The sequence below is a fragment of the Aulonocara sp. 'chitande type north' Nkhata Bay genome, linkage group LG19 (assembly GCF_057382095.1).
Source record: "Aulonocara sp. 'chitande type north' Nkhata Bay isolate Kocher_YH1m ecotype deep benthic linkage group LG19, A_spYH_male_GT1.1, whole genome shotgun sequence".
NCBI classification, from domain to species: Eukaryota; Metazoa; Chordata; class Actinopteri; order Cichliformes; family Cichlidae; genus Aulonocara; species Aulonocara sp. 'chitande type north' Nkhata Bay.
Genome location: NC_141362.1, coordinates 30,323,814 through 30,581,871, shown reverse-complemented (window position 1 = coordinate 30,581,871; position 258,058 = coordinate 30,323,814). Strand labels below are relative to the sequence as shown.

Here is a 258,058-nt window from a genome sequence, read left to right as displayed (position 1 = left end):
TTTCATCAAGCCACAGGCAGCAATCAACCGTCCAGCCCTGGGCGTAAAAAAAATACAAAAGCTGATGGTGGAAAATATACATAGATAGTTATTGAAAAACACCAGAATATTCTGTAACAATCCAGCTCACAAAACCTTAAATACATGTGGACGAATCACCGGATACACACAGCTTGCGTTGCATGCCCACGTGATGTTTCGATGCACATTTAAGGCTGCCAGCTTCGCACCGATCCACAAAAGTCCTAGTATGAAACAAGTATGTGCAAATCTTTGCTTGTGGGTCATATCGTAATGGCAGATTTAGTGCAGAGAACTCTGGGAAATGTGCTCTGAGTTTGGCTCGTAGGTGGTAACTAGCTGTCTGGTCTGGGTCAACTTATCGCAAAGTGGATAGATGGAGAGAGGCATCGGAGGGTTGCACCAGCAGAACTTTATTCCTGGATGCGCTAAACACAGTTTGCAGATTATTGCTAACATTTCGCTCACAACTGGGCCGGTTAGACTCTTTTGGCTGCAGTAGCTCCAACTATAAACATACTTTTCTCACTCTTTAAACTTCGTGCTGCAGATGTAACTCGCACTCACTTGTGCACAGAGAGGCCGTCTCTGTTTTCCCCACAACATTCAACCTGTGGCACGGAATACATTACCATCAGACTGTTTTCTTAAAGCAGGCTATCCCTGTAACATGCAAATTTTTCTTACTTTTATTTTTTCCGCCCAAAACTTGAGGGAGCCACAGCTGAGGACGAAAGAGCCACATGTGGCTGCCGACCTCCATCCTAAATCAAATTACTGGTTTTCACAGAAACACGAACAGATGTCAATGGCCCAGAATTCAAGGCAGAACTGATACACCCACAGCAAGCATTACGTATTCAAAGTCAGTTTTTTGAGGCTATAAAAGAGAAGTCAGACAGATCAGTAGGCATTACAACCAACACTGCAGTCATGGATAATCCACAGAGAAGGCCAAACGAGAACAATGACACACCGTCCAATGATATATTTAGGCAAGGTACGAGTTTCTTCCACAGTGACTCGTTTAGCCATCACTTTTTCTCCTCTTTTCTTTCCATTTCATCTTTTTTTTCCAGGTAGTTTCCTGAAGTCAGTGTTGCCTATTTTAGTGGAAGAACATTAGTTGAAATCATTCTTAAATATTTGCTAAACCTGTGTGCTTTTGTAGGATGCTTGCATATGAAGTTGTATTTGTATGAGGTCAGATAAACCTAAATATAGCTACAGTAAATAAGATGTGTTTTCTAATGTAGCTGGTTTGTGGCTTGACCGCAAACTCATTGCAGCTGTGAGGAAATACAGTTCACTTGTTCAAGCATGCCTACAAAGCAGAAGAAGCTAAGAAGGAAAATGTAAGTCAATTGTGTTTTCTGCCAAACATTGAAACATTACAATATTTTTATGTTTATTTACTAAAGGTGGATCAACAAAGTACCCACCGATTATACCGTTCCTTGGATTGCTGAACGCTGTGCTGTTGATAACGGCTGTTGTTATTGGAGTTAACTGTGAGTGTGAAAATTCACATTAAGTTTCGTTTCCCACTTTTTTTAATTTGGAAACTTACTGATAAACTGCTGATAACACACTTTCACTATAAGATTTTAGAGTAATCATGTTAACACAAGCAGTAACACATCTTTTAAATAGAAAATGTTCTAGTTTGTTGATTAAAAAACTATTTTAGTTCCTTCTAAACAAAACTGTGTCAAGATTATTCTCCAGTACTTTGAAATGTGATTCAACTATTGATATTTTGACACAAACATTTTCAGGTGCCAAAGTCAAAGAGGGCTCCTTGCACATTTCCAACCCAGCTGTAACACAGCTCTTCAATGAGCTCGACTATCTCCGAAGCAACCACAGCGATGTGATCGAAGCTGAAGAGGAGGCCAAGAAGGCGTTAGAGAGCGCGATCAACAACCACAAAGAAGTAAAGGTGAAAATTGAGCAGCTGAAGACCGTCAATGATGGTTATCAGAAACAGATGCAAGCACTGCAAGTGGAGAAGGCAAACCTGAAGTCCAATGTATCAGCTTTAGGTGAGAAACTTTTATCCTTATTTATGTTTTCCTGAAATGTGTTAACTGGAAAAGACGATAACTCTTTGTTTCTCTCAGAGGGATCTTGTGGCGGATGCCTCCCTGGTTGGGCTCTTTTCAACTCGTCCTGCTATTTCTTCTCCTACACCGAGTCCTCTACTGTCAAAAAGAACTGGCATGAGAGCAGAGAGGACTGTGTTAGTCATGGCTCTGACCTGGTTGTGATCGATAACCAGGAAGAGCAGGTGGGTTGAAAATAAGCAAGAGAGGAAAATTGACAAAAAGTAACTAAACAACACAAGTTAACAGCTTGACAGAAAGTCATTAACATGGATTTGAACTTTGCTAAAATGAAGACTTAAGAACTTTATTATTCCAAACAGTCACACCTTATTTTAAGTATATGATGTTTTTATTATTTATTTGCATCATCGTTGTTACAAGATCATCACACTACAAACAGCCAGCAAGCATGATAGGAAAACCAATAGTTCATTCTGTTACTAACAGCAATCAAACAGGCTAATCATGTTAGCAGTACTGTATTAGCAATGAACACAAAGTAATGCTGACTGGGAAGGTTTAGAAATTTAGGCACAAACTGAGGTAGATTCACCCTACGATACATCAGGAGAAGAACACAGATGTAGAACAAAATGGGTTTTGCTGCTCTACAGAAGGCAGAGTGCCAACAAATGCATTATAATTCATTACTTATAAAATCCAGCATCATAAAAGGAAAGACTGAGCTTAGACAAAATTGAAGCTAAATAAATATTCAAATATACTGATTTTTTTTTCTTTTTGGTTACACAGAAATTTATCAGTAGCAACATCCAAAATATGAAAACCAGTGATCAGTGGTGGCAAAGCGGATTCTGGATCGGTATCACTGACATAGAGACTGAGAACAGATGGGTTTGGATTAATAATGTCACAGAGGTCGAGCAACGGTGAGAGCTGAAACAATATTTTTCTTGTTTGATAATTCATTAAACATATTTTTAAATGAATTAGAATTTTTCTCAGGTACTGGATGGATGGCGAACCCAATGACCAGGGAACCCACGGAGAGGATTGCGGGGTTGCAGTTTCCTCCATCTTTAATCCCTGGAAGACTCGTTTTGATGGAAGATGCAACTGGCATAACTTACACTGGATATGTGAAACGCCATCAACCTCCTAGGACCTGGTGTCCACATATGTGGACATCACATTTTGGGTTGTCTAGAACAAAATACTACATTTTGCTCTACAAGGGCCTGATATCCACTTACGAGGACATTATACTGCCACTGTTTTATCGAAATTTAAAGGGGATGTCCTGATATGTGGATCTCATTTTTCTCAGAAAAAAAAAAAAAAATCACGTAATTCTTTGTTTTTACATTCATCAGGTCCCAATCAGCCAAAATAGCAAAGAGAAATCAAAAATGCATGCCATTAAAGAGTTCAGGTCTTAAGAGGTTAAGATAAACTCTACTGCTCAAGCAATTACTTCAGATGATCCTGATTGTACTATAGCAGTTGTTGCTATGTCCTCTAGTCTTGCAGAGTATATTACAGTGCAGGTTTGAACATTAATAAATACATTGAAGACTTGTGTTTGGATTTTTAAAATGAATTTTGACCTGTATCTTTTAACTGTATTTTAACCAGGGGCAATTCTAGGATCAGAGCTTTGGGGGTGTTGAGCACCCAGAGAGCTGCCCAGCCAGCCAAGATACACTTTACTCGTCACAATGAGACTTCTTCCCTGTCTCTTTCGGTCCCTGCATCCTCCCTGTCCTCGTCGTCTGTTGTCTTCGTCTCCGTTATCAGTCATCATAATTTTACCATCTCTGTGCAAGTCTGCAAATTTCTTTATTAAATCATAAGATTCTTAAATTCATCAAGTCTCTCTGCCTGGGTCCTCATCATAAAACATGACATCACTGTTTTGTACATTTTAACAATTTAATCCCACATTTGTGAAAGAAAAGCAAAACACTTTTTTGAAAAGTCTGTAACAAAACCATCAAATCTGATAAAGGTTATTTAAATGCTGCAAAAGAAGAATGGATTGGAATAAAAAAGGAAAAAACATCCTAACCTTAATTACTGGGAGAATAATGAATGATGCTCATAGTGAGTAAGAAGTAAACTGAGTGCATTTTTTGGACAGAGATTCACTTTTAATGTGTTTGTATAATATAATACAGATACATAAAAAACACTCCCAAAACAGAATAAATTATTACAAAATATATTAAAAAAAAAAAGAATATAAAAATGGAGGCAACTCTGCCTGTGGTAGAATGTATACAATGCATGAAAAAAATCTTTACTGCAGATACTAATTTCGTGTTGTAAGATTTATGAGTTTCATGCTTTCATAGTGGTCCTTAGGAGAGCTTGACATTTTTATCAGGTGGTCCACACTGTAAAAAGTTTGAGAAACACTGATAAGTGTCTGTGTGCTTTTGGAAAACATTTAAAGCTGCAGTACAGAATCTTTGAAACAAGCTTAAAACATTTTTAGAAACAGAGCATCTGCTTCTCTTTACAGCTCCTCACTCCACCAGGGCTGTTTGGCTCTTTCTGATAGTGATACAGACAACTGGACGGTCCAAAGGTTGGCCTACCTATTACTGGCTGAGGTTTTAGTAGAGTTGTGGCTGAACCACATAAAAATATATCATTAATTTTAATCTCCCTGATCAATTATAATGTTATATGAGTAAAATCAGGTTTTTTTCAGTTTCTGTTGTGCCTGTCACTGCTCCCTGTCTGTTTTCTTACCTGGTTCTTCCTGACCTTGTACTTTCTCCTCACGTTCCCTCTTTCCTCTCTCCCTCTTCGGACTGACAATCATACACAAATAGATTGTATTCAATTAGATGAAAAATTAAATTAATATAAAAAAATACTATTAAGATCGCTAACAAAAAGTCCTCTCTCAGTGTACTTTCAACCAAAAGGCAAATAACCAAACCACATGAACATGTAATAAAATATATAAATATTGAAACACTGATTCGACATTATTCTTGATTTTACACGTTTACCTGAATGTGGCTCCTTTTTTTAATCTATAATTTTATTGCTAAAGTGTTACGTCCAACCAAGTACTGTATGCTTTTTATATTTTTAGTAGTGTGTCACACAAACAGCAAATATTGTCAAAAAAGTAAGAAATCTTTGGGGGTGCTTTGATTCATTTGTGCTGAAGCACCCCCAAAAATGGGCTAAAATCGCCCCTGATTTTAACACTTGTGCTCAGGTTTTTATTGTTCGCAGAAGACGATATATTTTTTTTTAATGCTCAAACACGGAACTTCTTGTTTCAGATCATCTGAAAACCAATATTGTACGTTTATTTGGTGAATTTTAATTTAACCAAAACGCACTTATTGAAGTTTTCTCCTGTTAATTGGTGCAAAACAGACATGACACCCAGTACTGGTGCTTGTTTCTCTTAATCTATGCCAGAGACTTAAAACTGGTGAAGGTTTGATACTGAAAATATAATATATTTGGAACAATGTGAATTGATCAAAATTTGATTTGGTTGCACTTTTAAATTGTTAATTGATTAAATGTGTTTTTAAGGCTTTAAAATCTATGTGACTAACATCTGTACTTGTGAAGTTGTGAGAGCTCAAAAATACTAGAAAGTAAAGTAACAATCTAAATGTAACACTGAAAAAAATCAAAGAGTAAAACACTCTCCCTCTCCTCACTCTCATATTGACATGCAATTTTACTAGGTACATCTGTGTGCCCCAAAAATATCTGGGCCAGACTAAATCTGCTTCAAACACGGCCCCCACAGTGTGTTTTAAAATAACTTTTAAACACTTTCAAACGTAAAAATCTACCTATAGATGATTTTGATCATTGTTCTTTTTTTCAAGTGATGCATTCAGCTCAGTGCTGACAACATCATTTGAGACCAAAACCTTCTTGATTTTGATGCCTGTCAACTCAAATTTTTGCTTTCTTTCTTTTTCTTAAAAAAAAAAAAATCAGTATCATGTTCAGTGTTTGGTACTGCTATTTGCTCTAATGTATTTTGTTTGCTGTCCCACATCATGATATACGGTAAAAGCTTAACCAAAAACTATAGTTGAAATTTTGGCTGATATTTTCTCACAAAAACATATCATCTCATATATCAAAAATCTTTCAGCATTCACATTAGATTTTCAGCAGAAAATATTAAATAAGTTGTTTTTTATAAGTGAGCTAACTTGACAGCTTAAATTAAAAGTTTGAGCTTCAATTGGCTTCTAAGTAATTTGTAACCTAACACATCAGAAACCAGCAATCATGAAAAAAATAGCAAGCAGTACTGCAAATTATTGGTCAGTGTCACAAGTCTTTAACAACTCGCTCCACAGTCCTGTCTCCCTCTCCTCACCAACAGATGACTGCCCCTCTTGAGCCTGGTTCTGATGGAGGTTTATTCCTGTTAAAAGGGAGTTTTCCCTTCCCACTGTCGCCAAAGCCCTTGCTCACAGGGGCTTGTATGATAGTTGGAGTTTCTCTTATTATTGTGCGGTCTATAGCTTACAATATAAAGTGCCTTGAAGCTACTGTTCTTGTGACATTTGATTATATAAATAAAATTCAACTGAACACTGATGAGGGTTCCTTCAGCTGTGATTTGGACAAATTCTTTGAATTCTCTCAAAGAGATCAGCAGATGCACATCCCGTGTATCTGGAAAGTAATTGTGGAACCCACACATTAATAACATCTATCACTTCCCTCTTTGTTTTTACAGACAGCAGATTTCACTGGAACTGATTGTTGATGACCTCAGCAGTATTTGTTGCAATCTGTGACAGACTGTTGCTTAAATGCACTGACATATGACTGATTTAGACTGAACAGTGAGAATGGAGGAGACAAATGGTGGTTTTCAGACACTTGTCTATGAAGACGATTTGCAGAAGGAAGAGTATCCTCCTTACCATCAGTCTAACAGGATACAAGGTATAATAATTCAAATTTTTATTCATTGCACTCCCATAGTCAGGTTTCTGATTCTTTTGATTGAAGTAGGTTTTACAGAGTTAAGATTTAATGACAGGACCTGATGATCTGAGACAACTACGTGTAAGGTTTACATGCTCTAACAGGATTTTTCTAATCATAAATAAAGAGTACAGAGCAGATGTTAAATAAACTACTAGTAAACAGTAATATTAAATCCTAAAATGATCACATTTTACTCTTTTAAAGCTTAAACCAAGTTATATGTGTGTTACCTGCGTTTAAGTTGAAAATTCATAATGTTCTGCCTGTTTAGTGTCCATGTTCACTATGAGTCCTGGGAGACGCCACAGACTGGCTGCAGCGTGCCTGGCGCTTCTTGCTGCTGTTCTTCTGATACTGAATGTTGGCCTGGGGATCCACTGTAAGTCATTATGAGTTATAGTGCACAGAAATGTTTTCATTATTAAATAATTTCTTTTTTGCAATTTAGCAAATGGTTATCAAACTTTGCCAATAGTCCAAAAAAAGAAAAAACTTCAGAAAAACTGAAAAAAGTCCTGATAATTTTTCTGCCAGAACACCTTCTGTTTTTTGTTTGTTTGTTTGTTTGTTTGTTTGTTTTAGTACACAACAAAATTGGTTTTTATTCTTTTCTTTTTATTCTCGTCAATTCCAAAACTGTACTAAAATATGCCGGCATCCATCTCCTCATAAAATGACTAAACAATAATTTACAATCTTTAAAATTTGAGCATTTTTATTTTCCTTGAAATTAGTTTGTCCTCATATAAAGACATGGAAGTGACTTCAAAGTGTTGTCTTTAAACAGGATACCTGGCAAACATTAACAAAAAATATAAGAATATTTAACAATATCCAGAATACATTTAAGCTGGAATCACTGCCTCGTGGTTCTTTCCATCAGCCAAATTGTTAAGCTGTGGTTTCTATTCTTGTCTGTTGAATCATTGCATTTACTTCATCAATGAAGCCGAGACTACTTTATCCTAGATTAACACTGTAGGATCTCTACCTTACAATATGAAGTGACTTCAGATGAGAGTTGTTGACAGCTAAGCGGTGCTACATGAATAAAACTGAACAGATCAGTGATCCTGTGATTTAGGTTTATTAGAAAAAAAAGATCGATGACTGCAGCCCTCTCAGCACAAGGCTGACAGGACTTTCCCCCCCATATAATAAATAAATAAAACACAAAATAAAACATTAAAACAAAAAAGACAGATTACTATACTAAACTTCCAGATAGACTGCATCTACTGGATTTGTTTTGTCTACGCTTACCTTTCAAAGACAGTGAGGAGCAAAGTACAATTAGAAGTGTTTCTTCTGATGAAAACTTTTCATCAGCAGCAAAGGCATAAGGGTCACTTAAATGGATCACTTAAACTCTGGTTCAAGGTGCACATCTTTTTCTCTGCTGCGCTAAAGATGCTCTCAGCTGTTTAACTTTAGGGATGGAGAAAAGTTTGACATATTTCATGACCATTAAATATTAGCGAGGCCTCTGAGAATGAGGTCAAGCAAAAATCCCTGCTTGTGCTCATGGACTGTAAATTTCAACAAATAAGACAATAATACGACAAACTGCTGAGTGACACAAGAGCCTAGGGGAAGGGCAAGCATGAAGTGAGATGCTGTGTGTGTGTGTGTACACATGTGCTCACACATGTTGGTACCTCTCTCCCCGTAGCAAAGTCCTGAATAAAGTCTGAATGTTCAGTCAATCAAGATCCATATGAGCTGTAAAGAAAATAACCTCAGCTTTTTCTTGGATGTTCAAAGTTTTTCAGTTCATACAGGAACATCAGCAGTCTGGGTGAATGTATCGCTGTTTACTTCCCCCGTCTCATTGAGCCTGGTCAGGATGTGTTCAGAGGAAAAAAGAGGAACAGAAAGAATTTTAAAAAGTTAGGGTTGTTTTTGTTGCTCTTGTTTACTTTTAAGCCAAAAATAAAATGAATAAAGCTACAAGGTTTAATATTGAGAAACTTGAGGTGGAAAATGACTTGAGCATTGTATAATTCAAGTAACATACATTGAACATACCATCAAAAAGTAAAATAAATCATAACATTAAACTCACCTTGCTAAGTTGATCAGGCTTTTTGCTTCATCCCCTGAGACCAGCTGCACTGAAGCTTTTGTCCTCATCTTTTTCGCTCAGTGAGGTCTTTCCTTTCCTTGGCCATTCCTCTGCCAGCTGCCTTTGCACTGGAAAACCAAAGTGTGTGATCACAGGTGAAGTAAGGGATATTTTTCCAGTGCAGAGTTTAGAGTGCTCCATTTGGTGATAGCCGTTGAGCAACATTTCTAAGGATGTTGAAAAAGACAAATATTTCTGTTTACTATTAGGCAAAATCATCAAATAAATCACATTTTCAACAAAAGTTAGAGCGAAGGCACAGTTACAGGGAAAATGTGTCTGTCTGTGACTAAATGTACTGAGGTGAGTAATTTGCTGCCAGCCTGCTTATTGATTCATTGTACTGATGCTACAATGATTTGTACAAATCTTGGAAATCTTCAATAACATTTCTAAATAAAACTGATGATGTACAATGTTGTCAAACCACCTGATTTATAATATTGTTACTTAAGAATAAGAAAAGTAACTGATAGGTTTGTAGCTTGAACCCATCCGCTGGAACGTTGAAGACAATATACACTCAACAAAAATATAAACGCAACACCTTTGTTACTGCTCCCATTCCCCATGGGATGGACGTAGAGACCTAAAATTCATTCCAGATACACAATATAACCATCCCTCCCAAACAGTGGTCACAAATCAGTCCAAATGTGTGGTAGTGGGCACATCTGCTATATTGAGATAATCCATCCCACCTCACAGGTGTGCCACATCAGGATGCTGATCTGACATCATGAGTAGTGCACAGGTGTACCTCAGACTGCCCACAACAAAAGGCCACCCTGGAATGTGCAGTTTTTTGCGCTATTGGGGGTCTGGGGACCCAGAACCGGTCAGTATCTGGTGTGACCACCATTTGCCTCATGCAGTGCAACACATCGTCGCATGGAGTCTATCAGATTGTCAATTGTGGCCTGTGGAATGTTGGTCCACTCCACTTCAATGGCTGTGCGAGGTTGTTGGATATTCGTGGGAACTGGTACACGCTGTCGTATACGCCGGTCAAGCACATCCCGAACATGCTCAATGGGTGACATGTCCGGTGAGTATGCTGGCCATGCAAGAACTGGGACATTCTCAGCTGCCATCTGCCCTGAACAATGTGAACCATGATTCATCCGTGAAGCGCACACCTCTCCAACGTGCCAGACGCCATCGAATGTGAGCATTTGCCCACACAAGTCTGTTACGGCGACGAGCTGGAGTCAGGTCAAGACCCCGATGAGGACGACGGGCATGCAGTTGAGCGTCCCTGAGACGGTTTCTGACAGTTTGTGCAGAAATTGTTTGGTTGTGCAAACCAATTGTTCCAGCAGCTGTCTGGGTGGCTGGTCTCAGACGATCTTGGAGGTGAACCTGCTGGATGTGGAGGTCCTGGGCTGGTGTGGTTACACGAGGTCTGCGGTGGTGAGGCCGGTTGGATGTGCTGCCATATTCTCTGAAACGCCTGTGGAGACGGCTTATGGTTGAGAAATGAACATTCAATGCACGGGCGACAGATCTGGTTGACATTCCTGCTGTCAGCATGCCAGTTGCATGCTCCCTCATTGCTTGTGGCATCTGTGGCATTTTGCTGTGAGACAAAACTGCACATTCCAGGGTGGCCTTTTGTTGTGGGCAGTCTGAGGTACACCTGTGCACTACTCATGATGTCAGATCAGCATCCTGATGTGGCACACCTGTGAGGTGGGATGGATTATCTCAATATAGCAGATGTGCCCACTACCACACATTTGGACTGATTTGTGACCACTGTTTGGGAGGGATGGTTATATTGTGTATCTGGAATGAATTTTAGGTCTCTACGTCCATCCCATGGGGAATGGGAGCAGTAACAAAGGTGTTGCGTTTATATTTTTGTTGAGTGTAATTACACTGCAAAGCAAGACACAAGTAGGCAAGCTTCTTCATGTTTCTCGTGCATGGGAGAGAACCGGACAGACGCCGTTCCTTTGCTTGACCCCAGTTGCTCTCGTCCGTTCTCCCGTACCACTGTTCTTTTATTGAGGTTACATGAATATGTATAAGTTCATTAACATATGACGTCTACATACACACAAAGAGTACCTTGCCTGTGTGTGTGTGTGTGTGTGTGTGTGTGTGTGTGTGTGTGGCCTGCTGATCAAAGGGTCAAACATCCTTGGTCAGGAAGAGGGTAGCCTCACCCTAGATGGTTCATCCTAGATAACACGGTGAGGAAGTCCTGCAGTTCATCTAAACAAAGAGCACTTAGACTAGAACAGACGCAACTACGTTAATCCTACCATAAAACAATAAGACACGGTATGACCTCTCATGCTCCCAAAGTGCTGTCTAATACACACAAAGTTTGCAGACTATCAAGGATCAAAACCTCTACCAATCTACAACTAATTACAAAACTCTAAGCATATATAAGTAAATATTTCTAAGCATAAATGACAATCAACAATACAAATCTAACAGTAACCGTATTCAACAATTGCAGATAACAAACTCACAGACACTCACCTCACGCTCGATGATACCGAACGCATCAGCAAAGAGCTCATCAACCTCCAGGATACTTACAAGACTGCAGTGGAAACCATGAAGGATGCCAGGAAGCAGCTGGACAGTGAGATGAGCCGTCAGACACAAACCAACTGGGAGCTTGAACACCAGACAAAACGAAGCAATGACTATAAAAGTCAGATGGAAAAAGTTACAAAGGAAATTGAAGCCATGAGAACACGCTTATCAATGCTTAGTAAGACCGGTTTCATTGTTTCTGTATATGATACAATTGTAAAAGCATAATGATTTGTTTCATAATTTTCTATAATGGTGGTATTTTCTTTTGGAAACAGGCGATGGCTGCAAACACTGTCCTGCAGGATGGATTTTAATGAACTCTGTATGTTACTACTTCCCCTTGAAGTCAAATGAATTCAAAACATGGAAGGAATCCAGAGATTTCTGTCAGCTGCAGGGAGGAGATCTTATAATCATAGACAGCCAAGATGAAGAGGTTTGTTAGTATTTCTGTGGAGCGGTGTTCATGCAGATTTCTGAAAATTTATCTTTGGTTTTGTTTCTTTTTTCGTTAGAACTCAACAGTCAATTATTTGATAAATCATCAAGCTGCCCCGACACAAACTCGTGACCTGGTCTGGGAGTCTGACGTTCCTCGCCGTGTGATACCTTGGATGCCTCACAGAGACCCTGAGTTTCTGGATTGGATAAGCAGAAGAATAAATCATCAAGATACGCCTCATCCCCCAATGGGCTTCTGGATCGGACTGAGAGACGTCCATGAGGAAGGGACTTGGAAATGGTGGGATGGAACATTACTTGCTGAAGGGTAAGAGTTCAGTGTCATTTAAAATGACTGCTTTCATTTCAAACATGAAGAAATATAAACATAAACAACAAAAGTGTACTGTACATTGAGTTGTCTCCAACAACACTACACAGCTTATTTTACCTGCTAGCATGAGTTAGGAGGCATTATAAACTTATTTAATCCAATCCCTTTGATGCAATTAAAATTATCAGCTCAATATCATCTATATGTACAGCAATGACATATATGCACATATATGCATACATACAAATACACATCTCTATATACACATACATATGTAATGCAATATGCAATGCACAATGCAAAACAACAATCTACATTACTACAGCAAAGGGTGTACCCGGCCTTTTCCGCCTACGGTGGCTGGGATAGGCTCCAGTCCCCCTGCTACGCTAAATTGATTAAATAGAATACAACAGATGAACATATACATTCGTACTTCTACTTTTTTATGTTTTCATTTTGTTTTAATTATACACTTAGTCCATTCTCCACATACAGATATACAAAAACTTCTTCTTGGTCTTTGAATACTGTGCATCTTTTCATTTAATGTAGCATGTAATGTAAGATTTGCTGGAAATTTCACATTAAGAATGAAAAGTACGTAAAGTAAAGTTTATATAGTTCTTTTTGAAGACATAAAAGCAACAAAGAACTGTACAAAAGTTAAAACACAATTAATATCAAGGTAATCATTTTTTGAAATAACAAAAGAATGTCAGGAGGAGGCCTGATTAAACGTATACACACGGTGAAACTTGTGTAAATCAGCGGTCAGTTGTGTTTGTCCTCCTGAAGGATAAATTACACGAATAAGATAAAAGGTGAATAACAATTAATGTGAATCGCGTGAAAGGAAATCCTGTCTCAGCAGTGTAACTTGTCGTTTGCTTCAGGTACTGGAATGATGGAGAGCCAAATGATATCAACAATGAGGACTGTGCAGCGCTGTATCCCAAAGCAAACTTCTACAAGAGCTGGAACGACGTTAAATGTGATGCCCAAATGAAATGGATTTGTGAAAAAGCACCAAAACCACTGAGCTAAAATATCTGCAATAATGCATCACAATCTTACATGAACACAAGTTGCTATCAGACAAATCTCTGTAAGCATTTAATAAACCTTTTAGCATATTAGCAAATCTTACAGCTAACATGAAAAAGCATTATTCAGCACATTTATATAAAGTAAACTGCTGTTTAAAACTGTTATGCCCATATGTGTACCCTGTATTTATCTACAGCAATGCTACAGTAAATTGTTCATCTAAAATATATACAGACTTACAGTGTTTTACATTATTAACACAATATTATACCAGTATGTCTGTTTACACCTCATCTGCTGATGAACACATTAAGAAACACTTGTGCCTGGTAACAATTAAAACTGCAGCTTTAATAACCTGTTTCTTTTAGCAGCCTGTGTACAAAAGGAAAGATGATAAATAGAGAGTCAAAGTCATTATTTATACTTTAGTCAGTATTTTTAACTGTAGAAAATATTTTGGAAGGCTAATAACATATTTCTGGAATATTTGAATTATATAAGACTTCAACTTAACTGGATTACTGGATAATTTAGAAACGAGATCAAGCATGTTGGTGAGCATCTGAAGGGATAATAAGTGAATTTTGTGGCTGCTTCCTGTTATTCATTTTAGGCCTGACAGAGTAGCTGCTGTCCATCACGTGTACAGCGCATGATATTATCAGTTTACTTCTTTAAAAGAGTTAGAATATGTTCCTCTAAAAATCATAACTTTTGAAAAACAGTTTCTAAGACAAATGTAAATGTCAGAAACAATCTAAATAAAGAGAGAGCATATCTGCAGAGGGAAAACAGTGTCTGAGAATATTTAATGAATCGTATATTTCACATTCAAAAACTAATTTCTGAGTGTGCTAAGGCAGCATAATTGTGACAAAGGTGAGGGATGTATGAAATATTCTCTTTACCAAAATAGTTCAAACTCATGTTTATTTAAACTTCTTCAGTTCCATGAATGAAGTCTGCATTTCAGTCATTAACTGTCATCACAGGGATGCTTTTTACCAAATTTTCAGCACCAGTAGTGGCTCGTTTGAACATTCTTTCTAGTTATGGTGCTAAGCTTTCCATCTCTAGGTAGGTCCACGACAAGTTTAGCACAAGACACAGTGAGACATGAATGGGCAAATGAATGGTGGTAATGAGGAGACCACCCACATGTACCAATCAATAATGTGCACAAATCATTATGAAATTCTGCTTCAGCTTACAAAAGTTATGTGCACTTTTGTGGCATTTACATCTCTTTGGTTGAGATAAAAAAGCCAGAAGATGGTTACGACTGAACAAATGAGTCACAGGATAAAAAGCACAACAAAAGAGGAGTTTGATGTGGCTAATGTGATCGTACTGCAGTTCAGATTTTCAGAATCTTAAATGAGCTGGTTGGAAATGTTAAGTCTAATTATTGAATGTTGTCATTGTGTTTCTTAAATCTGTAAGGTGTTAGTTCAGTCTATAGGATCAAGACATTCCTTTGTCTCTGACCACCTCTCCAGCTACTCTGTGCTGGGGGAGGATTATTGTAGACACATCCCTTGTGAAGATTCTGTTTCTTGTGTGGTAAGCTTCCTGCCCTTTTGTGGCTTCACTGTGTTGTGCATGGTGAACCAATACAGGAATTGAACCATATATTGGGTGTGGGGGAGATTACCATTTTATGACTAAGGATGTTGTTAGAAACAGTTGGAAGTCACGCACACAGAAACACATATTCTCACATGACACACACACACACGTTCTTGCACATGCATACCGATGTTTATACATACACACACATAGTGCCTTGTCTTAGAACCATTTGGGGGTTCACGGTGGGAGGTGCTTTTGCTGTGATGTGTATTGTGTGAACTGTTTTCCCAATAAAAGGCAGCAAGCGGAGGCCGTCGTTGGGGTCAGTCTACGGTAGGATTCAGAGTGCTTTCTGAGACACCGGCTGGGTCTCCCTTGCTTAGCAAGTAAAAGATGTTCGTCTTGTTTTTGTTGTTAACGAGAATAAGTTTCTAAACCAGCGGGGCTTGTGGAAACACAGACCCAACAGGAAACATCTTGTATACAACTGTAAACCTTTGAAATTAAAATAATATTTTTCTATTCATAGCTCCTGTAGTCTTCAGTGATGAGTCAATGTTACTTTACAGTTTCTTACTAGACAATTTAAATTCTTTATGGGGATGATCATGCTCGACACAAACATCCACTTGAAATAATTTCATTCAGCTATGAAAAAACTAATGTGTGGACTGAAACTTCTCAAGCTGTCTCTCACATGTCATTTAACTCGGTCTTTAATTTGGAGATGGTACAAAAGAGCTCACTCCCAATACTGCTGCAAGTTGTTTTTTTGGGACACCACCTTGGAGTTGCCCTATGACACTGTCCCTATCGAGATCAGTCAGCCATGGCGTGCTAGGTGAAGACCCAACTGACCGCAGTAGCCCCAGTAAAGATGCCCCTGAGACAATCCAGCACACAAACAGCAGGGTGCTAGCAGGAAGGGCATACATGGAAAGCCATATCAAGGTGGCCGGCGTAGTAATCTGAAACATCTGTGCCCAGTACGTCCTGGAAGTCCCAAGGTCAAAATTTTAGACGCCCCCTATGGTGGTCGAGAATGACAAAGCTAAGATCCTGTGGGACTTCCAGATACAGATGGACCGAATGGCGATAGCTAACAACCAGACATAGTAGTGGTAAACAAGCATGGCCATAGTGATACACGTAGTGATACCAAAAGACAGCAACATCAGGAAGAAGGAACACAAGAAGCTTGAGGAGTACCAAGGGCTCAGAGAAGAGCTTGAGTGGATGTGGAGGGTGAAGGTAACAGTGGTCCCAGTGGTAATCGGAGCACTAGATGCAGTGGTTCCCCAGCTCGGCGAGTGGCTCTAGCAGAACTAACAATATTATAATGGAAATCCCACAGAGGACTGAACAAGGACTCAAACTGAAAGTGTTTTTCCTGTCATCTCCAACAACTGCAAAATATTTTGAGGTTATAAAATGATGTGTTCTAAATCATTTTATTACTTATAAGCCTTGATGATGATAGTTTTAAAGTAAGATTTAAGATAATTATCATATATTGGCATGTAAAAAGTGTAAATCAACACTTTATGAATGGTATTCTGCTGGTAGTCGTTGGAGTTCTTGGGATTAACTGTTACTATGACAGTCTACGTGACAAAAATACAACTTCAGTTTCCCTTTTCTGTAGAATTTCACAGTCCGATCACCAAAAAAATGAACGCTGAGCAACTATATTAGGGGACAAGGGGATTTTACATGTTGGAAATGTATTTTGAGGGTATTCATGGAAACATACAAATGTGGTGATTTTTGATCAGCATTGGTGTTTGTTCCAAAGTTTAGTTTGATATTAGATATTTTACATTAAAGACACACACACAGATGTGATGTGATCGAAAATGAAGAGGAGGCCAAGAAGGTACTAGAGCATGTGATTCTCAAACTTTTCACAATGAGTACCACCTCATAGAATATATGGCTCTTGAAGCACCACCCTTGTGACCGGCATTAAAGTACAGTAGTATAGGCCTATTTAGCACCACATACAGTTTACACGAGACAATTTTATTTATTATATGAATGTTATTTATTTTAACTGTCATAAACAGGATGGAACAAGTGATAATAATAACAACTGTACTGCAATAAAACATCCGGTCTTATGTGATGACATATGAACAAACTACTCTGCGTTTATCAGGGCTGTTGTGTTTTCAACATGCTTTGATGCTTCTATCTTGTTCTATTTCATCTGAACAAGCCCCCCAAAAAGGGGTGCTAACCATAGCTGTGTAGCTAGCCACCTTGTAGCACATTATTATATACTAGCTAGCCCAAATTCAGTAGCCCTACAAACACCACTGCTGTTGAGTTTTCTCTCTTCATTTATGTCAGAAGTGCTAACAGAGCTGTACGTTTTAATTTTTGCTGCGGCGATTAAGCTGCTGGATTTTTGGCTTCACGACCCTCCTTCGTGGTTTGTGCATGTCAAAGCCCAGTTTGTTCTTCGTGGTGTTTCAGCCGACGTGTCGTCGTGTCGAAATACCATCATGTGGTGGCCTCGCTGGATCCGCTGTCCACCCGCTGTGTGATGACCCTCCTCCCAAATCCCCCCTCCCAAGGGAAATACACCGTTCTCAAGGCACTGCTGCTGTGGCGCTACTCCCTCTCCAATGCAGAGTGGGCCGAGAAACTCCTCTTTCTCAGGCCTGGGTGATGGTATCGCTCTCGAGCTCATGGAGAGCATGCTGTGATTGCTAGGATCGGATGACAGCGGATTTGTCTTCACTCACCTCTTCCTCTGACAGTTGCTGCTGGCCGCGAAGGATTACCGCTAACTCGCAGAAGAAGCAGATCGCATTCACCTGGCTACCAGAAGCTTTGGCATCCAGGGAATAGTTCACGACTCACTGACGGCATCTTCTTCATCCCCACCGATACTCCCGAGGACCACCAACTCATCGATGGTGCCTGAGATTTTGGTACGGTGGGAAAAAGCTGTGTTTTTTCCATCAGCGTTTTGGCACCTTTGCATACCTCCGCAATGGTATATTATTGTGTGGATGCCTTAATAGGCATCCACACTATTGAGTTCCTGTTTCTCTTTATTCTTTATTATTCCGGGTGTTTCCGTACACTTTTCACCGTGGATCTACTTCCACAATTTTTGTGCTATTTTCACCGTTCAAACTCTAAACTGTTCTGCTCTTTCTGCTTATGCCGGCTATGACTTTTGGTGTTTATTACTATTATACTTTTTAAAATATTACACTTTTTTCCTTTAATTTGTCCCATTGAAATGAATGGGAAACTTCCACAATTCTGCTAAAACTTTCTTGTCTTTGAAACTTAACTACTGCCTCATACTTTCACCTAGAAACTCCATTCAAACTTTAAAACGTTCTCAAATGATTGGGCTATTCCTGTATGATTCAGCTTTTTCAGATCTTCTACTTATCTCTCTTTAAGTCTTCAGTTGCAAAATTGTGATTTTTCAGAAAATACATGCGTTGCTATGGTTGCTATGCAATTAACTCAGAGGGGACAGTGAAACTGTTTGAATTTTCTCTTCATGTCCAAACAACTTCTTGCTACTCGCTCAATTTCCACTCAAGCCCCACAGATTATACACCAAAACGTAGGTATTTTTGCTGGCTTTCAGAAAATGTCCCTATCATTGTTGTGGGACTCATAGTTATTTTGCAAATCTCCTCAGAGTAACACAAAGTCAGAAAACTCTCCATATAAACTCAATGGAGAGTTTGTTCAAAATCACCGCTGGTTTTCTCTAATGAGAGGCATTTTCAAATTGTCATATCTTCTTAACGAAGCGAAGTTAAGACATGAGGCTTGTCCCGGTATATCTTCAGACACTCCTGATGCTCACAATTCAAGAATTATTTTCTCACCTATTACCGTTCTGAGATGAGTTAGACTTGTTTGAGGGTAGGAAATTTGTCCCTCGCTCAGATTTCATCAGATTTCAAATTCTGGAAATGAGTCACTTTTTTCTCTCATCATATCTTTTTGATGGATTTCCACAGAGCCCTGAAAATTTCCATGACTGTTCACCAAAGCCTGCTGTTTCTTACGGTGAAAGAATGATTTTGATGCTCCATATAGATTTAGAGTTACCAAAGGTTGTTTGAGAGCAAGTCAAGGCAGTTTTTGCTTCGCCTCTACTCAGTTACAGTGTATTACAAGTCATATATCTTTAATAATTTATATTTTATCTCTGAATTATGAAGACCTGAAGATTCCCCCATCTCTTCTGAACAAAACAATGTCTGAATGACCGTTCTAGCCTCTACGGTTAGGAAATTATGGCCATTTGTTCGAGGGGAATCCTGAATGTCAGAAATACACTGAAGAAAACTCACACCTCTCTCTGTGTCTGCGTGTGTAAGGGCTGACTACAGCAGGTGCAGCTAATTTAACTGACCTACATATACCAAGCCCAGACTCTCAACAGCTCCTGTTCCCTTTACTGTCTGTGTATGTGTGTCTGTGTATCAATATTTCTCCTATGTTTAGGTATTACTCCTCAATCATAGTATTTCTGCTAAAGCAAAGTACTTCTACTACATCTTAGTACTTCTGCTAAATCATAGTATTTTTTGAAAAATCATAGTATATTTGCCAAATCATGGTATTTGTGCAAAATCATGGTTTTGGGGCCAAATCATAATATTTCTGTTATGTTATAGTATATGTGCTGAATATATTATATGTGCCAAATCACAGTATTTATACCAAATTATAGTATTTATGCCAAATTACAGTATTTCTGCTAAAAAGCAGAAATAGTCCTTTTTAGCAGGAATTTCTGCCAAAAGATAGTATTTATGTTAAAACATAGTATTTCTGCTAAATCAGAGTATTCCTGCCAAATCATAGTATTTGTACTGAAACATAGTACTTCTGCCCAATCACATTATTTGTACTAAATGATAGTACTTGTGCCAAATCATAGTATTTGTGCCAAAGCATCGTATTTGTATGGAGTCATAGTATTTCTTCTAAATCATAGTATTTCAATCAAATCTCAGTAGTTGTTGTTAAAACGCAGTATTATTGCAAAATCATAGTATTTGTACCCATTCATAGTATTTCTAGTAAATCATAGCATTTGTGCCAAATCATGGTATTTGTGCAAAAACATAGTATGTCTGCAAAACCATAGTATATCCCTTATGTTATAGTATTACTACTAAGGCATAGTATTTCTGCCAAATCATAGTATTTGTACTAAATCATAGTACTTGTGCCAAATCATAGTATTTGTTGCACATCATAGTATTGGAACCAAAACATAGTATTTGTCCCAAAGCATCGTATTTGTATGGAGTAATAGTATTTCTTCAAAATCATAGTATTTCAATCAAATCTCAGTAGTTGTGTTAAAATGCAGTATTATTGCCAAATCATAGTATTTGTACCCAATCATAGTATTTTTGCCATGTCATTGTATTTGTGCCAAATCATAGTATTTTTGCCAAATTGTGGTATTTGTGCCCAATTAATAATTCTGTTATGTTATAGTATTACTACTAAGTTGTAGAATATCTGTTATGTTATAGTGTATCTGCGGAATATAGTATTTGTGCCAAATCGTAGTATTTATACCAAATCACAGTATTTGTGCTAAAACATAGTATTTCTGCCATATTGTGGCATTTGTGCAAGAACATTGAACTGTTATGTTATAGTATTACTACTAAGTCATAGTATTTCTGCGTTGTTATAGTATTTGTACTAAAACGTAGTATCTCTGCCAAGTCATAGAATTACTGCAATTTCATAGTTTTTTTTAGGAAATGTGTTATGTTATAGTATTACTACTAAGTCATAGTATTTCTGCCAAATCATAGTATTTGTGCCAAAGCATCGTATTTGTATGGAGTCATAGTATTTCAATCAAATCTCAGTAGTTGTTGTTAAAACGCAGTATTATTGCCAAATCATAGTATTTGTACCCAATCTTAGTATTTCTGCTAAATCATAGCATTTGTTCCAAATCATGGTATTTGTGCAGAAAACTTGGTTTGTCTGCAAAACCATAGTATATCTCTTATGTTATAGTATTACTACTAAGGCATAGTATTTCTGCCAAATCATAGTATTTGTACTAAATCATAGTACTTGTGCCAAATCATAGTATTTGTTGCACATCATAGTATTGGAACCCAAACATAGTATTTGTCCCAAAGCATCGTATTTGTATGGAGTAATAGTATTTCTTCAAAATCATAGTATTTCAATCAAATCTCAGTAGTTGTGTTAAAATGCAGTATTATTGCCAAATCATAGTATTTGTACCCAATCATAGTATTTTTGCCAAATTGTGGTATTTGTGCCCAATTAATAATTCTGTTATGTTATAGTATTACTACTAAGTCGTAGAATATCTGTTATGTTATAGTGTATCTGCGGAATATAGTATGTGTGCCAAATCGTAGTATTTATACCAAATCACAGTATTTATGCTAAAACATAGTATTTCTGCCATATTGTGGTATTTGTGCAAGAACATTGAACTGTTATGTTATAGTATTACTACTAAGTCATAGTATTTCTGCCAAATCATAGTATTTGTGTGAATTTGTATACTGTAATATCACTGTAGTATGTAGTGGCTAAGTAGGGGGTGTTTACAGTGTAAATAGGTCATCTCTTGTGTTGGAGTGCCCTCTTGTGGCGCCTTTTGGGTAGTGCCTTAGTAAACGTGAACCCTGTAAGAAGTGGTATCAGACTGATTTGTAGTGGAGGAATTTGTTGCCAGTGTTCTTAATCATAGAAACCACACCATATCACCTCTCCACATCCTCCTACTGTATGCCATGCCTCCCTGTACCATCCATCTGACCGCCAATAAACTCCACCTGTGGTAATCTAATCCCTGGATGTCAGCCTCTCCTTCTGACCGAGGATAGTTACTATTGCAGCACCACCCAGCATTAAACTGACGTACACCATTCTGTACAATAGTATTTGTGCTAAAAAGTAGTATTTCTGCCAAATCATAGTATTACTGCTATTTCATACTATTTAAGCGGAATTACAGTGTTTCTGCAAAAACATGTTTGAGGGGTGGAAATCTGTCCTCCTCTCATTTTTCAAACTCCGAAAATTAAGCCATTTCTTCTCTCGTCATGTCTCCGCGACGGAGATACAAAGAGCTATGTAAATCGTAGTCAAAGTACACCAAAGTCCGCTGATTCACCCAGTGCAAGAATTATGCTTCTATCCCACCTAGTTTTTGAGTACAAATTTATACACTATCACAGACCGGTAATTCATATTGATAATTTATTACAATTCTGCAAAGTTTTATGATTTTAGCAGCTTTTCTAATATGGACCTCACATTCTTGTTAACAGTCTATGGCAGAAATACATACAAGTACACAGCCTGATGAAGCAGACAGAAGCAGTACCTCTGATTGGTTCAGCATTTTCACCTCTTATCAGCACAAATCTCAGCCTCTTCTGCTGTTTTCATTAGAATTGTAAGCTTTTCCACCTTTTTTCAGTTACGTGAGAACCAGTTTGGCTCAATGAGTAGCTGAAAAATGTCAGCCTCTTCTGCTGTTTTAGCAGGATTTCAGAGTTCAGCTTTTTCACTTGTTTTAAGCACAAATTTCAGTTTCTTTACCTCATTTCACAACAAAGTTCTTCCTCTTCACCTCTTTTCTGCTAATTTGAGCTTCTGCTCCACAGTGCACATTGTCCCTCTCATCATATCTTTGCTTGTGACCAGAACTCATTTGGCTCAGAGGGTAGGGCATCTGCCGTGAGACCCGGTGGCAGAGGTTTGAATCCTACCTGTGACAGTTGCTACACATGTTCCCTGCTTGCATGCGCTCTGCTTTCTTGTGTGTCACTGCTCTCCAGTGTGTCATTACACATACAGCCATCTTCAGCAAGTACTTCTGCTTCTACACCTCTTTTCAGCTCATCTTTTTGCCTCTTTTCAGCAGAAATTCTTCTGATTCACCTCTTTTCTGCCAAATGTTTAGCTTTTTCACCTCTTATCAGCACAATTCTAAGCAGCTTCTGCTAATTTCACCACAATTGTCACTCTCTCCACCTCTTCTTTGTGTGAATGAGTTTGGTGCAGTGAGGTGAATTGCCGCCTTTAGACCAGAAGGGCCAGGTTCGAATCCTGCTCAGGGCAATGTTTTTTGTTGTTTTTTTTCAACTTTTTCAGCTTTTTTCAGCAGACATCTTCAGCGTTAAGGCATCCACACAGCATTTTCGCAGGAAATGCAAATTTTTCTAGTTTAATCTTAAATTTTGGGGGGGAGATTTCCCGCATACCACTACAGGGAGCCCAAGTACCACCAGTGGTATGCATACCACAGTTTGAGAACCACTGCATGTGAACAAAAACCATAAACAATGAAAAGTGGATATTGACCATCAATGATGGAATATTACAATTTTTGCAGCATTTTTGCAGCATTCACTGACAAAGTCAGCATACTAGTTGCATGATCACTGCAGCCTCCAGCATTCGTGGCATTACGCTTATGGTTGTTAGGATTATGGGTTTAAGGTCAGCATCTTACCTTATGTGAAATCATCACTTTTAATATAAGACTTTACAGGACAGCTTGAATTTTTACAAATATTTTAATTAGCCAAAACTCAGACAGTTTTTCATATAAATGTCCCAAATTACAGAAAAGATTCATTTTCATGCTAAGACCAGGTAGTGATCATTCCAGGCCTTTATCGATCTTGGTTTTTCAGATATTCATGTTAAAAATAATTGCCTCATCCGGTTATCAGTCATTCCATTCACGTTCAGACTTTGCCTCTGTCCACTCAAGTAAAACAGGGTGGAAAGAGGCAATGTTCAAAACTATTTCTTATATAAAACTGAAATCTGCAACAATCATTATATATATTCAGACTTTGGACCATAATAATTTTATGCAAATCAGAGATGGTCAACAAGAGAATGTTCAAAAACGTTGCTGATTGGAGATAGAATGACCCTAATAACTTTTATTTTATTTGTTTGATTAGGATAGGACTTCAACTTAACTGGGTTACTGGATAATTTAGAAACGAGATCAAGCATGTTGGTGAGCATCTGAAGGGATAATAAGTGAATTTTGTGGCTGCTTCCTGTTATTCATTTTAGGCCTGACAGAGTAGCTGCTGTCCATCACGTGTACAGCGCATGATATTATCAGTTTACTTCTTTAAAAGAGTTAGAATATGTTCCTCTAAAAATCATAACTTTTGAAAAACAGTTTCTAAGACAAATGTAAATGTCAGAAACAATCTAAATAAAGAGAGAGCACATCTGCAGAGGGAACTACCTTGGACATATTTAATTAAATATGTCCGTATTTTGTGGTTTAAAACCTATTCTGCCAACCGATTTGAGATCTACTCAATCTGAAGCAGTCTGATAACTCAGGTAAACATGATACTAAGATGCAAACTCAACAATTACAGACAAAAAGTTTTCTACGCAAAAATAAACACAGTAAAACAATTAAGAGTAATAAAAAAGTGATCATTTCACAAGAGGTAGTCTGATACAAGATGCTGACCTTAAATTCATAAGCCTGGAGGCTGCAGTGATCATGCAATCAGTAAGCTGACTGTGTGAATGAATGCTGCAAGAATTGTAATATTCCATCACTGATGGTCTTTAGCTGCTCAATATCCACCTTTCATTGTTCATGGTTTTTGTTCACATGCTCTAGTAACTTCTTGTCCTCCTCTTCAGCTTCGATCACATCACATCTGTGTGTTTGTGTCTTTAATGTAAAATATCCAACATCAAACTAAACTTTGGAACAAACAGCAGTTCTGATCAAAACTCACCACATTAGCATGTTTCCATGAAAGGCTCAAAATAAATTTCCAACATGTAAAATCCCCTTGTCCCCTTATATAGTTGCTCAGCCTTCATTTTCTTGGTAGTCGGACATTGTGAAATTCTACAGAAAAGGGAAACTGAAGTTGTATTTTTGTCACGTAGACTGTCATGGACACAGTTATCCCAAGAACTCCAACGACTACCAGCAGAATACCATTCATCAAATAAATGGAAAGCGTTGATTTACACTTTTTACACGCTAAAATATGATAATTATCATAAATCTTACTTTAAAACTATCATCAGGCTTATAAGTAACAAATTTAAAGAACTTAAATTTTCTAGTAAGAAACTATAAAATAACATTAACTCATTACTGAAGACTACAGGAGCTATGAGTTTGAACTATTAAATTATTAACATCTATTTTGGTGAAGAGAATATTTCATACATCCCTCACCTTTGTCACAATTATGCTGCCCTAACACACTCAGAACGTTTCACCTCTCATCCGAGAAGCTTCTTCAGTTCTAAGGTCAAATGGTGGAGAGTCCCAGATAGAAACCTAGTGGGAGTTTCCCCCCACAGAGGGACAAAAGGACCCCCTGATGATCCTCTAATCGCCTGAGCCAAGGTGGGAAACTCCACCATTTGACCTTAGAACTGAAGAAGCTTCTCGGATGAGAGGTGAAACGTCTTCAAGCAACTTAAAGAAGTCCAGACGCTTTTCTTTGCAAGCTCCTTTGACTACGATGACCTGGATGACTGAGAACCTTCACAGACATATACAGTATGTGGTTAACTACATCTGTACAATAGTCATGACAAAAAACTGGCACTGGTTTAAACTTTTAGAAGCATCAGGATAACTGATTTATGAGAAAATGTCATTTCAAGCAAGTCCCTAGACCAGGGTTCACCAACCTTCAACATCAACAGGGACATTTTAGCCCCTCCGACCGTATTCTGGGACAAAAACAGACACATGCGCACTCGTGCTTATGTGTCTGTAGTGCAGCCGGGGGGGGTGAATAGTCCGTTTATACCTAATACAAGAATAATAAGATTTCTTAATAAGATGAAGAGCTTTTTACTTTCAAGAACTGTTTTATAGATGCTATGAAGAGGAGGGAAAAAAATTGGAAATTGGAAAATTCATCAAATAGAAAATAGTCCACTTTCAAATAAATAAAACGCAGCAGTGGCCGAATAGTTTTAAAGTAAAAAGAATAATCGTGATAACTATTTGTCTGTAATTATCACTTCAGTTCATTTTAATGTGCTGTCATCTTCTGTTTTTCATCAAGCCACAGGCAGCAATCAACCGTCCAGCCCTGGGCGTAAAAAAAATACAAAAGCTGATGGTGGAAAATATACATAGATAGTTATTGAAAAACACCAGAATATTCTGTAACAATCCAGCTCACAAAACCTTAAATACATGTGGACGAATCACCGGATACACACAGCTTGCGTTGCATGCCCACGTGATGTTTCGATGCACATTTAAGGCTGCCAGCTTCGCACCGATCCACAAAAGTCCTAGTATGAAACAAGTATGTGCAAATCTTTGCTTGTGGGTCATATCGTAATGGCAGATTTAGTGCAGAGAACTCTGGGAAATGTGCTCTGAGTTTGGCTCGTAGGTGGTAACTAGCTGTCTGGTCTGGGTCAACTTATCGCAAAGTGGATAGATGGAGAGAGGCATCGGAGGGTTGCACCAGCAGAACTTTATTCCTGGATGCGCTAAACACAGTTTGCAGATTATTGCTAACATTTCGCTCACAACTGGGCCGGTTAGACTCTTTTGGCTGCAGTAGCTCCAACTATAAACATACTTTTCTCACTCTTTAAACTTCGTGCTGCAGATGTAACTCGCACTCACTTGTGCACAGAGAGGCCGTCTCTGTTTTCCCCACAACATTCAACCTGTGGCACGGAATACATTACCATCAGACTGTTTTCTTAAAGCAGGCTATCCCTGTAACATGCAAATTTTTCTTACTTTTATTTTTTCCGCCCAAAACTTGAGGGAGCCACAGCTGAGGACGAAAGAGCCACATGTGGCTGCCGACCTCCATCCTAAATCAAATTACTGGTTTTCACAGAAACACGAACAGATGTCAATGGCCCAGAATTCAAGGCAGAACTGATACACCCACAGCAAGCATTACGTATTCAAAGTCAGTTTTTTGAGGCTATAAAAGAGAAGTCAGACAGATCAGTAGGCATTACAACCAACACTGCAGTCATGGATAATCCACAGAGAAGGCCAAACGAGAACAATGACACACCGTCCAATGATATATTTAGGCAAGGTACGAGTTTCTTCCACAGTGACTCGTTTAGCCATCACTTTTTCTCCTCTTTTCTTTCCATTTCATCTTTTTTTTCCAGGTAGTTTCCTGAAGTCAGTGTTGCCTATTTTAGTGGAAGAACATTAGTTGAAATCATTCTTAAATATTTGCTAAACCTGTGTGCTTTTGTAGGATGCTTGCATATGAAGTTGTATTTGTATGAGGTCAGATAAACCTAAATATAGCTACAGTAAATAAGATGTGTTTTCTAATGTAGCTGGTTTGTGGCTTGACCGCAAACTCATTGCAGCTGTGAGGAAATACAGTTCACTTGTTCAAGCATGCCTACAAAGCAGAAGAAGCTAAGAAGGAAAATGTAAGTCAATTGTGTTTTCTGCCAAACATTGAAACATTACAATATTTTTATGTTTATTTACTAAAGGTGGATCAACAAAGTACCCACCGATTATACCGTTCCTTGGATTGCTGAACGCTGTGCTGTTGATAACGGCTGTTGTTATTGGAGTTAACTGTGAGTGTGAAAATTCACATTAAGTTTCGTTTCCCACTTTTTTTAATTTGGAAACTTACTGATAAACTGCTGATAACACACTTTCACTATAAGATTTTAGAGTAATCATGTTAACACAAGCAGTAACACATCTTTTAAATAGAAAATGTTCTAGTTTGTTGATTAAAAAACTATTTTAGTTCCTTCTAAACAAAACTGTGTCAAGATTATTCTCCAGTACTTTGAAATGTGATTCAACTATTGATATTTTGACACAAACATTTTCAGGTGCCAAAGTCAAAGAGGGCTCCTTGCACATTTCCAACCCAGCTGTAACACAGCTCTTCAATGAGCTCGACTATCTCCGAAGCAACCACAGCGATGTGATCGAAGCTGAAGAGGAGGCCAAGAAGGCGTTAGAGAGCGCGATCAACAACCACAAAGAAGTAAAGGTGAAAATTGAGCAGCTGAAGACCGTCAATGATGGTTATCAGAAACAGATGCAAGCACTGCAAGTGGAGAAGGCAAACCTGAAGTCCAATGTATCAGCTTTAGGTGAGAAACTTTTATCCTTATTTATGTTTTCCTGAAATGTGTTAACTGGAAAAGACGATAACTCTTTGTTTCTCTCAGAGGGATCTTGTGGCGGATGCCTCCCTGGTTGGGCTCTTTTCAACTCGTCCTGCTATTTCTTCTCCTACACCGAGTCCTCTACTGTCAAAAAGAACTGGCATGAGAGCAGAGAGGACTGTGTTAGTCATGGCTCTGACCTGGTTGTGATCGATAACCAGGAAGAGCAGGTGGGTTGAAAATAAGCAAGAGAGGAAAATTGACAAAAAGTAACTAAACAACACAAGTTAACAGCTTGACAGAAAGTCATTAACATGGATTTGAACTTTGCTAAAATGAAGACTTAAGAACTTTATTATTCCAAACAGTCACACCTTATTTTAAGTATATGATGTTTTTATTATTTATTTGCATCATCGTTGTTACAAGATCATCACACTACAAACAGCCAGCAAGCATGATAGGAAAACCAATAGTTCATTCTGTTACTAACAGCAATCAAACAGGCTAATCATGTTAGCAGTACTGTATTAGCAATGAACACAAAGTAATGCTGACTGGGAAGGTTTAGAAATTTAGGCACAAACTGAGGTAGATTCACCCTACGATACATCAGGAGAAGAACACAGATGTAGAACAAAATGGGTTTTGCTGCTCTACAGAAGGCAGAGTGCCAACAAATGCATTATAATTCATTACTTATAAAATCCAGCATCATAAAAGGAAAGACTGAGCTTAGACAAAATTGAAGCTAAATAAATATTCAAATATACTGATTTTTTTTTCTTTTTGGTTACACAGAAATTTATCAGTAGCAACATCCAAAATATGAAAACCAGTGATCAGTGGTGGCAAAGCGGATTCTGGATCGGTATCACTGACATAGAGACTGAGAACAGATGGGTTTGGATTAATAATGTCACAGAGGTCGAGCAACGGTGAGAGCTGAAACAATATTTTTCTTGTTTGATAATTCATTAAACATATTTTTAAATGAATTAGAATTTTTCTCAGGTACTGGATGGATGGCGAACCCAATGACCAGGGAACCCACGGAGAGGATTGCGGGGTTGCAGTTTCCTCCATCTTTAATCCCTGGAAGACTCGTTTTGATGGAAGATGCAACTGGCATAACTTACACTGGATATGTGAAACGCCATCAACCTCCTAGGACCTGGTGTCCACATATGTGGACATCACATTTTGGGTTGTCTAGAACAAAATACTACATTTTGCTCTACAAGGGCCTGATATCCACTTACGAGGACATTATACTGCCACTGTTTTATCGAAATTTAAAGGGGATGTCCTGATATGTGGATCTCATTTTTCTCAGAAAAAAAAAAAAAAATCACGTAATTCTTTGTTTTTACATTCATCAGGTCCCAATCAGCCAAAATAGCAAAGAGAAATCAAAAATGCATGCCATTAAAGAGTTCAGGTCTTAAGAGGTTAAGATAAACTCTACTGCTCAAGCAATTACTTCAGATGATCCTGATTGTACTATAGCAGTTGTTGCTATGTCCTCTAGTCTTGCAGAGTATATTACAGTGCAGGTTTGAACATTAATAAATACATTGAAGACTTGTGTTTGGATTTTTAAAATGAATTTTGACCTGTATCTTTTAACTGTATTTTAACCAGGGGCAATTCTAGGATCAGAGCTTTGGGGGTGTTGAGCACCCAGAGAGCTGCCCAGCCAGCCAAGATACACTTTACTCGTCACAATGAGACTTCTTCCCTGTCTCTTTCGGTCCCTGCATCCTCCCTGTCCTCGTCGTCTGTTGTCTTCGTCTCCGTTATCAGTCATCATAATTTTACCATCTCTGTGCAAGTCTGCAAATTTCTTTATTAAATCATAAGATTCTTAAATTCATCAAGTCTCTCTGCCTGGGTCCTCATCATAAAACATGACATCACTGTTTTGTACATTTTAACAATTTAATCCCACATTTGTGAAAGAAAAGCAAAACACTTTTTTGAAAAGTCTGTAACAAAACCATCAAATCTGATAAAGGTTATTTAAATGCTGCAAAAGAAGAATGGATTGGAATAAAAAAGGAAAAAACATCCTAACCTTAATTACTGGGAGAATAATGAATGATGCTCATAGTGAGTAAGAAGTAAACTGAGTGCATTTTTTGGACAGAGATTCACTTTTAATGTGTTTGTATAATATAATACAGATGCATAAAAACACTCCAAAACAGAATAAATTATTATAAAATATTTAAAAAAAAAAAAAGAATATAAAAATGGAGGCAACTCTGCCTGTGGTAGAATGTATACAATGCATGAAAAAAATCTTTACTGCAGATACTAATTTCGTGTTGTAAGATTTATGAGTTTCATGCTTTCATAGTGGTCCTTAGGAGAGCTTGACATTTTTATCAGGTGGTCCACACTGTAAAAAGTTTGAGAAACACTGATAAGTGTCTGTGTGCTTTTGGAAAACATTTAAAGCTGCTGTACAGAATCTTTGAAACAAGCTTAAAACATTTTTAGAAACAGAGCATCTGCTTCTCTTTACAGCTCCTCACTCCACCAGGGCTGTTTGGCTCTTTCTGATAGTGAGCAAATGTGATGCACGTACTGCGGCAGTCATACAGACAACTGGACGGTCCAAAGGTTGGCCTACCTATTACTGGCTGAGGTTTTAGCAGAGTTGTGGCTGAACCACATAAAAATATATCATTAATTTTAATCTCCCTGATCAATTATAATGTTATATGAGTAAAATCAGGTTTTTTTCAGTTTCTGTTGTGCCTGTCACTGCTCCCTGTCTGTTTTCTTACCTGGTTCTTCCTGACCTTGTACTTTCTCCTCACGTTCCCTCTTTCCTCTCTCCCTCTTCGGACTGACAATCATACACAAATAGATTGTATTCAATTAGATCAAAAAAATTAAATTAATATAGAAAAAAATACTATTAAGATCGCTAACAAAAAGTCCTCTCTCAGTGTACTTTCAACCAAAAGGCAAATAACCAAACCACATGAACATGTAATAAAATATATAAATATTGAAACACTGATTCGACATTATTCTTGATTTTACACGTTTACCTGAATGTGGCTCCTTTTTTTTAATCTATAATTTTATTGCTAAAGTGTTACGTCCAACCAAGTACTGTATGCTTTTTATATTTTTAGTAGTGTGTCACACAAACAGCAAATATTGTCAAAAAAGTAAGAAATCTTTGGGGGTGCTTTGATTCATTTGTGCTGAAGCACCCCCAAAAATGGGCTAAAATCGCCCCTGATTTTAACACTTGTGCTCAGGTTTTTATTGTTCGCAGAAGACTTTTTTTTTTTAATGCTCAAACACGGAACTTCTTGTTTCAGATCATCTGAAAACCAATATTGTACGTTTATTTGGTGAATTTTAATTTAACCAAAACGCACTTATTGAAGTTTTCTCCTGTTAATTGGTGCAAAACAGACATGACACCCAGTACTGGTGCTTGTTTCTCTTAATCTATGCCAGAGACTTAAAACTGGTGAAGGTTTGATACTGAAAATATAATATATTTGGAACAATGTGAATTGATCAAAATTTGATTTGGTTGCACTTTTAAATTGTTAATTGATTAAATGTGTTTTTAAGGCTTTAAAATCTATGTGACTAACATCTGTACTTGTGAAGTTGTGAGAGCTCAAAAATACTAGAAAGTAAAGTAACAATCTAAATGTAACACTGAAAAAAATCAAAGAGTAAAACACTCTCCCTCTCCTCACTCTCATATTGACATGCAATTTTACTAGGTACATCTGTGTGCCCCAAAAATATCTGGGCCAGACTAAATCTGCTTCAAACACGGCCCCCACAGTGTGTTTTAAAATAACTTTTAAACACTTTCAAACTTAAAAATCTACCTATAGATGATTTTGATCATTGTTTTTTTTTTTCAAGTGATGCATTCAGCTCAGTGCTGACAACATCATTTGAGACCAAAACCTTCTTGATTTTGATGCCTGTCAACTCAAATTTTTTGCTTTCTTTCTTTTTCTTAAAAAAAAAAATCAGTATCATATTCAGTGTTTGGTACTGCTATTTGCTCTAATGTATTTTGTTTGCTGTCCCACATCATGATATACGGTAAAAGCTTAACCAAAAACTATAGTTGATATTTTGGCTGATATTTTCTCACAAAAACATATCATCTCATATATCAAAAATCTTTCAGCATTCACATTAGATTTTCAGCAGAAAATATTAAATAAGTTGTTTTTTATAAGTGAGCTAACTTGACAGCTTAAATTAAAAGTTTGAGCTTCAATTGGCTTCTAAGTAATTTGTAACCTAACACATCAGAAACCAGCAATCATGAAAAAAATAGCAAGCAGTACTGCAAATTATTGGTCAGTGTCACAAGTCTTTAACAACTCGCTCCACAGTCCTGTCTCCCTCTCCTCACCAACAGATGACTGCCCCTCTTGAGCCTGGTTCTGATGGAGGTTTATTCCTGTTAAAAGGGAGTTTTCCCTTCCCACTGTCGCCAAAGCCCTTGCTCACAGGGGCTTGTATGATAGTTGGAGTTTCTCTTATTATTGTGCGGTCTATAGCTTACAATATAAAGTGCCTTGAAGCTACTGTTCTTGTGACATTTGATTATATAAATAAAATTCAACTGAACACTGATGAGGGTTCCTTCAGCTGTGATTTGGACAAATTCTTTGAATTCTCTCAAAGAGATCAGCAGATGCACATCCCGTGTATCTGGAAAGTAATTGTGGAACCCACACATTAATAACATCTATCACTTCCCTCTTTGTTTTTACAGACAGCAGATTTCACTGGAACTGATTGTTGATTACCTCAGCAGTAGGCGTCACAATCTGTGACAGATTGTTGCTTAAATGCACTGACATATGACTGATTTAGACTGAACAGTGAGAATGGAGGAGACAAATGGTGGTTTTCAGACACTTGTCTATGAAGACGATTTGCACAAGGAAGAGTATCCTCCTTACCATCAGTCTAACAGGATACAAGGTATAATAATTCAAATTTTTATTCATTGCACTCCCATAGTCAGGTTTCTGATTCTTTTGATTGAAGTAGGTTTTACAGAGTTAAGATTTAATGACAGGACCTGATGATCTGAGACAACTACGTGTAAGGTTTACATGCTCTAACAGGATTTTTCTAATCATAAATAAAGAGTACAGAGCAGATGTTAAATAAACTACTAGTAAACAGTAATATTAAATCCTAAAATGATCACATTTTACTCTTTTAAAGCTTCAACCAAGTTATATGTGTGTTACCTGCCTTTAAGCTGAAAATTCATAATGTTCTGCCTGTTTAGTGTCCATGTTCACTATGAGTCCTGGGAGACGCCACAGACTGGCTGCAGCGTGCCTGGCGCTTCTTGCTGCTGTTCTTCTGATACTGAATGTTGGCCTGGGGATCCACTGTAAGTCATTATGAGTTATAGTGCACAGAAATGTTTTCATTATTAAATAATTTCTTTTTTGCAATTTAGCAAATGGTTATCAAACTTTGCCAATAGTCCAAAAAAAGAAAAAACTTCAGAAAAACTGAAAAAAGTCCTGATAATTTTTCTGCCAGAACACCTTCTGTTTTTTGTTTGTTTGTTTGTTTGTTTGTTTTAGTACACAACAAAATTGGTTTTTATTCTTTTCTTTTTATTCTCGTCAATTCCAAAACTGTACTAAAATATGCCGGCATCCATCTCCTCATAAAATGACTAAACAATAATTTACAATCTTTAAAATTTGAGCATTTTTATTTTCCTTGAAATTAGTTTGTCCTCATGTAAAGACATGGAAGTGACTTCAAAGTGTTGTCTTTAAACAGGATACCTGGCAAACATTAACAAAAAATGTAAGAATATTTAACAATATCCAGAATACATTTAAGCTGGAATCACTGCCTCGTGGTTCTTTGCATCAGCCAAATTTATAAGTTGTGGTTTCTATTCTTGTCTGTTGAATCATTGCATTTACTTCATCAATGAAGCCGAGACTACTTTATCCTAGATTAACACTGTAGGATCTCTACCTTACAATATGAAGTGACTTGAGATGAGAGTTGTTGACAGCTAAGCGGTGCTACATGAATAAAACTGAACAGATCAGTGATCCTGTGATTTAGGTTTATTAGAAAAAAAAGATCGATGACTGCAGCCCTCTCAGCACAAGGCTGACAGGACTTTCCCCCCCATATAATAAATAAATAAAACACAAAATAAAACATTAAAACAAAAAAGACAGATTACTATACTAAACTTCCAGATAGACTGCATCTACTGGATTTGTTTTGTCTACGCTTACCTTTCAAAGACAGTGAGGAGCAAAGTACAATTAGAAGTGTTTCTTCTGATGAAAACTTTTCATCAGCAGCAAAGGCATAAGGGTCACTTAAATGGATCACTTAAACTCCAGTTCAAGGTGCACATCTTTTTCTCTGCTGCGCTAAAGATGCTCTCAGCTGTTTAACTTTAGGGATGGAGAAAAGTTTGACATATTTCATGACCATTAAATATTAGCGAGGCCTCTGAGAATGAGGTCAAGCTCATGGACTGTAAATTTCAACAAATAAGACATTAATACGACAAACTGCTGAGTGACACAAGAGCCTAGGGGAAGGGCAAGCATGAAGTGAGATGCTGTGTGTGTGTGTGTACACATGTGCTCACACATGTTGGTACCTCTCTCCCCGTAGCAAAGTCCTGAATAAAGTCTGAATGTTCAGTCAATCAAGATCCATATGAGCTGTAAAGAAAATAACCTCAGCTTTTTCTTGGATGTTCAAAGTTTTTCAGTTCATACAGGAACATCAGCAGTCTGGGTGAATGTATCGCTGTTTACTTCCCCCGTCTCATTGAACCTGGTCAGGATGTGTTCAGAGGAAAAAAGAGGAACAGAAAGAATTTTAAAAAGTTAGGGTTTTTTTTGTTGCTCTTGTTTACTTTTAAGCCAAAAATAAAATGAATAAAGCTACAAGGTTTAATATTGAGAAACTTGAGGTGGAAAATGACTTGAGCATTGTATAATTCAAGTAACATACATTGAACATACCATCAAAAAGTAAAATAAATCATAACATTAAACTCACCTTGCTAAGTTGATCAGGCTTTTTGCTTCATCCCCTGAGACCAGCTGCACTGAAGCTTTTGTCCTCATCTTTTTCGCTCAGTGAGGTCTTTCCTTTCCTTGGCCATTCCTCTGCCAGCTGCCTTTGCACTGGAAAACCAAAGTGTGTGATCACAGGTGAAGTAAGGGATATTTTTCCAGTGCAGAGTTTAGAGTGCTCCATTTGGTGATAGCCGTTGAGCAACATTTCTAAGGATGTTGAAAAAGACAAATATTTCTGTTTACTATTAGGCAAAATCATCACATAAATCACATTTTCAACAAAAGTTAGAGCGAAGGCACAGTTACAGGGAAAATGTGTCTGTCTGTGACTAAATGTACTGAGGTGAGTAATTTGCTGCCAGCCTGCTTATTGATTCATTGTACTGATGCTACAATGATTTGTACAAATCTTGGAAATCTACAATAACATTTCTAAATAAAACTGATGATGTACAATGTTGTCAAACCACCTGATTTATAATATTGTTACTTAAGAATAAGAAAAGTAACTGATAGGTTTGTAGCTTGAACCCATCCGCTGGAACGTTGAAGACAATATACACTCAACAAAAATATAAACGCAACACCTTTGTTACTGCTCCCATTCCCCATGGGATGGACGTAGAGACCTAAAATTCATTCCAGATACACAATATAACCATCCCTCCCAAACAGTGGTCACAAATCAGTCCAAATGTGTGGTAGTGGGCACATCTGCTATATTGAGATAATCCATCCCACCTCACAGGTGTGCCACATCAGGATGCTGATCTGACATCATGAGTAGTGCACAGGTGTACCTCAGACTGCCCACAACAAAAGGCCACCCTGGAATGTGCAGTTTTTTGCGCTATTGGGGGTCTGGGGACCCAGAACCGGTCAGTATCTGGTGTGACCACCATTTGCCTCATGCAGTGCAACACATCGTCGCATGGAGTCTATCAGATTGTCAATTGTGGCCTGTGGAATGTTGGTCCACTCCACTTCAATGGCTGTGCGAGGTTGTTGGATATTCGTGGGAACTGGTACACGCTGTCGTATACGCCGGTCAAGCACATCCCGAACATGCTCAATGGGTGACATGTCCGGTGAGTATGCTGGCCATGCAAGAACTGGGACATTCTCAGCTGCCATCTGCCCTGAACAATGTGAACCATGATTCATCCGTGAAGCGCACACCTCTCCAACGTGCCAGACGCCATCGAACGTGAGCATTTGCCCACACAAGTCTGTTACGGCGACGAGCTGGAGTCAGGTCAAGACCCCGATGAGGACGACGGGCATGCAGTTGAGCGTCCCTGAGACGGTTTCTGACAGTTTGTGCAGAAATTGTTTGGTTGTGCAAACCAATTGTTCCAGCAGCTGTCTGGGTGGCTGGTCTCAGACGATCTTGGAGGTGAACCTGCTGGATGTGGAGGTCCTGGGCTGGTGTGGTTACACGAGGTCTGCGGTGGTGAGGCCGGTTGGATGTGCTGCCATATTCTCTGAAACGCCTGTGGAGACGGCTTATGGTTGAGAAATGAACATTCAATGCACGGGCGACAGATCTGGTTGACATTCCTGCTGTCAGCATGCCAATTGCATGCTCCCTCATTGCTTGTGGCATCTGTGGCATTTTGCTGTGAGACAAAACTGCACATTCCAGGGTGGGCTTTTGTTGTGGGCAGTCTGAGGTACACCTGTGCACTACTCATGATGTCAGATCAGCATCCTGATGTGGCACACCTGTGAGGTGGGATGGATTATCTCAATATAGCAGATGTGCCCACTACCACACATTTGGACTGATTTGTGACCACTGTTTGGGAGGGATGGTTATATTGTGTATCTGGAATGAATTTTAGGTCTCTACGTCCATCCCATGGGGAATGGGAGCAGTAACAAAGGTGTTGCGTTTATATTTTTGTTGAGTGTAATTACACTGCAAAGCAAGACACAAGTAGGCAAGCTTCTTCATGTTTCTCGTGCATGGGAGAGAACCGGACAGACGCCGTTCCTTCGCTTGACCCCAGTTGCTCTCGTCCGTTCTCCCGTACCACTGTTCTTTTATTGAGGTTACATGAATATGTATAAGTTCATTAACATATGACGTCTACATACACACAAAGAGTACCTTGCCTGTGTGTGTGTGTGTGTGTGTGTGTGTGTGTGTGTGTGTGTGTGTGGCCTGCTGATCAAAGGGTCAAACATCCTTGGTCAGGAAGAGGGTAGCCTCACCCTAGATGGTTCATCCTAGATAACACGGTGAGGAAGTCCTGCAGTTCATCTAAACAAAGAGCACTTAGACTAGAACAGACGCAACTACGTTAATCCTACCATAAAACAATAAGACACAGTATGACCTCTCATGCTCCCAAAGTGCTGTCTAATACACACAAAGTTTGCAGACTATCAAGGATCAAAACCTCTACCAATCTACAACTAATTACAAAACTCTAAGCATATATAAGTAAATATTTCTAAGCATAAATGACAATCAACAATACAAATCTAACAGTAACTGTATTCAACAATTGCAGATAACAAACTCACAGACACTCACCTCACGCTCGATGATACCGAACGCATCAGCAAAGAGCTCATCAACCTCCAGGACACTTACAAGACTGCAGTGGAAACCATGAAGGATGCCAGGAAGCAGCTGGACAGTGAGATGAGCCGTCAGACACAAACCAACTGGGAGCTTGAACACCAGACAAAACGAAGCAATGACTATAAAAGTCAGATGGAAAAAATCACAAAGGAAATTGAAGCCATGAGAACACGCTTATCAATGCTTAGTAAGACCGGTTTCATTGTTTCTGTATATGATACAATTGTAAAAGCATAATGATTTGTTTCATAATTTTCTATAATGGTGGTATTTTCTTTTGGAAACAGGCGATGGCTGCAAACACTGTCCTGCAGGATGGATTTTAATGAACTCTGTATGTTACTACTTCCCCTTGAAGTCAAATGAATTCAAAACATGGAAGGAATCCAGAGATTTCTGTCAGCTGCAGGGAGGAGATCTTATAATCATAGACAGCCAAGATGAAGAGGTTTGTTAGTATTTCTGTGGAGCGGTGTTCATGCAGATTTCTGAAAATTTATCTTTGGTTTTGTTTCTTTTTTCGTTAGAACTCAACAGTCAATTATTTGATAAATCATCAAGCTGCCCCGACACAAACTCGTGACCTGGTCTGGGAGTCTGACGTTCCTCGCCGTGTGATACCTTGGATGCCTCACAGAGACCCTGAGTTTCTGGATTGGATAAGCAGAAGAATAAATCATCAAGATACGCCTCATCCCCCAATGGGCTTCTGGATCGGACTGAGAGACGTCCATGAGGAAGGGACTTGGAAATGGTGGGATGGAACATTACTTGCTGAAGGGTAAGAGTTCAGTGTCATTTAAAATGACTGCTTTCATTTCAAACATGAAGAAATATAAACATAAACAACAAAAGTGTACTGTACATTGAGTTGTCTCCAACAACACTACACAGCTTATTTTACCTGCTAGCATGAGTTAGGAGGCATTATAAACTTATTTAATCCAATCCCTTTGATGCAATTAAAATTATCAGCTCAATATCATCTATATGTACAGCAATGACATATATGCACATATATGCATACATACAAATACACATCTCTATATGCACATACATATGTAATGCAATATGCAATGCACAATGCAAAACAACAATCTACATTACTACAGCAAAGGGTGTACCCGGCCTTTTCCGCCTACGGTGGCTGGGATAGGCTCCAGTCCCCCTGCTACGCTAAATTGATTAAATAGAATACAACAGATGAACATATACATTCGTACTTCTACTTTTTTATGTTTTCATTTTGTTTTAATTATACACTTAGTCCATTCTCCACATACAGATATACAAAAACTTCTTCTTGGTCTTTGAATACTGTGCATCTTTTCATTTAATGTAGCATGTAATGTAAGATTTGCTGGAAATTTCACATTAAGAATGAAAAGTACGTAAAGTAAAGTTTATATAGTTCTTTTTGAAGACATAAAAGCAACAAAGAACTGTACAAAAGTTAAAACACAATTAATATCAAGGTAATCATTTTTTGAAATAACAAAAGAATGTCAAGAGGAGGCCTGATTAAACGTATACACACGGTGAAACTTGTGTAAATCAGCGGTCAGTTGTGTTTGTCCTCCTGAAGGATAAATTACACGAATAAGATAAAAGGTGAATAACAATTAATGTGAATCGCGTGAAAGGAAATCCTGTCTCAGCAGTGTAACTTGTCGTTTGCTTCAGGTACTGGAATGATGGAGAGCCAAATGATATCAACAATGAGGACTGTGCAGCGCTGTATCCCAAAGCAAACTTCTACAAGAGCTGGAACGACGTTAAATGTGATGCCCAAATGAAATGGATTTGTGAAAAAGCACCAAAACCACTGAGCTAAAATATCTGCAATAATGCATCACAATCTTACATAAACACAAGTTGCTATCAGACAAATCTCTGTAAGCATTTAATAAACCTTTTAGCATATTAGCAAATCTTACAGCTAACATGAAAAAGCATTATTCAGCACATTTATATAAAGTAAACTGCTGTTTAAAACTGTTATGCCCATATGTGTACCCTGTATTTATCTACAGCAATGCTACAGTAAATTGTTAATTTACATTGCATACAGACTTACAGTGTTTTACATTATTAACACAATATTATACCAGTATGTCTGTTTACACCTCATCTGCTGATGAACACATTAAGAAACACTTGTGCCTGGTAACAATTAAAACTGCAGCTTTAATAACCTGTTTCTTTTAGCAGCCTGTGTACAAAAGGAAAGATGATAAATAGAGAGTCAAAGTCATTATTTATACTTTAGTCAGTATTTTTAACTGTAGAAAATATTTTGGAAGGCTAATAACATATTTCTGGAATATTTGAATTATATAAGACTTCAACTTAACTGGATTACTGGATAATTTAGAAACGAGATCAAGCATGTTGGTGAGCATCTGAAGGGATAATAAGTGAATTTTGTGGCTGCTTCCTGTTATTCATTTTAGGCCTGACAGAGTAGCTGCTGTCCATCACGTGTACAGCGCATGATATTATCAGTTTACTTCTTTAAAAGAGTTAGAATATGTTCCTCTAAAAATCATAACTTTTGAAAAACAGTTTCTAAGACAAATGTAAATGTCAGAAACAATCTAAATAAAGAGAGAGCATATCTGCAGAGGGAAAACAGTGTCTGAGAATATTTAATGAATCGTATATTTCACATTCAAAAACTAATTTCTGAGTGTGCTAAGGCAGCATAATTGTGACAAAGGTGAGGGATGTATGAAATATTCTCTTTACCAAAATAGTTCAAACTCATGTTTATTTAAACTTCTTCAGTTCCATGAATGAAGTCTGCATTTCAGTCATTAACTGTCATCACAGGGATGCTTTTTACCAAATTTTCAGCACCAGTAGTGGCTCGTTTGAACATTCTTTCTAGTTATGGTGCTAAGCTTTCCATCTCTAGGTAGGTCCACGACAAGTTTAGCACAAGACACAGTGAGACATGAATGGGCAAATGAATGGTGGTAATGAGGAGACCACCCACATGTACCAATCAATAATGTGCACAAATCATTATGAAATTCTGCTTCAGCTTACAAAAGTTATGTGCACTTTTGTGGCATTTACATCTCTTTGGTTGAGATAAAAAAGCCAGAAGATGGTTACGACTGAACAAATGAGTCACAGGATAAAAAGCACAACAAAAGAGGAGTTTGATGTGGCTAATGTGATCGTACTGCAGTTCAGATTTTCAGAATCTTAAATGAGCTGGTTGGAAATGTTAAGTCTAATTATTGAATGTTGTCATTGTGTTTCTTAAATCTGTAAGGTGTTAGTTCAGTCTATAGGATCAAGACATTCCTTTGTCTCTGACCACCTCTCCAGCTACTCTGTGCTGGGGGAGGATTATTGTAGACACATCCCTTGTGAAGATTCTGTTTCTTGTGTGGTAAGCTTCCTGCCCTTTTGTGGCTTCACTGTGTTGTGCATGGTGAACCAATACAGGAATTGAACCATATATTGGGTGTGGGGGAGATTACCATTTTATGACTAAGGATGTTGTTAGAAACAGTTGGAAGTCACGCACACAGAAACACATATTCTCACATGACACACACACACACGTTCTTGCACATGCATACCGATGTTTATACATACACACACATAGTGCCTTGTCTTAGAACCATTTGGGGGTTCATGGTGGGAGGTGCTTTTGCTGTGATGTGTATTGTGTGAACTGTTTTCCCAATAAAAGGCAGCAAGCGGAGGCCGTCGTTGGGGTCAGTCTACGGTAGGATTCAGAGTGCTTTCTGAGACACCGGCTGGGTCTCCCTTGCTTAGCAAGTAAAAGATGTTCGTCTTGTTTTTGTTGTTAACGAGAATAAGTTTCTAAACCAGCGGGGCTTGTGGAAACACAGACCCAACAGGAAACATCTTGTATACAACTGTAAACCTTTGAAATTAAAATAATATTTTTCTATTCATAGCTCCTGTAGTCTTCAGTGATGAGTCAATGTTACTTTACAGTTTCTTACTAGACAATTTAAATTCTTTATGGGGATGATCATGCTCGACACAAACATCCACTTGAAATAATTTCATTCAGCTATGAAAAAACTAATGTGTGGACTGAAACTTCTCAAGCTGTCTCTCACATGTCATTTAACTCGGTCTTTAATTTGGAGATAGTACAAAAGAGCTCACTCCCAATACTGCTGCAAGTTGTTTTTTTGGGACACCACCTTGGAGTTGCCCTATGACACTGTCCCTATCCAGATCAGTCAGCCATGGCGTGCTAGGTGAAGACCCAACTGACCGCAGTAGCCCCAGTAAAGATGCCCCTGAGACAATCCAGCACACAAACAGCAGGGTGCTAGCAGGAAGGGCATACATGGAAAGCCATATCAAGGTGGCCGGCGTAGTAATCTGAAACATCTGTGCCCAGTACGTCCTGGAAGTCCCAAGGTCAAAATTTTAGACGCCCCCTATGGTGGTCGAGAATGACAAAGCTAAGATCCTGTGGGACTTCCAGATACAGATGGACCGAATGGCGATAGCTAACAACCAGACATAGTAGTGGTAAACAAGCATGGCCATAGTGATACACGTAGTGATACCAAAAGACAGCAACATCAGGAAGAAGGAACACAAGAAGCTTGAGGAGTACCAAGGGCTCAGAGAAGAGCTTGAGTGGATGTGGAGGGTGAAGGTAACAGTGGTCCCAGTGGTAATCGGAGCACTAGATGCAGTGGTTCCCCAGCTCGGCGAGTGGCTCTAGCAGAACTAACAATATTATAATGGAAATCCCACAGAGGACTGAACAAGGACTCAAACTGAAAGTGTTTTTCCTGTCATCTCCAACAACTGCAAAATATTTTGAGGTTATAAAATGGTGTGTTCTAAATCATTTTATTACTTATAAGCCTTGATGATGATAGTTTTAAAGTAAGATTTAAGAGAATTATCATATATTGGCATGTAAAAAGTGTAAATCAACACTTTATGAATGGTATTCTGCTGGTAGTCGTTGGAGTTCTTGGGATTAACTGTTACTATGACAGTCTACGTGACAAAAATACAACTTCAGTTTCCCTTTTCTGTAGAATTTCACAGTCCGATCACCAAAAAAATGAACGCTGAGCAACTATATTAGGGGACAAGGGGATTTTACATGTTGGAAATGTATTTTGAGGGTATTCATGGAAACATACAAATGTGGTGATTTTTGATCAGCATTGGTGTTTGTTCCAAAGTTTAGTTTGATATTAGATATTTTACATTAAAGACACACACACAGATGTGATGTGATCGAAAATGAAGAGGAGGCCAAGAAGGTACTAGAGCATGTGATTCTCAAACTTTTCACAATGAGTACCACCTCATAGAATATATGGCTCTTGAAGCACCACCCTTGTGACCGGCATTAAAGTACAGTAGTATAGGCCTATTTAGCACCACATACAGTTTACACGAGACAATTTTATTTATTATATGAATGTTATTTATTTTAACTGTCATAAACAGGATGGAACAAGTGATAATAATAACAACTGTACTGCAATAAAACATCCGGTCTTATGTGATGACATATGAACAAACTACTCTGCGTTTATCAGGGCTGTTGTGTTTTCAACATGCTTTGATGCTTCTATCTTGTTCTATTTCATCTGAACAAGCCCCCCAAAAAGGGGTGCTAACCATAGCTGTGTAGCTAGCCACCTTGTAGCACATTATTATATACTAGCTAGCCCAAATTCAGTAGCCCTACAAACACCACTGCTGTTGAGTTTTCTCTCTTCATTTATGTCAGAAGTGCTAACAGAGCTGTACGTTTTAATTTTTGCTGCGGCGATTAAGCTGCTGGATTTTTGGCTTCACGACCCTCCTTCGTGGTTTGTGCATGTCAAAGCCCAGTTTGTTCTTCGTGGTGTTTCAGCCGACGTGTCGTCGTGTCGAAATACCATCATGTGGTGGCCTCGCTGGATCCGCTGTCCACCCGCTGTGTGATGACCCTCCTCCCAAATCCCCCCTCCCAAGGGAAATACACCGTTCTCAAGGCACTGCTGCTGTGGCGCTACTCCCTCTCCAATGCAGAGTGGGCCGAGAAACTCCTCTTTCTCAGGCCTGGGTGATGGTATCGCTCTCGAGCTCATGGAGAGCATGCTGTGATTGCTAGGATCGGATGACAGCGGATTTGTCTTCACTCACCTCTTCCTCTGACAGTTGCTGCTGGCCGCGAAGGATTACCGCTAACTCGCAGAAGAAGCAGATCGCATTCACCTGGCTACCAGAAGCTTTGGCATCCAGGGAATAGTTCACGACTCACTGACGGCATCTTCTTCATCCCCACCGATACTCCCGAGGACCACCAACTCATCGATGGTGCCTGAGATTTTGGTACGGTGGGAAAAAGCTGTGTTTTTTCCATCAGCGTTTTGGCACCTTTGCATACCTCCGCAATGGTATATTATTGTGTGGATGCCTTAATAGGCATCCACACTATTGAGTTCCTGTTTCTCTTTATTCTTTATTATTCCGGGTGTTTCCGTACACTTTTCGCCGTGGATCTACTTCCACAATTTTTGTGCTATTTTCACCGTTCAAACTCTAAACTGTTCTGCTCTTTCTGCTTATGCCGGCTATGACTTTTGGTGTTTATTACTATTATACTTTTTAAAATATTACACTTTTTTCCTTTAATTTGTCCCATTGAAATGAATGGGAAACTTCCACAATTCTGCTAAAACTTTCTTGTCTTTGAAACTTAACTACTGCCTCATACTTTCACCTAGAAACTCCATTCAAACTTTAAAACGTTCTCAAATGATTGGGCTATTCCTGTATGATTCAGCTTTTTCAGATCTTCTACTGTTTTCATCTTATCTCTCTTTAAGTCTTCAGTTGCAAAATTGTGATTTTTCAGAAAATACATGCGTTGCTATGGTTGCTATGCAATTAACTCAGAGGGGACAGTGAAACTGTTTGAATTTTCTCTTCATGTCCAAACAACTTCTTGCTACTCGCTCAATTTCCACTCAAGCCCCACAGATTATACACCAAAACGTAGGTATTTTTGCTGGCTTTCAGAAAATGTCCCTATCATTGTTGTGGGACTCATAGTTATTTTGCAAATCTCCTCAGAGTAACACAAAGTCAGAAAACTCTCCATATAAACTCAATGGAGAGTTTGTTCAAAATCACCGCTGGTTTTCTCTAATGAGAGGCATTTTCAAATTGTCATATCTTCTTAACGAAGCGAAGTTAAGACATGAGGCTTGTCCCGGTATATCTTCAGACACTCCTGATGCTCACAATTCAAGAATTATTTTCTCACCTATTACCGTTCTGAGATGAGTTAGACTTGTTTGAGGGTAGGAAATTTGTCCCTCGCTCAGATTTCATCAGATTTCAAATTCTGGAAATGAGTCACTTTTTTCTCTCATCATATCTTTTTGATGGATTTCCACAGAGCCCTGAAAATTTCCATGACTGTTCACCAAAGCCTGCTGTTTCTTACGGTGAAAGAATGATTTTGATGCTCCATATAGATTTAGAGTTACCAAAGGTTGTTTGAGAGCAAGTCAAGGCAGTTTTTGCTTCGCCTCTACTCAGTTACAGTGTATTACAAGTCATATATCTTTAATAATTTATATTTTATCTCTGAATTATGAAGACCTGAAGATTCCCCCATCTCTTCTGAACAAAACAATGTCTGAATGACCGTTCTAGCCTCTACGGTTAGGAAATTATGGCCATTTGTTCGAGGGGAATCCTGAATGTCAGAAATACACTGAAGAAAACTCACACCTCTCTCTGTGTCTGCGTGTGTAAGGGCTGACTACAGCAGGTGCAGCTAATTTAACTGACCTACATATACCAAGCCCAGACTCTCAACAGCTCCTGTTCCCTTTACTGTCTGTGTATGTGTGTCTGTGTATCAATATTTCTCCTATGTTTAGGTATTACTCCTCAATCATAGTATTTCTGCTAAAGCAAAGTACTTCTACTACATCTTAGTACTTCTGCTAAATCATAGTATTTTTTGAAAAATCATAGTATATTTGCCAAATCATGGTATTTGTGCAAAATCATGGTTTTGGGGCCAAATCATAATATTTCTGTTATGTTATAGTATATGTGCTGAATATATTATATGTGCCAAATCACAGTATTTATACCAAATTATAGTATTTATGCCAAATTACAGTATTTCTGCTAAAAAGCAGAAATAGTCCTTTTTAGCAGGAATTTCTGCCAAAAGATAGTATTTATGTTAAAACATAGTATTTCTGCTAAATCAGAGTATTCCTGCCAAATCATAGTATTTGTACTGAAACATAGTACTTCTGCCCAATCACATTATTTGTACTAAATGATAGTACTTGTGCCAAATCATAGTATTTGTGCCAAAGCATCGTATTTGTATGGAGTCATAGTATTTCTTCTAAATCATAGTATTTCAATCAAATCTCAGTAGTTGTTGTTAAAACGCAGTATTATTGCAAAATCATAGTATTTGTACCCATTCATAGTATTTCTAGTAAATCATAGCATTTGTGCCAAATCATGGTATTTGTGCAAAAACATAGTATGTCTGCAAAACCATAGTATATCCCTTATGTTATAGTATTACTACTAAGGCATAGTATTTCTGCCAAATCATAGTATTTGTACTAAATCATAGTACTTGTGCCAAATCATAGTATTTGTTGCACATCATAGTATTGGAACCAAAACATAGTATTTGTCCCAAAGCATCGTATTTGTATGGAGTAATAGTATTTCTTCAAAATCATAGTATTTCAATCAAATCTCAGTAGTTGTGTTAAAATGCAGTATTATTGCCAAATCATAGTATTTGTACCCAATCATAGTATTTTTGCCATGTCATTGTATTTGTGCCAAATCATAGTATTTTTGCCAAATTGTGGTATTTGTGCCCAATTAATAATTCTGTTATGTTATAGTATTACTACTAAGTTGTAGAATATCTGTTATGTTATAGTGTATCTGCGGAATATAGTATTTGTGCCAAATCGTAGTATTTATACCAAATCACAGTATTTGTGCTAAAACATAGTATTTCTGCCATATTGTGGCATTTGTGCAAGAACATTGAACTGTTATGTTATAGTATTACTACTAAGTCATAGTATTTCTGCGTTGTTATAGTATTTGTACTAAAACGTAGTATCTCTGCCAAGTCATAGAATTACTGCAATTTCATAGTTTTTTTTAGGAAATGTGTTATGTTATAGTATTACTACTAAGTCATAGTATTTCTGCCAAATCATAGTATTTGTGCCAAAGCATCGTATTTGTATGGAGTCATAGTATTTCAATCAAATCTCAGTAGTTGTTGTTAAAACGCAGTATTATTGCCAAATCATAGTATTTGTACCCAATCTTAGTATTTCTGCTAAATCATAGCATTTGTTCCAAATCATGGTATTTGTGCAGAAAACTTGGTTTGTCTGCAAAACCATAGTATATCTCTTATGTTATAGTATTACTACTAAGGCATAGTATTTCTGCCAAATCATAGTATTTGTACTAAATCATAGTACTTGTGCCAAATCATAGTATTTGTTGCACATCATAGTATTGGAACCCAAACATAGTATTTGTCCCAAAGCATCGTATTTGTATGGAGTAATAGTATTTCTTCAAAATCATAGTATTTCAATCAAATCTCAGTAGTTGTGTTAAAATGCAGTATTATTGCCAAATCATAGTATTTGTACCCAATCATAGTATTTTTGCCAAATTGTGGTATTTGTGCCCAATTAATAATTCTGTTATGTTATAGTATTACTACTAAGTCGTAGAATATCTGTTATGTTATAGTGTATCTGCGGAATATAGTATGTGTGCCAAATCGTAGTATTTATACCAAATCACAGTATTTATGCTAAAACATAGTATTTCTGCCATATTGTGGTATTTGTGCAAGAACATTGAACTGTTATGTTATAGTATTACTACTAAGTCATAGTATTTCTGCCAAATCATAGTATTTGTGTGAATTTGTATACTGTAATATCACTGTAGTATGTAGTGGCTAAGTAGGGGGTGTTTACAGTGTAAATAGGTCATCTCTTGTGTTGGAGTGCCCTCTTGTGGCGCCTTTTGGGTAGTGCCTTAGTAAACGTGAACCCTGTAAGAAGTGGTATCAGACTGATTTGTAGTGGAGGAATTTGTTGCCAGTGTTCTTAATCATAGAAACCACACCATATCACCTCTCCACATCCTCCTACTGTATGCCATGCCTCCCTGTACCATCCATCTGACCGCCAATAAACTCCACCTGTGGTAATCTAATCCCTGGATGTCAGCCTCTCCTTCTGACCGAGGATAGTTACTATTGCAGCACCACCCAGCATTAAACTGACGTACACCATTCTGTACAATAGTATTTGTGCTAAAAAGTAGTATTTCTGCCAAATCATAGTATTACTGCTATTTCATACTATTTAAGCGGAATTACAGTGTTTCTGCAAAAACATGTTTGAGGGGTGGAAATCTGTCCTCCTCTCATTTTTCAAACTCCGAAAATTAAGCCATTTCTTCTCTCGTCATGTCTCCGCGACGGAGATACAAAGAGCTATGTAAATCGTAGTCAAAGTACACCAAAGTCCGCTGATTCACCCAGTGCAAGAATTATGCTTCTATCCCACCTAGTTTTTGAGTACAAATTTATACACTATCACAGACCGGTAATTCATATTGATAATTTATTACAATTCTGCAAAGTTTTATGATTTTAGCAGCTTTTCTAATATGGACCTCACATTCTTGTTAACAGTCTATGGCAGAAATACATACAAGTACACAGCCTGATGAAGCAGACAGAAGCAGTACCTCTGATTGGTTCAGCATTTTCACCTCTTATCAGCACAAATCTCAGCCTCTTCTGCTGTTTTCATTAGAATTGTAAGCTTTTCCACCTTTTTTCAGTTACGTGAGAACCAGTTTGGCTCAATGAGTAGCTGAAAAATGTCAGCCTCTTCTGCTGTTTTAGCAGGATTTCAGAGTTCAGCTTTTTCACTTGTTTTAAGCACAAATTTCAGTTTCTTTACCTCATTTCACAACAAAGTTCTTCCTCTTCACCTCTTTTCTGCTAATTTGAGCTTCTGCTCCACAGTGCACATTGTCCCTCTCATCATATCTTTGCTTGTGACCAGAACTCATTTGGCTCAGAGGGTAGGGCATCTGCCGTGAGACCCGGTGGCAGAGGTTTGAATCCTACCTGTGACAGTTGCTACACATGTTCCCTGCTTGCATGCGCTCTGCTTTCTTGTGTGTCACTGCTCTCCAGTGTGTCATTACACATACAGCCATCTTCAGCAAGTACTTCTGCTTCTACACCTCTTTTCAGCTCATCTTTTTGCCTCTTTTCAGCAGAAATTCTTCTGATTCACCTCTTTTCTGCCAAATGTTTAGCTTTTTCACCTCTTATCAGCACAATTCTAAGCAGCTTCTGCTAATTTCACCACAATTGTCACTCTCTCCACCTCTTCTTTGTGTGAATGAGTTTGGTGCAGTGAGGTGAATTGCCGCCTTTAGACCAGAAGGGCCAGGTTCGAATCCTGCTCAGGGCAATGTTTTTTGTTGTTTTTTTTCAACTTTTTCAGCTTTTTTCAGCAGACATCTTCAGCGTTAAGGCATCCACACAGCATTTTCGCAGGAAATGCAAATTTTTCTAGTTTAATCTTAAATTTTGGGGGGGAGATTTCCCGCATACCACTACAGGGAGCCCAAGTACCACCAGTGGTATGCATACCACAGTTTGAGAACCACTGCATGTGAACAAAAACCATAAACAATGAAAAGTGGATATTGACCATCAATGATGGAATATTACAATTTTTGCAGCATTCACTGACAAAGTCAGCATACTAGTTGCATGATCACTGCAGCCTCCAGCATTCGTGGCATTACGCTTATGGTTGGTTAGGTGTTAGGATTATGGGTTTAAGGTCAGCATCTTACCTTATGTGAAATCATCACTTTTAATATAAGACTTTACAGGACAGCTTGAATTTTTACAAATATTTTAATTAGCCAAAACTCAGACAGTTTTTCATATAAATGTCCCAAATTACAGAAAAGATTCATTTTCATGCTAAGACCAGGTAGTGATCATTCCAGGCCTTTATCGATCTTGGTTTTTCAGATATTCATGTTAAAAATAATTGCCTCATCCGGTTATCAGTCATTCCATTCACGTTCAGACTTTGCCTCTGTCCACTCAAGTAAAACAGGGTGGAAAGAGGCAATGTTCAAAACTATTTCTTATATAAAACTGAAATCTGCAACAATCATTATATATATTCAGACTTTGGACCATAATAATTTTATGCAAATCAGAGATGGTCAACAAGAGAATGTTCAAAAACGTTGCTGATTGGAGATAGAATGACCCTAATAACTTTTATTTTATTTGTTTGATTAGGATAGGACTTCAACTTAACTGGGTTACTGGATAATTTAGAAACGAGATCAAGCATGTTGGTGAGCATCTGAAGGGATAATAAGTGAATTTTGTGGCTGCTTCCTGTTATTCATTTTAGGCCTGACAGAGTAGCTGCTGTCCATCACGTGTACAGCGCATGATATTATCAGTTTACTTCTTTAAAAGAGTTAGAATATGTTCCTCTAAAAATCATAACTTTTGAAAAACAGTTTCTAAGACAAATGTAAATGTCAGAAACAATCTAAATAAAGAGAGAGCACATCTGCAGAGGGAACTACCTTGGACATATTTAATTAAATATGTCCGTATTTTGTGGTTTAAAACCTATTCTGCCAACCGATTTGAGATCTACTCAATCTGAAGCAGTCTGATAACTCAGGTAAACATGATACTAAGATGCAAACTCAACAATTACAGACAAAAAGTTTTCTACGCAAAAATAAACACAGTAAAACAATTAAGAGTAATAAAAAAGTGATCATTTCACAAGAGGTAGTCTGATACAAGATGCTGACCTTAAATTCATAAGCCTGGAGGCTGCAGTGATCATGCAATCAGTAAGCTGACTGTGTGAATGAATGCTGCAAGAATTGTAATATTCCATCACTGATGGTCTTTAGCTGCTCAATATCCACCTTTCATTGTTCATGGTTTTTGTTCACATGCTCTAGTAACTTCTTGTCCTCCTCTTCAGCTTCGATCACATCACATCTGTGTGTTTGTGTCTTTAATGTAAAATATCCAACATCAAACTAAACTTTGGAACAAACAGCAGTTCTGATCAAAACTCACCACATTAGCATGTTTCCATGAAAGGCTCAAAATAAATTTCCAACATGTAAAATCCCCTTGTCCCCTTATATAGTTGCTCAGCCTTCATTTTCTTGGTAGTCGGACATTGTGAAATTCTACAGAAAAGGGAAACTGAAGTTGTATTTTTGTCACGTAGACTGTCATGGACACAGTTATCCCAAGAACTCCAACGACTACCAGCAGAATACCATTCATCAAATAAATGGAAAGCGTTGATTTACACTTTTTACACGCTAAAATATGATAATTATCATAAATCTTACTTTAAAACTATCATCAGGCTTATAAGTAACAAATTTAAAGAACTTAAATTTTCTAGTAAGAAACTATAAAATAACATTAACTCATTACTGAAGACTACAGGAGCTATGAGTTTGAACTATTAAATTATTAACATCTATTTTGGTGAAGAGAATATTTCATACATCCCTCACCTTTGTCACAATTATGCTGCCCTAACACACTCAGAACGTTTCACCTCTCATCCGAGAAGCTTCTTCAGTTCTAAGGTCAAATGGTGGAGAGTCCCAGATAGAAACCTAGTGGGAGTTTCCCCCCACAGAGGGACAAAAGGACCCCCTGATGATCCTCTAATCGCCTGAGCCAAGGTGGGAAACTCCACCATTTGACCTTAGAACTGAAGAAGCTTCTCGGATGAGAGGTGAAACGTCTTCAAGCAACTTAAAGAAGTCCAGACGCTTTTCTTTGCAAGCTCCTTTGACTACGATGACCTGGATGACTGAGAACCTTCACAGACATATACAGTATGTGGTTAACTACATCTGTACAATAGTCATGACAAAAAACTGGCACTGGTTTAAACTTTTAGAAGCATCAGGATAACTGATTTATGAGAAAATGTCATTTCAAGCAAGTCCCTAGACCAGGGTTCACCAACCTTCAACATCAACAGGGACATTTTAGCCCCTCCGACCGTATTCTGGGACAAAAACAGACACATGCGCACTCGTGCTTATGTGTCTGTAGTGCAGCCGGGGGGGGTGAATAGTCCGTTTATACCTAATACAAGAATAATAAGATTTCTTAATAAGATGAAGAGCTTTTTACTTTCAAGAACTGTTTTATAGATGCTATGAAGAGGAGGGAAAAAAATTGGAAATTGGAAAATTCATCAAATAGAAAATAGTCCACTTTCAAATAAATAAAACGCAGCAGTGGCCGAATAGTTTTAAAGTAAAAAGAATAATCGTGATAACTATTTGTCTGTAATTATCACTTCAGTTCATTTTAATGTGCTGTCATCTTCTGTTTTTCATCAAGCCGCAGGCAGCAATCAACCGTCCAGCCCTGGGCGTAAAAAAAATACAAAAGCTGATGGTGGAAAATATACATAGATAGTTATTGAAAAACACCAGAATATTCTGTAACAATCCAGCTCACAAAACCTTAAATACATGTGGACGAATCACCGGATACACACAGCTTGCGTTGCATGCCCACGTGATGTTTCGATGCACATTTAAGGCTGCCAGCTTCGCACCGATCCACAAAAGTCCTAGTATGAAACAAGTATGTGCAAATCTTTGCTTGTGGGTCATATCGTAATGGCAGATTTAGTGCAGAGAACTCTGGGAAATGTGCTCTGAGTTTGGCTCGTAGGTGGTAACTAGCTGTCTGGTCTGGGTCAACTTATCGCAAAGTGGATAGATGGAGAGAGGCATCGGAGGGTTGCACCAGCAGAACTTTATTCCTGGATGCGCTAAACACAGTTTGCAGATTATTGCTAACATTTCGCTCACAACTGGGCCGGTTAGACTCTTTTGGCTGCAGTAGCTCCAACTATAAACATACTTTTCTCACTCTTTAAACTTCGTGCTGCAGATGTAACTCGCACTCACTTGTGCACAGAGAGGCCGTCTCTGTTTTCCCCACAACATTCAACCTGTGGCACGGAATACATTACCATCAGACTGTTTTCTTAAAGCAGGCTATCCCTGTAACATGCAAATTTTTCTTACTTTTATTTTTTCCGCCCAAAACTTGAGGGAGCCACAGCTGAGGACGAAAGAGCCACATGTGGCTGCCGACCTCCATCCTAAATCAAATTACTGGTTTTCACAGAAACACGAACAGATGTCAATGGCCCAGAATTCAAGGCAGAACTGATACACCCACAGCAAGCATTACGTATTCAAAGTCAGTTTTTTGAGGCTATAAAAGAGAAGTCAGACAGATCAGTAGGCATTACAACCAACACTGCAGTCATGGATAATCCACAGAGAAGGCCAAACGAGAACAATGACACACCGTCCAATGGTATATTTAGGCAAGGTACGAGTTTCTTCCACAGTGACTCGTTTAGCCATCACTTTTTCTCCTCTTTTCTTTCCATTTCATCTTTTTTTTCCAGGTAGTTTCCTGAAGTCAGTGTTGCCTATTTTAGTGGAAGAACATTAGTTGAAATCATTCTTAAATATTTGCTAAACCTGTGTGCTTTTGTAGGATGCTTGCATATGAAGTTGTATTTGTATGAGGTCAGATAAACCTAAATATAGCTACAGTAAATAAGATGTGTTTTCTAATGTAGCTGGTTTGTGGCTTGACCGCAAACTCATTGCAGCTGTGAGGAAATACAGTTCACTTGTTCAAGCATGCCTACAAAGCAGAAGAAGCTAAGAAGGAAAATGTAAGTCAATTGTGTTTTCTGCCAAACATTGAAACATTACAATATTTTTATGTTTATTTACTAAAGGTGGATCAACAAAGTACCCACCGATTATACCGTTCCTTGGATTGCTGAACGCTGTGCTGTTGATAACGGCTGTTGTTATTGGAGTTAACTGTGAGTGTGAAAATTCACATTAAGTTTCGTTTCCCACTTTTTTTAATTTGGAAACTTACTGATAAACTGCTGATAACACACTTTCACTATAGGATTTTAGAGTAATCATGTTAACACAAGCAGTAACACATCTTTTAAATAGAAAATGTTCTAGTTTGTTGATTAAAAAACTATTTTAGTTCCTTCTAAACAAAACTGTGTCAAGATTATTTTCCAGTACTTTGAAATGTGATTCAACTATTGATATTTTGACACAAACATTTTCAGGTGCCAAAGTCAAAGAGGGCTCCTTGCACATTTCCAACCCAGCTGTAACACAGCTCTTCAGTGAGCTCGACTATCTCCGAAGCAACCACAGCGATGTGATCGAAGCTGAAGAGGAGGCCAAGAAGGCGTTAGAGAGCGCGATCAACAACCACAAAGAAGTAAAGGTGAAAATTGAGCAGCTGAAGACCGTCAATGATGGTTATCAGAAACAGATGCAAGCACTGCAAGTGGAGAAGGCAAACCTGAAGTCCAATGTATCAGCTTTAGGTGAGAAACTTTTATCCTTATTTATGTTTTCCTGAAATGTGTTAACTGGAAAAGACGATAACTCTTTGTTTCTCTCAGAGGGATCTTGTGGCGGATGCCTCCCTGGTTGGGCTCTTTTCAACTCGTCCTGCTATTTCTTCTCCTACACCGAGTCCTCTACTGTCAAAAAGAACTGGCATGAGAGCAGAGAGGACTGTGTTAGTCGTGGCTCTGACCTGGTTGTGATCGATAACCAGGAAGAGCAGGTGGGTTTAAAACAAACAAGGATGACTGTAAAAAATAGGTGAGATAGACAGAAAGTCTACATGCCTAAGAGACCACAGAGAGTGATTAACATGGATTTAAATTCTGCTAATCGTAGAGCTGATTATAAAGTTCATATCGAGTATGTTTATCTTCATTTAGATGTTATTACCCAAGAACCAGCTGTTCTTTCTGGGTCACCTTTTAACAGAATAGACATCCAAAACTCAAACTACATGCAGTCAACAAATAAATTTAAAGAGAAATATATGTTATTAAAAAATCAAGTAAACAATTAGCAAAAAACAGCAAACAGTCATGTCAACATGCTATAATCTGCTTCCTGTTAATAAACATAAGGTACAGGTGATGGAAAAATTAAAAAATGTTATGTAGTTTAGTTTATTTATTTATATAGCACATTTAATTACAACAGTGGTGTTGACCAAAGTGCTGTACAAACATACAAATTACACAATAAAATAATGAATATCAATTAACATCAATGCCAAATAACAAATAAATAAGTAAATAACTCTCATGCAGCATTAAAAGCCAATGAGTAGAGCTGTGTTTTAAGATAGCATTTAAAAAGATTGAGGGTAGGAGCCTGTCTGATGTGGAGAGGCAAATTTAGGCAATTTAGGCACTGAAACCTCTCGAGAACAGGGTGACTGTATAGAAATTGCAGCTGAAAAAATACATTATTTTCTAAAATTATTGACAGAAAGGGAAGCTTTGAAAGAGGCCTGAAGCTTGCAAGAACAGAGGAATCGAGATTAGTTTCTTTAATCACAGGCTGCACAACACCTGAGTTAAGACTGCTATTAAAACTGACCACCTTGAGAATCTTTTTTAAAAAATGTGTTGGAACAACATCATTTGGACAAGATGATGTCTTTATGTCATTACAAAGTTTTTCCACCTGATCAAATCACACAGGCTCGAACTGCTCAAAAACAGTAGAGCAGGTGAATGTAATGTAGCCACAAACTGGCACTGTACAGGTCAAGGTCGTGCCCTGAAAATGAGTTAATTTCTATATTGGTTGTTATAATTAGGTCATTTGAAAACTTTATTTTAGGTGTTAACTGATTCTTTTTTTCTTTTTTTTCTTTAGAAATATGTGAGTCACATAATCCAAAATATGAAAACCAGTAATAGTAAGTGGGAGAATGGATTCTGGATTGGACTCACTGACATGGAGAACGAGGGGAACTGGACATGGATTAATAATGTCACAGAGGTGCAACAAAGGTGAGAACAGCACCAATCATTTCTTCATACTTTTATGTTAAATAAATTAATTATATTATATATATTATCAATCAAAAGCTTTAGACCATGTCATGGTGCTGGGTTGGTGACCCAGCACCATGTTGTTATTCTTCTTCTTATGGTTATTATCTGACGATTTGATGTTTTTTATGTATTCTAGTTGAGAGGTTTTCTTCCTGTGCTTCCTTTGCTGTGTGCCTAGTTATCTGTCAGTGTGCTCCATCTGTGCTCTGTTTCATTTCCCTGAGTCTGTGTCATGTCCCTATGTCTGTGTCTGTAGTCCAGCCTGTGGGTTCCGGTTTTACTTTTAGGGTCTGTGTCTCTTGTCTCCTCATGTTAATTAGGATCAGCTGTGCCTCCTGTTTGCCATTCCTTGTTGTTCCTCTGTGTGTGTACTTATAGTGTGAGGTTGCCTTTGCTCGTTGTCGGTCCGTCTGCGTTAGTTGCTGTTTCTCAGCATGTCTCTGCTCAACATTCTCCTTGTCATCCCTGCCTGTCTCGCCCCATGTTCCCGTGCCTTTTGTCTCCTCATGCTTCCAGGTATCCCAGTGTTTAACGTTTTGTGTTTCAGTTTGGGTTTGTATGAGGTTAGTTTTCCCAGTTTAGGTTTTGGAGCCCCCCGTTCCATTTTTCCTGTTTTTGTCACTTTGCCATCACTGTAAATAAACGATCACTCGCATCACAGCCTTTGCCTGCATTTTGGGTCCTTCCTTCACAAACACCACATGACTGCCGTAGCAGCCATTTTTTTATTGAAAATTATACAGTTTCATGTGTCATTGCACTCTGAAATGAAAGCATAGTATAAATAAACCTATCACACAAGCTGTTAACTCTGAGAAACATGTCCTCTGATTCAGTTGTGGCTTTGAGTCTGCCAGACCTCTTCCTGTCAGAGTTTTCCTCAGTTTCTTGCCTTTTGATGGTGAAGCAAACTGTACTCACTGACACCTTGACTTTCTTTGCAGTTTCTCGTTGGGAAAGACCTACATTTTTAAATGTTATGATGATCTGTTTCTCTTCCATTGTTAATTGCCCTCTTCTCACCATTTTTGGAGCAACACTAATTTCTCCAATACAGTACTGTTCAACTGATGCTCACGAGGTAATGATACCACAATGTGATCCAACACTGCTTTTATGCAGACAGAGGTGGTTGTAAGTAATCCAGAAAAGTTGGAACACCTGTAGGAATTAGTAGCACCAGCTTCCAAGGCTTCATCAACCTCTGTTTTGGGTTCCCTGATAAAGGCCTTTCTGTATAATTCTAAAATGTACATTGGGTAACCTTTTTTTCTTTTTTTTACCTCTGACAGTTCACCTGATGTGAACCTTTGTACCAATCCAAGCTATTCATTGGACTTGAATGACTTGAATTGCAATAAATAACTGAAAATATTGGGTGTTTTAAAACTTTTGACCGGTAGTGTGTGGTTTGAAGTTAACAATACATGATGCAATTTTCTTAGGTACTGGATGGATGGAGAACCAAACAACGGCGGAGAGATTGGAGAACATTGTGGGGTTGCAGTTCACTCCGCCTTTAATCCCTGGAAGACCCGCTATGATGGAAATTGTGACTCGAAGCAGTTGCACTGGATGTGTGAAATGTAAATAAGAAAAACTCTTTTCACTCCTGATATGATGCTAAAAAAGCATTTTTAACAAGAAATATTTTATCAGTTTTTGGGTTATTTTTCATATTCAGAGTCTACAACAGTGCAGTTAACATTCTAATTACTTTAGAGGTCTGTGTGAAAATTATTTGTTATTAAAAGAAATTCCACTAAACCTAAAGCCAGCCTGGTTAGTATCAAGAAAAAAACTATTATAATAACAATTAACATTATTTTGGAAATAAAAGCATATAGAGTAAATGCTATGCAATAGACAAGTTGACATTAAACTGTAACACGTATACCATATGTTTTTTATGTGGATCTACTTTTTTTGCTATGGTAATTGTTTGATATGCTTGTTCTTGTGTCTTTTAATCGTGTATTTCTGTTATTTTTCTAAATAAATAAGGACAAATGTGGAAACATAAATATGGATGGTTAGGTTCATTGGAATTTGTAGGCAGCACAGAAAACATCTGTGAACTAAATCTGATTTTGCTAAAAAACTTGGCAAGTTGCTCTGAAGTCATGGCAAAGGCAAAAAAGAGAGACTGTTATTAAATGAATTTGATACAATCAATGTACACCCTTCACAAGTTTCCAGTCCATAACTGACATAAAGAGAGAAACAACCCTTCACACTCTGCTGATCTAAACCAGAGTACCTGCAGAACAGGGACCGCTGCACTGTGCTGTACCCAAAGTGGACTATGTATGATCATTGTATTTTATTATAATTATACAGCACAGAAGAAGGATCCTTGCACCATGAAAATGGCCTAGGATTTTATCAAAACTAGGCCACACAGCCATGGCAGCAAGACAGGTGCAGATAGAAATGCTAATTAAGAAAAAGTTTATTAAAGAAACATGAAGAAGAAACTCAAACTCACAATGTAACTGTCAGTGGTGCATGAAGAGTTGGTGGATGCAGTGTTAGGTGCACAAGAGCAAACCAAACAGCAACCAAACTGCAGATGTTGCTCAGGGAGGAGAGAAAACTTAGCGCACGTTTGAATTCATGGCACATGCCAACAATTCATTTTTACATGAACATAATGTACTAACCAGTGCTGAACGTGGGCTTCATTTCTTTTGGACTTACTACATCTTATCTGTAGAAAGTACATTTCGTTTATGCAAAGATATTTTGACTTCTTCCTTTAAAAAATTCTAACTAAAATTTAACTAAAAAGGAATTTATCATTCAGCTCAGCAGTAGTGCCTTATTTTAACTCAGGGAACTTTGTCAAGGTCACTAGAACTCTTGCACTATCTCACCATAAACGTCCTGTTTCCATGAAGATTCATCCCATTTTCTGTATGTCACACTTAAAATCTTTCAAGTGCAGCTGACTGTTAAATCTTAAAAAGCGCAGAGCACTGAGTTTACAGAAGAAGTTTCAAGGCACACAAATAGCCTTTAAATCTAATCATGTATGATAATTATTTTAAATGACTGATCATTGATTATGCAGCACTATAGAATTGACTAGACTTTTAGCACATTCCTTGATTTCTTATAGAAAGTCAGCATATTACGATCTTGTGTATCATCAAATTAAAGGTTACACCAGAGATTACTTTACTTTTATTTTTGATTCACTTTTGTCACTGATAAAAGTTTGAACTGGAATTCAGTGATTAAGAATTAATCAGCAGTGAGTTGTGTCGACACAGCAAAGTGTCTTGCCAGATATGCATGTGACTGATATCAACTACTGGTTGTAATTTTAATGGTGGATTTGATTCACTCTTTTATCAAGAAGATGTGTGTGCCATCCTCCTTACCTCTTTTTAAAGCCATTGTTGAAAATTTATGGCAGTTACATAAGAACACAATTAAAATCCATCTAATAACATTCATATATTTGACGGTCTGAGGTGTAACCCGGAGCGGTCCTCAGCAGGAAAAGGGTGGAATGCCCACTCCTGGTCAGGAACAAGTCAAAGATCCTCGTCACCTCCAAAGCCCACCAGCGGAGCCTCTGCTTCACAACAGCAGCTGTTATTTTTAATTTTTAATATAATTGTTCTGTCCTGTTTCAAATTAAACATTTTATATGGAGATATTACACTCTGGCTTTTCTTCACCCTATACTTCATTCTGCTCAATAAAAATGTTAATATTGTCTTAAACAGTAATGATTTTATTTTTTATACTATAAAATAAAGCTATTATCTCTATATGAATACATATTAGCATCATGAAGAGAGCTGTGCTGTGCAACCGATTGAAAGCAGAAAATGTAATGCTAGGTGGTTGTTGCCAGTGTGCCCTCACTCGATGATCTTGTTCTGTATTTAATGATGCGTTTGGCACCAAACTCAGGATGTTGATCCAACCGTCAGTAAAAGTGTTTTCACTTGTTCCCAGGAGAGGGCAGTGCAAGACAGTCAGAGTTTATGTGCCTCTTTTCTCTGTTCCCTTGACTATGATGCTTTAATGCAGACCTTCCCAAAGTGTGGGGCGCAGAGCCATTGCAGGGGGGGAATGAAATCACGGACAAACAGTATCCCACAGTTGTTTATGTTGTTGTTTATGTTTTTAAGCCCATTTTTCACAGAGAGGTATTTTTTGAAAAAATGTATTGACATTGACATTTGCCGTGTTGTGGCGTTAACGTCATTTCAACGAGATTAACGCTGACAGCACTAGTGGGAACACAACGAATATGACTGCACATTTACACCGACATCATCCTAGTGCAAAGACAAGTGGAAGCAGACAAAAACAACAAGCATGCTACAAACTTTACCCGAGTCATTTAGACAGCCGTTAGCACATGATTCTCCTTATGGGGACCTGATATGTTTAATATTGTGGCGAGCTCAGACAAGGAGGAGACGGAGGTATCGTTTGGTCTTGCTTCCCGTGAGCTAGCCAGGGAGCACAGCCGTTTATTGACATCTGCAGAAGAACACTGCCGCTAGCTAACTGCTCAGCGCGCCAACCGCACAGCAACAACAACAACAACACACAGAGCGCCCTCTGACCCCGGAAGGACACACCGTCTCAGCGAGAAGGCGTCACCTGTCACTATGGCAACATAAACAAAACATAACTGTACAAACAGAACCCCGAACAGCCTTGACCCGCTACATAGCCCCCACCTAAGGGGTCAGTCGTCCCCGACGACCCCATTACCCCACACAAAGTCCTGCAAATGTCCAGGTGCCTTCTTTTGGCGCACCGGCCGGGGTCACTCGGGTCAGAACATGGGGTGCCACCATCATCCCACTTCTGACACCAATGTGGCGAGCTCAGACAAGGAGGAGACGGAGGTGTCGTTTGGTCTTGCTTCCCGTGAGCTAGCCAGGGAGCACAGCCGTTTATTGACATCTGCAGAAGAACACTGCCGCTAGCTAACTGCTCAGCGCGCCAACCGCACAGCAACAACAACAACACACAAGGCGCCCTCTGACCCCGGAAGGACACACCGTCGCAGCGAGAGGGCGTCACCCGTCACTATGGCAACATAAACAAAACAGAACTGTACAAACAGAACCCCGAACAGCCCTGACCCGCTACAATATGCTGCTGAGAATATAGCCCAGAAGAAGCATATAGTATAGCTTTTATTTTGGAAAGAGCCATTTCTCTGTAATAAACTCTCTTTTCCAAAGATGAGTGATTCCTCAATCAGATACAGGTGTTACCGCGCCAGATCCGCGGGCCCGAACCGTAGTAAGAAAACCTCTGGCAGTTACTTGAAGGTTCCGTAACTGACTCGTAGCCGGCAACAGCTTACTATACAGGTCAACTCCGCTAGCAAAAAGATCGAAGGAGGCGTAGGAAACTGCTTCACCGAACTTTATTTCTTCTCTAAGGCACGAACACCGCGTACAGTGGGCTGAAACAGTTTACTCACAGCGAGCATCGCCGACACAACTCTGGCTGTCGAGGGAGTTATTATATTCCTTTTATTTATTTTCTTTTCGTCTCTTCTGTAGCTAACCGTTACTTTTTCCCCTTCTCCGCTCTCTCTCTTCACACACACACCAGGCAGTCCCGCTACACACATCCCGAATACATTTCCCATCAGGCTTCATCCTTAAAGGGCCATGCCTGTAACACAGGGCTTGCAAAATCGCTAGCCCGACGTCCCGGGGCTAGCGATTTTTCCAGTCGTACTACCAAAATCTATCTCTGCCCTGCCCGTCAGGCTATTGTAGGAAGGAAAAATATATGTCAATGCGTTTGCATTCTTTCAGAAATGTAGCTGGGTAATTATGTCATTGGCATCGGTGAGCCTCTGTCAATATGTGACATATTGAAATCGCGTTTGAATTTGCGCTTGTTTTTTGCTTCCACTTTGCAAATGTCCAGGTGCCTTCTTTTGGCGCACCGGCCGGGCACGACCGGCGGGGGAAAAGTCACTCGGGTCAGAACATGGGGTGCCACCATCATCCCACTTCTGACACCAATGTGGCGAGCTCAGACAAGGAGGAGACGGAGGTGTCGTTTGGTCTTGCTTCCCGTGAGCTAGCCAGGGAGCACAGCCGTTTATTGACATCTGCAGAAGAACACTGCCGCTAGCTAACTGCTCAGCGCGGCAACCGCACAGCAACAACAACACACAGAGCGCCCTCTGACCCCGGAAGGACACACCGTCTCAGCGAGAAGGCGTCACCTGTCACTATGGCAACATAAACAAAACATAACTGTACAAACAGAACCCCGAACAGCCTTGACCCGCTACATAGCCCCCACCTAAGGGGTCAGTCGTCCCCGACGACCCCATTACCCCACACAAAGTCCTGCAAATGTCCAGGTGCCTTCTTTTGGCGCACCGGCCGGGGTCACTCGGGTCAGAACATGGGGTGCCACCATCATCCCACTTCTGACACCAATGTGGCGAGCTCAGACAACGAGGAGACGGAGGTGTCGTTTGGTCTTGCTTCCCGTGAGCTAGCCAGGGAGCACAGCCGTTTATTGACATCTGCAGAAGAACACTGCCGCTAGCTAACTGCTCAGCGCGCCAACCGCACAGCAACAACAACAACACACAAGGCGCCCTCTGACCCCGGAAGGACACACCGTCGCAGCGAGAGGGCGTCACCCGTCACTATGGCAACATAAACAAAACATAACTGTACAAACAGAACCCCGAACAGCCCTGACCCGCTACAATATGCTGCTGAGAATATAGCCCAGAAGAAGCGTATAGTATAGCTTTTATTTTGGAAAGAGCCATTTCTCTGTAATAAACTCTCTTTTCCAAAGATGAGTGATTCCTCAATCAGATACAGGTGTTACCGCGCCAGATCCGCGGGCCCGAACCATAGTAAGAAAACCTCTGGCAGTTACTTGAAGGTTCCGTAACTGACTCGTAGCCGGCAACAGCTTACTATACAGGTCAACTCCGCTAGCAAAAAGATCGAAGGAGGCGTAGGAAACTGCTTCACCGAACTTTATTTCTTCTCTAAGGCACGAACACCGCGTACAGTGGGCTGAAACAGTTTACTCACAGTGAGCATCGCCGACACAACTCTGGCTGTCGAGGGAGTTATTATATTCCTTTTATTTATTTTCTTTTCGTCTCTTCTGTAGCTAACCGTTACTTTTTCCCCTTCTCCGCTCTCTCTCTTCACACACACACCAGGCAGTCCCGCTACACACATCCCGAATACATTTCCCATCAGGCTTCATCCTTAAAGGGCCATGCCTGTAACACAGGGCTTGCAAAATCGCTAGCCCGACGTCCCGGGGCTAGCGATTTTTCCAGTCGTACTACCAAAATCTATCTCTGCCCTGCCCGTCAGGCTATTGTAGGAAGGAAAAATATATGTCAATGCTTTTGCATTCTTTCGGAAATGTAGCTGGGTAATTATGTCATTGGCATCGGTGAGCCACTGTCAATATGTGACATATTGAAATCGCGTTTGAATTTGCGCTTGTTTTTTGCTTCCACTTTGCAAATGTCCAGGTGCCTTCTTTTGGCGCACCGGCCGGGCACGACCGGCGGGGGAAAAGTCACTCGGGTCAGAACATGGGGTGCCACCATCATCCCACTTCTGACACCAATGTGGCGAGCTCAGACAACGAGGAGACGGAGGTGTCGTTTGGTCTTGCTTCCCGTGAGCTAGCCAGGGAGCACAGCCGTTTATTGACATCTGCAGAAGAACACTGCCGCTAGCTAACTGCTCAGCGCGGCAACCGCACAGCAACAACAACAACACACAGGGCGCCCTCTGACCCCGGAAGGACACACCGTCGCAGCGAGAGGGCATCACCCATCACTATGGCAACATAAACAAAACATAACTGTACAAACAGAACCCCGAACAGCCCTGACCCGCTACAATATGCTGCTGAGAATATAGCCCAGAAGAAGCGGATAGTATAGCTTTTATTTTGGAAAGAGCCATTTCTCTGTAATAAACTCTCTTTTCCAAAGATGAGTGATTCCTCAATCAGATACAGGGCTTGCAAAATCGCTAGAGAGCGACAGCACTGATTGGTGAGTGATGATAATTTGTGCACCAATTCCTCTGACATCGTCTTATCAATCGTTAGCTTACTATGCAAACATGACAAGTGAAATCTCCCGCAGCTTAAACATGTGAGAGGTTGATCGCGCAGAGAATCGCTGACCGTTATGTGTGTGTGTGTGTAAAAGCATTTCAGTTCTGCTGAGCCAAATAAGACAGGTCAGGGTGAAGAAGTGACAGCCAAAGAAAAGCTTACCACAAAACGGAAAAGTTATGAGAAATCAGACTATGAGGCAAAAAGAAAGTGCAGCTTTACGGTTTCATGGACAAAAGAATTTCTGTGGCTGCAATATGACGAGCTATATAACCGGGGCTGCACATAAGTGGTCCGCAGGTGCGCATTCGCTGTCCAAAAAAAAAAAAAAAAAAACGCGCACAAGATATGAAGTTGCAACGCGTGTTTGCATACATAAGATTTTCTGGAGGAGGACAGACTCTTAAAGTTTAGAACTCTTAAAGATGTCGAAGAAGCTCCTTTAAGCAATTACTTTGGTGTTCCTCTACCTCCAAAGAAATGTCAGAAGGAGTCCGAACCACAAAAGAAGCACGTATTCTCGGAAAAGTGGTTGCAGGAGGTGAGCTGGCTTCAAACAAATGATGAACGCACAGAGATGTGGTGTGGAATGTGCCGTGAAAATCCCACTCTACATTTCTTCTAATTCCAGTTTTTAAAGACTACATATTTAATGCTTTTTCAGTTTTTATTATTTAATATTCCCACATTTAGCCTCCATAATGTATTTTTCTCCTGTCCTTTCAAATTAACTATAAGGTGGATTGCACAGTGGTCAGATACATCTGCTTGTTGAATTTCACACTCTTTTACCCTATTTAAATCATTATTATTCATGAAGAAGTAATCGATTCTAGCATAACTATTGTGGGGGGGGGAGAATAGTGTGTATAGTCTTTTTTAGAGGGGTGAAACTCCCTCCATATATCAACTATCCCGGAGACAGAGGAGAAAAAGGAACAAGATTAAAAACAAAAATCGTCTCTGCCTGCTTTGTCTGACAGGATCTTTGGATGCTCCTCAGTGAGGGGCAGCAACATCTTGGGATCGAAACAAAACAAATGGGTTTTCAGTTACACTTAAAACTGACATATGGATTTATACTGTAATACGGGCAGATTCAATTACTCACTTATCATTTCAGCTTTTCACTGGCTATCCAGTTTTTCCACCTCTTCTGTTTTGGGTGGACAGGAGATCTGCCAATACTGACAAGATACACAGGGCCGGAATTTGAGGTGTGTTGCATCAAGAAAAGAGTAATACTGACAACGAGTAACACTCACACAAAAACTTAACTCATCATCCTCTGTGGGGGCATGAAAGCTAAGAAAGGACAAACAAATAAAACATGAAGAGATAAGCCAATGGAGAAAAAAGGCAGACGGTGAGGGGACAGCAGAGCAGACTGTTGTTAGCTGTTCTAATGTAGGTAACACAAAATACCAGTAAAATTTCCCTGTGACTGTACTCGGGGTAAATTGTGAGTAATCCTTAGGCTGCCATCAGCTTAATGTCTATAGTGACACCATTTGAAATCATGTTTCAGTAATAGTTCTGTTTAATTTGAGTTCACATTGACATAAATGTGTGGAAAGTGCTGAGCACAGGTATAACACTTCATGATCACTTTATGGTTTGCTATAGAACAAACATTCAAACACATTTTGAATGTAAATCCCCTTATTCAAATCTATTCAAATATCGCTATGCCTTACTGGCAGACACAAGACTATATCTGGTAAACATCTGTTTCTTTCCTTTAGTGACCTTAACATTTCCATATGCAGATAACAGAATGCAAACTCTGCACAGCATCACATGAGTGAATACTTTTGGTGTGATTTCCAGTTTTAGTTGGATGGGTTTCCATAAAGTTGAGACTGTACTTAAAGAAAACAACAACAAAACGCCCTATTGTTTTTTTGTACAAGTTTTTGTACAAGTATGTTTTCATGACCAAATTGTGAATGAGCTAAAAAAAAAAAGCCCTGCGGTTTTTTTTGTTTTTTTTTAAAGAAATAAACGCTTTTATTTAAAGTAAAATGAAACTAACTAGAAAGGTTGGGATACATCGGTTTGCAAATTTCTTAATCCCCAGTAGACTAGAGTCCTGGAATATCTTAAATCAATGAAACATCTATTCAAACCATAGTTTACATTCTGGTTCTTGTATTATAAACTATTACTTATAAACTATTATAAACATTGTTTCACCTTCTTGACCACATTTCATATTTTGAGCAATAGCGTATTTTCATGTACATAAGTGCAATTTAAATAAAATTGCTTCACGTTTATACTGAAGTACAGTACTTAAGTAAGTGTAGCCTTGAGTGCATTTAGGGCTTCTTGTAGCAGAAGAAGTTCCTTCTCAGCTGGCAGTTTCTCATGCTGAAGGATGCAGTACCGTTCTTCTCAAGGACGCCACAAAAGCTGTGAGATGGGCAGCTTGGAATATTTTCATATTGCATCTGCTCTCCACTCACCCACAACCACTTACCAGCCAGGTTACACAGGCCTGTCCACACCTGCCAACATTAAACAGAGAGGTCCACATACAAAAACTTGTAACAAATAAAGAGTTTCTCAATACAAATACAATGTAGGAAACTGGCCAACCTCATCAGTGGTAGCCTCTTGTGCTCTCTCTCGTGCATAAGTATGTTCAAATGGAGAGATCAGCGTGACCAGGTCGTAGCGGTGGTTCCAGTCTGAAAAGGTTGGATTATTTGTGTTGACTCTATCCAGAGACCTGCAGTGATCCAATGCCTCCTCCCACGTCTTATTCTCCTTCACCAGAACCAAAGGGTCAGTATAACATGTGAAACGTCGCTCCAATCCACAATCGCTGGCTACCCATTTTCCACTTCTCTTAAAAACACAGTTTCTCTGTGCATTTGCTTCTGCAAGAACAAGGAGAAGTAAAGTAGTGAGAATGCACTGAGAAGTTTTCAGAGAAGGTTTGAAGACCAAATTGCATCTGAGATGTTGCATCTGTATGCGCTCAGATATTCATCTTTTATTGTTTGCATCAAAAAGGCCTCAGCATGTTTCATAAATGTACTGTAGATAATAGTATAGGCAAGATATAATAGATACAATAGATATAATAGATTTGAACTTTAAAACAAATAAATGTTAGCCTAACAGAAATACTGTAATACAGTTATACAAATATAATTCAGTTACATGTTCCTTACCAGTTATATGTTCCCACATGGTGAAGGTGGCTATCTCATCATCTTGGGACCATTTCCATGGACTTGCTGCATCTTCTCGGTATAATCCGATCCAGCCGTGCTGAATAAAACGTTCATTTTCTTGCTCGTTTCTGACAGTGACCAAATCAGTGTACTTGTGCCTGCAGTATGCCTGTGCATCTCTCCATGACATGAAGATAGAAGGGGAGTCATATGCAACTTTCAATTCCCCACAAACAGGAGAAAGGAAGAGCAGCAGTTGAATGAAAATGCATGTCTTTGTCATCATGTTTTCCACAGGAGGATGACACTAGAGCAAGAAAAGCATCCACAGACAGGAAAGAAATTGAGAGAAATCTATAGTGAAGCTCTGCTTTATTCACTATGTAGTTTTACTCATATATACATATGATGTGAAAAGCTGATTATAAACCTGCATTCATGCACTCTACCTAACTTAAAGTAAGAGAACTTACCTTGCATGTGTTAGGAGGGAAGCTCTGAAACTTAGTCTGATGATGACATTTCTTTGTCAAGTCTGGGAATTACTCATTTTACTAAGACATTTTACTAGTTAATTGTCCAAGCAAAGCAGCAACATTCAAATGCTTTATGATAAATCAAATGTGTCGCACACGTTTACTCCATTTCTTTTTATTGCCTTCAGTTCCCACTTTCTGCAAGTTCTCACCACTTGCAAGCAGCAAACTATCAAAGTGGATGTTTTTTGTGTTTACGTTTATGTGTCCAGGCATGCTATGTATGAACTTGTGTGTTTATGTGTGGCTGATTGGGACCTGATGTATGTAAAAACAAAGAATTACGTGATTAAAAAAACCAAAAAAACAATTTTACCTGATTTTTTTTCTGAGGACATTCGTTTTAAATTTCCATAGAACAGTGGCAGAATAATGTCCTCGTAATATCAGGCCCTTGTAGAGCAAAATTTAGTATTTTGGTCTAGAATGAGGCATGCTGTATAAAGCACTTTGAGTAGAAAAGCACTAGATAAGAACCAGTCCATTTACCGTTATAAATACAGCCTTTTTGTGTTGTTATTTGTCTTGTAATATTCGAAACTACCAGACTGCGGCTGCACACAGCAGACAAGAAGAAACGGTTAACTGTTCCACACAGCTGAGACACTATTACCCACAACATTTTAACACAGCAATACAAACAGGCCTAACTGGGCACAGCTAACTACAGTCTATTACATTTTGCATATTTCAGATAGATAGATAGATAACTCTTTATTGTCATTGCACAGTCATACATAGTACAATAGTTCAATGAGACTGGAAAACTGTCCTATGTCGGCACTACATGTAACACAACACGACATGATATGACACATCACAACGCAACACAAACAACACAACACAGTATATTAACTTAGTAATAAAAAGAAGAAGAATAAGTGTATTGCACACTGTCATTATTGCACATTAATTATTATTGCACCTTGTTATAAATATAAATATTATTATTGTTATTGTTTTAAACATTGTTACTCCCCCCCCCCCCCCCCCCCCCCCCCAAAAAAAAAAAAGTCCAGGGAGGTAGCCAGTCAGGTCAGCTATTTGCATTGATCAGGGCTGTTGCCCTGTTGTAAAAGCTGTCATTGAGTCTGTTTGTCCAGGACCTCAGCAGCCTGAACCTCCTGCCCGACGGCAGCAGCTTAAACACCCGGTGTCCTGGGTGTGTGCAGTCCTGTAGGATGCTGTGTGCCCTCTTGAGACAGCGAGTGCTGTACAGGTCCTTCAGGGAGGGAAGAGGATGTCCAATGATTTTTTGGGCCATATTGATGACCCTCTGGAGTGCCTTTCTGTATGCTGTGGTGCAGCTGGAGAACCACACACCGATGCAATATGTCAGCACACTTTCAATGGAGCAGCGGTAGAAGACGGTCAGCAGCTCCTTCTTCAGGTCCATTTTTCTGAGGATTCTCAGAAAGTGCAGACACTGTTGGGCCTTCTTTAAAACCGCAGAGGTGTCTCCATTGGAGGTCTGTGTCTATGTGCACACCCAGAAACTTGAAACTGGAGACCCTTTCCGCGCACTCCCCGTTGATGCTGACAGGCTGCAGCTCAGACTTCCTCCTTCTGAAGTCAGCTACTAGTTCTTTTGTCTTGGTGGTATTTCACCTGACTCAAAAGGCAGATTTGCAAAACATGCAACGTAGCCAATTGCCCTTCTGCAGAAAGGGCAGTAGTGTTAATACTGCTTAATTCAATGCAACCCTACAGGGACAATTCTAAGAGTTTCCAGGGGGATCAAACCTTTTAATGTGCTGTTCCTCTGTTGTGCTCCGTTTTTAAGCTGGTAGTTAAATAAATATTTAAATAGAAAATAATGTTTTCATATTACTGCCATGGCTTATGATAGGTAATGGGGTTAGGTCATTTTGAAAAAACTGACTGGGTGCTGTGATGCTTGTCTGGAAGTATTAACTTTTTGTTATCGTTTTTTGGCCATAAAAACTGAAAAAGCATTAAATATGTAGTCTTTAAAAACTGGAATTAGAAGAAATGCAAATGTGTTACACCATAATTTGGAGAGTTTTTGTATTCATATATCAAATAAACAACAATTTTTATTCTATGAATAAAACCTGTGTGAACTTCATCTCACATAAAATTATATTACTTAGTGGAGAATAAATTTGTCTATAGTATCGGGTGTTATTTTGGGGTTTAATGAATATTATGAGTTCTATTGGTCGTTGTGGATCGTTTATGGTTGTTTGTTGATGTGATATGCCCCCGGTCCCTCGTCTTCCTGTGTACGCATTTGAGTGTGTGTGCTGTGGTGTGTTAGTTTTGCTGCCACACCAGGCCTGGAGAGTCTCCCGTCTTTGAGCCAGCCACACCTGGGATTAATCACTCAACTGTTGCCGATCTGAATAATCAAGAAGCCCTACATAAGAGAGTAGTGGCGCGATATTGTTAAACTAGGAACACAGTTAGTGCTCATGCTTGTGTTACTGCGTTCTCAGTTATTCTCCTGTTTGAATGGTGAAGGCATATTTGTCGGCTGGTGGATGGGAATGTAGCATAGCATAGCATAGCATCTTTATTTATAACGCACTTTACATCCAACAATGTTGACCAAAGTGCTACAAATATAAAACAGAGAGGAAACAGTTTAAATTACATATAAAATATCTTAAAATTAAAAATAATATAATTAATAAGAAACGTATTAAGAGACATCAACAAGTCCTGCTGTGCTAAAAGCCAAGGTAAATAAATATGTTTTAAGACGTGATTTAAAAACAGATAAGGAAGGTGCCTGTCTAACATGTAAAGGCAACTCATTCCACAGTTTTGGTGCTGCCACAGCAAACGCCCGATCCCCTCTGAGCTCACGATTAGTCCTGGGCACGCTCAGGAGGAGCTGGTCTGCCGACCTGAGGGACCGGGAAGGTATGTATGGATGAAGAAGCTCAGAGAGGTACACAGGGGCAGCATTGGACAAACATTTAAAAACAAATAAAAGCAGCTTAAAATGGATCCTAAAATGCACGGGCAGCCAATGAAGTGAATATAAAACTGGGGTGATATGCTCGTATCTACGAGTGCCAGTTAAAAGGCGTGCAGCAGCATTCTGGACTAACTGCAGTCGAAAAACAGAAGATCGACTCACCCCAAAATAAAGAGAATTACAGTAATCCAGCCGAACGGTTACAAAAGCGTGGATTACTGTTTCAAATTGCTGTCTCGTAAGAAAGTGCTTAATTTTTGCCAGTTGCCTCAGATGAAAGAAACTAGACCTTACAACCAACCCGATCTGGCTTTCAAGCTTAAACTCAGGATCCATTTTAAAACCCAGATTAACAATCTCTGGTTTACAGAATGATTTCAGGGATTGCAAATCAACACACGGAACAGCAGTGGAGGCAGGTCTGAACACCATTACTTCAGTCTTAGAATCATTAAAACAAAGAAAGTTTAGCGCCAACCACGACTTGACGTCCTCCAGACATGTTTGTAAACGATTTACAGACGACCCATCTTTCTTTTTAAGAGGAACATAAATCTGGCAGTCATCTGCATAATAGTGAAACGAGAGTCTGTGCTTTCTAAAAATTGAGCCCAATGGAAGTAAATAAAGTGAAAACAGGATAGGGCCCAGAATGGAACCCTGTGGTACTCCATGAGACAACGGAGCACGGGAGGACTCACAATTTCCTAAGCGAACTGAAAAGGTTCGGTTTGTTAAGTAAGACCTGAACCATTTCAGAACCTGTTATACCGACACACTGCTCCAAATGCGAGATTAAAATTTCATGGTCTACAGTGTCAAATGCAGCAGTTAAATCGAGTAAAATAAGAATGACACTTTCACCAGAATCACATGATAAAAATATATCATTAAAAATTCTTAAAAGTGCTGATTCAGTGTTATGCATTGCTTTAAAACCAGATTGAAAAATCTCCTGAACATTTTGTGCATTCAAGTATGTGATCAATTGGTCATATACAATTTTTCCAAGACTTTAGATAAAAAAGGGCAGCTTAGATATTGGTCTAAAATGTACTCACTGTTGCGTCTCTTGTTTCCAGGAGGATTGCGGAAACATGTGGAGGACACCGAGGAGGACAAACACAAACACAGGCGCAGGAAGAACACACACACTGTGATCGTTGGCACTGCTTTCTGCTCTCTTCACTGTAAATAAACGCACCATCTTCATCTAAAAGTCCTGCATTTGGGTTCTCTTTCAACCAACCCTGACAGATATTGTGTTACACAGTTAAACCCAGTTCATCTACAGGACGATGCTGTAGTGTGTTTTTTGATATGTCATATACACAAATTTAAAGTGTTTGACATTAACATAATGTTTTACTGTGTTTTTTATACCCCAGCTTCAGTAATATATTTTGACAAATACACTAATGAGGAGTTATATCTGTTTACCATCTACACTGCTGTGTATCTGGAACAGTCCACTTGTTAAAAATGATTTATTAATGTTTTAAGAATCGTATAATTAGCGGTATCAAAGGAATTCTTGGTTTTAATGACCTGATTATTTACCATCCCTGGTACAGATGGAAAGGTTAGTTTATACAGGTTAAGATGAAAATACTAACAAACACATCAAATTTTACTTTGTATTACTAGCTGTAGAAGACATCTTGGAATGACTGATAATAAGCTGTTCTTCACATTTTGTAACTCACAAAAAATACAAAAGTGTAGCAAAATGTCATAATGTTATTGGGATTACATGGACTTCCTCTGGACTGGATTAATGATTGAGTTAATTAGTTGCACTGGTAAGTAGACTTTATTACCATCACACAACACTACAGTGTCTATTTCCCTTATTTATTGTTAAAGCATCCTGAGCCACCAGGAAAATGGAAAGTTAAATAAAATTAGAGTTTGGTTCACAAGAAACATACTCTTATTATCTGCCCAACTTTAATTTTAATGCAGTTAACATCATTATGTGTGTAAAGTGTAATCAACGTGTTAGCAGTGTTGAGTGGACTATTTCTACTTTCTGTGCTTTGAGGCACTTCTGAAGCTCCACAGCCGAAAGTTACGTCTTTGTTTTAAGATTTAATTGGCTGTGGTTTGATCTTAATGGCCCTGGGCAAATATCTGCTTACAATTAAATCTGCAGTGTATTAAAAAGTTTGTCTATTGTTAAAATGATTTATGAGTGCTTTATAAAATCTGCACTTTGAAAGAAATTGCTTTGTTTCTAAATTTTATAATCTGAATGCTTAGCAGCCTCTGTCTAGAGGGAAATGAGAGGATTTACAGAGCATGATAAAAAGCCCAAGGAAATTACAGCAAAGCCATTCATTATATTTTAGTCGTGATTTCTAGCTGTAGAAAGTATGTAGGAATCATATAGTATTTTGGATTGATTGATAACCAGATGTTCCTCCCAAATGTTCCTCACAGCATTATTGGGATTGTAAGAAACTGACTGAGCTAATGAATCATTTCTGAATGAGCATTAAGTGGATTTTGTTTAGTCACAGAAAGCTAGGCTGGGTGTTTCCTGTTTTTGTGATAAGCTAGGCTAACTAGCTGCTGTCCATAAATGTGACATATAATATTATAAATGTGCTTCCTCAAAAGAACAAAAGAATATTAGCAAAATTTTAATTAATTGTATATTTAATAATCTAGGAAGATTTTGAACAAAAATGTAATTACCCAGCAGCTTATGCTTCTTCCTGCTCCTTTTTGAACATGGACGTTATTTGGAGTTGTGGTTGCTCGTTTTCCTTTTGTTTGCTTTGTTCATTTGTCTCTTTTAATTCTATTTTTTTTAATACTTTTTCAACATGTTCAAAATAAAGATTCAATCAATCAATCAATTACCCAGCAGTCTGAAAACAAGTTTACATGTGCAGCATCAGTCACAGTATTATTACACAGTATGCTAATGTTTTTCAAACGTTAGAGCGATATTATCTCATTCTTGTAAAAGGCATTACCTCAACATGCAGACCAGGGTTCAAACGCACACACACATAGACACACACACCTTATCGCTGGTACAACCAGGAGAGACAAACAGATCAATAAGCGCTACCTGCACCAGTCAAGAACTCACAATTACCGTCGGTGCCTGAGGAGAAGATGACATTTGAAAAGATTTCTCAAGATTTCAGCACAGATGGCCATTCAGTCTCTCACCGTCAAAGATTTCGACAAGGTACAGCTCACTTTACAATCAAATTCCGAGCAGTTTCTTTTCTGCTTTTTTTTATACCACCGCTTTACTCCCTCCTTGTGAAATCTGACCTCGTGGAGCTTTCACTCGTTTACTCATTTTGGTTTCAGATACATGTAAAACATTTGTAATAAGTGTGTTACATTGTTTAAAACTAAACCACATAGCAGATTGCTCTGTCACCTATTAGGAAAGTCCCCATTATAAATTTATTTGATTTACTGAAGACAAAATATTTTATTAGGATTTTTAACTGAGAGGAACATTTTCAAGGTCTGTTTGCAGATGGAAGCAGACCTGCGTTTCCACACCACCGACTGGTTATACTGAGTCTGAGCCTGCTGAATGCTGTTCTGCTGATAGCTGCTGTTGTCACTGGGATCTATTGTAAGTATGAGAGTCAATAAGAAACTCCTTAATCTGAAGTATAATCCTTGTTCTGTATGATATTAATCGCACAAAGTAGTAGAACCAAGTACGAACGATGGTATGAAACTGCAGAAATTCATATAATTTACTTTTACATATATGAATATCTGATTGATTAGAGTTTATTTCTAGACCAGAGTTTCTTAATGTTTTCAGTGTGCCAAATGACACAGAGCCACACTCAAGAATAATACTGTATTTGTAATGTTTCATTTTGGACACATTACAAGCACAGCATTTGCGGTTTATGTTGGTATATGCCATTTTCACTATCATGAAACAGGTATGTGTTGCTTTGCAGTTGCTTTGGTCGCTAGATGGTTGCAAGTTTTGCTAGTAGTATGCATGGAAGATGCTAACTTGTCTGCTAACCCTCACTAATTACTTACCGAGCAGTATTAAACTGTGAAAAGTGCAACTAAATGAAAATCGTTTGCCTTCAAATCAAAACTTCTGCCTGGAGAAATGTGTTAGTTGCCGCACAACTTTTACTTTGAAAGCAAATGTCGTCTGTTTCTGCGTTTTGGCACACTGCACCTAGAAGAGTAAATGGTTACTGTTTGTGTGTACAATAGTGTCTTTCATACAAATTAGAGGTAATCAAAGCAATCTGCTGGCAAAGTTTTTCACTCAGCCATAGTCAACAACCTGAGCTCAATTCCAGTCACTGGACCTTTCGGTGAATGTAGTTCTTTGTATAGTTATTTGTATATATTAGCTGGTATCTGTGTCTGTGACAAGCACTCATACTGTCTATAGATGCAATACGCTAACAAATCTACTTTGAAACAAATATGTGGAGCCAACATGACATCTGGAAAACTGAAGATCACAAACCAATGGCTGACATCACTGTGATTAGAGCAATCTTTTATATTGACCCTCTTTTCCTTTCTTATCTTTCAGGTGTCAAAGCCAAAGACTTTCAGGTTTCAGATTCATCTGTTTCACCCTTGTTGATTGAAATGAACCATCTCCGCAACCACAGTGGTATCATCAAAGAGAGGCTGGAGGCCCAGGCAAAACTGGTGAAAGAGCGCACCAACCACGTGCAGCTAAAGCTCCAGGTGAAGCAGTTGAAGGTCGAAAATGATTTGCTTCAGCGACAAATTGAGACACTAAATGCAGCGAAATCAAATCTCCAGACAAATAAAACTCTCTTAGGTAAGTTCAGCCTCCAACCCGTCTTTGTGAACATGCAGCATGCTGTGAATCTGCACGGCTTATTGTGAGATAGTAAATGGTTGTTCGATCTCTCTTGGAACAGAGGAAACCTGCGGCAGATGCCCAACAGGATGGCTCCTTCTTAAAACATCCTGTTATTATTTTTCTCACCATGAAATAAACTCCAGAAAGAACTGGACGGAGAGCAGACAATACTGCATTAATCAGGGCGGTGACTTGCTTGTCATCAATAACTTGGAGGAGCAGGTTGGTCAGAAACGAAGTCTTTTCTGCTTAAATAGTTTATTTTGTAGGCCTCTGTGTCTGGTTTTAAAATGCCAAGAAATTCGAGCCCACCATGTGTGAGAAAGTTATCTTCTGTTAATGATTAAGATTCATTTCAATTTCATAATCTTGGTGCATAAAAAAGTAAAGTCACAATAATATACGTTTAATTTTGGCAATTACTCATTAACTTGTACGTTATTAAGAGCTTTACACTCAAAAACTTTACCATCTCTGCTCGTGTGTGGGTCTGTGTGGGTGGGATTTAATTACACTGAACTTACTTTAAACTGGCAAAGTAAGAAAAATAGTACTCGTCTAACTTCTTAGAGCAAATATGTGACATCTTGATAAAGGCTAACCACGGGGAGCAAATGTTTTATATTCATGATAGCATTGCTCAGCTATGCCTAAACGAAAGGGCTTTTAAATTCTGTTTGATCACACCATACTTATTAGTCATCATTTAAAAATCAAATTGAATGTCTGCTTTCTCATAGCTCCTCATAACCGACAACTTTCAAAAAGTGAGCAGCTCTGGCGTATGGTGGCAGAATGGATACTGGGTCGGCCTCACTGATGTGGTGACAGAGGGAACGTGGGTCTGGGTTAACAATGTGACCGAGGTGGATTCAATGTAAGCGACTCGTGAAGCGCTATGATTCATTACTGACAAATGTACTGAAAACAAGTTCCTCTCTAAGCGATTGTGCTTTACTCAAGGTACTGGAGAAGTGGGCAGCCCGACAGCTCTGGTGAGGAGAAGAAGAACTGTGCTGCTTTTCTTTTCTTTACCGATAATGTGAAGACGTGGTACAATGTAGAATGTAGCAGCAAACAGCTGAACTGGATCTGCGAGATGGAGCCAAAGCAAACCACAAGGGGACCTCAATGATGATGTTTCAAAATAATAATAGCAATAATGTCATAAAATCTCTCAAATAAATTAGCTGTAACTTGACATGTGAAAAATCGTGTTATACACTACTGTAAGTGACACGTTTTCGGTTTTTTTGTTTTTAAAGTATTTTGACAAAACTCAGCATATTCAGTTGTATATGGGGGAAAAATGTCTGCAGTATCTGGTCTGTAATGATTTTAAGATGTTTAATGCTTAACTTGATAAAATAAAAATTCATCCTTAAAGAATATTTCTGATCCTAATCTTGTTTAGATGATCTGAAAACTCTGCTGTTCCTTTACCTCCTGTAAATGGTTAACAAGTAAACTTGATTTTCTGTTTGCAATGTTACACACACACACATGCGCAAACACCCGCAGGGCAATGTCCTAACAAATACTCTCTCTTTCTCGGGTGATCTTGCTGCACTCTTCTCATCTCGTCGATTAAAATGGAGGACAACGGAAATAATGCTGGCTTTTTTGAGAGTACTTATAACAAACTGACTTATCCTGAGGACATTAGTGAAGATGACCACTCTTTCAACTTGAACCAGGAGAGGCAACAAGGTAAATGACAAGAAGATGAATGATGATTAAGGAAATATGTTTAATGTTTCTTCTCTGCCAGAAACTAGCTTTGCTCTTCACAGCACTTTTTATAACTTGTGATTACACATCCACATTTTCGCCCACCACTTGGGTGTTATTTTGATGTTGCTGTATTGTGCATGGCTCTGATATTTATCCACCACTTATCTGTGTAGTGTCCCTGTCCACAATGGGGCCTGGATCCTGTTTAAATCGTTACAAAGTGCTTGCAGTGAGCCTGGCAGTGCTCGCTGCCTTTCTGCTGGCAGTTGATATTGGCCTGGGAGTCTATTGTAAGTGATTACTGCAAGCTGCAGTTTTTGTTATATTGAGAAATTTTTTAAATCTTAAAAAAAAGGTTCAACAGGAGGGAAAATAATCATCTCTTGTGGGAAAATCGAGGTCAACAAAAAGGGATTTGATTTATTCTCACCTGACTCTTTTTATCTAGTTTTAACTCCCTGGTTTGGTTTTCCACCCTGTAGCTTCACTGCTTATTCACCTGTGTTCGTGTCCTCAATAGGCCGCTAATTTTACTGAAAAGTCTCCAATAAATACTGTTTCACTACCTGCCTGCCACTAAAGAGTAGCTAAAGTTAGCAGGTGAATACAGAAGAAACATTAGCATCTATGAAACCGGATGTTATCCCCTCAAATTCATGGAAACCAAAATAATAAAGCCCAGTCTTTTTTTCATAAACTGTATAAGGTTGTTTTGTGTCAGCTTTCTAAAACGTTTGTTTCTGCTGCCCCCAAGTGATCAAAAAACAAAACAGAAAATGCAGGTTTAATTACTAACATTACAAATGTACCTTAAATAACGGTCACTAAAGTAGCATCAGGGAAATTCAGAGTTTGTATTCCCTTAGAAAAACATATTAGTTGACGCGTTTTTTTCACCTGGTTGCAAACACAGAAAACTTTCTATACATGATTTAAGCTACAAAATATGAGGAGCGCTTGATTATTTGATTAATAAATATGTTAATTTATAAAAATGGTTATATGCTTTTGCATCAGTGACTATTATATCAGGTTTTGCCCACTTTATTGGCTAATATTAGATTACTACAGATCACTCATGCCAAATGCCAGACTAATTTGAGTTTTAATTTAATTGCAGTATTTCTGTTACATAATTTATCCATATAAGAGGACCAACAAGCTGATGACTCAGTTGTAAATACCTGTTACTTCTTTGTTTAGAAAGGGTCACCAGAGCAGGTGGATCAGCAAACGTGGCATATTTAACCAGGATTTTTGTTTCCAATCTTGAACTGGGATCTTTTAGTTGTTAGGCAAATGTATTAACAACTATACTAAAGAGCTATTCACTATGTTATTTAATTATGGGACAATTTAAAAAAAGGAAAATGTGTAAACTGTCTTAGCTGTGACCTAAAAACTGCCTGTGTTCTAGATAATAAATAAATATTTTTAAGTGAGGTTTGTCTGCTACTGCTCTTTTGTTATTTCCGTTAGAGTTCTTTCTTCAGCTGTACCAACACCGTAAAAATTGTACAGTTTTTAAAGTCTTCCTTTTCTCTACTTTCAGACTACAGACTTACTTATGGGAACCATTTAGTAACAGACATCAGCACTGAGATTGCCAAATTGCAGGCTACTTACAACGCTGCACTCCAAAGCAAGACTGAAGCCAAACAGGAGGTGGCGAAAGAGATCAAGTCACAGCAAATTACCAAGTGGGAGCTTGATCATCTGAACAGAAGGAAAAAAGATACCGAAAAACTAATAGACAGAACTGAAACGGAAATAGCGATGTTGGAATCCCACATGCCAATGCTCAGTGAGAGGCTTTTTTTTTATTTATCATGTTAATAAATGCTCTATAATTGTTATGTCATTCCTTTTTTTTGGTTTTTGTCGACAGAAGAGGGCTGCAGACAGTGTTTGCCAGGCTGGACTGTCATTAATTCCATGTGTTACTTCTTCGCTTTATCTGAGGAACTCTCACGGAGATCGTGGATGGATGCCAGACATTTCTGCAAGAGGCAAGGAAGCGACTTATTGGTCATCAACAGCAGAGAGGAACATGTAAGACTCAACATTTAAACAACACAATGAAACTTACTGACAAACTTACAAGTTCCACTTCTCATGAACAGCACTAGCATATATGAATGTTTGTGTGTGTTTTCACGTACATGTGTATTTCCTATATTGTCAGATGGCCCTTGCTGAAATTGTAAAAATGTCTCGAGACCCCTCGAGATCGCTTGCCCACAGTGGATTCTGGATTGGACTGAGAGATGCAGATGTGGAAGGAAGTTGGACATGGTTGGATGGGACAAGGGTGGAAGAGGGGTATAAATTCTCCTAAAAATCTTAATCCATAATGACAAAGTGAAAGAAGTTTTCTTGCTATTTTTTTTTTCCAAATCAACATTTACATAAGTACTCACAGCCTTTGCCATAGCACTCAAAATTGAGCTCAGATGCATCGTGTTTCCACTGATCACTTGTCAGAGGTTTCTATTAGTTTTTGATTGGAGTTCATTGTGGTAAGGATTGTATCAATGCACAGATCTGGGAAAGGGTACAGAAACATTTCTGCACCCCTGAAAGTCCCGATAATGGCTCCATCATCAGTAGATGTAAGAAGTTTGAAATCACCGGGAATTTTCCTGGAGCTGGACGCCCAGCCAGTCTGAGCAATCAGGGTGTAAGTGCCTTAGTCAGCGAGAACTCGATGGTCACTCTAATAGAACGACTCTCAAAGTTGTTCAGGTCATGTGCAAAATGCTCTGGACTGATGAAACAAAGATTGAACTCTTTGGGCTGAATGCCAAGGATCAGCACCTAGCTAATTCTATTCCTACAGTGAAACATGGTGGTAGCAGCATCATGCTGTGGGGATGTTTTTCAGCAGCAGGAACTACTCAAGACTACTCATGGTCGAGTTGATGATAACTTGCTCCAGAGCACTATGGACCTGGGACTGGGGTGAGGGTCCATCTTCCAACAGGACAACAACCCTAAAGGTGGCAAAAGGTGCTTCAACAAAGTATTGAGTACTGAGCAAGGGCTCCGAATACTTATGTACATGTTGTATTTTTGTTTTTTGCTTTTAATGCGTTTGCAAGAATTTCAAGCAAATCTTTCTGACTTTGTAATTATAGGCTGTTGTGTAAAACTTTGAAGTGAAAAATGAATCAAATCCAGTTTGGAATAAAGTAATGTAATGTGACAAAATGTGGAACAAGACAAGCGATATAAATTCTTTCTAAATGCCCTGTAACCATTATCCACTTGTGATAACGTAATTTAAGTATATGTCAGTTTATTAATTTAAGTATATGGTAATTTCCCATATATCTCTGTCAGAGCACACATAAAAAAACTAAGCAAAGTTACCCATCTCTTGTTTCAGGTACTGGGATATTGGAGAGCCTAACAACCAAAACAATGAAGACTGTGCTGCTATGTATCCCAGAGAAAACCCCTTTCATTCATGGAACGATGCTCCATGCAACTGGAACCTGAAATGGATTTGTGAGAGGACACCAAGACCTTTTAGCTCTAGCTTAAATGTTTAAACAGAGAGTCAAGTCTGGCTTTAAGGCATGGACGTGTCTTCTGAACTTTTTTTTTTCTTTATTGTCATGTCTTTTGCAAGAGACTACAAAATGTCCAAGAAGATTAAAATAAGAAAAATACATCTGAGTTATAAAGGCATCTACAAAATGTATGCAAATTCTGTAACTGTTACAAATAAAACCTTTACCTTTACTATGTACACATATTTTACCACTGTACAGATTTGTACACTAACATGCCAGTGTTTCAGGAAAACCTTTACATGCCCTCTATAGGTCATGTTAGTTAGAGCCCAAACATTTACCATTTAATGGGCTATGACTGAAACACTTGACCTAGACATTTTAGACCTAGCGTTGCATCAACTACAGCCTTTTGAAACTCTACTGAAATAGAGTTTTACAGAGAACAGTGAAAAAATCAAAGAAACCAATGAGCTTATTCTGTACACAACAATAAGTCTACAACAGCTCAAGCTGGAATCAAATAAGGACAATCACATCACTTTTCAACACTGAAGTGTAGAATTACAGTTAACAATTAACACTTCAAAGGGTCACCACTCATTTTGCTAAAGAGCTTCAATTGTAGATGTATCTAATAAACTGGCAGTTAATAAATACACACAAGCCAAAACTAATCCCACTTTGTCCATTTCCAAGACTAACCTACCAAATTATGACTTTTTTAAAGACTGGGTTAAAAGAAAACCCGGTCGTTTGCAGTGCTGTGGTCCCTCACAGCACTGCAAAGTGCTGTCGAAGTTGCTTGAGAAGCTGCTGAGTGTCGACGTGTTCTGGGAAAGCGTCCTCAGATTTTTGGGCTGCACTGTAGCTGCTCTGAAGGTCCCCAAGCTGGACACAGGCAAGAAGATGTAAAGATCACACTTTGTCACTTTTAATTGCACTGCATGATTTGGTTGGACCTTGATAGCGATAAATTACCTTTTCAGAGAGAATGGAGAGATTGAAGTGTGGCTCGTACATATGGGGGGCCAGTGATGCAGCAGTCTGAAGGAAGCCTTTAGACTGGATTAAAGGCAGGGAAACAATTAACACCTGTCATGAAAATGTATATGAAAATGCAGTGTTTACAGATTTAAAGTTTTATTTTCTTTAATTGGAGCAATCCTTACATCACGTTGCCATCATCATTATCACTATGAAAAAAGCTGGAAAACCCTGAAAATTTAACCTTTTAAATCATGTTGGCAGCAGAAGTGTTAAGCAGGTGGATTGCTCATGCTCCTCCTGCTACTGGAAAAATAAAATCCCATATATCTCATGACGCTTTGTCTCATATCAAGCTATTATTGCTAAATTGCTTTATTGCCTAGCTCTTTGTTGGAGTAACAGGGGCTTACTGAATATTGGATTTATATTACGCAAGTATAATTTGAGAGATATCTTTTGATAATATGAGCTGGATTACAGTTTATATGACGCTAATAACTACATTTTAGTGATTTTCTTATAATGGGCTGTGTTATATCACATTAGAGGTCGAAAGGATCACCATTATGATTTCATTACTCATATTTTAGCAGCTTAACAAAGACAATGATTCAAAACTATGTCTTTACCTGTTCAATGTGACCTTTTCGCAGCTCCAGCACAGCCAGGTTGTTATAAGCTTCAGCATGGTCATTATTAAATGCCAAAGTCAGTTTAAAGCACTGATAGGCCAGAGTCAAGTCCCCTATTCCCTGTAAACACAGAGCATATTCTAAATTATACAATGTAAGGTTGTCATTTCAATTAACTAAGTGTCAAATTATGTTAACTGTGAACCATATATGGAAGTGAAACATATTAAGTAATTTTCTGTTAACTCACAACAGCCACGTGTCCTATGTTGTACCAGACATCAGCCTGCTCTTCATCATTGGCCACCAGGGCCAGAGCCCTCTCAAACGAGGACAGAGTCATATCGTACTGCTGGGCGTAGAAACAGCACAGGCCCAGGTTGTTGTACAGTTGGCAATTATACACTCCCATCTGGAGCAGCCGTCTAGCAATGGGTGAAACATATTAAATCACAGATGGTAAATAAAATCTCATCAGATAAATTGTAACAACACATTACACAAATTGTACAGAAAGTTTGTCTGACCTATAGAAGCGCAGAGCAATCTCAGGCTGATCTGTATAGAAGTGATTGCTGCCTATGCAGGCTATGGCCTCCACGTGAGTGTTGTCCTGCTTCAGGACGTCTTTATAGTACTCTGTCGCTGATGAAATGTTGTTCATCTCCTGTCAAAATACCATTTTAGAGACAATTAATGAATGGACGGATGGATGGATATCTTTAATGATTCATGCAACTGTTAAGGTTATACTCCATGCAGCTATGGTGGAAAGTTTACATTAGTCCAGTGGTTCCCAAATAGCTTGGAGGCAAGTCGTTAAGATTTTGTGTCAACCAAACACTATTAGTGTAACTGAAAGCCCTTTTGTCTTTAACCTCAGCAATTCAAGTACTAAGGTTAATATTGCAAAGAAGCTGGGAGTGAAGCTGTTGTTAAAGCTGGCTTCCTTTAACTATGACTGCTTGCATTTCTCCACTTCAGTGACTTTGAAAATGTTACTCATTCCTTAATTTCGTCCAGACTTGACCATTAACAGTCTGCTTTCAGGTGTCAGCCTGTCACTGCTTGGCCAACTAAAGCTGGCCAGCTCTTAACTGGCAAGTGTAAGCAAGACCACACATCACTCATATTAGCTTCCTTTATTGGTTGTCAGTAAGTTTTAATTTTTTTTTCTTTGATTTTAAGTGATTGCAGGGGTTGGCACCTCCTTAGCTCTCTCATTGAGCAGGTCTGCTGAGCAGAGGCTTTTGACTGTCCTGTGGTCCAGATTAAAACAAAGAGGAAATCAGAAACTTAAATGTACCTTCTCCTACATTGTGGAGCAAACTGCCTATTTACATCAGGGGCATTAGACATTTTTGAAAACGGTCTTTGGTTATTACACCAGACTAAGTCCTGATTACTTTGAATTGTGCTTTTACTGTTTTTGTTTTTTCATTTTGTTTTTTGTTTGTTTTGATTGGGGCTGCAGCTGCAGTAATGCGGACGCTGCACCGGTCCGTCGTGGTGAAGAGGGAGCTGAGTGTAAAAGCGAAGCTCTCAATTTACCGGTCGATCTACGTCCCTACCCTCACCTATGGCCACGAGCTGTGGGTAGTGACCGAAAGAACGAGATCGCAGATACAAGCGGCAGAAATGAGCTTCCTCCGAAGGGTGGCTGGCCTCTCCTTTAGAGATAGGGTGAGAAGTTCGGCCATCCGGGAGGGGCTCAGAGTAGAGCAGCTGCTGCTCCACATCGAAAGGAGCCAGCTGAGGTGGTTCGGGCATCTGACAAGGATGCCCCCTGGGCGCCTCCTGGGCGAGGTGTTCCAGGCATGTCCCACCGGGAGGAGGCCCCGGGGCAGACCCAGGACACGCTGGAGAGATTATATATCTCGGCTGGCCTGGGAACGCCTTGGTATTCCCCCGGATAAGCTGGAGGAGGTGGCTGGGGAGAGGGAGGTCTGGGCCTCTTTGCTTAGGCTGCTGCCCCCGCGACCCGGCCCCGGACAAAGCGGATGAAGATGGATGGATGGATGGATGGATGGCATTTTGTTTTCTTTATTTAAGCAGTTTTATTGTCTTATTATTTTATGACATTTATTCTTTTAGCTGTTAAGCACTTTGGGATACATCATAAAAACATTCCACTTGACTTGACGGCACAAAAAACAACAAATTTAATTTAATTTTAATATACCAGAACACATCAGCGTCCCTGACTGAGGAGGATCAAATTTGTGATGATGTAAAACTGAACAATTTCTTCTGAAAGGAAAACCACACAAAACCATCTAAAAGGAAAATAACTGTGAAGAAACTACATCTTTTGGATCCAGCTGAGAGTGCCAAACAAGCTAAAGAGCCACTCTGAAACCCGAAAACACTTCTAAGAGACACTCTGTCTACTGGAAAAGAGCTTTTGAAATGAACCACAGGCAGCTAGAACTTGTCTGAATTGTGTTAAAGTGCCTGATAAGGAGTGGTTATGTGATATTCGACAATGCAATTAAATAAAAAACTGACTATATTCGAGATGATGATGGCATACTGTACCTCATGGATACGAGCTATTCCTGTTAGAAGGGTAACCTCTCCAGGGAAGTGATCCAGGCCTTGCTTGAAAAGACTGAGAGCCGTTATTGGCTGATCCATACGCTGATAAACCTAAAGGAAAATGAAAACAAGAATAGTGATTTCAAGAAAAACATTGCTTTAGAGAGAGAACCTTAAAATGTACAAACCCTTGGCAATAATCACTACCTTTGCGAGATAGAGATACGTATCTACCATCTCTTGGTGGTTGAGAGCTGATCGAAACTGTTTTTCTGCTTCTCTATATAAACCAAGCCTAAGAGGAGAGAAACAGACATTACATAATTTCATATACATAAATGTTAATTTAATCAAACATTGCAGTTGAATAATATGAAGGATGGTGTGTTACTTGCCTGTAGTAGCATTTTCCCAGCTGAACTTTCCACCACCAGTCTTTGAACTGTGCATGTTCAGTAGCTTGAGCAGCTAAATCCAAAGCCTGTACAAGGAATATAATATTTCTTTACATACAGTCCTGTCATCTAATGTGTGGTAGTTTTCTTTACACTGCAGATTTGTGTATCGCTTACATTTTTCACATCATTTTCATGATGGAAGATGTACTCAAATAATGTCTGTGGAGAAAGAAGATTGCTTCACATGCAGGAAAAACACAATAGAAAACAACTGATAAATGTCTGGAAGTCACAGTTTGAGTCTTACCCTGGATAAATTGGGTTTTTGGGAATACTTGGCCAGATTTAGTCTAGACAAGTTTATAAATGGTCCTTCGGGATTTGTTAGCATTGAAGCCTAGAAAAACAATAAAAGAAATAGGTCATGCTAAGAATTTCAGGCTTTCAGTGTAACATAATAAATAATAAAATGACTGTTGCTATCAGTCTTACATTAATATATTGTCTGCTGCATAAATTAACTTGAGAAAATGCAATAGAAACAGGCATGTGTCAAACATGGCCTTTAGTAGGAATACTCACTGTCCCCAGACGAATGAATCTACCAGAAGAAGCGGTGACAGGACGAGCTGTGCTTGCAGTACGTGGGGTTTTGATGGCCTGCTCCATTGTCCCAGGGCGCCCGGACTGTGTGCTGGGTCTCACAAATCCTGTTATAGGGCGTCCTGATTGTGTCATGGGCCTAGATTTCAGGAAATAAAATATATCTGATTAGAGATTAATCACGAAAGCTTCATCAGTTTGGTTTTTTGTTTTCGTTGTCTTGAAAAACCTACCTGACAGCTGGTGTGGGACCTCCACCATGACATGTTCCAGGAAGTCTTAGTGATGTACCAGGTCCTTGCAGAGATCAAGTGTTATAAAAAAAAAAATACTAATTAAGAAAATGTTCAAATTATTAATTTAATGAATTGTGGAATTTGGAGCAAATGCTTAAACTTACGTGCAACTTGAGCAATAGAGCTTTCATCCAGCATCATCTCAGCAATCCCCTCCTGGTCAACCTCGATTTCATCTATGTAAACCATCTCTGTAAGAGCACGGGTTTTCAAGCTCCATGCAGCCTATGACGCAAGTACGCGCGCGCACACACACACACAAGCAAGTTTTAGTCATGTGAAATATTTCACATTTATGTAGAAGAAGGCATAAAACAGTCTGGAGCTACAACACAAATTATCCATAAAAAAGAACAAAATGAGATGGAAAACAGAGACATGTGCAGTCATGGTTACCTCTGAGATTAGCAAAGATGAGTCCTTAAGATAGAGTGCAGACAGTTAGCGAGAGAGTAAAGAGATTTAAGAAAAATGTGAATAAATGGGAAGGAAGCAGAACGAACATAAGACACGATAGAAATGAGACTTGAAAAGAAAAGTAGCGTATAGCAACAGCTACTAAGTTTATAATAAACTGAATAAGTATGATGAAATGCTACGTTAGTGAGATATAAACAACACAGACTCGACTAATCGGGATTATGCAGCAGGTTGTCCAGCTGTCCATCGTTAGCAAGCTAGGCTAACCCTGCTAACTTCACCACAGTACCTGGTCGTATGGGTTGTCTTGTAATATTTTCGTACAAATATCAGAACATTGTTGGAGTTTCCGCCTCCTGAAATAGCTCCACGCCAGAAACAATGGGTCCATCGTCACTTCCATTGCTTTTGCTAATCAGGGAGAAATAGCGTAGATCTAAAAGTCAGTTAGCAAGCTGCTAAGAGAAGCTGACTTGAAGGCGAGACCGAGGCTTCCTCTGTCGCTCGGCAACAGCCTAGGAGGGCGGTCCTTCACTGCCGCAATTTCCTCAAAAGAACTGAATAAAATAAAAGAAAGTTAAATTAAATTAAATTCATGGGACATCACTGTTCTTTTTTAAATTAATTCATTAATTCAAATTTGATTTACAAGAAATATAGATCAAATAAAATAAATAAAAATATAAATCTGTGGAAGCAGTTAATTTAGGTGAGTAAAGAACTTTCTTACTCATAACTCTTTATATAAGTCATGAAACACGCCACACTTAAATAAACACTTTGAATACTTGAATGGACTAAGTAATACATCATTTTTAAACAATTAAAATTTCAATTACTTGCTTTTGGTATTTTTTTAATTATATTGTTGAAAAGAACACATTAAAAGCACAAATGCTGACATTAAATAAAAAATATCCAGAAATAGGGTCTAGCACCCGGACTGCTTGCTTCTTGGTCATGACGGAGTTGTCCTCTCCTGCTTTTTCCTCCTGAGTAAGTCAAAGCATCTGATTGGGTAACGGACTCCTCCGTCATCTTTGTAGGCGGTGCTTGTGGAATAACAGTACAGCTCCATCTTTGTAGGATTTGACAGGAGCTTTGACCCAACTCGAAGAGGACCGCGAGCCCGGGGCTGAAGTACAAGTAGACTGAATGAAAACACAAGCGTAGAAATCAGTTTCTTAAACAGAGGCAGAGGGCTTTCATATTACCAGGCAGCGAGTCTTTTAATTCACATAACCCGCAAAGATGCCCGATTTCAACGCTTGCTCTTGACTCTGGTTGTTTCCAATGGAACTAGCCTAATGGGACACGCGGGCTTCAAATAAATCCTTTTTGGTGAATGACACTATATCCGAAAGCCTGCGTGATAGCGACAGAGAGACACACACGGAAGTGCGGACATGGCTGACAGGACTGCTCCCAACTGCCACCTGAGACTGGAGTGGGTGTACGGATACCGGGGACATCAGTGCCGCAACAACCTGTACTACACCGCCGCCAAGGAAATTGTCTATTTCGTCGCCGGTGTGGGAGTTGTGTATAACACCCGGGAACACAAGCAGAAATTTTACCTGGGGCACAACGATGACATAATCAGGTAGTAATGACATGTTTATATAAACATATAAATGCATTTCAGCACCGTGGACAGCACCAGACTTGAAACGTGTACTGAAAGTGTAGAGTTGTCATTATTGGAGCTGGTGTCACCTTGTGCAATGTAATGCGATATTTTTCAGCTCCACGGGGAGTGCACCCCTACTTAGCAGCATCCCTAGTTTGCTGTGGGTTCAATATTTTGCTCAAGGGCACTCCAGCAAAGCAAGGGGTCCTTTGAAGACTGCTCTTGCTCCCATGTTGGAAGGAACCACTACACTAACATTAATTACTAAACAGAAACTAATATTTTAAAAATTATTTTGTTGAGTTCATGTTTATGCTTTAAAATTATTTGTCACTGACAATCTACTTTTAAACAATGTCATCCTGGGAAAAGCAGCAACCCATTCGTACAAAAAGGACGAATGGGTTGCTGCTTTAATATAAAATGTGGTTTAATGTAAAATATTTGACATTGATGCTCAACATTTAGTCATTTTTAAAAGAAAGGTTGACAGTGTAGACAGTAAAGTGGGCATATTTACCTCTGTGCAGTCCAATACTAATGTGCAGTATCTGAAAAATGCACTTGAACAAAGCTGTCCTTGAAGGAATCCTTGAATTGGAAAATTGAGGTAATAAGGGATTTAGTAGCTCGACCTCTGCATCTCAGGGAAAATGTTGAAACCTTTTTTTTAATAAAAAGTTATCATTAATCATTATGTCACTCATCTTTCTCAGCATGCTGCACAACAATGACCTGTGACCAGTGGTTTAGTGCTTGTGTTGACATATGTGCGTCTGTGTGTGGGTTGGCCTGGAGATGACTAGCTTTATACTGTGTCGGTCGTCAGCTGGACTCCTGCTCCATTATTAATTGGACAGTAGAGATACTAACCCTCCGCTGCCCTGTGAGTAAAGTGCCTGAGTTCAAATGGTGAGCAGGAGGAGTCACAGACTAAACAATAATCTGATATATGATCTGCAAAACTGTTGAAAGTACAAAAGTGGTAAATTGGTGTAAAATCTGCAAATTTGATCAGAGTATTTCAGTGTGAAATGCAGAAACCTCTCATAGCGTGACCATGTGCTTTTTGTGCAGCCAGGTGGTTTGAACTAGCGCTATGTACTTACAGTGCAAGCTAAATAGGTCCCTTAAGCTGTCATTTATTAAATGCCAAGTAATAGCCATTTTAAAGGCCTCGAAGGAGTGCTTATGAAGCTCTTTTAAATACTGCCTTTGAATATGACTTCTGCGGCACAACCAGGAGCAGTGCTCGCCACATTCAGATCTGAATTATCACGTTGCACAAACTCATGTGGAAGAGAAGTGGCTTCTTTAGAGGGACTTAAAATTCAAATACTGCTTCTCTTCATTTTCTTGATGCACTGTTGCTGTAGATTCGTAAGCAATTTTTACATTAATTTGTACTTTACAGGGTCATTGCAGCACTCGTTTTGGGTAATCCCGTAAAAAGTCAATGAATGCCTCTCACCTGACCCACTCATCATCACCTGATTTTTTTGTACAATGGCGCCATCAAACCCACCATGGCGCCATGGAAAATTTAATGGCATTATTATTATCAAGACTGGGCGTGCTGCTCATATCAAGGTAAAAAAATATATATATATGAATTTAAATAAAATCCTGTAGTAGCTTTGTATACATGTTGTATACATGTGCTCACCCACTCAACTTCATCATGGTTTTAATTTCATGATTTTAAATAGAATCTCTAATTTAATATTTCTCAACTGTTTAAAATTACTGTATTACAAATACATTTTTGGCACAGCAGGAATCAGACATTGAAAGATTATACAAGAAGTTTTATCCAGACAAAAATGGATTCATGAAGGTATGTTGTGTCAAAATGCTAAAATATAATAATGTGAATTAAAAAGTGCAAAATTTCAACCTATCCATATATACCTAGGACATTTATAACTCTGAGTATTTTCACAGGTTAAATTTTTCACAGCTCACTTTGACGGGGTCACATGGGAACATTTGTCAGATTAAACTGATTTTACCCATTTCTCCCACTTTTTTATTCACCCTGAAGTCTGTTTTAACTGGTCTCTGAGTAATGTGGAAGAGCTAATTGGCAGGTTTACACATGAATGAAAGACTGAGCAGACAATGATGCAGTAGTCTAGCCTTCTTTTGGTTGGCCTTTTAGGCGGTTTTAATGCTTTGTTAGAAATGTAAATAAACATGTTACTGGGCGATAACAGAATAGACCTGGGAGACAGTTAACGACCTCCAGTTAGAGCAGAGTACTGTGAGGCACATCATTAGAGTGGGTAGCCTTGTTAAAACTGTTTTTTGCTATTCTTTCCTCATATCTGCCGTTGTTCCAAATGGCTTTTATTCAAGTCAGAAACTCTAAGAGCCCGAGGCTCCTGCTAAACCTCAGCAGAAACAGAGTTTTTCCTGCATATAAACAGTCTTGGCTCCCACTCAAGAAAAATCATTAGGACTATGATTAAAAATACTCTTCACTCTTCTTAATATCTTTAATAACCTGGGTTGAAGTTACACATAAATACTTTTTTTCTTTATCAATTGTCCAGAAACATGAGAAAAATGAACAGAATTCTATCAGGAAACTTAATACAGTTAAGTTTGGCTAACTGTATACAGACCAATCATGCTTATGTGTGTAGGAGGCATGATTGGTCGGATTGGTAAGCAAACCCTGAAGAGAGGAAACACCCTGGGAAGGTTGGCTATACTGCTGGAATGCACCACTTTAGAAAACCCTTAGTTTTTTCCTACCAATCATTAACATGGTTAACACATTCACCTTACATGTGAAAGATCCCTGGGAGATCACAAACCCTGCCTCAGGGTCGCAAGCTAATGCACTCCAAGTGTCGGTGCCAAGCCCTGATAAAAAGGAGAGTTGCATCAGGAAGAGCCAGTCGGCATAAAATCGGTGCCAAATCAAATATGCTGATCCATCCACCGTGGTGAACCTTAGGAAAATAAAGCAGCAGCTGAAAGCACCATTAACGGAAAAATAAAGTTTGTGGAAACTCTTTTTGACTTTAGTCTCACCTCATATTTTTCACCTGGTTGTCTGAGCCACAGTTTGAGACCCACTGGTCTATACTACAAAGCTTAAACCCCGACACTCAGAGCACATACTGTCCACGCAAAGACCGATTCACACGAATACATTCAAAGCAAAAGGAACAGCTGGCTACACTTTTAACTCATAGGAGTCTTACTCACTCCATCAGCCTTATGGGAAAAAAGAGGCTGATCTTTATCTGCCGTGTTCAATGGTAGTTCAGTCAGTAGCTGACCGGGAAGGGGGTGGGGGGAGATAAATAATAAAAAATAAACAAACAAAAAATACAATGGTACTGAAACAAGCTAAATTTCTAGTTTTAAAGCACGTGTGCTGGTATTGTTCTAGAATTTCACAGTGGTTTTCCAGTTGAGTTACCCATGACCCAAACCTAACTGCACACTCAATTCAGGGATAAAGAGATTGTTAGGAAAGCACGTATTTGCAGGGTTTTTCCTGTACTTAAAAACCTTGGCCTCCACCAAAGAGGTTTTAGCCTCCTCTACCAAGGAAATTCACAAGGGTTTTAATAAAATAATTTAAAATCAATTATTTTTAAGTGGGGTTGGCCAGAAATAAGAGAGATCTACGCAGATTCTTGCAGACCAGACGTGCTTGCAAAGTCAACTCCAAAGGCCAATTTGAGGCAGAAACATCCCTCTTTTGTTACATTTTATTTCATTTGTGGATGTAAATTCACAAAAGCGTGGGAAGATAGAGGCATGGCAGCCTTCTCCGTGTAGTCATTATTTGATGGTCTAGCCTTGAACACGAGTTTCATCATCACTGTGACATGAACAGCAAACGCAATAAACAGAATACAAGAAGCTGCCTTAAAATGCAAGCAATAAAATAGGCCTGTAACTTACACAAGCTCTGTATTCATGCTGAACATATGTACATGTGACCTCATGTTTCAAACTGAATGTAAATCGAGCAATGAGAGAAAGCACAATTACTCTCTGGCTGGACAATAACAGGCTGATAAGTCATTTTTTGTTTCTGCACTGTGATCTTTTCTGCATGTTTTCTTGTTTTGATCCTGAGAGTTAATGAGTTAACGAGAGGGTTTCATGAACACAGAAATAAAAGGCCATCTCCTGTTACTCAGAATATCATGTTACCTCTATGATGGATCACGGCCAGAATTATGGATTATAGATGCCAGAGTGAGGCTGGTCTTGTCTCGGTGAGCTTGGAGAGATGCTGTGAATACATTTCCATTAATACTGCTGCAGGGTTTGTACAATAACAACGTGTCTGGCTTGCAGAGAAGAGTCTGTCTGTCCACAAACTAATGATATGAACAAAAAAAAGCATTTTAAAAAATAATAAATACAGTATTTTGACTACTATTGAACAAGTTAGAGCTGTGCATGTGAAACAAATCACTGTGATACACTAGAGCAGTGTGTGAGAATGTGCTTTCAGATAGTTTTACTGCTGACAGCAGCTATGAGAGCTGATATGATTTACATATCCATCTTTGCGTCCATCTTCCATTGTCTTAGTGTTGATTAATATGGATGGTTTGTGATGATCTACTTCCTAAGACGTTATCTTTAGCTTATTTTATATGCAGGCGCCAGCCTCAGTATAATATCATTCTCTATGGTAATTGTTCATTTTGCTTTTTCTAGATCGCATGCTGGAAATGTTCAGCCACCATATCCACAAGGAAAAAGCCTTATTGGAACACTAGACTAATCTGTCACCAATAAGACTGCCTGCTTCATATCTTTACATGCATTTCCATATTGCCAATGAGTGTATTTGCATGCCTAAGTATTATTATTCTTCCCAGGTTTTGGGTTAATTTTGTTAATTGTGTTCAGTTATGTTCTATATTTTTCACTATCACAGCAAGCACCTTGCATTTACATAGCTATTATCATGGGGTGGTAATAATAACAAGGTTTTAAATACATGTGTTGTTTCAGTCCTTGTGTTGTCCCAGTGTTGCATTTATTTTGTATATATGTGTCTCCCTCACACATATATACAGAATCATTTATCAGTTCATCCCACTGAGTCACGAAGCAGGTAAACGTTTCTGCATTTAGTAATAAAAATATTTCTTTGGTTTCAGAGTATCAATAATTGTTGTCACAGTGTATTTTTATATTTATTTTTTGTCCCTAATTCTATTGAAGTATTCCAGGTAGGATATCTAAGTTTCTTAAAACCAGGAAAAGACTTTATCCAGATGGGTGCGTGTGCAACACATAGCCAGGATACTCTTAAAAAGTCCCAGCACAATCACAAATGCACTCACTGTTAGTAGCTGCCAGGGCTACTCTGTAAAAGGAAGCTTGTTCTCTAAAGAGCTCATCTGTCGTACCCAATTAAGATCCTCCAGAGTTTCATACAGTTACTTAGCACAATGGTATGATTCAGCAGTGTTGTCACTGGGGTTAAAAATATATATAACTGACTGTTTTAAGTGGCATTATGAATGTTTTACACTGATGAGGTGGAAGCGGCTACACATGCTCAGATACCCTTATATTATACTTCACCCTTACCATAAACAGCCTAGATGTCAGTGATGCCTTTTTGACTATTATACTACTTTAAGTATTGTTTAATTGATATATGAAGCATATATTGCTTCTGTGAATCCTCACATTCAAAAAAATATCATTTACAAATGATTAGTGGTTTCTTGATAATTAAACCAATTAATTTCTGTTCCTTAACTAATCATTTGAGGAAAAAAATAAAATGACAATTTTGGTTCTATTTTTGTAACGTCACTAAATTTCTGTAAGAGAATCTTTGCCCCGATCATCATCTATCTAATCAAGAAGAGCACTACTCTACATACCTGCTGCTTACTTTATCTTTTCTATTTTTAGTTTTTGGAGCAAGCTGATGGATTAAAAACACTTTGCAGTATCCTGGGAAATATCCTCTACTTAATAGACCTTCTGAAATGTCCTAATCCGCTGCTTCTTTTTAATCCAGTGTAGGGAAAATCAGACAAAGAAAACTACTGTTGCATGTGTCTCGGGAGCTTACTTTAAAATGAGGATCAATTGTGGCCTCCTGTACTTTAATGAGCTCTGTTCATGGGGTTTCCTATCTTTCTTGCAAACCAAGCGTGTCGTTCCTGTGCTCTATTTTTGCATCCTCACTGTCAGAAATCAGCTATATCTATAAAAAAACAGGGAGTTAAATCGCTGCTCTGTTTGCCGTATAGCTCGTTTTGTACTACAGCATTATGCAGATGGAGGACAGATGCATCAAACAGCCGTAGCCTATATGAAACAGGAGAACCGTGGAAATGCACTGCAGGCAGAGTCATTAGTGATGGCATTTAACAAGCTCTTCAGCTGACAGGAATGTAAGGGAAACAGTCTGGTTGTAGCTGGCTCGAAGACTGCATTTGATTTTCACGCTGTAAAGGGGACCTACCACATTTTAACTACAGGATAGGAGTTATAAGTATCAGCACTTCCTTTTTTTGGTGACTCCAAAGATGTTGGAAGTTTTCATCTTCATTAATCATGTTTTACGTCAACACACCAGACAGATTTACCGCAAAGTACCTGGTCATGCCAAAGCAGTTTTCTCTGCTGTCTGTCTGCATCTCAGTATTTCTCTCTTCCTCTGAATGCTATTTTTAGCCGCTTTGCTCAGATTATATAATTCATAAAAAGTAAGATGAGAAATTGTGCCAAGTTGGAAAGAGGTTCAACGAAGTCGGTGGCGTAGCCAGGGCAAAGGGAGAGAAAAAGCAGAGAGGGCTGAAGGATGACAAAGATCAGGCTTGTCACATCAGACCCACCTCAGCTTTCAGAGACGTTACACCACCAAGCTTTATCTGCTCTGTGATGACAGCGCATTACGGATGCAGATAAAGTGTCAGCAGTCAGGCAGAAAGATCCACACTGAAAACTTTGAAGGAGAAAGATGAGACAAAGTAGTTTAGAGAGTCAAAGTGGGCTATTTGTTGGGAGCCGCTTTCACTCAGCAGGTTGATGCTGCTCGGTTCGTGAAGCCTCGCTGGCCCTGCTGTCTGAATACACGCCAGGATTACAAATGCTGGAGAGCAGTTGGCAAAACAGGCAGTCTGATTATAATGGAGGGAGCTCCATCGCAGCGTGAACTATATAGGCCAGGACAAGGTGAGAGGAAGCCTTGCCCAGTAAATCACTCAGGCCTGCCTGGAACGTGACTGGGGTCTGGTGAAAGGATGGGTGGAGCGGGAGAAGAGAGTGACAGCTTTATACAGCAGGCTGTTGCTCAGCTGTAGAGTGGGATAGCTTGTAGGTGGGGGAGGTACGAGTGGAGCGAAGGGGGTGGGGGTGGGGATTATGTAACAGTGTTACAAACATATGCCCAGTGATGCGAGGAAACCCCATATGAATTAAAAAAGGTGAAAAGGGCAAAAAATAATTCAAGGGATTTGCCAGTGTTGCTTTTTATACTTTGATACCACACATGAAGCCAGGCTAAGTGTGTGTGTGTGTGTGTGTGTGCACTGAGCATGACTGAGTTAACTGAACCATGTCACTTCATCAAGCTGCCACTCTGTTTCCATTGGAGACTTAATGTGTTCATTTGCTGGGAGGGTGAATCCCTTGTCTGCACACACAACTACACACTCACACATGTACATGCAATCACGCAAAATAGCTATGCTAACCAGGTGTTTTCTCTGCCCGTTTTCTCTCTGCGCAGCTTAGCTCTCCATCCGGAACGAGTGTTGGTGGCCACGGGACAGGTGGGCAAGGAGCCTTACATCTGTGTGTGGGACTCCTACACTGTGCAAACCGTGTCCATCCTCAAGGATGTGCACACACATGGCATTGCTTGCCTGGCCTTTGACCTCGAGGGACAGGTACTGTTCTTGCAGAATAATGCAAATGTTAAAAGACAGTAAGAATCTGTCACATTAAAAGATGAACAGCGCTGCTGTAGTTTTAATCTTTGCAGTCTTTGTCCAGTGCCATAAAATTTGGGGATGTTTCTAGGGAGCCAAAGAGAGCTGGAAGTGTCACCAGATAGCAGATCTGCAGAACTGTATGAGCATTTTGCAGCTGTGAATGCCATATTTCCTATTACTCCAACTGAGATTACTGAGCTACAGTCGTATTGCATCACAGAACTTGTCAGTTTGCAGTGTTAAAGTGAGATAAACTTTCCGTACGTAACAGGCTTGCATCCAGACAATTTAGTTTTTATTCTCTGACACAACCAACTTTCCAGCAACCTCCTTTTTATCTTTTTTTTTTGTCATCGTCTCAATCTTTCTCGGACTTGTCACCAGTTAACGTTTACACACTGCAACCTTCAGATATCATATTGATGTGAACTGTGAAAATCAATACAGAACAGGTTTTGTATTTACACGCCTTTCAAAGTGGACTTTAACATCCTATATTTTTCAGGGAAGGAATATGACCCTGTGTTACTTTCCTGCTCGGGTCATGAGCTGGGGACTTAGATGAAAGGTGACAGTTTTTAAAGTCAGAGAAAAATCCATCGCTTATTAGTTTAGCAGCTCTATTTACCCTCCATCGCTCCCCCTTCCTGGATCAGAGGAAGTGAGAGCTGAACTCAGAGCAATCTAGAATAAATCCCTGGTGCCATTACCCTGTCCATCTATTATAGCAATATAAAAAAAGTACACTGATATTTGAGATATTACAGCATTACTGATATTACTGACTCTTTTATTCTGTTTTAGACAATTTCTGCATGCCAGATTATGCAGTGATCAAGGGTTTTTGCGAACAATTATTATGTGGTTTCATCCGTGATTTGAGATTTTAGGTGGTTGCTAGGGGATGTGATGATTTCATAATATATAACACATCATTTTGTGGATATAAATTAGATACTTTTTTGATGAAAAAAAAATCACACAATTAGTTTTTAAGGTTTTATACATAAATGTATAAATGCTATAGATTTTAGGCCTGGGTTAGTGGTTGCTAGACTTTATGATTATGTCATAACATCTGACATGCCTGAGAGACTAAGATGTAACTGTGAGCCAGTTTTAGTTGCTCAACTAAAATAGTGATTTTGTCTCACAGTCACACTATTAGCATTTTGGCATGTTGGAATGTTTTTTGGAGCCAGAAATCACTATATTTAAGGAAGAGGGTGGAGTAGAAAGTTCAGCAAACAAGTTAGCAAGCTGGAGCCATACAATCTAACACAAAGACACTCACTGAATAACAGTATCATTATTAATATTAGTAGGAGTGTCAAATTATTTGATTAAAAATTCTCCACAAGACAAGTCTGTGTCTTTTTATGCAATCTACGTGTGATCACAGCGTTCTTGCAGCAACCATAAAGTTGTTTGGGACAGCACTGTATACCTCCTTGCTACCAGTTTTACCTAGCAACAACCAGCAATCTTTGTATGCTGACATCCTTTCAGTATCAATATGGGGAAATATAGCTGGTATAATGTTAATCATCTTAGCCGTCTTACCTTAGCATGCTAGCATGCTATAACATTTATGAACTTACAGATTCTTTAAAATATCATTAATACCAGATATTTGGGCATAAAGGATTTTGAACTATGTCCCAAAAAAGGGATTGAGTTACAGTATTTAAAAAAAACTAATTTAATTACCGTCCATACCAATAAGAACTATTTTAAAATGATAAAATGTTTGCCTCAGTCCATGTTGTTATGTCTCATTAACCCCAAACCAGCAAAATCTGTGTTAGTGTTGTGAAGGGATCCTTGCCAAAAAGGCTCCAATAGCACCAAAACTTTTGCTTTGCTTTGATGATCAAAAAAACCCAAAATCATTCTAGGTTTTTATTGTTATGAATGAATATCTGTACAACTATTCACAGAGATTCATCTAATAACTGCTGAGCGAGACCCGTCGACAGAACATCCCTAGAGCTACGCCACTACCGCTGCTAAAACATTACTTGAGTTTGAATGCACATCTCAGCCGCCTTCATCTGCACGGTTCCACTGGGTTTCAACACTCGGGGCCTCTTTCCTCATCATTAAAACACTGGCTTTTCAAATTCAGTTAAAACTGTGCAAATGCCTCACCAGAGACTTCTGTCCATAGCCAAACACTGATTCAGCACTGCATCGAAGATGTAAACCAAGCAGCAGAGTAGTGAAGGATTTCCATGAGAGTTGCTCTCTTCTCTTCTGCTCCACTGCTGCCGCTGCCTACTCACTCAGTCGGCTATAGGTGGCTCCTCCAGCAAAAGCACTCAAATGTGCTCACTGGAAGCGCCAGAGGCTGGACAACTGTTCTCTTCTGCTCTGTAGCCATTATTAGCCCTTTCACTGTGACCTACCATGCTGCAGTGGAGCTAGCTAAGTTTGTTTTGCAGTGATTAGTGAGAGTCTGTGATGTCTCTGTTTTTCTTTGCTCTCTTTACAGTGTTTGGTGTCTGTGGGTTTGGACTCGAAAAACACAATCTGTGTGTGGGACTGGAGGAGAGGGAAGGTTCTGGCAGCCGCTCCCGGTCATACAGACAGGGTAAACACTTTCCTCCTCCCCTTGCTCCTCTGTCACAAGCTCTGTATTGACCGCCTCAATTAGCTATAAATGCAGGATGGAGCACCTGCCCAACAGGGACATAAACAAGTTAGGCCTGATTGATTGTAAGCCTTCCAGAGCCCATCGGAGAGGAGTATACGTCTAATGAAAAGGAATTTTAAAAAGATGAAACACAGGCAGCTGTTGTTTTCTAATTCAGCCCACACACGTTATAACACAGGCAGGGTAAACACACACAGACACACCACACACTTTTTTTTCCCTTTTAATTTCCTCCTCCTGCAGCGAATGTGATTATTAAAAGTCCAGACTTGAAGGTGGATGTTGTGGTATTTAATGCATTGTGTGTTTTCTCCCTGCAGATATTTGACATATCGTGGGATTTGTACCAGCCGAGCAAGCTCGTAAGCTGCGGTGTCAAACATATCAAGGTACAGCCATTTCCTGGTCGTTTTATGCAGTGTACTATAGATGGCTCAGGCTTGCACAATATATGAAAACAGATTATGATTTTTAGAAGTTTTCATGGCGCCTCGGTTCTCCCCGCTTTATCGTCATGGCCACATCAAAGCCTTAAAATAGATCTATGCAAATTCGTTTTATTTCATGGCTATAAGGCACTTATCATAAGTAGGACAGGCAAAGACTCACTCTCTCTCTTCTCTCAAATTTGTAGTAATCTGCACTGCAGAGAGTAAAATGTTTCTTTTTCTTTTTTTTTTTGTTGAAGACCGTGACTCTGCTACTCAGCTCCCCCTTTCAAAATCCCCATTCAACTCTATAAAAGCACTCCGCTCTACAAACTGCAGCTGTGCTCACTTCCTGTTCCAGGCCTATCTCTATCACTCTTTTCAAGAGTGGCGCTCATAAATCTTCAATGAGTTGATGCAGGGTGTCTGTCTTCGCCAAGCCGTCCCTTGGGATGTGTAGTTGTAGTGTTCAGAGGAGGCTCATTTCCAAAACATTGGGAAAAGAATGAATCACGCTCAGATAGGAAATGTACCCTCTGGCTCTGCAAGGCTAAGTATTCAGGCACGCTTAAGTGGGCAATGCAGTCGAGAGGGGGTGTGAGGTCGGGGGGTTAACCTACTGTACGTTTTTCTCGGTGTGTAATGTTCTCTCGTAGTAATTACCCCCTGAACTCTTTCTCAACTGCCTCGATGCAGAAACTGCTGCGCCCAACCCCCCCAGTCTTTGCAGAATCCTTTGGTCCTTCTCCGTCCTCCTCATCTCCTTTCACCCCTTCGGGTTGTCTGATGCCAAGGCAATCCAGCAATTGTCCCACATAATTCCCCAGCCCTTCACCCTGCAGACCATGTGACATCTGCTCCCCTGGCCTGTTTTCGCTCTGTGATTATAGCACTCAGAGCATACAGGAGATTTAGCCCCAGTAATCCACTCACTAGCAGGGAGGAGGAAAACACCACCTCTGTGGTGGGGACGCTTTCCTCCACATGCAGCTACTCATCACTTTGTGTTTTGAATTCACAAACATATACCCCACTTATCCAGCTTTTTCGAAGACTGTTGTACATTTATGTTTTGTGTGTTGTCACCCAGTTTCTCCCAGCTGTTTGACTTCTCACAACAAAGCATTAACTTCCTGTGACGCCAAATGACTGGGTCATTTATGAGGAAAAACATCTTAGAATTAGAATTAGAATTAGAATTCAACTTTATTGTCATTGCACATGCACAGGTACAGGGCAACGAAATGCAGTTTGCATCCATCCAGAAGTGCTTTAGTGATATAGATATATTACAATATATATTAGCAATAATATAGATATGTGAGTATATTACAGAAATGGGTCTATTATGGTATGTTATAATGTACACGGTATGAAGTATGTTGTGAATATTCTATAACTATAAGTATGTACAGGCTGTAGTGAGTACAAGCTATGTACAGGCTATGAACAGGATATAAATATGAAAAACTATACAGAATATGAAATAAATAACTTTACAGAATCTGAGATATACAGCTATACAGAAATGGGAACTATGCAAGTTGTAAACAGTTGTAGGATTAAAAATTATCGTATGTGCAGAATGATTATTTACACAGAGCTATACAGTAGTGCAGTTAAGATAAGTGAGGGTGTAGATAGTTTCTACAGAGGCTATATAAAGTGCTAGTGGTTGTGAGTGGTGGTTCACTCCATGTTATTATTGTGTGTTTGAGGGTACAGTTGTCCATTGTGGGTGTGTATGTTCAGTCCATGAGTTAACGTGGGTCAGATGTCAGCAGGCAGAGTTCAGGAGTCTGACAGCTGTGGGGAAGAAGCTGTTCCGGTACCTGGTGGTCTTAGTCCGGAGGCTCCTGTGGCGCCTCCCAGAGGGCAGGAGGGTGAAGAGTCCATGTGATGGGTGACTGGGGTCTTTGATGATTTTCCCAGCCCTTTTCAGACACCGCTTCCTGTAGATGTCTTTTATGGCAGGAAGTGGTGCTCCGGCGATGCGCTGGGCAGTTTTCACGACCCTCTGCAACGCCTTCCGGTCCGAGGCAGAGCAGTTCCCGTACCAGACTGTTGTACAGTTGGTCAGGATGCTCTCGATGGTGCAACGATAGAAGTTCACCAGGATGTCTGAGGACAGGTGGTTCTTCCTCAGAGTCCTCAAGAAGAAGAGGCGCTGGTGAGCCTTCTTGACCAGCTTGGAGCAGTTGGTCGTCCAGGTGAGATCCTCGGAGATGTGGACTGCCAGGAACTTGAAGCTGCTCACACGCTCCACAGCCGTCCCACGATGAGCTCCTTGGTCTTCTCGGTGTTAAGCAGCAGGTTGTTTCTGTCGCACCACTCAGCCAGACGATCCAAAATTAAAAGAAACTCAGAAAAAGTTACCTAATTTTTTCAGATCATTTCCACCAAATCATATAACAAAAGCCCCTGGTTGGGAATCAGAACCACAGGTTGGCCACCAACCTTAAACCTGTGTACATAACATGAGAATTTCATAATTTCAAAGTTTTTATTTGTCTGGAGTTAACTACCAACTCACTTGTGTATTTTAAACCCACATGGTGATCTCACTCACATGGTGTTCATAGCATATAATAATCTCAACACATTATCACACCACTCAGATATAAATAGAAGCAGACTCACGTGCCTAGAACAGCATAAAATATATCCACAACTCACGGTTAGTAAAATGTCATGGGTACATGATGAAAACAGCTAGCGAGAGAGGTGTTGTTTTTGTGTTTTGGTCATCTGAAAGCCACAAAGCCACAGAGGTCGTCTTGAGTTCAGGTCAGTTAGCTGTCCTTACAGCAGGCTGCCAAATAGTTGACCTCTGTTAGTGCAGCAGCAACATTTAGGGTCACTGTATTTGGGCAAGAGGGGGAATTGTGAGTGGGATGCAGGGCGTACAGGGACGTGCAGTGCAGTAGATAATGAATGACTGACCTTTCTATGTTAATTACACTTAAAAGCTTTCCCTTGGGGTGATGGTGGAGGTAACCGAGCTAACGACATACTACTAATCCTGTGCTAAGAGGACGAGCTCGCTCAAAAGTGTCATTGCCAAGACTTGATTTTGACTCAGAGGAGTCTCATTTTCAGGGACCTTTCCTCCATGTTGTCCTTACCCCTGTGTGCCTTCCTCTACTGCTCATGGCCTCATCATAAACCTCTCCAGCATCCAGTGCTCTCTCAGTAATTCTGCAGCGAAGGGATTAGCCAGCGCCTGTGTCTCGCAGCCTTATCAGTTGCGGGCAGGGAGGTCTGTGCAGTCACGCCGCATCCATCCCCACTGCTTCGGCAACAGGCTGTGCGACAAAGCCCCCTCCCACGAACCCTTACCAAACCCAGCACTTGACACACTTTCACCTGTGTGTCCCAGTATTCATCACACATTTATAATTTCCACTATTTAACCTTCACCGAAACCACAAAAGCTCCCTAACTCGCAAATGCTCCCTGAAATCTCAGTGAAGAGCTCAAGACCAGAAAAGTCCTGTTCTGGTACGGTGTGTGCAAGCCTTAAATGACTGATGGCATCTGCGATGCTTGTCTATGATAATCAGTCCCTCCTCTTAGAGCGCAACAGCTCTATCAGTCAGGGCAATGGGTGTTAGCGAGGGTGTGACAAGCTGTCACTTTCAAAGAGCTCATTTGTTTATCCTGTTAGTCCCTATCAAGCTGCTGTGCAATCATTCGTGCATTGTCCGAAACACAAATATCCATTTTGAGTCAAGCTATAGGTTTGAATACGAAGCAGCTGTCAAACACATGATCAGGTGAAGCAGAAAATGGGCTGTCAGCGTGTCATTTTTCTGCCGCCTGCCGGTGATGAGTGTCTCGGTTTCACGTGAGGATGGCTGTGTCTCAGTAGACGCCTTTCCTGAGCTTTGTCCCTGTGATCTCATCTCCATGCAGACAGAGCGTCTCATTTTCACTCTCTCCCCCTCCGTTTGATGGATTTCGCCCTCAGACGAGGCCATGCCTGTGCATCCCAATGACCTTGTTCATAAATCATGAGCATGCGTGTATGTGCGTGTGTCTGTGGATGCTGATCAGGTGATTACAACACAGCCCCCACCCCCCAGCGAGAGTACCCAGTATGGCATACAGAGACTTGGGGTGAGGTATGGGATTAGGTATTTTGAGTTTGACTTTTCTTTCAAGGTCTGTGTGCGTGTGTGTGTTTTTTAATGGTGGTTGTACGTGCGTGCCAAAACACACGTATTTGGTCCCAAATACTGCGTAATTGTGCCTTTGCCGTTTCAGGACAGGATTACACAGGGGATTATTAGCCACCATACTCTTCCACTCTTTCTGTTTGTGTTTGCAGTTCTGGAGCTTATGCGGTAATGCTCTCACGCCCAAACGTGGTGTTTTTGGCAAAACGGGGGATCTCCAAACAATCCTCTGCCTTGCTTGCGCTAAGGACGAAGTCACCTATTCAGGTGCCTTGAACGGTGACATCTACGTGTGGAAAGGGATTAACCTGATGAGGACGGTGCAGGGTGCTCATGGGGTAAGTGTGTAATCAGGGTGCATTGTGGTCTTTCGCTCAGGCGGGTTTTGCCTGCACACCTGCAGGTACATACAGAGCAGAACTAAAGTAAAAGCAGCTAGTAAACTTAACGGGGTTCATAGCTATGCTCGCTGGATTTATTTGATTCTGCTCTGTAGAAAAGGATCAGCCTTTTCCTCCACAGGATTAAATGATATCTACGGGATCAACAGCTGGGTGAGGGGGGATAGGCGAATGGGGGAGGGGATAATAACTACAGTACATGTCCATTCCTGCTTTTTGGATGACCAAATATCTTACTAGGGGTTGAACAGGGCCAGACCAGACAAACAAGGGCATCAGTAGAGCTTTCCACTTAAGCTATAATAAAAGCAAACATGACAACTTCCTTTTCTCAGTTTGGTTTTATCTCGAGGCCGCTGTAGCCAGTTTGTAATTGCAAAAGCCTTGTTCAACAAATGCCTGGCTGAGGAGCAGCACTATGGAGTTTGTAGCTGAGGCTGGTTCTGTCGTTGCTCATTTCCTGTGCAGATCCTCACTGACAGCCTGTCATTTCCTCCAGTCAGGGATTTTCAGCATGAATGCCTGTGAAGAGGGCTTTGCCACCGGGGGCCGAGACGGCTGCGTCCGGCTGTGGGATCTCAACTTCAAACCAATTACTGTCATTGATCTCAGGGAAACAGACCAAGGATATAAAGGTGATGTCAAATTTGCTCTTTTTTCCCATTAATTTGGGTACAGAAATAATCCAGGTTAAAATTTAAACAACATTGTGAATGAACAAATACATCTGGATTTTTTTAAAAGGCATTCTTTATATTATATATTTTTAATTAATTTTCTAACATTTTCTTCTTGCTCTCTATTTTTCCCCATTTCCTATACTTTTAATCTTGGACCTAACAGTAGCTAGAGGTGAAAATAGCCGAGGTGGGTAATGTCACTGAGGGCGGAGTTAACAACCATGTCAGTCTGTTTGTAGCAGTCTCCACATTTGTTCTACTGTTCCTCTTGTTGTTAGTAAGTTCAAGCACTGTTGCAATTTTTGCTCTGTATACAGACGTCTTCTACAGTTCTGTGCAAACGTTTTAAGCTCGTACAGTAAATCGGTGATGCTACCAATAATAGCCTAGTGAGTGTTTTTATTCAGTTTAGTTCCCAAAGTGTCCAAAAACAACTGAATAACATTCAAATGTCACCATGTGGAGAACTCAACACCTGCTCTCAACCTGCTGATTTTGCAGATTTTAAATATGTGTTTTACAAACTCAGACGCCATCAATTAAACTTTCTCACTCAACTGAATTTATTTCCAAATTTAGGCTGAAATGCCGTTTAAAGGAATATGTTATAATTTATAATTCATGTTTTTCTCTTGCTTGATGATACAGAAACACAATCACCAGCTAATAATGCAGCAGTACATCAGCTGTTCTGTCATAAAAAAAAGCAGAACTGAGAAGGAAGCGCAAGATTTAATTAATGTGTTTAACAAAGCACAGAAGGTTTATTTGAAAAAAGCAATTAATTCATGCAAAATGAAGCAAACAAATAAAAGACTAAATAGGATCAATCTTTATCTTAAAGTAATCTTCAGTGAGCTGTTCCGAGCATCGTGGAGAAGTCGTCACATTTTTTCCATTCATTCATTCATTCATGTCTCAGTGTCTTCTGTCTAGTTATGTAATCCCAGACTGACTTCAGTATGTTAAGGTCAGGGCTCTGTGTGGGCCTCACCTTTGTGTTGCTGAAGATAGTTCTTGATGATTCTGCCTGTTTGTTTGAGGCCATTGTGATGCTGCAAAATGACTCAAGGACTGCCTCTCTGATGACTAAGACACCAAACATCAAAAGTGGCTGAAACTTTTGTACAGTACTGTATGTAAAGAGCATTTGCATCCTCCATCCTATACTTGCTGTATTACCAAAAGTCAGTTGCAAATCGGCTTGAAAACATGTGCCATCCTTGTATTTCTTGTTAAAAAATCCGTCCTAGCTTGCAGATGGGTATTATCACCTCCTGTTTTTATTATCCCTGTTGCGTCTTTAATAACGGCTGCCTTTTATAAGTGGCAAATGTCTGTCTGCTTTCATGTTTGCGTGTTATTTCGTTTCATTTTTGGTTATGTTTACCATTTGTGTTTCTGACAGGGCTGTCAGTGCGTAGTGTGTGCTGGCGAGGAGATCACATCCTAGTGGGCACACAGGACAGTGAGATCTTTGAGATTGTGGTCCACGATCGCAACAAGCCCTTCCTCATAATGCAGGGTCACTGTGAGGGAGAGCTTTGGGCGCTGGCTGTGCACCCAACGAAGCCTCTAGCTATGACTGGAAGTGACGACCGCTCAGTCAGGTAAAGCCTCAGCTTCCGTTCGTGCAGTATTAACTCGTGCATGCAATTTGTGTGTAAAAAGTTAGTCCCCTCCACTCCAATACAAGTTAGATTTGTAATGATGTTGATCTTTTGGAGTAATTGGAACTGCCTGGGTCCGGTTGTAAAGTTAATGTATCACAGGAAAAAGGCCAAATATCATTGACTCTTCAATTTGCACTTTTTCATTCTTCTCCGGTTGTTTTTACCTCTGCATTTTTCCTGCTGTTATGTCTGTACAGGATATGGAGCCTTATAGATCATGCGCTGATAGCTCGCTGTAACATGGAGGAGCCTATCCGCTGTGCGGCTGTAAGTACTGATGGTATTCACCTGGCACTGGGGATGAAGGATGGCTCATTCACTGTTCTAAGAGTCAGGTGGGTATACAATTCGAAAGTTGGATGGAAAATTTAGATCTAGCTATAAATCTCCTCTAAATGAAGAGGTTGCATTATTTGGTGTCCATTAGCTAATACATTCCTCTGCTTCCCTCCAGAGACATGACTGAGGTGGTGCACATCAAGGACAGGAAGGAGGCCATCCATGAGCTGAAGTACTCCCCCGATGGGGCCCACTTGGCTGTAGGCTCAAATGATAACTCGGTGGATATCTATGGTGTGGTGCAGAGGTACAAGAAAGTGGGTGAGTGCATTGGCTCCACCAGCTTCATCACCCATATGGACTGGTCCACAGATAGCAAGTATCTGCAGACAAATGATGGCAGCGGCAGGAGGCTCTTCTACAGGATGCCAAGTAAGTACAGGAATATAGACTGCAGTATACACTGTGACTTAGGAGATAGAGTAGCTCGTCTGCTTACTGGCAAGTTGGTCTCCAATCGGCATTTTGAAGCATCCTTGAACAAGATTTCAAATTGAGAGTGCATGTGTGTGATCAATAAAACACAAAGAATAAAGTGCATTAAATAAATTTCTGTATGATGTTGATCGGTCAAACAAAATATAGAAAAATCCTACAGAACTACCAGGTTATTTATTAAAGATGCTGCTTTGTGAGATAAAATGTTGCTCTCTTTTGTTGAGGTGGGAAGGAGGTCACCAATAGGGAAGAGCTGAAGTTGGTACAGTGGGCTACGTGGACATGTGTTTTGGGCCCTGAGGTTAATGGAATATGGCCCAAATACTCGGACATCAATGACATCAACTCTGTGGACGCCAACTTTAACAACCAAGTCTTAGTAACTGCTGATGACTATGGATTAGTCAAACTTTTGCGATATCCATGTGTAAAAAAAGGTAAAGACTATCTCATTTTATCACAAAAATGGCATTTAGGTAAAACTTTATACTCTTTTTCTAATGCATTGTCTCTTGATTTCAGGTGCAAAATTTAAAAAGTATTTAGGCCACTCGGCTCACATAACTAATGCTAGATGGTCACATGACTACCAGTGGGTAGTAACTATCGGGGGTGCTGATCACTCAGTGTTCCAGTGGAAGTTTGTTCCCGAAAGAAAGTCTAAAGAAGCTCTGCATATAGCACCTCAAGGTACAGTATTGCCCTCACTCTGGCTTTATTTGCATCACTGTACTTACTGTAATGTGGCGCTTTATGTCCTTCAGAACTGTAGGTTTTACTTCTGATCAATCCATTAAGGAATATTGCAGCGTTACATTTTAATGTAGGTGATGACTTGCATTACGGCTATTACTTATTTCATAAAATCAGTGGCTCCTGCCAACAAGACATCAAATTAGTCTGAGTGTGGAAGCCGGATGTCTACTCAATCTCCTCTTCAAACAGGAGGAATACTGTGTACAGCAAATTCTGTCTTACGTACTGTTCATTTTCATTTTATGGAGAGTTACACAAAAGCCCTTAGTCTCATGACAGACATTTTTAAAAGTTATCGAAGGGAAAGCACGAATATATTATTGATGGCTGAATTCCACTTATGGGAGTTCCTGCTCTTGTACATGCTGTTTTACAGTAATGGCTTACTAGGATACTTAATGGACCTGTGCCATCATTAATTCTGCCTGTGCTTGTCCTACTCCAAATGTCTGCTGTGATAACGGTCTGTGATACCACTTTCTTGTCTTTGTGGTATAATTAAAAAAAATGGAGTCAGGAGGTCATTACTTTGCTTTCAAAAAAACGCTGGGAAAAGAGAGATTATTTGGCTTGGCTCTGTCAAAAAATACTGCTGCAACACTCCTCCCACTGTCTTCCTGTGGTCCTAGCCTGTCTTGGAGGTCAATAGGTTAACTTCCCAAGGTGTTCAGCTAATGCAGCTCACCTGAGTGTTTCGACCCATTACAACTGGCCAATGAATTCATTTGATTCCGTTTGCGTTTATGCCTAACAACTCCATGGCACATGTGCTGATATTACTAGCTTCGAACAACATTTGTTTAATTTTCTGATTTTCCGTCTTATTTAAGTGAATGTATTGCGTAGACTACTTGTCATTTGCTTTTCGCCAGTTTGTGGAAAAATTGGGGGCTTGTCCAGGATCTTTTTTTGCTTGCAGACAGCAAAAGGAAACAGCTTAGTTGGGGAGTTTTTGTCTCACAATGTGGTCATGCTACACTTAATTGTAACATAATTGCCTTTACTCTCTGGCTAGCCTCACTCACACTGGATTTATTAATCGGGGCTAAGCACACTTCATTTTGACCTAGCATCTTCAGTTCTCTCTCTCTCTCTTTTATTCACACAAGCTTTTGAAAAACACTCTTGACAAGCACCATGGTCCATGAGTTTATGCATTTTGTGGCTTAATTGGGGAGATTTTGGAAGCATTGTTATTTTGTTCTCTCAAATGCGTTATAGAGCCATTAATTACTGATTATAGGGATATTTAGGGATCCAGCTGTTGTTGACTGTGCTGATAGTGCGCAAGTCTAACTGAGCCATGCTTGGGGCCACCTTTGTAAGCCGACTGGGCTTAAGGTTCACCTAATCATGCTAGGATACAGTACCTAGTGCTCACACTAATCAACTGAACTAGATTTTGGAGTTGTTGTGGACATCGTTGGGCACGTAGTTTGTCTAGTGCCTACGCAAGAGCCAGGTTAACTTTCTTTGATCTTCCAGTCTTTATGTTGTCTTTATGTGAACTATTGACCCTCTTGGCTGTGGCTCCATATGCACATACAGTACATGGAAGTGGTATCCATTTTCTCATCTGATTTTCCTAAATGCTTCGGAAAAAAGTGTGAAGCTACGACTGTTTGTCTGACTTAAACATTGCCTTTGCTAAATTCAGAGATTTATCACTATATATGTCATTCCTACCAATAATGGGTTTTATGAATGTAGTTTTTTGTCACACAATTAATATACTCCTCACTCTAACCTCATGAACTTGATGTGCTAACCCACGAGAGAGCAATGTGCTAGATTTCTTTCTTCTTGAACTTTTTTTTTTTTAGCAAACCGTCATTTCTATAAAGCTCTGCAAAGGAACGGCTATCACATTAATTAAGACAAATCCAATAAAAGTGAATGAACCTTGGAAAGTATAATTGCATTGTCGTTCCCAAGTCATATTTTTTCCAGAGACAGACTGCCTTGTGCTCTCTGAAATTAAACCACATACTAACTGCCTTTCCTTTTAATTTTCCTAATGGATCTTGTGAGTAGCCGCCCTTAGCTGCCAGTTCTGCTTATTGCCATGTCTTGGCACGGCTTTACTGTGCTGCATCAGCATTATTGTACATTTTTCTTCACTGTTGTCACTGTGAAGCAGGACAGTCTAATAAATAGGAGATGTCGTAGTGTTATTACATGACTGACCCTGACTCCCACTGAAACAGGATGGTTTGTAGTAGGATATTTTTCTGATTTAGAAGCGGGGGGAATTTTCTGGCAAGCTGTAATGTAACCTTGTTTCTACCTACAGAGATACTGGCAGACTCTAACAGCGAAGAGTCAGACTCTGATCAGTCAGACGTACCTGAGATGGACTCGGAAATTGAGCAGGAGACGCAGCTCACATATAGACGACAGGTTTGTGTTAAAATCAAAAGCATCTCCTGGGAAAATATTACTGTGAAACAAGCAGTATGTGAACACTTTTCCACATGCATTCAGGTTTATAAAGAAGATCTACCTCAGCTCAAAGAGCAGTGCAAGGAGAAACATCGAGCAACAGCTATGAAGAAGAGAGAAAGAGCACCAGGGAGTGGAGTAAAGCTGCACTTCATTCATGGGTAGGCTCAGAAATTGCATAATCCCACACCATCCCAGCATTAGAAGAATTTCAGCTAGAGAAGTCTCTTCATGCATAGTGATTAAATAAAGCCCCCTCACCCCCTACCCCTTTTTTTGTTTGCAGCTACAGGGGGTATGATTGCAGGAGCAACCTGTTCTATACCCAGACTGGGGAGATAGTGTACCATGTTGCTGCTGTAGGGGTTGTGTACAACAGACAACAGAATACGCAGCGTTTCTACATGGGCCATGATGATGACATCCTCTGTCTGGCTCTGCACCCCCTAAAGGATTTTGTAGCTACAGGCCAGGTAGCCGTTAGACTCCTAACATAAAATATTCAAGGTTTTGGGGGTTTATGGACCCCTTCAAAGCCTTTAAAAACCTTTCAGCTGAGCTATATCTGATCCAAAGGGGTTCACTTGGTAGATTTGTGATATTTGTATGTTTTTTGTTTACCCAGGTTGGCAGAGATTCCTCGATCCACATATGGGACACAGAAATGTTAAAACCCATGTCTGTTTTGAAGGGGTTCCACCAGCTTGGAGTGTGTGCTTTGGACTTTTCAGGTAACACACAGTCTTGCTTTGTCAAACTACACGTATGTAACCTAGACATGCTTTTAATACTAACAAATTATTTTAGACATCCTGTTTTAACAGGGAAACAAAAAAGTAATTTCACACATAAAAGAAATAGGTAAATTCGCAAGTCACCAGTTTTTCAGGCAGCAGTGAAGAACCTTATTCTGCTGTCTTTTAGTCGCAGCAGTCTGACAGCATCAAGGGGGAACTGTGCATCTGACTATCCCTAATTGGCCACAGATAGAGGCATGGTGGTGATCTGTATGTCATAGTCAGTGAATCACCTGCTGTAGATCAAACCCGCTATGGTGCTTTCATGTTGCTAATAAGAGCCAAACTTCACTCACAGACTGACTTTTCCATCCACAGCGGATGGCAAACGGCTGGCCTCTGTGGGCCTGGATGACAATCACACCATTGTGCTATGGGACTGGAGAAAAGGGGAGAAGCTCTCTGCCATGCGGTTAGTACAGTTTTATTACAGCATTTGCACATCTGCAGGGTGGTCTTTCAGGAGAGCTTTGACAAACCTCCCTGTTAATTCTACAGATTGTTTGAGCACTTTTGCTTTAAATATGGACATTTATAGATGAGAGCTAAATTGAAGCCACTTTGCTTTGCAAGGCTGACAATGTGATTGATAGAACAGAGGAGAAAAAGGGAATTACCTTTTAGATTACATGGCGGCTCCTCTGTAGACGTAAAGCCTGCCTGACTCTGAATGGCTAGAGCATGAGTATGCCCCAGGGCCTTGGCTGTAGATCCATAATCAAAGAGAATTACTTTTAACTCGTATACCAGGAGCTGCGTAGATGAGATCCTGGTGAGTTTGAGCTGCTTGATATGTCAGACGCTATTTGCACAAGGAAACGTGTTTGGAAAATGAATTAGAAGACAGTCTTTTGAGATGTACCCTGTTTCCCAAGGTGCAAAACGTACATAAAAGCAAATGGATTGCTAAAACAATCAAGCAATGAAAAGGAAAAGTGGTAACAAGCAAGCAGCGAAAACAATCATATGTCTTACGATGCCTGAAACAAACTGAACAATAAAGACTACAGTCAACAGACTGAAGTCTGCATTTTAAAAATGCATCCGATAACTGAAGACTTGAGTATCCAAGACAAGCATGATACTCTGGTTTTCATCATTACCGTGGTACAACTAATCCCTATATATGATAATAATAATAATAATAATAATAGATTGCATTTATATAGCGCTTTTCAAGGCACCCAAAGCGCTTTACAATGCCACTATTCATTCACTCTCACATCCACACACTGGTGGAGGCAGCTACAGTTGTAGCCACAGCTGCCCTGGGGCAGACTGACAGAAGCGAGGCTGCCATATCGCGCCATCGGCCCCTCTGGCCAACACCAGTAGGCAAGTAGGGTAAAGTGTCTTGCCCAGGGACACAACGACCAGGACAGAGGGATCGAACCGGCGACCTTCCGGTTACAGATGCGATTCCCAACCCCCTGAGCCACGGTCGCCCACGATGTATGTGAACAACACATAATTATTCACTCGCCAGGCTTGATACAAATGAATTAGATTACCAGACCTGAATTGTGGGTTTATTTAGAGCATTAAAGGTGTCACTTTCTCCAAAAAGATATGGCAAGATTTCCAGTTCTAAAAAGCCGAAGGCACCAGAAATAACTAACAGGAAAGCATCCGCATCCCGAAATATCTCTGCTTTTGTTTTGTTGCTCATCCTACTTGATGTTCGTATTTAGTATTTACTCCAGTGAAATACCCTGTGGCTACTTGGGAGCGGTGCATTGCGGGTTGCTCTCCTGCGTGCTGCTTGCCAGGCTCTCACTGGAGCTTAGGGACAGCTAGAGCAGCCTAATCTCTTTTATAGACACTGGTGGGAAATACAGTGAGGTGGACAAAGAGAAATGGGGCTTGACAGAGCCTGGCTTGTACAGCACCGCTGGCAGAGGGGGTATGGGATGGAGAGCCTAAAGAGGGTGCTTTTATTAGTTTCACTGTTGGATTTAGCTTTTCTTTATTACAGTGTAACTGTATGGGCGATGTTTGTCAGCAGCGAGATTTAAGAAGTTCAGAGCAGCACAATAATAAGATGCAACAATGGAAACAGTTGGCACACCCTTATGTAATCATCTCTGTCAAAAAACATGCATCACAGCTTCCTCAGGGTAGCTGTGTTGACTAAATTTGATCAAGACTAAAATTAAATACATTTTCTGTGTGTTTTTGTTTTAGTGAGATTTGTAAGTACACAACACTTTTCAGTTAGTTTTTCTTTTTTCTAAATTAGCTCTGTTAAACATATTTTGTCACTCTTGGTTTTCATTTTTACTTTTAATTAAAGATAAAGAGAGCTTTGTTTCTTAGATCGGTAACATTATGGTGTCTTATTTTGCTCATATTTTTAAAGTAGTTGATGTTTCCTCATAAAAATCATAACATCTTTTTCAGAACATATTTTTTAATGGATCCAATAGAGGAATACTGCATCCATCCAATTTTTTAACCACTTATCCAAATTTAGGATCATAGGGGGGCTGCAACCTCCTTCAGCTGTCACAAGACAAAAGGTGGGATACACCCTGGATAGGTCCCCAGTCTCCTGCAGAGCCTCTTGAATTACACTAGACAAAACCACCTTTTAATCTTTGAATTCAAGTGAATAAAATAAACCACCTAGCCATGCAGTCTGCCTTGACTTGTGAGAGAATGGATCGCTCTAAAGAAGTGAATCCATGCCCGACATTGATGTATGTCACTGCTCACTGCAACGAGTCAGTTTGTGAATGTTTTTCGTTTCTTCCACTGTAAGTGGTGTTATTGAGAAGTGTAAGCGTTTAAGAGCCACAGCATCTCATCCACTAACTGGCAGACCTTGTAAAGTTACAGAGCGGGTTCACCGAGTGCTGAGGGGCATACTGCATAGAAGTAGCCGACGTCAGTAACTACAGAGCTCCAAATCTCCTGTTGTATTAACATCAGCACAGAAACTGTGTGTTAGGAGCTTCATGGCATGCTTTCAATGACTGAGCAGCTCCTGTAAGTGGAATATGTATGCAGCCTAAAATGTTTGTCCACATAGTGCATAATGATGTAACACACATTACACGTAACTACACAAATGAAATATTATTTATCTTGTGATCTAGATATAAGCATTTTAATTTTGCAGCAGTGTAAAAAAAACGTGCAAATTAAAAGTTTGTGTTGACATTTTAAAATGTTGTTTTTCAGGGGAAGCAAGGACAAGATATTTGTTGTCAAAATAAATCCCTACCTTCCTGACAAGCTCATCACAGCTGGTGTGAAACATATGAAGTTTTGGCATAAAGCTGGTAAGACCTGCATTTCACTGTTGACTAGCAGAACAGCCTCTAAAAAGCAGAACTGGGGCTCAGCCGTGACACATCTCATCGTGACTGTCTGGGTCTCTTTCAGGTGGTGGTCTAATTGGGCGCAAGGGAAACATGGGGAAGACGGAGACTATGATGTGTGCTGTGTATGGCTGGTCAGAGGAGATGGTGTTTTCAGGCACATGCACAGGGGACATTTGTATCTGGAGGGACATGTTCCTGATGAAGACTGTCAAAGCCCACGACGGACCTGTTTTCAGTATGCACGCTCTAGAAAAGGTATAACACAAATCCAGGAGGAAAGGCTCTTCCCCTTATCAGGCGAAGTTTTGTCTTTAACTTGCAGATCATTAGATATTGTTCTTCTGTCGTCATTTTAAAGGGATCCTGTTGTGCTTTTTCTTATTTTATGGTGAATGTCCATTTTATGTGAAAGTAATCCCTCAGCTCAAACCTCAAGCTTCAGTCTGCTGATATTTGTTGAGATGTCAGTGAGAGCAGATATTTTTAATATGCTCATCTCAGGCACACAGCTCTGGCTCTGAGTATGTGCTGTAGATTAGAAGAAAGTCGCCTTCAATGGTGAGGGAGGGAGTTAAAAGATATGCTTTCATACAATTGAATGGATTTAAGGCCTGGGCCAAGACACCAAGGTAAATTAGGAGTTACTCAGTGTCCAAGAATAAAATCATGCAGTTGGAAGCAAGCACAATAGATCCCCTTTGAAATATGATATTAGAGTTCCCAGTTACATCTGTTTAGATCTCATTTTAGAGATCATTGCACCTTTACATGTTACAATATTTTGGCCCCGTAGGGATTTGTGACTGGTGGAAAGGATGGTATTGTAGCGCTGTGGGATGACACTTTCGAGAGATGCCTCAAAACCTATGCCATCAAGAGAGCAGTCCTAGCTCCAGGCTCCAAAGGTAAAAAAGGTCACCCTGTTCTCAACTGTCTGCTGCTGCCCTTGGATCATGTTTGTCTAGCCATTATGTAATGCAAATCCATTTAAAACATTCAGTGCGTTTAACTGAAATGAAGATTGCATCCTGTAGCCTGGTCCCTGCTAAGGTCTTTGTGACTTCATTCTTTATTTCACTGACTCTGCAGGGTTGCTCTTGGAGGACAATCCCTCCATACGTGCCATATCTCTTGGCCATGGCCACATCCTAGTGGGAACCAAGAACGGCGAGATCTTGGAGGTGGACAAGAGTGGTCCCATCACTCTGCTCGTCCAGGTAAGAAAAAAATCACATAGCGAATAACATACGCAGTCATCAGCTTCAGCCTGTACCAGCCCAGTCAAGATATTCAGGAGGATGCTATTTTCTCTGCAATATGATGAGCTGGAAGTCTTTAACTTGACACAAGTAGTGGAGTCGAACGTCTTCTGAGCCAGTAAAGATTTCAAAGGTGGAATATGTGCTTTATTTCACAGATAGAAAGCGGATGCATGATGAGGATTGTGATGTAATACATTTTCCTTATTGTTGAAGCGTTCTTAACAACATAATACTGGTGCCATAGATTACTCATCTGTGCAGGTTAATTTTCAGCATGGCGCCTAAATTGAATTACTGGACCAAAAATGAAGGGTCTTTTAGGAAGGTGGTGGAAGGATTAGTCTAAGGTAATGTGTGTGAGAACCGATGGCATGTTTCACTCTATCTTAACAGGCATTAAGGTTGATGTGAAAGTGCCTCTTTATGGGTGCAAAAATCTAAATAAAGATCGTCACAATATGTTACACTTTGTAAACTAGTCTGCAGTAATAGATGCATATTATAGTATGGTTAATAGTCTAAAACATGCAAACTTACCAATGCCGATTCACAGAGGAAATAGTTGTAAATGCTGATGAATTACTGGCACTCAGTGGGAGGTTGTTAATTTGGTTAAGTGCTCCTACAATTTCTCCTCATCTGCCTTGATTTTAGGCAGATGGAGCAAATGCTATTGATTGCCCTTTAGATCGCACAAGAAGCGATCAATTGACGAGAACGAACGGGGACGGTTTATTCTACAAGCTAATGAGGTTAACTGTGTTAGATGAGCAGAAACTCCATGAATACTGGTATGTATAGGCCAGGGGTGGGCAATTCCAGGCCTCGAGGGCCGGTGTCCTGCAGGTTTTAGATCTCACCCTGAATCACATGATTAGTTCGTTACCAGGCCTCTGGAGAACTTCAGGACATGTTGAGGAGCTAATTTAGCCATTTAAATCCGCTGTGTTGGTTCAAGGACACATCTAAAACCTGCAGGGACACCGGCCCTCGTGGCCTGGAGTTGCCCACCCCTGGTATAGGCAGTAAAGAAAGAATACAACGATTTATGTGTGTGCAAGTGGTATTCTTGTTTATTGCTGACATCAAATAAACACTGCTCAAAAAAATTAAAGGAACACTTCAAAAACACATCAGATCTCTGGAAAAAAATCATCCTGGATGTCTATACTGATATAGTCTGGATGTTGGGATTTAAAGGAAGCCACATCAATTTACTGCAATGACAATTTTAAACCTACAGAGTGCTGAATGGAAAGATACCCCGAAAATCAAAGCAAAAAAATGTTGCACCAGGCTAGTCCATTTTATCAAAATTTAATTGCAGCAACTCAAAATAATCAGTTGTTTGTATGGCCGCCGCATGCTTTAATGCATGCCTGACAATGTTGGGGCATGGACCAGTCCCTCACAGAGCCCCTGAACAGTCTGAGGTGCAGACCATTCCAGACTGACCCACCACCAAACTGGTCGTGTTGAATGATGTTACAGGCAGCATAACATTCTCCATGGCTCCTCCAGGCTCTTTCACGTCTGTCAAATGTGTTCAGCGTGAACCTGCTCTCTTCTGTGAAAAGCATACTGTATCAGTGGTGGACCTGCTTATTCTGGTATTTTATGGTAAATGCCAGTCGGGCTCCATTGTGCCGTGCAGTGGACATAGGCCCCACTTAGGCCACCCTGATGAAGTCTGTTTCTGATTATTCGGTCAGAGACATTCACACCAGTTGCCTGCTGGTGGTCAGCAGGGCTCTGGCAGTTTTCATCATGTACCTTCAAAGGAGCAGATACTGGTCCTGCTAATAGGTATGTTAAATACTTGCCCGGCTCTCCTAAAGTGACTGCCTGTCTCCTGGAGTCTACTCAGTACACTTGAGACTCTGCTGGGTGACACAGCAAACCTTTGGGCAAGGGCACGAATTGATGTGCCATCCTGGAGGAGCTGGATTACTTGTGCGACCTCTGTAGAGTCCAGGTATTGTCTCATGCTACCAGTAGTGACACTGACCTTGGCCAAATGCAAGACTAGTAAGAAAAAAAAACAGACAGAAAAGATGAGGAGGGGGAAAATATCCGTGGCCTCCACCTGTAAAACCATTCCTGTTTGGAGGGTTGTTAATTTCATTAACACCAAAGCAGCTGATAGTGAACAATAACCCACTCTGTTATTTAACTGACCAGATCAATATCCCAGCAGTTTAACTGACTCGATGCTCTAAATAAAAAGTGTCTCTTTATTTCTCTATGTTTAAGTGTCTCTTTTAACATCATAGGCTTTGATTTTTCACTTCTAATCACTGCATTGTAGTGTTTTGTAGTGAAGCATGGTGCAGGCTTAGAATATCAACATCAAGTCCTAATGTAGATATTGATTCCCACAGGGATATGATGAATTACAATAGAATATTTATCGCACATAATGGAAACTGTAAAGCCATTATAAAAAGTTTTTTTGTGTGTAGTATTTAGTCATAAATGACTAAAATAGTTCATGAGGACCCCTTGTTTAATTGTATAGCCAGTGTACCCATAAGCAGACACAAAATGAGACAGAGTGGACCAATATTAAGTGAAATTATATTTACTGATTCACAGAATACGATAAAGGAAAAGTGCTCCCTTAAGAAAAATCAAGTTTGATCAAATCAGTGCTAAAGAGCTCAGAAGGAATACGCAGGAGGGAGGTAAGGCAAAAAAGATGTATGAGGTGAGCCTTCAGAATTAAGAAAACGCAAAGAGAAAAATAAATTAAGTCAACACAGAAACAGGGAATAAAAAACACAAAATCAGACACAAACAATATGCATATATATTCATGTTGAATCATTTTTCAACTTTTTTTTCCTCCATCACCTGTTGTAAAAGTGTGTTGATCACTTAAATCAAATATTTCTGCTTTTGTGTATTGGCAGGGTCACATGGAGGGTGAAGTGTGGGGCCTGGCCACTCATCCCCATCTCCCTCTCTGTGCTACCGTCAGCGATGACAAAACCCTGCGCATATGGGACCTGTCCCCGAGCCACTGCATGTTGGCTGTACGCAAACTCAGGAAAGGTGAGTCACTGTTGAAAAGCTAACTGATAACAGGAAGTGGATCGTCCCAGGCATTTAACAGACACCTTGTCCGCCGCAGGCGGCCGTTGCTGCTGCTTCTCCCCTGATGGCAAAGCTTTAGCAGTGGGCCTGAACGACGGCAGTTTCATTATTGTGAACGCAGACACCCTGGAGGACCTGGTGTCCTTCCACCACCGCAAGGACATCATCTCAGATATCAGATTCTCTCCAGGTCTGTCTGCTCACCTCCGCATTTCCTCACCGATACAAAACTCTGAGAATAAAATAGACTTCTAAAAGCCATGTGCCCTCCAAAGCATCTGAGTTTACAGTACGTAGGATGCTGTGCAGTATTTCAGCTGGTGTATATATTTTCCTCCCGCTGTGAGTCGGAGAGATATTGCTGCAGGCATGACCCAAATTAATGGCTTTCTGTAATAAGGCCAGACAGAGAAACAGCAAGAGAGGAATGAGAAACAGTGGGGGTGGACAAAGTGAGAGCAAGAAACTAAACTCTCTTTCTCTTGGACACTTAACCTTAATCTACAATGCAAGGGATCCTGTTTCTCTACCCAACACCCATTCTTTACTGAGAGTGCCTTCCTTAGATTAGAAGGCATTATACAAAGTTGTGTAGTAATATTTATTATTATTATTATTAACCTTTATTTAACCAGGAAAAGTCCCATTGAGATTAAAAACCTCTTTTGCAAGGGAGTCCTGGCCAAGAGGCGACAACACGTTGAAATTACAAAGTTACATACATATTATAAATAACAATTACATTTTAAAAACATTTTTCTCTGGCTCTCTCAATCTGGACTTAAAAGCATTTAATGAAATAAGATCTGCTATCTTCCAGTCTTTTTGCATCATGTTCCATGTGAAAGGGGCAGCATAAGCAAAAGCCCTCTTTCCCAGTTCAGTTCTGGCAAATGGAACATTGAGCAATAAAAGATCGCTTGAACGCAGACTGTAAGAAACAGTACTTCTCCGTGTGAGCAGATCGCAAATGTAGGTGGGCATTTGTCCAAGCAGGGCCTTATAAATAAAGATGCACCAGTGAGCAAACCTCCTGGAGGACAACGAAGGCCATCCCACTCGAGCGTACAGATCACAACAATGGGTCAAGGCCCTACAGTTTGTAATAAACCGTAAGGAGGCATGATAAACTGAGTCAATCTTATGAAGACACTGGGCGGAAGCATTCATGTACAGCAGATCACCATAATCTAAAACAGATAAAAATGTAGCATTTACAAGACGCTTTTTTGTCTCAAAAGAAAAGCAAAATTTGTTTCTAAAGAAAAATCCCAATTTTAGTTTGAGTTTTTTCACAAGATTGTCTATGTGAGGTTTAAAGGTCAGAGAATCATCAATTAAAAAGCCAAGATATTTATACGTATGCACCACTTCTATGAGGTTTCCCTCAAGAGTGGACACCAAGGGGACAGTTTGAGGAAATCTCTTCATGTTTGAAAACAACATTAGCTTTGTCTTTTCAGCATTGAGAACCAATTTCAGCTCCAGAAGTGTGTGCTGAACCACGTCAAAAGCTTTCTGCAACGATTCTATTGCCTTTTCAAAGTTTGAGCCAAAGGAATAAATAACTGTGTCATCAGCATAAAAATGCATACTAGCATTGGACACATTTTGTCCCAAATCATTTATATACATGATGAACAGCAGAGGTCCTAAAATTGAACCCTGTGGCACCCCAGTGTGAATATTCAAAAGTTCTGAGCACAGATTTTCACATTTAATGCATTGAGTCCTGTCACTCAAATAATTAGTAAACCAGGAGACAACATGTCTAGACAGCCCCAAAGAAAGAAGCCTATGCTTTAAAATGGCGTGATCCACAGTGTCGAAAGCTTTTGACAGGTCAATAAAGAGAGAAGCACAGTGCTGTTTTTTATCAAGAGCAACAAGTATGTCATTTATCACTTTTGTGGCAGCCGTGACAGCACTATGCTGTTTTCTGAACCCAGATTGTAGTTTTGAAAGAACTTCATTAGAGTACAAGAACTCTTTTAATTGCTCACTGACGAGAGACTCAAGGACTTTTGCCAAAACACACAAGTTTGATATTGGCCTGTAATTAGTCAAAATGGCCGGGTCGCCTCCTTTTAATATTGGCGTAACAAAAGTTTGTAGTCCTTAATTATGCTATTATTTTTTCAAGTATGTAGACCTTTCTAAACAGCAAGATGAATAATGAAACATCTGATTACTTCTTGTTAAATTCAGTTGTGTAAATCCACAAAGAGCAGTAAACCTCACAGTAGCAGCTGCTGCAGCAGGTCAGCTGATCATAGCCTGTGCACACAGAAAATCTGCTGGAGCTGTCAATAGAAATGATTGTGAGTGATTTTAATTCCCCACACTGAGTCACTTCGAACAATCTTAGGGTTCATTAGAATTTAGAATTAGAATCTAGAAATGCACAAAAATAACTGGTAGAAATGTTCTCCAAAGAGCTACGTCTTACTTTCTTACTTCTACTACAGGGCCTGTACTTTTTCACTTTTACTTGAGTTAAAGAAGTTGAATCACTACTTCTTTTAGATAGTATTTTTTAACATAAGTATCTGTACTTCTGCTCAAGTAAAGAAGAATTATGGAAATCTAGACTTTGAGGTAATCCAATATTTTCTTTGTGGGACTAGAAGAGAAGACAAGGTAGGGAGACTAAGGGGCCGTGTTATTGTTTATTTATATGCCATATGTACATTATTCACCTGCTTGTGATGCTATATGAAAAGTCAGGTGATCACCTAAGTTAGAGTGATTTGATCACAAGGGGACAACTTTTGCGATAATTCAGTCTGGACTGAAACTAACTTGCCCTTTTATCCTCCTTTCTTATTGGCTCAGGAGCTGGGAAGTACCTTGCAGTGGCATCAGGAGACAGCTTTGTGGATATTTACAATGTAATGAGCAGCAAAAGGGTAGGAGTGTGCAAAGGATGCCTCAACTACATTACCCATCTGGATTGGGATCGGAGGGGTAAGCAGGTTCTTAAAATGCTCACTAAATCTCTACAAATGACTGTTTAGGAACCAGTTATAGATTCAAAATCTCGCTGTTAAAAAAATATTCACCAATATACCCACTGGGCTCTTTAATTAACAGGAAAACTACTTCAAGTCAACACGAGTGCTAAGGAGCAGTTTTTTTTCGAGGCTCCTCGAGGCAAAAGGCAGACCATCCCAGCTACAGAGGTAAGCAGTGAAGAAAAGGCACAACATGGTTATGGTGCTGTTGGCACACATTTTCCCCTCGGGATCACAGGAGGCTTGGGGAAGGGCAGTGAAGCATTAAGACGGCCCAGTTTTCACCAGTATCATTCTAATTTTGGCAGTGGAAGTGGGATAGTGTTTAGGGTCACTTTAAAACATTGTGACATTCACACTGCTTGTGAGGCACACAGAAACAGGGAGCGTTAAGAAAATAAAGGTCAGAGATGAGAGATGTCACTAGGTCACGTCTCAGTGGAGCATTAGACGTCCTCCCTTCTCATTTTACCTCATTGTGATCCATTCGTCTATTATTCCCTAACATTCCTAGTGTTAGTCCGCAGTAGTTATAGGATTGTAATTGAAAGGTTAGGTCTGCTCTTGCCTGGCTTGTGTTTTGGTTTTTTTTTTTTTGCCTTTTTCTTTGTTTCTATTGATGAGATAGTTTGTGCTGTGGAGAGCCTCAAGGCTCTGTTCGTGGTCCTATTTTATTTCCTGTTTATTCACTAAATATTTAAATTTGTCATTTTAATACAGCATGTCATCTTTATGCCAAAATCCGATGTTATGATCACATTAATTTGTGCAAAATCAGATCAGAGAAACGTAATAAACGGGAAATACATACAACAGGCAACTATAACTATGAATATAAATATAAAAGAATACAAATATTAAATGTGTCTGGGATATTATAGGTGCACAGGTGTGTAAATACACATCGTGGCTTACAATAAGTAATGGAGTGCAGTGAGGGGTGTTTAGTCCTGTTCAGTATGGGTAGGTCTGACCCAGTTAGAAGAATTAAAGAGTCTGATAGCAGCAGGAAGGAACGACCTCGTGTGTTGTTCCTTCACAAAGCGGGTTGAAGGAATGTGTTGCTGAAACGGTCAGTGTGTCCAGTGTGTTATGAAGGGGGTGGGAGTCGTTGTCCGTGATTGCCAGGACTCTTGCCAGCATTTTGTCACCAACCACCTCCTCCATACTGGAGCCAGCAGAAGTTAGCATAGCTTAGCTTAGCAAATATACTGGGAGCATGTGTAAGCAGCTAACTAGTTGAGCCAGGTCTGTTAAACTATTTTCCACTTTTCCAGTTCTTCCTTTAAGGCAAGCTGACCATCTTACAGCTGTAGCCTGACATTTAACAGACATCCAGTGTTATTTACATAGTGGCAGAAGCACAAAATAATAGGGAGTGAATTCCACCAACCATACGATACTCTCTGACCAAACAATGATGATGGTAGGAAACCCATCGTCTGATAAAACTTTTAGCAAAAAAAGGACAATGTCAATGTGTAGTTTAAAGGCAACATGGTGATCCTTTGACGATCCTGCAGTGATGAATGTTCGTATTAAATATGACCCTAGTTTCAAATAATTAGGTAATCGTGTCTCTAAGTGAAACTTACTGTGAGTCTAAAACTCAACCTTCAGACTGCCCTAAATGCTCAGTTTCAGACACTTTTTTCCACTATTAACAATTTATGACATCAGTCAGTGCTGATTTTCCTAATAAGGCTTAAGAAGCCCCACCTGCCTGCTGTTTAAACCTTTTATTTGCAGCGGGCAGTATATCACAGCTTGAGTTTTTACATGGGTAAACTAATGTGCTGCAACAAAGCTTCTCTGCTTGAGTCCTGGAATAAAAATATAAAGCTATAAATGACCATAATAGGTCCACTTTAAGCTGTGCACTAAAAGTCTGTCACATCTGACTCTGGATTTTTCTTTTTACATTAAGAAATTTGTGCAAAAGCTTTTCCAAGCAGCACATAATTATTCATCCAAAAGATATATTCTTATATTTTAAATCATTTCCTTTGGCAGCTGGTGTATTATAAATTATCTTCCTCCAGCCACTGAAGATTACAGATGGTTCCAAACGTTGAATCTTCTAATAAAGGCATGGTGTGGGGTTCTGTAGGGTTTAGAATTCAATATAATATTTTAGTTTTACCTGTGAGGCTTCTTGGAGTAAAACCCTCAGACTGTATTTCTAACCTATGTTAATGTCCTTCCAGTTTGACATTTGTTTTCTTATTTCCTGGCTTTATTCAGGTGGAGAAGATCGATTGGAGCACATGGACGTGTGTCCTGGGAACATTTGTTGAGGGCATCTGGCCTGTGATAAGCGAGGTCACTGAGGTGACCGCTGCCTGCCTTAGTAATGACAGGAAGGTGCTAGCAACAGGAGATGATCTAGGATACATCAAGCTCTTCAGATATCCTGTCAAGGTTCGACACAGTGCATAATTCTCTGTATTATCTTGTTTAAACATCGCATGACTCGAGTTATAAGTTGTGCAAATTTTATGTTAATTATGTGTTAATGTCACAAATGTTAAATAGCGTCCTTCTCCCCCAGGGGAAGTATGCAAAGTTCAAACGCTACGTGGCCCACAGCACACATGTTACTAATGTGCGATGGACCCACGACGACAGCCTCTTAGTGACTGTCGGTGGGGGTGACACGTGCCTCATGATTTGGGCCCACGAGCCCGAGGGCCACCGCGAAATCAGACAGTGTGACAGCGAGGAGTCGGATATTGAGAGCGAGGACGATGGAGGCAAGAAATTGAGTTCTTCTAAGATTTTTGTCAGACGTGATCCTCTTGTCGAATGAAAAATCGAGTTTCCTTTTGCCCCACCAGGTTATGACAGCGATGTGACGAGGGAGAACGAAATCAACTACACCATCAAGGCCTTATCCACCAACATGCGACCAATGACAGGCGTGAAACCCCACTTGCAGCTGAAAGAGCCCTCTGTGGATGAAAGGTATTCCTCACTGAAGCAGTGACGCAATAATAATAACGAGGCTTTTGTGTCAAGCTAAAGCCAAACCTGACTTCTTCACACAGCCCTGTCCTGTCCCTTTCCTTTTGAAATAACTCTGCCTTTTCTGCTCTTCTTTCCTTTAATGGCTGTCCATCTGTCACTATCCTGCTCCATTATTTTATTCCACTTGAAGACAAGGGGTAGTCAGGTAAGTTCTTGTAATTATATAGAGCGATTCTGCTAAAGCAATAAGCATAGGCACATAGGCAAACTGTATGTAACAGCAAAAAAAAGAAAGAAAGTGTGGCCTTGATCCCATTACATGTTTTCACACATGCACCATAACCCTTAGTTTTTGTAGACATTACCCAACTGAGATGCACAATATTAACTTTGCTCATATAGCAGCTCTGAAATAAAGATTATAAACTCTTTGAAACTCACTTTGACAGACAAGCAAAAAGCAGAACACCACATTCAAACAGGAAGTCAATCGTTAAGCCCACAAAATGGTCAAATTAAAAGGTTAATATAAGGAAAAGGGGATGGCAAAATGCACAAATCAAATTTTCATTATAAAAAACACCAACAGTTAAAAAACAAAAACACAAGAAAAGATAGGATTACATAAAAGCTGTGCTACAAAAATATGATTTAAGAAGTGATTCGAGGAAAATCTGCAAACCTTATCTTTCAAGTCAGGTCATGCTATATCCAAGCAAAGCATTATCACCTTTAGAGTTAAGCTTTGAATCTAGAGTGGCTCCTCTTGTGAATCTGAGAATCTCAACATTTCTGCTGTGCAGCCTGGGGTACGACACAGACATGTGTTAAATGTACAAATGTTAAAAATGGAAAGAAGCCAGAGTAGGGGTAATGTGCTAAAACTAGTCAAAAGATTGATTTGATGCTGATTCTGAACTGGTTGTAGGCAGGTGAGTGAGGAGGGAGTCACTACAGTGAAGCCTTAAGAAAATAAAGTGCAAAATAAATAACTTTCCCCAAGTCAGAATTAATGTAAGAAAACAAATGACAAAATCAGTAGGAAAGGATGTGAAACAATCTTACCTACAAGCTCCTGAGTACAGATTCAGTGCAACGCTTTAATGTGAAAAAAAGTGCAGATCTGTCTTGTCTTTGACACACTCCAGTAACAGTTTCCAGTTTCCGCTGGAAACTGAAGTTGTAAAATCTTAGTGAGAAGACCCAAAAGTAGAAGGTGATAAGAACAAGAAACAGGCTTCATATGGTAATATGTTAATGCAAGCAGGGATCAAAACACGGATCAGAAGCACAAAGAGAGAAGCTTGACAAAGATGGATGAAGTAGGACTATATGCACAGGTGATTGACAGACACAGGTAAAGATGATAAGGTGTGGCACACAGTCATAAAAGAGGGAAAAAACAGGAATTAAAAGCAAAAATGATCAATGACTTGGACTTATAAAGTGCTCTTTTACTCTAATTGAACACTTGAGCACTTTTAAGTACAAGCCACAGTACTTACAGCGCTTTCTTCTATGGATTTATGCACTAACACACACACGCACACTCATACAGATGAAGTGAAGCCAACTTGGGTTGGGTATCTTTCCCAAGGACACTGAAGCAGGACATGTGAAAAAAACAGCTATAAGTATTGCTGAGACATGAACATGTACAGAGCCCTGCAGGGGACATTGGAGAAAAAAACTGCAAAGCACTGAGTTAATGTCTTTGTAGTTGATGCCAAGCTCAAAGAAAAATCTCTGAATCTCTCTCGCAGGTGTGTGACAGGTTTCAGTACTGATTTGAAAGTGCATGGACTTAAATGAAAAACTTTTGCACGATCTTGCAAAAATATATCTTCAATTTTTCCTTCTCCAGTGTCCCTTGTAGAGCTCCTTAAACATGAACACCAAACATGGTAAAAAAAGAAAAAGATGAGGGAATACAGAAGAGTGCGAGAGAAGGGACATGAGCAAGACAGAGAAACACGAGAATTAGAAAGAATCACATTAAAAACAACACATCGACGGATGATTGTGTTCATTTTTCGTTCTTGTCTGGAGTTCATGTTTGAAAAAAGCTGGACAAATTAAATCCCTGTTTTGGGCGTTCTCACTACCAGGAAAAAATGGGGCTTAAAGTTCAATAAGACATTGAATTATTTTGCTGCAGTGTCCTGTCCTCATTCGTAGTCATCGCAACAGAATCTGAACAAGTACTAAATCTTTTCAACAGTCAGCGACTCGGGGAGAAATGGGAGGATTATAGTGATATCAAGCGATAAGAAATATTAACATTATACATGATCATCCCTTTAAAAGTCTTTTAGACGATCAGTTTCTTATTGTTCCAGATCATGCATTATGAACTTTCCCACAATTATAAAACATCTCGAATGCATCACCGACTGTCGGTGCTTCAGATTTGTTCTTTCACAGATTGATTGATTCATTTATTTTTTTGACATCGACGCAACCAACCACGCAGCATCTTCTGGGCAGCGGTTGTCATAGAAATGGACTTTGGTTGTCATGGTTACACGGCGGCACTGACTCTTGTACTTTATATCCTCAGTGGCTGAGGTGTTGCTTTGCACGTGTCCGCCTGGCAGCAGTGAGCGCTGTGGGAAACCTTTTTTTCTAACTCTTGTTTTTTCTTTGTCATTGCTGCCATGAAGAGGATCGAGGTAAGTTCCTCACTGTGTTTTTCTACTCTTCATTTTCTCCTCGCTATCACTTTTGTGGTCTTTTTCTGACCTGCATTAACTACGGTTTGTTCATATAAAGTTACAGGAGTTGGCTTGTAGAAATCTGCTATTTTTGGATTGTTGGTGGTCCTGCTCTGACCTCTTGCCTCTTACCCTTGACCTCAAACTTGCACAGAATTTCAAGAGAAGCCTAACTTTTAATACACAGCAGGGGTTTCAAATATTTCAATATTGGCTCACCAACAAGTCTAATTCAGCCTATTGGATGGCTTTGCAAAGTGTGAAAACTGCAGTAACATCATTAATTACACCACTGCTCCCTGTGTGGGATGCTAGCTTTACTTTTCCATGGTTTGAACTGTGAATAAATACTGCTATTGTTTAGTCACTAAACCTCAAAAAGGGCACTATTCTAAGATAAATTTTTAAAATAGCTTTTATTTTAATTGCCACATTTCAGACATTAATCTAGTTTAAACAGGAGTCTTTAACCCTGGAGAACCCATGGGGTCAGATCCGACCCCATTGGTTTACTAGGGAAACCATGGGGTTAAATTTGATCCCATGGGTTTTCCAGGGTTAAAGTTTGCAAAAAAATTTATAAATTTTGCCCGAGTGGGGTAAATTGTGTCTTTCATTTGGGTTTGTGTTTCAGCTTTTTTAAACTCTTTGCTGTGATCCAGGTGAACATTATTAGAATTCTGTTACTTATTAAAAACAGAAAATTTGGTGCGACATTGAGATTGAGACTGAATTGAGTTTGACAGCCCTGATTTAAAGAAACACAAGAGCTGAATTGTAAATGAGTAGTTTTCTATTGGAGTTTTGTTTGGTTGTTTTCATCGCCCACAGGGTTGTGCAACATGAATTTGTCTGCCAGGGTGAGGCTATCGTTGCGGTGACATCCTGACCTGAACTGTGCTTTGGTCACGCCAACACAACTTTTCGCCTCGTCAGCCCCATTTCCCAGATTCCAAAGCAACTTTTGTGCACACTGGAGGAGATCCAGCACACTTCGCATGGGAACAAAAGAGGGACAGAACAGGACCTCAGAGAGATCTAAAAATAGCAGCCAAGCTGAAAGCTGTCAAGAGAAGCCTGAAGAGATGATCCTGAAGGGGAAATCATCCAAATTTAAACCAGGAAACGATTTCTGTTTTGTCAAACGCTTACATTAAAAAATGATTCTGTCACCTAAGTGTGCTCGAGGCAAACGAGGCAAGGTTTAACAATTCTTCCTTGTGCTAACTTTTGTATGCACAAAATAATGAAAATGAACAGGTCTAACTGTTGGTTTAGTCCCACATTATGGAAGCATAGTGGTGGCATTCCTATGACTGTTAAAGTAACATCAGTAATATGACCAGTGCACTGAATTGATGTCATGCCACTGCGTTCATATATATTCATGGTTTTTATGGCAGTAGTTACTACTGACCGCACATGTTTATTACTCCTGAAGTCTCTGCTTTATTTGGTGGTGTTCAAGACGTTCATTTGTCCTGGATACTAAACCTGTCGTGATCCTCTTTAACTTAATTTATAGCTTTCATTCTCTTCTTCTTCTTCACACACTACAATAACTTTTGAATTGTGATGGATATTGAGCCAGTTGAGCTACTACGTCATTGATATTCCAGTTTATTTTGTGTTTCAGCTCGAAAACAGTAGAGAGGCAGCTTGCTATTGATATTAACCACTAATTACTTACTAAAATATACTATAAGAAGTGTAGTGAAGTTCTTAGGTGGAACCAGTTGCTGACACAAGTTAATAATTTTAAAAAATGCTTGAGGAAGATGACTCGTCGATCTGACTGAGTACGCACCAGGGAGGAGGCTAATAAGACAGCAGTAAATTAAATCAGACAATAATGAAGGCACGATTGGAAACATAAGCAGGAAACTTACCCTGAAAATTAAACAGGAAGTAACTGAAAGTGATAAAGAAGAGCTCACACAGCCAAATACAGGAGACGCAGAGTGCTGTGAAGAGTAAGCAGTGTTATATTCATGTAACAACGGTAGTGCAATGATCCTTATTATGTTCGTCATCATCATTATTGCTGTCAGCATGAAAAGCAGCTCTACGCCAATTCTCTTATCACAGCTGTCTGTTTCAGGCCTCCTGTCAGCAGAGCGCTGCCACAGCCAGAGAAGCTGCAGACCAACAATGTCGGCAAAAAGAAGAGACCCATCGAGGTAAGGACCTAATGTCATGAGTGCTGGTTTCATTTGAACCCTGGCAGGGGTGCTGTGATCGTCACGTGGAAGATTTTGAGTGTCAGTCACTTCTTTTCTCGTATTGCAGTTCTTTTCCTGCATGGATTCATTGTGAAAATGAATTTATTAAATTAAAAAATGGGCACTCCAGCCTTCTGGACTTTCATACAATTAATCTTATGTAATGTAACACATGTGTAGGTGTGATGCACTCTTTTGTGTTTTATTTTTGCCTGGTTTTAGATTGGAGGGTAAAAGATTAATGAGTTTCCAGTTGTGCCAGATATTTTCCTTTTGCTTGGGGATTTTGATAAGTACGTTTATTTTGATGAAATGTCACAGCCGTTATGTGTTTCTGCGAGATTTCGGCTCGTGCTCTCTGTTCTGGGATGTTTTTAGGAAATGTGTGCACCTCAACTAGCATGCAGGCTGAAAACAAGGTCAGGGAACAATACGTTAAGATTTTCATCAAACTGGCAGCAACACTTTAAAGCTTGGAAAACGCTTTAAAGCAAACAGTACAACGTAATTCAGATATTTTGAGAAAAAAGGCTTTATTGTCACATGATCTCCTGTGACCTTCGTGGTTAACAGTCTGTGTGCCCACAGATTCAGAGAGGTGCCACAACCACTCTTAACTGTTTTATCAGAGGAGACAAATGCATGCATTGTAAATATTGAAGGACACATGTCCCCTGCATCTGCTGAAATCTACACTCATGCCTCATATTCTCACCTGAACACATTAATACAGATACACAAATGATGTATTTATGTAGACCCAAGAAGGCTTGTCTGTCTTAGATTAGCAGATGATTGAGAATGCTGTTTTCTAATGTGATCATTTTAGCCTAAGACACTGCATGCTCGTCCTCAGTCCACATAGCCTCTCTGTGGATGAGGATGATGATGATGCTCTAATCGAATGATGGCGATCTTCAGCGAGCAAGCTGGCCCTGAAGATCTTGGTTGTCATGGCGTTAACCTTTCTGACTTTCAGATCGCCTTTTTTTTCCCCCTGACTCTCCCACAGGACCTGGTGTTAGAGCTGGTGTTTGGTTACCGTGGCAACGACTGCCGCAACAACGTGCACTACCTGAATGAGGGGACTGACATAATCTACCACACGGCCTCCGTCGGTATCGTCCTCAACTTGACGACTTGTAAGTCGGCAGAAGATCGACTAAACCATCAAAGCAAAAAAAAAAATCACATATTTAATGTAATGTGTGTATGTGTGTATTCACACAGCCTGCCAAAGTTTCTATGTGGAACACAGTGATGACATTTTGTGCCTGACCATCAATCAACACCCCAAATTCCCCAACGTGGTGGCAACTGGCCAAGTAGGTATGTTTGTGAAAAGTCGCCCTCCTGTGTCAGCAGCTGCTTCTTTCTCTAGTCTCTGTCCTGTGTTGGATTACCATACATCTCCCTCTTATAGGCTTATCAGCACAATCAACCAAATCTCCAGATCACCATTTTTAAAACATGAATACAGATGAGGACAACATTATTAGCACTGCTATGAAATTTTACATTTTTGTTGAAGTTTTTCCAATGCCACTTGATGCCAAAATATAAAAGAAATCAGTTTAGACTTGAGAAAACATGTCAAGAAGTGGAGTGAGAAGTGTCATCAAGAAATTCAAAGGAAGCCACGTTGTACGTAACAAGCCTGGCAGAGTAAGGAAGAGACAGATTTCAAAGACTCGTGGGAGATGTGCCTAAAGACCCCAGAACAACTGCCAAGACTTGACGTAGCCGAGTCATTCTCCAGAGGACAATCACTAGAGCTCTGCAGAGGAAGGGACTGCGAGGTTGGAAAGCAAGAAAACTGCACTTCTGCAGAAGAGACACCTTCAAGTCAAACTGAAGTATCCTAAGGACAACCTGCAGAAAGATTATGGATACTGGAAGTGTGTCCTTTGAGCATATGAGATGAAACTGGAGCTCTTTGGACACAGAAGCTGCTTATGTTTGGAGAAAGAAGGGAGAGGCCTACAACACAAAGAACGCCATCCCCACCGAAGCTGTGCGGACGCTGCAGTGTGTCAGGAACTGGGAATCGGGTCAAGGTGGAAGAAAGTCATGACGAAAGAAGGAAAGTAAAGATTTGGGAAGAAAACAGCAAAAGCGTGTCTGGGTCGTTGCATTGTCTTCCAATACGACAACAACCCAAAACATCCATCACTCCTGGTGATGAACTATCTCTGGAAGGACAAGATGTTATTTACTGGCCTGCACAAAGCCCTGACTTGAATCCCACTGAAAATCTGTGGGGTGAACTGGAAACTACTGTTGACGTCAGCGGATAATAAAAGCGAGATAAGCTGATTTCCAGAAGAAGAATGCGCTCCGATTTCAGGAGACATGTGATTAGGGTTGCCAACTCCCTGAAAAATAAATAAGGGACACCTCGTGGCCAGGGCCGGGCGACCCAGTTGTCTTCACCCTTCCCAGTGTGGTGAATTTTCTAGCTCTTTTTTTGTGTGTGAAATTATTTTTTTAACCATTTGACTTGAAGTTGATTTAAGTAGATGCATATTCTATTCTTTGTGATATGAACACATGTGAAACAAATGATCATTTAGCCATTTATTTTTAGCTCAAAATGACAACATTAACACAGTAAAACAGGTCTCTTTCTTAAACAGAAGCCTGTCATGCTTAACTTTTGAGAATATAAGTAAATCTTTCTTTAAAAGAACTCTGTCCTGCTTAACTTAAAATAATAGAAAACAATAGAAAGAAAAATATTCTTGTAACAGTGCACATTTAGTGCATTTAGTACAATTGGCTTCAGTTGAGGTATTATTTCAGCTTTTCTAATGCTAATCAGCTGCTCCTGTTTGTAAACCCACTTGTTCCCATGATTACGCATCATAACTCATCATCATTATTCATCTATGTATTACTTTTATGTATTAGTCATCTATTTGTTGTAATCATCTATCCTTGCAGTTGTTTATTACACAAAATAAATTATATTATCACACTTCTGGCCACATAGCGCTGATATTCACTGCACATGCCCATATTAACGTTTTCCAGCCAGGTGTTTTCCTTTTCCCATTCTTCCCTTTCTCTGAGGGGAACAAACATTGCTGCTCTAACGCTGGGCTCACACTGTGCGGTTTTAGGCCCATTTTGAGCCGATTTTTGGGTGATCGGCCCGATTTTGGCCTTCATCGTGCGTCGTGTAGTATACGTGGGGTAACGAGAAGTGATTAACACCTCACGACCAGCTCCCGATCATCAATCGCTCGTGAGCCGCTCACACTGCTCACGCGCAAACGTAAACGTCGGTGAAAAAGACTGCGCAGCACGGCCGTGCAGCGTGTGATCTGGACACAAGTGATGGAGGCACAACTTGTAGAACTTTGGAAAGCTCATCCGAGCCTTTTCGATGTGGCCTAACAAAATTATCACGACCACAACAACCGTGAAAATAGTTGGATTTACATTGCTGCTCAATCACAGCTGCCTGATCATGTTTTTCATTAGCAATTTAGCAAAGTTGATGGTGGTGGTGTGTCTGTGTGAGTGAAAGACAGAGAGGGGGAGCGACAGATTTTCTGTTATAACCTTAATTTTATGGAGGCACAGTGTGAGCACTCAGGTCGCATCAGAGCATCGGGCCGTATAGTGTGAGACCTGCATCGTGACCTACCAACTTCTAACCCCTGCGAGTCAATCGTGCAGTTTGAGCAGGAGCTGAATAACGTGACTGAAAAAATCGCACAGTGTTTGCCCAGCTTTAGGTGTACTGTCGTCCGAGACTTGCACCGCAGTGTCAGCGTTTGTTTCCCTGTTGGCCATGCTTCTTGTTGTGGTCATCTGTTGTCTTCCGGTATTTTCTCCGTAAGCGACCTTTCCTCGACCAATGAGATGAGCGGTAATCTGAATTGTCATACTCGAATTGTCATAAGTGTGCTGTCAGCTCATTGGTCACAAAGCAGGAGAGGGGCTGGGAATTATGTTTTCAAACAAAGTGTTAATTCCATAAACATTTATAGACTACTTTTGATTCTCACTGTATTACGGGACAAAGTGCGTCCCTTATTAGCTCAATACGGGACGATTCCGTATTTTAAGGGACGGTTGGCAACCCTACATGTGAGACTTGATGAAAACTGCAGCAAACGACCGCAGGCAGCAAAATCCAGCAAAAATGATTCACAAATTGATATTAGCATCAGAGGGGTAATAATTCTGACCCTTGTAGTTTTTAGCTTTTGTAAAAGTAAGTTTGAAAAAGCTGTGTTAAAAACTTAACACTTAGGGAAATGCTTAAAAAAATGACATTTTCAAAGTAAGGCTACTAATTCTGTCCTCATCTGTACCTGTAGGAATTTATTAAAAGTATATTTTTCTCACATTGTAAAAGAGAAGTGACAAAGGAGTTGTGACAGGACAACTGATCTCTTTTTAATTTGCAGATCACTTTTGTTAGCTAGTTTAAAGGCTAATGGTTTTGTTGAAGTTTTGGTTACCACTGCTGCTCAAAAGCCATGTTTTTGTCAATAAAAGTGTTTTTTTATTTTGGTTTACAGGTGATATCGGTGACATGTCAGGTAAGAGTTTAAACATTCAACAACTGTTAAGGATCTGACCACTAAGTATGTGAAGTCACTGCCATCTAGTGGCAATATCTACCTTCAAAAAGCTGCCAAATAAGAATATAAAATTTGTAGAGAGCAGTGTATAAAATAAAACAGAACTTTGAGGAATAGAAAATCATATCTAAAGGCGTAATTAAGAATTAAGAATAACTGTGATAAAATGTCTGTTTGCTTTCCCTTAGCCACGTCTCCATCTATCCATGTGTGGGATGCCATGACCAAGCAGACGCTGTCGGTGCTACGCTGTTTCCACGCGGGTGGAGTTTGTTCTGTTAGTTTCAGTGCCACAGGAAAACTCCTGCTGTCTGTGGGCCTGGATCCCGAACACACTGTCACCATCTGGAAGTGGCAAGAAGGTAGGAAAACAAAAAAGCACTTCCCTGATTTTGCTGCTGGGATTTTCACTGACAGAACAAACACGCTTGCTTTCAGGTGCCAAAGTGGCCAGCTGGATAGGTCACACCCAGAGGATCTTTGTGGCCGAGTTTCGGCCGGACTCAGACACACACTTTGTGTCTGTGGGCATCAAGCACGTGCGTTTCTGGACATTAGCTGGCCGAGCTTTGCTCAGCAAGAAAGGCGTGCTCAGTACCCTGGAGGACGCTCGGATGCAGACCATGCTTTCTGTAGCATTTGGAGCTGTAAGTCAATCCCGTGATGCCTGTTCTGCCTCCAATTTTAACACGCTGTTTGTTTTTACCTCGTGAATCAAGTCTAATAATATTTACAGCTCGACAGATGCCACACTGTATGCTTGAATGTGCTGTGAACTGTTTTTGTGCTGCTTGCTCTGCTCTCTTAGGCCACTAGATTAGTGCAGATTTGTTTTCTTTTCAGAATAACTTGACATTTACAGGTACCATAAGTGGGGATGTGTGTGTGTGGAAGGAACACATTCTAGTAAGAATAGTGGCCAAAGCTCATACGGGCCCCGTGTTCACTATGTACACCACACTGAGGGACGGCCTCATCGTCACCGGAGGCAAAGAAAGACCGTAAGTTCTTCTCTGTTACATTCATATGTTAAATTCCATATTAGTAAGATGTCAGGTGTCAGTTTATTATAGGCATGTATAAACACTGTGCCCAGGCAAAATATAGCTTGAGGAAACACCTTGCAGGAAATAATATTAAACCTAATGTTGAAAAATGCATATTAACAGGATTAAATACATGTATTTATTTAAGATATGAATGAAAGAGATTCCCATGGTTATTTTCCACAGGTCAAAGGAGGGCGGTGCTCTGAAGCTCTGGGATCAGGAGCTGAAACGCTGCAGAGCCTTTCGGTTAGAAACCGGACAAATCATAGACTGTGTTCGCTCTGTATGCCGGGGAAAGGTAGGTCACAAATCACACGGTGCTTGATTTAAAAAAATTGTCCAATTTTTTTAGAGTACGCTAGACCAGTCTACAAATAATGTTTGTGGTTTGCCACTGGGACCTTTAGGCCAGCTCTTAATCTAGTCTATTACAGGGATTTCAGATATGAGTCTGAGATATTCTGGTGCTCATTAGCTGATATGCTTTCAGCTGTTCTCTACAAGCTCAGTATAACTCTCTGCTCTGTGATAGCCAAGAGAATACTTCCCATGCTGCTGATTCAGATGACTTTCTTTTTAAATCATCATCAAGACAATCACAACTTTCAAGACCAAAAAAATAAAACCCTCCTTAATTATGCCTTCACTTTTCTCAGGACCGAACTTGTTTCATAAATGCTGAAGTTACCGCTGTTACCGTGGTAATAGTTATCTGATACATCATAACTAAAAAAAAGATGACAACGGTTTTCAGATTTGGAGTCGGCAGGTGAAACTTTACAAAATGCTGACCAGTGTTATCTCTTTTGATGTTCCAGGGTAAAATCCTGGTGGGGACCAGGAATGCAGAGATCATTGAAGTAGGAGAGAAGAATGCAGCGTGCAACATCCTGGTGAACGGACACATGGACGGACCGATATGGGGTTTGGGCACGCATCCTTCTAGAGACGTGTTTCTGTCAGCCGCAGAGGATGGCACTGTTCGTCTGTGGGACATCCCAGAAAAGGTCAGGTCTTACGTTGAACAGAGCAGCCTCAGATTTACATCAGTTTGTCAAGAAGTTAACAGAAACTCTGTGCTGGTTTTTCATCGCTATGTGGGGGGAACAGAAGATGCTGAATAAGGTGAACCTGGGCCACCCGGCGCACACCATCAGCTACAGTCCTGAGGGAGACATGGTGGCCATCGGCATGAAGAATGGAGAATTCATCATCCTGCTGGTCGCCTCACTCAAAATCTGGGGGAAGAAAAGGGACCGGCGTTCACCTATTCAGGATATTAGGTAATGCACACAAAGCACAGTCAAACTTTCCTTCAGTAAAAACTTTCTGGTGTGTCTAAAAGTCTTTTCTTATTTATAAAAGAACATTTTTGTAATGAGGAAGGACGTTAGTGAGGTGGACCGTCTTGCCAGTTTTGTCATTATTTACACCCTTCAGCAGCCACAGCCAAAAAACAATCAATTTTTGGTTTCAAGCTCCCGACAAAATGTTTGTGTGGATCTCAAAGGATTAGGGCTGAAGTCAGCGAGTGCCAGCTGGATATGGATTAAGAGTAAGACATTTGTCTGGGACACATTATGATTTGCACTGTCCAGAGCAAGGTTAACTAAAACTAAACCAAAAACTATAATTAGATGTGAAAAAAGACATTTTAGTTAACCAAAAACTGAAACCTTGTGAATTAGAAAACTAAAATCAAATATAAGCCTTAGTTTTAGTATCTGTCAAATATTTTCTTACAACTTGCCTCATGAGTCACTGAAAGACACATTTATTGAGACTCTGGATGTCTACAATCGCCACACTATGTGAATAGATTCTATTTTTATTTTATTTTTTATATTTATTGACATTTAATATTTTTTTGATGTGATTTGTCACTGTGATATGTTTAATGAACCATCTAAACTGAAGAATACTCCAACTGTACTTGGCGTACTGTTAAACAAATCTGAGGAGAATTGTGATTTCATCTCCTCCTTCGCAGGTTCAGTCCGAATTCTCGCTACCTGGCTGTGGGCTCCAATGAGTGCGCCGTTGACTTCTACGACCTGACGCTCGGCCCGCAGCTGAACCGAATCAACAGCTGCAGGGACATCCCCAGCTTCGTGATGCAGATGGACTTTTCTGCCGACAGCAACTACGTCCAGGTGTGGAGGGCTCATTAACTTGTTGCAGGAGAGAGTGAGACGCTGGCGAGCTGATACTTCTCTAACCTGCCATGTCTTTAAACAGATATCCACGGGTGCTTATAAACGACTCGTGTACGAGGTGCCATCTGGGAAGCAGGTCACAGAACAGTCTTATATTGACAGGATCACCTGGGCCACCTGGACAAGGTGAGGGTCACACTAATAAGAGTAACAGAAGGCATCCTTATTTATTTGGAAACTAAGGAAAATGTCACTGTGTGTGTACCCAGTGTCCTTGGGGACGAGGTCGTAGGGATCTGGTCCCGTAACACTGACAAAGCAGACGTCACCTGTGCCTGCGTGTCCCACTCGGGCCTTAACATCGTCACGGGCGATGATTTTGGGATGGTAAAGCTGTTTGACTTTCTCTGTCCAGAGAAATTTGTAAGTATGATTGCATAATTTTATGATTGCGATTGTGTTTGATGTATTAGGGCAGCACCTGTTTTCTACTACCGGCATTTTTCTGGCAGTTTTAGTAACCCTTTGGACATTTTTAGGTATTTTTTTGGCGGTCTGTGCTGCTCATCTTAATTCCAGTCTGTGTCTCCACCGCCCCCTAGTGCCAATAACAAACAAAAAAATAGTAATACATGCAAACCTTAGGTCTGAGGGGATCAGTGAGATAAATGGTCTGAAAGAAGTGCACAGACTCTACTAATACTTGTCAGAACTTGTCAGAACATTTTTCAACAATAAAAACTTTTTATTTGATGCCACAAATCCATGTAAAAGTGACACTTTGCTAGTAGCCTTCAGAGCTGCCTCAGTTCCTGTGGAGGTCACTTGAGTACAGTGAACTAATTGTAATGTTAAACAAACCAGATATGATATGAGCTCTGTGGCATCGTGTGTTATCCTGCTGGAAGCAGCCATCAGAAGATAAAGACACTGTGGTCATAAAGGGATGGACGTGGTCAGCAGCAATACTGCGGCAGGCTGTGGAGTTTAAAAGATTCCCATTTGGTGCTAAGCAGCCCAAAACGTGCCAAGAAAATATCCCCCACACCATTACAGCAGCAGCAGCCTGAACTGTTGATACAGGCAGGGCAGATCCATGCTTTTATGTTGTCTATACTAAATTCTGACCCTACCATCTGACTGTTGGAGCAGAAATCAGGACTCATCAGACCAGGCAACAGTTTTACAATCTCCCATTGTCCTATTTTGGCGATAGAAGCTACCACCAAGTTTGTTTTTCTGTTGATGTGCTGGTTCAGTGTGAAGGTTCAGTGTGTTTTCAGAGATGCTTTTATGCATGTTAGTGAGTTACTGTTAGCTTTCAATCAGTTTGAAGCAGTCTGGCCATTCTCCTCTCACATCAACAAGACATTTCCACCCAGAGAACTGGATATTTTCTTCTTTTCCGACCATTCTGTAATCCCTAGAGATGGATCTGTGAAAAAATCCCAGAGAACTAGACACATATATATATATACTCCTGTCAACATGTGATTTTATGACATATTTGTAATATGAAGCAGCTGAACAGGTATACCTAATAAAGTGGCCATAGAATTTCTTTTTATAATCATTTGTCAGTTAACTGACAAATTGATCACCTAGAAAAATTAACTTTATATAATTGTAATATATAATATAATTTATTCAAGCCTAATAGACAATTTTGTTTATCAAGTGAGCAGAAATAACAGAAAAATGCAGATTTCGGTAAAACACAATGGCACACCCATTGCTTTGCTATAAGCTTATGCATGTGATCCACGTGTAGATAATATATAAATGTGTTACTGCACTTTAAAAACTATCAGTAGCAGTTTATATAAATACTTTCTGTGTTCTGTTTCAGGCCAAACACAAACGATTCCTGGGCCATTCTGCTCATCTGACAAACGTACGCTTCACAAACGGAGATCGCTTCGTTGTCAGCGCCGGCGGGGACGACAGAAGGTATGACCGAGAATCCAAATTACACCATCGCTTACAAGTGTTTCAGTCTCAGTGTTAAGTGATGCAAGCCTTTTCTTTTATGTCCCTTCCAGCCTCTTTGTGTGGAGGTGTGTCCATGCCCCGCATTGAGGATCACACTGGGATCATCCAACATCAGAAAGTCAGGGGTCAGAAAAAAACAGAAAAGAAAACTGGAGGAGGAGGAGGAGGAGGAGGAGGGACCTGGCAGCTTGTAAATGAGATAAACCAGTGATTCGACTTACTGCCTCAAAACTAGGTGCATGCATATGTGCAAGGCTCATCTTCATCACAGTCCTTGATTGTGAAAACAGGCAGAGGGCATACAGCCCTGCTCTCCTAACATCACATCGTCACTGAGGAAGAAAAGAATAAAACACCTAATATGTGCATATCATTTCAGTGATGCATTATTTCTTTTTTTGAAAAACAAGCTTATCTGTGTACGTGTCCCAAATAGCAGTTTTGCCATGTGGCAGGCCTCTGAAATTGTGTTACTGACAATGCCATTTTTCAAAAAAGGAAACAAACATGTAGCAAACTGAATTAGCCTTAATCTGAGCGTTTAGAAGGGTTTGGATTCTTTTTGTATTGTTTCATTTTATTTATTTATTACCTTTTTTTTATTTATTTTTTTCATCCGTTTATTCTGTTTTTAACTGGTAATTCCAAATCCTGTGGCCTTCCTCCTGAATGTAACATCCACTGTTATGTTCTGGATGTCAGCATGCCAAAGCATACTATGCACTGTACACCTGACCTGCTCACTGTGTCGCCCTGGTGGTTCATTTAAGACGTGATAACGTGGTCGTGCTGTTGACTGATTGACCTCAACCCCCACCCAACCTACCCCACCCGCCCTCTGCAGTGTTCCCCTCATGTCATATTAACGTCCGTGTTTGAGGATTCGTTTGTGATTTATTAAAGGGTGTGTGCATGGCTTACGGGAAGACAATCTGTCTGAACCAAATTCCTCAGAAAACAAAAAGAACAGCTGTAAATTGAGATCTCGTTGCACTCGTTGCAGTTCCAGTGGTCACTTTTTAGTGTGCTGCTACGATATGTTGTTGTTGCATTTTCATGATTATGAGCGGTGTGATGTTTTTTCAACAGTGCGTTGATGTTTCGTGAAATAAGATATTGCTTAAATGGAATGTTTATCAGAGAATATTAAAAAAAAGTGCAAAAGATTTCCTCCTTGCATTAAGACTAACTACTAAAAAAAAGTTGCTGCATATTTTGATTTACATTTCATCAGTGTATATACCATTTGTAGATATTCTTTTTGTATATTTTTGTGAGATGTTTCTTAAATTCCACTTTATTAAAAAATAATTAAAATAAAACACAACCATGATCTTTGAAACTTGGACTCATCCGTGTTTATTGAGACTGATGATGCTTGAGAATTGCTCAAATATTCCCTAATGCACTTATTTTTAGAAAAATTATATTGCTACAGTTGTTTTGCAGTTGGGTGAATTCTGACAAACCCATCCCTGGTTCAGGTTTTCCTTTCCAAGATGAAGTATCCTAGATCACCTCCCAAGTGCCGGTGATCCAGCTCCACGTGTTGCCATCAAAAAAATTAGTGACAGCAAAAAATTTGAACCACAATGTTCATCGATTTAAGAAGGGCGACCACAAGAAGCTCGGCTTGCAGATTCTGCCCCATGATCTCCTCCCCAGGTACACGTTTGCTCAGATTTATTCGGGACCACAGCTTTTGCCACATTATGAGTTATAAAGTTTAGTTTTGTTGCACAGTAGGTTGTTTTACAGTAGCCAAAGCAAGAACTGGCTCCACACCAGCATCATGTAGGAACTTAAAATGTGCTTGGCACTTTGTGAGAACCAGGTTTGAGAATTAGTGCGTCTTGTTGAATTTGCACTGTGAAACTCTACTGAACTTTCTTGGTCTCAAACCTGTCCATGTGAAGGTTGGTTCCCAAAAGACAAATAGGAAAAACTGACTGCACTGACACCATGGCAGTAAAAAAAGTTAGATTAGCAGGAAGCTTAAAGATTCCTTTATTTGTGTTGTGATTGTACTATATACAAGGGTATCTCTCAGTTGTCCTTCATTCTACTGCCTGTGACCTGGAAATCAATTTAGCTTACCATGTTAAATGAGATCTCAGTTCATAATATGGGACTGCAGAAGAGGAGACAGAAGGAGACTTTAACCTCCTAGGACCTGGCATCCACATATGTGGACATCACATTTTGGGACGTCTAGACCAAAATACTTAATTATTTTCTACAAGGGCCTGATAGCCACTTACGAGGACATTATACTGCCACAGTTCTATCAAAATTTGAAACAAATGTCCTCATATGTGGATCTCATTTTTCTCAAAAACAAAAATTAGGTTGAAAAAAATAATCTGGTAATTCTTTGTTTCTACATTCTTTAGGTCCCAATCAACCCAAATAGCAAAGAAAAATTCAAAATGCATGCCATGAAAGAGTTCGGGTCTTAGGAGGTTAAAGGAGGATAACCAGGTGAATCCTAACTGGAATATACAAATTGACAAAAGAAAGAAGAAAGGGGGCCATCGTCTTTGTACTTAAGCCTACCATGGTTGATACCTACGAGCGGCCCAACATAACAGATTTCCTGGGATCACTGAAACACTTGAAACACCTCCGCTAAGCAAAGGAGGCTTTTCATGGAGCTGTTGTGTTTCACGAGATTGTGAAAGTAACAAATTAAAAACAACAGAACAGGTGAAAATCTTAAATGTGCTTAATTTATTACATATAAAACAAATATACTTTAGAACTTTATATTTATCGCCTATTTACATATTTTACAAGAACTGAATACTCACATACTTCATGTCAACCTTTTTTAAAGTACTGCAGCGCTGCTGCACTGGGCCCGGTCTGGATGGGCCTGGGCCCCCTTTCCCTGGCGGGTCGCGGAGTATGGGGGTGCCTACTGGGGTCAGCGGGGGAGCTGGCCCCAGGGAGGGGTCACCTGCCCCTCCCTTCCTTCCCTCCCCATCTCCAGCTGCCTCCCTCTTCCCGCTCCACCACAACCACCCACACATGCAGGGCCTTGGAGTAGGGGTATGTCACCAGGGTGCAGAGGAGGCTAACCCCCCCCCCTCTGTCCCCTTCTGGCTGCCTCTGCCTCAATTTTATCCCACAACTTAGACATTCACATTACTCACACTCTCATTACACATACATATAGGATCTTGGGGGTGGGCATGTACACCCCACCCCTGGCATCGTTGCCCACCTCTCAATTTTAAATACACGTAGACATTGAGGGCTAGCAGGAGGGACCATGCGCTTACCTGCTGCTCTCTGGCAGGTAGCTCCAAGCCCTCCTGGGTTTTAAATGCACCTTAGAACACACATGCATCAACATTACAATGAGCGGGTGGAGGGAGGTTCGGAGTCTTCTCTCACCCCCGTTCTCTGCGACCTGCTGGAGCAGGGGGGCTAGGACTAGGAGGAGGAGTTGGCCGTCCGACTGTGGTCTGGAGTGTGGAGCCTTCCTGCTGCTGCGGAGTCGGGGCGGTCTGCCTCCCCCCACCGCAGGGAAAAGGGAAACACCACCTGGGTCTGGGTGCAGTTCCCCCCTCCAGGGGCGGGGGCACCTAGACCCGGTTTGTAGAGTACGCTTGGGGAGTGTGATCGTGTGTACAACGTCTCTTTATGTCTGTCTCCACGTTGGTTGAGTGTGGAGTAAGTGCATATGAGAGCATGAGGGTGGGAATGGATGTTTGTATCTGTGTGTGCCTGTATGTCTGTGTCTATATGTCAGGTTGGGTATCAGACGCCACCTCTCTGGGGACATCTCAGGCCCTCCAAGGTTTGGAGGCCTATCTCCCCCTACCACCACTTCCCCTGCCAGTGGCGGACCCCCTCAGACATCGGTGCGTTGGTGGTTCTTTGTGTCCGGGGATGGGCGTCCAGGTACACACCGGCTCACTCCTTGGCGGCTGCTTATCGGGGCCTGGAGCCTGGGGCTCGCTCGGGCCACTTCAGAGGTGGGGTGCCCCCGGCCTCTCGGCCTGGGGCTCGGTCACTCAGGCGCAGCTGGCTGCCGGCGGAGCTCACGGGCGCGTCACTGCAACTCCCCCTGGCTTCTGCTCCGCGGCTGCTGAGTGAGCCCTCATCTGGGACTCTCCTCAGCTCTTTCTGGGACAGTGGCGCAGCTGCCCCTCTGTTGGTCTTCCTTGGTCTCTTGTGTTCTGGGGGCCTCTGGATGTCTGGAGTTTTGATCTCCTCCACACCTGCTTCACGCCCTGGAGGACGGGGCTGTGGCCCCCCCACACCCTCTAGCAGATTATTACATGAAGGAACCTTTTAAAAAAACAAAAAACAAGCGCGTCCATGCTCACAGGTGTACACACGGGTGATCACACCCACAAACTACACCCTTTTTGGCTCCTACCTCAAAGCACACTGTGTTCTGTTGATCTTATGTGCTGCACAATAATGTTTAACATTTAGTATTTACTGTCATATTCCCATATATCATTGTGATGTTGTTTATTCTATTACTCTTGTTCTCTTCTGCTTGCTTTCTTTTTTCTTTCTCAGCAGGTGATCCAGGTGATTGATATATGCATTTTTTTTTCTCTGCCCGTTCTGTTGGTTTTTGTTTTTTGCCCTTCTCCCCCGTCCCTCTTCTCAGCTGTTTCTCTTTCCCTCTTTCTTTCTCCCCTTCTTTCCCCCAGTCAAGTCTGTCCCGTATTCAGTAAGTGAAAATAAAATAAACAATAAAAGGTGAATCAAATGGACCATTACGGCAAGGCTGGGATGGTCAGTTTGGTAAAGTAAATCCGTTGGGCATCTTTCTTTGCCTTTAGACAACAATTCTGATGCAAAAGAGCCAAACGGGACAGGCCAAAAAAAAAAAAAAAAAAGTACTGCTAAATATTGACTGTCAGTGAGCATCATCGTCTCCTATCTTGTACACAATTTGAAATAGAATACTGTTTACATCTGTTGTTCATTCAGTTCAAGTCATTTTCACAGCAAAAAAGACTAATTTTAATCTACTAGTTTTCATGTCGAGCTGTTAAAAGTGAAATGAATTATGAGCAGTTTATTAGGTACAGTTATATATATATATTAGTTATATATTATTATTATATTAGTTATCTTATGCACTCGAATGAGAAATATCTCTTCATATTTTATCGTTTTGCACATGTGCACCCAATAAACTGTGAAATCAGAGTGCTGCATATTACTGCTGCAGGTGTCGGGGAATGAGTTAGGCAGGATCATTTAACAGAAAAGGAACTGCCACAGGAGCAGCCGTGATCAGCTTGTGGGTTCTTGAGCACTTGGAAGGCGGAGCGAATAAGCTCCTGACTGAAGTCCACCGTGGATCCTTTCACAAATTCCAGGCTCTCCTGGTCCACAATAACGCCAACTCCTCCTTTCTCAAACACTCTGAAATCACAGCAGTGGCACAGCTGATAAAAAGCCCATAAGGAAACAACAACAAGGAACATGTATCACTAGATTATGCAATAAGGAAATCTTGATTCGGGGTTGTTTACCTGTCGTCCTCGTTCTTCTTTCTGTCAACCGAAAACTTGTACTGAAACCCGGAGCAGCCTCCTCCCTCCACATATATTCTCAGGTACTCGCCCTTTTCCGTGATCTCCCCTAGTCTCTGTATTAAATAAGCATATTAGATATAACACATGAGGTACACATACTCATTTATCAAAACAGAGAGTGAATGATAACCAATTTTAGCCAGCTGGGGTCTTCCTGTGTGGAGCATTTTCCCACTAAACAATTTGGAAATAGAATATTTAGCAGAAAGATCAAAATGATAAAAACACTGATATCTATTTCTGAATTAAAAGGCATCATAAGGAATGTGGTGAAAAAGATGTGGTTGTCTTTCCTGAGCTGCTGCCACTGCTTTTTGTTCTGGGTATTTGTGTATTTTACATTACATTTGCTGTTGCTGCATTTCTGATATGTTAGGTGTTTGTATGGCTGTTAGCTCATAAAAAGGATTAGATCTAAAAGCACATGGGAGTTCCTGGTAGAATAAAAGTAAGTTTGAAGGAAGGAAAACATTTTTTTTAATTAAGCCTCTCAACGTGTAAAAAGTGTCTGCAGTTTTCTGATGCTGGTGTTTGAAAGTTTGAGATCAACTGTATCTCGTTGTCCATGAGCTAATTATTGTATACAGTATATTAGTGTGTAGCTCTGTGTTCAAACATATGTTCTCTGATTGGTACAGACCTGGGCCCGTATCCCTAAAGAATCTTTGTGCAAAAAGTGGCTCCTAGCGGCCAAATTCTAAGAAAATTCTCAGAGTCATGACGTTTTCTTAGAATTTCCCCTAAAAGTGACACGACAATCCCAGTTAATATAAAAGCTATTCCTCAAGATTCCTAGCGCTTAAAAGGGCTCCTAAGGCGAGATCTGCTAAGAGCAGGGAAGAGGACTTTTAGTGGCTTAGGAGTTCCCCTAAGCAGCTGCACAAAATGGCCAACAGAAGAGGCAGGAGAGATGTCCTGCAAACACTGGATGACAGGGAATTATTGAGATGCTACAGATTGGATCGTGCAGGAATCATGTTTGTGGTGGATCTCCTTAGAGATGCAATTACTTCACCAACTCGACGCCACAACGCTATTACACCGGAGACGAAAGTAATCACAACCCCGAGGTATTTGGCAACCGGGAAAATGCAACAATGCTGCAGTGATGACTTGGGTCTGCAATCACAGACATTGCTAAAAGCTGAGCCATGTTACCCTCGTTAAGACCACACTGGACTTGTAACGTTGTGATTTCTACTTCATTAAGGACAGCCTCTTGAGATAGGCCATCTTGTTTTCAACGGGGTCCATATGGGAGTGAAAGTACAAAATATGCCAGCTAGGATATTTATATGAGCAAATAAGACACGAATCATTATTTGAACAGGGTGTAATGAGTTTAAGTTTTCACATATTTTAGATTCTAATGGCTATAACCCCTACAGCTTACTATTCATTTTCCAGATATTTTCTTGAATGTGAAATATTATTTACAATTACAGTCAGCATAAGATTAGAGTATATAATATGTTTATTGATTTGAGGGTACATCCTTTGCTCATTATCACCAAAAGCTCATTTCCATCAAACTTGTAGGATCAACCAATCACGGCTTTTGAAATGATGACTCATACCTAGCAACGGGGTCAACCACACCTCCTCACTAAGATAGGATTTTCCATCCATTCCTTGCTCAGAGTTCACTGAAAATGTTCTGGAATCACTTCTAAGCTAAAACTCCTGGCAAGGAATTTTTAGGTTAAGTTAGGAGCTCTCTGAGAGGATTCTCAGAATCTTTAGGGATACGGGCCCTGGAGTTTTTCAGGGTGGACCTACAACCTTAGCATACTTTGAAAACTCAAGTTTAAATGCATTTTGATCTGAATAACTTTTCACCTTGATGAACTCTATTGGTAAACTTCAGAATCAGAATCAATCAGAATCAGAATACTTTATTAATCCCGAAGGAAACTTGATTTCTTGATGATTTTTTTTTTTAAATTGTGTGTGTTTTAGTATTTACAAAAATTAAACACTAGAAAAACTGACAGTGTCATGGCGTCCCCAAACAACAGGGTTAAATAAGCTCAGTCTAATTGGTCTCTAAAGGAGTCAAACTCTTAGCCTGAATTATGGTGACTTGGTGTTTCAGCTTTTGAGGTTTTAGCAGAAAACAGCAGTTTAAGAGTGTGTCCTAACCTTCACGCATGACTCAGTGAGGTGTACTTCAGATGAACCTGACACCCCTGGCTTCTCCTGGGTGGAGGCGCTGCTGTAGCACCGAAGCCCGGCTACATACAGCGACTGGGAGTTGTGAGGAAGACGGTGTAATTGCTCAGTCACGTTGAGGATGTTTGGGAGAGTGGATGCCCTGCAAAACAACAGATCACACTTGCAGCGTTGCTAACAAGCCTTCTAGCTCGTTAGCATAACGTTACTTATTGGTAGCATTGAAGGCTAACCTGCTAGCTAGCTAGCAGTAGCTACATTTTTTACACAATCAGGACTTTATTAGTTATTACTTTTTTAGAGAGACGTTTAATATGTCCTGCAATTTGTGAGAAATTAACTTTACCTAGCGAGAGTCAATAATCTTGACTTCGACGCAGATATCATTGCTCTTCTCACGAAGGACATCTTCCATAACAGATGTTGCTAAACCCCGCCCCTACATCGACGTATATTATCGTGCCCATGTTAGCCATTTGATTCGTTGTACTAGCTGCCAATCATGACTCATTGGGTATTCGATACCTTAGTCGTGGCTTGCAGGCATATCTCTTCTCAGCTCTTTGCCCTTGTAGGTGGAGCTTAGAGAGAATTTGTGCGTTTCACGTCTGATGTTTTGATCCTCCAATTACAAGGCAGAAGGCGGGGTATTAAGAAGGGGTTAGGTTCCTGACAGGCTCACCGTCGGGTGGAGGACACGCCAGGAACCTTTTAAATACGCGCCGCCTCTCGTAGCTGACAGTGCAGGAAGAAAGGTGGTAGCTCTTACGACGTCGTCAGCTAAAGGTATAATTTATAGAGTTTATATCGTGGTTTTCAACAAAAATTATACGTTTTATTTTGCAATTTTACTAATTTTCCATCAAGTTTAAGTAAATGTCGTTGTTATTAAGCTTTGTACTCAGTGCTGTACTAGGGACGTCCGCGGGACGAGCAAACAAGTCATCTGACTCAAACACTGACTGCGGGGACTGAGTTTGTTTTCCTGTGGAGTAAAGATTTTTTTTGTTCCTTAGGCTCACACACAGCAAAGGGGAAAACATGGACGCCCGGACCAGTTTCATTGTGTTGTGCTTGATTGGATTCAGCTGCGCGGAAACGGTGAAATTTTTAGATTGCGGTAAGTTACGAGTCACGCTGATGGTGATGATTCACTTCTCCATTTAAATGCTAACTAAGAGACTAATTTTAACCCGTGTGATCCGTCGAAACTGTTGAATGTGCTATTAATACACTTGTTTGTTATTAAACTTATTGAATCTCTTTAATCGGTTTCATAGACTAGTTTTCTGTCACTTATAGTCTTGGATATTTTAATTATTTTTGATTTTCGTCCTTCAGTTCAGATTCCAGGATGGGTCTCCATGATTCAGCTTAAGTCATGTGTTTTTGTAATATGAGTGGTATTTGTCAGGAACAAGACTCAAGCCATTCAAAACTGGTATTGGAGTGAAAGTAGATGACTCATAGATGTCTCTAACATGTACCAGTGCTTCCTCATGCTGCTGTATCAAGAAAACAGGAAAGCTGACTGACAGAATTGTGCACTTTGTTTAAGTTCACTATATGCTTTCAAGTTATTCAACCTGTCCTCCTCCACCACGCTTAAACAGAGGTAGCACCGTTCACGCCTAGATCTACATGCGCACACACACCCCTACATGTCCATAATATAAACAGCCACACAAGCTCTTCTTATATATTTTGAACAACATTTACCACACAATAGTGAGGCTTTGGTGATCTAACCAGATGCCACCCTGAATATGACCTAGACCTGTATTTGTCTTGCAAAAGCATGAATCTGGTGGTTTAGTTGCACTTTGCGATGAGTTCACTTCAATTTTAAACTTTTTTTTTTTAAGGCAGAACTGTAAGCATGCACACTATGAAATCCCTCCAATCCTGTTTTGTTTTTCTGTCTCTCTTCAGGCTCTGTTTCTGGGAAAGTGGTGACGGTTGAAATCACCCCTTGTCCTAGTCAGCCCTGCAAGCTAAAAAGAGGAGACTCCTACACAGTCAATGTGACATTCACCTCTGGTGAGTGAGCCCCATCTTTTAGAAATGTTTCTCCCAACGTCCAGAATATAAATGCATTTCTTTTACAACTAAAGCTTTAATCACATTGTCATGTTTGCTTCAAGCTGTGCCGAGCCAGGAGAGCACTGCAGTGGTTCACGGCGTCATCGCTGGCGTTCCTATCCCCTTCGCTATTCCGATTGTAGACGGCTGCAAATCTGGAATTGAGTGTCCCATCCAGAATGGGCAGACTTATCACTATGTGGCTACATTACCTGTAAAGGACGAGTATCCAGCTGTAAGTAGTTCATGCCACCCTGGCAACAGTCGTTTGCTCCTCGATACTGGTCATTATCAGTTTCTTTCCTGTCTGCAGGCTGTTGTAATGTGACAAATCTGCATTTAAAGGTCTCTTATGGTTTTATTCTATGGAGATTTAAACAGTAATTGACTCCTTCAGGTCATGGCAAACTGTTAGCTGGGAAAATGTGTGCAAGCATGACTATAGTCTCTAATATTCCATCATGATGATTTTGTTAATGTGTACGACTAGTTTTGCTTTAAGTTTTCAGCCTGTATCAGTAATTCTGGACTCTGCTCTTGTACCCTTTATTTCTCTTTTCATTGACATCGAACATGCACTCTGTTCACTGGCTACTTTTTTTCTTTTTCTTTTTTCCCCCTCCAGCTCAAGCTGGTTGTGGAGTGGGAGCTACGAGATGACAACACGAAGGATCTCTTCTGCATAAAGTTTCCAGTTCAGCTTGTGTAGCAAACAAGTAAATGCCTCTGAAAGGGAACTAGTTTTGACAAGTGTTCTACTAACATTGAAAGATCTTGTTTTATATCGATCAAACTGATTTTTAAGTGTTCACTAGTTTGCAAGACTTTATCGCACATCTAAAATTCTGCTGAAATTAGAGGCTTTTGTTTTTTCTCCCCACGGTCTTCCTAATAATCAAATTACGAGTTGTGGATGTGTGATTGACCCTGAACTACATTCCACTGCTGTGGAACTGTCTTGTCTTACTGGCTGCTGTGTAGTCAGAAGGTACATGCTGTACTGATCTTTACTATGAATTTTGTAATATTTCTTGTTGACCATGTGCAGCAAGATTTAAGGAAGGGAATTGTTAAAGAAAATTCTAATGGAGCTCTAAATGTGTGCCCAAATGGCATTTTTGTTACATGAATGTGTGTTTTCAATAAAACTAACTTTGTCAAACACCTAAGGCCTGTATTTTAATATTCAGGGTATCCTTCCATCATCTGGGTTCACTTACCCGAGCACTGTCACAAAAGCCCAGGATTTACCATAAGTGACTGTAGAAAGCTTGGTTCATATGAAAGGCTTGACACTGGCAGCATCTGACCAATAAAGACTAAAATGTCAAATGCACAACAGCTGATTCTTTAAAAAAAAAAAAAAAAAGGAACATGAAACTTTACTATACGGGAACTGAGGTTAAACATAAAAGCAAGAAAACGGTAGTATGAGTGTGTAAGAGGAAGAGCTTTGTAGAGTGTTATAGTTGGATGTTCAAGAATTGATTCATATTTCATTAAATTGTTTGACTTTTTTTTTTTTTTTAATATAAAAATGCTCTGAGTTAAAGAGTAAATATAAAAGTGGGCTCAGTCTAAGTACAAATAAGGCAGGTTTTATAATATACTGGGACTTTATAGAATTTGTTTTTTTGCAGCTAACAGAGGGGGGTGGGGGAGACAAAAAAACAACAGCAAGGGATAATCACAAACGCTGACATGACACACTACTGAAAAACTTTCAGCCCTCATAATCTGCACGCAGGCCTGAGGAGGAATCTTCAAGGAATGGTGATGCTGTTTTCTGGTGTCATTAGGTGATTTCATACCTGCTGATCTCTATTCTGAGAAACTACCCTGCTCTGCAGAATAAGTTGCCATGGCAAAACAAGTGAGCCAGACTTCTGGATAAGAGAAAAACCTGTTTTGTAGTTCAGGCATCTGGTTACCCGTCGGAGAACTTCCATAACAACTTGTATAATAAAGTTATATAGTCAGACTGGTACGAGGCAATTGCTTTTATTTATTTCCTTTTATTTCTTTTGGCTCAACCTTTTTTGGTGTCATCAGGTCTAATCAGGCAGCTCGGAAAACACGTTCTTCAAATGAGGAATGAAACTACACTAATAAAAAACCAATAAGGGAAAGCTCAATCATCACAGTTTAATGCAGTTAAACTTCCGAGATATCAGTCTGTGCAGTAAGGAAGTGTAAACTGTTGTGACTCCATTTCACCTGCCTTGGTACAAATGAAAGTGACAAAAGGTGCACTGCCGAGGCAACAAGACCACCTTCAAGAAGGGAGCCAGCCAGTGGCAGCCACAGGTCATCGCTCTCTCCTGATTCCTCTTGACAAATTTTCTAGTTTTGCTTTCCCCCCCCATGTCCTTGTCATTGCTGATAACATTAGACCATATCTGCAGGTTACACGTCAAGTTAAGCTTCTCCTGGTTTACCAGGGATTCAAGTACTTCTGATTTGGGCCTTTTTCAGAGGAGCTACAGTATCCAGAGTCATACACAGTGAAGTTGTAATACTATTAACAAGATAATCAATGTCTGTGGGAGGAGGGCTTCTTGTCTGTCCTTGTATGCTGCGTGCACATGCTTAAGGCTCTACACCCCTGGGTTGCTTTGTGTTGTTTTACTGTTCTGTTTTTGAAAGAGCAAATTAAACCATCTTTTTGAGTGGTTGGATGTTTTTAATTGGATCTATAAAAAAAATTACTGCCCGGATAAAGGTTTTTATGCTGGCTTTAAAACTGAAAACCATGACAAGGCAGAGATGTGCGAAGTTTCCCACTAGCTCCTTGGGAATTACCTTGTTGGTGCAAAAACCCTCACTCATGTCTGGCAAAGCAAATTATGTGTTTTTCTGACAGGCTGTAAGTAACAAAGTCCATAAAGATACAATTTAAATTTGGTTCTTTGCCAATGTCTGCTGGGGTAGTTAGTTGCCTTTTTATGGTTGAATGACTCATGTGTAAAAGAATAAATAATTGTAAATAATCCCTCTGAAAATGGTCAAGTAAAAGGACCAGATTAAAAATGAGGGGAAAAAGCAGCCAATGTAAAGAAAAACTTGCCTGGAGCCTTGAGAACTATTGTACAAGACCACTTTAAAAAAAGGAAGAAAGTCTGTCTCCTTGGAAGCACAGTATAAAGAAGAAAGGGGTGACTCAAGAGTTTTGCACAGTTCTATTGTAAAATAAATGTAAAAATAGAAAAAACTAAATCTGTAAACTGCTGGTCATGAGACAAACTCAAAAACTGCATACTTCAGAAATTTTATTGGTCTGAACAAAGGCCAGAAGCAAGGAATGACAGTATGAATGCACAGATGTAAAGAGTCTGTAGATTTGATAATACTGATGAAGAAGTTTAACCAGGTCACATGCAGAGAAAACCAGCGTTTTAAAGCAGCTCTGGAAATCCTCGCTGAGCGTTAACACAGGCTGTGCAGTTTGATAAAAAGACCAAAAGGTTTGAACAGCGAAATATCTTCAAGCCTTTCACTTTTACAGCTAAGTCTGAAATGCAATGAATTGTGCAGTATGCAAGAAAACCCCCAAAGCAGAATAATAAAACACAACTTGATGAGTTAGTAGATACTCAAATTACAATGTAGTTAGAGCTGTTAAAATAAGTGCTGTCCCTGACCTAGTTAGATATATATATATATGGAAAATGAGATTAAGGCAGTATATGCTTGGAACAAAAACAGTTTCAGCACTTTCACAGCTGAATAAAAGCTAGTTGAGCATATCTGAGCATCAGGTCACAGGTTTAGTGCAAGCAGGGCACGGGGGGTAAACAGGACCAGTATTAACGTAGCTCGCTGCTTCTCTCTCTTGACATTTCAAAGGACCACAAACTTTGCAGAATTCTTAAACAATGTGTGGCGTTACAAATTTTTTGAAAACACAAAAGCTGCAGTCTTTCCACAGTAAAGTCAACAACACTATCGCCACAGAGCCCTATACAGCCAGCCCATATCAGCCACTAAACCTAAGGAAATAACATGAAGTAATTCAATGGCATGAAACTTAGAACAAAAGCAGTCGTAGTTGGGTATCCCTTATTGTATGGGAGCTAAGCAGTTGGATATCACATAACCGGATAAAGTATATGAACAAACTTAGTGTTGGCTCATACTCAAACATTGCCGTCATCATCAACCCCCGTGTCACGTGTACAGTGTATGCAGCATCTTGGTCCTTTTCATTGTCCGTTTTGCTTCAGCCTCTCCAGCCGCTGGAGCAAAGCATTCCCAAAGGCTTCTCTGTAACCCGGACTGAGCGTGTCTAGGAGCGAGTAAACAGTCTCGTGATACTGAGTCGTCAAATTCTCGTTCACTTGATCGAATGCATAGCCCACCACCTGTTTGGGAAGAAATCAGTGATTTACTGTAAAACCTCTGCACGGTTTGAAGTCTTAAAAGTGAACGCATGTGGGTAACGTGTCACTGCATCGTCTCACCCTCAGCCCAGCCTCAGTGAGCTCCAGACAGTAACGGTTTCCCTCTCTTGTTTCCACATTTATGTAGGCCACGTCGGACGCGCTGTTGAGACTTTGTGACACGTGCATTTCAGACACAGCAAAGAGGACGTCGTTGACCACTGCTTCAGCCTCTAGTCTCATGTCCTTGACGTCACCGAGCTCAACAGACTCTTCATCAAAAGCAGAGACCATGGACTCCTCAGCCTGGCAGTCTACCTCCATCCCCTATAACACGTTAAAACAACAGCATTGGTTGATTCAAGTGTGATGGGCATAAAAATTGAAAAATGGTGGTTTTTAGAGGTTACATTCAAGATTTTTGAGAAGATTAATTAGTTTCAGACTATGCTAACAAAAAGAAATAAAAAAAGACATTGAATAAAATCAGAATTCTAGAATTAATCATTTGATATCATTGTGAATTGAATATCTTAAGGGCCTTTACTAACCTAAACTGCTAACCAAGATTTTGACCCGTGAGGATCTCTTTTGCATTTCAAAATACCAGATTAGTTTAATTTAAAAAAAAGAAAAAAACTAAACAATCATAATGAACAAAGGAAAAAAAGGCTTTAAAAAAGGAAACGGGATGCTAATTTATAAACAAAAATTCCAGTCACATAAATGGGATGAAATATGCAGTGAAGCATAAACTCAAACTCACGGAGAGAAGTCAAAACGTCCAAGGTATCCGAAATATCTTCTGAAGTAAATGAGGTACACAAACTGGGACTGACTGGTCACCTCCAAAATTAGATACATAGTTCACCAAAAATGTTGTAAAAGGGACAAAGTTTGCATTGCTCAGGTGAATTCCAGCAGGTTTTGAAGGATTAGCTAGTAAACGTCTGTTATGATTATTTTTGACAGCAGCAATTAAACGCATCATGATTATAAAGTTAAAACTAGATCTGCCAACATACCATATGGGGAATCTATCTGATAAAAAAATAACCTTGAGATCCTAGAAAGATTTATTTATCTAATGATAGAGCCATATTTCTATGATATTTAAACAATGAAGCCAGTATGTGCCAAATCTGTGTTTAGCTGTTAGCATGCAACCTTCATTTCACGTATCCGTCTCTGTGCTTTGGCCCCCAGTTTTTGTGTCTTTATCTGATTATTAAAAACAGTCTGTCATTGGTGGAATCTGTACAAGCTGCTTAGGTGTTAATAAAAAATTAAGTTCTAAAGAAAAACAACCTCTTTATACAGGATATAACTAAACCAAAGCCAAGTCTGATCATGAGCTGGTGGATGTTAAAAGGTTAAGAGATGCCTAGTCTTAAAATTCAGTTTGGTTGGTTTTAGACTTTAAGACTTTTTTAGGAAACACAAAGCTGACCATCCACCCATTTTCTTCTACTTATCCAACTCAGGGTCACAATGGGACTGGGGCATGTCCCTGCATAGGGTGAGAGGCAGGTTACACCCTGGACAGGTCACCAGGGCTACAGACAAAAACACATCTGTGTGTGTCACATCTGATCTTCCTGTGACAGTGTATCTCACCATGTCTAAAGCAGAAGTGAAACATGAGGATCTGACGTGTTTGTTTAATGCAAAGTAGACTATTTTGAATACTTAGCATCCTGTAGGAGCTGACTGTGTGACTAAAGGTTAAACCTGTATTTTTTGGAGCAACCACTGGACAATTTTAAATGTTTGCTTCACTTCCAGAGTTCAATACAGCTCCTCTGAGAAGGAAAACATTGCACCAGACACGTATCTGAAGGGGATTTCTCAATCTGTTGTCAGCTGAGGGAACTTTAAAACACTCCCTCGACACAAGAATGGTTGTGTTGCTCCCAGCAACACAAAACAGCAAATTTTGATTGATGGTGGTGTCAGTGTTTCCCAGTGCTCAACTGGACAGATTTACAAACTTTTACAGGCTTTTATTTTAATTTTCAAATTTGACTGAAAGCTGAAACCGTACCATACGAATCAGTAAAAACTACTCAACGTATCACGTGTTCGACTTGCTCCGTGGCAACAGGTATTTGTTGCGCAAGTTCGGTTTTGTCACACCACGTTTACGTCAAGCTGCATAACATTAGGAGCTTTTTTTCCTGCATATCTTGCCGTCTCGTGATTCCTAACTGGTTTTTCATCATTCACACGGGTGGCTTGATGCCTGTATGGAAAGCAGCCTTGACCTAATCCATACCTTCGATGTTAAAAACACAGAGAATGATTTTTATGGGATGAGAAAGTAGAATAATGGACATTAAATACCATTCTTGAACCAGGAAGAGTACAGTTTTTTAGTTTTCTGCTAACCAAAGTGTTTTAAGACTAGGTTTTTGGCAAAATATCTTATAAACCTTAGATTATAAGGTTTATCCACCAAACCACTGAGGTAGTAAAAATGCTAGTGATCAAAAATTATTGGAATAAATTCTAATTGTGTACAAACAAATTAGTGTATAGTCCTATTTGCTTATAAAAAAAATGTCAACAGATGTCTACAGCCACTCCTCATTTTTCAACAGTTTGCCAGAAAAATGGGAAGGTGGAGTGATTAATTGAAACATGTGCAAAGACACATGGAAATGCAGTATATAAGGTGAAAACAAGTTTGAAAGTCAATATTTTTTTGTAATTTCTTTAAGTAGTAGAACAGGCTTCTTAAAGGGCATTTAAAGCTTTTCTCTCTATGTTGGCTGCCTTTTGTTCTACTCTCTGTCAAGATGATCCCAAAATGCTTCAATTATGTTGAGCTCCTCTCTGGGGAGGCCAATCCTTCACTGACAGTCTTGTAATCGTATGTTTTTCTATTCAGGTACGCTTTTACTTCATTGGCAGTGTGTTTGGGATCACTGCCATGCTAAAAAAAATGAATCTGTTAAAAAGCTAGTAGACCAAAATCTGCAAGTACTTTTCTGTGTTCATAATTTCATGTATTTTGACAAGATCCACAACACCACTGGCTGAAATGCACCCCCCAAACCATGACAGAGCCTCCACAGTGTTTCACAGATGGCTGTAGATACTCACTGCTGTCCTTCTCTGATTTAAACTATCATACCTCATAGGGCTGAACGATATATCGCATTTGCGATAATATCGCGACATGATCAAGTGCAATTTTCTAACCGCAAAGGCTGCGATTATACTCTGGACATGTCCAAATTCATGGGCTGCATCCTCCTGAGGCCGCATTTGTAGACCGATTACGTCACAGCGACGCGCCGAAGGCTGTCCAAATTACTACCATATCCCAGAATTCATAGCGCGGCCCAGCCAAACTCCAGTTTCCAGCAATGGCGGCCGCTACTAAGTTTTAAAATTACTCATACTAATCTTTCTGGGTCACAAAATAAACTTTTAACATATTTTCAGGCGAGAAAGTAGTTGTGTAAACATCAAATATCTGCTCGGTTTATCAAGATATCCCATATTTGCAAAAGTGCTTCGACGTTTTCAGAGGCGTCTGCTACCCACCAGCTCGACAGCTAGCCGGGAGCTCGAGGGTTACTGATGCGGCCGAGAACGGCACAACTCCCGGCACATCATTTTCAGATCACCGCGGAGTTTCGCTGCTCGGGTTAAACGTAATATATAAGTCACTTAGACAACCTAAAAATGTTATTGTTGGGCTTTTTTCAGTGTTTTGTTTGTTCGTGAGTAAATCGGTTTGGCTGAGATTAAAGTTATTAGATTAGATAAAATAAAACTTTATTAATCCCCCGGGTGGGTTCCTCCTTGGTTTTCACACAGCTGACTAAACGTCAAACAGAAAACTGATTAAACAGAAGTATGAGACAGTCGAGAATTTACACCAGTGTCTGGTTATATTTTAGATAGCAAGAAGCAGACGGCCGAGTTTATTAAACTCCACCGAGACAGCCTTTAAACTTTAAAGGCGTGTTTGTGTGTGTGTTTATACAATTGCTATTATGTTTGCACTTTATGTGTAATGTTACTGACTGCAGAGATCAGTAAGATGTGTGTATTTTTTATTTATTAGTTTTATTTATTTAATATTATTTTTTAATTGAATGACTGTCTAGTAGTTCACAGATGTCGAAAAACTGAGTGTGGTAAAGCCACTGATTTTTTTTATATATATTTCTGCAATCTGCACATTGTACTGACTTTCATTTTAATGTTTACACCAGGGTTCCTTGTCAGCACTTTATGCTCAGATGTTTGTAAGCTAAAAATAAACTATTGTGTATGTTCAAATATACTGTTGTGATTGAAGAAGTTAAATAAAAATGTCAGTCATCAATTCATGCATCACCTCATGTCATCATAACAGAGGTCTGTCTTCCAGGAAAGAACAGTTTAAAATTAATGTAATATAGTATTGGCCATACTATATGATGTATTGCTTGTCTTTGTTTAATAATACAGAAGACAAAGACCTTAAAAAATAATCGCATATCGCATCGCAATCGCAATATTGGGGCAAAAAATCGCAATTAGATTATTTTCCATAATCGTTCAGCCCTAATACCTCAGCAGTTTTCCCTGTTTGCCTTCCTTAAGAATGGCCTCTCGACAGCCACACTTCCACTGAGATAATTTCTGATGACTATGTGTTTTCCTGACAGACTGCTAGCAGCAAAGAGCCTCAAGATACAATTTAAAATTGGTTCTTTGCCAAGTCATTTGTTATGTGCAGCCAGTTATGTCTGCTCTTTAGTTAGTTCGTATACCTTGAATTATGTGCATTTTTATGGTTGAATGATTTCAGAGTCAGTGTGAAATGGTTTAGTAAAGAAAGAAAGAAAGAAAGGAAGAGCAGCCAAGTGTCAAAAGAAAAATCTGCCTGCAGACTGAAGATTTTTTGTTCAAGACCACTTTAAAAAAGGAAGAAGGTCTGTCTCCTTGGAATCAAAATATGAGAAAATGAGGGTGACACACGACTTTTGCACACTACTGTAATATAATAAATGTAAAAATAGCATAACATAGAAATGATCAAATACAAGGAACTTAGAAATTTAAGTGGTGGTCATGAGACATACTCGAAAACTGCTTACTTCAGAAATTGTATTGGTCGGAACAAAGGCCAGCAGCAAGGAATGATAGTATGCATGCACCACAAAGACTTTTAGAAAGCCTGGAAAACTGTTGCTCAAGAAAACTTTAGAGAAACACAGAAAACTCTGAATAAAAAGAATCTGAATGAAAATCTACATACTGCCAACGGAGACATGCCAAACTGTGTTTCATTGTTATTGTAACAGTTACAATAAAGATCTATTCTATTCTTTTGCATTAAAAATAATTCACTGTTTAAAGCGAAAGCACCAACATAAAAGCAAAAAAATAAAACAAAACGTGCACCATCAGCATCTTGTCCTGTTATATAGCCATTATAAAGCGTTCTACTTTCCATTATCTGATAATTACTGTTGCACCACAGTGTGTGGTATCTGATTGTAGTAATAAAAGCAATGTAACAGCGACATCTCGAGGACTGTGAGTAACCTTACCTTATTGCTAGCTGTGCCCTGTCCACAAACAAACATCATAGTCAGTGGTAATGAATAAGTGTGCGAATTTAAAGCAGCTATTATAAATAAAGTCCGATCAGCTGTGGCTAATTTAAACAGCTAACAGTTGCTACATTTTGGGGGAAACTCGTAACTGAACCACTGCCCGCCATACCATACTTCTGCCACTTTCTTTAAAATTATACAGCGAGTTCTAGCTTAGACCCTAACTGATGGGTTTACTCAGATCACGAAAAAAAAAATCATTTCTAACTAAAGTGCGTTTATTTTTCTCACCTCCTCGCAAGCGGTGTTCTTCCGGCTTGTGGAAGCTTCCAGCTCTCCGTGGGCAGGACAGTCCAATCAGCGCCACCTCACGTTAAGCTGCTATCTTTTGTTAGTCTAATTTATTCACAGCCGGATAAAAGCACATAAACCGACGCTATCTTTCTTTTTTCAGCGTATTATATTTATGTTAAAGTATATTAAACCTTGGCCCACTAAGTGCCCGGTGGACTACACAGCTCCGCCATGTTATGACATCACTGCCTAATCCCACCCCGGAGCGTGTAGTTGGTGCGGAGTCATGAAAGTGTTTGTAAACAACTCAGTCAGAAGGTAACTTAACAGCTCTACTAATATCCTCAATTTTTTTTTAATTATCCCACGCGTGACTGCTTATAGAATCAGTGTGTATTTAAGCAGCGCTTTGGTCAGTTTGCATCTGACGTGTGAGGGTAGATATCTTTAGTTAGTGTTGGGTTTTAGGGTTAGCACCCATGCTAAATGCCAAGCTTGACGTTAGCCGGCAATGCTAATGCTGCCTCACTCTTCCCACAGAGGTGGTAAGCTAGCTAACGTCATATTTGCTAGCCGGCTAGTTAGCTCAATGACTTGCCTTTGTCTTGCCGACAATAAAAGCGCAGTTCCTGCCGTTGCGTGACAGCTTTGTGTAGGTTAATATAGCCATGGGTAAATGTGTGCCATCAAGTTTGTGACATGCTGACAGGTATTTCCAAGGCCTGCACCGGCTTTAAACGGGGTCAGCGTACGCTTAAACAAAAAAAAAATCGACAGTCTAGATTGCACTACATTACAACGCTCATTGCTGCTAGCAAGCAATTTAAAACTACCTTAAACTAAAGCATTAGCATTAATTTAACTTGCTGTTTTCGAGTATTTTATGTTAAGTCACTTGTTGTGTCAAGTGTCAAATTACACAGGGGGGTGGCACCATTTGCATGTTTTTCCTGCAGGCGTAGCAAACTGGAGTCGGACCAATCCCCATACACATCTCCGAGTGTCATCACATCCTCCCAAGTGTACCAGATTGGGGGTGATGAAGGATGTTTGAGGTCACGCTTTCTCGACGGGTCAACGGGATGACACAGCTGTAACGTCACTGACTAATTTGTAGCTGTTGAAGCAGCTGTAGGATTGCACGTGCAGAGCATCAGGGCGCCTTACACTACCTGTGTGTTGTTCACCTGCTGAAGTTAAGATGCCTTGGCCCTTTTCTGAGTCCATTAAAAAGCGGGCCTGCAGGTACCTCCTGCATCGGTACCTGGGCAACTTTCTGCAGGAGAAGCTTAGTCTGGATCAACTCAGTCTAGACCTTTATCAAGGCACTGGGTCTCTTGCACAGGTTCCACTGGATACATGGGTATGTGTAGTGCATGTGTGTTGCTGAAAATACGCCAGATTAAATTATCAGTTAAATAAACTAAGAGGTCCTCTAATGTTTTTTTATTTTTTTTAAAAAAAATTTAAAATTTTGTTCCTCAGTCACTCAATGAGCTACTGGAGACTGCAGATGCTCCTTTTGAGGTAATCACAGGGTTCATCCAGACCATCTCTCTGACAGTCCCTTGGGCAGCACTGCTGCAGGAGAACTGTGCCCTAGAAATCAAGGGTTTGGAGATGGTTCTCAGACCAAGACCAAGAGTGGGTAAGGATATATATATATATATTTGTCCCTCTACAACACCTGAGAAAAAGCTTAAAATTAGTAAAAGTAAACAGTTTTATTTTATACATATGAGTAGACAAGTAAGGTAATCACTGCTGGTTATACTTCCAGCATCTGGCGTTGAACCCATGTACTGGTCCAGTTTCATGACAAGCAGCATGCAGCTTGCTAAAGAATGCCTGAGCCAGAAACTAACCGATGATATGGGAGAGAGCTTCCAGCCATTTGAAGGACTGGAGAAGTTTGCAGAGACGATAGAAACAGGTAAATTGCTTCTGTGTTTTTTGGCATTCAGCAGGTTTACCTCACAAATACTGTGTAAAGCAATGTCTTTTAAATTTCTTCTCTCACAGTTCTGCGAAGAGTCAAAGTGACATTTTTGGACAGTGTTTTTAGAGTCGAACACATTCCAGAAAATTCTAAAACTGGAATCGCTCTTGAGATTCGAATCAAAAAGTAAGTTTTTGACAGTCAGTGGCACCTCAGTTTCCACAATAAGATAATATACTTCAAATTGGTGTATATATGGTCAAAGATTTGAACACATTGAGCATGGGGAGGTACTGGTGCTGATGTTTAGTGAGAAGTTTGTATTTTAATACTTGATCTCCCCTGACAAATACCGTCTCTCTTCAGGATTGTGTACTGCGATGAAACAGGTGAGGAGAGTTCAAGTGTCAATGTGCATCAGCCAACCACGTTTGCACATAAAAACGTGCAGATGGAGGGAATTACTGTATTCTGGGACGAGTTCTCTGATGCGTCTCGCGCTGCTTGTAAATCGTCACCTACTCCATCGGTTAGTGTAGCAACTTTCACATTGTAAGACTTGTATATATGCATGTGGCCTTTTTAATCAAGTCTTTCTGTATTTTGCAGGAAACTGAGCCAAAACTCTCACCTAGCTGGAATCCAAAAATAATATGCGAGCCGCATCCCCAGTTCACAGAGCCTGTATCCTCTTCAGCACCTTTTGAACCTGTGCAGGTTGGCAGCCTCTGTGGCAAAATTGAGTTGTCCCTCACTCTCAAAAATAACCTAGCGATGCCTGGTGCAAAGGTAAATTATCTATTTTTGAATCACAAAGATTTACGAGGAAAACAATTTCCCACGTTGTTTATCCAGTATCAGACTTTTGGGGTAATATCCACAAAATTTTGCCAACTTTTCTTCTCAGCTGGATGTTGTTGGACAGATCGATACACTGATTATTCTGCTTTCCCCACGGCAAGTTCACCTTCTTTTGGACTTATTTGGAGCCTTCTCTGGTGGAGGTGAGAACCACTCTCTTTCGAGAACTTTGGGACCAGATGGGGTCTTACGGGGTTATTTAGAAATTGTGAATGTAAGTGTATTTCTAACTCTTCATTTAAGGTGCACAGGAATGGACTAAGGATAGGAAAAATCGCCCAATACAGCAGGAGGATGAGTATCGCCTCCATATGGAACTGAACCGGTGCCTAAAGAAGGATACTGCCGTCCCAGGAGCAGATCCTGACCTCTTTGAAAGCCAAACAACCAGAACTGTGTCGAGTCGAGGTTGAGTTGAAGCACCATCCTGTAATGTCTACATTTTCTTTGATTTTGGTGATTGATTAGCTCTTCTGATGAATATTTTTCTGTTTTTTTGTTTTTATCTTTTTTGTTTTGCTAATGTAGACGACGTGTTTTTCTCCATGGCTGACATGGACATGTCTCATAGCTTGTCATCCCTGCCTCCTCTGGGTGAACCACCCACTGTTGATTTGGACTTGTCACTCACCAGTAACTACTCTGCCTCACCAGGAGAATCTCCCTCTGGAAATGCAACAGTAAGCCTTCATTTGTGTGATCATGCTTACAGAAACGTTCAATATGGTTTAAATCAGGTGAGATTAAGGACTCTGAATGGTCTGGAAACTCAGTAGTTAGTGATCTCATACAGGAAAAATGAGTTATACAAATAAATATTTTGAATAGTAGTGTTTCATTTTCATCTGCGTTTTGTAGGCTCTGTGGGACGAATATATGGACGTACCACGACAAAGAGAGAAGCAGACTTGTGAAACTCCCCTCCAGTCACGGGATTCGCACCTGCCTCAGAAACTGTTGAGGCAAACTTGTAAGCACTACAGTAAATTAATAGATACATAAACATATATTATGCACTCACCCTCAGTTTATCCAGTGTGTGAAACAAACAGTTTCAGCAGTTGTTGAACAGGTTATGTTCAATCAAAAGACTTATGCTGAAATATTCCCAAGATCAGTTCCCCCTTTGTGTTCATGTACATGGTTGTAGCTGGACATTATTTGCTGTTTGTGTTTCAGCCCATTCGTCCAAAACCCACAGTGATGAGTCAAGGCCAGAGTTAGTGCTGAGGTTGACACTGGGCAGTTTGGCTGTCTCAGTCCTCCACATTGACCCGCTGCCGCCACCACATGCTGCTCCCAGTCCTCTTGGCCCCATGGCTGCACACTTCTTCAGCATGGTGGGCCCAGGACAGCTTGAGCCAGCTGCTTTCCTTCAGTCTCGGGTGGTGTTTAATCAGGCTTGTCCTCATGACCACCTCAGGTGCACTTCTAATTTTAACAAATTCCTGTATTCTGAAGGAATGAGCATGTGAATGAATCAGATCACCTGAATCACCTGGGCTTATGTTTGCAGGTTTGTAGGCCAGGGTCTGAAGTTAAACTATGATCACTGGCAGGGATCCAACTTAAGGACTTTTAGCACTGACATTACCCTGAACCAGATGGAGTTTCTAGAGTGTCTGTTCACCTCTGAGGCTGTTATTGGTGGCTCGCAAAAAGGAGTTCAATATACTGAGGTGAGACCTTCAAGCCTAAGCTTCGTACATCTCTCACTGCATAACGCTTTGGATGTTTGAACACTGCGTATATGTATTTATACAGAACACTTGAAAGGTGCAGCTGTCTTGACATTAGTGTTTCACTTTAGTTTTTCTCTCACACCTCAGCTGCTGACATTTGACACCAAAGCCAGTGCTGATGCGCCGCTTACCACCTGCCTTCACCTGCTTTACAAACAGGCTGAGCGCAGAGGTCCTCAGGTAACTGCATCCGTTAGCTCAATATGAAACCACAACACTCTAACAATCAAATGCCGTTCCTCCACAATGAGTGTCTGGCCTCTACTTCTAACCCTTTGCCTCGCTGTGCAGGGCGGCCAGGTGCGTCTCAGCACCATTCCCAGGAAAGCTGAGATCCAGGTGGAGCTGGGTCCTGTGCACTCTGAGCTGGACATCAGTATTGTAGACCGCCTAAACTCACTACTGCAGCCTCAGAAACTAGCAACCACAGAGGCGATGGCCTCCCACATGTATACATCTTACAATAAACCTGTCAGCTTGGTAAGTGTGGTCCATCATGTAAGCCTATGCTTTTTGTGTATATGTTCTGACATTGAGGTTTTAGTGTAGGCACAAACTGCTTTTCTCCTACAAAAAACAAACAAACAGTAAGTCGGTACATAGAAAATTCACATTTCTTTGTACTTGGCATATATGAAAGTCATCTAATCTACATCTTTGGCTTTCTTCATAAATTTCACAGCACAAGGCTTTTACAGAGGTTTTCCTTGATGACAGCCATACTCCTGCCAACTGTCATGTGTCACTGACAATTAATGCACCAGTGCTGGGCATTGCTGTGCGCTTCCCCATCCCTGATCTGCGTTCAGATCAAGAGAGGGGCCCTTGGTTCAAGAAGTCGCTACAGAAAGAAACGCTGTACTTGGAGCTGGAAGAGCTGGAATTGAAAACCGAATTCATGGGTGGCAATTCACCTGACCAAACCAAAATGGAGCTCACTTTTAAGGAACTCACTGGTGTGTCAAGATTTCAAAAGCTCCTCTGAAGATTTAATTGTCTGTTGACTTGGACTTTAATTGTTTTTACTTTTACCCGTTTGCACAGGGAGGTTCCAGGAAGAGGACGATCAAACAGCTGCCCGGTTCCTCAGAGTGTCACACACGATGGATGGAGACATGACAACATCTGAAAGTGTAAAATTTGATTGGCCAAGGTAAGATCACATAACCAACCAGTATACATATCTCTTTGTTTAGCAGTGTCAGTAATACTACATTTTTCTGGGCAGGGTTGTGCTCAAGATGAACCCAACTGCAGTCCACTCCATCCTTGAGCGTGTGACAGCTGAAGATGAGGGGGCTGAGGACCATTCTCTTGAAGAAGAGGAGGAGGAGGAAGGGGCTGCTCATTCACTGAAGGATGTATGTGACTTTGGGAAGCCAGAGCCATCACCCTTTTCTTCACGTAGGGTTATGTATGAGAATGAAGAGGTAGGTTATGGGTCAACAATGTCCAGTTAACCTATTCTTGACACGACTGTCTCTTTGATTTTAACTGTTCATACTGTAGCATCTCAAATCTGCATTGTAGCCCCTGCACCTGAAAACTACAGTGAATAATTACCAGACAACCTCACACTAAACAGCTGCTTTCTGACGCTTCTGCAGAAAGCTGAACGTTTCTCAGCTCACATCTGTCTTTAAGATTTATATCTCCAGATATTTGTTTGACACACATGTTATCTGGAGGACATTCCTAATCTGATTCAGTTTAATGTAATGTGGAAACTGAAAGCTTGTGACACGTGTATGCTGGAAAGACTCAATTATATCAGACGAGCTGTAACCAGTGGGAAAACCCATTGTGGAACATTGTATCAGAGTTTCCACAGTCATTAGTCACAGGTGTGTGTGTGTGTGTGTGTGTGTGTGTGTGTGTGTGTGTGTGTGTGTGTGTGTGTGTGTGTGTGTGTACACACACACACACACACACATAGAGGCTGGGGTCTATCACACCAGGCAAGACCCCAGGTGCAGGCTGTGTAAAGATGCCCCAGAGACAATCCAGCACATAACAGCAGGGTGCAAGATGCTAGCAGGCAAGGCATACATGGAACGCCATAACCAAGTGGCCGGCATAGTGTACAGGAACATCTGTGCCGAGTATAACCTAGAAGTCCCGAGGTCAAAATGGGAGATGCCCCCAAGGGTGGTGGAGAATGACCGAGCTAAGATCCTGTGGGACTTCCAGATACAGACGGACAAAATGGTGGTGGCTAACCAACCGGACATAGTGGTGGTAGACAAACAGAAGAAGACGGCCGTAGTGATCGATGTAGCGGTTCCGAATGACAGCAATATCAGGAAGAAGGAACACGAGAAGCTGGAGAAATACCAAGGGCTCAGAGAAGAGCTCGAGAGGATGTGGAGGGTGAAGGTAACGGTGGTCCCCGTGGTAATCGGAGCACTAGGTGCGGTGACTCCCAAGCTAGGCGAGTGGCTCCAGCAGATCCCGGGAATAACATCGGAGATCTCTGTCCAGAAGAGCGCAGTCCTGGGAACAGCTAAGATACTGCGCAGGACCCTCAAGCTCCCAGGCCTCTGGTAGAGGACCCGCGCTTGAAGGATAAACCGCCCGCAGGGGCGTGCTGGGTGTTTTGTGTGTGTGTGTGTGTGTGTGTGTGTGTGTGTGTGTGTGTGTGTGTATACACACACACACACGAGGCCAAATTTTTGTGCTGCTTTTTGATGTTTCCTTGAAAGAATTGCCAGACTTGAGCAACAGGGAATAACGTTCAACAAGGTAGTTTTGGAATAATTCACTAATGTTTAATTTGAACTATCACTATAGGTCTGTATCACTATAGTTGCAAGAAAGATGCTCAAAGTGATGTTTTGCTGCTGTGCATGTTATTGCAATGCTAAATTATGAGTTTTAGATCTGTTGCTTTAAATCTATTCTTATGACACAGCTACAGTAAACGTGTATATCTTGCCTAACTTTCTCTCAGAGTGATCATCTTACATGTAATATGAAATCACAGCATCACCACTCCTTCCCCCACAGCTAAAGTTTTGAATGTTCACTGTTGAAGCTCCAGTAGCGTACCTTCTGTGCTTCTTGCCCCCCTCCCTCATCTTTTACATGCAAATCTTTTGCTGTTTTTCTCCATTCTGTCTCACTGTGTCACTCTCATCACCTTCACCAGTCAAGCACGTATTTCATTACATTTACTTCTAATCCACAAAGTTGCTTCTCCAAAGGCAGTAAGTGATGTAGGCATTAATACACTGAAAAAATACTATTGAAAGATACATTTGATGTCCAGAGTCCTTCATGTGTTTTGTTTTAAATACTTTTCCAGTTTTCTTTGTCAATTGAAAGGTGTTGCTATTTTGTTAATGGCATTGGTCCAAAGCTGGAGCAAAATGTACAGGTTGATTTATTTGCATTGGGAAGCGAGGATATTTGGTAATATATTTACATGTGTGGCAGGTGCATCTTTATGCAAAGGTGTACAATAGCTCTGCTTTGCGTACCTAACCTGCTGACAAAACAGGTGGTGACAGAGTTGTGTTTACATTTACTATTATAATCTTGTAATTCCAGATGGTCATTCCTGGTGATGTCGGTGAGATGACGGTGTTCCAGGAAAAAACGATGAATAACTCCCGGTTCATCCTTGAGTTGTGTTTCCCTAATGTGCAGCTAACACTCCCCAGCAAGGCATTTTATGAAAAACTACACAACAGGTAGGTCACTTGGCTTTCACCCAGAGCAACTTCATTGCCTCTTATTTATTTATCTTTAATTTAACTAATTTATCTACAACACACATCTTTAACAGCCTGTTAACATTGCTTATTACTGGACCTGAGGTTCACCAGCTACTGTCATATCAGGGGAAAACTTTTTCAGCTGCATATTCTTCTCTATGCATTTAATAATTCTTATCCATATTCTAAATATTTTAGGATAAACAATGACCTTCTGCTGTGGGAGCCCACTGCTCCATCACCAGTGGAGACTGTAGAGAACATGCCATATGGAGTTGGACTCTCTGTTGCCAGTCAATTGATCAACACTTACTCCAAGGACAGCTTTAGCCAGTTCCGCTCCACTGGTCCTGAGGGTGCGACAGAACAGTGTTTTCACCTAATTCTTTAGTCACTTATGATGTCATGTTTAAATTACAACTTATCTGCTCATAAATGGGTGTTTTGTTGTCTTTGCAGAGGAGACCAGTGGATCAGAGGAGGAGAACATGCACTATTACTCGCCTGCCGCTGACCTGGGCTTCAGATCTCGAAAGAAGAAGAAGCCCAAAGCCCACAGCAAGAACTCCCAGAGCCTTTTCTCTGTCAATCTTAGTGTCAATCATGGCCTTATGTGTCTTCATGCTAATGCCAAGGTAACCTTCAGTATTTTCCACACGCAGGCTTTACTTTGGCTTGCTGGCCAAATATATTTGACGTCAGTTTTATTTTATCGACAACATCCATCACTGATTTAAAAGTGGACAGTCCCCTCACTCCAGCTTTAAAAGTTCAGTTGCTGCTAACCAGCCAGCTGGGCCCCTCCCATTGTGTCTTTCACTAAAGACAGCATGGACAGGTTGCTGCTGTGGTAGTCCTCAATATCTGCAGCGACTTGACCTGACTTAATCTCCCCTGTGTTGCACTTCTAGTGGTCACCCTTGCTCTGCCTGGGGAAAAAATAAAAAGTGCACCAAAAAAACAATGAAATTTGTGGATAGCTTGTTATGTGGACATTGGAGTTGAGTTTGTTGTTTCTACAGAAGGAGGATAAAACCACACTGAAAAACAAACATGGCGAGTTCTGGCTGGAGGTGAAAAATGCAGTTTTGTTCAGCGTCACTCAGTATGAAGGCTTTAAAGATCAGCACTACATCTGCTTTCACACCAGCAGCATCTGCATGTATCACCAAGGTAAGCTGCTTCCTGTTTGTGTGTAATATCACTATTGTCTTAGTCTTATGATGTTATGAGTGATATGTGGTGATAATGGGACCTAAAAATATATAAAAGTATAGGTAACGGTCTAGAACTGTACTAACTGTACGACTGTATGCGTTTTCACTGACTCCTCAATCTGTTATTATCCCCAGGACTCATAGATGGAGGCACCTCCGTCTCAGACATCAAATTGCCATGCAGGACACATCCTCATTGGCTAGAGCCAACCATCTACCAGTCAGAAACATCTTCAGAAAAATTGTCAACGCCTTCGGAGGGTATCGGTTTAGAAGCTCGCAGCATGGTTTCTGTCGCTGTCAAAATCTCATCACAGAATGCAGAACGCAACATCAAGGTCAGATACTCAAAACAGTTAGAGGACTGTGTGTGTATTTCACAGATTTGTTGTGAACCACTTCAGCAAGTCCACTACAGACTCAAGTGTCACATTCTGTACATAAAGTACTTATGTTTGAGTTATTTTTAAAGGCTGGCAGGCTTTATTCTGCACTCATATTGTCCATGAGTTTTGGATCTACTTCCCAGTCAAAATTGAGAAATCGCCATGTTTCATTATTGGTGGTTATTACATTTTTAAACCCTTACTGTGGAAGAGAAATGTTGTTTTGTTATGTGTTGCTTATTAAATAAGTCCACTTATGTGGCTGTGTGTATACAGTGGCTTGCAAAAGTATTGGGCCCCCTTGAACTTTTCCACATTTTGTCACATTACAGCCACAAGACCAACACAAAGTGGTGTACATGTGAAAAGTGGAACGAAAATCAGACATGATTCTAAAAATTTTTTACAAATAAATAACTGCAAAGTGGGGTGTGCGTAATTATTCAGCCCCCTTTGGTCTGAGTGCAGTCAGTTGCCCATAGACGTTGCCTGATGAGTGCTAATGACTAAATAGAGTGATTACTGTGTGTAATGTCAGTACAAATACAGCTGCTCTGTGACGGCCTCAGAGGTTGTCTAAGAGAATATTGGGAGCAACAACACCATGAAGTCCAAAGAACACACCAGACAGGTCAGGGATAAAGTTATTGAGAAATACAAAAAGATTTCCCAAGCCCTGAACATCCCACGGAGCACTGTTCAAGCCATCATTCAGAAATGGAAGGAGTATGGCACAACTGTAAACCTGCCAAGACAAGGTCGTCCTCCTAAACTCACAGGCCGAACAAGCAGAGCGCTGATCAGAAATGCAGCCAAGAGGCCCATGGTGACTCTGGACGAGCTGCAGAGATCTACAGCTCAGGTGGGGGAATCTGTCCATAGGACAACTATTAGTCGTGCACTGCACAAAGTTGGCCTTTATGGAAGAGCGGCAAGAAGAAAGCCATTGTTAACAGAAAACCAGAAGAAGTCCCGTTTGCAGTTTGCCATAAACCATGTGGGGGACACAGCAAACATGTGGAAGAAGCTGCTCTGGTCAGATGAGACCAAAATGCAAAACGCTGTGTGTGGCGGAAAATTAACACTGCACATCACTCTGAACACACCATCCCCACTGTCAGATATGGTGGTGGCAGCATCATGCTCTGGGGGGGCTTCTCTTCAGCAGGGACAGGGAAGCTGGTCAGAGTTGATGGGAAGATGGATGGAGCCAAATACAGGGCAGTCTTGGAAGAAAACTTCTTGGAGTCTGCAAAAGACTTGAGACTGGGGCGGAGGTTCAGCTTCCAGCAGGACAACGACCCTGAACATAAAGCCAGGGCAACAATGGGACGGTTTAAAACAAAACATATCCATGTGTTAGACTGGCCCAGTCAAAGTCCAGATCTAAATCCAATCAAGAATCTGTGGCAAGATCTGAAAACTGCTGTTTACAAACGCTGTGCATCTAATCTGACTGAGCTGGAGCTGTTTTCAGAAAGATTTCAGTCTGTAGATGTGCAAAGCTGGTAGAGACAGACCCTAAAAGACTGGCAGCTGGAACTGCAGCAAAAGGTGGTTCTACAAAGTGTTGACTCAGGGGGCTGAATAATTACGCACACCCCACTCTGCAGTTATTTATTTGTAAAAAATGTTTGGAATCATGTGTGATTTTCATTCCACTTCTCACGTGTGCACCACTTTGTGTTGGTCTTTCAAATCAAATCACTTTTATTGTCACATCACATGTGCAGGTACATTGGTACAGCACATGTGAGTGAAATTCTTGTGTGCGAGCTTCACAAGCAACAGAGTTGTGCAAAATACAATAATGTAAACAAGCAAAATACAAGAATGGCTACATCTGAAACTAATAAATATATGTGCAATATATAATAGTATATGCATTTCTGGATGTGTATACTAAATACTTTTCTACGTACGTGTGTGTGTGTGTGTGTGTGTGTGTGTGTGTGTGTGTGTGTGTGTGTGTGTGTGTGTGTGTGTGTGTGTGTGTGTGTACACATATTTTACAAATTAAGTAGAGTAAACAATAAATGAAATATATAAAAATATACAAATACGTTTTCACGTGGAATTCCAATAACATTGATTCATGTTTGTGGCTGTAATGTGACAAAATGTGGAAAAGTTCATGGGGGCCCAATACTTTTGCAAGCCACTGTATGTTTGTATGCAAATTAAAAAAATTCCACGTAATTTAAGAAGTAATGTGCTCGCTGTGATGTCCTCTTTTTTTTTCTTTTTTTTTTCCCTCCTTTCTAATTTTCCGTCATGCAGGAGTTTCTGGTTGCTGTTGGGGTGAGAGGTGCTACACTCCAGCACAGAGTGGTCCCTCCTAGCTTGGGCTGGTATGACCAGGTAAAACAAACTGCCTTAGGCTGCTGTCATATAAGCTTTATTTGACCTTCATATGATGTGTTTACAAAGCACAGAAGAAATGTGCAATAACATCAGGTATTCATAATCTTACTGATGATTTGTCTACAACAGATTGTTGACTTTCTGAATGTTTCTGATGAACCCGTGTTGGGTTACGCTCCTCCTACGTCTGTCACCACACTACATTTGCACCTATGGAGCTGCTCTCTGGACTACAGGTGAAGTAGAACAAAACACTAAATGGTGGCTGGTTTTATTATCAGAGTGTGTTCTTATGTGACGCTTGATTTTGTTTTGTTTTTTGCAGACCCCTGTACTTGCCACTCAGATCGTTGCTGGTTGTGGAAACATTCAGCATCTCCAGTAGCGTCTCTCTAGACAACTCCTCATCAACACTTAGGTGTGAAAAAGCAACTGGATTTCTTCTGAAATACAAAAATGTGTGGAGGTTACATTATTTAGTAAAATATGTTGTTTCCAGGATCATTTTGGACGAAGCTGCTCTGTTCCTCTCAGATAAAAGTAATGCTGTCTCTGTAAATCTAGCTCGTGGTAAGTTGACTTCAGAAACGGTGTTGAATGCGACTTTACATGAAGCTTTGACAAATTTTGACTTTTTCTTTTTGTCACAGATTATGTCCAAGTGGTAGACATGGGAACCTTAGAGCTGAGGATAACAGCAGTCAAACCTGGAGTAGATGGAAAATTGGTAAGTGTTAATTATTCATATTCCCATTTTTAAAAAACAGACAAAACAGGCTTGTACAAACACTTATTTTCGCTGTCTCTTGGGTGATAGTCGGAGCCCAGATTCGAGCTGCGCTGCTCCAGTGATGTGATCCATATCAGAACCTGTTCGGACTCCTGTGCTGCCCTCATGAACCTCATACAGTATGTAGCCAGCTATGGAGACTTGCTGCCCCCAGCTGAACCAGAGACCAAGCACAGCAGCACTGCACAAAAAAGCAAGGTCAGCAGTGTCACTCAGTTAAAGCATAATTGTCAAACTTTACCATATGCACAAGTTTATTCTGAGTGTATTTTTGGACAGATGGAGGCTTCTAGCCGACCACCATCTCAGACTTCGCTCCTCGCTGAGACTGAGCAGCAGATGTTACAGGATCTCATGAGTGACGCTATGGAAGAGACTGATGGGCAGCCTGTACCAGGGCCGCAGCAGAACGGTAAATACTTCGCTCAGTGAGGTAAAAAAGTGTTTCACCCATGAGGAGTCTTTACTTTATGAATTTCACACCACTGCAGGCACACCTGAGGAGCAGATTCAAGACCAAGAACCACCTCGCTCAGACCTGTTCCTGTTCCCAGATGAAAGTGGGAATTGCCAAGATTTAAGCCCCCCGTACCCCATGCTTCCTTCTCCTCTCATCACACCAGCCCCTAATCTGGCCCAAGAGACTGACGACTTTTGTATATTGGAAACTCCGAGCTCCAGAGGAGAGGTTGGGACATACTCATTCTTCAAGTTAAGGCTACATATTTTTGTGTAGCCTTAACTTGAAGAGGCTACATAGCATAGTGATCGACTGTTTTTGCAAAACCTGTTTATGCCTGACTGTAAGAAAAATGTGTGTTCAGGATCGAGATCAGGAGCCGGTGGTGAAGCAGCTATCCTCGGAGCCAGTAGAAGTCAAAGACGATCACTTCAGTCAGCCTCTGGATGGAAGTGATTCCAGCCGTGGAGCCAACTTTCCCATCCCAGAGGTTCGCTACCTCATTAAGGAGATCTCTGTCATCTGGCATCTTTATGGTGGAAAAGACTTTGGGAGTGTGAGCTCCATAGTTTCTCCTGCTAGAAGCCGGGGGTGAGTCATAAACTGGGTTCTCTTTACATTTGTTAAAAGGAAGACATATTTACTTAACTCTGGTCTTTACTCTGTCTTGCAGATGTACACCTCATAGCTCCCCATCTCAAACTCCAGTGAGACAAGCGAAGGCTTCAGGGCGGGTTGGTGGTGGAAAGGGAAGGAATCCTGATGTCCTGATGGAGATTCAACTCAGCAAGGTAAAGTTATGCTGTGCAGAAATACATGTTCATTATTTTGTGAAATGCCATTTGGGGTTTCTTCAGCTTTTCTTTTACTGCTTCTTCAGGTGAGATTCCAGCACGAGGTGTACCCCCAGATCTCAGCGGTGTCGCGTCCAGCAGTGGACCAGCCAGTGTCCCGGCAGGTGTTCTCTGTGCAGGACTTGGAGATTCGAGACAGACTAGCTGCCTCCCAGATGAACAAGTTTCTCTACTTGTACTCTAGCAAGGAAATGCCCCGAAAAGCCCATTCTAACATGGTGAGGAAAGCACCATACTTGTGGTAATCGTGGTAAGTTTTGTCCTGTCGTAACCATGTGTGTGCGCTTTTTGTCTTAGTTGACAGTCAAGGCGATGCACATGTGTCCTGAGTCAGGCCAGGCTCCCCCAGAGTGCTGTTTACGGGTCACTCTAATGCCTCTTCGCCTCAATATTGATCAGGTGAGAGCTGGGTACAAATTATTTCTCTAACCCTGGCAAACAATGAGCATTATCTTTTAAGTGATAGCTTCTTCTTTATTTGAAGGATGCACTGTTCTTCTTGAGAGACTTCTTTACAAGTCTTGCTGCTGAAGTTGAGTTTTTCTCACCACCTATTCACGAAGGTAAGATTGCCACAAAACTGTATAATTATCATGAATCCTACTTTTATCTCATGCATCTTTAACGTTTTGTCTGTTTTAGCGGTTTGTGTTACCACAAAGAAAGTGGCTGCCCCAGAGATCTCTTGCAGCTTCTCCAAGCACGCTGGTGGGAGCCAGGATCCAGCCCCAATCATCTCGGTGCCTGCACAGAGACGACTGAGCCAAAACGGTTTCTCTACATCCGGCAGGGAAGACGCAAATGACAGTGAAGCCTCTGCTTCTCCCTTCACAGACCAACCCATCTTCTTTAGGTTAGAGGTTATTTTTATTGACCACTAAGCCGTTTAACTTTCCAAACTGCTTGTTTGTGTTCAGCAACCCCTTGTCATCTTAACAGGGAGTTTCGATTTACTTCTGAGGTTCCCATTCGCCTGGACTACCATGGGAAACACGTGTCTATGGACCAGGTAACTGTCTAAGAGAGGACTTGATTAACTCCACGTTATGTTATGAGTGCTTCATGAATGATTTTTATGAGTACCTCGTTCCAGGGAACATTTGCAGGGATCATTTTCGGGCTGACACAACTGAATTGTTCAGAGCTCAAACTGAGGCAGTTGTGCTACAGGCAGGGGTAAGTATACCGCAAAATGTATCTCATGAGACAATAAATTAGCAAAAACATAATTCGCACACAGTGATCCGTATTAAAGTAATACTTGTTTGTGTTTCAGATTATTAGGTGTGGATAAGCTCTTTTCCTATGCAATAAATGAGTGGTTAAATGACATAAAGACAAACCAGCTTCAAGGACTGCTGAGTGGTGTGGCACCTATTCATACTCTGGTAAAACTGGGTAAGTGTAACAGTTCAAGGAATAATCTCAGATGGTTTACTGTATTTGTTAAGAACAGGGCTGTTGCTGTACCTTGTTCTTGTTGGCCAGTTGGGATGTGCTACATGATTAAATGTTGCTTCTCTTGTTAATCAAGACATGAAATACTAGTTATTTAATCCAATTATGCAAATGTTTGTTAATGTACAGTGCACATCAACTGTCAGTTATACCTCAGCAACATTACACACTCTTTCCCGTGAGTGGATATAAACAAGCACAGTGAAAAGGAACACAAGTGACAGCTCTGTGAACAAGTGTAGATTTGCAGTGTTCTTATCTAGACAATAAACAGTTATTAGCAGGCCTTGTAAGATCACACTGATGAATAAGCTGAGCAGTGTGTAACCATAATCTGCTCAGGTCTATAAACATTAACATGTAAGCTAAGCAGTGCTCGTGTTAGCTACTTGCAGCAGAATAAACTGATGTGTATCAGTTGTATTGCAGATGCCAGCAATAAATGAAATTTAAGAATGCACAGGTCCAAATTTTTGTAGTTCTGATCTGACACCTTGGATATCAATAATGGTTCAAACTGCTGGAAATGCGCGAATGAAAGCTGCTGCTGTAGCTAAAGAGAAGCGTCTCCAAGCTGCTGAAGCTCGGATGTTAACTTCCTATACATTGCCTCACTCTCCCATTAGCAATCGAAGCATTGCTCCTGTTGCGCAATTATTAACACAGTGTAGAACTGAACTGAATGGATTAGCTGTGGACTGTAGCACTGACACCTATAACCTTAGCACATCTTTATTACACTTTATTATTATACTTTGTCTAATATGAAAGAATAAGATTTAAAAAATCACAATTTTTCCCAAATTGTATTTGTACAGACATTGTTTAACTTGTCAGTGAACTGTCTGTTATCTTACGTCCAGACTTGTTAACTAGTCTGATTTTTGTTGTTCTCTCATTTTAATTGACTTGTAAAGGAGTTGCCTGGTGCTTGGCCCAACAACTTTCTAATTTCTGAAAAGTTCCTTGAGTCAACATTTCCTTGTTTGACCAAATTTTCTTTATTGTTGCTGACATTTCAGAATCAGCCTTAATCACTTTCTTTTTCTTTAATAAAAAACAATCTGGAACAGAAACTGCTGTGAAAGTCATTTCCAATATGAGAGCTGAGGTCCAGCTTTTGACTTTCAGTTGCTTTACTCCTCTGTCAATGTTGTTTTTTTTTCTTTCATATTCAGTTCACGGACTCAGGGATTTGGTCTGGCTCCCGATTGAACAGTACAGGAAGGATGGCCGGATAGTCCGTGGATTTCAGCGCGGCACGGCTTCCTTTGGAACCTCTACAGCTATGGCTGCCCTGGAGCTCACAAACAGGATGGTGCGGACTATTCAGGTAAACTGGTCCACTGCTGCTAATAAAATATTTGCATGCATTTCCTTCTGTAAAGCACGTAGAAAAATCTATTAATTGTTGTCTTTTATAATTTTTTTTTTCTGTTTTTAGGCAGCTGCTGAGACAGCGTATGACATGGTGTCTCCAGTGCCTGATGAGAGGGACACAAAGAGGGTAAAACGGATCTCCCATTATGGACTGGCTCATCAGCCTGTCGACCTCAGAGAAGGTGTAGCCAAAGCCTACACTGTGGTGAAAGAGGTAAAAAAAACAAATAGGAAAACCTTCAGTTCTGTGAAAGAAAAGATGTTTTAAGGACTGCAAAATGTTCCCACAGGGGATCACAGACACTGCACTAACCATCTACGACACAGCCACCCGGGAGCACGAGCAGCGAGGTATGACTGGGGCAGTCGGTGGAGTTCTCCGCCAGCTTCCACCTGCAGTAGTCAAGCCACTCATTATGGCCACTGAGGCGACTTCAAATGTCTTGGGTGGGATGAGAAACCAGATTCACCCCGATGCACGTCAGGAGGAGTCGCAAAAATGGAGGCAGGGCGACGAGTAAGTGTCATTGCCTTATGGAAAACTGAAACAATGACTGTGCAGCAGCTACAGCTTAATAGGTGTGCTTTTGAAGAGGGCAAAAGGTGGACAGTGAGTGCCGGTGTAAATAAAATGGTGTTCATCCTGTGGCAGTTTGAGCTACTGTGATTTTTAGCTTGTGTCAGCTTATCACATGCCTCACAGTGCCTTCATGGTCATCAACATTGTTCAACTGTATGCTTGTAATCAAATGGATGAAGAAGGGTGAGTTTGAGCAGCACTTATAATGTTATTGTGTATGATGCTATGTTGTAGGGTAGACCATACAAATGTAAAATGTAAAGGCTTAAGAATGAAGGAATAGGTCCTTTCATCTGCTTCATTTTCAAACAGCTGTTTACAGATTGTGTGGTTGCGTTCTCTTATCCTACTTTGTGTCAGCAAACACTAATATTCTAGGTGTAATGACCCTTAATTTATATAAGATGTACTGTATGTGGGCCTTGTTATTTACTGTAAATATTCCTAATGAGCAGCATTTCGTGCAAATATGAGAGAACAAATGTAAAAACTGAATGTGTTGCATCTTTGTAAAGCTCTGTAATCTGCACTTTTAACTGAGTCGAAGCGTAACAAGTGAGAGATGGGACGATTATCCAGACTTGTTCTAAGGTTTCACAATTTTAGTGTTGCATAATTTTCACAAAAGCTGCTGTTTAAAAAAAGGAAGCTGCGGTTTAAATTTAAAAACTGCTTTATTCTTACAGTCTCGTGTATCACATTTTTGAATTGTTGATAAAAGTGAATTACTCAAGATCCATAAGTAAAGTCTTAATGTACTGATAATCTCATTTGTTTAGTTTTTTTTTAAAATTATTATTAAGCTATATGTTTATATATTGATGTCTGATGTGATCAATTGTGTTGCTAAGTCTTGATTTGTATTTTTTTTTTCTTCCTTTTTTGGTTATGTGGTAAGAGTATTATTTCTTGTAAATATATGTACAGGTGACTCATGAATTTGTATTAAAAGCATGATGGAGAAATAAAAACGGTGAAGTTAACACTGGAGTGTGCTTGGTTGGTGTTTATTTACTTAGACTCTAGACATTTTTGTAAACCTTAGGAGTTGTGTTAGCATCATATTTCAACGTTTGCTTTATATATTTTATTCTGAAAACTATACGTCCGTCTGTCAAGTGATTTTTATTTTGAAAGCCTAACCTCGCTAAGTTGGCATGGCAACAGAACTGGTTCCCAAATCTCTATTGAAAAGTGTTAAGAGCGTAGACTTGGACTATTTTAAGGGGTTTAACATTTTAACTGTGTGCTCAAAGAGTGTTGGTGATGGCGGACATAGTCGCCGACCTGAGCACTCTGTGTTTTGAGAGCGGGCTCGCTGACGACGAAAAGAAGTTACTTTACCTCCGGGCGCGCTCGGCTGGACTGACATTTTGCGGGTGCGCGCACGCAGCTTTCGTGTGTGAGCTCATTGACTCGCTAAGGTGAACTCATCCCACACGTATAGTCTTGCAGTCATTTGAGTATATTTTAATCTGTCTGAGCTGCTTCATTCATTTGTATTATAGATGTGCCATCAGAAGGCGCACAGCGAAAATCAGAAAGCCAGTGGCACCAGGAGAGCACGACGACCTCCGCGTGGGTATACTTGGGATGGGCCATCTGGGAAAACAGCTGTGCCAAGCACTTCTTGAAAAGACCAAAATCAAACCCTCACATATTAAGATCTCCACTAGGAGACCAGAGTTAGCAGGTACACACGCACAAAAAGCCCAAATCTGAGAAAAATGCTTGTGATGCAGTGGATTTAAGATAAGCTTTATTAGTCCCACGCATGGGAAATTTGTTTTGTTACAGCAGTGGACAGTGCAAAGTTGCATAGAAAAAACAATGGAATAGTATATCCATAAGATACTGTACACAATAGAATATAATAAAAATAAAATACTATATACAATCGAATAAAATAGAATACAAATGCTGTATACAATATGAGTATAATAATTTCTTGTGACAGGATTTAAATGTCATGAGACACATAATCTTAAAGTGGTGGACCTATTTCCTTTTTATTCTGTTGTGTTTATAGAGCGTTACAGTGGTGGATGCTCATATTAGACATGGTCAAAGCTTCAAATAATTAGATTCTTTCGTTGAAGTAATCTATGTGAGGTGAAAGATCGCTGTTCATGTGGCTATAAATGCTAGCTTTCCTACTGCTGGCTCCTCATGATATCACTCAGAGTGGATACCACTAATATGGTCAAACCTTCTGTTTGCAAGGGGCAGCCAGTCAGAAGAAGGCTGGCTTAAGGGATGAGAAGCTAAAGCTCCTTGTTTCAGATAGTGGGTAATCTGAGGGGTTTCCATACGCTTCCTTAATGACTCTCTTCACTCTTAAATTTTTAAGCTACCCAGATGCATTTTTGAGCAGATTTAAGCTAGGTTGTTGTTGTTTTGTTTTTTCAGTTATGCCCTTTTAAGACTATGAATAGTTATTGGTTGCTTGTTGTGACTCTATGGTATTCTTGAGTTAATCATTAAGCATGTGTTGGTTTAACTAAATTGCACTTGGACCAAACTTCCGTGTGTACTGATAAAAGAAAAAAAGTGTTTGCTAAGATCGTTGTATGTTCTGTGTTTCAGTGGAATTTGTCCATACAGAAGTTGAATGTTTCTTTGACAATCGCAGACTGGCAGCATGGGCGGATGTTCTTTTCCTTTGCTGTCTGCCCTCTCAAATCCCAAAAGTCTGTGTTGATCTCCGCTCTCATCTGGCAAAACACTGCCTTGTGTACAGTTTCACCTCTGCCATTCCCGTCACCAGGTACAGCCATATTCACACACACAAAGGACTGGTCATTTCTTGGGGGGGTTGGGTCAATGAATCGCTTTCTTTTGAATTACTGTCTCAGATTAGCTAAGCTTCTTGGACACGACTACATCCTGAAGCCAAAGTATGACGTTGTCTCTTGTGACACTGTGGATGTTTGGCTGTCCTGCAGTCATGTGGCCTCAGCTTTAGCAGATCCTTTGCTGATAGAAGCATCGTGTCCTCTCACAATGAAAGGTATGTCACTTCAGCATCTTTTCATTTTGTTTCATATGTGACAGAAAGTATTTTGCATGAGCTTCAGTTAAACAAGTTCTTTACAAGTTCTGTTCTTAGTTTGTACATTTTGATTCCACATGTAGGAGGTATTTCTCTGGGTCTGAACTGGGTGTGTGCGGTGCTGTATATCCTGTTGAATATCTGCACCTCTGCCAGTCTGGGATCCAGTGAGGCTCTCCTCTTAATTAAATCAATATTTAAAGAAAAATGTGGAGACACTGTGCAATTAAATGCACACAGTTTCATCAATTCATCCTATGCATCTTCTCTTCTCTCAGATGAGTGAGTAGATCAGTGTTTGTTTGTTTTTTAAACTGTCATATATCTCATTTAAATAGTAATTATATATTTCAACTTTATTCCAAAAAGGCCTTTTCCCTGGATTTCACTTATGGATGCCCAGATCAGGGAGACCCCGCTGCTGCGCTTTCTATCAAGCAGTAAATCTGTGCAACAGTGCCTCTCTGCAGCTTATAAATCCCAGATGGAGACACCAGCAAAGTGACACACTGATCAGCCACAGCATTAAAATCACTGATACGTGAACTCAGTCTCTGTGAACCATGTCTCATTTTGAAAGAATACATAACAATACGAAAAATTAAAAAGTAAATAAAAGTCTGTTTAGCTTTTTGTGACCTGTCTTAAATAATGAGGCTGGTCAGTGTGCTTCCAATTCAAAATTTGTATTACTGTGTTACATTTTCAATTTTGAATGAAAATCATTTTATAACATGAAGGACTCACTAAAGTTTGTGAAATGTAGATAGGTTTACTTCAGATACTTTTATGCAGTACAGTTACAGTGCTGTGCAAAAGTCTCAAGCTTACTATGTTTTTTTTATTTTCTCTATTAAGCCACTTAACACTGACCTATGAAACATTAAAGCATCAAAAAATGCACTCATGGATGAACAAGTGTTGTCTCTATACAGCACAGGCGACTTGGGAAAGAACCAATTTTAAGTTGTATCTGTAGCTACTTTGGTGATGGCAGCCTCTTGCAAAAAACCTGGACCTTCATCTACTGTTCACTGCAGCCTTGTCAGTAAAGATCTCAGTGGAAAGACTTCTGTCAAGAAGCCTATCTTAAATAAGGAAAATGGGGAGAAACAGCTGAAGTATACCAAATTACACACCAAATGAACTGAAGACAGGTCCGATGGAGTAATGAATCCAGATGTGACATACAGAGGAGATCAGGGGTGAGGTACAACAGTGAGTGTCTACAGCCATCTGCAAGACACGGTGGAGGCACTGTCATAGTTTGGGTTGGCATTTAAGCCAGTGGTGTTGGGGATCTTGTTGAAATTAATGCAACAACATTAGGTTTGATTGCCAAAAGCTTCATTTTTCAGCATGACGATGATCCCACATGCACTGCCAATGCATTAAGAGCATACTACGCACAGGGGAACACTGTCAGTCATGGATCGCCTCCCCAGATCCTGGACCTCAACAATATTGAAACAGTGTGGGATCATCTTGACAGGGAATGGAACAAAAATACAGCCAACATCTAGAGAAGAGCTTTAAAGACTGCTTAAAGAAATAACAGGAAAGCTTGTCTAAGAGAGCTGTAGTTGTACAAACTCTGCTTTTGTCTTACATGTTGTCTTTCCATTTATGTACACGTTTTAATAAATTTCCTATTATTTCCTATTTCTTTCCTAGATTTTCCCAATTGAATAAGAAAAGCGGGGGGGGGGGGTGCCTCAAGACCTTTGCAGAGTACTGTATCATGAGAAAAAAGACTTAAAACTGAAAAAAAAGATAGTTGTTAGATTTTGTTAAATAATCTGTGTTTATGATTTGGCTTTGGGACGTATACTTTTAGACTGGTTTAAATATTAAGCAGCGGCGTATGTCCTCAGAGGAGCTGCAGTAGGCTCCTGGTAAGGATGCAGATTCGCAGATTTTCCGAGAAAAGACGGAAGTGTCAAAAAATCCGGGTCTGTTTTTTCCTGTTGAGCAGCAGAAGCAGCAGCGGCAGCACTGTGGAGAGGTCCCTCACATGATTGCAGGGATATGGAGGCGGTTTTCCTCATGCCCTGAGCTTGATTAAACTAAAATCACATCATATTTTCGACGCTACGTTGTGGTGAGATAAGTTTTTGGGTGTTGTGTCCGCAGCTTCGGCTGTCCTTTTAACTGCTCGCTGGTTAGCTAGCGTGAGCTATAAGCTAACAGCTAGCCTGGTTAATGAAGCTAGAGTTCCACGCACATGTAAACACAGCTCGTCGCTACTGCTTTAACTGTTAAATCAGAAGGCAATACTGCGGTTGACGGGGTTTATTATGTGAAACGGCAGCTTGTTTAGTTTAAACAGCCTGCTTTAGGAGGCTAGCTTCACCCGTCTCCCTCCCCTGTGGTTGGGAGGGGCGGGGTTTCATCTTTTTGCAGCCACGCAGACTGAGGTGTTTGCCTTCTCAGGACAGCCATGGAGAGATTAGAGGCTACATCACAGCTCCAGTCACGGCTTTCATCACTGTCTTTCTCATCTTTCCCCGGAGTAACAGCCAAACAGTGCGACAACACGCCACCGGACAGGTAACCTGTTGCTGCGGCTTTTAAATGGAGCTGCTATGCAGATGGGTGGTCTGAATGTTATCTTGGTTTAAAAATTCTATTCTTTCTTTACTTAAGGCTGCAGAATACAAATCTTTCAGAGAGCTTTACTCAGTCCAAAGACAGTATGGATGACACCAAGGAGGATTCAGGACGTCTTTCTGAGGTAGGTAATACTGTGTGCTTAGGTGAGCTGTAAACAAGTTGCAGTAAATAGGGAGGCATAGTCTAACAATTTAAGTCTTTACAATAATAACCCCGATGTGTGCGCATATTGAGGGTAATGAAGAGGCCCCTGCTGAGCTGGCCCTGGGGGAAGGAGGCGAGGAGAACAGCAGTGCAGGGAGCTGTCAGCTCTCCGTCGAGATGAAAGGTGAGGACCTGCAGTGTGCCATAGTGACAGCTGCTTTGTTCAGCAGTGATTCTGACTCTGCGGGTTCATAAACGTCCCGCTAATTGCAGTGTGCGTGCACAGTATTTGCTTGAGATTTTGCCATCTTAAAATGAGTTGGATAAAGTGTTGCAGTTGCTGTCACATCTTGTTAAAGTCACTGCCGCGTGTCCCTTCTGATGGCAGCCCAGATGCCGCCCCTGAACCCCCCGACAACTTGGACATCTGCTGCTGTGAAGGAGTTAAAGGTGAAGCTCCGAACAGAGAAGGACAGCATGGTGACCGTGTACCGAGGCGACATCATGACGGTCCACGTGCCCACCGTGCCCGAAGCCAATAAAGTGTGCTGGGAGTTTGCCACAGACGGCTACGACATTGGCTTCGGCATCTATTTTGACTGGACTCCCGTGACGAGTCGGTCCATCACGGTGCATATCAGCGAGTCGAGCGATGACGAGGACGAAGAGGAGGAGCTTGAAGGTCAGGCGCCGACGCCCCTCTTTGCGATGGCAGTTGTACTTTTATATGTTTTCCCCCCACTGGGGTTACGATTCGGTGTGTTGACTTTGTGGATCATGTGATTTCTGCAGGGCCCGTCGGCAACGGGGACGTCGAGAAGGGCTCCAAAACTCACACCAACTCTAACTTGTCTGAAATCCTCCCCGTGTACCGCCAGGACAGCCACCTGTCCGTGCAGGGGGGGAGCCACGAATTTCCAGGTGAAGGCACTTATCTCCTGAAGTTTGACAACTCCTACTCCCTTTGGCGAAATAAAACACTTTACTACAGGGTTTATTATAGTGCCTGAGATGCCAATTTATCGCTTATGAATGTACAATTTACTGAAGAACAATGAACTATTTTTGATTCCACACTTGTTGGGGGAGGGATGGGAGAGAGACATAATTGAAATTCTAAAATAAAATAGAAAAAAATATATATATATATAGGGATATCTATTTTTTAGCACCGTCTGCTTGTGTTGTCTCTTGTTGAATTTAAGTTTGTAATCCCACAGATTTCAAACGCTTCAGTGTCTTGCTAACATGTGTTTGAAGAAGCCTTGCATATGTGCCATTTTTCCCATGTGTGCACCGTGCTATTTGGTCAAGTGCCCATCATAAAATATCTATTGTCTTCACCTGTAACAGATCTATGGTAGCAGTGATCAGGGAAGACCTGCACGGGTATAACTGTGTTAAATCAGCTATGATCTAAAGAAAGAAGCTTTGTTGTTGTGTGTGTGTGTGTGTGTGTGTGTGTGCGCTTGTGCACCTTTTTTTTTTCTTATTATTCTTATTGCTTTGTCTTTGTTACCAACCTAACTTATTTTTTTCTTCTCTGTATTGATCCTAATCACGTGAGATTTCAGATTATGTAAATTCAGAGTATGGCGATGTCTGCTGTCACAGTGGTGTGTTGGTTAAAAAATATATATAAGTCGAATGTACTGAAGCAAGTGGTAATCAGACTGTGCTTTTTATGACACAATTAAAAGCCATCCCTTATCACATGCAGCTCCTTATGTAATAAAAAAATCAATATTTACATTTGACTTGCACACTTTCATTATGTTTGGAGGTAGATTATTTTTTGTGCACAAGTCTAAGAAGTAAGTTACTGTTTTGTTTTTGGTCTTTTTTAAAAAAAAAGATTATCTTTCTTTCCTCATTTCAATCACTCTTTGTGCATCTTCCAAAGATTTCACAGATCTGGCTGCTGACGTTGTATACAGCATACTGTAAAGCAACTGATACTGTTACTGTACTAAACCCTCGCTGTAAGTTATGCTGATGGCATCAAATCCTGAAATTTCTAATTCCTCAATAAACAGACCATTGTCTCATTTCCTTTGTGGTTAATTGAGGCGATTAGATAAAACCAGCATGAATCACGGTCGATTACTGGACAGCTTGAGAAAAAAATAAATTAAAAAATGGCCAGCCAAAGCTGCGCATTTCACCCGAGACCCCGTCATTTCATAACAGTCTCGCTGCACATCCAGGATTAGAAAGCACTTCAGGGTGGCCCCTTGTGTTTCCATTAAATTGTGACATAAGGGGATTGATGTAATAGTTGCACAGAGGTGCTGATGAAACCAGGTTTTATTTTCAGTTCTCCCTTAAGGCCTCACACAATCTTACGACGCAGCTAGTCTTGCTTGGGCTTTACTGGATTTTTCTTTTTTTTAAAAAAGAAAAATGGTCAATAATTTATGGAAAGCTACTCTCAGTATCATCAAATTCATTATTTATTCAATTAACTTCACGGAAATATAAAGATGTACTAGATTCTAACATAATCCACATTATCTACAAGCATATGATGGTCGAATGTCAGCTGGCATCCAGAAGCTGTTTAAAAAAAGGGATAATAAATACAAATGAAGATGAAGTTATATTATTTTGAGAAACCCAAGGTTAGCACAAATGTGAACAGTCATTGAGTTTCTGTTTCGAGGCCTTTGGAACTGTACTGACTAAATAAAAATTTGCAGCACACTCGACTGCTTAAAAAATTGCATAGGACTAACATAATTATTCAGTACTGTGATAAATGCTCCTTTTCTTTCTTTTTTATGGTTTGTCTTGGTTCTGTATGTAAATCGGAGGTTTGGGATCTAATTTTCCTTATGCGGTCATTTTTTGGTCTGGCGTCATGAGCAGGTGTTATATAAGCTGTAGCATCAACCTACACCTGTTTAGTTTGTCATTTGATTTCTTCTTTATTTTTATCACTTAATTTCTTGTGATATAAACAATCAGAATAAAGATGAAGATAAATATATCGATTTACTCTTGTTATTCCAAACTCTACATCAGCTTGGGTCTCATTAAGTAAGAACCAGAGTGCATGGTTTCAGACTGCAAGTGGAGATGAACTCTAATAGAAGCTGTTTTTAGCATTGTCGCCTCTTAGATGAAATGTTGCTCCTGAGGGTGGACAGAATAATAAAGTAATATGACACAACCACACTGCATTAACACCACAGAGCCCAAGAACTGACATGATTATATTTTGTTGGCTTATTTTGGGCCCCCTAAGTACCAAGTGCACGCCATCAAAACACCACAGCCTACCTGAATATTTTTCCTGACCATGTCCATCCCTTTACGACCACAGTGCACGATTAGTCTTTTTAATAAAAGTTCATTCACTGTTTGAAAATTTCAGATATCAGCCATTTTCTAGATGGCTGAAACACAAGTCTAATACACTCAGAAGTTTCTTTGTCCCACATATAATTCCCCCCCCCAAAACTATAAGTGCTAACATGAGGAAAACAGTGTAGTAGTAGAGATGGTAGCCACAAGCCACATTTCCTGGATGGACCTCGTACCTAAGCGGCCCCACTCTCACCTACTGATGAGAGAAGCTAGAACTCTCATCTGATATTGCTATTAGTGCAGTGGAGGTTCTCACTTGATCACCAATAATACGTGAAGCAAATATGACTGACGAAATTTGATCATGCCAATCAATTGTGTGTCTATAAAACAATGAAATGACTTTGAAAGTCTATTCAGTTAGCCCGCACAGATCCATAATAAATACTGATAGCAGATATTTGGTGTTTAGAGTTTAAATTGTAACTATTTTATTTTTATTTTTGTTATGAGACAAAGATCTTGAATTTGCTAAGCGAATGGATAGATGTTCAGTCATACACTTGACTTCCCTTTATCCAAAGACATATAGAAAGGCAGTGAGGCATCTGGAGTCCAACCAGCAGATCCACTAGGGGGCCTATTACTTAATTACTTTGACCTCTCACCTGTGCGTGTTCACCACGGCCTCGAGCTCCTCTCGGCCAATCAGAGGTTAGCACTGGAGATCTAAGTACCGCCGATGTTTGCTGCTCTCAGAACGTATTGGATCCGTAAAACAACATGGGGAGACTGAATTTTTATGTCCTTTGGTCTTTGCGTGACGTCCCCCGCCAGTTTATTAGGTATGTCGTTTGATAAATACATAATAATAATAATTTTAAAAAACCATGTTGACAGATTATTAAGGACGCGAAGAATCACTACTTGGACTCACTCTTCACAGCAAATCTAACCGGAGGTGCTTTCAAGTCCATGTCCCGCTGCCTCTTCCTAAGCAGCTGGTCATCTTCGGTCTGGGACAGTGGGAATGCAGTTTGACCACAATTTCAGTCGAGGTTCTGGTCAGTGCAGAAGTACCAGCTCAGAAAATTGGGATTCTGTCCTCTCAATTTAGGTTCGTGAAGTAGCCGCAAGGTTGTGAATTTGTAAACTAGAGTTTGCTGACATCTCTTTGTGCTCAGGTGTCTGACTTGGGAAGGTGACTGGAGCCCAGAGATGGTCAAAGTGGCTGCAGAGAGGGGCAGGAGGGGAGTTTATGGCAAGATTTTACTCACAGTCTCTGGAGAGGTACAAAACACAAGTATTTAGCGCGACCAGATCCGGAAAAACTCACGTAGAGCTCATGTTTGTGTGGGGAAAGTCTGGGTTATTTTACTAATGGTTAAATGCAGTGGGGAATTTACATATAGCCTCACTTTAAAACACACAAACTGTTCAGGCTACAGGTTATAGCATGCAAAGGGCAAATATAGCTTATCTGAATGCAATTAATCCAACTCCTGTACTGAGTAGATACAATAAGCCTAAAAGGAAGGTGAAGTTTAACCTAATATCTTATGCTGACTGCTTTTTTTATTTTTTATTTTTTATAAATAACTCTTGGAAAACAGAATCTGATTCCACCATTTTCACCTTGCTATAAATAGCTTTATGGCATATATTGTCATTTAATATTCATTTCTTTGTGCTAGTTTCCATTACACTCCCTGCTTTCTTTGCGTCAGAGTGCTAGGCATCATGCCTATATGTGGGATTTAAAACAAAAAAGCAGTCTGTAGCTGATATTGCATAGTGGCATTTCACTTATTTCTTGCCAAGACTTGTGACCAGCCACAGGACAACTCCAGCGTCTTCAGCAGTACCCCTTTGGTTCAAAGGAAATGCTTGTTCCCCGAAGGGCACGATGTGACCGATCATTCCACCACATTACACACCCAAGATGCTGAAAGTGAAACGGTGAGATAAACGGGGCCAAAATAGTTCAGTGGGAATGCACACTTTGGTTTTCGAGCGTCATGATTGTTCAATTAATACAAATCCAGGTGACTTCTGAGACCTCACACCTGAGCGACAGGAGCGACAGCGTGTGCTTTGCTGAGGTCCAAGTCAATAAAGTCGACACCAGTGACTCCGCTGTGGGGAATAAACCTCCAGTGTGGCCTACAGTGAGTGTTATCCTTAGGTGTATGTTAGTGTCTGCATGTGAGGGCAGTAACTGACGCAGGTCTGCTGTGCGCTCTGTGTGACTGGAAGGAAAAGACACCCAGACGTACAGTCATTGGTAGGAGAGGCCAACTGAGGTGGAGCTCTGAGGACGTGGACAGCCTCTCAGAGGATGTAGACCAAGCTTCGACCCCTAAGAAGATGAGGTCATCCGGGATAAACGGTCAAGAAGAAATGACTGTGCTCATAAAGAGTGAGAACAGAGGAGGTCAGAGGCAAAAAGGAAAAAAATATTGGGATTACACAGGATTGCACAGAAGTGGCTTTTACAAAGATTTGTGATTAGTTTCAGCGTGTCCGTCAAAGCGTTGGTGCCACACCATGTGTCTGAGTGACCCTGATACTGCCATCCTCATTGGAGGGGAGACTTCAGAACAAAACTACTGCAAAGACTCCCTGTGGAAGCTCGAGTTGGGTCAGTGGACTTTGCTGAATATACATCTGGCCATATATGTATATTAGCTCCCTGTATCTATAAAGCATGTCACTAGAGTGAAGGTGTGCGGCACCGGTGGAGGAAGCATTTGTACTTAATCGTTACCTGACCTCTTTTCAGACGGTGACTTCTGGTTCCCGCTGAACTCCTCTGCTTCTGGACCTGAACCACCCTGTGCCCGAGGACACACTGCAACCTATGACCCAGACTCTAGAGCAGTCTTTGTTTACGGTGGCCTGAGGGAGGGTCGGCGCTACACGGAGCTGTACATCCTTAATACTCTGACCTGGAAGTGGAAGCTTGTCAATGTGGGTTTGTTGTTAACATGCTGCGTTTTCACATTCTTTAAAAGCATGTACGTGTATGTGAAATAGGCTCTTTGTTTTTTCTTTTCTTTTCATTGCTGTATTTGTGGATATTTCCCATCCTTAAGGCAAAAGGCAGCGTTCCAAATTTAGCGTATCACTCTGCAGCCTTTTACAAAAAAGAACTTTTTGTCTTTGGAGGAGTTCAGTCAAGCCTTTCCTCAGGGGATAAATCCTGCAGTAATGCTCTATACATCTTCAACCCAGAGTTTGGACTCTGGTACCAGCCCATTGTGGAAGGGGACAGACCTCTGCCTCGGTTTGGGTCAGTCTTCAGTAAATTTACTGTACCCTAAGTGCTTTCTTAATTCTCAGGAATGCTAATTTCATGCTTTTTAACAGGCACACGACTACGCTTCTGTCTCAGAAGTTGATCATATTCGGTGGACGCAAGACAGCTGCTTACTTTAACGACCTCCATGTGTTAGATCTGGGTAAGATAAAGACCGCCACTGACCGCCTTAGATTGAAACAGAGTGTCCAGGATTGCACTGATTCTTACATTTTCCCTACTGAGTGCAGGATTTATGGAGTACACAGCTGTGAAGAGTGGGAACATGCCACCGCTGCCTCGAGGGTGAGTAAACTAATCAACCTTGATAAATGTCATCCATGTAGCCATCTGGTTGTAGTATCCTTGGGCATCCCAGAAAGAGTCAAGTGCAATTTTAATGTTGTTTAACACAAAATTCATCCTAGTGAGATTATTCTTTTCTTTTAGCTGAACATAATTCATATTTAAGAATATGTAAAGATTGGCCATAACAATGATACAGATAAAACCTCTTTATATATTAATTGACAGGTTTCATGCAGCACTCCCAGTTTCAGACAACAGGATTTTAGTCAGTGGAGGGTGCAGTGCAATTGGAGCCCTGCAGGATGTTCACATCTTTAATACAGGTGAGCAGGTTGTTTTTTTTTTTTCCTTCAGTATTATTGCTATTTTGCACGAAGCATCAATATTGATGAAATCAGCTGCTTTTTAATCGAGCTTCATTTCTTTTCTCCCCCAGATATGAATATGTGGACTTCACTGGTGTCTCCCCTGCTTTGCTCCAGGCCTCGTGCTGGACACAGCATGATGCTTTTGGGCAGCGCTATCCTAAGAGACACTGGGACACATGGACAGGGTGAAAATGTTAAAATCCAGTGTGCATTGCTGGTGTTTGGTGGGTCGGACTGCTCTGGTTCCTTTTATGATGACACAATCAAATGCACCGTGGAGATTCCTTTTGACAAATGAGTCCAAATTGGAAACAGTTTTTAGCCACCATGGCCCGTGATGTGATCAGACATGAGAAGAGCGTTTTGTCTGGAAGACTAATTCTTCTGCTTTGTGTTTTGTTGCAATGACTTTCTATTCATGTGTCTCCTGTGTGATTCTTTTACTTTATTATGTGTCTTCGAAAATCACCATCAGGCAACGCGCTGCGAACAGTGAGACGAGAGGTTTTCCACTTTGCATAGCAAATCTGAGCGTTGGGGTTTTTTTTTTTTTTAAACACATTATTGTCCCGTACCTCCTCTCCACGTATCTGTATGGTGGTTTGTTTGTTTTTTTGTTTGTTTGTTTTTTTTAAAAAGGCAAATTAAAGTCATAGTTCAATTTCATGCTAAAATACTAATAAATATTTTTTTTTTACTTGAACCTTTCTTGTCATTTAAAGTAACTGCAGTGGAACAGAGTCGCTTTTCAGTCATTTTATTTAACACAAACAACTTCTCAGTGGCTTTGTACTAAGCACGCAGATCATCAGGTGTATCTGGTTGGCGTGATGGGTGGCTCACTTGGAAAGCTTCAATCTCAAGTAAAGCCTCATTTAGCCGTTTGATGGTTGGATACTTCCCCACATCCACTTTGAACCTGTAGACATTAAAAACATAGTGGTGATGCTTCCCTGTACAGGCTGTTTCGAGGTTATATCATGTTTTGGGATCTCTGCCTTCTCTTGAATATAATAGAAGTAAATTGTTCTGATTTCTGGAAAGAGATGCTGCTGCTAACCTTCCAAATGTATTATTTGACGCTTTGTGGCACAACTAGTTTCATCTGGTTCCATCATATTTAAAACAAGGCAGATGTTTTTATAGCCACCATCTTAAATGCTGGTCAGCTCGAACAAAACGCACTAGACAGAGAAACAGCACTGCACGCCAGAGGGAAAATATGTAAATTGGATTTTGTGGAAAGCCCATCTCTATTAAAGTAGCGCTTCTATTGCAGTTTTATGAAACTTCTCATAGCATACCTCTCTGCGTTGTAGACCTGTGGGACCAGACAGATGTCTGCCATGGAAATCTAAAAGAGAAGCAGAAAGTAAGAAGTAATCTTTGTGCTGGAAATTGCCCAGATGTTGTCCTGTGATATATTCATGTTCTTACCTCATCGCCTACACAGTATTTCCCCGCTGTTTGCTTCAGAATTGGCTCAAGAGCTGGGGGTAATAACGCATGCATGTAAAACACATTGGAATTTTTCTCATCACTTCATGTTTCTAATGTATAGAGCAGGGGTGTCAAATGTGGGGCAGAACTAGATTATTACTTTGGAAAGTTTGGAAATGTAAATATTGGGAGAACAGAAAAGTTTGTACTTCTGTGTTAAGTTCTCAGGAATGGATCACTGTTGATTTAATCATCATCGTCAGTTTTAAAAGCCTTCCTGCTTGCGACATTAAAGCAAAGCAGGATGGTTAAGCTGATGAGTCACGCTTTGTAATGACAGCAAAAATGTGCACTTATAGAGGCAACTCTGTGTTCATCATCTGCTGTGTAAAACAAAGTGTTTTCAGAGTGCAGTTCTCCGCATTTAAAATTAAAACGAAGCATAGAGGAGTAGATGACAGGCTTCCGCTTACCTTGAAAACCACGATCGATGAAGTGCTGAGACCACTGCATCTTCTCCGCTCCTATTTTCTGGATTACATACAAATTCTGCGAAGTCCAGGAATTAAAAAAAAAAAGATAAAGTTACTGGTCTTGCAGGTTGACCTTGACATTGCAAGCATGGATTTTTTGTGAACCAGAGTAGAGATTTGAACTGATGGCATTGTGGACTGTGTTCTGCTTACCTGCAGGGGCTGTATACCCGAGGCAATGAGGTCACTTATCATCCTAACCTGGGCACGCGCCTTTGGGTCTGCTGGAAGAAGACGGGGTCCTGGTCTGGTCTCATCGATGTACTGGATCACTGCCAGCTACATAAACAAAAGAATTTTGGTAACGTTTTTTTAATGTTACATGGTGTAATTAAAAATACACCGACTAAAGGTGTAATTAAATGGAATTTTAATGTATTTTATTTGAAATTACAAAGTAACTACCTGCAAATGCTTAAAGGTTAGAAAACAAGTCAGGTTTTTACTAGAACTGTTACCAGTATTACCAAAATATTCAGTAAATGTAATAAGATAACATGACAGTGTTATGGAAGCAGACTCACCGACTGAGAGAGAGTGATGCCATCAATTTCCACTGCAGGCACTTGTTGCATGGGGTTTAGCGCTTTGTACTCCTCAGTAAGCTTTGGCACAGAGAGAGCCACTGTCAGACTAACACATGACTTTAAAAAAGAAATGCATGGTTTTATTGTTTAAGACAGCACCTTGTTAAGAAACTTCATATTGTTTTAGCAGGATTTTGGACTCTTTAATATTCAAGCAATCATGCAGAAAGTGTCATGTTTGTCTGCACACTGTACCTGCTGCCCTCCATCTTTGATCAGATTGACTGGAAGCTGGTCATATTCAACACCTTTTAGAGCAAAAGCTGGTGCACAAACAAGTTCATTACCTTAGTGATAAAAAAAAAAAGTTACACCAAAGCTTAGCTGAACATTCCCAGGGCATGACTTACCAATGCGAACCCTCCAGGAGCAGGAGCTTCTGAAGTATCCGTGAAGTATGGGCTGAACAGAAAACAGAAAATGTTAAGTCAGTTTGGAAACAAAGTCAGTTTTGCTTTGTGGTTTTATGCAGTGGGTTCACCTTAGTCTGAGTTGCCATACTTCTGTAGATTTCCCTCGACTAGACTGGATCAGTTACTGCAAGTACTTTTTCTACAAAAAATCTCATCCACTTTGAGCAGCCAATAGGATGTGTCCCCTAAACTCCCTCCTACCTACTCTTTGGTCCATGACTAAGCACCATTGGGCTTCATATGGTTGAAATTAAGCAGCTGATGCACACATAACACCCGGCGAACAGTGACAGTACCTTAGCGAGGCAGGCTAACGACAAGCGCATTGTCGCTGGCTGCGATAACACTTTAATCTTTTGGATAAGGGCCACTGATCGCTTAAGGATCACACACTTTACAGCAAAGTCCCACTTTGTTCAAAACTGCGTGTGGATACAGCTCAGCTGAGACACACTTCCTGACAGGAGAACTGACTGGTTTAATTAGCCAATAGTTTGTGGCGTTCCATAGCTAGGGCGGGTTTAATCCAAAAGCTGGAGTCGTGATTGGACAGAAGGCAATCTCGAGAACCCAATCACGCTGCGTTATTAGTGAGAGGGCGAATTTGGAGCCTTTAGGAAGCCTCAATTTCCCCAGAGCCCGCCCACAGGTGATTCACATCTGTGGGGTGGAAAGCTGAATGCTGTCTTCTGCTGGCCACCGCGCTACCTGCCTGCACAGTGGGTCAAATCAGTTCGGCGTAGCACATGATATTAGTGATGGTGAGATGAAGCCTCATGATGAACTGAAGCTTTCCATCCAATTGGTCGACTCATGGTTCGAAGCATTGTGATGATTCATTTGCTCTACTGCGCCATCAAGTGGACAATTCAAGTGAAGCGGGCTCTTTGATTATAATGATGTGTAAACCTTATGTACATCTGGATAATGACACAAACTAGTGTTTGGTGCTTCACTTTTTAATAAACTAAAAGACAGAAATCAGATTATAGGATGTGTAGTGTTGTTTATTTATATTTTGGTGTTTATCATTTGTGATATTTATTACTGTGTGCATACTTTATTAGGAGAGACAAAATTAAAAAAAAAAAAATCTCTTCCTTGCTGGTTCCATCGAAGAAGAAATGCACAAGTAACTATGTAGCACGTACGTAATCCAATTCCACAACACGGTGTGATGGGGAATCAGCTGTTTTCCTGCCCATGTTATTTCGAATCTGGCGCGAACCGATGAACCAGTCCCTGAATCAGTCACGTGGTACGGACTGCCCGCGAGGCCTCGAACGTCACTGCATACGTAATCAAAGCAAGCCTCGATACGCGCTTCAGAAAAACGCCCCCGCGATTACCCGACGCACGATTCGAAGCTTCGACACACAGGACACATCACTACATGATATCCCAGAATGGCGTCAACAGCTCTGAGATCAGCGTTCAGGACCAAGGTAAAGTGCAAGTGGCAGCGTGTGGTCAGCTCTGATTGTTGACACAGTGTCCTGCAGAAGTTATGTCCGTGCATTCCTTTACAGGGGAGGAATAACGTTTTTCCTCAGTTCAAAAATCTTAAGAGGATTAAAAGTAATCATAATAATTTTATGCCTTCAAGAGCTGATTTATAACATGAAGAAAGTTTTTCTACTCGTGTTCAGCTGCAGGTGCATTTAAGCGCAAAGAAGTCTACCCGTGCACCTGCAGCCTGGACCGCATTCCTTCTCTCAGTCCGCTTCACTCAGCTTGACTTTGTCCCCATTTTCACAACTCCACACTCAGTAGTTGCACATTAATCTAATCGGCCAACAGGCTGCAGCTGGTTGACAAAATGTGCAAATGAAACAGCACGTTGTACTTCTAGGATGGATAAATACTGCAGTTTTTGCTACTTTTAGCGATTTGACTCCCTGCTGTGCCGCTTTCACAGGTTCCATTTAGAGTCGGCCGACTGTGCTACTCCTCCTCTGTGGTGAGTGCTTATGAGTAACTGTTAATCTGGTAATACATTTCAGAGATAATCAACCCTACGAGTAAATGCTGATATCTTTCCTCACAGCCCACCACCAAACTGTTTATTGATGGGAAGTTTGTTGAATCCAAGTCCTCAGAATGGCTGGATATTCACAATCCTGTAAGTACTTCTAGTATTTCTTGGCAACATCCATTATTAGTTGAGGTGAGTGTGTACTGATGCCTCACCACACTGTGCTTGTACAGTATGGAGTTGCTTAACCTGGACATACTGGTCCAGACTGGTTTGTGTAGATGGGCATCCCACGTCAACATTTAGATTCAGATTTGGCATTATTGAATGAGCAGTATAAATTAGCACTTATTTTTAGTGTTTAAAAAAAATCCAGCTTAGAGATCATGACTTTTTTCCACTTTCACAGGCTACCAATGAGGTGATCACCCGCGTGCCCAAAGCCACCCAGGAGGAGATGCTGGCTGCTGTAGACTCATGCTCCAGAGCCTTTCGCTCCTGGTCTGAGACCTCCATCTTGGCTCGACAGCAGGTTTTTCTGCGCTATCAGCAGCTTATCAAGGACAATATTGTAAGTCACCGTAAGGTGCTCTGAAAGTAAAAACACATTCAGCCTTGTTTAATTAATGAATCAAACAAGAGCGTGGACTCACCGTTGCCTCACAGAGAGAGGTTCTTAGGTCTCCCTCTTCTCTCTGGGTACTCTGGCTTCCTCCCAAAGTTCAAAGACATGCGTGTTAGGTTAACTGGAGATTTTAGACTGGCTATGTCTCTGCGTTAGCCCTGCAATAGGCTAGTGACTTGTTCAGAGTGCACCCCACCTCTCACCATATGACAGCTCGTATCCAGCCCCACTCCAGCCGTGGGCTTGGATGGATGAATGAACAGATGGACAGACAGCATGTTAGTCCGTCCACAGTAGTTCAGAGCTCTTGTTTGAGTGAAACTTGACTTTAGGCTATATAGCTGATACAGCGTCCTCATGCGTTTCAGAAAGAACTTGCCAAGGCCATCACAGTGGAGCAGGGGAAGACCCTTGCAGATGCAGAGGGAGATGTGTTCAGAGGATTGCGTAAGTGTGTCTGACACACACACATGCATACAATGTCCTTTTTGTCATTGAGCAACAAGTGGTTAAATATTTGCATTTTGTGTAGGCTCTTAACTCATTTACAGGAATCTGTTAATCTGTTTCATCTTGTATATGGGACAAGCGGGACAGAGGGTGGTTTATTACATGACTGATTCTGTGGAAGATTAAATTTTGATATTTTTAGGCCTTTCTATGATAGTAAATAACATGCAACAATTGGCCTGGGACAGTAAGGAGATGAGTTTTTAGTAATATGTGAACTAACAAAGTTGCTCCTGAAAAAATTATTAGTTCAAATTCAGTGATTTGATGTGGTTTGTTATGTCTGTTATTTCTTTCATGGAGATGATGTTTTAGATCATCTTCATATGCCCGGTTTTTTTATTGACGTAGTTGTATAAATTGGCTTAGAATAAAAAATAATGTATCTGTGACAGCTGGAGTTGTCATTATAATAAAAATATTTCATGTTTACATCATACTTGAATCATCATTTTAATAAAATGCAGATCACGATATCTACCTTTGCTAACTTTATCCTGGTGTAGCAGCTGACACACACATGCTTTTGTTTAAATGTCGTGCCTGTGCACATAAATAACCAACTACTGCCAGGGGTGTTGAACATAAGGACAAAATCTCGTGAAATGAAAAGATGCCAGTCATCCTTTAATTGCTAAACCTGACCATACTATGGTTCATACTTCTTTCTGTGCAGAGGTGGTAGAACACACCTGCAGCATCACCTCCCTGATGCTCGGGGAAACCCTGCCCTCCATCTCCAAAGACATGGACACTTACACCTATCGCCTTCCCCTTGGGGTGTGTGCCGGCATTGCCCCCTTCAACTTCCCGGCTATGATCCCCCTGTGGATGTTCCCTATGGGCATGGTATGTGGCAACACGTACCTGCTGAAGCCCTCGGAGCGTGTGCCCACATGCGCCATGCTGCTGGCTAAGATGCTGCAGGATGCTGGCGCTCCAGATGGAACGCTCAACATCATCCACGGCCAACACGACGGTAAGAGCTGGTGGCTGTGTAATGTTACAGTAAGATGTAAAGATGTTCGACAAATAAGCTTAAAGCCTCAAATTACCGCCAATAAATCCTTTTTTTTTTTTTTTTTAAATCCATCATTCAGATAGAAAATGTAGTTATCTTGGCAGAAAAACAATGTGTGTAACAATGAAGATATCTACATTTGCTCTAAATCATAAACCGTAATCACCTGCCATTACTTAAGTCATCTCTGTAACTGTCTTCCTCTTACAGCTGTGAACTTCATCTGTGACCATCCGGCCATCAAGGCTATCAGCTTTGTTGGCTCAAATCAAGCAGGGGAGTATATTTATGAGAGGGGCTCTAAAAATGGCAAAAGGGTGCAGTCCAACATGGTGAGCAACAGTTTTAATGTCTGACATGTGCTTTAAACATCCAGAAGGTGGCAGCATTGGCCAACAGTTTCAAGTGTTTGTGTCGCCCAATGGTACTGAGGAGTGCATGTGCATGGTGCAGCTGTGCATCACATTTAAAAAGGCCCAGATTGCGAACTGGAAATGTTCCATTGCCTCACGTGGACTGAAATGTGGACCAAGTTTACAATGTGAAATTTGTAGGTCGTTTGTTTCTGATCTAATTCCCTGATTTTTATGTCCCTGCTTGTGACTAACCAGTTGCTGTAATGTGGAGATCAAACGGCAAAGGGCTAACCACTTCTTGTGTACTGTAGGGAGCCAAGAACCATGGTGTGGTGATGCCTGATGCCAACAAGGAGAACACTCTGAACCAGCTTGTGGGCGCGGCGTTCGGGGCAGCGGGACAACGCTGCATGGCTCTGTCCACAGCCATACTGGTGGGCGAGGCGCGTAGCTGGCTGCCGGAGCTGGTGGAACGTGCCAAAGCTCTGCGCGTGGATGCAGGTACCACGCCCCATCGCCTTCACCTCGGCCTCTCCTGTTCTCCTGAGCGCGTTTCCCCCAAGGTCCTTTTTGGTTTTATTCATCTCGGGGCCACCCACACCGCCCTAACCTCACCTCTCGCCTTATGGCCTGTTGTAACTTCACATTGGGAGTCAGCTGGGTTTGTTGAGTCAGCCATGCTGCAAATTTGTGGCCAGATCTGCGGCTCGGGCCTAAATGGCGGTCTAGAGGATCAAATCCTATGAGAAAAGAAGTTGATGTGAAGTAAAATGGAGAATGAGTCTGTGTGTTTACAGCGATATGAAGTTTAATTTGTACATTACACAGGAAACCCGCAAGAATCCATTTTAGAGGGAGTGCCTCAAAGTGCCCCTTGTCCTGGCTTTTGTGGCCAACGAAATGTCAGTGCCCATAGTTTGTTCGCATTAGTCAAGTGACAGAACGTGTAACCTTATAGCTGTTTGTTTTTTGGGGCCCTGCTAGGAGACCAGCCTGGTGCAGATCTGGGGCCTCTGATCTCTCCCCAAGCCAGGAACAGAGTCTGCAGTCTGATCCAGAGCGGCGTGGAGGAGGGAGCAAAGCTGCTACTGGATGGCCGAAATATTAAAGTCAAAGGTTACGAGAACGGCAACTTTGTGGGACCTACCATCCTCGGCAACGTCACAGTATGAGGCTTCATGTGTTAAAAGTACTTGCACGTGAGTGATATTACAAAGATGTCTGCAGTCTGTGAAAGTGCTCCGTTGTGCGCTCTTTCAGCCTCAGATGAAGTGCTACACCGAGGAGATCTTTGGGCCCGTGCTGGTCGTTCTGGAGGCAGACTCCCTGGACAACGCCATCAGTTTGGTTAACAAGAACCCCTATGGCAACGGTACAGCCATCTTCACCACAAACGGTGCCACCGCACGCAAATATACTCACGAGGTGGATGTGGGCCAGGTGAGTGGCCGCTGCGTCCAAATGTGCAGCTCGTTCAAGGGAGAAAGGAGACATTCACGCCGCTCTGTCGTTTCTATGCACCATCTCAAGCGGAGAGAACATCATATTTGTTTGAAAGCCTTCACACATTAAATAAAAACAATTATTTTCCATGTTGAGCATACCCTTATTTGCTCCCTACCCAAAATGCACACCTTAAGCAACCCCCTTTTTCCCCTCCACATCCACACCCAAGAAAGTCGCAAATAGCAACAGCAAATATGCTTCTGTTAAATAAAAATAGGGATGCATAGAAACTTTTCCAGGTAGTATTCAGGGGAAGAGGGGAGTTGGTGGTGAGAATTGTTAAAATTAAATCTCAAAAGGGATTTCTAGGTGCGTATTTAACAGTTAAGTAAAAACATGGCCATCCTGTTTGTTTGCCTGTGGAGCCTAGTTATGCCCTGTGTTTGCTGTTCACATGTCGGGGAATGTTGTGCAGGCCATGTGCCGTACTCGTCTCCAAACCTCCATGCAACAAACATCTACTTTTCTGTTTTTTTTTCTTTTCTCCCATGCACCTTTGCCAAAAGGCCCAAGTATGCAAACCTATTCCCGTTGTTTAAAACACACTAAACCAACCATGCCGTGCCTCTTGGTGTTTTCGCAACAAAACTTTATTTTTATATATTTTTTGTTTTCCTCCCTTTTTCGTAAGAGCACGCTTTGTTTTCACACATCAAATAAAAGCCACAGGTTTATCTCTGTTTTGTGCGATCGTGTAAGCTTGCTTTGTAAACAGCACGCACGTACCGCATCTCTCATCAGCTGAGTCTCGCTTGTCCCTAGCAATTTAGGACCTGAGGGAATTGTTTTACAAACCTTACACTTATGGAAATGAAAGGGACAATGCTTGTTTTCTGCAGGTGGGAGTCAATGTTCCAATCCCGGTGCCGCTGCCAATGTTCTCCTTCACTGGATCGAGGGGATCCTTCAGAGGGGACACGAACTTCTACGGAAAACAAGTGAGTGGCAACTAAAACAAACGGATCCTGTCGTTGGGCCTGTGAGAGTAAAAACACAGCAGCTGTCTTAATGTGATGTAAACGCTTTTATTTTTGCTCTTCAGGGCATCCAGTTCTACACACAGATCAAAACCGTCACCGCACAATGGAAAGCTGAAGATGCCACCTTAAAAAGTCCTGCCGTTACCATGCCTACCATGGGACGCTAAATGCTCCATCCAGTCGCTGCTGATTACTCTTGTAAACCAGGAGACGTCAAACGCTCCACTTGCAAAAGCAGATTCATATGTCACCTGTGAATAGCTCATAAATACAAGTTATAAATAAATAATCCCCAGATTAAAAGGCTTTATATTAGATATGTATATGTGGCTATTGTGTGAGGGGACAACACTAAGGCAATCCAAAAGTTCTGTAACATTATTGGGTCAATGTCATTTCCAGAAATACAGCACCTGCTGAAACTCTTATACACTTGCTGTGTTTGTGTTTCACAGAAATGAAAGCTGCCTGGAGTCACACCGGTTGCCTTTGATTATGCTATCTTACACCTCTCCTCCCATGACCCCCTTTTCTCCTCTGCCACAATGAGGCATCTTCCTGTAAACGTGCCTCATGTTTATCCATTCATCAAGTGTCTTAATGTGCAAATGCTGCACCTGCACTGTACTGATACTCATCAAGCTTACCTTCTAGTATTGTGTATATGACTTATCAGATAAGAGAGCGTCAATGTGCTGACACTTTATATCAAATCTATCAATACACAGGCAACACTATAGCTCACCGGATTGAGCAACTGACCGATAAGCTGTAAATTTTACAGGCCTGGGTTTGAAACAGCCCTGAGCCATTTGCTGCTCTCTTCCAGCTTTCCAATCTACTTTCACCTTTTCTATCATAATAAAAGATAAAACCCCTCAAAAATGACTTAAAAAAAACATCTATCCATCCATTCTTTTTAACCACTTACCACACGGGTGAGTGTGGGTGGGGGGTCATTTGTACAGGTGACCCGGCTATTCAGCTTATAAGATGCTACTTCTGTTCCAACTGCTTGTCACATCCTTGCTGGAAGGCGCAAAGAAAGGATGTAAGTGGATGTAAGGTGTGTGGGCAAACTGAAATCCTCATGTCACCTGGTGCATATGTTCTTATCAGCACTCTGTAGTCACAAATAGATTTTCTTTCTTTTCTTTTTTTAAACTGAGGTACAACAGACAGAACGTGCAAAAGCACTCACATGCCACACCGCACATGCGTGCACGGTAAGATATTTTGAACAAGCACAAACAAACATCCTATATTCTAGTTGTGTTAACACTCTTGAGGAAACACGCAAGCACAGTTTAATGTGAGACACAGAGGCCACTCGGAGGTCACGTGATGTGTGTATCTGGCTGGGCGGCTGGCAGCGTGGACTCTGATGGCGCCGGGGTGCTCATGGTCGCCGGGGACAGCTCCTCTCTAATTCTGGAAGAAAGTCATCATCATGCCACTGTGTTGATAAATCACATGTAGGCACTCATGTTCTCACAGCCGCTGCTTTTTTGGCTAAACATGGAATGTGGGGACCAATAAATCTTAAAGGGCTTCTTAATTGCAAGGATGAGGCACAGTTTTTATTCTTGTGCATTCCTTCAGCGTCTTACCCGGCTACATCGTTCTCCGTGAAGCTCCTCTTCTCAGTGGAGGCCGGCAGAGCCACCTGTCGGCTGACTTGGCTGTCAGGAAGATGCGGAGTTGCGGTTAAATACAGAACCTCACAGTGAAAAGTCATGTTTTAGCACAGTGGTGTCTTTTCACTGAGGCCTCCAGCCTGTCTAGTGAAGGGGTTACTCCGGGTCAGCACAACGCACATGGATTTGCATGCTGCAAACTTCAGCTGCCAAATGTTCTGTGTTATTCTGCTGGTCTAGCTGCCAGACCGAGGTTAACCTGAATATACTTCTCCTCATGCCTGCCTTGCCCCTATACATCCAGCTCTCCTGCACACTCCTTCCTGAAAATCATGTTACCAGCTGCTCTCTGACCACAAGTGTTCAAAGAACAAAATAAGCTGCGAGTGCACGTGAAGAGAGGCCAATAGGGTGAAAGCAAATCGACGTGACCAGATGTTTGTTTCCAAGCACACGACTCTGCGGCCTGGGCCTATTTTTACTATTGTGCCCAGACTCTTTCTTCATTCTTTTTAAGCAGCTGCATGGAAAAGAAAATTGCTTGAAGCCTAACTGATGTTTTATGGTATCCTCTTCTGCTGAGAAAATGGCTGTTTAAAACATTAAAAAGAGGGAGGAGTCATCAGAAGCTGTGACTGAACCTCTGCACAGTGTCACTGCACTTTGTTCTTCAGAGTTAATTGCCGCAGCAGTGTCAGTTCATTCTGGGGGATTACAAAAGGATTCGAATGTATTAAAATCGGGATGAAGTCAATGAGCGAACAAAGCGTCCAGCACGACTTTTGCTAAGTCAAACATAAACAAATAATTGCAGCGTTTCATTACCTTTCTCTGCATCCATTCATTTTAGCAAAGAGAAGCCGGAGCACTTGTTCCTTTTGCTCCCAAGTGAGATCAGAGATTTCAACTTCGCTCCCCGGTTGATCCGTCCTTCAAGACAAGCAGATGAAATCACATTTCAGTGTCACTTTTGTTGTGTAAATTCCTTTACTCAATGAATATGAACCACAAAGATGTTTGCTGACCACTGAACAAGCTGGGAATCAGCACTAGTAAACATAAGGAATTAAAAATATCAGGAAGATACACACAGCGTATGGAAATGATGAGAAGGGCAGGACACCTACCATGTCGCAGCCGCCTCCATGTCTGAATAGACAGAGTTGGTACTGTGGGCAGTTTTATGGAAGGTGCGGATGGGTGGGAACTTTATCTTTCCTGCTGTGGCTTCTCTAAACCTCCTACGATAACTCTGCAGTGCCTCCTGTCTGTATTGGAGCCTGCTGTCCTTGATCTCCTTCCTCACATGACCCAGTGCTTCATGGAAGAACTCCTCCAGCTCTTGGCGCTTTGCTACAATGGTGCTCGCCAGTTGCTTCACATGCTTCATTTCCTTTTCTCGCATCGCGAGCACTTTCTGCAGCTTGTCCAGCTCCACCTGGCTGGCCTGGATGGTGACCAGGTTCGCCTTCTCTTTCTTCTCCTGCTGCTCAATCTCCACGGCTTTGAGCTGCAGGGCCTCCTCCAGGGAAGCCACCTCGGCCCTCAGTTCAGTTAGCTTCTGTTTTTGAGTCCCCATCTGTGCTGCGTTGTCCTTTACCGTCAACTCCAGCATGCTCTAGGTGAGCAGGAAACGGATAACACAGAGTTAATTTTAGAAAATCCTCTCACTTTTATTCCAGTGTAGAACAAGGAACAGATATTGACTTGTGTTCCAGCCTGTTCTGCTCAGTGAGTGGTCAAAGTTTCAGTAAGCCAGGTTTACTCTACTGATTAGCTGTCATCATCAGAGGTAAGATTAATGTGCCCAGCATTTATTTATGTTTAAGAATCACAGCCAGAAAACGGCCAAGGATAAGCTACTTTATTTGAACCCAGACACCAGTGGAAACTCACCACAACCACTGACCGCTGAGAGGCTGGATAGTAGTCAGAAGATGAGGGGGGTGGGAGTGGGACCACAAGCAAAATACACAGGATCAGCACAAGTAAACAACACAAGGGAAAAACCACCTGAAATATATTCTGCACAGATCTGACAAGTGTTTCATAACTGAAAGTGATTTAAAATGTCTTTATGGAGATGAATGGCCTCTGTCCAGGGACTGCTGATGCCTAATAGCTACTCTGGTGTTTGCTGTCCTTTGGTTTAAACATACCTTGTCCAATGCCAGTGAGGTGTTTTCCTCAGTCAGTAACTTTGCTAACTTCTGCAGATCCTCTGCCTCCTTTATGTGATATTTCAGCTTGTCAATGAGGCAATCGCGCTCCTTGATCACAGAGTGCAAAGCATCTTTCAATCGCCTAAACAGTTTACAGCATAAAAGAGAGACACTGAAAAATGAATCAACAGTTATGAACACGCACCAGTCTTGATATTGTGTTCAGCAGTATTTGCAGTCAATTCCTAGCCTGCTGCAAAAAAAAATATTCATTTATTTATTTGTGAAATACAGTCCAAAAAATGAAAATAAAAGTATAAACCCTGTCAGTTCTAAGATTTTGTGCATCAGTGTTTAGTCTTTATGAGCACTTAAAATTAGATAAACACAACCTCAGATGATCTATAAAACATGGCATATTATACTGAGTCAAGAACAACTTGGCTGATGAAGCAGTGTATGGGGAAAACTAAGTACTAGTTACACAGAGATCATGAGAGCAACTATCAGTCAGATGCTGCTACTCAAATGATATGAAATGTGACCATGTTCACAGAAGCAAAGGTTTTGGCAGTTTGTTCATCTGGTGCATTCAGATGTGTGTAGACACAATTCCAATTAGGAAAAATATCGGCAATGATCTCAGAGAATCTGGGAACGGTTATTAGCTCATTTTAAACAATCTGAAGTCCTTCTACAGTGAAGGATTGTTCACAAGTGGAAAACACTCAAGGAAGTTGCCAATCTTTGCAAAAGTAGATGTTCCAGCTAAGAGAAATTAAAAAAAGACTACTAAGGCCCCAGTTAGCATGTAACTTCAGTACAAAAACAAACAAACAAACAAAGTATTGCATCTTTGCCTCGTCTTTCTAAAAAAAGACATGTCAGTATGACTTCGGTTTGCAAAGATGCATCTTAGACAAACCACAAAACCTCTAGAACAATATCTTTTGGAGAAACAAGACCAAAATTGAGTTGTTGCCCATAATTTATAGTGCCACATTTCATGACAAGCAAACACAAGATATCAGCACAAATACCTCAAACCGACTGCCAAGCACGGTGGTGGAGGAGTGATGGTTTGGGCTTGTTTTACAGAACCTGGGCACCTTGCAGTCATTGAGTCGACCACGAACTCCTCTGTACACCAAAGTATTCTAGAATCAAAATGAGAGGCCATCTGTCTGATAGCTAAGGCTTGACTCGGTCATGCCAGTGGTCAGGACAATGATCCCGAGCACAGCATCAAATCTACAACAGAATGGCCAAAAAAAGAAAAAGACTAACAATGACCTGGTCAAAGCGCCACCCGAGTGAAATGATCTTAAGCTGCGCATGAATAATTGCTGCAAACCTCAATAAACTGAAGCAAAATTGTAAAGAAAAGTGGGTCAGAATTCCTCCACAATGATATAAGAGGCACACGGTCACACAGTAACGTTATTTCTGCTAAATGACGATGGCAATTTTATTCATACAGCACATTTCATTATACTTCAGCTCAGTGTATTTTAAACAGACAATAAAGGTGGTGTGGATGTACTTAGTTTTTCACACACTGCTTCTTTGTTCTGGCTTGGTTTTTGTTCATTAAAGGATGTCCTTGACGAATATGTCATCTGTTGATGTCCTGATACACAAAACTTGAATGTAATTCAAAGAAAATATTATTTTTACCATGACTGCATATTTCAAAGTTATTAAGTAGTGCATATTACAATAATATAATAAGGACATTTTCTTTTGTAAGCCTCGTAAAGTGAATTAACTGAATGACTGCACTTGACTTTTTAAGATCACCCACATGTGTCCAAAATTAAATCAATTACCGACACCAAGATCAAACCGACAGGACCACACCAGTATCAATGTAAATGTTTTATGAGCTGTAAAAAATAACTAAACACAGCAGAGGCAGTGCACATCTTATGGCCTCAAAAGTAATAAACTATGGTCTTCCACACACACACTTTACTTTTTCCTCGCTGCAGCATGGCTGAGGATGTGTTCCTTGGAACATGACGAGCCGGCGTGGTCAAAAAATAACATCAGTTCTAGCGAAATCTATTTTTATACATAATCACTCATATGAGTAAATTATTTTCTCTTTGCACTTTGCATGACAGTGCAATTTATAGAGCAAAATTAGACTGTAAAGTGACAGCAAAACAAACAAACAAACAAACAAAGGACTCACACAATGGCTTCACGGTGGTCCTCCGCCATCTTGGCCATTGTTTGACTACATGCCTTTGTTTCTTTCTCCAAGCGTTCCTGAAGGGAAATTTACAGCTTTTTCACTCTTTCAACTTTCAATATTAAAGCTTCTTTTTCACCAACATCTTTTGCACTTAGACATTTGTACCTGGTCAAACCGAGCATCAGATGGGAAAAAGGTCATTTAAGTGACTTTGACCATTTGGTACCAAATGGTTCTGAGTGTTTCAGAAATTGCTGCTCTGCTCAGGATTTTTCACTCTAGAGTTTACAGACAGCAGCCAAAAAACGAGAGAATTTGCAGTGAGCAGCGGTTCTGTTGGAGAAAATGTCTTGTTGATACCAGACATGAGAGAAGAATGGCCAGACTGCTTTAAGCCGATAGGAAGAGCACTTTTGGGACAAGGTGGAACGGAAGATTCACATCACAGATCTGCAGAAACTGTGTTGCTGTCATGTCAGCACCTTGTTAAATCTATGCCGTGAAGAATGAAGACATTTCTAAAACCAAAAGGGGGTCCAAGCTGGTCCTAGCAAGACATAGCTAACAAAGTTGACCAGTAAGTGTAGTTCCAAACCCGGGGGAGAATTTTTGGATTATATTCCTGACTTCCTACCATTTCTTTTAAGAACTGATCCTCCTTCTCTCTTAGGTGTTGCATTAGCTTCTTGTAAGCATCATCGCTGCTTTGTTTCATCTGGAATATGAAAAACCATGGTTACTGGTCACATTTTAATATCCTTACATGTAATAAGTATTTTTTTTGTGGGTTTTTTTTGTGTGTCCTCACGTGAACGATATCCTGCTCCCTTTGGACTTCTATTTCTTTCATCTTTCTCATTTCTTCCTGGATCATGTTAAGCTCACTGACCTTTTGAATTAGACAAACACACACACACAGACACAAAAACAGAATCCTGGGTATTAAATGCCATGTCTCAACTGTACGCATAAATCCACTTAGACTGGATCTGGTGCAAACATCCCACAAGTGCAGCTTGTAATACTTAGGAAGATTTCATCGTGGAGTTCAAATGGCCAATGCTCTTTTGCAAACTGACTTCAGCACAGATCACTCGTGCTAAATACCTCAAGATGCTACTGTGGAGAAGCCAGTCTGAGCAAAATGTGACAAAATGACCAAAGTCATGAGAAACTAGAAAAACACGCACCCACAAACATGTACATGACGAGTAAATGAGAGGCTATCAACCATCTGATTACAACGTTAGGCCTAATCGTTATTCTGCAGATAACTCCGTTCGCATTCGTCGACTTCAGAGAGCCACTCGACAGTATTTACACAAGCTGGTTTGCGTCATCTGCAATTTTCACTGTGTGGGATCTATCAAGTGGTCAAGCCTTCCAAAAATACCTTCCAGTTTAAAGTTCACAGCGATTAGTACAGCCTAAATATGTCTTTTCCTGATGCTGCAAATTGAACATATGCAGGACAGTTATAAAAATAACTGTTTTAAAACACAGCTTATCACTATTGGAATAGTTTGGATAGTCATCAAAACATACATTACACAGAGATAAGCAGTCATACTGACATAGAAGCTATGGAATGAATGTTTATGTAAACAATAACCTACAAAAATTAGCTTTTAGCAAAAACTACTGAATCAGCCAACCTGATGGAAGGGGAAAGGCTGTTCCACAGTTTGGTTGCTAAAACATCAAAAGCGTGGTCACCTCTTGGTTTTAAGAACAGTTAAAAAACACTGATAACATAATTAAAGAGGCTGCAGGCCTGTAGTATAAGCCAGACCATGTAGAGTCCACGAAAAAATGAATTCTACATTTCACTGAAAGCCATGAGAGGGTGGCAAAAATAGGCCCTATATGCCAACGCTGCATCCTAGGCCAACTCGATGTCTTCCAGGAAGGATTAAGCATTCAGCTCATGTGACCTTACAGTAAGAAAAGGGCTGTAAACAGCATGTTTTGGGTCACATCTCTGGAGTTAGCCACAGAATTTTCCACTGACTGATCGTATGTGAGAGGTCCATACATTTATGTAACAGGCTTGTTTTAAGTTGGTCCAAACCAGGCTTCTTTTTTCATCCATCATGTAAAAAGAGCTGGAGGATGGAAAACAGCTGCTAGCAAAAGGCTTTCTGTACATTTTTTTTTGTCTCCACTTGTCAAGCAAGCAATGCAAAATTTCTTTATTTTAATTATAAGAAGCTGAGTGCAGGGATGGAAGAGTCAAAAGTTCCTTTGCATTTTAGCGTAAGGATATGTGTGATATGTGAGGTATGGTTAACACATCAAGACCAGCAACGAGACTGCTTTTCTCCAACCAAGCACTTTTAAATTATGCTTTTCCCCCCTGTAGCCACTGACGTGGATTTAAATAACATTGGACCATGTAACTTGGAATGTGTGGGGTTTGTTTTTTGCTTTATGGTCACTTTGTTTGGTTGTTTTCTTACATAATAAATATCCACATAATTGCACACAAGACAGCTGTTGAGACACAGCGCAGCACATTTTTGTGATGCTACAGGTTTAACACGAGTACAGTAAATCACAAGCTCTACTGGAGTTTTCTGCCATGTACATACTAGGCATGTGGAGCATGTTTCGTGGACCAGATGTGAAAGTGCCTGTCTTTCTTTTAGTGTGGCTGAGTTTTATATGAACTCACCAATTTGTCCTTCTCTTCTCGGGCAAGTGCCTGCTGAGTTTGTAAGGCCTTCTCCAGCACACAAATCTGTAAAGTAACAGTTTAAATCATCCAAGAAAACACCACATTGATCACTTACATGAGGGCTGTCAACCTAATTTTACATATTCATGGGCCACACACTGCACACTTTGAGCTTTTTTAAACAGAGAGTGTTTTACTGTGAAAGATTACGACGGAATATTAGGGCCACATTAAGAAAGAAAAAATATTGTTGATCATATTGAGGGGCGATCGTGGCTCAAGAGTTGGGAGTTCGCCTTGTAATCGGAAGGTTGCCGGTTCGAGCCCCGGCTCGGACAGTCTCGGTCGTTGTGTCCTTGCAAGACACTTCACCCGTTGCCTACTGGTGGTGGTCAGAGGGCCCGGTGGCGCCAGTGTCCGGCAGCCTCGCCTCTGTCAGTGCGCCCCAGGGTGGCTGTGGCTACAATGTAGCTGCCATCACCTGTGTGTGAATGTGTGTGTGAATGTGTGGATGACTGGATGTGTAAAGCGCTTTGGGGTCTTAGGGACTAGTAAGGTGCTATAAATACAGACCATTTACAGGCCATATTAAAAAATAAAGTCAAAAATCAATTTTGAGAAAAATGTGGAAATTACTGATGTTTTTCCATATGTGAATATATGTGATATCAAAAAATCACAACAACAACAATTATAATAATATAATTAGTAATAACATTAGTAATAACACCACTCCCACCATCACTACTGCTGCTACAATTTCTACTACTTCTTGATAGCAATAAGAATGCTGAAAAGGAGAGGTAATTAATGAAATACAAATAGAAATAATGATAAAACGGGGGTGCTAAGATGGGAACTAGGAATTAGGACACTAGGCACTGGTGATTGTACAGGGTGATCCTCGTTAGGACTACCAAGGTTTTTGGGAGAGAGGTTGGTGTCATTATAGGGCAGGTCGGCAGTATTTTTGTTCTTTATTCAATAAATTATTTTTGTCTTTTATGGTGTTGTATATAGAAAGTAGAAATGATCCTAATCTACCAACTTTGATCTTAAATGGGCCAGTCCAGTAAATCTCCCCTTTCTGTTGGTGGAAAGAACTTTAAGTACACATTTAATCCTTGAGATATCTTCATGAAAGAAAAGAAGTGCAATTTCAGCAGTAAGTCTCAGTTTTCTACATATAAAGAAATGCTACAGTAGTAAATGACAGAAATCTGTCAGCACAACTAATAATTTAAATGTTGGTTTAAATTATAAGAAATTAATGTGTAATATTACTCAAAACGTTCTGGTAGCACATTGCCTAAACTATTATAAAACATAAAGGTTTGCTTAATTTACTTTAAATTTCTTATTCATTTTTTTTCCACTGTGGATATAAAGCATACATTTTTGTAGTAAATAGTGAAAAAACAGAAACTTTTCCATCATTTGATTGTTTATCTATGACTTGATTAATTTTGGCTTCATCTTTGGTCTGAAGTCTATATCAGTAGAAAAATCCTACATTTATGCCCTCCTTTCCAAAGTCATAGAGGGCCAGATTGGAGTCTTTGTTGGGCCGATTCTGGCCCTCCAGCCTTATGTTTGACACCCCTGATTTACACCTAACATATGAAAGTTTGACAATTTTGTATTAGCTTTTATTGTACTTTCGGTTGGCACTGCTTTAAAATATTCAGTTGAGTTATTCCGGGACCTTTTCCTCTTTAGCTGCCAGCTGTCTCTCCCAGTGGCCTGCTGTATGGATCGCGTCTTTCTCCGCGTGGTACAGCTGATTGGTGAGATGCTCGTTTGCGCGTGCCACCTTCTGACAAGACTCGGTGTAGTCCCTCAGGGACTGCTCGGTGGCCTTTAACCTCAGCTCCCACAGGACGGCGTTGGCCTTGGCCTTCTCCACGTCCGACTCTTTGTCCGTTTTCGAGTCCCGTTTGCCTTCCTTCTTTTCTTTCCTGAAACAAAACCCAAAGAGGAGTTCAAGTTTCCGTTTGTACTTCAGCTCGGCTAACAACAACAAAACGCACACTTACCCGCCTTTGGTCTTTTTAGGGTTGGAGGCTTTATTCGTCGGCATCGCTGCTACAATTACTGCTACAACAACCGAGTGCTAGAACAAAGAGGAAAAGCTGAGGGCAAATAATAACACTGAAAGATGAGTAGCTCCAGTAACCTGCTGGGAATGTTTGGGTCAAAGGTTGTTGCCAAGGGCACGATGTAGACTTTTTTTTGGTATAAACTTTATTGATATGCAACAAATAGCTCGTTACAATGGTTGTGCTAGCCGTCTCCATCAATTCCGTTGTTTTTTATTCAATAGTAACAGCTGTTTAGTTTTTTTTTCTTTAAGAGAACCGAGTCCACAGATCTCCCGCCCACAGGGAAAGCGTTCCTGAGTCTGGGGTGGAGGTGGCACTGTTAAAAAAGCGCTGTATCCGTAGTTTTCAGCCTTTTATGATGAACAACCAGCAGACACTATAGTCACATAACTTCAGGGACCTACTTGGGACATGTGCATGTAATCTCCAATGTATGATGGACCGTGAACATAATGGGGAGCCAGTGCATCTGGGTCAGCAACACTCAGAAGAGTCAGAAATCCTGCAGCTGGGTTCTAAACAACCTTGGGTGGTTCCAAGGAGGTTTTGCTTAGACAAAATAAAATGAATGCATGAATAACAATTTCCAGTTCACAGCCTGATACAGTGGCACTTAACTTGGCAATATTGCTTAAGTAATAAAAACAAGAGCAAACCAGAGATTTGATTGTCCAATGTGAAATCGGAGTCACAAGTTATTCCAAAGTTCCTGATAGAAGATTTAACAAATGTGGCAAGGGGTGCTAGAGTTTCCATTACCTTAGACACAAATCTGTCAGGGCTACAAACCAGGATGTTGGGAGCCTTCCAACTTTTAATGGAGTCTAAGCACCTATGTGAGAGCTGTTGCTCAGAAAGATTTTGGGGCTTAAAACATAACCTTGTGGCAAACCGTAGGCAAGAGAAGTGGAAGAGGATGTGTATTTAGAAGCAGCTACAGAAAGGGATAGTTCATGTTCAGTATCTTTAACTGCTATTCAAAGGAGATTGTTGGCTTGTTAGTGATTTTTCTTTATCTTGCACTTACCTGCAATTTTATTAAGTATTCCTTGTTAGAAATAGGTGAACAAATATTATCCTGCTGGTGCAGTCATCAGAAGATGGTTACACTGTGATCATAAAGGCATGGACATGGGCAGCCAAGGAAATATCCCCCACACCATTAAACTGCCAGCAGCTGCTGGAGGAGAAAAGAAAGGAAAAGACAGAAAGAAAAAAGAAAACATAGACAAATTAAATGACAAGTTTTGTGCCATGTATTTTCCAAGAAAATTGAAATTCAGTCACTTCTGACCTAGTTTGATAGTATGATAGATAGATTATTATAAGTGTATTGCTACATTTTATGATAGTAAGGTGCAGATAAGATGAACATTGGCTCAAATGGCTTAAGCCGTGATGGTGAGCCAACATGTACAAGAGATGACCATGAAAACAAAGTACTTAGATGCCCCAGCAGTAACTTATTTATTTGTAATTAATATTCTTACATTACTCAAACCTGTGCCTGTATGAACTGCATGCTGGTCTGGTTTCACCCCTATAGAAAAATTTTATGTAGTTTACATGTAGTACTGTTCCTTTTCCTTTGGCTGCAAACATTATACAAGTTATTTATTGGCTGATTATTTAAAAAAAAAAAGAGTTTTTGCAATGAAGTGTCATAAAGGTGCTGTGTTTTGCTGTCGTTTGATAAATTAAAGCCAAAAGTTACAGATTCTTTTTCATTTTTGTGTTTGCAGTTTTGTATTTTGTATCTCCAACTGCAGAAGAGCACTTCCGACCTTGTTCTTTACAGGTAAAGTGTTCAGTTAGCTACTCGATGACTCAATCAATCACTGTCAGAGATGATGTGCAAATGTCTGTTCTGCTGAACAACGTGCAAGGCTGACATAGGACTGTCTGTATTTGTCACTTGTCTTGTAATTATAGTAGTCTCAAGCTGGGCACTATCAAACAGGATCTGTTTTCACATGATCTCCTCCCACATGATGACATGAGACACATTTGGCTCCTGTCAGCAGTATTGTTCATGTTGTCCTGAAAAGAACTGTTTTTTTCTTTGCTATCCCCACAGTTGTTTTTTGCCGAGGTTATGGGAAAACCACTATGATCAACATAAATGCAGTTGGCTTACATCTTCGAAGAAGCTCATCCAATAGAAACAATGTAAAGTTAGTGCAGGTCGTAATTCAAGCTCAAAACCACTGAATTCTCTCATATCATCTTGTTCAGCTTTCTGCAGGCAGGAGCCTGAGTGTCCAGTGCAAATTATTCATCAAATTGGAAAAAAAAGAAGAAAAAAAGAAAAGTAGATATCGCAATACGAGTTGTGTGTGGCTATACTGTAAGTTGAACCATATAGGGGCGTTCAGTGCTCTGGCATCGTGAACAGAGCTTGAAGACTAAATTTAAAGGTAATTACTATGACAGTGAAGAGAGCAAACTGAAATAACCCTGAACTTTTCAAAGCTGTCATTATCATTGGAATTGTAATGACAAGGTTTGGGTCTCTTCAATGGACTTGTTGGGGTAGGACACCCACAAACATGGCATTCCTGAGGGTAACATTGCAGCATATTAATGATATATTGCACAGTGTAGATTACAAAGCTGGGGTCCCTTCTCATGCTTTATGGTTTCAGTTAACTTGAACAAAATACCAAACGCTGAATTGAAACTACCTCTTGTTTAACACAGCGTGTTTGTGCTGTGTCATGCCATACAAGCACTGCACAGCAGGCGTATACAGCAGCAGTTCACTCTTGAACTCAGAATATAGCAAAAGATTATTTTTAATTATTTATTTTTTAAACTTTATTCTGCAATAATATAGTAATTTGTTTCTTAAATACCTGTTTTACATATTCGGTTAACGTGACATTTTACACGGAGGAAAATTCCAGTTGCACAACTTTAGTGGCAACATAAATATAGGTGTGTTGAAAACTAAATTGTCCTGTGATTCATGGCAGAAGCACTAAATGTCCCAAGGTGGAGTTGTCCAAACATTGCACATTATACATATCAATTGCAACAGTAGCCCCAGGATGTGTCTGAACATAAGCACCAATGATTTAAGAATAAACTCACTCAGCAAATAAAAAAAAAATTGCTTCTTTATTATTTCTAATAGAAAATCTTTACTCAGGATTTGTTGACGTCATCTCATACAATTGCAACTTGCAGCCATGTTATAAGTGCGATATCAATGTGACATGTATGATCACATAGATGTAGTGAGAGGTCCTGCACATGTACGCTTTGATAGGGGCGAACGACCATTCTGGTGAGCCACAGGATTGAAAAAAGTAGCCACAGTATTTAGAAAAAAGGAAGGAGGAAAGAAAGTCCATTATTTTTAGTCCAAATTACAGTGTTGGAACAGTGCTTTGCACAGTTGAGTGTCCTGGGAGGGGAATGGCATGATGGGTGCACTCTGGTGCCAAGCCCCACCCTCCCCACATTGTCCTTTCCGTGGACATCCTGCACTTTCTTGTGCCCACTGATGGGACCTCTGCCCCCCCGTACCCTCCTGGCTGGGCAGGCCCATAGCTCGGTTTCTGCCTTGGTTGTTGCGTGAGTCAAAACAGGGTGGTTGAGATGGGGTCACTTCTCCAGGGATGCCTTAGTTGCTAGACTACCAGTGCCTTTTTTTCACATCTCTGTCCTCTTTCTGTTGATTCAAAGTGGGTGAAAAATATCACAGCTTGGTTCAAATCTCAGTTCACGTAAGGTCTCCGAGTTGCCTCTGCACTCCACTGATGTGGGACATCCTCTGCATACTCAACATTAACCAGGAAACACGTAACGCGAGAAAGCTTTAGATGATTCTCTACAGCATGGCTTATGATGGCATGCCAGCCGCCCACCTAAATTGGAGAAACAGCTACTCATGCATTCTCTCATGAAACGTGCCTTGCAGCCCAAATATTTTTTCCCTTGGAAAGCCTGTGGTTAACACAGAGATGAGTGGGAGTGAGATGATTGCTAACATTCTTTCAACTTTTATTCCAGCTGGATTGCAGGTCACATTTGCATTTTTTAAGGTTGGTGAAACAGCTGCAGCGGATTTCATATGGTGATCATAGTAGGATTGTGAAGAGACGGTCGAGGAGAGAAAATCTTTTACATTTTGTATATAAATACATATATAACTGCACAATTCACTCTGTTAGCTAAACATAATTTTGTAGATGTTGTACATAATGATAATACAATATAGCTATAATCATGTCCAGCTGTCAATCTGAAATAAAATGTTGCTTTCAAAGTAATTTGCTGTTCTTCCTAACAAAAATCGGGAATACTTACTTGGTAGAGGTTAATCCCCAAATTAGTGCAAATACGATCCTATAACAAAGACATTCAAAATGTTTCAAACTACAGTAACTGGTGTGAAACTCTGCAGATGTGCCAAATATAAACTTGCATCACTCCTAATTTAAGCAGCAGCAGCAGCATTTGAGCTCCTGTGAAGTAGTGAAAGTCCAGAGTTGTAGGATGGAGACATTTCTGAGGCAAAGTTACTATACAAGTCCTAAATGCACTCATAAAAGTATTTTGGGACCATTTCTTTGGAACTTTTCAGTGTGAGCCATTCATTTGACTTCTTTATAAACCCCTTTCTCCTTTCCTGAGGGATTTTTTTTTCTAGGGCTTTGGAATAACCAGTAAAGATGAGGAGGGGAAAAACACTGCCAAAAATAATCCTCATCATATACATATAAAAAAAAGAAAAGAAAAGAAAAGAGGCAATGCTGTTGGTAGGCAGGTAGTCAGTCAGCTTAGCTCAGCTCACGGGAGGAGGGTGATGGTGGGGAGGGGGGGGACTCCTGATGGAGTTGGGATGGACCGCCACAGGATTGGTGGATGACTGCTCTGGATATGGCCCCGTGCCAAGGCCTTATGTCTTTATATACTGTAAACAGATGACCGGACAGTCCTGAGTGAGCATCGCATCCACTCTGCCTCTCCTCATCTCCACTTCTCTCTCTTTCCAGGGCCCCTGCAAGCCTTCCTTTGCCTCAGCATCCACAGGCTTCTCTTCTTTAATCCAGCTGACTTTTCACTCTGGCTGTGAAAACAATGGCCACGCCGAGCCTGCTCCTCTCTCTATACGTGTGGCTTCTGTCCGGGAACCTCTTAGCGGAGGCGACCTACTACCGCCACCATCGCTACATCCCCCACTTCTACCGCTACCGGGAGCACTCCGCCAACACGGAGAACCTCCTCCCCGAGGTATCCAACCCGGTGTCTGAAGTCTCGCCACCCCGTGTGCCGACCTACCCGGAGGTCCCCGAGGTCTTCCACCCGGCACCTGAAGTCACCCACACCATACCAGAAGCTTTCCACCCGGTGCCCGAAGTCGTGCACCCTGCACCTGAGCGGTACCACCCGCATCCTGCGCGTGATCACGCGCCTGAGCGGTCCTCTCCTTTCAACACGAGTCGCGTTTTCTATGGGATCATGTTTGACGCTGGGAGCACAGGCACCAGGATCCATATCTACAAGTTCATTCAGAAAGACCCCGGTAAGTGCACGGTTCCCTCTCCCTCCCTCCCTCTCTCGCTCTGTCTCTGAAGCAGTAGTAGGGATTTTGCACATGCTGCTGACTCCCACTCTGTTTGCTGTTAGGTCATTCGCTGTGTGGTGTAAGGACAGACATGCACCGACAGAGTGCACAGCCAATGCAGCTTCTAAAAGTAGATGAGACTTTTAATTTACCCGTCTGACTCAACTGTGTAGGAAGCAGACTTTTAAAATTCATGCTGGATGTAGGTCAAAGCTCCAGCCTAAATATCCACAGTAATTAAAAGTTAAAAAAACGAAACAAAACAAAACAAATAAAGCTTTTCAGTCACCCTTTATTTTTTTTTATTACAATATGTCACATTTTACAGTCTGTCTGTTTTATGATCTGTTCACTGACTTTTTTATTTTCTCTCTCTCTTTTTTAGTTGAGCTTCCAGTTCTGGACAATGAAATGTACCACGCAGTCAAACCTGGACTGTCTTCTTACAAGGACAACCCTGAAGAGGTATGGATGCCTATTTACACCAAAGCTCTGTATTAATTACCAGGTACAATGGGGAGGCACCCCCCAACACAAACACATACCTTTAAGTCGTGAATTTTCATTGGGTTGGGTTCATGTGATGTAAACACTGTGTAATTATAAAAATATCTGCTGCTTTTACCTTACCTTTGAGCTGTTTTTAAACACTGATCTCTAAAGAAATGTCCACAGAGTTTGAACGTAGGATTTTTTAATATATATTTTTACAAATATTTTTCAATATTTTCCTTGTTCTCTCTTCCATAGGGTGGCAACACCATCCGCCAGTTACTGAGGATTGCCAAGAAGACAGTGCCAGAGGAGGACTGGAGAAGAACCCCGGTGGTCCTAAAGGCCACGGCAGGTCTGCGCTTGCTGCCTGAAGACAAGGCCAGGGCTCTTCTGAAGGAGGTGAGGCACGTTTTCTCTCTGCCCTCAGACAGTTTGGCACAAACACCACCCGTCCCGCCAAGGAACGGGATGAGAAACCACTAAGTGCTTACAAGTGTCACAGAAAAAAAGGCAGCATGTCTGCCCGTTTGGTGGCTCTCATGTTGCAAAGAACAGCTGTTGTGGGGTTGTGTGGAGTAACCATATTTGTCATTTTAAGTATTATCCAGACTACTGTTCCAGCCGTGCATGTGGTTTACTTATCTGTCACTCTAAAGCAAGAGCGCACATTTTGTCTTCTGGGGGTTGAGAAGACTTTTATGACAAAGAGTGACACGCTTGATCATGCAGTCTACTATGATTGTACAGCTGAAGACATATTGAGTAGAATAAATCTTTTCCACAGGTACAAGAGGTGTTTGGAGAATCCCCTTTCTATGTGCCAAGGAACAGTGTTACCATCATGAATGGCAAAAATGAAGGTGGGTCATTTTTTTTCATTGCATCATTACCATTTGGACTGTTTATAGTATGCAAAACATTTTTATTTGCTTAAAAATTACGATTTTTGAATTGAGGTATTGTTTGACCAGGTGCTTTAACAGCCCCATTTACTGAGGACAAACAATGCTGCTCTTGTAATTCTTTTTATGAGAGTTCTGTTACTACCTCATTTAAGACAAATAAATATGGCAGTGTGAGCGCAAGCTGCCCCACGCCCTTTAATTTAGCGTGAGCCTCCACATCACTCATTAAGACACCCTCACTATGTTATGTTTCATCATAGAGTATGCGCTATTTGTTATCCTCACTTTATGAGTGCAATAACTTTTACATCTGAGACAACTGTAATTACCTGGATTGCTCAGCAGTCGTGCAAGTTAGACCGAAAGCTGCTATTTATGTTATTCTGCGGGTTTAAAGTTGTTTAAATGGGCACATTTATCATAACTCAGCTGTAATCACTTCTCAGGGATTGACTCATGCTGACATTTTCACCCATGTGCTGTTTTAGGAGTCCTCGCCTGGGTCACAGTGAACTTCCTTACAGGTAAGACATTGCTTGTGTTTTGCTATGGTGGTGTTAGTGGTCAGCAGGCTCATATCTGAGGCTCCAGTGTACACAGAAGCCCTTCAGTGAAAGACTCTTGTCTCCTCTCTGAGGTTATGAGCTTGAATCATTGGTCCAAAACAGACTGCAAAAACAAGCAATATTTCCTCACGTTTTTCACACCGCTGTGATACCATCAAATGTATTTCACACGACACAGGAAATTCTAACTACAGCTTAGGAAATTAGTAGATTTATAACAATATGTACTTTTTATTACACCGACGATGGACTTAATCGTTCTTATCCCGTGTCCTGTGTTCAACTTGCTGCTTATTTGCCATTAGGTCACCTTTACTCCAACACAAGGAGGACGGTCGGGATTCTGGATTTGGGCGGAGGATCTACACAGATCACGTTCCTCCCGAAGTCAAAGGTGAATAAACATTTTTACATGTTAAATATACATTTTTTTTTTCACCAAAAGTCCACGACAAAACTAAACGTGCTGTTGATCCAACAGAAAACTGTTCAGTCTGCTCCAACTAATTACATCGCCAACTTTGACCTCTTCAATCAAACATATCAGCTCTACACACACAGGTAAATCCAGGAGTGAGATATTTTTAGTATAATGCAAAGCAGGACATGCATATATGTCTTTAAATTGATCCTAACTGTATGTCATCATTATACAGCTACCTTGGAAATGGACTATTTGCAGCTCGCTTTGCAACTCTTGGAGCACTGGGAGCTGATGGTAGGGTGTCTTATAACTTTAATCATCTTTCTTGTTATTCTTTCATAAATGTATTGATTTCAAGACAAAAAAGCCTTTTTTAATGTTTGTTTTCCCAGGTCTGGATTGGAAAGTCTTCTCTAGCTCATGCCTCCCGAAAAAGTTCAGGGAAAATGTGACTTTTTCAGGAACCACCTATAAAGTTAGCGGGATTCCAGACGGTAAGATAAAAGCAGTCTGAGGTTTCGATTGTATTCCCACTGCCTTGGATCCAACAATCCAAGCATTCCATTCCAAACTCTGGAACACAATAGCGTACAGTATAATACAGTCTCACATGAGAACATTTTAAAGTTTAACCTTATTGGCGCCGAACGCATGTTTTGTCATCCTCTCTCCCTCTCCGTCTTCCCTCTTGAACAATTATATTGCAGTCAACCTTGTATTTAAACGAAAAGAAAACTGTCAGTTAAGTTCACAAATAAGGCAGTCACTCCCATACCACAGTCGAGTAGCCAAAAGATGCTGGGCTTGTCCCTGAATTGTTATTTTTTTGTGTAACGAGCAGCTTGATCTGGCTTGCTCACAATTATGTGGTAAAAATAGACAGCACAACAGGGCTGTGCAAGCTGCCGCTCTTGTCAGCACATGGTTTTGCCGGCACAAGTGAGCCAACCATACCTATGGGGCTGTGTGAAACTTGCCCTTCTGGGGCTTCCCTGGTATATTATCTGGTAAGCCCCTAGCTTCAACCGCTGACTGACCTCAGAGTGAGGCTCCCAGTGTTCTGAACTGCATTCCTTCCATTGCTTCCTCTATGCAACATTAAGTCACAAATCTTCTTCCTCCTCCTGCTCTTTTCTTTCCTCAGGATACGCCGGCTATAAGTTGTGCTACTACGAGGTCATGAAGGTGATCAAAGGAATAATTCACCAGCCATATGAAGTGAGAGGCAGCAGCATCTTCTATGCTTTCTCCTACTACTTCGACAGAGCTGTGGAGTCTGGTCTCATCGGTGCGTAGGCACAGGCCAGCAACTCTTTCCATTATCTTTCATGTCAATTACCATGTTTTGCACAAAGTAGGTATTCAGGTTCCACATTTGTTTTTGTATTTGTTCCACAGATGGCAGTCGAGGTGGTACGGTTGAAGTCAGGGATTTCAAGAAGAGAGCCAAAGAAGGTATGAGTTACACACGCTATCTTCTCTGGGGTTGGATAAAGTGAGTGAAACCGACAATCTTACAAGTTATATATATATTCTAACTGCTGAAACTTCATGCTGTAGAGTCAAGCAAAGGCTTGTTCGTGCCCAGAAGCTTGGCACACCAAACTGGCACAACTTATCCTGTCAAAAAAAAAAGTGTTACAACAGTAAAATGTAACAGATTATTTTCCTAAGCGCATTATGGAGACAAATTACAGGTCAAATGTAGTTTATTATAGAGTAAATATATGTTAACATTCCATTAAAATGCACAAGTATATTCAATTGACACATGCCATTCCTATCATTTTCAGTAAGTGACAGCTGTAATGTCCATGCTGAACCACATTTATAGCGAGCGGGAATGAGCTGGTGTGTTATGTAAGGCTGTTTGTATTGTGAGAACGCTGTCACGTGGTCTGGAGGAACAAGTCTAGCTCAAGCTGGGCTGGCAGCTGAGCTGAGGATGTCTGTCTGGCCCTGGCAGGAGGGCACCTGACAGCCACACACCACCTGGGGGCTGACACATACTGAAACACACACACACACACACACTGTGCTCGGCTGTTTAACACCACCACCCACCCACAGCCTTGTGCTGACCTTGAGCCGTATTAATCGCACCTCCGTGATTATTCAGCCAACCAAAACAGAAAGGCTATCTTTTAATCATGCTGCACACAAGTTAGAAATGGTGGTATTTTTATGCTGTTGCGTAACATGTGAATCTTCTGTTCATGCCACATATAAAAACTGTGTTTCGATGTTTTTTTCATGTGTGTGTGTTTGCAGTGTGCAACAAGATGACCAAATACCGGGCAATTAATCCCTTCCTGTGCATGGATATGACATACATCACCTGCCTGTTAAAAGAGGGCTTTGGCTTTAAAGACAGCACGGTGCTTCATGTGAGTGAAATTAATTACAGACAGGTTTTTTACTGTAGCTATTTATAAAAACGGATTACAAAAACCTTCACATCCTGTCACTCTGTATTTTTAAAATCATTGTAAAACTAAACGGTTTTGATGGAGATCCCTCCTCTCTTTTGCTTCGACAGCTTGCCAAAAAGGTGAACAATGTGGAGACAAGCTGGGCCCTGGGGGCGACCTTTGACTACTTCAGAAACTTTAACATCCACTAAGGCGGGTCGCTGTTGCTGCAGCTGGCACTGAGAGGGACCGTCACTGTGGGGCTTCCCTTCCTCCATCAGCCCATCACCAACACACACCCACTCACACCATGCTTCCTCGCTCACCATGCCCCTCATCTCCTCAACCTCAGCACACTTCAAGAACTGTTGAAAAAGAAATCACTATTTTTTTACAAGGCCAGCTATTTCTACTGTATGTTGAGCTCATAACTGGCGGGCTGACTTTTATTTTTGTAAAACGTTTACCTTTTCTAATTCCCTCCGAGTGTCTAATCTGAAACAGCTTCTCCACCTACCTATAAAGTGCCTGACAGGTCATTTAGAAGCAATACAACAGGTCGTGGTACTTTGGTGCTCACTGTGGTCCCAGCGTACACTGTATAGTACAGTGGAACATTTAGAGACTAGTTGCTGGAGCAGCAACCATTGTTGTCTTTGTAGATGCTTGGAAATCCATTTCCTTTTCATGCTAGATGCAAATCATCTTCTAGGACCCCAGTTAATTTTCTCTAGTCTTAGACAAACTCAAAACAGAGCAGCTGACCATCATATAGCTTCCATTTACTTTGCAAGTAACACTTTAACTGCAGATAATGTAGCCAAGGTCACTCACCTTGATGTATTCTACAGCTGTACATATTCATCATTAGTGGTGGATTCACCATGACCCTGGAGCAGAGAGAGATGTGGAGAGATGCCTCTGACAGAGTGGGTTATAGATGCTGCTACTTAAATGAGGTTAAATTCCATATTCTTTTAGCGTGCAGTCATTACTGTGACATTAAAATATCTTATGAAGCAGGGCTCAATTACCTGGGGCCTTTGTGATGAACTGTACTACCAAAGGAAAAGAAAGCCTCATCCAGGGTAGACCATGCATGCAGATTCCTAATCCACAGCCAAACAAATACAGCAAAATGTTTTTGTAATAACATCTTTGAGAACTCCTTGTTGGTTGCTCAGAGTCATTTGTATTTCTTGTGAACTGTACAAATATTTAAATAACTGAAAGTTTATGTAAGAGTATTTTAATTATCCTCATCCGATATTAATGTTTAAACTCTTTGTGTAACCGTTTCGTAAGCCATGCCTCTACTGTCCTTTTAATATTCAACATACTCCAATAACTACTGCTGTATATACATAATGTAAACTTAGTGAAACTTATTTGGTAAGAAGTGCTTTTACATTGCAAAAACTTTATGCCGCACAACTGCTGCCAAATGCCTCTGTACTCATACTCATCAGTATCAGAGTACACTCATGCGTGACAATATGTACATTTGAAGTAAATCCAGTGAGATCATGTATGTGTCAATAAAACATGAAAAAACAAGCTTTGTGTATGTTTCAATATATTAAAAGAAAAAAGATTTAAATAATTTAATGTTAGACAGGCAAAGAGAAAAATAAAATTTTTATTATTTTATTGTATTTTTACATTACAACATTTAGAGCTGAAAGTCGCTGGAGATCCACAAACGGCCGCTGCATGAGAGACGCATCATTTGCTCGCAAATGCCACGATTTGCTCCTGTGAAGTGAAAACAGACATGAACTTAAAAACTCTCCAACCCTCTGTTTCATGCTCAGAAAAAGCCTGTTATAAGCGAGCGGCACTGCAAACTCTCTACACAAGAACTGTAAAGCAGTGAACTCACAGCATTTAATGTGGAAAAAAAGAAAGTGACTTTAACTTTGTGCCTCTGCAGCGAGATGCCTTTACAACCCGTTACAGTTGTGTTGGTTTGAATCGCTTAGTATGGAATAAAGCCATTTCACATGAGTGGTCGGTAATAAAAGGGGTGTGAAAACACAAGCCACTGTCCGCTGCCTCAGGACCAGCCGTGCACCCCACCCACACACTTTTGGTAACACTAAATTTGAGGCTAAACTTAGATGCCATAGTAGTAGGTTGAGAACCAGTAAAATTATAGATGCTGCTAAAGTAAAGCTCCGTGTAATCAGAAAAGTGGGCGGAAGGTGGGGTCAAGGTGGAGGCGGGGTTTGTGCTTGACAGGTGGTTGATGTTATCTGAGCGATTTCCAGGTTCGCTAACATCTAAAACTAGAACAGACGGAGAGGCTTACTTTCAGCGTTGGGAGCATGTTGGTGGCCTGCAGACCGAAGGTGCGTAGGAGAACCACAGGCGCGGCGTTGGTGGAGTACAGCCGCTTCATGAGGTCGATGGCAGCCATCATAGGCAGATTATGCCGCTGACGTTCGGTTTCATATTCTAGCAGGTGCTGAATTGCTCCTGCACAAACACACGTGAACCGGGAGGTTAAAAAACTGAGAATAAATTCTAAGCCGAATAAGTCCGTCATGTGTTTTCTACATTAGCTCAAAGCACTGGCGCTACGTTAACTTTAGAACATCACATACCAGCATTTTTGTGTTTTTTCTATGAAAAGCGACTACATAGAGCTCCAGGAAAGAATGGGAAAAAAATAAAACATCAAATGAATGTTGCCGGAAAAGCTGATGCTTTTTATAGTTCACATCGACGGCGTGCGTTTGAGCTGGGGCAATGGAAAAGAGCTTAGTGAAAACCGCCGTGCTATGTCTGTTTAGAGTTCTCACTGACCCAGGTCTTTCCCGTTAAAGGCCGCCTGACTTAGGATCTGCGTGAGGCAGGCCACATCACCAAATCCCAGGTTAACTCCCTGACCAGCCAGAGGATGGACACGATGGGCCGCATCCCTGAAATAGAAACAAAAGACGAGTTGAGTAGTTCTAGACAGTACAAGTTCAAATCACCATCCCTTTATTAGCTGACTAAGCAAACAGTTAAAAGCTTTAAAGAGCAATTTTTTTCCAGGACCTTGTAATACACATTCTCCTTTATAAAAGGCATTAACATGCTTGAGCTGTTACTTTTAGTTTTTATTATCTTACCCAATGAGTGCAACTCTGTGTCTGATGTACTCAGATGCATGGCCCATTCCGAGCGGGAACATGACCCGTGACTTTGGGCCGATCCCCGCCACACTCGGGGGAAGCTGTCGAGGTGAACCTGCGGACGGCATGATGGCTGACAGAGCGCCTCGAAACAGCGAGCCAGCCGTCTCAATTAGGTCCGACTGGTTCTCATTACTCCACTGCCAGCGAGCAGACAGACAGGAAAGAAGACAAGAGAATGAAAAGCAGCCAGAAAAGAGAGAAAACAGACACCGTCCCCTTAGTGGACAAAGAAATTAGCTGACACAGGAGCAAAGCTGAACTCCAGGCCAGCGAAAGGGCTTTCTTTTTTCCCCCCCCTCCCTAACTAACTGGTTTGGCAAGGCTTCGGGAGCTGGGCTAATTAAAAGAAGATGACGGTCAGGCTATGGAGTTGAATTAGCTCTGTTTGAAAAACATTCCATGCAGTAATGGTCGACACTGGGAGACCACAGGTTTAATTAGCAAACCAGGCCTAAAACCAAACGTGACTCAACCGTGGTGACCCCGTCCATAAGCAGGCCCAGTAAAAATAGCCAGCTTGGGAAAAAGGAGTTTCTCCAAACAGAAAAAATAGAAAGGTGCATCATTCCTGCAATGAAATATTAGCATTGTGTATACTTTGGGCTAAACAATGACCGTATTGTTTGCGTGAGCCACTTAAAACTGCTCATCGTGGAAGTGTATGGAGAACCTTGTGCCACATATGGCACACTGCATACAAATACAGACACTTTGCAAAATCTTACTGACAGACAGGCACTCAGACCAGGAGTGACATGTTTAGCCGCATGTTCTCCTTAAATTGCTGGCTGTCTGAGTGGTGTCCCAGAAACGATGTGGGCTTCATAGATAATTGGCAAACCTTCTGGAGGAAACCTGGTCTTGTTAGGAGAGACGGCATCCATCCCACTTTGGATGGAGCAGCTCTCATTTCTAGAAATATGGACAAATTTATTAAACCCCCCAAAATATGACTATCCAGAGTTGGGACCAGGAAGCAGAGTTGCAGTCTTACACGCTTCTCTGCAGCTTCTCTCCTCCTGCTACCCCCCCAAAAACCCATCTCCATAGAGACTGTGTCAGCTTCCAAAAAGACAAAAAACAAACTAAAAACCAGCAACAAACAACTTAAACATAAACAATCACAAAGAAAGAACAATACAGTATCCACATCTGAACCAAAGAGTAAAACAGTGAAATGTGGATTATTAAATATTAGGTCTCTCTCCTCCAAGTCTCTGTTAGTACATGACTTAATAATTGATCAACAAATTGATTTACTCTGCCTTACAGAAACCTGGTTGCAGCAGGATGATTATGTTAGTTTAAATGAATCAACACCCCCGAGCCATTCTAACTACCAGAAACCTCGAAGCACAGGCCGAGGGGGCGGTGTGGCAGCAATTTTTCACACCAGCCTATTAATTAATGAAAGACCAAGACAGACTTTTAATTCATTTGAAAGCCTGATGCTTAACATTGTCCACCCCAGCTGTGAAACTCAGAAACCAGTCTTACTTGTTATCATCTATCGTCCACCTGGGCCTTACACAGAGTTTCTGTCTGATTTCTCAGACTTTATATCTAATTTAGTTCTGAGCTCAGATAAAATAATTATTGTGGGTGATTTTAACATCCATGTAGATGCTAAAAATGACAGCCTCAACATGGCATTTAATCTGTTATTAGACTCAATTGGTTTCTCTCAAAATGTAAAAGAACCCACCCACCACTTTAATCACACCCTAGATCTTGTTTTAACATATGGCATCGAACCTGAACATTTAACAGTGTTTCCTGAAAACCCTCTCCTGTCTGATCATTTCCTGATAACATTTACTTTTACAATAATTGATTACACAGCGGTGAAGAGTAGACTTTATCAAAGTAGATGTCTTTCTGAAAGCACTGTAACTAAGTTTAAGAATATAATCCACCCACTGTTATCATCTCCAATGCCCTGTACCAACACAGAGCAAAGCAGCTATCTGAACGCTACCCCAACAGAGGTCGATTATCTTGTTAATAATTTCACCTCCTCACTACGTACGACTCTGGATACTGTAGCTCCTGTGAAAACTAAGGCCTCAAATCAGAAGTACCTGACTCCGTGGTATAATTCTGAAACACGTACCCTAAAGCAGATGACTCGTAATCTGGAGAGGAAATGGCGTGTCACAAATCTAGAGGATCATCATTTAGCCTGGAGAAATAGTTTGCTGCTTTATAAGAAAGCCCTCCGCAAAGCCAGAACATCTTACTATTCATCACTGATTGAAGAAAATAAGAACAACCCTAGGTTTCTCTTCAGCACTGTAGCCAGGCTGACAAAAAGTCAGAGCTCTTTTGAGCCAACCATCCCTTTAACGTTAACTAGTAATGACTTCATGAACTTCTTCACAAATAAAATTTTTATCATTAGAGAAAAAATTACCAATAATCATCCCACAGATGTAATATTATCTACAGCTACTCTTAGTACCATTGATATTAAGTTAGACTCTCTTTCTCCAATTGATCTTTCTGAGTTAACTTCAATAATTACTTCCTCCAAACCATCAACGTGTCTTTTAGACCCCATTCCTACAAAACTGCTCAAAGAAGTCCTGCCATTAATTAATTCTTCGATCTTAAATATGATCAACCTATCTCTAATAATCGGCTATGTACCACAGGCCTTCAAGCTGGCTGTAGTTAAACCTTTACTCAAAAAGCCATCTCTAGACCCAGCAGTCTTAGCTAATTATAGGCCAATCTCCAACCTTCCTTTCATATCAAAAATCCTTGAAAGAGTAGTTGTCAAACAGCTAACAGATCATCTGCAGAGGAATGGCTTATTTGAAGAGTTTCAGTCAGGTTTCAGAGCTCAGCACAGCACAGAAACAGCTTTAGTGAAGGTTACAAATGATCTTCTTATGGCCTCTGACAGTGGACTCATCTCTGTGCTTGTCCTGCTAGACCTCAGTGCAGCGTTCGATACTGTTGATCATAATATCCTATTAGAGCGATTAGAACATGCTGTAGGTATTACAGGTACTGCACTGCAGTGGTTTGTATCATATCTATCTAATAGACTCCAATTTGTGCATGTAAATGGAGAGTCCTCTTCACACACTGAGGTTAATTATGGAGTTCCACAGGGTTCAGTGCTAGGACCAATTCTGTTTACATTATACATGCTTCCCTTAGGCAGTATCATTAGAAGACATAGCATACATTTTCACTGCTATGCAGATGACACCCAGCTCTATCTGTCCATGAAGCCAGATAACACACACCAATTAGTTAAACTGCAGGAATGTCTTAAAGACATAAAGACCTGGATGGCCGCTAACTTTCTGCTTCTTAATTCAGATAAAACTGAGGTTATTGTACTCGGCCCTGAAAATCTTAGAAATATGGTATCTAATCAGATTCTTACTCTGGATGGCATTACCTTGGCCTCCAGTAACGCGGTGAGGAACCTTGGAGTCATTTTTGACCAGGACATGTCCTTCAACGCACATATTAAACAAATATGTAAGACTGCTTTCTTCCATTTGCGCAACATCTCTAAAATTAGAAATATCCTGTCTCAGAGTGACACTGAAAAACTAGTTCATGCATTTATTACTTCCAGGCTGGACTACTGTAATTCATTATTATCAGGATGTCCAAAAAACTCACTGAAAAGCCTTCAGCTAATCCAAAATGCTGCAGCAAGAGTCCTGACAGGGACTAGAAAGAGAGAGCATATTTCTCCTGTTTTGGCTTCCCTTCACTGGCTTCCTGTTAAATCCAGAATTGAATTCAAAATCCTGCTCCTCACATACAAGGTCTTAAATAATCAGGCCCCATCTTATCTTAATGACCTTGTAGTACCATATCACCCTATTAGAGCGCTCCGCTCTCGCTCTGCAGGCCTACTTGTTGTTCCTAGAGTATTTAAAAGTAGAATGGGAGGGAGAGCCTTCAGTTTTCAGGCCCCTCTTCTGTGGAACCAGCTTCCAGTTTGGATTCGGGAGACAGACACTATCTCTACTTTTAAGATTAGGCTTAAAACTTTCCTTTTTTCTAAAGCATATAGTTAGGGCTGGACCAGGTGACCCTGAATCCTCCCTTTGTTATGCTGCAATAGATGTAGGCTGCCGGGGGATTCCCATGATGCATTGAGTTTTTCCTTTCCAGTCACCTTTCTCACTCACTATGTATTAATAGACCTCTCTGCATTGAATCATATCTGTTATTAACCTCTGTCTCTCTTCCACAGCATGTCTTTATCCTGTCTTCCTTCTCTCACCCCAACCGGTCGCAGCAGATGGCCGCCCCTCCCTGAGCCTGGTTCTGCCGGAGGTTTCTTCCTGTTAAAAGGGAGTTTTTCCTTCCCACTGTCGCCAAAGTGCTTGCTCATAGGGGGTCATATGATTGTTGGGTTTTTCTCTGTATCTATGAAGCGCCTTGAGGCGACTTTTGTTGTGATTTGGCGCTATATAAATAAAATTGAATTGAAAATTGAATTGAATTGTAAATACGACATTGGCAGTTTATGTATGAACCGAGACTTACAAAGGCAGAGTTGATGGCGTCAACAAAGCGCTCCTCATCCAGCTCGAGGAGCTCCTCTGCGAGTGAATGGCTGGTTGACCACACGAGAGAGCTGTGTGTGTCGGACAGCTGCATAGGAACAAAACGCAACAGCTGAAGTTTCATTAAATGCTCCTGTGACAGAATGAAAATACTGCAGCAGCAAAAAAAAAATCCAGATATTACCGGTAACATTGCAATGGGTCCTGTTGGGAGGAACCTCTGCCATGCGACATTGTTCTCCGTGGGCTGTCCGACACATAAATTAAAACGTATTAAACAGCTGCATTGTTTTGTACAGCTATATTTGAATATCATAAACTGTGCATAAAAACAATATCATAAAGGTCGGGTGTATTGTTCTCCGACTGCTGACAGATGTGACATTAAAATTACTATTATAACAAAATCATTGAGCAAATCTACCAAGGAATTTACAATAAGGTTTGCTTAAATATTTAGGAGACTTATGCTCATTTCCAGCTCAATATTTTTTATTTTTGGACTATAGTAGAGTAGCTTTGCATGATTCACACTTCAGAGTACTTGGCCTTCACACAACCCCTCAGTTCACTCTCTGCCTGAGTGTTTAGAGCAGCTGCAAGGTTTAATATGAGCATCTGTTACTCTAACAGTATATATGTACATATACACCCACCAGCCACATTGTTAGGTACACCTGTTAGACTACTCATTAGCACAAATATCTAATCAGCCAATCACAGGGCAGCAGCTCAGTGTCTTTAGGCACGTGGACATGATTGAGACGACCTGGTGAAGTTCAAAGCGAGCATCAGAATAGGATAAAAGGTGTTTTAAGTGACTTTGCTCTGAATGTGGTATGTTTGTTGGTGCCAGACTGGCTGGTCTGAGTATTTCAGAAACTGCTGATCTGCTGGGAATTTCCAACACAAGCATCTTTACAGAGATCAGGCTGAAAAAGAGAAAATATCCACTGAGTGCCAGTTCTCTGTGTCAAAATGCCTGGTTGAGGAGAATGGTCAGACAGCTTTAAACTAATAGGAATGCAACTGTGCCTCAAATTTTTATTATTTAATTATCCTTTATTTATCCGGGTAAAAGTCTCGTTGAGATTACAAACTCTTTTTCAAGAGAGACGTGGCTAAGAGAGCAGAAGAAGAAAAAAACGTTCATTTCAACCAAATTATGCAGAAGACCATCTCTGAAAAGGTAACACATCGAATATTGAAGCTATTGAGGACCTAATAAAACGTCCCTTGAATGTACATATGAGACATAAAATAAGAACAAAACAAAAGAGCCTTCAAATTACGAGGATTTACATTGTGTAAATAGTAACGCTCACCTCTGATAGGTGCAGTGCAGCAACCACAGCAGACTGGTCATAATTCCACTTGACTGTGGGTATTCCTAATTCCCGCCTCACCATTGAGTTCAGTCCATCTGCACCAATCTGCAAAACAGATGAGTGGGAGGAAATTAATGGATTAAAAATGACACAACAACAACCACAGATTGCGTGATAAAATTAAACTGACCAGCAGCTTAGTCTGAAGAGTCTCTCCGTTAGCCAGCGTGACGCACACCCATGGGATGTAGTCTGTTTCCTGGGAAGGCATGGGCCATGTGTATTTCACCACCTTGGACCTGTACTTCACTTGTACATTTTCTAATAAAGCACCAGATAAACACACACAAAAATGGTGACTACTGTTCAAAGAAAAGAAAAACTGTGTTTCTCAAAAGAAATGAGCAGCTGGTGTGACTTTCTCACAAGAAAGAGATCAATCTTGGTCCTGTGAATATATCATCATCAGACACTTTTTCCTTTAAGGAAAGAAAGGATGGTTTTTGCCTGCAGCAAAAGCAGTGGAAGATCTATAAACCACCTCATAAAACACCACTGGTTTTCCTCGGTGGCATATAGAAGCTGCCAAAGTTCACATTTGACAGTCCTCTTAATGGTCTTGGCACGCCGCATTGCACTGACTAATAGTGTTTCTCTACAAGCACACCAATCCACACTTCAGACACGCTGCCAGCTTGTTAGATTTTGCACTAAAACTGCTCCTCATCCTAAAATATCCACAGCTGGACATCGCAAAACATGTAAGGATCCAGATCGTATTCTGGCTCACGCTGACTTGGAGTGGTACCCATCCACAGACCAGTTTCTGCAACACTAAAGTCAAAAATTGGTTTTTTTTTCAGTGACTGGTGAGCAGGGCTTACATTGAAAACAGCTGGTGAGGAGTAGATTTTTCGAGTACATGTGCATCTTGAGCATAACAATCCCAAATGCTAAAAATGAGACAGCTGGTGGCACATGAGGCACAAACGTGATGTAACCGCACGCCCCTTTTGTTTGGCGCACAACGCCGAAAAGTGTTTATAAATATGCCACTTTAACTGTGGAGCACATAGCAGAGCTCAGTTTTATTTGTGAACCTCACAAAAGTTGGGACGCTGTCAAAGGCAATGCGGCGCTATACCCCGTCAGCGATTTAGCGTCTTGAGAGGTGGCACAGCCCGGGAGCACATGGCGGCTTTAAATAGGTCACTGGACCATTTCACGTGTCCTCGCAGGGTGCTGGAGCACTGGCAGTGAGGTTTAGATTGAAATTGCATGAAAAACAAGGATGGCTCCAAGAGCTTGTCTTTAAAAACAGTCACAGGGACAGAGAGAGAGAGTACAAATAAACAAAACCTGGGGACGGGATGGAATAAAAGTGGTGGCTTTAGCTGCCCGAGTCTGGCAGCAGGGAGATGGAATAGAAATCAAACTACTGTGTGTTTGTGTGTGTTCTGGGTGGGGGATGCTTCATGTTTTAATCATAATCTTACCAGACAGACTGTCCAGCTGTCTAGTGAGCGCGGCCACGACCAGGTCGTTCTCCACGATGTACGCCATCTCGTCCTCCACGTTCTCCTTATCGAATGTGATCAGGGCATCTGAGCAGGCATCCCAAACCTAAATGAGAGACTCATTACGCCTGCGGTCTACAAGTCTATCCTTAAACGCATCTCCGTTTCCTATATATAGTAAGCAGAGAAATGGCGCTTCGCTTAGGCTGAACACATCAAAGTTGTTAACTGCCGCCGAAGGACGGCACAGCCTACATGCATCAAATGCACAGCGGCAAGTGTCACGGGCAGCGCTCTGTGGGGACAGCTGACTTCAGCTTTAATGGAGCTCTGTGAGGCGCAGGACCAAATAATATTTTTGTGATGTGGATTTTTTTTCTCTCTCTCAAACACTTTCTGGGAAACACAAATAACAAATGTCATGTTTGAGAACATTACAGAGTGAGAGTCAATATTTATCTGCGACCAAAAGTGGCAGAGTGAGATATAGTTTTAGGCTACTGTAATTCTAACCCTGAAAGCACCGCTTTAGCTAAACGGGATTTTGGGGGGGGGGTTGAAAAGTGTTTGTACAAGGTTGATCCTTTCCTGGATGACAGAACCCGTCATTCTGCAGTAATATGCTGCTGCGCTACTTTTTTCCAACTTGCCATAAAGTAGGAAGATATACCCATGAGAAAACCACTAATGGCAGTGAGTTTGCAGCTTGTGATAAGTGGTTGGGAAGAAAGATTTACTGAGACCAGCCCAAAAATTGTTTTGGTTTTGTTTAATGCAGGGTGAAATGATGCAGCTCCGGGGCAGAGTGAGTTCCTACTTCTTTTGCAAGACTTAAACAAGATGCGTGAATAAAAATTTAAAGGGAAAATGCACGCTGGGGGGGGGGGGTAACGCCTCGTTAGCAAAAAGAGACAAAGGAAGAAAAAGAAACAAACGGTTTGCTTGTGTTTCAAATCTAAACCCTCGTCGCCTACTTTAATGCAGGGAAAGCCTGCTTTCTACAGTTGACCTGCAGAACATACTTTCCAGTGCTATGACTGGGATGTATATGACTGAAATTCAGTGGGCAAACAAGCCAAAACAGTGGTAGCAGAGTGAAGGTATAATGGGTGAGGTACACTACCATAATCACTGTGAGGCACTGCATGATGACATCTTAGGCCCAGAGAGAAACCCTGCGGTCGAGTGTTTGGTACATACCGACCACATCTTACAAGAGGGACCGAGGCTGCACCCACAGCTGTAAAGCGGGCTCGACTTTGCAGCAAACAACCACTCTCCTAATCTTTCATCTTCTTCCCGTTGTTCACATGAATCTTCATAATTAGAGGATTTTTTTGGGGGGGTATACCAATTTGAAAATGTCAAAATAATGTATTCCTCATAGGAAACATAGTTTTAATAAATAGAACTAGCATGGTCAGAGAGCCATCCTGTACTTTTAAATATGCCTTGTGTTCTTTGATGTTTTGGGGTGCTATAGATTGCACGGTGATACCGAAGGGGCATAAACTGCACAAAGGAATGAAGGAAATGCATGTCACGCGAAACCACCGCTTGGCATTTTAATGGGAACAATTACATTGAGTATTGTGTTGCTTGGTTATTAAGAATGACTGAGCGGAGGCTGAGCGTCACAGATTTTTCTCTCCACAAATTGCACAGTGTCGAGATTGATGGATGACAGAAATACATCCAGTATGCCAGTAAATTACAAAGTCTGGAGGACGTGAGAAGGAAAAGCCGAACGGTGCAACAGGACGACTCGGGGAGATGCGCCGTGTTAAAGAAGGCTCAAGGTATACTCACAGTTAACAATGTTAACTTTAAGATTGACCTACCTGCATCTTTTTATAGGGCTTGAACCTCATCTTTGTGATGTGCTCCCATGCTCCGATACCTGACAAAAGAAAGAGGTCAGATTGGACAAATGTGGTTTGTGAAGTCATTCAGAGATCCACAGATGACTCACACAGACTGATTCAGGGAAGTTTGGATTTTTCTGCGCCTCAGTGTTTTTCTCTGCACGTTTCAGAGCAATTAACAGTAATGGGAAAAAAAAGTATGTGTGTGGATAAATAATCATAGTCATACTTTGGAAGTAAATATAACAAAAATGAATGCACATGTTTGCATAATGTGCAGAATGTTGTGACTAGGGTTAAGGACTGACACTTTTGGCAGCTCCAGGATCAACAATCAGGTGCAGATGTTGGATTATGGGTGCATTTTTCCTTTGTTCAGGAGTATTAATTAAAGTAGAGGCATCAAACATAACATTATAAAGTGCTTAAAGGATGGCACAGATCATTCATTGAGCTCTCATCAGTCACTGTTTGTTTTTAGTAACCTTTTAATTTTTTGTGCAGGTGTCAGTTGCGGCCAATGATGTCAAAGCCAAACTTGACGTCTCACATTTACCCTTTCAAATCGCACCGCCGCATTCAACATTTTTATTGACACTACAGTCAAAATAAAAGTCTGTGATTGGAGAGGAAAAGTTTATTAATGGATCACTGTGACTGAAAACACAAATAAGATATGTGAAGGGCTTAATTTGAGATGCTAAGACAAACTTTAGGGTTTGTCTCTGGCATCTGCAAAAATAATGTTTATCACACATGCTCATACACTGGACTGCATAGTCTACCAGGCAGACAGGTAGGAGGTTGGCATGTGTAGACCTCAACCTGGATAAATACGGTTTAACTTACAGACATGTCACATATTGAAAGAAAAACTAACAAACTACCTTAATAAGCTGTTGGACCACATTAAATCTAGAACATCTTAAATGCAGCTTTTGACTGATTCTAAAAAAGAAAGTCACTGGAAATTTACTGCAGGGGTGAAACACCATACTTTCAAAACATATACCCTCATTCAGTGTTTTGATGACAGTGGCTGAGCATGCTGCCTAACACGCTAGTCTAAAATCTTCCATAGGTGTGTAATTAAGCTGAGATTTTGTGGCCGCAAAGCCCACATTATATTATTTATGTCAATGCCATCTTCACTAAGCAATTCAGTGACCCTTCCTGCCCTATGGGTGGCGGCATTGTCATTCTGGAAGAAACAACTCCACTGGGACTAAAAACGCTTAGTTATAATAAAAAGGTGATCACTCAGAACAACTTTGCATTGATTTGCAGGGCCTCTTCCCTGGATGTGTGATTTGTGACATCCTAACACATATTATCCCCCAACCACCAGTCGATCGCAGCAGATGGCTGTCCCACCTCGAGCCTGGTTCTGCCAGAGGTTTCTTCCTGTTAAAAGGGTGTTTATTGTTCCCGCCATTGCCAAGTTCTTGCTCATAGTGGGTCGCTTGATTGTTGGGGGATTGTTTCTCCAGAAGGTTTACAAGGTGGTAGTGAAACCTGCTATGATGTATGATTTGGAAATGGTGGCGAAAAAATAGGTAGCTGAACTAGAGGTGATAGCGCTGAAGATGTTAAGATTTCTATTGGTAGTGATCTGGATGGACAGGATCAGAATTGATTATATCAGAGAGACAGCTAAGGTTGAGCGGTCTGGAGACAAAGTTAGACAGGCAAGGATGTTTTGGATAGGTGAAAACCATTAATAGAGGAACTCCCAGGCAGAAGAAAAAAAAGAAAGATCACAAAAATGATTCATGGATGTAGTGTAGTAGGACATGCAGAGGGTTGCTGTGACAAAAACGGATGTTAGGAATAGGGTGGGATGCTGCCACGACCCCTAAAGGGACCAGTCGAAAGAAGAAGAAAAAGTTCTGATGACCACCTTCAGCTATTTTTAATGGATTCAAGACCTGAAGTGGTAATTTAGGACAAAGACTATGTTTAAAAAACAAGCCCATCAAGCCCAACTGCAATTACAGTGTCAAATCCCTGACTCTCCTTTTCCTTGGCTTTTGACTTCTTTAAGCTCAGGAGACATATTTAAACTGCAGTTTGGGCTGGACCAAACCTCACATTCTTAGCTGTACTACAGGGAAAAAAAACACTGCTAGGAAAAACCTCAGGTGATCCATTACAAAAGGAACAACTGTGGTTAAATACGATCCCTGCTAAAAATGGGTGACCAGCCAGTGTCTGATCCCTGGCTTACCTTGTGGGAGCCATTTAGTAGTCAAGGACAACAAACTTGTCACAGAAAGGAAATTACTCAGGATTATATTTTGCTGCATTTTTCAAGCAGATTATGTTCAGATTTGGTTGTATACTGTACCACTGAGAAGTGTGGCGGAGCCTGGACTGATGGAGCTAACTCTGGTGCTATAGGTGTCCGGGACTTTGTCCATTAGTTTCTTGTTGCCGGCTTCAAGCAGCAGAATCTTCTTACCCTCCAAGTTTGGATCCAAACCTGTGGATGGAAAGTAAATGCATACAATATATAATATAGTTTAAATATGAGAGCACATGTGTAAGATTAAACATGTGTAATGAACCTGCAATTGGATTCGTTGTCCTGTGAAACGGATGCAATCATTTGATTTAGAGCTCTGACTGCATGTTTTAATACTCCAGCACATTTTAGAGATATCTTTTCCAGTATAGTAGAAAGTGACATTCCCTCTCTGTGAGAGAAAGAGTGCACTGCTACTTTGCACACCAACTTTAATCTGGATTTGGACAAGTTAACAGCAAAGTCTTGCAACACTAGTCGAGCACTCACCCAAGGAACATGCCATTGCAGATCCAACCATCCCTCCCCCGGATATAATTATATCATAAACATCATTCCCGTGATCTGCACATACTAATCCTCGCCTGGTGATTTTTATAGCAGATAAATGCTTTTCTGTTACAAAACACCGGCTGAGTCCGTTTAAGGCCAGCGACGCCCTCGTGAGCTTCTGCATGTTTCAGTCTGTCTTCGCATGAGAGAGAAGCCTCTGGATAAACAAAGGAAACAGTCCTGGGTCGGGCTTTGAAGAGTGTCATACAACAATTAAAGAGACAGACGTTTCCCCTTGAATGTGTCCTTCTAAGACCAACTGCGACTCTTCTGTGACACAACAACCATGTTGTGTTGACAAACGCTGCAAGAGGAAGTACTTCCGGTTTTACGACCAATCACAGAAGGCAATTTCCGCGGGTGGCGTTTCTGCCTCTGACCACAAACAGCGCTAAAGCTACCAGCACTGACAACTGGCTAAAAACTCTAAAACCTCTCTTCTGGTGGGATACAAAGAACTGTACCAACTTCGGGAGTCATTAGCTAAACAAACAAACTGTACTGCAACTACTGAGCGCTTGGAGGAATCTTCGACGCCGTGAAATACTTGTTAAAACTCGTCTGCTCCCAGGTTGGCAGCTCATTAGTACTCTCAGGTTGATTTTTCTGTGATTATATTGGTATTTAACGGGAACTTAAGTAGCAGAAGATGAAAAGGAAGTTTGTTTGTATAGAAAAAAAAGTATAAATCTTATTTAAACAAGCGCTATTAATCCTAAACACATACAACCATGTCGATGTTCCGCTGAGAGCGTGGTTGCCATAGTGACCAATTTACACAGCTCATACGCTGAGAGCAGAGCGCATGTGCAATGTAGTCCGTGGATGCAGGAATTTTTATTTGCGTTGATTAGAGTTATTTGATTGTATTTTCCCCTTCTCAGTTTATAGTACGAACAAATCCTAATTCCCTTATTGTTTATTTCATGAATTTTGTGGGATTACTAAAAAGAAAGACCTTAGAGAAACGTGTTCAGCAGAGTTTTTTAGCAGCAAGAGAAATAGTTTTTAATTGCAATGAAGAAATACACATTGCTCTCATACACATTATTCACATACATATTGTTTACTATTTATGTAGTAATTTGTCTATGTGTAATGTGTAGCTGTCTCAGTACTTTTGTCCTTATAGTGTATCACATTATTTCAGTAAAGTATTTCACTTTTTTCCAACTAACCATCTTCCAGTTTGGGTTCAGGAGACAGACACACTAGGTACTAAGTCCTGTAGTGTTTTTTTGGTCTTGTTTGTGGTCTCTCTAGGTTCTATTCCCTTCTCTTCCCCCTCATCCATTAACCAGTCTTTGCAAATGTTGGCCCCTTCCTGTGTTTGGTTCTGCTGGATATCTTTCCCTGTTAAAAGAGAGTTTCTCCTCCCACCAGTGACCAAGTGCTTGCTCACAGGGGCTGATCTTATTGTTGGGGTTTTCTCTCTAATATTGAAAGGTCTTCACCTTACAGTATAAAACACCTTGAAACAAATATTGTTTTAAAGCGTGGCTGTACAAATAAAGTTGAATTGAATTTCCTGACAGTTGACATCTACTATGAGTCAATTATCAAAATGATTGTCATAGTTTTTATCAATAGACAAATAAAATATTAAATTAAGCATATCAGCTCCTAGTCAACATAGATATTCACAAGATTTAAAAAAATCTCTTTTTTCTCTTTTTTTTCTTTTCAATATCACAGGTATGAACGATAAGTTAAAGCTGGATACTTTGCTGGAGGATGGACTCCAATCAGAGTTAATGCTCCAGCTGCATCTTAAGGCTCTTAGAGAAGCCCTGAAACAGCAGCTGCAGGAGACAGAAAGGATACAGACGGAGGAGCTGGAAAAGAGGATTCAGCAGAACGCTCACCTGTCAGCTGATTCAAGTGAAAACCCAACAGAGTATGTTACCTCATATTATTATTTTATTTTTTTGCTTTCGTCCACTTAAAATTGACCTATTTCAAAGAGCTGTACTGTTTTACAGGATGACAAGATCTTCTTCAGAAATCCTAAACACTTCCCACAAACCCCTACAATCAGAGAGGCCCGACACCTCATCCTCTCCAGCCTGGTTATCTTTAACAGATGGGAAGCTTTGTTCTGTCAGGACTGAGCGGTTTCCTTTAGCTAAAACTTCACAGCTGATCAAAGAGGAGGAAGCCGAGGCTGAGTGTCAGAAGAAGTTCTCTGCTCTTCCTGTCCCCAGCCACATCATTCAGCCCATCTACCAGGACATGATGGAGCACAGAGAAAAGGAGAGGAAGGAGGCCCATGAACAGAGGAAGCAGTTCTTGCTTTCCATTCAAAAGCCTTTCAGCTTCCTGCAGAGAGAAAAGGAGAAAAGGGAGAAACTGCTTGCGAGGTTAAACCAAGTCGAGCAAGATATGAAAAACGGTGTTCGAGTTAGAAAACCATCTCCGAAAGAAATAAAAGACTCCCCAGACCCTGAGACAAAAGGTTGGTTTTCCTTTTCTGACTTGGTTTGGTTTTATGAACAGATGAATTAGAAAGGGTACTTAGTATTCATGTAACTGGGCTGTGGTCTTTGGAACCAGGTAAAGCATTCCTGTGACTTCTTGTCTTAGGCTGCATATAAGTAAGTTTTAAACAGCCAGAGTAATTACTATAAAAACTTGAACTGGCAAAATTCTGAGATCAAATAATGAATTAAGACCAAAATCATGAAGAAATAGTAATGAAGCCCACAAATCTGAAAGAAGCCATGCTACACTTTAATAAACATTAGACATTGTGAATTTTTTAAGGAATCAAATTGAATTAAAATCCCCAAATTTAGTGTAAAAACCCTTTAACACAGTGGTGTCTAATGTTTTCTTTTTCTTTTGACATTCATGTAAAACCTAGTTGATTCAGATAAGTTTTGAGTAGTTTGTTAGCAGCATTTGATAGAACACCACAAAAGTAGCAGTGCTTATGTGCGAAGCTGTTCGAAAGTGAAGATTTTCTTTGTCCTCACTGGAAGCAAACTGGGTGATTGGCTGATTTTGATCTGTGTTTCTTCAAACTTTCATTAAGAGTTTTTAAATGGAAGATTTCAACTGTTATTGTATCATATTTGTGCATGCATACAGTATACTCCAGGCAGTGAATTGGCTACAGTGTATACCCTGTCTAACTTTATTTAGACCAGGAGGAAGTCTGCAGGAAAGTCCACTCTCAGGCGACTGCGAGGGAGGAGAATCCTACTCGGAATGGCCCGAAACTTCGCACAGCAGAGCGCACCAGGAAAGAAAAGCTGAGATTTTTGGATGAGAAGCCTAGTTTCCATCCAAAAATCATTCACGAGATCCCTGATTTCAGCATGTTGCACAAGGCCTTGCAGACAGAGACGCTGAAGAAAATGCAGAGTAAAGATGTGACAAAGTGTCAGCCATTTGTCCTGAGAACTTCATCTCGCCCACCAAGGCAAAGCAGGACGAGTCCGGTACACTTGCAGGTAAAACATGTTCATTGCTTCTTATTGGTATTTATTTCTTTAGCTGCTTTTGGACTTCAGTTGTGATATTACGTGCTCGTTTTAGTTTATGTTCTCTGAACATTTATGTAGTAGAGTTCATGTTTTAACTCAGATTTTTAGAAATATTTTTATTAGCCAGGAAAGAAATCATATTAAACTCAGTTTTAATGGACAATCTCTGTATTGAACCAGATGCACATTTCAGAAGTTTTTTTGAAGTGTCTCACCCCTGCTCTGCTTCATGGATAGTTTGAGACTTATCCACCCACTTTTTTTTTTTCTATCAAATCAGTACCCTTCTCTTTTTCTTAAGGAGATTTGCTCTGAGCCACTTACCTTCTTTAAAGCCTCTACTGTTCAGGATGTTATTCTGTTTCATTTTAATCTGTTCTTCTTTGACTCTGCAGTTTTCGGCAGCTCTGCAATCCAACATATTCCCGTATTCACAGCACAGTGTTTATTTCACAAAATGTAACAAGGGAATCTGACCAGGTCACATTTTTGTTTCTGTGACTTTGAAAACAGCTTGTTTCATGAAATGAGATTTATTGTATGGTTTGAGGCCTTGTGTGTTATTTTTTTCGTGGCTTTGCAAACAAGTCTCCTCAGTTGTGGAATCGTATTGCTATTTTAAAATACCTTCAGCAATCCATCTTCAAAGAGGAATTATTCTTCTCGTGTTTCAAAGTTTTTCTGACTCATGATTTGTAACCTTTAATTCAAGTCGTGCTTCTACAGAGCCGGATCTTTTTTTAATGAGACATACTTCACGAGAAGATGTATATATACACTACCAGTCAAAAGTTTGGACACACCTTCTCATTTAATGGTTTTCTTTATTTTAATGGCTGTTTACATTGTAGATTCTCACTGAAGGCATCAAAACTATGAATGAAAACATCCGTAATTATGTAATAAACAAAAAGTGTGAAGTAACTCAGCTGTTTTATATTTTAGATTCTTCAAAGTAATTGATTTGATTACTGCTTTGCACACTCTTGAAATTCTCTTGATGAGCATCATGAGGTCGTCACCTGAAATGGTTTTCCAACAGGCTTAAAGGACTTCCCAGAGATGCTGAGCACTTGTTGGCCCTTTTGCCTTCACTTTGCCATCCCTCTCATTCGAAACCATCTCTATTGGGTTTAGGTCAGGTGACTAATCTATCAATCTATCCTTCTTGGTCAAATAGCCCTTACACAGCCTGGAGGTGTATTCGGGGTCATTGTCCTGTTGAAAAATAAATGATGGTCCAACTAAACTGGATGGCATGTCACTGCAGGATGCTGTGGTAGCCGTGTTAGTTCACTGCCTTCAATTTTGAATAAATCCCCAACTCTGTCACCAGCAAACCACCCTCACACCAACACACCTCCTCCTCCATGCTTCATGGTGGGAACCATGCATGCACCAAAGATCTCAAATTTGGACTCATCAGACCAAAACACAGATTTCCACTGCTCTTTTTCAGAATCTTTTGCAATTTTCTGGACTGACTGACCTTTAGTTCTTAAAGTAATGATGGACTGTCGTTTCTTTTTACTTAGCTGATTGGTTCTTGCCATAATATGAATTCTAACAGTTGTCAAATAGGGCTGTCATCTGTGTACCAACCTGACTTCTGCACAACACAACTGATGGTCCCAACCTCATTAGAAGGCAAGAAAGTCCACAAATGAACCCTGAGAAGGCACATCTGTGAAGTGAAAACCATTTCAGGTGACTCCATCATGATGCTCATTGGGAGAAGGCAGCACTGTCAACAAAGCAAAGGGTGGCATGCAAAGACATGTTTAGAGTTATTTATCAGTTTTTCATTTGCTACATAGTTCCATATATCTTGCCTCACATATTTGATGTCTTCAGTGAGACTCTGCAATGTAGAGAGTAGTAAAAATGAAGAAAAACATTGCATGAGAAGTTGTGTCCAAACTTTTGACTGGTAGTGTATGTTCACTGAAATTTGTCTGGGCGGATGATTCACATGAGAGCATTAAAGGCTAAAAATAATTATACCAGTAATTAGGTAAGAATAACAGTAATTTTCTCTAATCCAAACTTTGTGATCAGTGAAAGTTTCGTCACGTCTTCCTTTCATGTGTCTTGTGGCTTTTGTAATTATCCAATTACCACAGTTCTGTTTTATGACGCTTGTCAGAAAGGTTAAGGCAGATTTTTAAATATTTTACTGACGTTGCAAATATCTACTGTACATTTAGCTTAACTGTTACCATATGTCTAGAATAATCACATGTAATTGTACTAAATTACCTTTTACTGTGTGATATTTCCGGAAGATCCTTTAGGATTTTTGTAAGTGATATGAAATTATTCCTGAAGCTGTTATTGCCATTAATCTTTTTATTTTTATTTTTCTGTAACTGTTTAGTAAGAGGTTCTGGAAGCGGTTGTTCTCACAGTAATTGTAGTTACACATAAAAACTAAACTACCAGTTTACACTTGTTGATGGCAAATGATGGTCTTCCTTAGTTCATTTAATCTCGCATTAAAATGTCAGTCATTGTTTTAGTTAGGCTTGGACTCTAATATATGGAAATATACACTCATTGCCCACTTTGTTAGGCACACATATTAGACTGCTTGTCAGTATAAATATTAAAGCCACATTTGCCATCACATGGCAGTAATTCAGTGCATTTAAACATATATAGACATGGGCAAGATAGCCTGAAGTTCAAATCAAGCATCTGAATAGAGAAGAAAGGTGATTTAAGTGACTTTGAACGTGGCATGGTTGTTTTTGCCACACAGGCTGGTTTGAATATTTCAGAAACTGCTGATCTACTAGGATATTCCTACACAACTATCTAGAGGTTTTACAGAGAGTGGCCTGAACAAAAGAAGATATCCAGTGAGCCACAGTTCTCTGTGTGAAAATGACTTGTTGATGCCAGAGGTCAGAGGAGGATGGCCAGACTACTTTGAGCTGATAGGAAGGGTTGAAGAGCATCTCTGAATGCACAACACATTAAACCTTGAAGGCGATGATACTGAGGCCAAGAATATAGCCTAGAGAACATGAAAGCATGAATCCATCTTGCCTTGTGTCAACAGTTTAGCCTGCTGGTGGTGTAGCAGTGTGGGGAATATTTTCTGGTCAAACTCTGGGCAACCTTAGTAACAAATGAGCATCATCGTTTAAACTTCACAGCCTGCCTGAGTATTGTTGCTGACCCTGTCCATCCTGTTATGACCAGAGTGGTTTCTTTACATGACAATGAGTTCACCTCCAATCACCAGAGCTCAGTCCAATAGAACACCTTTGTTTTGCAGTGCAACGGGAGGTTTGCATCATAGATGTGCAGCGGATAAATCTGAAGCAGCTGTGTGATGCTATCATGTCTCGTGTCAATATGGATCAACATTTTTTAGAAATGTTTCCAGCACCTTGTTGAATCTCTGCCATGATTAATTGAGTCCGTTCTGAGGATGAAAAACGAGTTCCAACCCAGTGCTGATAAAGTGTCCGTTGTGTCAACAGTGATACATTTTCAAAAAACATTTGAACTAATGAAGCTAGTCATGCTATGTTTGATGGAGAAAAGCTATTACATTTGCTCTCACACACATCTTTATGCTACTATTTTCTTCATGTTATTCAAATTCTTGAAAAAATGCCACATGATGGCCAACAGTTTGGTTTTGATTTCAGTTTTTTTTGTCTCTTCATCCACAGGCACCAAAAATGAGTAATCTCAGTAGAAGCAAGTCACTCGGGGCTTTAACGTTAATATCCACTGACACACTGCCCACATACATCACAGACGCTGTGAGGAAGCGCTCATTGGCCATCAGGTGAGTTGGAATATTTATGGATGACAGCAGATCTTGTCTCAGTGTATCCTAAAAGGAAAAAAAAGACTTCATTATTGACGTATTCATGTGCAATAAATTTGTTTTTTCAGTAAGGATAAATGAGATTAATGAGGCTAATCTGTCCTTCAGTTAGTAATGCTGGTGTTCACTCCGGTGCTATTAAGCTTTTAACAATATAATGTCAGACACTTTGAAATAACCAAATAGAAAGTGGTTTGAGTTACATAATAACCGTGTAATCAGTATACACCACATTAATATACGGAGCTGATAGAAACACTATTTAAGTCTCAGGCCGTGTGTATGAAAAAATAGCCTATTTTGATATAATCTGTTGTCTATGAGATTAATGGAGGATTTTTGGAGCTGTTCAGTGAAAAGCCCTTTACTTACTTTCGCTAATGTCATGGTAAGCTGTGTGGCAGGCTAGGTTAGGACCCAAATGCAGGACTCAGAAACCAAAAGCTTAACTTCATAAATCTTTATTGCTGGAAAATACAAATGAAAACTAAGCACATGAACGCTGAAAGAAAGAAACAAAAGATGAACTAAACATGACAACAAACAACTAGAACCTGGAGCTTATGCAAGAACACACAGCAAGTGTGGAGAACGCGACAGCTAACAGAAGGTGACTGAGGACTTAAAAACACAGGCAGGATAACGGGAGGATTTGCAACAAGCGGGAGACACAGCTGGACCTAATCTGACATGACGAGACAAAGAAAAGGAAAACTCAATACACTGAACACGGAACAAAGATTATCAAAATAAAAGAGGAAGCGTGACAAATGTGTAGACGAAGATACGCGAGCGTCACAGTGTGACTGGGGGGAATGAAAACAGAGACAAGACTAAGAAAACACAGGATGAGACTAGACACTGAGGGAGACAGAATATAATCCCAAAGAACTGAAGGAAAACAGAAACACACCCCAAACATGTTGAAAGAATAACTAAGAACCTAAGAGCTACAACCTAACAGAAACAAAATGATCAAAAGAGAGCACTAAAGTACAAGAAAACCAAACATAGATCACTCAAAGAGAATAACTCAACTATTACAACCAAAACAGAACGCTCCAAAGCATAAACCCTGGATCACTGACAGCTAAGACCTGATTTAGACATCTCTATGTAAGTGCCCGACATCGTTGCTGGCACTTATGCTGGGACCTTTATGGGTCTCCACTCTTAGCTGTGGTCAGTTTGTTTGGGGAGGACAAACGTATATGTCCCTCTAGTTTTTCCACTTCTTTGTGCATTCCCTCACATCCATTCCGATTTCTGCAGTCTTCCTCCAGGAGTTTGTGACATTTGTGAGTCCTTGTGTTGATGCTTCAATTATTGTTCCTCATAGTGGGACAGTGATCGTTATTCTCTCTGGGATAAATTGAAAAACTTTGGCGGAAAAGTAGCTGGAAGTGCACCAGAGGACCCGAGGGTGCTGAACAGGACAGTCACAGTTGATCTGATGTGTACTGATGTTCACCTTCTGGGGAGGTGAACACCGGGTTGCTCTTAGAGTTTCAGAGTGGTTTATGATTACCACGTAGCTACGGTGACTCAGTAAGTCAGCATGGACCACTGGGGAAAAAATTAACTTGGCTCTATATAGTTTCAACACCTAAACCATGAAATGATCTGAAATGCAGACAATTTTTGCCTGAACAGAACATCAATGGAGATGAGGGATAGTCAGAATCAAGAGAGTTTGAACTGGTTGAGGAACTACCAAATGAGATCCCAAGCAATGAAGGAGAAAGTAACCCTCCATGCAAAGTTACTGGACCCACGCAGCAGCTTGAAAGAAGTGTATGACGAGAAACTACAGAACTATCGGTGAGTTCTGTATAAGTACGGCTATTTATTCTGCAGTTTTACATTTCATGTCACAAGAACCACACATGCCTGCTACAATAGTTAAAACTATCATCTCCTCTTACGTGAAGGGAGGCTGATCAACAAAGAATGAGGGATTACATGAGAGAATTACGGGAAATGAAGGCCCGAGTTAGTGAACGCCCTTATCTGTTTGAACAGGTGAAACAGGTAAGGAATGCCTGAACATTACTACATGCGTTAGGCGACATACGTTCAGGAATCTAAGTCTGAGTTTTCACTGGCAGAGAAATGCGAAAGCTCACGCAGAGCAGACATACAGAAGCAAACTGAAGAAAGCCGGGCTGAAGGAGCAGTTCATTGAAGAAAATGGAGACGGGCTCATATCCGAGGATGACCGCAGCACTGAAGACGACATTCGAAGCAGGTATGCAGCGTGAGAAATTGTAGCAAGTTTTGTTCATCCTGTGAGTAATACCACTGTGTCCGGTAAAAATATGAATAGCACTGCTGCTGGGAGAGCCAAGGACTTCATGTGGTTTGGTCATGTTGCATTACATAATTTTCTGAGCTTGCTCTACAGTCTTTAGAGAAAAAAAAAGACCATTTCCGTAGCCAAGTAAAAGTTCGATGTAATTACAATATAGTCATTTTCTAACCCAACATGTCTGATTTAGGGAAGAAAATGGAGGAGACGGGGAGAAAATTAAAGATGTGGGAGAGAAGAGCGTGAAGTCCAAAGGGGAAGAAATGCCATGATCAAAAAGGTTCAGGCGGCACAGAGTTTTGTGGCCTCGCCACTAGAAAACAACACCGTCCTCAAAAATGATTCATGTCGCTGCTGACTGTCCGCACCAAATGTTTGATAGTTTAAGATGAGCGGCTATAAATCACGAAATCGCAAAACAGCTGGAATTTGCAATCACAAATGGAAAAACTTTATAAAAATGTACATAAGTGATTGCTGTTGGTTTTACAACACTTTCCCCAAGGAATATGTAAGCTGTAGTTTTGAAGATGATGAGCATGTTGTTGCCAGAATAAATGGTTCAAAAATAAACTGAGAAAACCAGTTGAGCCCAGTTTGTCTGTAGCATTAATCAGTCTCCGTGTTAAAGAGACAATACTTAAATTTGCTTTAATGTAAATGCTTATATTCTAATGCTTACAGTTGCATTTTACTTTATTATTATTATTTTTTAATTCATGTTTTTACATGTTTCTAATGGCCCGTAAGAACACAGGGCATCTGACATTGGCTTTTCTTAGATTGTCGAGTTAAAGTTCCCAGTTATTTCTACAGCCACAGTGCCACCTAAATAAACAGTCCTTACCATGCATCTGCATTCACACAAACCATCTCAGTGGTCTGCCTGCACATCCACATCAAATACTCTTACACACTGGCCTCGCTGTATCTTGTGCTTTGACAGCTGACTGCCAGGAATTCGAGACATCGAGACATTTTTACTTACCAACCACATGGGAGCGTTTGAATATTTTTACAAGCATAATCAATGGAGATCAGTGCACGCCCTTATGGTTTTGTTGGCTGTTGTGCCGTGCTTTGGAGTCAGTGTAGTAAATTCACATTAGAAAATATTAAAATTCATTAAGTGGTATCACTAAGCATGGTTTAAAACATAACACTTAGATAGGAGTTAACATAGTCTATGCATCTAGCGTGCATATTTATGCTGCACGAACTGCATGCAGCCAGCTGAATATTACTACAGTGAGCTGTAGTAATATTCAGCTGGCTGTCTTCAGATTTAAATATATTTGCATAATTGCAGTAAAGATATACCATGGCGACGAGGCTCGTGACCTCTAAAATACTACATGGTGCTTTTTTCTTAGCAGCGTTGCCTCCACATTAGCCATGGAATCTTGATAAGTTTTCAAGATTTCCGTCTGATTAATTTGCTTTCTAACCTCTATCTAACTCAGACCCACAAACTGCCAAACAAGTCCAGGCCCTTTTGGACTCCTTATATGGTCAAGTTCCTGGGCCAGTGTGAAAGAAGGGGAGTCTTGTGTGATGTTTGATGGATGCATTGATTTAACGCAATTAATGAACAGGTACATTTTCTAAATACATCTTTATTTATTTTCCCACTACTAACTTATTAACATTTCTTTAAATGCTAGATTGAGCACTTGTATAAATTAATGTAACAGTTAATTAGTGTTTAATTGTTATTTCCTTAAGTGGGAGGAGCGACTACCTATTAGAGATGGCACGATACCACTTTTTTATGTCCGATACCGATATCATAAATTTGGTTATCTGCCGATACCGATATGAATCCGATATAGTGTTTTTTAATCAACAAAACTGTTTTTTAAATATCTTGCCGCATTTTGTATAAGTTCATACTCAAGTTTAAAACAACAACTACACTAAAGCTATTCTGTTATACCTGTATGCAAAAAAAATTATTTCATAGTTCAGCAATACTGATCAATCTAATAAACTTAAACCTACACCATCCTCCCTATTCTGGTATTTGAAAGAGTACTTAGCATAAATATTAAGCAACCTAACTAATAGGGTTCCAACTCCCAGCAACAACAAAAATAAATAAATAAAAAATGGGGAACCACCCCTCACGCTCCACCTCATGATGCTTAATCGACGTAATCAACCTTAATTTGATGCAGTGTGAAAAAAATGCACAGAAATCAATTATTTTTCAAGAAATATTAAATAGATTCAACATCTTTCTTCAACAGAATTGCAGACTGTACAGATGGTACCTTCCCAAAGGAAAAAGTACTATAGCTTACTAGGGTATATATATTAGACTTAATAGTCACTATATACAGTAATCGACTTCTATTCATTTTGCATCAAATTAAAACTTTGGGTGTCAGATAATTATTTATTAAAAGCTCGACATTTTAAATGAGAATAAGAAAGAAAAGTCTGTCTTTGTGCCCCCTTTTCCCTGTTCATGCCCTATCGGCCCCCCTGGCTAAACTTTGCTAGATCCGCCCCTGCACAGTTACCAGCGTCAGCTACGTAGAAAAAGATCCTGGAGTAGAAAGTAATATTAAATACATTCTAACAACAGCTTATCAAGCTTAAACGTGCTTCTGTTGTTCAGCCGCTGGTTTCCTCTTTCTGGTGCAAAGTGGGCCAAAAACAAACCAGAGAGACGGACTCGCGACAGAAAAGCCGATCAGCTGATCGTTAAGCAGTTTCATGATTGAAGTAGCAGCAAGAAGAGGCAGTCGCTCGTTAAGCTTAACGCAGGAATGCTTTACAAACATTCAGAGATGGACTTACACACTTGCTTTACTTCTCTCGGGATAACTTTGTCGGAGATGAAATGCCGGGTTGCTAGCAAAGCTCCAAATGCTATCCAGACCACCACAGGTCCCGCATGCCACAGCCGCTCTATCACGTGATGCACACTGCTCCGACGTGCTAACGTTCTGAGGTGAGTTACGGCGTGTTGCAAGTTTTGTGAGGTGCTTTCGTGATATTTAATGGATCGGATTACATTTTTTATTTTTCTCCGATATCCGATCCAGTAATTTAGGTCAGTATCGGACCGATACGTAATATCGGATCGGTCCATCTCTACTACCTATATAGGCGCAAGAGCCCAGCGCAAAATTGTTTCTCAGCGGTTTGATTTAGTTTTGGATCATCATCTTTAAGGTGGGGCTATTTTTCATTTTGTTTTCTATTAAATGTTTTTATCTTCAGTTTGACTGATCAGTCTGCACTATAAATATGGCGCAAAAATCCACTGCTGTGAAGAAAAAATGGGGAATAATAAGAGACCAGCCTGTGGAGCTGTCGGCAAGCCTGTTGTTTGTGCCTCTGCCGCTCAGCCATCCCTCACAAATACAGAGAAGGAGAAAAATCCAAAATGTTGTCACATAATATGTAATAAATAATAATCAGACAGTCGCTTCTTTGAAAGCTCAAATATCACAGGATCAAGCTTCAAGGGCTACATCCTGTCAGGTTGTCATGGGAACCATGTATCCCTCCTCACTCTGCCACTGTAGTCCATTTAGGAGAAAGCTGCGCACCTCTGATTCCCCGATGCAAAGCTCAAAGCAAAACAAATTGCTTTCAACCTGTTAGATAATGTCTGAGCGGGAACCTGCATCGGTGAAACGCGATGGAGCAGGCAGCTGTGACATCTATTTAAACAAACTGCAGCCTCAGATATGTGTGGAGGCTGAGAAAGAAAGAAACACATCCCATTTAAATTAATGAGAGGCTGCACGCTTGGCCGCTGAATGTTATGATCGCGCTGTTTAAGGAGTGGCTCTGCTCAGCAGATGAACAATATAATTTCACCGAAGTGGTGTGTGCAGGTCTCTTATTACTCTAGCCGCTGTGCAGTATTAAAATTCCCACACATTTCATTTTTCAAATGCATGTGCTGCAAAATTTAGGCAGTTGGGGACACATCCGAAAATAGATAATGTGGGCCTTAAATGGATTTTACCTGCTTTACCCAGCAATTGCACTGCACAGCATTTTTGCTGTTGCTGTTTTCTTGCTTATTTTCACTTGATTACAACTTAAAAATCCAGTGGCTAATTTTTTTTGGGTTAAATGCAGTGCATGTTATGCGTGCAAGCAGCATCTCTGCATGTCTCAGTCCTCGGTTCACCTGCAGGAGGAGCTGTGTCTCGCTGCAGCTTATCTGGAGCAGCAGAGAGATATCCCTCTTTTTCTCCTTCAGCGGCATGAATAATATCCCCTGAGCTGGAGAGAGAGCATATCAAGAGGCAAACAGGAAGGGGAGAGAGAGAGATAGAAGCCTGTGTGACAGATAAGATTGTGGCACAACTTGTCTTCCTGACTGCACCGTGAGCTGGGGAAAGAGAGGAACAAGTGCACCAGAGTGTCAGGCAAGGCTTCTGCCTGCACACATAAACACTCACAGACACACACACACAGAAAAAGACAGACCCCACAGCACAGAAGCACCAGAAGGAGTTCAGAGAGAAGACTGACCTCAAAAAGGTACAGTATGACTGTGTGTCTCGAGCTGTGCTGAGCTGAGCGTCTCTCCTGCACCAGTGTCCCCACCCTTACACTATGTTAGCAAATTGCTCACCTGATGCTCAACTTTGTTTTGCAGGTGGATTGGCAGAAGTTTTGTCTGTGCGTTCCCTCGGATGCTATGGCCGTCCTCCAACTGATCGTTTAGAGGAGTTGAAGAACTTGTCTTGTTATTGCAGCCTGAGGTAGCATGGAGGAGCTGTCGACGAAAGACAAGGAGCTGATACGAGACAGCTGGGAGAGCCTGGGCAAGAACAAAGTTCCTCATGGTGTCGTCATGTTCTCCAGGTAATTTTCTATCATGATCAGCACGACATAAAAGGAGGCTGTTGTTTAATTCTTTGCGCTGGAAGAAAAGATCAAATATAAAAGCACTCAAAGCATAAGTGATAGGATTGTGTATTGTTGTTACCTAATAGCAGCAGTGTAAATAAATGTAGCACAGGTGTATATCCTTTCCTGCACACTTTCCACATGAACCACGGACCGGAGGCTTGACTTGTTGCTTGGCGACAGACTGCAATAATCCTGCAATTTACTCTGAGACAGCTGCTGCTAAATCAGACAGGGGATATGTGTAGATGTTTGCTTTGTAGACTGATTTTTATCCCTCTGTGAATATTTGAGGCTACACCATGTGTGCACACCTATAGAACAGCGTTGTATTTGTCTGTGTTAGACTGTTTGAGCTGGACCCTGCGCTCCTCAATCTTTTCCACTACGGTACAAACTGCGATTCCACACAGGACCGCCTCGCCAGCCCCGAGTTTCTGGAACATGTCACCAAGGTGAGCTCTGTTCACCGCATTAACCACCACAAGTACACAGACACGTTAAAGTTTCGTTTGTGGACAGTTGCGATGGCTCTCTGTTTCTCTTGTGGCCGTGGCCTCAGGTGATGCTTGTGATCGACGCGGCCGTCAGCCACCTGGATGACCTTCACTCCTTGGAGGACTTTCTGCTCAACCTCGGGAAGAAGCATCAGGCAGTGGGAGTCAGAACGCAGTCATTTGCCGTAGGACCAACATCTTATCGCACAACTCTGCCAAAGCAATTTCACGAGCGAATGAGCCGTGAACACTTTCTTCTTCTCTTTTTTTTTTTCCTGTGTGTTTTGCAGGCGGTGGGTGAGTCCCTTCTCTACATGCTGCAGTGCAGTCTGGGCCCGGCCTACACGGCACCGCTGCGTCAAGCCTGGCTCAACATGTACAGCATTGTGGTAGCAATGATGAGCCGAGGGTATGCCGAAAATGGCGAAGACAAGGCCGACTGAGGCGCCAGTAGTTGTCAAATCATCAAGTTGGTTGCCATGGAATAAGGTTGTGTAACTTGCAGCATTGTGGCTTCAGCTGCTGTACATTTGCTCTGTGAGTGGGGTCGCATAGCGTAGCGAACGTGTGATATAGTTACACATTTTTCAGTCGGACCAGCGAGTCACAGAGCGTGTTTTCTTTGCTGTGGATGTTTAGCTACCAGGCAGTGCTGTTTGTACAGTTTCAGAGTGTAAGCGGACTGTAATCTGAATGCCTCACACTGAGAAGAAACACTCGGGAAACTGTGGAAGGGTTTTATTTTGTATATAATGGCTTTGATATATTTACTCAAATGATAACAGTGACTGTAGTGGTGTTTGTGGTGTATCTTAAAAGAGTTGCACACTTGTGAAGCTGTTATTATGATTAGACATCACACACTGCTCAAACTGTGATGGTTACTGTGGCCAGCAAGGGCAGCTCTTTATCTAACTGGAACACAGTGATACTTAACAGAACATGTGGGACAATGCAATGTGATTTTTCAGAAGAATATCAAAACTGTGTGTTTTTTTAAAATCGATATTACATTTCATGTCTTTTGAGTGACTTTGTCGTTTAACTTTTAAGCTGCTAGGATGAAGAAAAAACAGTTTTTTAACATTTTATTCAATAGATTCTTGACAAGAACTGTTTTACTCTCTCTGATAGCTTTCTTTAGTTATCCACGACTGTTAAGGCGTCCAAGTGCACCTTCCCCGACGTGGCGTGCGATGCGCTCCTCAGTCGAGGGTGTGAGTATTTCAGTAAGCTTCTGATGACTGTTAAACTAAACTTTAACTAAAAGACTGTTATATGACTTTAAGAGACTGAAAGTAAAATGGCATCTTGGAGGACTTGTAACATCTTTGTTCCTTGGCTATCAGTTTCCAGTTAATCTTAGTGTAAAGTAGTAATGGTGTATCGTAGTTGCTTAACTTATCAATGCTTATTAACTGCGATGATGTGGGTACTATTACCTCAGCTTTACAGGTGACAGGGATCAGTGGCCTGTTTTTCTCCAACTTAAGAGGTTCTGTGAGGAAGTGAAGCTGGAAATAAATATTTGTTTTGACTTCAGAAACCAAACCAACTTAAGTGATGACAATTTTACATTTAAATTATTGACACAAAACAGATGATACAGAGAAACTGTGCTTGACTGTATGTATGTGTGTAGTATTTATGCTGCCATAACGCTGTATGTATCATCAGTTATTTACATCTATAGCCAAGTAACTTAGCAACAGTGTGCCAAGTATAAGATAATAACACCACACAACTGTAAATCCAAGCTGCTGATATGTGTTTTTCCTCGCTTCAGTTTATATTTACAAAGTTTATTTTTATATTCTGAATTGTATGTGCAGTGAAAGAGCATTGATTTTTTTCTTGTCATCTACAATATGACCTTCAGATACATTGTACTGTGTAGATTTCGGATAATGAACCCAATACAAGAAAACAATGTGGCAAATCTGTTACTTTTAATCAGGTTTCAGTTCAAAGAATAGCAGATATATAACCGCTATATTAAAAAAGATGTGTAGTTATTATAGAAGAGTATAAGAACAGGGCTTTTTTATTAATATTATGTGTTTAGTCTGTACTTTCCAGGCTGCAGGTATAATGTTTGTATCCTGGTTGTGTAGGTGCTGTGTCTATTGTCTTTCTTTTCTTAGTCTCAGTACGCAGCCCTATGCAGGTTGTTGTTCTCCGTGTTTTTAATTACCCGACAGTAAGTATTTTCAGCTGGCACAGCTGGCGTCTTTTTAACATCCAGATGTGTATATATTGGCTGTCTCGCTGTCTACCTCATCATTATCAGCTGCTACGCAACAGCGATGACTTCACCTAGTTATCCTTCAACCAAAAATTATTATTACAGTTAATACAAGCGCACACTCTTTGTAAACTGGATTCCATCTTAAACTTTAAATATGTCATGTGCTTACTTGAGGCTAAATAAAGTGATCTGTGGGTATTTTACTGCTTATTGAAGTCAGTGTGTTTTCCTCCTTGTCTTAAATGTGTTGTCACGGACTGATTACGATCGCAACACAGCGGTCAGGTTTTGAAATCAGTCACACAATGCCTGATTTGCTTCCCACTGACAGCCCATCTCTCAGTGTTACATAAGATCCAAGCGTCGAATGGCTCATCGCCCCCCTGGCTTCCGAGACGAGGGCGACTTCAGCCCACTTACTCATGCAACTGCACAATGTCACCTCAAGTATGTTTTCAGAAATTCACAGTATCCATTGTGTTCTTCACAATTTGGATCACTTTATCTTTATTTTCCTTTATGCTTTCCTTCAAAAACGAGCAGAACTGTGCAGATTTTGGATGCGTTTCTACTTGAATATCATCTAAAGCCAGAGTGATCAGATGAGTGGGGGCAGGCAGGAAGGTTATGATGAGTTACACACATATCAGCTCATTTCTCTTTTTTCTGTTGTGTCACTGTGAAAGTCGCTGTCTGCTCGGCTGATGGTGGAGCATCTGACTTGGAACTTACCCGTCTGTCTGCACTGCCAACAATATCCTTACCCTCTCTGCAAGAGTCTGCTGGATTTGTGTTGGCCTCTTGCTCTTGCAATATAAAAACCAAAACTGAACTTCATGCTCTCTCTCATCCCCTGGTAATGGATTGCAACAAATTTCAATAAACTCACATTGACTATATGTTTATTTCCTTCATGTTTTTTTTTGTTCCTCTACTGCTACAGACTGACCTTGTAGCTTTTTGCTCTGAAGGCTGTCATCTGGGGGAAAAAAAGTCTGCGAGAAAAGACAACATACATATTTTTAGAAAGTCTGCAATGTGTTTTGGAACAAAAAAAGAGGGGGGGGGGGGTATTCATTGTTGTCATGGCAACTGTAAGGTGATGGTTGTATATATGTGCGTTTTTGATGAAGGAGAAAAACGTTGCATTGCTCAATCACTCACTCATCGTAAATCCTACAGTGGAGAGGTGTTGACAGTGACTGTGCATGTGAGCTCGGGCTAATAAGATTTGCTCCGATGGCTCTCTGGGAGACTGCAGCACAAGTCTGCCAAGCAGCCATCACAAGCATGAGAATGAGCTATCTGTCAGCAGCTGCTGAACAGCTACTCCTACTAAGAAGTAGTCTTTGAATTCCCTTTTCTGCCTGTCTATGGATCAGGCTCATTCCTGTGAAAGATGTAGCGAGAGATAATCTAAACAGTCAAACCTATAGTGTGACTAGAAAACAGATGGGTACTGTAGTTTCTCAAACAGGATAGTGGATTTATTTGGGATCGTGTGTAGCTGGTGAACAGTACAACTTGGGTGTACTACATCCTATTTACACACGATTGATCAACATCAGCAATTGAATTTCTGATGTCTTTTACAATTGGTAGTCCAGAAATATGACAAAGGGTATATTCTGAAATGGCAACCTCCATGGGTGATCAAACCAACTGTCACTAATGGTCTTTTGAGTTGCCTCCAAATTCAGTCCCCGCAGACCCATATATTTAATGTTATAGACTGTATATAAAAGATGGACTTGGCCATCAACCATTTAGCACTTTGGCTGGTGCCATGTTGGCTCTTTCTATCCAGAAATGGCCACATTGGGAAAAAGGGTGGAGTGCTGAGTCAGCAACTGTTGCTGGGAAGTTTGGTTAGCACAATCATCTCTACGGTTTACAGAAAATGGTCTGACAAAGGAAAAAATATCCAGTGAGCGGCCATTCCCTGAGCCTTGTTGATGTCAGAGGTCAGAGGAGAATGGTCTTACTCCTTTTAGATGATAAGAACCGCTGAACCACTTGTCACAACCAAGATGAATGCACATTTGCAAACCTTGAAGCAGATGGGAAACAGCAGCAGAAGATCACAGTGGGTGCTACTCCTGTTAGCTAGGAACAGCGAACTAAGGCTACAATTCACAGCAGCTCACCAAAATTGGATAACCAAAGACTGGAAAAGCATTTTCTGGTCTGATGAGTCTTTCTGCTGTAACACTTGGTTGCTTGCCTTGTATCTTCTATATATATCTGTATGTTTTCTTGGCATATTTTGGGCCATGTATGTCAACTGAGCATGATTTCCCTGTTAACGCCTAGTGTATCATATTTAAGACAGACTGTTTTTTGTGAGTTTTTGAGACTTCTGCATTATCAGTGTGATTCCCCCCCCCTTGAAAAAGATAAATAAAGAAATAGACAGGCATAGTAAATATGGCACAAATTAAAAGTCATATGGAAATTCAAATTGAATTAACCATCTGACGAATTTGTCAGATGGTTCAATAAACTCTTCATTTTCAAAACAATTGAATTTTCAGGCCATCATTTAATATTTTGGGCTTTATAGAGTTAAACCTATCTTTTTCTGACCATGTCCATCTCTTTGTGACCACAGTGTGCCCATCTTCTAATCGCTGCTTTCAGCAGGTGAATGTGCCATGTCACAAAGCTCAGATCATCTCAAACTGGTTTCATGAAGATGAGAACAAGTTCACTGTATTCTAAAGGCCTTGGTAAATACCTGGATCTCAATCCACCTTTGGGGTGTAGTGGAACGGGAGCTTCACATCATCACTGTGCAGATTTTGTGTGATGTTATTATGTAAAAGGTATATTACCCATTTAGACTATATGAAAGTGTAACCCCATTAGTTTACAAGTGTTTTTGTGAGTTTCTTCTTCTTCTACATCATTAATGTAGAACACACCTTAAGTCCTAAAAATAAATTGATCAATACATTTTTAAATGGAGCAAATAGGATACAAATTTAAACGTATATATGCAAATGAATATTTAATTATTTCTTTAATTTGTCACAAAATCTTTTGAAAATTTGAATTCTCTGGCAAAGAATTTATTATATAGGGCGTGACCTCTTTTTGTGACATCAAGTCACTTGACATTACTGCTGCAAGATACTTCAAATTTGATACCAAGTAAATACAGGGCCAGTATTGCAGATACCAATATTGATATTGTTAACCAAAAGAGGCAGGGGAGGGCAGTGTGTCATGATTTATGAAATAAATCATCATCAATTTGCAAATTCTGAACACATTCTGAACAAATCACTGTGATTTTTACCATACTTAATTTACCATACTTTCAGCTATTCATGTTTTTTAGAAACTGTTTTTTCTTTTGGAGATCTGGAATTTAAATGCACCTGTTTCCAAAGCACTTTGGTTCAGTTTCTGTTGTTTAAATGGGCTATAAATAAAACACAGTTTGCTGTCAACACAAAAACATTCAGACATTTTTCTTAGTGCGTATTTAACACAGTTCAGTGGGATGCATACTGAACTTAAAGGATAGAAAAATGTAATGTAATTATTACATATTATATCAATATTTGGATCGATCCGCCCACCTCTGCTTCACATTTGTTTGGCTTCCTCAGCTTAGATGTCTCGATCTGTGAACTGGGCTCCCTTACTGTGTTGGTGTTGTTGCATTATAATGCCAAATTCAAAATGCGTGCTCCAGTTGTGGTAAAGATTGAATTAAAAAAAATGCTAATTAGCAGTCTTTGAGCACATCTATAAAACCAGGTTT

General features: G+C 40.5%; 24 protein-coding genes across 45 annotated transcripts; 17 read left to right on the top strand and 7 right to left on the bottom strand.

The window, feature by feature from the left end:
• Window positions 1-871: 871 nt before the first annotated feature.
• Window positions 872-4,224, top strand: LOC147307373 (hepatic lectin-like). Its single transcript, XM_086274735.1, has 6 exons — window positions 872-1,021; window positions 1,443-1,532; window positions 1,800-2,066; window positions 2,145-2,311; window positions 2,883-3,019; window positions 3,096-4,224. The coding sequence occupies exons 1-6, from the start codon at window positions 955-957 to the stop codon at window positions 3,250-3,252; spliced, it is 885 nt and encodes a 294-aa protein (XP_086130861.1). The 5' UTR covers window positions 872-954; the 3' UTR covers window positions 3,253-4,224.
• A 2,719-nt stretch (window positions 4,225-6,943) lies between these two features.
• Window positions 6,944-14,098, top strand: LOC147307372 (uncharacterized). The gene is made up of 6 exons (XM_086274794.1): window positions 6,944-7,046; window positions 7,363-7,470; window positions 11,690-11,950; window positions 12,051-12,211; window positions 12,291-12,544; window positions 13,447-14,098. The coding sequence occupies exons 1-6, from the start codon at window positions 6,950-6,952 to the stop codon at window positions 13,595-13,597; spliced, it is 1,032 nt and encodes a 343-aa protein (XP_086130920.1). The 5' UTR covers window positions 6,944-6,949; the 3' UTR covers window positions 13,598-14,098.
• Window positions 14,099-27,141: 13,043 nt separating this feature from the next.
• LOC147307371 (hepatic lectin-like) lies at window positions 27,142-30,487 on the top strand. Its single transcript, XM_086274739.1, has 6 exons — window positions 27,142-27,291; window positions 27,713-27,802; window positions 28,070-28,336; window positions 28,415-28,581; window positions 29,153-29,289; window positions 29,366-30,487. The coding sequence occupies exons 1-6, from the start codon at window positions 27,225-27,227 to the stop codon at window positions 29,520-29,522; spliced, it is 885 nt and encodes a 294-aa protein (XP_086130865.1). The 5' UTR covers window positions 27,142-27,224; the 3' UTR covers window positions 29,523-30,487.
• Window positions 30,488-33,249: 2,762 nt separating this feature from the next.
• LOC147307370 (uncharacterized) lies at window positions 33,250-40,382 on the top strand. Its single transcript, XM_086274695.1, has 6 exons — window positions 33,250-33,346; window positions 33,663-33,770; window positions 37,974-38,234; window positions 38,335-38,495; window positions 38,575-38,828; window positions 39,731-40,382. Exons 1-6 carry the CDS (start codon window positions 33,250-33,252, stop codon window positions 39,879-39,881), a joined length of 1,032 nt encoding a protein of 343 aa, XP_086130821.1. The 3' UTR covers window positions 39,882-40,382.
• A 13,035-nt stretch (window positions 40,383-53,417) lies between these two features.
• Window positions 53,418-58,470, top strand: LOC147307369 (uncharacterized). 2 transcript variants are annotated; one of them, XM_086273918.1, is made up of 6 exons: window positions 53,418-53,582; window positions 54,004-54,093; window positions 54,361-54,627; window positions 54,706-54,872; window positions 55,991-56,127; window positions 57,618-58,470. In XM_086273918.1, exons 1-6 carry the CDS (start codon window positions 53,516-53,518, stop codon window positions 57,760-57,762), a joined length of 873 nt encoding a protein of 290 aa, XP_086130044.1. In that variant the 5' UTR covers window positions 53,418-53,515; the 3' UTR covers window positions 57,763-58,470. The 2 variants fall into 2 exon arrangements, with proteins under 2 accessions (XP_086130044.1, XP_086130045.1); XM_086273919.1 differs by having other exon boundaries at window positions 53,419-53,567.
• An 8,147-nt stretch (window positions 58,471-66,617) lies between these two features.
• On the bottom strand, window positions 66,618-67,687 carry LOC147307368 (putative C-type lectin domain family 20 member A). The gene is made up of 3 exons (XM_086273920.1): window positions 67,479-67,687; window positions 66,898-67,178; window positions 66,618-66,806 (listed from the first exon to the last, which is right to left on the bottom strand). The coding sequence occupies exons 1-3, from the start codon at window positions 67,669-67,671 to the stop codon at window positions 66,618-66,620; spliced, it is 663 nt and encodes a 220-aa protein (XP_086130046.1). The 5' UTR covers window positions 67,672-67,687.
• Window positions 67,688-74,005: 6,318 nt separating this feature from the next.
• LOC147307367 (uncharacterized) lies at window positions 74,006-77,216 on the top strand. 2 transcript variants are annotated; one of them, XM_086273917.1, is made up of 6 exons: window positions 74,006-74,169; window positions 74,473-74,574; window positions 75,523-75,780; window positions 75,884-76,047; window positions 76,566-76,702; window positions 76,789-77,216. In XM_086273917.1, exons 1-6 carry the CDS (start codon window positions 74,094-74,096, stop codon window positions 76,958-76,960), a joined length of 909 nt encoding a protein of 302 aa, XP_086130043.1. In that variant the 5' UTR covers window positions 74,006-74,093; the 3' UTR covers window positions 76,961-77,216. The 2 variants fall into 2 exon arrangements, with proteins under 2 accessions (XP_086130043.1, XP_086130042.1); XM_086273916.1 differs by having other exon boundaries at window positions 74,008-74,169; window positions 74,461-74,574.
• A 139-nt stretch (window positions 77,217-77,355) lies between these two features.
• On the top strand, window positions 77,356-81,750 carry LOC147307366 (uncharacterized). The gene is made up of 6 exons (XM_086273914.1): window positions 77,356-77,535; window positions 77,733-77,849; window positions 79,112-79,363; window positions 79,448-79,611; window positions 79,745-79,881; window positions 80,948-81,750. The coding sequence occupies exons 1-6, from the start codon at window positions 77,418-77,420 to the stop codon at window positions 81,111-81,113; spliced, it is 954 nt and encodes a 317-aa protein (XP_086130040.1). The 5' UTR covers window positions 77,356-77,417; the 3' UTR covers window positions 81,114-81,750.
• On the bottom strand, window positions 81,148-87,478 carry ttc8 (tetratricopeptide repeat domain 8). 2 transcript variants are annotated; one of them, XM_086273912.1, is made up of 15 exons: window positions 87,244-87,478; window positions 86,931-86,954; window positions 86,639-86,759; window positions 86,472-86,535; window positions 86,218-86,377; window positions 85,943-86,032; window positions 85,810-85,854; window positions 85,633-85,718; window positions 85,445-85,532; window positions 85,238-85,348; window positions 83,227-83,366; window positions 82,950-83,124; window positions 82,697-82,819; window positions 82,059-82,142; window positions 81,148-81,968 (listed from the first exon to the last, which is right to left on the bottom strand). In XM_086273912.1, the coding sequence occupies exons 1-15, from the start codon at window positions 87,355-87,357 to the stop codon at window positions 81,852-81,854; spliced, it is 1,542 nt and encodes a 513-aa protein (XP_086130038.1). In that variant the 5' UTR covers window positions 87,358-87,478; the 3' UTR covers window positions 81,148-81,851. The 2 variants fall into 2 exon arrangements, with proteins under 2 accessions (XP_086130038.1, XP_086130039.1); XM_086273913.1 differs by lacking the exon at window positions 86,931-86,954 and having other exon boundaries at window positions 87,244-87,477.
• A 554-nt stretch (window positions 87,479-88,032) lies between these two features.
• On the top strand, window positions 88,033-141,059 carry eml5 (EMAP like 5). Of its 6 annotated transcripts, XM_086273800.1 has the most exons (45): window positions 88,033-88,557; window positions 96,329-96,488; window positions 99,028-99,126; window positions 99,510-99,578; window positions 103,948-104,133; window positions 104,696-104,831; window positions 105,040-105,063; window positions 106,285-106,486; window positions 106,747-106,884; window positions 107,004-107,260; window positions 107,551-107,763; window positions 107,849-108,016; window positions 110,376-110,482; window positions 110,567-110,685; window positions 110,811-110,997; window positions 111,150-111,255; window positions 111,640-111,733; window positions 114,505-114,605; window positions 114,709-114,902; window positions 115,441-115,552; window positions 115,737-115,864; window positions 118,822-118,963; window positions 119,043-119,195; window positions 121,841-121,972; window positions 122,099-122,187; window positions 124,264-124,440; window positions 124,571-124,772; window positions 124,857-124,983; window positions 125,177-125,191; window positions 127,650-127,658; window positions 129,802-129,880; window positions 130,935-131,064; window positions 131,153-131,251; window positions 134,458-134,478; window positions 134,709-134,882; window positions 134,959-135,167; window positions 135,364-135,521; window positions 135,753-135,867; window positions 136,388-136,576; window positions 136,680-136,852; window positions 137,560-137,722; window positions 137,808-137,911; window positions 137,995-138,148; window positions 139,575-139,675; window positions 139,768-141,059. In XM_086273800.1, exons 1-45 carry the CDS (start codon window positions 88,361-88,363, stop codon window positions 139,802-139,804), a joined length of 5,949 nt encoding a protein of 1,982 aa, XP_086129926.1. In that variant the 5' UTR covers window positions 88,033-88,360; the 3' UTR covers window positions 139,805-141,059. The 6 variants fall into 6 exon arrangements, with proteins under 6 accessions (XP_086129926.1, XP_086129928.1, XP_086129927.1 ...); XM_086273802.1 differs by lacking the exon at window positions 105,040-105,063; XM_086273801.1 differs by lacking the exon at window positions 127,650-127,658.
• A 1,368-nt stretch (window positions 141,060-142,427) lies between these two features.
• isca2 (iron-sulfur cluster assembly 2) lies at window positions 142,428-147,964 on the bottom strand. The gene is made up of 4 exons (XM_086274736.1): window positions 147,809-147,964; window positions 147,433-147,604; window positions 145,228-145,343; window positions 142,428-145,117 (listed from the first exon to the last, which is right to left on the bottom strand). The coding sequence occupies exons 1-4, from the start codon at window positions 147,868-147,870 to the stop codon at window positions 144,946-144,948; spliced, it is 522 nt and encodes a 173-aa protein (XP_086130862.1). The 5' UTR covers window positions 147,871-147,964; the 3' UTR covers window positions 142,428-144,945.
• Window positions 147,965-148,094: 130 nt separating this feature from the next.
• LOC147307362 (NPC intracellular cholesterol transporter 2-like) lies at window positions 148,095-150,708 on the top strand. Its single transcript, XM_086274737.1, has 5 exons — window positions 148,095-148,248; window positions 148,479-148,582; window positions 149,395-149,502; window positions 149,607-149,779; window positions 150,170-150,708. Exons 2-5 carry the CDS (start codon window positions 148,504-148,506, stop codon window positions 150,251-150,253), a joined length of 444 nt encoding a protein of 147 aa, XP_086130863.1. The 5' UTR covers window positions 148,095-148,248; window positions 148,479-148,503; the 3' UTR covers window positions 150,254-150,708.
• Window positions 150,709-152,796: 2,088 nt separating this feature from the next.
• On the bottom strand, window positions 152,797-160,535 carry gskip (gsk3b interacting protein). 2 transcript variants are annotated; one of them, XM_086273839.1, is made up of 3 exons: window positions 159,776-160,535; window positions 154,005-154,250; window positions 152,797-153,905 (listed from the first exon to the last, which is right to left on the bottom strand). In XM_086273839.1, exons 2-3 carry the CDS (start codon window positions 154,245-154,247, stop codon window positions 153,747-153,749), a joined length of 402 nt encoding a protein of 133 aa, XP_086129965.1. In that variant the 5' UTR covers window positions 154,248-154,250; window positions 159,776-160,535; the 3' UTR covers window positions 152,797-153,746. The 2 variants fall into 2 exon arrangements, with proteins under 2 accessions (XP_086129965.1, XP_086129963.1); XM_086273837.1 differs by lacking the exon at window positions 159,776-160,535 and adding an exon at window positions 159,479-159,693.
• atg2b (autophagy related 2B) lies at window positions 159,959-178,508 on the top strand. 2 transcript variants are annotated; one of them, XM_086273832.1, is made up of 43 exons: window positions 159,959-160,096; window positions 160,735-161,141; window positions 161,264-161,426; window positions 161,559-161,711; window positions 161,801-161,903; window positions 162,084-162,246; window positions 162,327-162,506; window positions 162,625-162,721; window positions 162,822-162,986; window positions 163,107-163,258; window positions 163,437-163,548; window positions 163,758-164,001; window positions 164,095-164,257; window positions 164,408-164,500; window positions 164,612-164,800; window positions 165,003-165,276; window positions 165,365-165,473; window positions 165,549-165,750; window positions 167,870-168,012; window positions 168,235-168,392; window positions 168,496-168,671; window positions 169,059-169,209; window positions 169,389-169,591; window positions 171,920-172,000; window positions 172,133-172,239; window positions 172,329-172,421; window positions 172,503-172,573; window positions 172,654-172,730; window positions 172,821-172,991; window positions 173,073-173,205; window positions 173,285-173,481; window positions 173,618-173,844; window positions 173,927-174,044; window positions 174,134-174,325; window positions 174,405-174,506; window positions 174,592-174,670; window positions 174,750-174,960; window positions 175,047-175,116; window positions 175,201-175,283; window positions 175,384-175,505; window positions 176,744-176,898; window positions 177,010-177,159; window positions 177,236-178,508. In XM_086273832.1, the coding sequence occupies exons 2-43, from the start codon at window positions 160,980-160,982 to the stop codon at window positions 177,464-177,466; spliced, it is 6,225 nt and encodes a 2,074-aa protein (XP_086129958.1). In that variant the 5' UTR covers window positions 159,959-160,096; window positions 160,735-160,979; the 3' UTR covers window positions 177,467-178,508. The 2 variants fall into 2 exon arrangements, with proteins under 2 accessions (XP_086129958.1, XP_086129959.1); XM_086273833.1 differs by lacking the exon at window positions 159,959-160,096 and adding an exon at window positions 160,211-160,323.
• Window positions 178,509-178,669: 161 nt separating this feature from the next.
• noxred1 (NADP-dependent oxidoreductase domain containing 1) lies at window positions 178,670-181,480 on the top strand. Of its 3 annotated transcripts, none has more exons than XM_086273836.1 (6): window positions 178,670-178,949; window positions 179,034-179,218; window positions 180,112-180,292; window positions 180,471-180,535; window positions 180,661-180,859; window positions 180,947-181,480. In XM_086273836.1, exons 1-6 carry the CDS (start codon window positions 178,792-178,794, stop codon window positions 181,080-181,082), a joined length of 924 nt encoding a protein of 307 aa, XP_086129962.1. In that variant the 5' UTR covers window positions 178,670-178,791; the 3' UTR covers window positions 181,083-181,480. The 3 variants fall into 3 exon arrangements, with proteins under 3 accessions (XP_086129962.1, XP_086129961.1, XP_086129960.1); XM_086273835.1 differs by having other exon boundaries at window positions 178,671-178,904; window positions 180,381-180,535; XM_086273834.1 differs by having other exon boundaries at window positions 178,672-178,949; window positions 180,381-180,535.
• A 1,041-nt stretch (window positions 181,481-182,521) lies between these two features.
• On the top strand, window positions 182,522-185,382 carry tmed8 (transmembrane p24 trafficking protein 8). 4 transcript variants are annotated; one of them, XM_086275485.1, is made up of 6 exons: window positions 182,522-182,678; window positions 183,016-183,127; window positions 183,224-183,311; window positions 183,425-183,518; window positions 183,723-184,016; window positions 184,127-185,382. In XM_086275485.1, exons 2-6 carry the CDS (start codon window positions 183,018-183,020, stop codon window positions 184,342-184,344), a joined length of 804 nt encoding a protein of 267 aa, XP_086131611.1. In that variant the 5' UTR covers window positions 182,522-182,678; window positions 183,016-183,017; the 3' UTR covers window positions 184,345-185,382. The 4 variants fall into 4 exon arrangements, with proteins under 4 accessions (XP_086131611.1, XP_086131609.1, XP_086131612.1 ...); XM_086275483.1 differs by having other exon boundaries at window positions 183,011-183,127; XM_086275486.1 differs by having other exon boundaries at window positions 182,523-182,678; window positions 183,097-183,127.
• Window positions 185,383-187,312: 1,930 nt separating this feature from the next.
• Window positions 187,313-191,580, top strand: LOC147307357 (uncharacterized). The gene is made up of 13 exons (XM_086274105.1): window positions 187,313-187,488; window positions 187,590-187,760; window positions 187,828-187,933; window positions 188,465-188,602; window positions 188,689-188,811; window positions 188,900-189,077; window positions 189,156-189,284; window positions 189,426-189,613; window positions 189,739-189,935; window positions 190,013-190,104; window positions 190,193-190,247; window positions 190,476-190,573; window positions 190,687-191,580. Exons 1-13 carry the CDS (start codon window positions 187,427-187,429, stop codon window positions 190,914-190,916), a joined length of 1,767 nt encoding a protein of 588 aa, XP_086130231.1. The 5' UTR covers window positions 187,313-187,426; the 3' UTR covers window positions 190,917-191,580.
• On the bottom strand, window positions 191,360-194,044 carry gstz1 (glutathione S-transferase zeta 1). Of its 4 annotated transcripts, none has more exons than XM_086274108.1 (9): window positions 193,888-194,044; window positions 193,529-193,580; window positions 193,374-193,441; window positions 193,116-193,235; window positions 192,745-192,870; window positions 192,532-192,607; window positions 192,056-192,108; window positions 191,923-191,972; window positions 191,360-191,537 (listed from the first exon to the last, which is right to left on the bottom strand). In XM_086274108.1, the coding sequence occupies exons 1-9, from the start codon at window positions 193,915-193,917 to the stop codon at window positions 191,411-191,413; spliced, it is 702 nt and encodes a 233-aa protein (XP_086130234.1). In that variant the 5' UTR covers window positions 193,918-194,044; the 3' UTR covers window positions 191,360-191,410. The 4 variants fall into 4 exon arrangements, with proteins under 4 accessions (XP_086130234.1, XP_086130236.1, XP_086130235.1 ...); XM_086274110.1 differs by having other exon boundaries at window positions 193,116-193,196; window positions 193,888-194,041; XM_086274109.1 differs by lacking the exon at window positions 193,888-194,044 and adding an exon at window positions 193,660-193,849.
• A 188-nt stretch (window positions 194,045-194,232) lies between these two features.
• Window positions 194,233-200,990, top strand: aldh6a1 (aldehyde dehydrogenase 6 family, member A1). The gene is made up of 13 exons (XM_086274106.1): window positions 194,233-194,344; window positions 194,992-195,036; window positions 195,510-195,551; window positions 195,639-195,713; window positions 195,976-196,137; window positions 196,560-196,638; window positions 197,378-197,680; window positions 197,933-198,054; window positions 198,390-198,579; window positions 199,063-199,244; window positions 199,339-199,518; window positions 200,424-200,522; window positions 200,627-200,990. The coding sequence occupies exons 2-13, from the start codon at window positions 194,998-195,000 to the stop codon at window positions 200,729-200,731; spliced, it is 1,578 nt and encodes a 525-aa protein (XP_086130232.1). The 5' UTR covers window positions 194,233-194,344; window positions 194,992-194,997; the 3' UTR covers window positions 200,732-200,990.
• On the bottom strand, window positions 200,610-211,461 carry bbof1a (basal body orientation factor 1a). Its single transcript, XM_086274107.1, has 11 exons — window positions 211,277-211,461; window positions 210,946-211,198; window positions 209,238-209,303; window positions 207,372-207,452; window positions 207,198-207,278; window positions 206,561-206,637; window positions 204,361-204,505; window positions 203,329-203,819; window positions 203,027-203,131; window positions 202,175-202,246; window positions 200,610-201,995 (listed from the first exon to the last, which is right to left on the bottom strand). The coding sequence occupies exons 1-11, from the start codon at window positions 211,318-211,320 to the stop codon at window positions 201,902-201,904; spliced, it is 1,509 nt and encodes a 502-aa protein (XP_086130233.1). The 5' UTR covers window positions 211,321-211,461; the 3' UTR covers window positions 200,610-201,901.
• Window positions 211,462-216,301: 4,840 nt separating this feature from the next.
• On the top strand, window positions 216,302-223,275 carry entpd5a (ectonucleoside triphosphate diphosphohydrolase 5a). The gene is made up of 13 exons (XM_086274130.1): window positions 216,302-216,875; window positions 217,303-217,382; window positions 217,668-217,811; window positions 218,197-218,272; window positions 218,806-218,841; window positions 219,189-219,277; window positions 219,365-219,444; window positions 219,540-219,601; window positions 219,700-219,801; window positions 220,452-220,595; window positions 220,706-220,762; window positions 221,579-221,694; window positions 221,847-223,275. The coding sequence occupies exons 1-13, from the start codon at window positions 216,431-216,433 to the stop codon at window positions 221,928-221,930; spliced, it is 1,515 nt and encodes a 504-aa protein (XP_086130256.1). The 5' UTR covers window positions 216,302-216,430; the 3' UTR covers window positions 221,931-223,275.
• A 63-nt stretch (window positions 223,276-223,338) lies between these two features.
• coq6 (coenzyme Q6 monooxygenase) lies at window positions 223,339-237,731 on the bottom strand. Of its 2 annotated transcripts, none has more exons than XM_086274131.1 (12): window positions 236,952-237,731; window positions 236,505-236,639; window positions 234,134-234,192; window positions 232,272-232,398; window positions 230,966-231,096; window positions 230,773-230,880; window positions 229,632-229,694; window positions 229,428-229,535; window positions 224,838-225,040; window positions 224,527-224,642; window positions 224,030-224,196; window positions 223,339-223,473 (listed from the first exon to the last, which is right to left on the bottom strand). In XM_086274131.1, the coding sequence occupies exons 1-12, from the start codon at window positions 237,136-237,138 to the stop codon at window positions 223,444-223,446; spliced, it is 1,434 nt and encodes a 477-aa protein (XP_086130257.1). In that variant the 5' UTR covers window positions 237,139-237,731; the 3' UTR covers window positions 223,339-223,443. The 2 variants fall into 2 exon arrangements, with proteins under 2 accessions (XP_086130257.1, XP_086130258.1); XM_086274132.1 differs by lacking the exon at window positions 236,952-237,731 and adding an exon at window positions 236,725-236,854.
• fam161b (FAM161 centrosomal protein B) lies at window positions 236,993-247,229 on the top strand. Its single transcript, XM_086274129.1, has 9 exons — window positions 236,993-237,585; window positions 238,710-238,911; window positions 238,997-239,469; window positions 240,159-240,469; window positions 244,189-244,307; window positions 246,003-246,170; window positions 246,281-246,380; window positions 246,458-246,597; window positions 246,848-247,229. The coding sequence occupies exons 2-9, from the start codon at window positions 238,712-238,714 to the stop codon at window positions 246,927-246,929; spliced, it is 1,593 nt and encodes a 530-aa protein (XP_086130255.1). The 5' UTR covers window positions 236,993-237,585; window positions 238,710-238,711; the 3' UTR covers window positions 246,930-247,229.
• Window positions 247,230-249,745: 2,516 nt separating this feature from the next.
• On the top strand, window positions 249,746-255,092 carry ngb (neuroglobin). 3 transcript variants are annotated; one of them, XM_086275578.1, is made up of 5 exons: window positions 249,746-249,840; window positions 251,288-251,496; window positions 251,888-251,996; window positions 252,104-252,223; window positions 252,329-255,092. In XM_086275578.1, exons 2-5 carry the CDS (start codon window positions 251,399-251,401, stop codon window positions 252,479-252,481), a joined length of 480 nt encoding a protein of 159 aa, XP_086131704.1. In that variant the 5' UTR covers window positions 249,746-249,840; window positions 251,288-251,398; the 3' UTR covers window positions 252,482-255,092. The 3 variants fall into 3 exon arrangements, with proteins under 3 accessions (XP_086131704.1, XP_086131705.1, XP_086131703.1); XM_086275579.1 differs by lacking the exon at window positions 249,746-249,840 and adding an exon at window positions 250,462-251,169 and having other exon boundaries at window positions 251,388-251,496; XM_086275577.1 differs by lacking the exon at window positions 249,746-249,840 and adding an exon at window positions 250,462-251,169.
• Window positions 255,093-258,058: the final 2,966 nt, after the last annotated feature.

Bases quoted from the DNA above. Each gene is read 5' to 3' on its own strand.
- LOC147307373 (XM_086274735.1), top strand. From the start codon at position 955: ATGGATAATCCACAGAGAAGGCCAAACGAGAACAATGACACACCGTCC. The intron at 2,067-2,144 runs GTGAGAAACTTT...TGTTTCTCTCAG, and splicing joins GTCCAATGTATCAGCTTTAG to AGGGATCTTGTGGCGGATGC. The intron at 2,312-2,882 runs GTGGGTTGAAAA...TTGGTTACACAG, and splicing joins TCGATAACCAGGAAGAGCAG to AAATTTATCAGTAGCAACAT.
- LOC147307372 (XM_086274794.1), top strand. From the start codon at position 6,950: ATGGAGGAGACAAATGGTGGTTTTCAGACACTTGTCTATGAAGACGAT. The intron at 7,471-11,689 runs GTAAGTCATTAT...CAACAATTGCAG, and splicing joins TGTTGGCCTGGGGATCCACT to ATAACAAACTCACAGACACT. The intron at 12,545-13,446 runs GTAAGAGTTCAG...CGTTTGCTTCAG, and splicing joins GGAACATTACTTGCTGAAGG to GTACTGGAATGATGGAGAGC.
- LOC147307371 (XM_086274739.1), top strand. From the start codon at position 27,225: ATGGATAATCCACAGAGAAGGCCAAACGAGAACAATGACACACCGTCC. The intron at 28,337-28,414 runs GTGAGAAACTTT...TGTTTCTCTCAG, and splicing joins GTCCAATGTATCAGCTTTAG to AGGGATCTTGTGGCGGATGC. The intron at 29,290-29,365 runs GTGAGAGCTGAA...AATTTTTCTCAG, and splicing joins GTCACAGAGGTCGAGCAACG to GTACTGGATGGATGGCGAAC.
- LOC147307370 (XM_086274695.1), top strand. From the start codon at position 33,250: ATGGAGGAGACAAATGGTGGTTTTCAGACACTTGTCTATGAAGACGAT. The intron at 33,771-37,973 runs GTAAGTCATTAT...CAACAATTGCAG, and splicing joins TGTTGGCCTGGGGATCCACT to ATAACAAACTCACAGACACT. The intron at 38,496-38,574 runs GTTTGTTAGTAT...TTTTTTCGTTAG, and splicing joins TAGACAGCCAAGATGAAGAG to AACTCAACAGTCAATTATTT.
- LOC147307369 (XM_086273918.1), top strand. From the start codon at position 53,516: ATGGATAATCCACAGAGAAGGCCAAACGAGAACAATGACACACCGTCC. The intron at 53,583-54,003 runs GTACGAGTTTCT...TATTTACTAAAG, and splicing joins CAATGGTATATTTAGGCAAG to GTGGATCAACAAAGTACCCA. The intron at 54,873-55,990 runs GTGGGTTTAAAA...TTTTTTCTTTAG, and splicing joins TCGATAACCAGGAAGAGCAG to AAATATGTGAGTCACATAAT.
- LOC147307368 (XM_086273920.1), bottom strand. From the start codon at position 67,671: ATGTCATGGAGAGATGCACAGGCATACTGCAGGCACAAGTACACTGAT. The intron at 67,179-67,478 runs GTAAGGAACATG...TTCTTGCAGAAG, and splicing joins CATGTGGGAACATATAACTG to CAAATGCACAGAGAAACTGT. The intron at 66,807-66,897 runs GTTGGCCAGTTT...TAATGTTGGCAG, and splicing joins AAGAGGCTACCACTGATGAG to GTGTGGACAGGCCTGTGTAA.
- LOC147307367 (XM_086273916.1), top strand. From the start codon at position 74,094: ATGACATTTGAAAAGATTTCTCAAGATTTCAGCACAGATGGCCATTCA. The intron at 75,781-75,883 runs GTAAGTTCAGCC...CTCTTGGAACAG, and splicing joins GACAAATAAAACTCTCTTAG to AGGAAACCTGCGGCAGATGC. The intron at 76,048-76,565 runs GTTGGTCAGAAA...GCTTTCTCATAG, and splicing joins TCAATAACTTGGAGGAGCAG to CTCCTCATAACCGACAACTT.
- LOC147307366 (XM_086273914.1), top strand. From the start codon at position 77,418: ATGGAGGACAACGGAAATAATGCTGGCTTTTTTGAGAGTACTTATAAC. The intron at 77,536-77,732 runs GTAAATGACAAG...TTATCTGTGTAG, and splicing joins GAACCAGGAGAGGCAACAAG to TGTCCCTGTCCACAATGGGG. The intron at 77,850-79,111 runs GTAAGTGATTAC...CTCTACTTTCAG, and splicing joins TATTGGCCTGGGAGTCTATT to ACTACAGACTTACTTATGGG.
- ttc8 (XM_086273912.1), bottom strand. From the start codon at position 87,357: ATGGAAGTGACGATGGACCCATTGTTTCTGGCGTGGAGCTATTTCAGG. The intron at 85,349-85,444 runs GTAGTGATTATT...ATTTTCCTTTAG, and splicing joins CGTATCTCTATCTCGCAAAG to GTTTATCAGCGTATGGATCA. The intron at 81,969-82,058 runs GTAATTTATCGC...GCCTGTGTCCAG, and splicing joins TCTCCATTCTCTCTGAAAAG to CTTGGGGACCTTCAGAGCAG.
- eml5 (XM_086273800.1), top strand. From the start codon at position 88,361: ATGGCTGACAGGACTGCTCCCAACTGCCACCTGAGACTGGAGTGGGTG. The intron at 111,256-111,639 runs GTAACACACAGT...TTCCATCCACAG, and splicing joins GTGTGCTTTGGACTTTTCAG to CGGATGGCAAACGGCTGGCC. The intron at 118,964-119,042 runs GTGAGTCACTGT...TGTCCGCCGCAG, and splicing joins TGTACGCAAACTCAGGAAAG to GCGGCCGTTGCTGCTGCTTC.
- isca2 (XM_086274736.1), bottom strand. From the start codon at position 147,870: ATGTCCTTCGTGAGAAGAGCAATGATATCTGCGTCGAAGTCAAGATTA. The intron at 147,605-147,808 runs GTAAAGTTAATT...GTTGTTTTGCAG, and splicing joins AGATTATTGACTCTCGCTAG to GGCATCCACTCTCCCAAACA. The intron at 145,344-147,432 runs GTTAGGACACAC...TATTTAATACAG, and splicing joins TCACTGAGTCATGCGTGAAG to AGACTAGGGGAGATCACGGA.
- LOC147307362 (XM_086274737.1), top strand. From the start codon at position 148,504: ATGGACGCCCGGACCAGTTTCATTGTGTTGTGCTTGATTGGATTCAGC. The intron at 148,583-149,394 runs GTAAGTTACGAG...GTCTCTCTTCAG, and splicing joins GGTGAAATTTTTAGATTGCG to GCTCTGTTTCTGGGAAAGTG. The intron at 149,503-149,606 runs GTGAGTGAGCCC...GTTTGCTTCAAG, and splicing joins CAATGTGACATTCACCTCTG to CTGTGCCGAGCCAGGAGAGC.
- gskip (XM_086273837.1), bottom strand. From the start codon at position 159,517: ATGATGTTTGTTTGTGGACAGGGCACAGCTAGCAATAAG. The intron at 154,251-159,478 runs GTAAGGTTACTC...AACGTGTTATAG, and splicing joins AGGGCACAGCTAGCAATAAG to GGGATGGAGGTAGACTGCCA. The intron at 153,906-154,004 runs GTGAGACGATGC...CTTCCCAAACAG, and splicing joins TCACTGAGGCTGGGCTGAGG to GTGGTGGGCTATGCATTCGA.
- atg2b (XM_086273832.1), top strand. From the start codon at position 160,980: ATGCCTTGGCCCTTTTCTGAGTCCATTAAAAAGCGGGCCTGCAGGTAC. The intron at 165,277-165,364 runs GTGTGTCAAGAT...CCGTTTGCACAG, and splicing joins CACTTTTAAGGAACTCACTG to GGAGGTTCCAGGAAGAGGAC. The intron at 173,482-173,617 runs GTTGGGACATAC...ATGTGTGTTCAG, and splicing joins CTCCGAGCTCCAGAGGAGAG to GATCGAGATCAGGAGCCGGT.
- noxred1 (XM_086273834.1), top strand. From the start codon at position 178,792: ATGGCGGACATAGTCGCCGACCTGAGCACTCTGTGTTTTGAGAGCGGG. The intron at 179,219-180,111 runs GTACACACGCAC...TCTGTGTTTCAG, and splicing joins TAGGAGACCAGAGTTAGCAG to TGGAATTTGTCCATACAGAA. The intron at 180,293-180,380 runs GTACAGCCATAT...TTACTGTCTCAG, and splicing joins TCTGCCATTCCCGTCACCAG to ATTAGCTAAGCTTCTTGGAC.
- tmed8 (XM_086275485.1), top strand. From the start codon at position 183,018: ATGGAGAGATTAGAGGCTACATCACAGCTCCAGTCACGGCTTTCATCA. The intron at 183,312-183,424 runs GTAGGTAATACT...GCGCATATTGAG, and splicing joins ATTCAGGACGTCTTTCTGAG to GGTAATGAAGAGGCCCCTGC. The intron at 184,017-184,126 runs GTCAGGCGCCGA...TGATTTCTGCAG, and splicing joins CGAAGAGGAGGAGCTTGAAG to GGCCCGTCGGCAACGGGGAC.
- LOC147307357 (XM_086274105.1), top strand. From the start codon at position 187,427: ATGGGGAGACTGAATTTTTATGTCCTTTGGTCTTTGCGTGACGTCCCC. The intron at 187,489-187,589 runs GTATGTCGTTTG...CACTCTTCACAG, and splicing joins GTCCCCCGCCAGTTTATTAG to CAAATCTAACCGGAGGTGCT. The intron at 188,812-188,899 runs GTGAGTGTTATC...TGTGACTGGAAG, and splicing joins AACCTCCAGTGTGGCCTACA to GAAAAGACACCCAGACGTAC.
- gstz1 (XM_086274108.1), bottom strand. From the start codon at position 193,917: ATGCGCTTGTCGTTAGCCTGCCTCGCTAAG. The intron at 192,608-192,744 runs GTAAGCAGAACA...TGGACTTCGCAG, and splicing joins CGGGTATACAGCCCCTGCAG to AATTTGTATGTAATCCAGAA. The intron at 191,973-192,055 runs GTAAGAACATGA...CTTCTCTTTTAG, and splicing joins AATACTGTGTAGGCGATGAG to ATTTCCATGGCAGACATCTG.
- aldh6a1 (XM_086274106.1), top strand. From the start codon at position 194,998: ATGGCGTCAACAGCTCTGAGATCAGCGTTCAGGACCAAG. The intron at 197,681-197,932 runs GTAAGAGCTGGT...TTCCTCTTACAG, and splicing joins CATCCACGGCCAACACGACG to CTGTGAACTTCATCTGTGAC. The intron at 199,519-200,423 runs GTGAGTGGCCGC...TGTTTTCTGCAG, and splicing joins ACGAGGTGGATGTGGGCCAG to GTGGGAGTCAATGTTCCAAT.
- bbof1a (XM_086274107.1), bottom strand. From the start codon at position 211,320: ATGCCGACGAATAAAGCCTCCAACCCTAAAAAGACCAAAGGCGG. The intron at 207,453-209,237 runs GTGAGTTCATAT...CTAATTCAAAAG, and splicing joins GAGAAGAGAAGGACAAATTG to GTCAGTGAGCTTAACATGAT. The intron at 201,996-202,174 runs GTAAGACGCTGA...ACTTTCTTCCAG, and splicing joins ACGGAGAACGATGTAGCCGG to AATTAGAGAGGAGCTGTCCC.
- entpd5a (XM_086274130.1), top strand. From the start codon at position 216,431: ATGGCCACGCCGAGCCTGCTCCTCTCTCTATACGTGTGGCTTCTGTCC. The intron at 216,876-217,302 runs GTAAGTGCACGG...TCTCTTTTTTAG, and splicing joins GTTCATTCAGAAAGACCCCG to TTGAGCTTCCAGTTCTGGAC. The intron at 217,812-218,196 runs GTGAGGCACGTT...TCTTTTCCACAG, and splicing joins CCAGGGCTCTTCTGAAGGAG to GTACAAGAGGTGTTTGGAGA.
- coq6 (XM_086274131.1), bottom strand. From the start codon at position 237,138: ATGCAGAAGCTCACGAGGGCGTCGCTGGCCTTAAACGGACTCAGCCGG. The intron at 230,881-230,965 runs GTCAGTTTAATT...TCTGTTTTGCAG, and splicing joins CTCTTCAGACTAAGCTGCTG to ATTGGTGCAGATGGACTGAA. The intron at 224,643-224,837 runs GTAAGATAATAA...TTTCTATTTCAG, and splicing joins CACAGAGTTGCACTCATTGG to GGATGCGGCCCATCGTGTCC.
- fam161b (XM_086274129.1), top strand. From the start codon at position 238,712: ATGAACGATAAGTTAAAGCTGGATACTTTGCTGGAGGATGGACTCCAA. The intron at 239,470-240,158 runs GTTGGTTTTCCT...AACTTTATTTAG, and splicing joins CCCAGACCCTGAGACAAAAG to ACCAGGAGGAAGTCTGCAGG. The intron at 244,308-246,002 runs GTGAGTTGGAAT...TTGCCTGAACAG, and splicing joins AAGCGCTCATTGGCCATCAG to AACATCAATGGAGATGAGGG.
- ngb (XM_086275578.1), top strand. From the start codon at position 251,399: ATGGAGGAGCTGTCGACGAAAGACAAGGAGCTGATACGAGACAGCTGG. The intron at 251,997-252,103 runs GTGAGCTCTGTT...CCGTGGCCTCAG, and splicing joins TTCTGGAACATGTCACCAAG to GTGATGCTTGTGATCGACGC. The intron at 252,224-252,328 runs GTAGGACCAACA...TGTGTTTTGCAG, and splicing joins TCAGAACGCAGTCATTTGCC to GCGGTGGGTGAGTCCCTTCT.